This window comes from Eleutherodactylus coqui, chromosome 5 (genome assembly GCF_035609145.1).
Source record: "Eleutherodactylus coqui strain aEleCoq1 chromosome 5, aEleCoq1.hap1, whole genome shotgun sequence".
In the NCBI taxonomy this organism is placed as follows: Eukaryota; Metazoa; Chordata; class Amphibia; order Anura; family Eleutherodactylidae; genus Eleutherodactylus; species Eleutherodactylus coqui.
In genome coordinates, this window is record NC_089841.1 from 270,980,592 (window position 1) to 271,266,793 (window position 286,202).

At 48.1% G+C, this 286,202-nt stretch overlaps 1 protein-coding gene across 2 annotated transcripts; it reads left to right on the forward strand.

The window, feature by feature from the left end:
* Positions 1-33,493: 33,493 nt before the first annotated feature.
* CELF5 (CUGBP Elav-like family member 5) lies at positions 33,494-216,180 on the forward strand. Of its 2 annotated transcripts, XM_066604678.1 has the most exons (13): positions 33,494-33,755; positions 115,292-115,374; positions 186,266-186,314; positions 192,675-192,803; positions 193,118-193,197; positions 202,863-203,009; positions 204,215-204,359; positions 205,407-205,553; positions 205,664-205,729; positions 209,523-209,600; positions 214,292-214,435; positions 214,932-215,097; positions 215,180-216,180. In XM_066604678.1, the coding sequence occupies exons 1-12, from the start codon at positions 33,494-33,496 to the stop codon at positions 215,057-215,059; spliced, it is 1,458 nt and encodes a 485-aa protein (XP_066460775.1). In that variant the 3' UTR covers positions 215,060-215,097; positions 215,180-216,180. The 2 variants fall into 2 exon arrangements, with proteins under 2 accessions (XP_066460775.1, XP_066460776.1); XM_066604679.1 differs by lacking the exons at positions 186,266-186,314; positions 192,675-192,803; positions 193,118-193,197.
* Positions 216,181-286,202: the final 70,022 nt, after the last annotated feature.

The window sequence follows — 286,202 nt, forward strand, 5'->3', positions numbered from 1 at the left end:
TTGGTTGCGCCTCCTGCAGGGAGCTATTGCGCAGAGTCCAGGATGACATGTAGACAGGGCCAATGAGGGCCACATGCTATGTCTGCTCTCACTGCAGTACGAGATTTACATCCAACCAGAGAATATCTCGTCTGATGAACAACAATGTTGCAAACTGGTTGTCAGAATTACTTTGGGCTGCTGAGACATGTGGTACCTCCCATACGGGAAAAGCATCCGGTACAGGAATTCAACGGACGCATTGCTCCTCATCTCCGTTTCCCGGAATCTCCTGCAATTCCCTGCAGGTAGCCTTAGCGCTGTGTCTGTATCCAGGATGCCACTCGGACAGGGCTGGCCATAGCCACATACTATGTGCGCCCTCGCTACAGTACGACATTTACGTCCAGCCACAGAATATCTTGCCTTACGGATTACAGGGTTCGAAAGGGTTGTCAGCATTACTCCAGGCTTGCTGAGACCTGTGGTACCTTCCATATGGAAAGAGTACTAAGCACAAAAGCGGATACAGGTAAGGCTCATCTCCGCTTCCGAACGAGTGAGCCTTATCTAGCGACTAGCTCCCTTAGGGTGGCCCGCCTGCAGTTCCTTGCAGGCAGCTTTGCGCAATCTCCATTTTCATTTCTCCACAGATCCTTCCTGCGCAGGTAGAATGCGTAGGGTCCTGATCCCACTTTGGAGCATGTGTATTGGATACCGCACTATATGGCATAGACCGAAAACTGAACCAGACCTGTGATGGGCAGAAACCGCCTAACAGCGTCTCCCCGTCATACTGGTTGCAGAGGGCCTGTGCCAAACGAAAGGACTTCAAAAGATGGCATTTGCGTTCAGAGATGTGAACCCCAGGGCCGGAGTGCAAGGATGTCAGAGACTGCCAGGGCCGGAGTGCAAGGATGTCAGAGACTGCCAAGCTAAGAATTCTCCGTATATGGGAAGTTTAGCTGTTAACTTCCCTATACGATTCGACCCACGTAGCAACAGAAAAAGCCTGGTCCATATAGTTGCTGAGGAACCCCAGCAAGTGCTCTGCTGACACCGTTTCACCCACCTGAAGGGAGGTGCGTCAGCCATAGTGTATGGACTGTGACCGAAGCGTCCCCTAGTACAAGCCGCCATCGATTTAAAAATGGCAACTGAAGTCTTTATTGAAATGGATCTAAGAGACCACGGCCGTGGGGGAATATGCAACAAATGGGTAACGACTTCTGAGACGAACTGCTTGTACTAACTCCACTCTGCGGCAGTACAGGGTTACCGTGCCAAGGACATATTTTCAGCCTGTTATGGCACATATTACTCAGGCAGCGGGTGCCTCGTCGGACGCTCCTAGTAGGGAGCTTTCTCTTGGTGGTGGATGGGACTGTTTCTTTAGCCCTTTATGCTCTGTCTCTGCCTTGGCATCCAGTTGAAGAGCTTATTGCGGTTCTTTACACCTGCGTTTGCTGATATTTTTCTGCTCCCTTGGGTACTGCCCTAGAACGTCCCAAGGTCTTGCTATGTACCCCAATGATACAAACGAGAAAACAGGATTTCTGGTATAACTTGCTGTAAAATCACTTTCTCGTCATGTTCATTGGGGATACAGCATCTGTCCACACTGTTATTAACATATACTACTTTGGTTGGAGTGTTCTCAGTGCAGTCGCACATGGTAGAAGAATGCGCTACAGTTCTGGGTCTGGCTGTCCACGGGCGAGGGTCATTGCGAGATTTGCAGTCAGAGCTCGCATGCCAAGCTTTCCATAGGATAACTATGGGAAGAACAGCCCATTGCACACGAGCGGAAAATCATAGCGATTTTCTGCTCGCTTAATTAAAATAGTGGCATGCTGCGATTCTCCGGGGTGAGCCTATCATTAATATAGGCTAATCGCGGAGACCTTTTAGTGCTCCCCCCCCCCCCCCCTCCGCCGCCGTGGCAGAATATTCCTTGTGATACTCCGTTGCGGCTGTGGACAGGCGGCCTTAAGCATTGCGATTTATTAACTAGTGTTGGCGTATCCTACTTGGCTGCTTGCATACAAACAAAGCTAGCTTATGCCTGCAGGAGGTGTAGAGTTGGTGGGAGGAATTAGCAATTTTATGCTTAGTGTTGCCTCCTAGTGGCAGAAGCTATACACAAGGTCTTGCTGTGTCCCCCAATGAACAAGACGAGAAAGTGATTTTAGGGTAAGTTATAACAAAAATCCTGTTTTTAAAAACTGGTTCTCCATACCGAAAAATAATAAGCTAATACTCTCCTCTCTTGGTCTCTCGCACCTCCTTCGCCAGCAGCTTCGGTTCTCCCCTGTGGTGCAATGTTTACAGGCTACAGCAGCTGGTTTATGGGACGTCCTAAGCTGCTTCAGCCAATGACAGACCTCTGTGTGCCAAATAACACTAAGACTGATAAAGGAAACTCTTCACAAGATTCATACTGCCCAAACTGCAGGCAGCAGCGGTCTGGGCCGGGTCTGTGCACTGCGCCCATGTATGCCCTTGTCTGAAACACTGCAGCGGCTCAAAATAAACGTTCTTTGAAGATCAACTCCGTATTGAACTTGGAGCTCCCATCTGCAACTTCCCTATACGCAAACGTGTACAGAACTGTCGCTCTATGTGAATGGGGTGGGGAGGAGTTGGTACGCCCCACCACCACCACCCTCACAACCACCACCCTCACCACCACCACCACCACCCCCCTCACCACCACCACCACCACTTATTCTAAAACTAGGCATTGTTTCGGAATAAGACGTACATGCCCTGTGGTTTGGGCAGCATGAACCTGGGGCCAAGTTCTCTGTAAAAGGTAACTGAAAATCATCAACTTACAGTATAGTGAATTGTAAATGGAGGGGCCCCACTGTGGTTTTAAATGTCGTTTTTTTAAATGCTATGTGGGTCCTACAGGGATGACACTCACATGGCACAGAACCTTGTGGAGATGCATGCTGGACTCCATTACCACAAAAACACGAGATCCAGCCACTTTTAACTTGAAGAATATCTTATGCTCTCACCCCCAAATTGTTCCATGTAGTGTTCACAGCGCCTCTCCCCACATTAGGACAATATGACCCCTTCCCAGTAGTCCTGCTGTGCACCTATTCCCTACTGCTGTGTCTATGACGTCTAGACCAAATACTACTGCCAGCACCGTCCTATCAAGATGGAATTTCTCATATTGTCGTGCCTGCCACATAGCAGCATTGCCACACAGACTGATTGAGCATTTCCCATTCAAACCTATCAATCAGATCAATAACCGTAAAAGTGGACCAGTCCCCATAACTGATTTCCTGCAGCGTCCTGCAAAGCTCTTAGTCATGTAAAGCCAAAGAGACCCTTTGCTGTTGAGATCTTGACCTAACATAGTGTGAAAATATGGCATATATCCTTCCCATTCATCCTATAACCCCCCCCCCAACCCCAACCCTAATCCTAATGTTGATCCGAAGGAAGGCAATTGACCCCAAGGAGGTAGAAGCCAAATTTTCCTCATTATATCAGGAAAAATATTCCTTCCCGACTCCAATCTGGTAATCAGAATAATCCCCAAATCCCCGGCTCTCCTGAAGGTATTAATGATTATAACACGTAATATTGGAGGAGGAGATTTTCTTACTGTGCATCTGCATCGGCGGACACATCCGCAGTGAAGAGCCGGACCAGTAAGCATCGGCCGCGGGCAGGGTCGGATTCCGCTAGGGGCTCCCTCATGCGGACATGAGGCCCTAGTGTCAGGAATTCAGGGTCCTAACTAAAATTAAGACTGTACCAAGAATCTCGCAACAATGCCATGAGGAGGCAGGCCAAACTGGCACTGAGGAGGGTTCTGGGAGCTGAAGAGGCGGCACTAAACTAATCTTAATGATATTGTTGTAACTTTCTTTGCTTTGGAGGGTTACAAGACTCCCTGAATACCCGATACTTGCCTGTCATGAGGGTTGGTATCCATGAGTGATGGGGAATAGGCCTACGAACCTCATGTGTCTCCTGAAGTTAAAGAACCTGGTTAAGATCCAAGTGGCTGCAGACTTTCCGGAATAAAGTGTTTTTCTTTTCAGCACCTGGTAAGAAGCAGAGAGGGGACGGCTTGTAGGGAGTCGGAGGCTGCAAACGGTTAAATCAATACCTGAATGGGTGCCGCCGTCTGTATTTCCAGAATAAAGCAGTTTTCCTTCAACATAAAGTGATGACCTATCACTAAGATATGCGATCACTTGGTAATTTGTGGGTGCCTGACTGCTAAGACCCCCTCGATCTTGGGAATGAAGGTGCAGCGGTGCTAGTTAAGTGCTGCTCCTTCACTGATGTCTCCTGCCCAGCCGCTCTCCTAGCCCCCTGCTGCGGCAGGAACTACAATGCGACTCATTCACTTAAATGAAGTTGTGTTCTAATTCCTTGCACATCAGGCGGCCCGGAGGGTGGAGGAGAACTATAGAAGGGGCATCTACCATATTGATTGATGATAATTTCCTAATAATTCCTCGGCCGCTCGGACTTGCATGTTTCATTTTGTAACGATGCTGAATCACAATGGATTTGATGAGGTTTCTTTAGACACATGATCAACAGAAAAGCCTCCTGTCTACATGAGAACAGCGCGGAGGTTCTTACAATGGACTTTTAAGACAATCATCGAGACTTACAATGAAATATGGTCTTCTAGGATGGTCTTCCTACAGGTGGTCCTGTGAAAGAAGAGAAGCGGTATGCATAATGTGATGGAACTGAAAGTCTCTCCCATGCAATCGGATCTGGATAAAGGGTTATCGGTTGGAGAGGCTCCCATGTATTAAAGGGATTGTCGCACAAAAGAAACTTCCAAAGGGTAAGTGAGAAGTATCTGATCAGTGGGGCCGACCACTGGTACTGCCATTGACCACGTGAAGGGGGTTCTCAAGTGTCCCCATAGGAGTGGAGTGGACTGCTCCATTCATCCCTATGGGACTGAAACAAATAGCCAAGTGCTTCCAGCAGTCCCATAGTGCTGAATGGAGTGGTACTTGGGACCCATGTTGGCATGGTGGGTGGGCGTCCTAGTGGTGGGACCACCACCAATCAGATAATTATCGCCTATTCTCTGTTATTGGTGATGTTTTCATGGAATAACTCGTTTAGCCACAGAATGACTAACTGTATAACTTCCTGGAAGTCGGCCGTTCATAGATGCACCTTTTTGTAAGCAAATTTGTACTTGTGAAAATTACCTTTTTGCTCATACTGAGGTCTTGATTCAACATGAACATCGCTGTGTTTGCGCTCGGCCTGTGAGGACGTCTTCATGCCTTTCTTCCTTCACCTTCTCGTCTTTGGATGGAGCTGTTTTGCTGCATTCACAAGTCTTCCTGCGGGTGGATTCTGTGAAGGTCTATCCAATCTCAAAGACATTGTTTCTTCTTTTTACTCTTTCCCCCTTTTGGAACCGAAACTTTTCTTCTCATGCAGCTGATGGGAGCAGCTCCTTCCGAAGGGACCCACACATTTCAGACTCTTAAATCGGGCTACATTCACACAACGTATTAAACCCTGGTCAGGGGTTGGGGTTGCATCGAGGGGCTCCAGCCGGATGGCCGAATCAACATATAGACAAAACCACAGGCTGATTTTAATAAAAACTAGAGATGAGCGAGTATACTCGCTAAGGCACATTACTCGAGCGAGCAGTGCCTTAGCCGAGTATCTCCCCGCTCGTCTCTAAAGATTCAGGCGCCGGTGACAGGTGAGTTGCGGCGGGGAGCAGGGGGGAATGGGGGTGAGAGAGGAAGAGAGAGATCTCCCCTCCGTTCCTCCCGGCTCTCCCCCGCCACTCTCCGCCCCCCGCCGGCCCCTGAATCTTTAAAGACGAGCGGGAAGATACTCGGCTAAGGCACTGCTCGCTCGAGTAATGTGCCTTAGCGAGTATACTTTCTCATCTATATATATAAAATTGAATGTCTGCGTGTCTGTCTGTCTGTTTGTCCTTTATGCGCTACTACACCATTCATCCGATCGCCATGAAACTTTGGGAAGTTGTTGAGTACACTCCTGGGAAGATTATAGGCATAGTACAACTATCCTACGATAAATGGCGTGCGTGCGAGCGTCGTCGACAGTTGCGCCCCCCCCCAAGTAGATCGTTTGATTTCCATCACTGCCACTAATTCTCTCACTTTCCGGTGTCATAGAAACTTGAAATTTGGCACGAGCATTAATTATGTCATAAATAGGAAAAGATAATGAGTCCCAACCCGATTATTCAATTCTAAGCGCCAAAGAATTAGCGTCCAAATTTTACGTACGGAATCTAATTCTCTTACTTCCTGATATATATAAATGAATGTATGTCTGTCTGTCTGTCTGTCCTTTATGCATTACTACACCATTCATCTAATCACCATGAAACTTTGGGAAGTTGTTGAGTACACTCCTGGGAAGATTACTGGCATAGTACATCTATCCTACGATAGGTGGCGCGCGTGCGAGCATAGTCGACAGTTATGCCCCCCAGACAAAGATCGTTTGATTTCCATCTCAAGCACGAAAGCAAAAGGCATTACGAGCAACGGGAGGCGTGTTCAACTACAAAATGATGCATCCGCCGAACGTTTCGCAAGACAATTGCTGGATATTGAGAATGCTGAGGTAAAATGAAAGCTGTGCTGTGATTGGTTGCTATTTCTTATACTACTGAGGTAACATGAAAGCTGTGCTGTGATTGGTTGCTATTTCTTATACTACTGAGGTAACATGAAAGCTGTGCTGTGATTGGTGGCTACTTCTTATACTACTGAGGTTGCATGAAAGCTGCGCTGCGATTCGTTGTTATATATTATACCACTGAGGTAACATGAAAGCTGCGCTGTGATTGGTTGCTATATATAATACCGCAGAGGTAACATGAAAGCTGCGCTGTGATTGGTTGCTATTTTTTATATTGCTGAGGCAGAATAAAAGTTGCGCTGTGATTGGTTGTTATTTCTCTTACTGCTAAGGTAACATGAAAGCTGCGCTGTGATTGGTTGTTGTATATTATACCGCTGAGGTAACATGAAAGCTGCGCTGTGATTGGTTGTTATCTAGATATATAAAAACGAATGAATGTCTGTCTGTCTTCGCAGCAACGCACGACGGGTAAGCTAGTCTCTAATAAAAACCATCCAAAATTCTTGACTCGATTGGGAATCCACTAAAACAGCACAAAGCTTGCTTCTCCCTTTTACTACTTGCTGCCTATTATTCTGTCCATGCAAACATTTCATAACCATTGAATGGGGTTTAAAACATATAAATGAAGCCTCAGGCCTCATGCCCATGGGGAAAATGGAATAAAAAAATCTGTGTGGGTCACACAGCTGACACTGAGGACGTGCTGCAGATCCGCGGGAAAGCAGGACATTAAAAATAAGCCCAGCGGGCCGAGCGCATCCACCGTGCAGAAGAAAGAGGATTCGGCCTGCACAGAGGAGACCCGCGCCGCGGCTGGACAGGTGAGTAAATGTATTTTTTGACCTCGTGTCTGAGGGCCCAGTGGAATCTGCTGCGGGTTTCTGCGCTGGAAATCCGTGTGCGCCCGCGGACATGAGGCCGATGCCATATTTTATCATGTTGTTAGGTCCAAAATTTTGCTGATTAATTAGCTAATACATATTCCAGTGATCAGAGCTCTGTCTTCCCGATTACAAATCTTCCAAATCTACTACATAAGCCTGACAAAAACAACCGTGCTATTTGCGCCTGAAGGAAACCAGAAGTGACTTCATACTGTTCTATTATGGAGTTCAAGATACAATATAAGGCTTATTCACATGAGCTTTAAAGGGGTTGTCTAGTTGTAAACTATTGGTGACCAATCAAGATATAGGCCATCAATAAGCAGACCATTGCCTGGACCCTTGCTGGTCAGCTGTTTGCCAGGCCAGAGTGTTCATACATGGAGTTGATTTCTGCAGGAAGCAGACAGCTCCTCTCCCACTGCAGTGGCCAGGCTTGGTATTACTTGCAACGTTCTCATTGAAGCCTCTAATACGGTAGCAAGTCTGGTCACTGCAGTGGGTACGGAGCGTCTTGAAGACAGCATAAGGCTGCAGAACAGCTGATCAGTGTGGGTCCCAGGCAGCAGACCCCACCAATCTCTATTCATAGTTGATATCTTAAAGGGGTTGTCCCGCGGCAGCAAGTGGGTCTATACACTTCTGTATGGCCATATTAATGCACTTTGTAATGTACATTGTGCATTAATTATGAGCCATACAGAAGTTATAAGAAGTTATTCACTTACCTGCTCCGTTGCTAGCGTCCTCGTTTCCATGGAGCCGTCTAATTTTCAGCGTCTAATCGCCGGATTAGACGCGCTTGCGCAGTCCGGTCTTCTTGTTTTCTGAATGGGGCCGCTCGTGCCTGAGACCGACTCCTGGTAGCTCCGCCCCGTCACGTGCCGATTCCAGCCAATCAGGAGGCTGGAATCGGCAATGGACTGCACAGAAGCCCTGCGGTCCACCGAGGGAGAAGATCCCGGCGGCCATCTTCAGCAGGTAAGTAAGAAGTCACCGGAGCGCGGGGATTCAGGTAAGCGCTGTGCAGTGTTCTTTTTTAACCCCTGTATCGGGGTTGTCTCGCGCCGAACGGGGGGGGGGGGGTTGAAAAAAAACAAAAAACATTTCAGCGCGGGACAACCCCTTTAAGGATAGGCCATCAGTAGTTTACAACCATCACCTTTAATGGCCTGTGTTGTCAGCTGAAGGGGAACAGGTATTGGGGTTTAATGCAATGTCCCCTGTAGGTAAGAGACACCAGGTTATCCAACCGTCACTAAGCACCTAGCTGTATGGTGTGACAGGGCAGCTGCTAAAGTTGCATATTTTTGCCATAAATGTCTTAGGCCACTCTCACACATGCACTTACTGCGTTTCCAGATGCGCTGACATGCACTTACTGCGTTTCCAGATGCGCTGACATGCACTTACTGCGTTTTTTTTAAAGCATTTGACTGAGGTTTCAGCGCAGTTATAAACGCAGCCAAGCAAGCTGATGATGCCGTGTTTTGAAATGCATGAAAATAGAATAGACCGTGCTTGAAAAATGCAGCGTTAAAAACTCTACATTTTAGCGCATGTCTGAGAAGCCCCATTGAAATCAATGGTAATGTTTGACAGCGTTTAGCGCTGCGCTGGAAAAAACACGTGTGAGTGGCCTCATACAGCTGCAGGAAAACGTGAACCCTTTGCAACGACCTGGATTTCTGAATTGTTTTATTAATAAAATGTGGTTTGATTACACTAGGCAATAGAAAAAAAAATTGTATCCGGGAAATCCAGGGTATTTTCCCATTATTTGGATAACAAACAAATGGTTATTAACGGTTATTGAGCCAAAACTTTGATTGTCACATTGCTGATTACACCAGGCAACTCGATTTTTCTGTCTAAGAAAAGTTTATTTGTTCCCGTTAGCTTATTGTAAAATATAATGAAAAATAAATTTCATTTAGAAAAAAGTTTGCTTTTGTGGTCAGAACATCGATAATTAAAACTACATGATTTTGAATTTCGAATGTTTCAAGGACATAAACAGTGAGAAAAGAAATTACTGACAATCATGAGCCAAACTCATTACACGATGCAGAGTATGTCCATACAGTTCAAAATTAATGAAAATGCCTGGTTCTTTTCAGTTGAAGATTGTGTACTTGGTCACTTTCACGGACGAGCCCCCATCATATTCTCGTTGTATTGTCCTTGATAGTGAGACTCAAACTGCTGAATATCTTGGTGGAACCTTTCTCCTTGTTCCTCGGAGTATGCTCCCATGTTCTGCTTGAATTAGATGAGAATCCTGGATATGAACCTTGAGCGACAACCTGCAGCCCATAGCCTGGTATTTCTTCACCATCGTCTCCACCAACTACACATAGTTGGCTGCTTTGTGATTTCCCAAGAACCCCTGAACCGCGGCAACAAAACTGTTCCAAACTGCTTTCTGTACTTCTGTGAGCAATTTTACAATTCTCTTGATTTGTGGTCCCACAAAGATGCTACCTTATACCTTGGCCTGAGTCGGTTTCAGGTAGAAGTTTAGTAGATGTTTCATCACTGTAGATTCTTTATCTGGAGCAGTGACCAACTGTTTCATGAGCCCGGGTTTTATGTGAAGAGGTGGCATCAGAATCATCTTGGGATCTACCAGGGGTTCCCAACTGACGTTGCTTCGTCTGACAGTGAAGTCAATACGCTCAGGCCAGATAGCAGGGAAACTTTGTGAAACCACCTTGAAGACCCATTAAGAAAGCAAACATCTTGAAGTCTCCAATTACCTCCCAACCATACTTATCGTACTTCAGGAATTTGACCCTAATGTACTCCTCCTTGAGATATGTAGAGTGAGCCACTGGGACGGATAGAAGTTGATTTCCATTGTGGAGCAGAACTGCTTTCAGGCTCTTGGAAGAACTGTCAGTGAAAAGGCACCAATTCTCTGCGTTTCAAGGTATCCCAATTTCAATGAATAGACCTGTTATAGTAACAGAGTCTATCTTGAAGGGTGAAGAAGGTAGAAGGCGTTCGATGATGTTTTCTTTGACTTGTAACTTGCACGCTAACATCCAGCAAGTTCCACTGTTTCAGCCTGGATGTCAGAATTTCTGCTTTAACTTTTGTAAGTCTAAGATCTTTTACCAAGTCATTAACATCCTTCTGGTTTGGGTAGTATGGTCTTCTGTCATCTGCATGCAATGGAAAGGATTAGAGATGAGCGAGCGTGCTCGTTCGAGTATTAGGGTACTCGAGATGCTCGTTACTCGAGACGAGCACCACGAGGTACTCGAGTCAATTCCATTTCCTTCCCTGCATGTTTTGCACCATTATTTGGCCAATAGACATGCAGGGAAGGCATTACCACTTCCTCCTGTGACGTTCCAGCCCTATTCCACCCCCCTGCAGTGAGTGGCTGGCGAGATCAAGTGACACACGCTGGCAGAGATTAGGGAAGGTGCTGTTGCTCATTTAGGCATAGTGTTAGCATCTTCAAGAACCCCAACGGTCCTTTTTAGGGCCACATCTGACCTAGTGCATTACTGTTGTGGCTGCTGGTAGCAGTTTTGCAATTTTTTTATTTTTTTTTTAATATCGGGCGTGCAGGCTATAGCGTTCTCAGGCTGCAGTCTGTACTACATAGTATAGGGAGAGTGGTGGTGAGGCAGGGACAGTGGGTAGTGTGGAATCCTGTCTACAAGAACCCCAACGGTCCTTCTTAGGGCTACCTGTGACCGTGTGCATTTAACTCCGTGGCTGCTGGGAGTTGTAGTACCTCACTATTGCACAGCTAGGCCTGCTAGCAGCCTTCCGTATAATTTTTTTCTGGCTGAAGTTTGCGTAACATAAGCGCTGTCTGCCTCCAACTGCACGCCAATAATTAAAAAAATTTTTACACCGCTCTGTGTCTGCCGTCAACTGCACACACAGCGTACGGCGACAGTCCCTGATAGAAGGAAAGTCAGATCCACGCTATATAGCCTGCATTGCATTTCCCCCCCAATTTTTTTTTAATCCTTCTTACGGCTACCTGTGACCGTGTGCATTTAACTGTGTGGCTGCTGGGAGTTGAGGTGCATCACTATTGCATCACTATTGCCGCTGCAACTGAAATGTTACTGGGCTCTGCCTATACTGCTGCTACTGAAATGTATCTGGGGTCTGTCTATACTGTTACTACTGAAATGTTACTGAGCTCTGCCTATACTGCTGCAACTAAAAAGTTACTGGGGTCTGTCTATACTGTTACTACTGAAATGTTACTGGGCTCTGCCTATACTGCTGCAACTGAAATGTTACTGGGGTCTGTCTATACTGTTACTACTGAAATGTTACTGGGGTCTGTCTATACTGTTACTACTGAAATGTTACTGGGCTCTGCCTATACTGCTGCAACTGAAATGTTACTGGGGTCTGTCTATACTGTTACTACTGAAATGTTACTAATACTGGGCTCTGCCTATACTGCTGCTACTGAAATGTAACTGGGATCTGTCTACACTGTTACTACTGAAATGTTACTAATACTGGGCTATGCCTATACTGCTGCTACTGAAATGTTACTGGGCTCTGCCTATACTGGTGCTACAGAAATGTTACTGGGGTCTGTCTATACTGTAACTACAGAAATGTTACTGGGGTCTCCCTAGACTTCTGCAACATAACTTAGTGGGGTCAGCTTATACCTTTGCTACAGGAATATTACAGGGGTCTGAGCATTGTATGGGTGCACTAAGTTTTCCCATCACGGTGTTCTAGGTATCTGTCCCTAAAAAAGAAACCCAGACTGACTGGGGCATGGAGTGTGGGCCGAAGCCAACCTGTATTTTATCTCATGTTAGCTCAGCTATCCGGGGGACTGCAATGGAATTTATTTATGTACCGTTGGTGGGTTCCAGAGAGCCACCTGTAAGGGGTTAATTTAGTTGCTAAGCTATCAAAATACGAATAAATAGTTGAAATACAAAATGTGCTTTGGTTAAGAAAGATAGGGGCCAGGTGGCCAGAAAGGACTCCTCTGAATTGTTCAAGGTTTTTTCCTTATCTGTGGTACATTCACAGGATGCCCTGGGCCCCAGTTTCCACTTCTCAGTAGCTCATTAAGAAGCAATGTAGTCTTGCAATTATATGCTGACCACGAGATAAGCACATCCTGCCTGGACAGTGGTCTATGGTCTATATAATCCAATGTATTTTTTTTTAATAAACTAGAAGTCATTTTGATCACACACTATTTGTGTTGTCAGCATATGTCTTCTCCGAGCGCTCGCTTATACTAATTTGGACCCAAGCAACATTAGCATTTGGTCTCCTTTGAAAAGACCCCCTACACACCCATGCTGTGGGTGCACACAGACTTCCCATAGCGGAGTTGTACCTGCCTGTGACTATGAAAAAAGGCCAGACTGACTGGGGCATGCAGTGTGGGCCGAAGCCAATCTGTACTTTATCTCATGTTACCTCAGCTATCCGGGCCACTGCAATGGGATTTATTTATGTACCGTCAGTGGGTTCCAGGGAGCCACCCATGCTGTGGGTGCACACAGACTTCCCATAGCGGAGTTGTACCTGCCTGTGACTGAAAAAAGCCCAGACTGACTAGGGCATGGATTGTGGGCCGAAGCCAACCTGTATTTTAACTCACGTTAGCTCAACATTGGGACAAACAAGAGGAGTGATACAGCGCTAATGAGACGTTTACAGCTACGCTAGCATTGAAGTCCGCTCTAGGTCCGCGATTGCTGAGGGTTTGTGCAGAGGCCTATGTCCTGGGTGCAGTGAAAGTCCACTTCCTGCCTGCGATTGCTGAAGCTGTTGGCCGAGGCCTATGTCCCAGGGGAACTGCAACTGCGCCAGGTTGGGGCTGTGGAGCTTTTTCCTGGCTAATCCAGTCATTGGAGCGGGGAAAGAAAACATAACTGATTTACTGAGCCCGTCGCAAATGAACTAGCATTGAAGTCCACTTTATGCCCGCGTTTGCAGAGGGTGTGGGCTGAGGCCTATGTCCCGGGGGACGTGCAAGTACGCCAGGTTGGGGCTGTGCAGCTTTTTCCTGCTAATCCAGTCATTGGAGCGGTGAAAGGAAAGCTAACTAATTTAATGAGCCCGTCGCAGATGAACTAGCATCGAAGTCCGCTTCCTGCCTACAATTGCTGAAGCTGTAAGCCGAGGCCTATGTCGTTGGCGCAGTGCAAGTCTGCCATGTTTGGCTGCTCTGATTTATTTATTGTTCATGTCTTGGGTTGCCTAGGACCCACCTATGCTGTTGGTGCACATTTAGTTCCCATCGCAGTGTTTGACCTGTCTGGCACAAAGACACTGACTGAGTTGGGTAGGGGGCAGAGTGCAGATGGCTTTCCCCTTGCGGTGTCGATTGAGCTATGCGACACCTTGCAGAATGAATACTGTGTGGGCACAGGGATTCCCCATAGCTATATAACTCATGCCCACGTTTGCAGCTCCTGACGGAGGTGGCACAGGATTGGAATGAAGATCGAATGTCAATTTCTCATTGATTCTCAACTGCATTGTGGGCTATCGCCCCACCCCTTTTAAAGAGGGTCGCTGCCTGGCCCTGCCAACCCTCTGCAGTGTGTGCCTCTGGTTCCTCCTCATGGCAGAGACACTTATAAATAGACATGAGGATGGTGTGGCTATGCGGCCAGCGTGTGGCATGAGGGCAGCTGAAGGCTGCGCAGGGACACATTTGTGTGCGCTGCGGACGCAGGGTCGTGTGTGTGTGTGTGTGTGGGGGGGGGGGGGGGGGGGGGTGGGCAGCATGTAACCCAGGAGAAGAGGCAGCGGTGTGTCCCGCAGGCAGTGCTTGTGCTTAGTTGGAGGTAGTGTGATGCTTAGCTAAGGTGTGCCTTGCTAATGAGGGTTTGTCCAAAGTAAAAATTGTTGGGGGGGGGGGGCACTCTTCCTGCTATTGTGGCTTAATAGTGGGACCTGGGAACCTGAGATACAGCCCTGCATGTTGCCCCTCGCCTGCCCTATTCGTTTCTGTGTCGTTTCCATCACTTTGTTGGGTTTTCCAGATTTTCACAAATGAAAACCTTAGCGGAGCACCAGTCATATACAAAAATGCTTGAGTCGCCCATTGACTTCAATGGGGTTCGTTACTCGAAACGAATTCTCGAGCATCGCGAAAAGTTCGACTCGAGCAACGAGCACCCGAGCATTTTGGTGCTCGCTCATCTCTAGAAAGGATCAGTTGCATCTTCACTGTCTGAGCTGATGGTTTCTGAACATGTCTGCCCGCTATGCATGCTTTGTGAGGGCATCAGAATGGGCAGATCAGGGCAATGTGGTACCGGGGTCATAGACGGAATGTTTAGACACGTCTCAGCAACTGCATTTTTTCCACTTCAAATTTGGAAGGTTCTCCCATGCAGAAATAGCACTCGGAATAATCAGTTGGCTCCGGCCAAAGTCTTGGTATTGCAAACTTCATGGCTCTATTTTTGTCTCTGAACCAACTTTAGGAGTTTTCTTGCAGTTATCACAGCTGCAGTGGGGTCCCCAGAACTTATCTTCATCACCCACAGCCATCCCAGAATATGCTTTGTAGTCTGCATTCATTTTTGCCGTTGTTGCCAAAGAGGGTTCCTTGCTGAACTCTCCGCATACATTACAGAAGCATCTGCAGGATATCTACAACCTCCTAATGCCATACTGGATTCAAAAAAACACCAATATATCTACAGATACAAAAAATAACAGCATTATATTAGCATACAAAATAATGACTGTTCATGTATGATCATGAGCCTGCACTGTACATATAGGATCGGAGTTACAATTCTAGACAAACACAATGTAATTGAGCTAATAACATACAGTCATACTGTTCATGGCTTCTATTGAGTCCTTTGCATAAATATCTACAGTGTAAGGCCCAATGTCCACGGGCACGGACTGCTCACGCGGCTTCCATTGGAGCCAATGGAAACCGTCCGGACCTGCTGCATACCTCCAGCTGATGTTGTGCTGCGCCGCGGATCCGCGGGTGAGCAGGAGATTACAAAAAAAAAGTGTGCACATCCATCGTGCTGAAGAAAGAAGATCCGGCTGCAACGGAGGGGAGACTCGCAGTGTCCGGACAGGTGAGTATGCTGTCATTTTTGGCCTCATGGCTGCGGCCACAGATGGAAACCGTGCGTGCCCGTAGACATGAGGCCATGCATTTAAATACATTTGTGGATTTTCTGCGGATTTTAACGTTAAAAGCAATTAGGGATGTGGGGGAAAGGCTGGGAGGTAGGGCTGCAGATTTTTTTCGCGCGGATCATCTGCAGTGAATCTGTGTACATCCGGGTGGAAAAACCTCAGCAATACGTGATTTTTTTAAGATGACCCGCAGTAGAAATCCGCATGAAATATCCGCATGTGCCATGGACATGAGGCCTTAGGAGGAAAAGTAAGTGAACATTTGTTAAAAACTTAAGAGCTAGTTGGTAAAAGATGCTTCTGTTAAGGCCTCATGTCCAGGGGGAAATTGGGGCCCGCACGGATTTCCCATGCAGAATCCCACAGCGGATGCCTCCCGGCCTGCAGACATGAGGCCAAGAAATAGACTGTACTTACCTGACAGGACGCTACGGGTCTCCCCATCGCGGCTGGATCTTGTTTTTCTGCTGGTGGATGTGCTCAGCATGCCTTTTTTCCCGCAGTCCCACGGCACAGCACAAAAACAGCTGCGGGTGTGCCTCGGGACTGGACGGCTTCCATTGGCAGCAGCAGATTCCACCCGGCCCGCAGACATGAAGCCAAGAAATACATTTACTTACCTGTCCAGACGTTGCGTGCATCTCTTCCGTCATGGCTGGATCTTCTTTCTTCTGCATGGCGGATGCACTCAGCACACCTCCCCTTTTTTTTTTTTTTTTTTTAATGTCCTGCTTTCCCGTGGATCTGTGGCACGTCTGCAGTGTTAGCTGCGTCTGTGCTGCGGTGCAGACGGCCTCCATTGACTTCAATGAAAGCTGTCCATGTGAAAAAAGAAAATGCATAAAAATGGAGCGTGCTGCGGGTGTTTTTCCGCGCGTGCAATCCGTGTGCCAGGGAAAAATGACATCAGCAGGTATTTAATTACCTGCGGGTGCCCAATGATTCCCTATGGGCGACCTGGGTGGATTTATTAATTCTATTTTGCCTGTAGACATTGGGCCTAAGAATTCACAGGTGCTCTGCCCATTAAACAAAGGTACACAAAGACCCTCATTACTGAGGGAAGTGACGTCAGAAGCCAGTAGCAGCGCACCGAGGCAGAAGCAGGAGTGGGGGACAGAAAGGGGACACCGGAGCGGCGCAGGAGCCGATACCGGCGCCCAGAGGCCACCAGGAGGATTGTCCGCTGCAAAGGTGGAGCGGAGCAGCAGGTCCCGGAACGACAGAAAGGCAGAGAGTGCGGCCACCGGGTGAGCAGGTGACGTCACCAGGAGGAGCGGAGGAGCTGCAACAGGAGCCGATAAGTATCTTCTGTGTGTGTGTGGGTGAATCTAAGTGTGTGTCTTCTGTGTATCTAGTGTGTCCTAGTGGTGTCTTCTGTGTACCTAGTGTGGGTGTGTGAATCTAAGTGTGTGTGTCTGCGGGTCTAAGTGTTTGTGAGGGGGAAAAAAAAAATTGTGTGTGGGGTTGTGCAGAGGCGGCACTGAGTGAGCGGTTGCGCATGAGCGTCAGTGTGTGAGCCGTTGCGCAGAGGCGGCAGCGCGTGAGCGTCAGCGTGTGAGAGGTTGCGCGTGAGCGTCAGTGTGTGAGCAGTTGTGCAGAGGCGGCAGCGCGTGAGCGTCAGCGTGTGAGAGGTTGCGCGTGAGCGTCAGTGTGTGAGCAGTTGCGCAGAGGCGGCAGCGGGTGAGCGGTTATGCAGAGGCGACAGCGTGTGAGCGGAGTGTGAGCAAGGCTATCTTCACTACTTCCACAAGTAAATTGTAGATCCCCATTAGGATAAGCTCCATGCCTGGCAATGTCATCCAGTGTGCTACTTGTGCAATGTATGCGGTCCTTGATCAGCCGATCGAGGGTGCATACTGTTGCGCAAAATGCTTGCACATCGCACATTTAGAAACCCAAATCCTGGATCTAAATGGGCAACTGGCAACACTTAGAGCCATTGACATCATGGAAAGGAGTTTGGTGCTCACTGAGCAGGCACTCACTGGGGTAGAGGCGGGGGCTGATGGTAGTACGGAAGAGCAGGGGGAGCAGGCAGTAAGCTGGGTGTCAGATAGAAGGAGGGCTAGAGGGAAGAGAACCAGGGAGGCTAGTCCTGAACTGGCACAACCCAACAAGTTTGCAAAGTTGGCAGATGACGGGGATGCCATTACAGAGCCAGCACCGCTGCAGCACGACATGCCCTCTGAACGCCAGGGAGATGACTGCTCCAGTGAGACAGGGACGGGGAGCGTAGGGCAGGCTAGACAGGTCTGAACGGTGTGTTGTCTTCCTGGCGCTCGAGTTCGACACATCGCAGATCAGATTGACAGATTACTGGGACGGGCTGGTGAGGATCCAGTGCACGTTGGCACCAATGAACAAATTAGAAGTCAATGGAGGGCCCTCAAAAATGATTTCAGGGATCTAGGGTCCAAGTTTAGGGCGAGGAGTTTTCTCGGAAATACTACCTGCACCTAAAGCCACACTAGAAAGGCAGCAGGATCTTAGGGAGGTAAACAAGTGGCTTAGAAGTTGGTGTAAGAAGGAGGGATTTGGGTTCCTGGAGAACTGGGTTGACTTTGCTGTCGGCTACAGGCTCTACAGTAGGGACGGGCTGCATCTTAATGGGGAGGGTGCAGCTGTGCTGGGGGAGAAGATGGCTAGAAGGCTGGAGGAGTGTTTAAACTAGGGACTGGGGGGAGGGCAAAATGAGAAATAGTGAGGTAGCCAGTGTAGCTAGCGACCCGGGTCTAAGCAAGGGGAATGGGGGTCGAGCAGGGGGTGAGGTTAGTACAGTTAGAACTGTTAGATCAACCAATAGTACGAATAGCATCAAAACGAATTTAAAGAACAAAAAAAAACTATATAAATTTTATGACCATAAATGCAAGAAGTCTGATTGGTAAAGTGGGTGAGCTTGAAGCGAGAAAGACTGATGAAAACTATTATATAGTCGGAATAACAGAAACATGGCTTGATGATAAGTGCGATTGGGCGGTGAATTTACAGGGGTACAATCTCTTCAGAAGAGACCGAAGGAACCAGAAAGGGGGAGGGGTATGTCTGTACGTCAAATCGAACTTAAAGTCGAGACTACGGGAGGATATAGGAGTAGGAGACGAACAGGTGGAATCTATGTGGGTAGAAATACAGGGAGGAAAAAATAACAAAATCCTGATAGGGGTCTTCTATAGACCACCAAAAGCAACAGAGGAAACTGATAACTTACTATTAAGGCAGATAGAAGAAGTATCAAACCGCAATGAAGTAATTATCATGGGGGACTTTAATTATCCAGATATAACATCGGAAAACGAAACCTGCAAATCTCACAGGGGTGATAAGTTCTTGAGAGTAATTAAAGATAATTACCTTATCCAACTTGTGCAGGAACCAACGAGAGGGAGGGCCACTCTAGACCTAGTACTAACTAACAAACCGGAACGTATAAAGGGGGTACAGGTTGAGGGGCACTTGGGGAACAGTGACCACAATATAATCAACTTCCAGCTGGCATTCAATAAGAAGCCTCATCAGGGAGCGACAAAAAAAACTAAACTTTAGTAAAGCAAAATTTGATCAGCTTAGAACTACTATCGGTAACATTAATTGGGACAACATCCTCAAAAATATCAGTACAGAGGACAAATGGGAAAAGTTTAAAAGGATCCTAATCACCTCATGTGAGCAGTTCATTCCCTTTAAAAATAAAAGAATCTCAACTAAAAGGAAACCAATGTGGCTCAACAAGACGGTAAGAGGGGCAATAAACGAAAAAAAGAAAGCGTTCAAACTACTAAAGCAAGAAGGCAGCGAAGAAGCGCTAAAATCGTACAGGGAAAAAAAACAAAATATGCAAAGATAGGATCAAAATTGCCAAGGAGGAAGCAGAAAGACTGATCGCCAAAGAGAGCAAAAACAACCCAAAACTATTTTTCAACTATATTAACAGCAAAAGGATTTGCAGGGAGAGCACTGGCCCTTTAACAAATAATGCAGGAGCAATCACTGAAGATGATGGAGGGAAGGCAAATCTATTAAATAGTTTCTTTTCCAGCGTATTCACAAAAGAAAAGGAAATTCCACACGAGATGCAGGGGAATAAAAGAAACCCCTCACAAAATATGTCATACCTAACGCAGGAGGAGGTGCAGAACCGATTTAAGAAGATTAAAATAGATAAATCACCAGGCCCAGATGGAATACACCCAAGGGTACTAAGGGAACTAAGTGATGAGATAGCTAGGCCGCTATATCTAATATTTCTAGACACTATCAAAACCGGTGTTGTACCATTGGATTGGCGCATTGCCAACGTGGTTCCAATTTACAAAAAGGGGACCAAAATTGAGCCTGGTAATTACAGGCCGGTAAGTCTCACTTCAGTAACGGGAAACTTTTCCGAGGGGATTCTGAGAGATGCCATCGACGAGTACCTCAAGGAGAACAAGGGAATAACTCCTCACCAGCATAGGTTCATGAAGGGTCGCTCTTGTCAGACAAATCTGATCAGTTTCTACGATGAAGTAAGCTCTAGGCTGGACCTGGGAGAATATATTGATCTCGTATAGCTGAACTTCTCTAAAGCATTTGACACAGTGCAGCATAATAGGCTAATATACAAAATGAGGCAGCTCGGACTGGGTGAAAACGTGTGTATCCAGGTAAGGAATTGGCTCAATGATAGAAAGCAGAGGGTGGTAATCAATGGTTCGTACTCTGATTGGGCCACAGTCACTAGCGGGGGGCCACAGGGTTCAGTATTAGGCCCCATTCTGTTCAATATATTTATCAATGGCCTGATAGAGGGGCTGCACAGTAATATATCAATATTTGCAGATGACACAGAATTATACAATATAATTAATGCAACAGAGGACAATGTGCGGCTACAAACGGACCGAGATAAGCCGGGGGGAGAAAAATGACAAATGAAGTTCAATGTTGAAAAATGTAAGATTATGCACATGGGCAGGAGAAACGGATGTCACCAATATACACTAAATGGGGTACCGCTAGGGAAAAGTGATATGGAAAAAGACCTGGGGGTACTAGTGGATTGTAGTCCAAACTGGAGTAACCAATGCCAGTCAGCTGCTGCAAAGGCAAATAAAGTCTTGGGGTACATTAAAAGAGGTATAGGGGCGAAGGATGAGAACATTATCCTTCCATTATATAAGGCACTTGTCAGGCCTCACATGGAATACTGCGCACAGTTCTGGTCACCGGGGCTCAGGAAAGATGTTACAGTGCTTGAGGGGGTTCAAAGAAGAGCGATTAAACTGATACATGGAATAAAGGGACTGGAATACCCAGAGAGGCATTAAAACTGGTATTATTTACTCTAGAAAAAAGACGGCTAAGAGGTGATCAAATAGCTCTGTATAAATCCATGAGGGGACAATACAAGGATCTCTCCCAGGATCTGTTTACACCCAGGACTGCGACGGTAACAAGAGGGCATCCGCTACGTTTAGAAGAAAGCAGGTTATATCACCAGCATAGAAAGGGGTTCTTTACTGTAAGAGCAGTGAGACTGTGGAACTCTCTGCCTGAGGACGTCGTGATGGCAAAATCCATAGAGGACTTTAAAAGGGGACTAGATGTCTTTCTGGGGTGGAAGGATATTATAGGTTATAAATCTTAGGTTAATTGTTAATCCGGGTATACAGGCAGGTAGCAACTATTAGGGGTTGATCCAAGGGACAGTCTGATTGCCATTAGGGAGTCGGGAAGGAATTTTTTCCCCAAAAGGGCTATTTGGCTTCTGCTCTTGGAGTTTTTTGCCTTCCTCTGGATCAACAGCACAGGAGGATAACAGGCTGGACTAGATGGACATTGTCTTCATTCAGCCTAACGAACTATGTTACTATGTATGTTACTATGTACCGTAGTTACTGACAAATCTGTGCTTCAAGAAAGCCTAGATGGTATGGACCATGTCATGATGCAAATAACTGTGTTATAGAGATGCATGAAAAAGGAACGGGCTACAAAAGGATCTGAGTCTCCATCAATCCAGGGGTAGATACATTATGTACAAATGCAGGAAATAATTCAGGACTGTTTCTGCCTTCCCCAGGATATTAACATCACACCAAAAAAACGCTTATTTGGACAGTCCTGAAAGACCTACAGCTGACTCTACAAACCTCTGTTGATACGTCTACTATTAGAAAAACATGAGTGGAAGAACAAAACAAAAGAAGCTGCTGCTGTCCTGAAGATTAACATGGCCGGTGTCAGGTTTACCCAAGACCAACGGGATGTTCCACAACGCTGCTGGAAATATTCTATGGACTAGTACAAATGCAGAACACTATGGACCAGAAAGAACAGCTAGTTAACTCATACGGAGAACTTAAAGGGGTTGTCCCGCGCTGAAACGGGTTTTTGGTTTTTTTCAACCCCCCCCCCCCGTTCGGCGCGAGACAACCCCGATGCAGGGGTTAAAAAAGAAAACCGGACAGTGCTTACCTGAATCCCCGCGCTCCGGTGACTTCTTACTTACCTGCTGAAGATGGCCGCCGGGATCTTCTCCCTCGGTGGACCGCAGGGCTTCTGTGCGGTCCATTGCCGATTCCAGCCTCCTGATTGGGTGGAATCGGCACGTGACGGGGCGGAGCTACCAGGAGCCGCTCTCCGGCACGAGCGGCCCCATTCAGAAAAGAAGAAGACCCGGACTGCGCAAGCGCGTCTAATCTGGCGATTAGACGCTGAAAATTAGACGGCCTCCATGGAGACGAGGACGCCAGCAACGGAGCAGGTAAGGGAATAACTTCTGTATGGCTCATAATTAATGCACAATGTACATTACAAAGTGCATTAATATGGCCATACAGAAGTGTATAGACCCACTTGCTTTCGCGGGACAACCCCTTTAAGTGGTTTTAAAACTTAGGACAAGGGATCATTCCAATACTTTTACAAGGCTGTTATCACCGGGATGTTCCTCGGTGCTTCTGAAAGGTTCTATGGACAGATGAGACAAAAGTGAATGTTTTTAGGACAAATCTATGGGTTGAAGTCTCTGACTGGAGTTGGTAAGAGGTTGACATAAAGGTGGGGCTCACATCTATTAATTATACACGGTGTGGTATACTCCGCCAGTTCTATCTGCTCATGGTGCTCCTAGAGATGTCCCTGATAATAAACTGGTGGTTGGACCATAAAACCCTAAGCTGTGATTCGGCTGAATTTTGATGTATCTTGGCAAATTTTCTTGATCCACGACGAACTTTATAGCGACTCCTTTTCAGAACATGACGGGGAGGAACGGGCCAGGCGCTCGGTTTCCTGGCTGGGTACAAATGCTGCTATTTAAAAATATAATTTTACCGTAAGTCTAGAAAGTACTATTTGCATCTTCTACAATATATTCATGGTACAACCAGAAAGACATTTTAATGTTGACCTGGTGACACGCAAACAAGCAATAACTGTTATTGGAAGGAAAAACCAAGTCGGTGAAGCAAGTATTTATTGAAATGAAAATGTGCTTTAGTCAGCAATAAAGTAATGGAAATGAATGTATCCGAATGGCAGCGAGCATCCTGCAGAAGGCTGTGAATGGGAGCGAACATCCTGCAGAAGGCTGTGAATGGGAGCGAACATCCTGCAGAAGGCTGTGAATGGCAGCAAACATCCTGCAGATGGCTGTGAATGGCAGCGAACATCCTGCAGAAGGCTGTGAATGGCAGCGAGCAGCCTGCAGAAGGCTGTGAATGGGAGCGAGCATCCCGCAGAAGGCTGTGAATGGCAGCAAACATCCCGCAGAAGGCTGTGAATGGCAGCGAACATCCTGCAGAAGGCTGTGAATGGGAGCGAACATCCTGCAGAAGGCTGTGAATGGGAGCAACCATCCTGCAGAAGGCTGTGAATGGCAGCGAACATCCTGCAGAAGGCTGTGAATGGCAGCGAGCATCCTGCAGAAGGCTATGAATGGCAGCGAATATCCTGCACAAGGCTGTGAATGGCAGCAAACATCCTGCAGAAGGCTGTGAATGGCAGCGAACATCCTGCACAAGGCTGTGAATGGCAGCGAACATCCTGCACAAGGCTGTGAATGGCAGCGAACATCCTGCACAAGGCTGTGAATGGCAGCGAACATCCCGCAGAAGGCTGTGAATGGCAGCGAGCATCCCGCAGAAGGCTGTGAATGGCAGCGAGCATCCCGCAGAAGGCTGTGAATGGGAGCGAACATCCTGCAGAAGGCTGTGAATGGGAGCGAACATCCTGCAGAAGGCTGTGAATGGGAGCGAACATCCTGCAGACGGCTGTGAATGGGAGCGAACATCCTGCAGAAGGCTGTGAATGGGAGCGAACATCCTGCAAAAGGCTGTGAATGGCAGCGAACATCCTGCAGAAGGCTGTGAATGGGAGCGAACATCCTGCAGAAGGCTGTGAATGGCAGCGAGCATCCTGCAGAAGGCTGTGAATGGCAGCGAGCATCCTGCAGAAGGCTGTGAATGGCAGCGAGCATCCTGCAGAAGGCTGTGAGTGGCAGCAAATATCCCGCAGAAGGCTGTGAGTGGCAGCGAACATCCCGCAGAAGGCTGTGAATGGCAGCGAACATCCCGCAGATGGCTGTGAATGGCAGCGAACATCCCGCAGAAGGCTGTGAATGGCAGCGAGCATCCCGCAGAAGGCTGTGAATGGCAGCGAGCATCCCGCAGAAGGCTGTGAATGGCAGCGAGCATCCCGCAGAAGGCTGTGAATGGCAGCGAGCATCCCGCAGAAGGCTGTGAATGGCAGCGAACTTCCCGCAGAAGGCTGTGAATGGCAGCGAGCATCCCGCAGAAGGCTGTGAATGGCAGCGAGCATCCCGCAGAAGGCTGTGAATGGCAGCGAACATCCCGCAGAAGGCTGTGAATGGCAGCGAACATCCCGCAGAAGGCTGTGAATGGCAGCGAACATCCCGCAGAAGGCTGTGAATGGCAGCGAACATCCCGCAGAAGGCTGTGAATGGCAGCGAACATCCCGCAGAAGGCTGTGAATGGCAGCGAACATCCCGCAGAAGGCTGTGAATGGCAGCGAACATCCCGCAGAAGGCTGTGAATGGCAGCGAGCATCCCGCAGAAGGCTGTGAATGGCAGCGAGCATCCCGCAGAAGGCTGTGAATGGCAGCGAGCATCCCGCAGAAGGCTGTGAATGGCAGCGAGCATCCCGCAGAAGGCTGTGAATGGCAGCGAGCATCCCGCAGAAGGCTGTGAATGGCAGCGAGCATCCCGCAGAAGGCTGTGAATGGCAGCGAGCATCCCGCAGAAGGCTGTGAATGGCAGCGAGCATCCCGCAGAAGGCTGTGAATGGCAGCGAGCATCCCGCAGAAGGCTGTGAATGGCAGCGAACTTCCCGCAGAAGGCTGTGAATGGCAGCGAACTTCCCGCAGAAGGCTGTGAATGGCAGCGAACTTCCCGCAGAAGGCTGTGAATGGCAGCGAACTTCCCGCAGAAGGCTGTGAATGGCAGCGAGCATCCCGCAGAAGGCTGTGAATGGCAGCGAGCATCCCGCAGAAGGCTGTGAATGGCAGCGAGCATCCCGCAGAAGGCTGTGAATGGCAGCGAGCATCCCGCAGAAGGCTGTGAATGGCAGCGAGCATCCCGCAGAAGGCTGTGAATGGCAGCGAACATCCCGCAGAAGGCTGTGAATGGCAGCGAACATCCCGCAGAAGGCTGTGAATGGCAGCGAACATCCCGCAGAAGGCTGTGAATGGCAGCGAACATCCCGCAGAAGGCTGTGAATGGCAGCGAACATCCCGCAGAAGGCTGTGAATGGCAGCGAACATCCCGCAGAAGGCTGTGAATGGCAGCGAACATCCCGCAGAAGGCTGTGAATGGCAGCGAACATCCCGCAGAAGGCTGTGAATGGCAGCGAACATCCCGCAGAAGGCTGTGAATGGCAGCGAACATCCCGCAGAAGGCTGTGCATGGCAGCGAGCATCCCGCAGAAGGCTGTGCATGGCAGCGAGCATCCCGCAGAAGGCTGTGAATGGCAGCGAGCATCCCGCAGAAGGCTGTGCATGGCAGCGAGCATCCCGCAGAAGGCTGTGAATGGCAGCGAGCATCCCGCAGAAGGCTGTGAATGGCAGCGAACATCCCGCAGAAGGCTGTGAATGGCAGCGAGCATCCCGCAGAAGGCTGTGAATGGCAGCGAGCATCCCGCAGAAGGCTGTGAATGGCAGCGAGCATCCCGCAGAAGGCTGTGAATGGCAGCGAGCATCCCGCAGAAGGCTGTGAATGGCAGCGAGCATCCCGCAGAAGGCTGTGAATGGCAGCGAGCATCCTGCAGAAGGCTGTGAATGGCAGATGTGTATGAAGAGGGTGGAAAGTCTTCAGGCTTGGAAGACTGCAGCGCTCTTCTACAAAAGGTGGATTCATTAGCTGTTCTTATCATTTTATATCAGTGATTGCAGAACTCCAAGTTCCTTCATTGCATATTGGTCCTGCGGACAAGTGACCCAAGATGAGGAGATGGCTCAAGTAGAAAATCCTTGCAGGCTGGGAAGTCCAGACCTTTTTCTTTAAAATATAGTCTCTGTCAGAGGCGTACCTTGAAGCTCCTGGGCCCCAATGTAAAACCTGTAACAGGGCCCCCAACTATAATGCTTTATTCATAGTACTGGGCTCCCTACATGGAGAGACCTTATGGGCCCCCCAAGGCTCCTGGGCCCGGGTGCAACCGGATCCCCTATAGTTACACCAGTAGTCTCTATAATGTATACAGTTAGATTTATTTTATTTGACGTGACTCTTTAAAGTTTCGGATTCCTTTTGCTCTCTCATGACGGTAAGGGCTCACACCCACTAGCAATAGTTTTCCCTGCGATCCGACAGCGATGATTATGAAACCAATGATTTTCAATGGTTTAATACTTATTTGCGATTTTTCACTTCAGCTTCGCATCGCAGAGAAGAAATCTGCAATATCACTCAGTGTTCTCAACTGAAAACTATAGTGAGACGGCGCTCCACCCACTGTAATACGTTATTGGTGTGGCAAATATACAAATGGGACTTACCCGGCGTAGGTGGGTGGGCCTGGTATGAGACCCCCCACCAAACACCTCCACGTCCTCCAAATATGTCCGACCCGTTTCGTCGCATAACAGCGACTTTTTCAAGTGACATATACAACTATTCCTGACCTTATATACTATCTTAGAAAAAGCCGTACCTATGTGGCACCTGGCGTTTAATCCATAATCAATAACCCGAGTCGCCGTATGGTGACTTCCGGCGCACGGGAGGGTTTGCGGAGAACTTCCGGTTCAGGCACACTGCTTCCAGGTTTGTTCTCCACACTGGGATACCAGCAGTGTGACGTATCGCTATGTCAGTCATGTGACTATTGTAAGTCACATGATCCCCCAGCGTTCTGCCGCAGCAGCGCTAGCCCCATTGAAAACACAGGGAGAACATCACAGACTTCTGCCACAGCTGTGACAGCTGTGGCAGGAGTTTCCTTCATCCCCGAGAGGACAGCGAGGATGAAGCAATCCTCTGCCACAGCTGTGACAGAAGTCCAGGCTGCTATCCAATTGCTTTCAATGAGGTTGGCGCTGCTGCTGCCGGACCCATTGAAAGCAGTGGTTTTTAGGCAACCCCCGCAGCATGATTTTCGGGGAAGGGCTTGAATATAAGCCCTTCCCTGAAAATCATCTCTAGCTGGTGAAAAAAACAAAAAGATTCTTTACTCACCTCTCCGCCGCTCAGACGCGTCCTCCGGCTGGCTCCCCTGCACTGCTGTCCAGCACTTTCGGCAGGTGGGGATTTAAAAATCCCTGCCTCCTGAAAGGGCTGTGCTGATTGGCTGAGCGCAAAGCCCATTACAGGCAGCGCTCAGCTATTCATTGATGAATGGTCCCTGTGGGGATGAAGGAAACTCCTGCCACAGGTGTGGCAGAAGTCTGCGATATACTCCCTATGCTTTCAATGCGGTTGATGCTGCTGCCGGCCCCATTGAAAGCATTTGCGATATTGCAGCATTTTTTTGTGCTGCGAGGTGAGTGTTTTTATTCGCTCCTGCAGCGCAAGAAAAACAACGCTAGTGGGTGTCCACCCTTAGACAAATATATTTCCAGATATCCCAAAGGCAGATTTGCAATGGAAGGTTTTTGACTGACTGTAAGTACATGATCATAGCCAATTATCCTCCAGGATCTGAGGTTCAGATTGCTGAGACTGACAATGTTCTGCTTGCCCTGTGAACACAGATTATCTGTCCTCTCTGTCTGAGGTGGCCTTTAGTATTGTTTGAATAAGCAAGAAAACCACCCATGCCAATATAGAACCTTTGCAATCACAGAAGTTTGTGCTTAGCTGATATTTTTCGAGACCCTACAAACTGTTATTACTGGGGTAAAGATATGTCCCGTCTGTCTGAGACTGCTGATGAAACTATGATGGGCAAGGTACTGGAGCGGTCTGTACAGATGTGTGTACACAAGACTAATGGTGGCTAGATACAGGACAGGACCAAAGACAGGGGTACAGATCAGAGCGAAACACCCTGAACCTCTCTGACAGGACCTGCCTCGAAGCTGAACACCCGTCCTGAAAGGGATGACCCCACTACTTGAGGCAAGGTTCGAAGTCAAAGAGGAAATGAGGAACCGAACCGAAGACTACAGAAGGACTGGACATAAAATACAGAACACCAACAAAACTAATAACAACCAGACTGCAGACAATAGACAAAATGCAGAGAATACAAAAGAGACAGAAGCACAGAGTACGAGGCAGACAGCAGCCAGGACACTGAGAGTACTGAGAGAATACAAGAGGTATAACCGCCACATCCAGACAGGAAGAGTTGGGTTATATATCTAAAGGGAAGTTGCTGATTGGCCGACAGAGTTGTCAGTCCTGACAGACAGCCCAGTTGCTGACATAATTGATGAGGATACTGATTAGCTGACGGAGCCGATCACCAGCTAGAAATTTAGCGGCTTAAACCGAGAACTTTGGAGAATAAGTCCCCAATACTAAGAATAAGTAAAAGGAACACACTGTGTTTGAAGTTGTAAAAACTGAACTCCAGAATATTATACCTGTCCAATAACAAAACCGGTGGAGGCTTTATAGGGTATAATTAAGGATAATTACTAAATGATTGCACTTTATGCCACTTCTTTCATGAGTAGCCCAGTAAGTGATGGCCTTTCGCTAGGATATTGATCTTTGAGACTTTGACTACCAGGACGTCTATAATCCTCAGGAGTTGGGCAATATGACTCCTTGACTGTATTTCCCTACACAGGTATACTCCGGGCTTCCCACTGTTGGGGAGCAACAACACAGCCCCATTTGTTTGAGTTTGGAGGATGACCCTACCGAACATAATGTTATACTCCTAGTGATGTCATAACGTAGAATGGGACTAGCCCTTTAAGGAACGTCTATACTTCGCCACAAGGGGGCAGCATGATACCACCTTAAATTTGCAGTATTCACAAAGATTTGTGTTAATTATCGACATCCGTTGATTTGGTGTTTTTTCTCCTGTTCACAATGATGTGTAAACTATTTTTACATTTTGTCTTCCATTTTTGACATTTTTATCACTAAACCGAACTTCATGTGCAGTTGATAATTTAATCCGGCCTGATCGTCATATAGTCGTACCTCGGCAAGATCTCTCCAGAAACTGTCTATGTCTATTGACAAACTAAATCTCCTCAAGTCCCAACCGTTGAGCAAACCGCCAAGATCCATAAGAAGTAGGATCCACCGTCCTCCGGCGCTGATCGATCGCCCGGCTGAAGGGTGGATTTCCCATTTAAGCAGTTCTTGGACAAGATGTCGACTCCCATAACTTCACCCCATCTAGCTGCTACCTCTGGCTCCTCAGCACCCCTTTAATCATTGGCCGTTCCTTAGGGCTCGTCCATATTAGCCATATTTGTCATCTATGTCCGGCCCACATAATCCTTAGTAAATTAGGGTGCCGCCTGTAAAGCATAATCATTGCAGAGCCTACTAGGGAGATTACAACCTCCTCTACAACAATGGCGCCAAAAATAAAATGTGTCAATGTGTCGGTGCCCATTCATGCAAGCAGAGCGGTGTATATGGGCCTGTAAACATATATAGGCTGTATAATTGTGCAGCAGCTGCGGCGCCTGACTCAGTAATAAGAATCATCATCATCTTTATTTATATGGCGCCAACATATTCCGCAGCGCTTACAAAACAGGAGAACAGATACAAGAAACAGAGATACAAGACCCCGGTTACATAGTAATCAGCTGATGGAGACATTAGGGGGTGAGCAGCTCCAACGAGCTTACATACTACAGATAATGGGGGGATACAGAAGGTAAAGTGGCTGGAGATGTGCAGGGTATGGCGGGATGGAGATGTGCACAGTATGGCAGGGTGGATATGTGCCCGGTACGGTGGGGATGGAGATGTGCGCAGTATGGCGGGGATGGAGATGTGCGCAGTATAGCGGGGATGGAGATGTGCGCAGCATGGTGGGGGTGGAGATGTGCACAGTATGGCGGAGATGGAGATGTGTACAGCATGGTGGGGGTGGAGATGTGCACAGTATGGCAGGGTGGATATGTGCCCGGTACGGTGGGGATGGAGATGTGCGCAGTATGGCGGGGATGGAGATGTGCGCAGTATAGCGGGGATGGAGATGTGCACAGCATGGTGGGGGTGGAGATGTGCGCAGCATGGTGGGGGTGGAGATGTGCACAGTATGGCGGAGATGGAGATGTGTACAGCATGGTGGGGTGGAGATGTGCACAGTATGGCAGGGTGGATATGTGCCCGGTACGGTGGGGATGGAGATGTGCGCAGTATGGCGGGGATGGAGATGTGCGCAGTATAGCGGGGATGGAGATGTGCACAGCATGGTGGGGGTGGATATGTGCGCAGTATGGCGGGGATGGAGATGTGCGCAGTATAGCGGGGATGGAGATGTGCGCAGTATGGCAGGGTGGATATGTGCGCAGTATGGCATGGGTGGAGATGTGCGCAGTATGGCGGGGATGGAGATGTGCGCAGTATAGCGGGGATGGAGATGTGCACAGCATGGTGGGGGTGGAGATGTGCACAGTATGGCAGGGTGGATATGTGCCCGGTACGGTGGGGATGGAGATGTGCACAGCATGGCATGGGTGGAGATGTGCGCAGTATGGCATGGGTGGAGATGTGTGCAGTATAGCGGGGATGGAGATGTGCACAGCATGGTGGGGGTGGAGATCTGCACAGCATGGTGGGGGTGGAGATGTGCACAGTATGGCGGGGATGGAGATGTGCACAGTATGGCGGGGATGGAGATGTGCACGGTATGGCGGGGATGGAGATGTGCACGGTATGGCGGGGGTGGAGAGTGAGGGATGCTATATATACAATGGTCAGGCTGTATAGTGCCTGAATCAGTGTGACTGCAGGGAGCAGTTGATGGCAGCTAGCAGTGATTGCAGTCAGTAGGTCAGGGAGCATGTTATCAGGGGGTACAGAGGGGTTTCAGGAGATATGGTATGCCTCCCTGAAGGGGTGTGTTTTTAGAGCACGCCTGAAATTCTGTGTGTCAGAGATTGCCCGGATAGTTTGGGTAGCGCATTCCAGAGGACCGGTGCTGCTCTGAAGAAGTCTTGGAGGCGGGAATGAGAGGTTTGGGTTAAAGGCGTGCTTAATCTGATTTCATTAACGAAGTGGAGGGCACGGGCTGGGTGGTGGATTGAGATGAGGGATACAATGTAGGGCAGCACGGTGCTGTGAGTGTGAATTGTATTCTGTATGTAACGGGCAGCCAGTGCAGTGACCGGCACAGGGCAGAGGCGTCTGAGTAGCGGCTGGACAGGAAGATGAGCCTGGCTGCTGTATTCAGGATGGATTGGAGAGGGTAGAGTCTGGTGCAGGGGGCCGATCAGCAGCGAGTTGTAATAATCGAGCCGGGAGTGGATGAGGGCAACAGAGAGTTTTTAGCGTGTCCACAGTGAGAAAGCGGCGTATTCTTGCAATGTTCTTGAGGTGCAGCTGACATATTCGGGCCAAAGATTGGATGTAGGGGGTAAAGGAGAGATCAGAGTCAGATATAACCCCAAGGCAGCGGGCATGCTGGGGGTTATGGTGGTACCACACACTGAGATGGAGATGTCAGGATGAGGTCGGTTAGTAGAGGGTGGAAACGCCAGTAAGTCAGTTTTTGAGAGGTTCCGTTTTAGGTAGAGAGCGGACATGGTGTTAGAGACAGCGGACAGACATTCGGTGGCATTCTGAAGGATCGGCGCTCTGATGTCACAGAAGGAGGGGTATAACTGGGTGTCGTCAGTGTACAGGTGGTACTGATGGCCATGGTCTGGGATCTATTTCAATTGGGATTGCAAAGTATCAGATTTGTTCTTGCCCTTTCTTGCACCCATAGCAGGATGAACCCATTAGAAATGCCCACTCTGGGTCCAGGAACGGGCAATGCAGTGCAACCCAAATATGGGTTATCTGCTAAACATCTGACTATCAGAGCTGGGTCACTTCGGGTAAGGAAGGGTCCTTTTAGACAAGCGATTCCGGTCTGAATGACCGAGTGACGTCACCGCAGACTCGTTGGGTCTCGTGCAGCCTGTTTAGACAAGCAGATACGTGGTTGACTCGTTTAGATGAGTATGGTTCGCAATTATTCCGTCCCTGTGACAGCGAATGAGAGCGACTGGCCGGTTAAACAAATGATAAGCGAATGAGCCAACGATGATTATTAGGCCTGCATATATGAAAGACGATCGATAAGTGAGCGATTCTCTCCGTCATTGGCCGAACGATTGATATTCTTCACTTTGCTCGTTTGAACGTAATGCCCCATGCCAGGAGGGGTCAGCCTACTCCATGTGCCACACGGGTACATGGCTAGTGCAGGCTCACTCTGGGGGGCGCATGAAGGGGACCTGCTAGAAACACAACTGCTGTATAGTAGATTAACAGTAATGTCTCCTTCACACGGGCCATGCGACTTTACACTGACCGCATGGCGACCAACAATCGCATCAATGAAGAATGGCCGCTATCGAGACCCGAGATTAATTAGCATCGTCTCGGCCATTCACACGGGCATATTGTGTGACAAATACGCTGCAGCGCGGAATTCCCTCGGTCAGCACAAATCCTCTGAATGACTGCTAATGCTTAAATAGTGGTCTTCGTTTCTCAGTGCCGGACGCAGGTAAACTCCCTCCCCTTTCCTTTTTTCAGCTCCTACAGGAGTCTATGGGGGCTTCCAGGGTTTTTCATCAATAGATAGGTCAAGACGTATCTTCACGCAGCATGAAAAAAGTGTGATTTAATGTTTTGTCACTGTGGTTTTTTCACGCGACCGTAATTCGCCGTGTGAATGAATGCGATGGAATCCAAAGCTTCACATGGTCGCCATTTTCGGACTACGCTTTACTGCGGCTAAAGAGCCACATCAAACTCTTCCTAATGTCCAATTGGTTTCATTGGGACTGTAGGTGGTCATAAGACAAGGTGAGTATTAAAGCCAACTGTCACCCTGTTACCCCACACACTGTCCCCAGCCTGAGTGCTAGCGATGCCCTGCGGTTGGTCCTGTGGGCGCTCTTCTTTGTGCGGTATTGGTCGCCAGTCTTACTGCTTCTAACCTTCCTTGGACATCCCAGATTGCAGGGTGACATTGCCATCACTTCCAAGCGGCACACAAGTGGTTAAATATTAGTTTGACAAGTGTGATAGCAGATAGCGCGGTAATGGTGAAGGCTGTCAGCAGGAGGCGCTCTTACGTTCTGCTGCTGGAATCCTTGCTCTTCAGCTCTTCCCTCACACCCCAGTTTCCAGCTGAGAGCTCTGCCTGTGTGACTGATCCAGCCTACCGAGGGGCTGGAGATGGCCAGACTGACGGAGAGAGAGGCGAGGAGGCAGCAACAGCAGCATCCCCCGCAGCAGCAGCCCCGAGCCTGCCCCATGAGCGGCCCCGAGCCCCCTGCTCAGCAGTCAGACAGCATGAAGGACCTGGACGCCATCAAATTGTTTGTGGGGCAAATCCCTCGCAACCTGGAGGAGAAGGACCTGAAGCCTCTCTTCGAGCAGTTCGGCAAGATCTACGAGCTCACCGTGCTGAAGGACCGATACACGGGCATGCACAAGGGTGAGTAGTGCCCAGCGCCCATCACACACCTGCTGCCCCTCATCATCCATGCATCCAGGGGCATTCATACCTGGTGACACCGTACATCCAGGGGCATCTAGGGGCATTCATACCTGGTGATACTGTGCATCCAGGGGCATTCATACCTGGTGATAGTGTGCATCCAGGGCCATTCCTACCTGGTGATACTGTATATCCAGGGGCATTCATACCTAGTGATACTGTATATCCAGGGGCATTCATACCTGGTAATACTGTATATCCAGGGGCATTCATACCTAGTGATACTGTATATCCAGGGGCATTCATACCTGGTGATACTGTATATCCAGGGGCATTCATACCTGGTGATACTGTGCATCCAGGGGCATTCATACCTGGTGATACTGTACATCCAGGGGCATTCATACCTGCTGACACTGTCCATCCAGGGGCATCCATACCTGGTGATAGTGTACATCCAGGGGCATTCATACCTGGTGACACTGCACATCCAGGGACATTCATATCTGGTGATACTGTATATCCAGGGGCATTCATACCTAATGATATTGTACATCCAGGGGCATTCATGCCTGGTGACACTGTAATCTAGGGACATTCATACCTGGTGATACTGTACATCCAGGGGCATTCATACCTGCTGATACTGTACATCCAGGGGCATTTATACCTGGTGATACTGTACATACAGGAGCATTCATACCTGATGATATTGTGCATCCAGGGGCATTTATACCTGGTGATACTGTACATCCAGGGGCATTCATACCTGATGATATTGTGCATCCAGGGGCATTTATACCTGGTGATACTGTACATACAGGAGCATTCATACCTGATGATATTGTGCATCCAGGGGCATTTATACCTGGTGATACTGTACATCCAGGGGCATTCATACCTGATGATATTGTGCATCCAGGGGCATTTATACCTGGTGATACTGTACATACAGGAGCATTCATACCTGATGATATTATACATCCAGGGGCATTCATACCTGGTGACACTGTAATCTAGAGACATTCATATCTGGTGATACTGTATATGCAGGGGCATTCATACCTGGTGATAGTGTACATACAGGGGCATCTAGGAGCATTCATACCAGGTGATAGTGTACATCCAGGGAAATTCATACCTGGTGATAGTGTACATCCAGGGGCATTCATACCTGGTGATACTGTATATACAGGGGCATTCATACCTGGTGATACTGTACATACAGGGGCATCCATACCTGGTGATAGTGTACATCCAGGGGCATTTATACCTGGTGACACTGTACTTCCAGGGCATTCATACCTGGTGATACTGTACATACAGGGGCATCCATACCTGGTGATAGTGTACATACAGGGACATTCAAACCTAGTGATAGTGTACATCCAGGGGCATTTATACCTGGTGATACTGTACATCCAGGGGCATTCATACCTGGTGATACTGTATATACAGGGGCATTCATACCTGGTGATAGTCTACCTACAGGGGCATCCATACCTGGTGATACTGTACATACAGGGGCATTCATGCCTGGTGATAGTGTACATACAGGGGCATTCATACCTGGTGATACTGTACATCCAGGGGCATTCATGCCTGGTGATAGTGTACATACAGGGGCATTCATACCTGGTGATAGTGTACTTACAGGAGCATCTAGGGTCATTCATACCTGGTGACAGTGTACATACAGGGGTATTCACACCTGGTGATAGTGTACATACAGGGGTATTCATACCTGGTGATAGTGTACATCCAGGGGCATTTATACCTGGTGACACTATACGTGCAGGGGCATTCATATCTGGTGATACTGTACAACCAGGGGCATTCATGCCTGATGATATTGTATATCCAGGGGCATTCATACCTGGTGGCACTGTAATCTAGAGACATTCATATCTGGTGATACTGTACATCCAGGGGCATCCATACCTGGTGATAGTGTACATCCAGGGGCATTCATACCTGGTGATACTGTATATACAGGGGCATTCATACCTGGTGATAGTCTACCTACAGGGGCATCCATACCTGGTGATACTGTACATACAGGGGCATCCATACCTGGTGATACTGTACATACAGGGGCATCCATACCTGGTGATAGTGTACATACAGGGACATTCAAACCTAGTGATAGTGTACATCCAGGGGCATTTATACCTGGTGACACTGTACTTCCAGGGCATTCATACCTGGTGATAGTGTACATACAGGGGCATTCATACCTGGTGATAGTGTACGTACAGGGGCATCTAGGGTCATTCATACCTGGTGACAGTGTACATACAGGGGTATTCATACCTGATGATAGTATACATCCAGGGGCATTTATACCTGGTGACACTATACATGCAGGGGCATTCATACCTGTTGACACTGTAATCTAGGGAAATTCATATCTGGTGATACTGTACATCCAGGGGCATTCATACCCGATGATATTGTACATCCAGGCGCATTTCTACCTGGAGACACTGTACATCCAGGGGCATTCATACCTGATGATATTGTGCATCTAGGGGCATTTATACCTGGTGATACTGTACATACAGGAGCATTCATACCTGATGATATTGTACATCCAGGGGCATTCATACCTGGTGACACTGTAATCTAGAGACATTCATATCTGGTGATACTGTACATGCAGGGGCATTCATACCTGGTGATATTGTACATCCAGGGGCATTCATACCTGATGATATTGTACATCCAGGGGCATTCATACCTGATGATATTGTACATCCAGGGGCATTCGTACCTGGTGACACTGTAATCTAGGGACATTCATACCTGGTGATAGTATACATCCAGGGGCATTCATACCTTGTGACACTGTATATCCAAGGGCATTCATACCTGGTGATAGTGTACATACAGGGACATTCATACCTGGTGATACTGTACATACAGGGGCTTTCATACCTGGTACCACTGTACATACAGGGACATTCATACCTGGTGACACTGTACATCTAGGGGCATTCATATCTGGTGACACTGTAAATACAGTGGCATCCATACCTGGTGATAGTGTACATACAGAGACATTCATACCTGGTGATAGTGTACTTCCAGGGGCATTCATACATGGTGACACTGTACATCCAGGGCCGTCCATACCTGCTGATAGTGTACATACTGGGGCATCTAGGGGCATTCATACCTGGTACCACTGTACATCCAGGGCCGTTCATACCTGGTGACCATGTACATCCAGGGGAATTTATACCTGGTGATACTGTACATACAGGAGGATTCCTACCTGGTGTTGGTGTACATACAGGGGCATCTAAGGGCATCCATACCTGGTGACACTGTACATACAGGGGCATTCATACCTGGTGATAGTGTACATCCAGGGGGGGGGGCATTCATACCTTGTGACACTGTACATCCAGGGGCATTCATACCTGGTGATAGTGTACATACAGGGACATTCATACCTAGTGATAGTGTACATACAGGGATATTCATACCTGGTGACACTGTAATCTAGAGACATTCATACCTGGTGATATTATACATACAGGGGGATTCCTACCTGGTGATAGTGAACATACAGGGACATTCATACCTGGGGATAGTGTACATCTAGGGGCATCCATACCTAGTGACACTGTACATTCCGGGGCATCCATACCTGGTGACACTGCACATCCAGGGGCATTCATACCGGGTGATAGTGTACATACAGGGACATCCATACCTGGTTATACTTTGCATCCAAGGGCATCCATACCTTGTGACACTGCATATCTAGGGGCATCCATACCTGGTGATTGTGTACATCCAGAACCAATCCTACCTGGTGACACTGTGCATCCAGGGGCATTCCTACCTGGTGATAGTGTACATAGAGGGGCATTCATACCTGATGATAGTGTGCATCCAGGGCCATTCCTACCTGGTGATTGTGTACATCCAGGGCCATTCCTACCTGGTGATTGTGGACATCCAGGGCCATTCCTACCTGGTGATACTGTACATCCAGGGGCATTCCTACCTGGTGATAGTGTACATAGAGGGGCATTCATACCTGATGATAGTGTGCATCCAGGGCCATTCCTACCTGATGATTGTGTACATCCAGGGCCATTCCTACCTGGTGATAGTGTACATAGAGGGGCATTCATACCTGATGATAGTGTGCATCCAGGGCCATTCCTACCTGGTGATTGTGTACATCCAGGGCCATTCCTACCTGGTGATTGTGGACATCCAGGGCCATTCCTACCTGGTGATACTGTACTTCCAGCTGCATTTATAACTGTTGAAAATGTAATCTAGGGATATTCATACCTGGTTATACTGTACATGCAGGGGCATCCATACCTGGTGACAGTGTACATCCAGGGGCGTTCATACCTGGTGACAGTGTACATCCAGGGGCGTTCATACCTGGTGACAGTGTACATCCAGGGGCGTTCATACCTGGTGACAGTGTACATCCAGGGGCGTTCATACCTGGTGACAGTGTACATCCAGGGGCATTCATACCTGGTGATAGTGTACATCCGGGCGCGTCCATACCTGATGATAGTGTACATCCGGGCGCGTCCATACCTGGGGAAACTGTACTTCCAGGGGAATTCATACCTGGTGACGCTGTACATCCAGGGACATTCATACCTGGTTATACTGTGCATCCAGCGGCATTCATACCTGATAATAGTGTACTACCAGCGGCATTCATACCCGGTGACAATGTGCAACCAGGGACATTCATTCCTGGTTATATTGTATATCCAGGGGCATCGATACCTGGTGATCGTGTACATCCAGGGGCATTAATACTTGATAATACTGTACATCCACAGACATTCATACCTGGTGTTACTGTACATTCAGCGGTATTCATACCTGGTGAACCTGTACATGCAAGGGCATTTATACCTGATGATTATGTACGTCTATGAGCATTCATATCTGGTGACCCTGTAAATGCAGGGTCATTCCTACCTGGTGACCCTGTACATCCAGGGGCATTCCTACCTGGTGACCCTGTACATTCAGGGGCATTCCTACCTGGTGACCCTGTACATCCAGGGGCATTCCTACCTGGTGACCCTGTACATCCAGGGGCATTCCTACCTGGTGACCCTGTACATCCAGGGGCATTCCTGCCTGGTGACCCTGTACATCCAGGGGCATTCCTGCCTGGTGACCCTGTACACCTAGGGGCATTCCTGCCTGGTGACCCTGTACACCTAGGGGCATTCCTGCCTGGTGACCCTGTACATCCAGGGGCATTCCTGCCTGGTGACCCTGTACATCAGGGGCATTCCTGCCTGGTGACCCTGTACATCCAGGGGCATTTCTGCCTGGTGACCCTGTACATCCAGGGGCATTTCTGCCTGGTGACCCTGTACATCCAGGGGCATTTCTGCCTGGTGACCCTGTACATCCAGGGGCATTTCTGCCTGGTGACCCTGTACATCCAGGGGCATTCCTGCCTGGTGACCCTGTACATCCAGGGGCATTCCTGCCTGGTGACCCTGTACATCCAGGGGCATTCCTGCCTGGTGACCCTGTACATCCAGGGGCATTCCTGCCTGGTGACCCTGCACATCCAGAGGCATTCCTGCCTGGTGACCCTGTACATCCAGGGGCATTTATGCCTGGTGACACTATACATGCAGGGGCATTCATACCTGGTGATACTGTACATCCACGGGCATTCATACCTGATGATATTGTACATCCAGGGGCATTCATACCTGGTGATAGTGTACATTCAGGGGCTTTCATACCTGGTGATACTGTACTTCAAGGGGCATTCATACCTGATGATATTGTACGTCCAGGGGCATTCCTACCTGGTGACCCTGTACATCCAGGGGCATTCCTACCTGGTGACCCTGTACATCCAGGGGCATTCCTGCCTGGTGACCCTGTACATCTAGGGGCATTCCTGCCTTGTGACCCTGTACATCCAGGGGCATTCGTGCCTGGTGACCCTGTACATCCAGGAGCATTCCTGCCTGGTGACCCTGTACATCCAGGGGCATTCCTGCCTGGTGACCCTGTACATCCAGGGGCATTCCTGCCTGGTGACCCTGTACATCCAGGGGTATTCCTGCCCGGTGACCCTGTACATCCAGGGGCATTCCTGCCCGGTGACCCTGTACATCCAGGGGCATTCCTGCCCGGTGACCCTGTACATCCAGGGGCATTCCTGCCCGGTGACCCTGTACATCCAGGGGCATTCCTGCCTGGTGACCCTGTACATCCAGGGGCATTCCTGCCTGGTGACCCTGTACATCCAGGGGCATTCCTGCCTGGTGACCCTGTACATCCAGGGGCATTCCTGCCTGGTGACCCTGTACATCCAGGGGCATTCCTGCCTGGTGACCCTGTACATCCAGGGGCATTCCTGCCTGGTGACCCTGTACATCCAGGGGCTTTCCTGCCTGGTGACCCTGTACATCCAGGGGCATTTATGCCTGGTGATACTGTACATTCAGGGGCATTCATACCTGGTGATAGTGTACATCCAGGGGCATTCATACCTGGTGATAGTGTACATCCAGGGGCATTTATACCTGGTGACACTGTAAATGCAGGGGCATTCATACCTGGTGATACTGTACATCCATGGGCATTCATACCTAATGATATTGTACATCCAGGGGCATTCATAGCTGGTGACACGGTAATCTAGGGACATTCATACCTCATACTACTGTACATCCAGGGGCATTCATACCTGCTGATACTGTACATCCAGCGGCATTCATACCTGGTGATACTGTACATCCAGCGGCATTCATACCTCATGATACTGTACATCCAGGGGCATTCATACCTGGTGATACTGTACATCCAGCGGCATTCATACCTAATGATATTGTACATCCAGGGGCATTCATACCTGGTCACACTGTAATCTAGGGACATTCATACCTCATACTACTGTACATCCAGGGGCATTCATACCTGCTGATACTGTAGATCCAGCGGCATTCATACCTGGTGATACTGTACATCCAGGGGCATTCATACCTGGTGACACTCTACACCCAGGGGCATTCATACCTGGTGATAGTGTACATACAGGGGCATTTAGGGGCATTTATACCTTGGGATACTGTATGTACGGGAGTGTTCATACCTGGTGATACTGTACATCTGGGGGCATGCATACCTGGTGACACTGTACATCTAGGGGTATCCATATCTGGTGGCACTGTACATCTAGGGGCATTCATACCTGGTGATAGTGTACATACAGGGGCATTTAGGGGCATTCATACCTTGTGATACTGTATGTACGGGAGTATTCATACCTGGTGATACTGTACATCTAGGGGCATCCATATCTGGTGACACTGTACATCCAGGGGTATTCACACCTGGCAAGACTGTACATCCAGGGACATCCATACCTGGTGATAGTGTACATACATGGGCATCAATACCTGGTGATAGTGTACATACAGGGGCATTCATACCTGGTGACACTGTACATCCAGGGGCATTCATACCTGGTGATACTGTACATACAGTGGCATTCATACCTGGTACCACTGTACATGCAGGGCCGTTCATACCTGGTGACCATGTACATCCAGGGGAATTCCTACCTGGTGATAGTGTACATACAGGGGCATCCATACCTGGTGATAGTGTACATACAGGGGCATCTAGTGGCATTCATACCTGGTGACACTGTACATACAGGGGCATCCATACCTGGTGATAGTGTACATACAGGGGCATCTAGGGGCATTCATATCTTGTGACACTGTACGTACAGTGGCATCCATACCTGGTGATAGTGTACATACAGAGACATTCATACCTGGTGATAGTGTACATACAGGGACATTCATACCTGGTGACACTGTACATCCAGGGCCGTCCATACCTGGTGATAGTGTACATTCAGGGGCATTCATACCTGGTGATATTGTACATACATGGGCATTCCTACCTGCTGATAGTGTACATACTGGGGCATCTAGGGGCATTCATACCTTTACCACTGTACATCCAGGGCCATTCATACCTGGTGACCATGTACATCCAGGGGAATTTATACCTGGTGATACTGTACATACAGGAGGATTCCTACCTGGTGATGGTGTACATACAGGGGCATCTAAGGGCATCCATACCTGGTGACACTGTACATACAGGGGCATTCATACCTGGTGATAGTGTACATACAAGGACATTCATACCTAGTGATAGTGTACATACAGGGATATTCATACCTGGTGACATTGTAATCTAGAGACATTCATACCTGGTGATATTATACATACAGGGGGATTCCTACCTGGTGATAGTGAACATACAGGGACATTCATACCTGGGGATAGTGTACATCTAGGGGCATCCATACCTAGTGACACTGTACATTCCGGGGCATCCATACCTGGTGACACTGCACATCCAGGGGCATTCATACCGGGTGATAGTGTACATACAGGGACATCCATACCTGGTTATACTTTGCATCCAAGGGCATCCATACCTTGTGACACTGCATATCTAGGGGCATCCATACCTGGTGATTGTGTACATCCAGAACCAATCCTACCTGGTGACACTGTGCATCCAGGGGCATTCCGACCTGGTGATAGTGTACATAGAGGGGCATTCATACCTGATGATAGTGTGCATCCAGGGCCATTCCTACCTGGTGATTGTGTACATCCAGGGCCATTCCTACCTGGTGATTGTGGACATCCAGGGCCATTCCTACCTGGTGATACTGTACATCCAGGGCCATTCCTACCTGGTGATACTGTACTTCCAGCTGCATTTATAACTGTTGAAAATGTAATCTAGGGATATTCATACCTGGTTATACTGTACATGCAGGGGCATCCATACCTGGTGACAGTGTACATCCAGGGGCGTTCATACCTGGTGACAGTGTACATCCAGGGGCGTTCATACCTGGTGACAGTGTACATCCTGGGGCATTCATACCTGGTGATAGTGTACATCCGGGCGCGTCCATACCTGATGATAGTGTACATCCGGGCGCGTCCATACCTGGGGAAACTGTACTTCCAGGGGAATTCATACCTGGTGACGCTGTACATCCAGGGACATTCATACCTGGTTATACTGTGCATCCAGCGGCATTCATACCTGATAATAGTGTACTACCAGCGGCATTCATACCCGGTGACAATGTGCAACCAGGGACATTCATTCCTGGTTATATTGTATATCCAGGGGCATCGATACCTGGTGATCGTGTACATCCAGGGGCATTCCTGCCTGGTGACCCTGTACATCCAGGGGCATTCCTGCCTGGTGACCCTGTACATCCAGGGGCATTCCTGCCTGGTGACCCTGTACATCCAGGGGCATTCCTGCCCGGTGACCCTGTACATCCAGGGGCATTCCTGCCCGGTGACCCTGTACATCCAGGGGCATTCCTGCCCGGTGACCCTGTACATCCAGGGGCATTCCTGCCTGGTGACCCTGTACATCCAGGGGCATTCCTGCCTGGTGACCCTGTACATCCAGGGGCATTCCTGCCTGGTGACCCTGTACATCCAGGGGCATTCCTGCCTGGTGACCCTGTACATCCAGGGGCATTCCTGCCTGGTGACCCTGTACATCCAGGGGCTTTCCTGCCTGGTGACCCTGTACATCCAGGGGCATTTATGCCTGGTGATACTGTACATTCAGGGGCATTCATACCTGGTGATAGTGTACATCCAGGGGCATTCATACCTGGTGATAGTGTACATCCAGGGGCATTTATACCTGGTGACACTGTAAATGCAGGGGCATTCATACCTGGTGATACTGTACATCCATGGGCATTCATACCTAATGATATTGTACATCCAGGGGCATTCATAGCTGGTGACACGGTAATCTAGGGACATTCATACCTCATACTACTGTACATCCAGGGGCATTCATACCTGCTGATACTGTACATCCAGCGGCATTCATACCTGGTGATACTGTACATCCAGCGGCATTCATACCTCATGATACTGTACATCCAGGGGCATTCATACCTGGTGATACTGTACATCCAGCGGCATTCATACCTAATGATATTGTACATCCAGGGGCATTCATACCTGGTCACACTGTAATCTAGGGACATTCATACCTCATACTACTGTACATCCAGGGGCATTCATACCTGCTGATACTGTAGATCCAGCGGCATTCATACCTGGTGATACTGTACATCCAGGGGCATTCATACCTGGTGACACTCTACACCCAGGGGCATTCATACCTGGTGATAGTGTACATACAGGGGCATTTAGGGGCATTTATACCTTGGGATACTGTATGTACGGGAGTGTTCATACCTGGTGATACTGTACATCTGGGGGCATGCATACCTGGTGACACTGTACATCTAGGGGTATCCATATCTGGTGGCACTGTACATCTAGGGGCATTCATACCTGGTGATAGTGTACATACAGGGGCATTTAGGGGCATTCATACCTTGTGATACTGTATGTACGGGAGTATTCATACCTGGTGATACTGTACATCTAGGGGCATCCATATCTGGTGACACTGTACATCCAGGGGTATTCACACCTGGCAAGACTGTACATCCAGGGACATCCATACCTGGTGATAGTGTACATACATGGGCATCAATACCTGGTGATAGTGTACATACAGGGGCATTCATACCTGGTGACACTGTACATCCAGGGGCATTCATACCTGGTGATACTGTACATACAGTGGCATTCATACCTGGTACCACTGTACATGCAGGGCCGTTCATACCTGGTGACCATGTACATCCAGGGGAATTCCTACCTGGTGATAGTGTACATACAGGGGCATCCATACCTGGTGATAGTGTACATACAGGGGCATCTAGTGGCATTCATACCTGGTGACACTGTACATACAGGGGCATCCATACCTGGTGATAGTGTACATACAGGGGCATCTAGGGGCATTCATATCTTGTGACACTGTACGTACAGTGGCATCCATACCTGGTGATAGTGTACATACAGAGACATTCATACCTGGTGATAGTGTACATACAGGGACATTCATACCTGGTGACACTGTACATCCAGGGCCGTCCATACCTGGTGATAGTGTACATTCAGGGGCATTCATACCTGGTGATATTGTACATACATGGGCATTCCTACCTGCTGATAGTGTACATACTGGGGCATCTAGGGGCATTCATACCTTTACCACTGTACATCCAGGGCCATTCATACCTGGTGACCATGTACATCCAGGGGAATTTATACCTGGTGATACTGTACATACAGGAGGATTCCTACCTGGTGATGGTGTACATACAGGGGCATCTAAGGGCATCCATACCTGGTGACACTGTACATACAGGGGCATTCATACCTGGTGATAGTGTACATACAAGGACATTCATACCTAGTGATAGTGTACATACAGGGATATTCATACCTGGTGACATTGTAATCTAGAGACATTCATACCTGGTGATATTATACATACAGGGGGATTCCTACCTGGTGATAGTGAACATACAGGGACATTCATACCTGGGGATAGTGTACATCCAGGGGCATCCATACCTAGTGACACTGTACATTCCGGGGCATCCATACCTGGTGACACTGCACATCCAGGGACATTCATACCGGGTGATAGTGTACATACAGGGACATCCATACCTGGTTATACTTTGCATCCAAGGGCATCCATACCTTGTGACACTGCATATCTAGGGGCATCCATACCTGGTGATTGTGTACATCCAGAACCAATCCTACCTGGTGACACTGTGCATCCAGGGGCATTCCGACCTGGTGATAGTGTACATAGAGGGGCATTCATACCTGATGATAGTGTGCATCCAGGGCCATTCCTACCTGGTGATTGTGTACATCCAGGGCCATTCCTACCTGGTGATTGTGGACATCCAGGGCCATTCCTACCTGGTGATACTGTACATCCAGGGCCATTCCTACCTGGTGATACTGTACTTCCAGCTGCATTTATAACTGTTGAAAATGTAATCTAGGGATATTCATACCTGGTTATACTGTACATGCAGGGGCATCCATACCTGGTGACAGTGTACATCCAGGGGCGTTCATACCTGGTGACAGTGTACATCCAGGGGCGTTCATACCTGGTGACAGTGTACATCCTGGGGCATTCATACCTGGTGATAGTGTACATCCGGGCGCGTCCATACCTGATGATAGTGTACATCCGGGCGCGTCCATACCTGGGGAAACTGTACTTCCAGGGGAATTCATACCTGGTGACGCTGTACATCCAGGGACATTCATACCTGGTTATACTGTGCATCCAGCGGCATTCATACCTGATAATAGTGTACTACCAGCGGCATTCATACCCGGTGACAATGTGCAACCAGGGACATTCATTCCTGGTTATATTGTATATCCAGGGGCATCGATACCTGGTGATCGTGTACATCCAGGGGCATTCCTGCCTGGTGACCCTGTACATCCAGGGGCATTCCTGCCTGGTGACCCTGTACATCCAGGGGCATTCCTGCCTGGTGACCCTGTACATCCAGGGGCATTCCTGCCCGGTGACCCTGTACATCCAGGGGCATTCCTGCCCGGTGACCCTGTACATCCAGGGGCATTCCTGCCCGGTGACCCTGTACATCCAGGGGCATTCCTGCCCGGTGACCCTGTACATCCAGGGGCATTCCTGCCTGGTGACCCTGTACATCCAGGGGCATTCCTGCCTGGTGACCCTGTACATCCAGGGGCATTCCTGCCTGGTGACCCTGTACATCCAGGGGCATTCCTGCCTGGTGACCCTGTACATCCAGGGGCATTCCTGCCTGGTGACCCTGTACATCCAGGGGCTTTCCTGCCTGGTGACCCTGTACATCCAGGGGCATTCCTGCCTGGTGACCCTGTACATCCAGGGGCATTTATGCCTGGTGATACTGTACATCCAGGGGCATTCATACCTGGTGATAGTGTACATTCAGGGGCATTCATACCTGGTGATAGTGTACATTCAGGGGAATTCATACCTGGTGATAGTGTACATCCAGGGGCATTTATACCTGGTGACACTGTACATGCAGGGGCATTCATACCTGGTGATACTGTACATCCATGGGCATTCATACCTAATGATATTGTACATCCAGGGGCATTCATAGCTGGTGACACGGTAATCTAGGGACATTCATACCTGATAATACTGTACATCCAGAGGCATTCATACCTGCTGATACTGTACATCCAGCGGCATTCATACCTGGTGATACTGTACATCCAGCGGCATTCATACCTCATGATACTGTACATCCAGGGGCATTCATACCTGGTGATACTGTACATCCAGCGGCATTCATACCTAATGATATTGTACATCCAGGGGCATTCATACCTGGTCACACTGTAATCTAGGGACATTCATACCTGATAATACTGTACATCCAGGGGCATTCATACCTGCTGATACTGTAGATCCAGCGGCATTCATACCTGGTGATACTGTACATCCAGGGGCATTCATACCTGGTGACACTCTACACCCAGGGGCATTCATACCTGGTGATAGTGTACATACAGGGGCATTTAGGGGCATTTATACCTTGGGATACTGTATGTACGGGAGTGTTCATACCTGGTGATACTGTACATCTGGGGGCATCCATACCTGGTGACACTGTACATCTAGGGGTATCCATATCTGGTGGCACTGTACATCTAGGGGCATTCATACCTGGTGATAGTGTACATACAGGGGCATTTAGGGGCATTCATACCTTGTGATACTGTATGTACGGGAGTATTCATACCTGGTGATACTGTACATCTAGGGGCATCCATATCTGGTGACACTGTACATCCAGGGGTATTCACACCTGGCAAGACTGTACATCCAGGGACATCCATACCTGGTGATAGTGTACATACATGGGCATCAATACCTGGTGATAGTGTACATACAGGGGCATTCATACCTGGTGACACTGTACATCCAGGGGCATTCATACCTGGTGATACTGTACATACAGTGGCATTCATACCTGGTACCACTGTACATGCAGGGCCGTTCATACCTGGTGACCATGTACATCCAGGGGAATTCCTACCTGGTGATAGTGTACATACAGGGGCATCCATACCTGGTGATAGTGTACATACAGGGGCATCTAGTGGCATTCATACCTGGTGACACTGTACATACAGGGGCATCCATACCTGGTGATAGTGTACATACAGGGGCATCTAGGGGCATTCATATCTTGTGACACTGTACGTACAGTGGCATCCATACCTGGTGATAGTGTACATACAGAGACATTCATACCTGGTGATAGTGTACATACAGGGACATTCATACCTGGTGACACTGTACATCCAGGGCCGTCCATACCTGGTGATAGTGTACATTCAGGGGCATTCATACCTGGTGATATTGTACATACATGGGCATTCCTACCTGCTGATAGTGTACATACTGGGGCATCTAGGGGCATTCATACCTTTACCACTGTACATCCAGGGCCGTTCATACCTGGTGACCATGTACATCCAGGGGAATTTATACCTGGTGATACTGTACATACAGGAGGATTCCTACCTGGTGATGGTGTACATACAGGGGCATCTAAGGGCATCCATACCTGGTGACACTGTACATACAGGGGCATTCATACCTGGTGATAGTGTACATACAGGGACATTCATACCTAGTGATAGTGTACATACAGGGATATTCATACCTGGTGACACTGTAATCTAGAGACATTCATACCTGGTGATATTATACATACAGGGGGATTCCTACCTGGTGATAGTGAACATACAGGGACATTCATACCTGGGGATAGTGTACATCCAGGGGCATCCATACCTAGTGACACTGTACATTCCGGGGCATCCATACCTGGTGACACTGCACATCCAGGGGCATTCATACCGGGTGATAGTGTACATACAGGGACATCCATACCTGGTTATACTTTGCATCCAAGGGCATCCATACCTTGTGACACTGCATATCTAGGGGCATCCATACCTGGTGATTGTGTACATCCAGACCCAATCCTACCTGGTGACACTGTGCATCCAGGGGCATTCCGACCTGGTGATAGTGTGCATCAAGGGCCATTCCTACCTGGTGATTGTGTACATCCAGGGCCATTCCTACCTGGTGATAGTGTACATAGAGGGGCATTCATACCTGATGATAGTGTGCATCCAGGGCCATTCCTAGCTGGTGATACTGTACTTCCAGCTGCATTTATAACTGTTGAAAATGTAATCTAGGGACATTCATACCTGGTTATACTGTACATCCAAGTTCGTCCATTCCAGGTGATACTGTACATAAAGGGACATTCATACCTGCTGACACTGTACATTCAGGGGCATTCGTAGCTGGTGATTATGTACATCCAGGGACATTCATACATGGTGATTATGTACATCCAGGGACACGCATACCTGGTGACAATGTAATCTAGGGACATTCATACCTGGTGATAGCGTACATGCAGGGGCATCCATACCTGGGGACGTTGTACATCCAGGGGCATCCATACCTGGGTACGTTGTACATCCAGGGGCATCCATACCTGGGGACATTGTATATCCAGGGGCATCCATACCTGGGGACGTTGTATATCCAGGGGCATCCATACCTGGGGACGTTGTATATCCAGGGGCATCCATACCTGGGGACGTTGTACATCCAGGGGCATCCACACCTGGGGACGTTGTACATCCAGGGGCATCCACACTTGGGGACGTTGTACATCCAGGGGCATCCACACCTGGGGACGTTGTACATCCAGGGGCATCCACACCTGGGGACGTTGTACATCCAGGGGCATCCACACCAGGGGACGTTGTACATCCAGGGGCATCCACACCTGGGGACGTTGTACATCCAGGGGCATCCACACCTGGGGACATTGTACATCCAGGGGCATCCACACCTGGGGACGTTGTACATCCAGGGGCATCCACACCTGGGGACATGGTACATCCAGGGGCATCCACACCTGGGGACATGGTACATCCAGGGGCATCCACACCTGGGGACGTGGTACATCCAGGGGCATCCATACCTGGGGACGTGGTACATCCAGGGGCATCCATACCTGGGGACGTTGTACATCCAGGGGCATCCACACCTGGGGACGTTGTACATCCAGGGGCATCCACACCTGGGGACGTTGTACATCCAGGGGCATCCACACCTGGGGACGTTGTACATCCAGGGGCATCCACACCTGGGGACGTTGTACATCCAGGGGCATCCACACCTGGGGACATGGTACATCCAGGGGCATCCACACCTGGGGACGTGGTACATCCAGGGGCATCCACACCTGGGGACGTGGTACATCCAGGGGCATCCATACCTGGGGACGTGGTACATCCAGGGGCATCCATACCTGGGGACATTGTATATCCAGGGGCATCCATACCTGGGGACGTTGTATATCCAGGGGCATCCATACCTGGGGACGTTGTATATCCAGGGGCATCCATACCTGGGGACGTTGTACATCCAGGGGCATCCACACCTGGGGACGTTGTACATCCAGGGGCATCCACACTTGGGGACGTTGTACATCCAGGGGCATCCACACCTGGGGACGTTGTACATCCAGGGGCATCCACACCTGGGGACGTTGTACATCCAGGGGCATCCACACCAGGGGACGTTGTACATCCAGGGGCATCCACACCTGGGGACGTTGTACATCCAGGGGCATCCACACCTGGGGACATTGTACATCCAGGGGCATCCACACCTGGGGACGTTGTACATCCAGGGGCATCCACACCTGGGGACATGGTACATCCAGGGGCATCCACACCTGGGGACATGGTACATCCAGGGGCATCCACACCTGGGGACGTGGTACATCCAGGGGCATCCATACCTGGGGACGTGGTACATCCAGGGGCATCCATACCTGGGGACGTTGTACATCCAGGGGCATCCACACCTGGGGACGTTGTACATCCAGGGGCATCCACACCTGGGGACGTTGTACATCCAGGGGCATCCACACCTGGGGACGTTGTACATCCAGGGGCATCCACACCTGGGGACGTTGTACATCCAGGGGCATCCACACCTGGGGACATGGTACATCCAGGGGCATCCACACCTGGGGACGTGGTACATCCAGGGGCATCCACACCTGGGGACGTGGTACATCCAGGGGCATCCATACCTGGGGACGTGGTACATCCAGGGGCATCCATACCTGGGGACGTTGTACATCCAGGGGCATCCACACCTGGGGACGTTGTACATCCAGGGGCATCCAGGGGCATTCATACCTGGGAACCCTGTATATCCAGCATAATTCATACCTGTTAATAGTGTACATCTAGGGGCATTCCTGCCGTGTGAAACTGTACATCCAGGTTAGAGAATAGGACTAAAAAACTGGCAGTGGAGAAGGTGCAACACTCCAGGTTAAAGCAAATAGGAAGTGACCAAAGCTTTAGGAAACTTCTACTTTTATTGAATAAAGTACGTGATCAGCTTATAAAAACACGTTTCGGGGAGAACCCCTTCATCAGTTCAGCTGGTGTTTAAAGCATACAAGCAATTGGTGGGTCCCAAAAGGGTTAATAATTAGATCTGTTTACCTGTGGAGTGCGGGTCAGCCAGGGCAGGAGAAGTTCACCGAGGTGGTGCGTCATCCGGTCAGGCAGCACCTCCACTATTGGAGTCACCACTTCACTCTCTTCACCACTTTTACAGGATCATTTTTTCACAACAAACACAACTGTACGAGTTTTACTCCACCCCTCTTTTTCCTTCTCGTCCAATATACATCCAGGGGCATTTATACCTGGTGACACTATACATACAGGTCCATTTATACCTGGTGATACTGTACATCCAGGGGCATCCATACCTGGTGATAGTGTACATCCAGGGGCGTCCATACCTGGTGATACTGTACATCCAGGGGCATCCATACCTGGTGATACTGTATATACAGGGGCGTCCACACCTGGTGACAGTGTACATCCAGGGGCGTCCATACCTGGTAACAGTGTACATCCAGGGGCGTTCATACCTGGTGATAGTGTACATCCAGGGGCATTCATACCTGGTGACAGTGTACATCCAGGGGCGTCCATACCTGGTAACAGTGTACATCCTGGGGCGTTCATACCTGGTGATAGTGTACATCCAGGGGCATTCATACCTGGTGACAGTGTACATCCAGGGGCGTCCATACCTGGTAACAGTGTACATCCTGGGGCATTCATACCTGGTAACAGTGTACATCCTGGGGCATTCATACCTGGTGACAGTGTACATCCTGGGGCATTCATACCTGGTGACAGTGTACATCCAGGGGCATTCATACCTGGTGATAGTGTACATCCAGGGGCGTCCATACCTGGTGACAGTGTACATCCTGGGGCATTCATACCTGGTGACAGTGTACATCCAGGGGCATTCATACCTGGTGATACTGTATATACAGGGGCGTCCATACCTGGTGACAGTGTACATCCAGGGGCGTCCATACCTGGTAACAGTGTACATCCAGGGGCATTCATACCTGGTGACAGTGTACATCCAGGGGCGTTCATACCTGGTGACAGTGTACATCCAGGGGCATTCATACCTGGTGATAGTGTACATCCGGGCGCGTCCATACCTGATGATAGTGTACATCCGGGCGCGTCCATACCTGGGGAAACTGTACTTCCAGGGGAATTCATACCTGGTGACACTGTATATCCAGGGACATTCATACCTGGTTATACTGTACATCCAGGGGCATTCATACCTGGTGATGCTGTACATCCAGGGACATTCATACCTGGTTATACTGTGCATCCAGCGGCATTCATACCTGATAATAGTGTACATCCAGCGGCATTCATACCCGGTGACAATGTGCACCCAGGGACATTCATTCCTGGTTATATTGTAAATCCAGGGGCATCGATACCTGGTGATCGTGTACATCCAGGGGCATTAATACTTGATAATACTGTACATCCACAGACATTCATACCTGGTGTTACTGTACATTCAGCGGTATTCATACCTGGTGAACCTGTACATGCAAGGGCATTTATACCTGATGATTATGTACGTCTATGAACATTCATATCTGGTGACCCTGTAAATGCAGGGGCATTCCTACCTGGTGACCCTGTACATCCAGGGGCATTCCTACCTGGTGACCCTGTACATCCAGGGGCATTCCTACCTGGTGACCCTGTACATCCAGGGGCATTCCTGCCTGGTGACCCTGTACATCCAGGGGCATTCCTGCCTGGTGACCCTGTACACCTAGGGGCATTCCTGCCTGGTGACCCTGTACATCCAGGGGCATTTCTGCCTGGTGACCCTGTACATCCAGGGGCATTCCTGCCTGGTGACCCTGTACATCCAGGGGCATTCCTGCCTGGTGACCCTGTACATCCAGGGGCATTCCTGCCTGGTGACCCTGTACATCCAGGGGCATTCCTGCCTGGTGACCCTGTACATCCAGGGGCATTCCTGCCTGGTGACCCTGTACATCCAGGGGCATTCCTGCCTGGTGACCCTGTACATCCAGGGGCATTCCTGCCTGGTGACCCTGTACATCCAGGGGCATTCCTGCCTGGTGACCCTGTACATCCAGGGGCATTCCTGCCTGGTGACCCTGTACATCCAGGGGCATTCCTGCCTGGTGACCCTGTACATCCAGGGGCATTCCTGCCTGGTGACCCTGTACATCCAGGGGCATTCCTGCCTGGTGACCCTGTACATCCAGGGGCATTCCTGCCTGGTGACCCTGTACATCCAGGGGCATTCCTGCCTGGTGACCCTGTACATCCAGGGGCATTCCTGCCTGGTGACCCTGTACATCCAGGGGCATTCCTGCCTGGTGACCCTGTACATCCAGGGGCATTCCTGCCTGGTGACCCTGTACATCCAGGGGCATTCCTGCCTGGTGACCCTGTACATCCAGGGGCATTTCTGCCTGGTGACCCTGTACATCCAGGGGCATTTCTGCCTGGTGACCCTGTACATCCAGGGGCATTCCTGCCTGGTGACCCTGCACATCCAGGGGCATTCCTGCCTGGTGACCCTGTACATCCAGGGGCATTCCTGCCTGGTGACCCTGTACATCCAGGGGCTTTCCTGCCTGGTGACCCTGTACATCCAGGGGCATTCCTGCCTGGTGACCCTGTACATCCAGGGGCATTCATACCTGATGATACTGTACATTCAGGGGCATTCATACCTGGTGATAGTGTACATTCAGGGGCATTCATACCTGGTGATAGTGTACATGCAGGGGCATTCATACCTGGTGATACTGTACATCCATGGACATTCATACCTGGTGATATTGTACATCCAGGGGCATTCATAGCTGGTGACACGGTAATCTAGGGACATTCATACCTGATAATACTGTACATCCAGGGGCATTCATACCTGCTGATACTGTACATCCAGCGGCATTCATACCTGGTGATACTGTATATCCAGGGGCATTCATACCTCGTGATACTGTACATCCAGGGGCATTCATACCTAATGATATTGTACATCCAGGGGCATTCATAGCTGGTGACACGGTAATCTAGGGACATTCATACCTGATAATACTGTACATCCAGGGGCATTCATACCTGCTGATACTGTACATCCAGCGGCATTCATACCTGGTGATACTGTATATCCAGGGGCATTCATACCTCGTGATACTGTACATCCAGGGGCATTCATACCTAATGATATTGTACATCCAGGGGCATTCATACCTGGTCACACTGTAATCTAGGGACATTCATACCTGATAATACTGTACATCCAGGGGCATTCATACCTGCTGATACTGTAGATCCAGCGGCATTCATACCTGGTGATACTGTACATCCAGGGGCATTCATACCTGGTGATAGTGTACATACAGGGGCATTTAGGGGCATTCATACCTTGGGATACTGTATGTACGGGAGTGTTCATACCTGGTGATACTGTACATCTGGGGGCATCCATACCTGGTGACACTGTACATCTAGGGGTATCCATATCTGGTGGCACTGTACATCTAGGGACATTCATACCTGGTGATAGTGTACATACAGGGGCATTTAGGGGCATTCATACCTTGTGATACTGTATGTACGGGAGTATTCATACCTGGTGATACTGTACATCTAGGGGCATTCATATCTGGTGACACTGTACATCCAGGGGTATTCACACCTGGCAAGACTGTACATCCAGGGACATCCATACCTGGTGATAGTGTACATACATGGGCATCAATACCTGGTGATAGTGTACATACAGGGGCATTCATACCTGGTGACACTGTACATCCAGGGGCATTCATACCTGGTGATACTGTACATACAGTGGCATTCATACCTGGTACCACTGTACATGCAGGGCCGTTCATACCTGGTGACCATGTACATCCAGGGGAATTCCTACCTGGTGATAGTGTACATACAGGGGCATCCATACCTGGTGATAGTGTACATACAGGGGCATCTCGTGGCATTCATACCTGGTGACACTGTACATACAGAGACATTCATACCTGGTGATAGTGTACATACAGGGACATTCATACCTGGTGACACGTACATCCAGGGCCGTCCATACCTGGTGATAGTGTACATTCAGGGGCATTCATACCTGGTGATATTGTACATATATGGGCATTCCTACCTGCTGATAGTGTACATACTGGGGCATCTAGGGGCATTCATACCTTTACCACTGTACATCCAGGGCCGTTCATACCTGGTGACCATGTACATCCAGGGGAATTTATACCTGGTGATACTGTACATACAGGAGGATTCCTACCTGGTGATGGTGTACATACAGGGGCATCTAAGGGCATCCATACCTGGTGACACTGTACATACAGGGGCATTCATACCTGGTGATAGTGTACATACAGGGACATTCATACCTAGTGATAGTGTACATACAGGGATATTCATACCTGGTGACACTGTAATCTAGAGACATTCATACCTGGTGATATTATACATACAGGGGGATTCCTACCTGGTGATAGTGAACATACAGGGACATTCATACCTGGGGATAGTGTACATCCAGGGGCATCCATACCTAGTGACACTGTACATTCCGGGGCATCCATACCTGGTGACACTGCACATCCAGGGGCATTCATACCGGGTGATAGTGTACATACAGGGACATCCATACCTGGTTATACTTTGCATCCAAGGGCATCCATACCTTGTGACACTGCATATCTAGGGGCATCCATACCTGGTGATTGTGTACATCCAGACCCAATCCTACCTGGTGACACTGTGCATCCAGGGGCATTCCTACCTGGTGATAGTGTACATAGAGGTGCATTCATACCTGATGATAGTGTGCATCCAGGGCCATTCCTACCTGGTGATACTGTACATCCAGGGGCATCCATACTTGGTGACAATGTAATCTGGGGACATTCATACCTGGTGATAGCGTACATGCAGGGGCATCCATACCTGGGGACGTTGTACATCCAGGGGCATCCATACCTGGGGACGTTGTACATCCAGGGGCATTCATACCTGGGAACCCTGTATATCCAGCATAATTCATACCTGTTAATAGTGTACATCTAGGGGCATTCCTGCCGTGTGAAACTGTACATCCAGGTTAGAGAATAGGACTAAAAAACTGGCAGTGGAGAAGGTGCAACACTCCAGGTTAAAGCAAATAGGAAGTGACCAAAGCTTTAGGAAACTTCTACTTTTATTGAATAAAGTACGTGATCAGCTTATAAAAACACGTTTCGGGGAGAACCCCTTCATCAGTTCAGCTGGTGTTTAAAGCATACAAGCAATTGGTGGGTCCCAAAAGGGTTAATAATTAGATCTGTTTACCTGTGGAGTGCGGGTCAGCCAGGGCAGGAGAAGTTCACCGAGGTGGTGCGTCATCCGGTCAGGCAGCACCTCCACTATTGGAGTCACCACTTCACTCTCTTCACCACTTTTACAGTATCATTTTTTCACAACAAACACAACTGTACGGGTTTTACTCCACCCCTCTTTTTCCTTCTCGTCCAATATACATCCAGGGGCATTCATACCTGGTGACACTATACATACAGGTCCATTTATACCTGGTGATACTGTACATGCAGGGGCATCCATACCTGGTGACACTGTACATCCAGGGGGATTTATACCTATACTGTACATCCAGGGGCATTTATACCTGGTTATACTGTACATCCAGGGGCATCCATACTTGGTGATAGCGTACATCCAGGGGCATCCATACCTGGTGATAGCGTACATCCAGGGGCATCCATACCTGGTGATAGCGTACATCCAGGGGCATCCATACCTGGTGATACTGTACATCCAGGGGCATTTATACCTGGTGACACTGTACATCCAGGGGCATTTATACCTGGTGATAGTGTACATCCAGGGGCATTCATACCTGGTGATATTGTACATCCAGGGGCATTTATACCTGGTGACAGTGTACATCCAGGGGCGTCCATACCTGGTGACACTGTACATCCAGGGGCATTTATACCTGGTGACACTGTACATCCAGGTTCATTTATACCTGGTGATAGTGTACATCCAGGGGCATTTATACCTGGTTATACTGTACATCCAGGGGCATCCATACCTGGTGATAGCGTACATCCAGGGACATTCATACCTGGTGACAGTGTACATCCAGGGGCATTCATACCTGGTGATATTGTACATCCAGGGGCGTTCATACCTGGTGATAGTGTACATCCAGGGGAATCCATACCTGGTGATAGTGTACATCCAGGGGCATCCATACCTGGTGATAGTGTACATCAAGGGGCGTTCATACCTGGTGACAGTGTACATCCAGGGGCGTCCATACCTGGTGACAGTGTACATCCAGGGGCGTCCATACTTGGTGATACTGTATATACAGTGGCATTCATACCTGGTAACAGTGTACATCCAGGGGCATCCATACCTGGTGATAGCGTACATCCAGGGGCATTCATACCTGGTGATATTGTACATCCAGGGGCATTTATACCTGGTGACAGTGTACATCCAGGGGCGTCCATACTTGGTGACAGTGTACATCCAGGGACATTCATACCTGGTGACAGTGTACATCCAGGGGCATTCATACCTGGTGATACTGTATATACAGTGGCATTCATACCTGGTAACAGTGTACATCCAGGGGCATCCATACCTGGTGATAGCGTACATCCAGGGGCATTCATACCTGGTGATATTGTACATCCAGGGGCATTTATACCTGGTGACAGTGTACATCCAGGGGCGTCCATACTTGGTGACAGTGTACATCCAGGGACATTCATACCTGGTGACAGTGTACATCCAGGGGCGTTCATACCTGGTGATAGTGTACATCCAGGGGCATCCATACCTGGTGATAGTGTACATCAAGGGGCGTTCATACCTGGTGACAGTGTACATCCAGGGGCGTCCATACCTGGTGACAGTGTACATCCAGGGGCGTCCATACTTGGTGACAGTGTACATCCAGGGGCATTCATACCTGGTGACAGTGTACATCCAGGGGCATTCATACCTGGTGATACTGTATATACAGTGGCATTCATACCTGGTAACAGTGTACATCCAGGGGCATTCATACCTGGTGATAGTGTACATCCAGGGGCGTCCATACCTGGTAACAGTGTACATCCAGGGGCGTTCATACCTGGTGACAGTGTACATCCAGGGGCGTTCATACCTGGTGACAGTGTACATCCAGGGGCGTTCATACCTGGTGACAGTGTACATCCAGGGGCGTTCATACCTGGTGACAGTGTACATCCAGGGGCGTTCATACCTGGTGACAGTGTACATCCAGGGGCATTCGTACCTGGTGACAGTGTACATCCAGGGGCATTCGTACCTGGTGACGGTGTACATCCAGGGGCGTTCATACCTGGTGACGGTGTACATCCAGGGGCGTTCATACCTGGTGACGGTGTACATCCAGGGGCGTTCATACCTGGTGACGGTGTACATCCAGGGGCGTTCATACCTGGTGACAGTGTACATCCAGGGGCGTTTATACCTGGTGACAGTGTACATCCAGGGGCATTCGTACCTGGTGACGGTGTACATCCAGGGGCGTTCATACCTGGTGACGGTGTACATCCAGGGGCGTTCATACCTGGTGACAGTGTACATCCAGGGGCATTCGTACCTGGTGACAGTGTACATCCGGGCGCGTCCATTCCTGATGATAGTGTACATCCGGGCGCGTCCATACCTGGGGAAACTGTACTTCCAGGGGAATTCATACCTGGTGACGCTGTACATCCAGGGACATTCATACCTGGTTATACTGTACATCCAGCGGCATTCATACCCGATAATAGTGTACATCCAGCGGCATTCATACCCGGTGACAATGTGCACCCAGGGACATTCATTCCTGGTTATATTGTAAATCCAGGGGCATCGATACCTGGTGATCGTGTACATCCAGGGGCATTAATACTTGATAATACTGTACATCCACAGACATTCATACCTGGTGTTACTGTACATTCAGCGGTATTCATACCTGGTGAACCTGTACATGCAAGGGCATTTATACCTAATGATTATGTACGTCTATGGGCATTCCTGCCTGGTGACCCTGTAAATGCAGGGGCATTCCTGCCTGGTGACCCTGTACATCCAGGGGCATTCCTGCCTGGTGACCCTGTAGATCCAGGGGCATTCCTGCCTGGTGACCCTGTACATCCAGGGGCATTCCTACCTGGTGACCCTGTACATCCAGGGGCATTCCTGCCTGGTGACCCTGTACATCCAGGGGCATTCCTGCCTGGTGACCCTGTACATCCAGGGGCATTCCTGCCTGGTGACCCTGTACATCCAGGGGCATTCCTGCCTGGTGACCCTGTACATCCAGGGGCATTCCTGCCTGGTGACCCTGTACATCCAGGGGCATTCCTGCCTGGTGACCCTGTACATCCAGGGGCATTCCTGCCTGGTGACCCTGTACATCCAGGGGCATTCCTGCCTGGTGACCCTGTAGATCCAGGGGCATTCCTGCCTGGTGACCCTGTAGATCCAGGGGCATTCCTGCCTGGTGACCCTGTACATTCAGGGGCATTCCTGCCTGGTGACCCTGTACATTCAGGGGCATTCCTGCCTGGTGACCCTGTACATTCAGGGGCATTCCTGCCTGGTGACCCTGTACATTCAGGGGCATTCCTGCCTGGTGACCCTGTACATTCAGGGGCATTCCTGCCTGGTGACCCTGTACATCCAGGGGCATTCCTGCCTGGTGACCCTGTACATCCAGGGGCATTCCTGCCTGGTGACCCTGTACATCCAGGGGCATTCCTGCCTGGTGACCCTGTACATCCAGGGGCATTCCTGCCTGGCGACCCTGTACATCCAGGGGCATTCCTGCCTGGCGACCCTGTACATCCAGGGGCATTCCTGCCTGGCGACCCTGTACATCCAGGGGCATTCCTGCCTGGCGACCCTGTACATCCAGGGGCATTCCTGCCTGGCGACCCTGTACATCCAGGGGCATTCCTGCCTGGCGACCCTGTACATCCAGGGGCATTCCTGCCTGGCGACCCTGTACATCCAGGGGCATTCCTGCCTGGCGACCCTGTACATCCAGGGGCATTCCTGCCTGGCGACCCTGTACATCCAGGGGCATTCCTGCCTGGCGACCCTGTACATCCAGGGGCATTCCTGCCTGGCGACCCTGTACATCCAGGGGCATTCCTGCCTGGCGACCCTGTACATCCAGGGGCATTCCTGCCTGGCGACCCTGTACATCCAGGGGCATTCATACCTGCTGACCCTTTGCATCCAGGGGCATTCCTATCTGGGGACCCTGTACATGCAGGGGCATTTATACCTATTGATTACGTACGTCCAGGGGAATTTATTCCTGAAGACCCTGTGGCATCCCTGTACATTCATACCTGATGACCCTGAACATCCAGGGCCATTCCTACCTGGTGATTCCATTCCTACCCTCTCCTTTTGTACATAAATCAAGTCCCACACTGAACTATAGACGTCAACCCCAATCATCTAACTGAACTCCTCAGATCTTTTCCAGCGGATCTGTACAGTTTGCGGCGTTCTCTTCTGCACCCTGTAGCCTTCCTCCCCCTTGCAGTGACATGATGCTATACTCCTCCTCTAGGCCCGCGTCCATCAACACTTCCCCTATTCACACACTAAGCGCCCGTTTAGACAAGATGATTTCTCATTTGAGCAATGTCTGTTCTGCCGGTTTATACAGCCAATCCGTCATCGGTTCATTCACGCCAGAAATCATTCAATCTCTCACATTCGCTGTAGTCGTAAAAAGAATGAACGATCTCTATTTAAACCCAACGATCAGTGAAGGAGCCGACGATGAGTTATAGTCCTGTATGGAATGAATGAGGAATAGAAAGTGAATGTCGGGCGTTGGCTGCGTTTACACCGAATGCTGATTGTTCACTTCATGCTACTTGGGACGATAATCGCTCCGTATATAAGGGCCTGAATCTCCGCTCACCCATGTAGACGCGCCATTATGAGCAGCAGCTTACTAACGGCTTCGTCCGCATTACCCTGTATCTGCGCTAAAACCTGTTCAGAAAGCTATATTTTCATGCAATATATTGAGACTCCGGCCGGCGACATTCAGTTCATTCTTAATTCATTGTTAGTTTATTATGTATTAAATTACCACTAATTTATTTTGGTTTCATGGCTTGTGGGATAATAAGGTCTATAATTGCCTGGGAAATACATCTAATATTGTATGGAAGTCGCTTTGCATTCTCTTATTATTCTCTCATATTTAAGGTAATTTGATGCCATCACATAGAGGTGAGATGACAGAGGGGGCATCTGAATGAAGAGCTTCTAGGGGGGCATCTGAATGAAGAGCTTCTAGGGGGCATCTGAATGAAGAGCTTCTAGGGGGCATCTGAATGAAGAGCTTCTAGGGGGGCATCTGAATGAAGAGCTTCTAGGGGGGCATCTGAATGAAGAGCTTCTAGGGGGGCATCTGAATGAAGAGCTTCTAGGGGGGCATCTGAATGAAGAGCTTCTAGGGGGGCATCTGAATGAAGAGCTTCTAGGGGGCATCTGAATGGAGAGCTTCTAGGGGGGCATCTGAATGAAGAGCTTCTAGGGGGGCATCTGAATGAAGAGCTTCTAGGGGGGCATCTGAATGAAGAGCTTCTAGGGGGCATCTGAATGGAGAGCTTCTAGGGGGGCATCTGAATGGAGAGCTTCTAGGGGGGCATCTGAATGGAGAGCTTCTAGGGGGGCATCTGAATGGAGAGCTTCTAGGGGGGCATCTGAATGGAGAGCTTCTAGGGGGGCATCTGAATGAAGAGCTTCTAGGGGGGCATCTGAATGAAGAGCTTCTAGGGGGGCATCTGAATGGAGAGCTTCTAGGGGGGCATCTGAATGAAGAGCTTCTAGGGGGGCATCTGAATGAAGAGCTTCTAGGGGGGCATCTGAATGTAGAGCTTCTAGGGGGCATCTGAATGTAGAGCTTCTAGGGGGGCATCTAAATGAAGAGCTTCTAGGGGGGCATCTGAATGAAGAGTTTCTAGGGGGGCATCTGAATGAAGAGCTTCTAGGGGAGCATCTAAATGAAGAGCTTCTAGGGGAGGCATCTGAATGAAGAGCTTCTAGGGGGACATCTAAATGAAGAGCTTCTAGGGGGGCATCTGAATGAAGAGCTTCTAGGGGGCATCTGAATGAAGAGCTTCTAGGGGGCATCTGAATGAAGAGCTTCTAGGGGGGCATCTGAATGAAGAGCTTCTAGGGGGGCATCTGAATGAAGAGCTTCTAGGGGGGCATCTGAATGAAGAGCTTCTAGGGGGGCATCTGAATGAAGAGCTTCTAGGGGGCATCTGAATGGAGAGCTTCTAGGGGGGCATCTGAATGGAGAGCTTCTAGGGGGGCATCTGAATGGAGAGCTTCTAGGGGGGCATCTGAATGAAGAGCTTCTAGGGGGGCATCTGAATGAAGAGCTTCTAGGGGGGCATCTGAATGAAGAGCTTCTAGGGGGGCATCTGAATGTAGAGCTTCTAGGGGGCATCTGAATGTAGAGCTTCTAGGGGGGCATCTAAATGAAGAGCTTCTAGGGGGGCATCTGAATGAAGAGTTTCTAGGGGGGCATCTAAATGAAGAGCTTCTAGGGGAGGCATCTGAATGAAGAGCTTCTAGGGGGGCATCTAAATGAAGAGCTTCTAGGGGGCATCTGAATGAAGAGCTTCTAGGGGGCATCTGAATGAAGAGCTTCTAGGGGGCATCTGAATGAAGAGCTTCTAGGGGGGCATCTGAATGAAGAGCTTCTAGGGGGGCATCTGAATGAAGAGTTTCTAGGGGGGCATCTGAATGTAGAGCTTCTAGGGGGGCATCTAAATGAGCTTCTAGGGGGGCATCTAAATGAAGAGCTTCTAGGGGGGTATCTGAATGAAGAGCTTCTAGGGGGGCATATGAATGAAGAGCTTCTAGGGGGGCATCTGAATGAAGAGCTTCTAGGGGGGCATCTGAATGAAGAGCTTCTAGGGGGGTATCTGAATGAAGAGCTTCTAGGGGGGCATCTGAATGAAGAGCTTCTAGGGGGGCATCTGAATGAAGAGCTTCTAGGGGGGGCATCTGAATGAAGAGCTTCTAGGGGGGGCATCGGAATGAAGAGCTTCTAGGGGGGGCATCTGAATGAAGAGCTTCTAGGGGGGGCATCTGAATGAAGAGCTTCTAGGGGGGCATCTGAATGAAGAGCTTCTAGGGGGGGCATCTGAATGAAGAGCTTCTAGGGGGGCATCTAAATGAAGAACTTCTAGGGGGTATCTGAATGAAGAGCTTCTAGGGGGGCATCTGAATGAAGAGCTTCTAGGGGGGGCATCTGAATGAAGAGCTTCTAGGGGGTCATCTAAATGAAGAACTTCTAGGGGGTATCTGAATGAAGAGCTTCTAGGGGGCATCTGAATGAAGAGCTTCTAGGGGGGGCATCTGAATGAAGAGCTTCTAGGGGGGCATCTAAATGAAGAACTTCTAGGGGGTATCTGAATGAAGAGCTTCTAGGGGGGCATCTGAATGAAGAGCTTCTAGGGGGGGCATCTGAATGAAGAGCTTCTAGGGGGTCATCTAAATGAAGAACTTCTAGGGGGTATCTGAATGAAGAGCTTCTAGGGGGCATCTGAATGAAGAGCTTCTAGGGAGGCATCTGAATGAAGAGCTTCTAGGGGAGGCATCTGAATGAAGAGCTTCTAGGGGAGGCATCTGAATGAAGAGCTTCTAGGGGGGGCATCTGAATGAAGAGCTTCTAGGGGGGGCATCTGAATGGAGAGCTTCTAGGGGGGCATCTGAATAAAGAGCTTCTAGGGGGCATCTGAATGAAGAGCTTCTAGGGAGGCATCTGAATGAAGAGCTTCTAGGGGAGGCATCTGAATGAAGAGCTTCTAGGGGAGGCATCTGAATGAAGAGCTTCTAGGGGGGGCATCTGAATGAAGAGCTTCTAGGGGGGGCATCTGAATGAAGAGCTTCTAGGGGGGCATCTGAATGAAGAGCTTCTAGGGGGGGCATCTGAATGAAGAGCTTCTGGGGGGGCATCTGAATGAAGAGCTTCTAGGGGGGCATCTGAATGAAGAGCTCCTAAGCTGAATGAAGAGTATATCAGTTAGAGAGCTCTGTTCCCCTCCTCAGTCCATACTGACTACAATGTATGTATAGTTCTGCACTGACATAGGCTTAGATTACACCTTTACCATTATATCAGGAACCGATGGGCTGGTGGTCGTCTGGGGTGTTCATGCTGAACCCAATTCAGATAGGCAACACCAAACCCAACCCATGGATAGGAGTGCGGCTGTTTCTGGAGTGAGTAGACCTCCATTAATAATGCCTTACAAGTAAGGAACGGAACCCTTCTCATTCACATCACACTTTTCTAAGCCCAGATGTTCATTGTGACTATTTGCTCTGTATTCCTTGTGACATCAGTTACATTGGTGCCGTACCTAAGGCCGGTTCCACAAATGCGTCACAGATCCGGTTCAAAATACCGGAAGAAAAAGCACTGCATGCAACACTTGTAGTCAGCGCGGTCCGCCCAGCGCCGCTCAGCGCCGTCCAGATACGGAGTTGCTTGGCTGTGGGGATTCCCCAAACGGAGCAGGAAAGTAGAATCCCCAGCGCAGATGTAAACGACCTTCAGAGTTCAAACAAACCACAATACTGCTGAAGACCTCGCCATCGAGCGCTGATCCAACGCCGTTTACAATTTAGGTGCTAATGGCTATACACTATAAATATATATTACATTTATGGGGAAAATTGCTGTTATACGACCGTTAATCAGCTTGAAAGTCATGTTTATTTGCATAAAAACTCTAAGTGCTGATGAGTTTTGGGCCACGCTCCGAGCGGTACGTGCGGCCGCGCCCAAGAGGTGTCTATCGTATGTATTACATTTCAGCATTGGCAGTCCCGTGCTTCAGAGGCTTATCTCCTCCTGTAATACCCGCTGATCGGCTTTAACATTAAAACCACTGACAGGTAAATTGGAATAACACATTTGTCTTTTTCCAGCATTGCAAGCTGTGTTACTGTGGCATCTTATGGCATCGGTCAAGGAGGGGGGTATACTAGGCATCAGCCGGACAGTCACATCAGTCTGAGGGCAGCATACCGCAGTGACACACATGCTGATTTTAATAGTCTGTCACTTTGGCCGGGCTCAGACGGCCGTCATTTACTGTGTGCCGCCCGCGAGAGACCCGTGTGGAATGCTGCCAGTGTACAATGACATTGCATACTTGCTACGTGCCGCCAATCGCCGTGCACTATCTTGGCATGTATGCCCGCATAATACGTGCCAAGATAGAACATGCTGCGATTTTTCTTGTGTACGCAATTCATATGAGCGGCAACATGGCAGCTAATGGGAGATTGGTACGGAGTATTACAGGTGTAACCCACGCGAGTGATACGCTGTGACCATACGCTCGTACCTCATGTTGTACTCAGTGAGGGCGGCAGCAGCAAGATGACAGCTTCCCTTCAAAGTCAGTGTGTTGGAGACAGGAAAAATGGGCAAGCGTTACGGCCCCGAACCATTTTGACCAAGGCCATGTCATGATGGTTAGATGACTGGTCAGAATATCTGGAAAGTGACACGTCTTGTGGGGTGTAGATAGGGGTTAGTAACTACCAAAAATGGTCCAAGGAGGGACAAATGGTGAACCAGCGCCAGGGCCGTGAGTGCCCAAAGCTCATTCACACTGCAAATATTGGTCCGGCATGGTTTTAGGAACACAGCGGTCAACGTGTTGGGTTTGGCCTCCAGATTCCCCAGATCTGAGTCCAATCGAGGATCCGTTGGACCTGCTGGAAAATACAGTCTGATCCGGGGAGGGTTACTGTCAGAAGAACCAAAGGATTTACTGCTCACATCTTCATGTCGGACCCTTCAGAGTCTTGTGACGTCCACTAGGTGTCCGGGCTGGTCTGACGGTGTGAGGATTAGGCAGCTAGTAGTAGCCTAGATGATTGCTGTATGTTGTTACTTCATTGGTACTTCTCTGATCCGCTACACTTGCTCCTCCGCCGTCGCCTCGAGTCTCATCACTCCATCCATCAGTGCTGATAGGACGAGGCCTTGGAGATTGATATGCCTTTATTTTGCTAATCCATACCCTGTTCCCTTCCTCTCCCCTCGCTGCTGTCATCCGGTATATTCTAGACCCTTTTCTGGGTTCAGATTGTATTCATGTATTCTTGCATCTCATCCTGTAGGCAGATTTTGTTCTTTCTGCATTTTTAGTGCATCCTAGCACGCTCTAGATGTGGGATGGCCACCGCTATTCGCACGCCTCTTCCCTTACTCATACAGATATGTCCTTAACGTGTCTCCAGACATGACACATCCCATGATATGCGACACATGTTAATAAACATTAAGGCCCAATGTCTACGGCACGCGCGGATTTTCAATATGGATCATCTTAAAAATTATTTTTTAATGGCTTGCGGGCGATCGCGAAAAGAGATGAATGGAGCCGATCCGCAATAAAATGGAGCATGCTGCGATTTTTAGATCCGCACGGGGCATCTGCAAGGCACCTAGAAATCAAATCTGCAGGGTTTAATTCAGTTGCGGACGCCCTATTGATTTCTATGAGCGGCTAGAGCTGTGGACTTCCCGGGGGGCGGAGATCCGTGCGGATTTAATAAATGGACATTGGGCCTAAAAGGATGCACAAGTCTGAAAAACGCCTCAACAGTCCATTGGACATCCTCCGGCCATCTGATAACCGTAGGCTTTCATGCAGAAGCATAACTAGACTTTCCTTCCCCTGGGGCAAAGAATCAGTTTGGCGCAACCCCCCTCCCCCCTGAAGCTTAAAGGGGTTTTGTCATCACAACAAAACCCTGTCCACCTGCTCATCCCGCCCTAAAAAAGAGGGCATACTCACCTGTCTTGGACCCCAGGGATGCAGCTTAAAGCCCCCTCTGGTATCGGCGGCTACTTCCACGTAGACAGTTCGGTGGAAGTCAGGTGACCTCTGCAGCCAATCAGAGGCCACAGTGTCACCATAAGTATTCCTGGTAAGTATGTACGGTAATGCTACGGCCTCTGATTGGCCTTGACTTCCGCCGGGCCATCTAGCCAGAGGTCGCTGCCGACAGCAGTGGCAGCTCTCAGCTGCCTACTGGGGCTCTAGGACAAGTGAGCATGCAATTTTTTTTTCTTATTTCGGGCCGGTCCGAGCAAGTGGAGTGAAGAGTTGTGATGATAAAATCCCTTTAAGTCTATACCTCCAGGCGATGATGTCACCCACACCAAGGCCATGTGACTACTGCAGTCAATCATCCAGTGATTAGCTACAACGGTCATGTCTGGGTGCAAAGTGACGATGTGCTGTAGAAAAAGCCAGCTTGGAACGTAAAGTCCTAAACTTTAATGATCCGCATTAAGAATATCCATTGATAAGATGGCAGATTGTGCTGACGCGTTTCTGGCGCAGGCGCACGCCCGTAGACATTTTTTGATTTTTAATGTGGGTTAATAAAGTTTCAGATTTTAACTTTGCAAGCTGGCTTTTTCTACAGCCCATCAGCCCTACACCCAGATGTGAAGGCCAGGGGTGACCGGCGCCAGCGAAACGGCAGCGGGGGAGGGGGAGGGGGTGCGAGTATATCTGAACATCTTCTTCAAAACGAATGTTCCTTAATGAGCAGCCATGCATGCTGTAGGTGGGCTTGTTATAGGCACAATGAGTCTATACAACTTTTTGATTACTTTTTATTCCTGTTCTGGAGAAGCGAGAGGGAAAGAAAACGACTATTTTGGCATTTTCATTTTTCTATATTTGTATGGTACGAGTTGTTACAGATGTGCCAATACCAATTATGCGTAGTTTTACTTTTCCCCCAATATTTAAATCATTATATATGGGGGAAAAGTTGTAATCAGTTTTTTCTATAAAAGCATTTAGATGTCACAGTCAGCAATGAGTTAAAAGCACAAAACAGTGATTAGATGACCAAGTACCCATCTTTTCACTCTTTCTGGGGGGAAAAAACTCTGTATGTGACAAAAAGCAAATATATTCCCTGAGGAGGGGGTGATACTGCCCCTCCTCTGCTCTGCACACATATCAGTGGTAGATTTAGTTTTCCTGGCCCCACTTCAAACATCTGTATCTTCAGTTTTATAGGTGCTACAGACATGTTTGTGGTGTCGTGTTAAAGACCAGAATCAATCTTGGCTTTGAAATGATACCTAAAGTATGTAAGTAGCACTGATCGAACCAGAGCTACAGCCGCTTGAAGTAACATATGCTAAGTTTGTCCAAACCTGTAAAGTTCTTTTTCTCCTGCTCTGTTCAGGGGAAACTGTAGGGGGTTGTAATACTGCTAGGCTGGCGCCTCCCCTCCCCTCAGTCCTTACTGCACCCAGGGCACATGCCCCCCAGCTATGTTATTAAAGAGACTGTACAAGATAATACTCTGAAGCTACTTAATGTAAAAGTCAATCACAGACTCAGTCACCTGCTGTGAGCCCTATGAGCTAAGCTTATGGGCTAAAAGTTAGTGACCGGCTGAGTCCGGCGATATAAGTGTCATACTTGCCTTTCTTGTCGTTCCCCGGTGTCAGGGCTGCAAGCTACCGCTCAGTAGTCTATCCATTAGAAGATTAGAACGGTCGGACTACCTAGCAGCAACGCCCAACATGGTGGTTTCCAGCACTGACACCGGCGGAGCGACAGGGGCAGTAAGTATGGCCCTTACATGCCTGGACTCAGCGGCTCACCTACTGTCAGCCCATAAGCTTAGGGATAAAAGTAGGTGACAGACGCCCTTTAATAACTAAGCATAATGCTACACCGTGTGAGATACAAGTCAATCACCGGCTAGTGGAACAAGGCAGGACTCCATATGCATAAAGGCCAGGCAGCGCGGTGCGGCACGTGTGCATGGGGCTTTGGCATCAAAGGTTATTGTAGCCATATTTGAAAATGGAAATAGACATTGCTAAGCAATACTGAATAATACTAGAAGGTGCGTCCCACGCTAATTGGTGCATGCAAAGCCTTGGCTGTCATATGTATGATGGTGATATATATGTGCAGGTATGTACACCCATCTATTAATGTATATGCCCTATTAGCAGGGTTACCAGCTACATACCTCCTAACTTCTGAGCAATTAAAAAAGAGACAATTGTGGCAACATGCTTAGCGCACCGCAGGATATTTTTATGATAGGCCATGCCCCTTTTGCACAAAGCCATGCCCTCTGTCTCGCAATAGTGCCCTTAAATGACCCCCATAGAGTAATACTGTCCTCACAGTAATGGTGACCGAAATTGACTTATATGAATCAGTAATATTGGCCCAAAAGGGCATCAACCTCTGGGACCCTCAGAGTGTAGAGACGGGTCTGGAAATGCTGCTCATCCAGGAAGAAATAGTTGCTTATATCCCTGTCTTCATCCCCGGGACTGAAACTCCTCAGCAGTTCAGTGTATAGGGACTCTTCCCCCTCTCTAGCTCTGAGAGCGCTGCGTCCGGGGGTTGGAGTCAGTATAGACAGCGGCGCTGAGAGGCTGCAGTTCCACGGTGAGGAATGAGACGTGATCGCTTTCTACCAAGGGTCCCCAGAGCCTTTATTCTTGTGAAAAAAGACATTCATTTTACAGGCACTGAAAGCGCCAATACACAATATACCCAACACATATTCAAACTATATTAAGTGCCCCCCTTAGTGGCCCCAGTAGTAATAGTGATCCCCATAAGAGCCCCAGTAGTAATAATATTCCTGTTATTGGCCTGTAGTAATGCTGGCCCCATTAGAGACCTCTGTAGTAATAGTGAACCCCGCCATAGTGACCCCAGCAGTAATAGTGACCCCCATAGTTTCCCTTGTATAGTAATAGTGCCTCGTTTGTGGCCCCAGTTGTAAAGTGACCACAACTAGCAGCTCCAGTGTTAATAGTGACCCTCAGAGTGGGCCAAATCCTAATAATGACCCCTATAGTGTATCTCCATCCGCAACTACCCAAGCATTTAACTCCCTTGCAGTCCCAGTCTATGCTGCGTACCGGACAAGAGCACAAATATGGGAGGAAAGGTCAGGGGTCACACTGATTATAGCAGAATCAGCTACTGGACTAGCACTATGAATGAGTTAAAGGGGTTTTCCAGGCAACATCCATTGGGATACATCGTGTAGGAGCAGAAGCCACCGCTCCGACCCCTGGGTTCCTGTTGATTTCAATGAGAACTTTGCCTACAATTAGGCGCTGACCACTACACAGGGGTCAGTGCAATGGCTTCTGCTCCAACCCTGGTCTATCCTGGTGGGGGTTGCCTATAAATCCCCTTTAAATGCTTGTCTTGTCTTGTTTGGAAAATTTCTGGACAATCCATAAAAATCAGGCATTGTTCCCGCTGTCCATGAAGAATCTAGGTGTGTCCATGATGTTCTTGAGGCTGCTGCTACTTGAGCCGCTCGTTATGATGTAATTAGCATTTTCCAGCTCCCAGTAAGTGCCGACAATGAGTTCACATCAATATCTGACCTGCGGACGGGGATTACTTCTCGTCTTTATCACTCATTATGGTTTTCCAACGTTTCAACAAAAAAAAAAATGTTGGCTGTGATTTTCTAAGTTGAACAGAGAAAAGTAAAGTTTAGGTTGGCACTAGACTCGACCGAGCAATTGTCCCTAGCGAGTATGCTCGCTCATCTCTAGTTGGCACCCCTGATTGTTAGGGTGGTTTTTAGAGGGGTTCACAGTCTTGTAATGGACTGCTGACCCATGTCCTTCGCCTGTTCTCAGCTCCGCCAACATAAGGGACACGAGACGACGGAGCTTTTTCCCATTGTGCCGGTCTGTCAGGTGTTGTGAGTAACGCAACATTTCCTTCAAGGCCTCGTGCCTCTTATATCGGCATACCTTGAAGCAGGCTAGCAGGTAAAGGAGGTTGCGGTTCATTAATATTCATTGTCCTGCTGCCTGGTAGTATCTTATTCTAAGGGTATTATTGCTGGAGACTTCCTGTGACGTATACATTAAGGATGACCTCGTAGACCTGATGAAGGGCTTCAGCTGGGGATCATCATTGTTACATAAGATTAGATGAAACCTGGCTGTTTTTTTGTTGTTTTTTTTTTTAAAACCAGCACCAAACCTTTTCTCACATCGTACAGGGTGTTGTAACTCGGCCCCATTCACTTCCATGGAGTTGAGCTGCACTACCAGACCCGACCTGTGGACGGATGTGGTGCTGGTTATAGAAGAAAGCAGCCATGATGTCTGATCTTCTTCCCCCGGTTCTTGAGGTTTCATCCTCTCTGCTGACATACTCGTATCCCCCATAATATATCCCCCGTGGAGCATTTATCCCATAACTCTGCACTGTGGCTGTTATTCCCACTAGAAACTAGTGAATAAATTGGAACGAGGTGTTGGCAGTTCTGCGTGTCACATGGGTGACTAACGCCAGTGGGTGATAATCGCCCCACGTGAAGGTACTTTCGGGGTGCCCTACATGCACTCCCGCTATCCAGTGTCAGACTCTGTGAGGACACTCCTTTTACAAGTGGTAACACCAACTGTCAGTTCATTCATGTCTAGAGGGAATGACAGCGGAATGGCGCAAAACACGGGAGTCCTAAGAAACGATGCTGCAGCATTGTGGTTCCATGCGGCATCCGGTACGGTATTTACTAAGGCGGCTGTCTCACCGACGTTCTGCTCAGTTCAGGGTTTCCATCTCTTTGCTCTGTTTTTGAAGGAGAAAAACTGACCCATTTTCCCCCCATTGATTTCATTCAATGGAGTTCCGAATTAATGGAAAGCTTCTATTTGCTTCCATTTCGTCAGGTTTTAGTTTTTTGGATGCAAAAATAGTGCAGCCTGCAGCGTTACTTTAAGAGTCCTGTGTGGGCGCTCCTCATAGACTTGTATAGGAGACTGTGCGCATTGGGCTCTGAAAAGAGTCAGACTTTTGTGCTACGCGCCAACTTCAGAGTGGCACACCGCCGGATGAGTAAGAGGCATTACATCCCCCGACTCCCTGCCACACCCCCTAGCAGCACTAGAACTTGGTTTATGATGCTCGGGGGACGGGACAGGTTCCCTTTAAAGGGGTTTTCCAGGGAGAATAGTATTGATGTTGTATCCTCAGGATAGGTCGTCAATAGTTGATCGTCTGGGGTCCATTGCTTGGGACCCTCACCAATCAGCTGATCGTGTGCCACTGACAGTGCCGCAGTTACACAGGGGTCGGGGCCGAAGCAGTGGAAGTCTCTGCGCCGACCTCTGTGTTGTGGCCGGACCTTGTAACCGTAGGCACGGCCCCACTGATTGCAATGAGAGCTCCCCTTGTAGTTACGAGAGTCGGCACAGAGACTTCTGCTGCTTCGGCCCCGACCCCTGTGTAATTGCGGCACTGTCAGTGGCACATGATCAGCTGATTGGTCCCGAGCGATGGACCCCAGACGATCAACTATTGATGACCTATCCTGAGTATTCTCCCCGGAAAACCCCTTTAAGCCAGCCATATTGTACTGTGCTTTCTGCAACTCTTCTAGTATTGCTATCAGTTCTCTGCGCTCGTGACCCGTCACCGCCCTACGGAGCCCCCTGTTTATTCCTTTCGCCTTTCTCTAGCTTTGACGGTTTCATTATTTCCCGGACTTCATAGTTATGTAATGTCTTCTCTTTCATCTCCTTACAGTAAGCTCCCACACGCTGCTATCTCCCAGTGCAATAAATGGCCTCCATGTTCTCCTCCACATTCGGTAGATTTCACCAAAGCCGGCAATAATCATTTATGAAAGAAACCTTTCCACTAAAAAGAGACATCCTAACGGTTCCGGGTATTACCCTGTGCCCTCCGTAAATAAGACCCTGTCTTATATTAATTTTTGCCTCAAAAGAGGCACAGTGTCTTATTTTCGTGGGGTTTCTTATAATACTTACCTACCGCCGGCGTACCGGTCCTCGTGCTTGCCTCCATCGCCGCTGCAGGCTTCAGTGTCCTCCGGCACGCTGACAGAGCAGTTCTTCCTGGTAGCAGGGCTTGAATACCCCGCCTCCAGTAAGCTAATGCTGTGATTGGTTAATCGAGCACCGCGTCAGCCAATGAGGGCTGGCGCTTGATTAACCAATCAAAGCCATTCATTGAATTACATAATTGAATGGCTGTGATTGGTTAATCGAGTGCCTGCACTCATTGGCTGACGCAGCGCTCGATTAACCAATCAGAGCATTAGCTTGCTGGAGGCGGGGTATTCAAGCCCCGCTTCCAGGAAGAACTGCTCTGTCAGCGTGTAGTACTACACAGAAGCCTGCAGCAACGCCACAGCCCAGTGTGAGGGACCCAAAGCCGGCTGCTAGGTGAGTATTTGTGGTTGGGTGATACAGAATTACCGGTGGTGGGATTCTTCAGAGTGTTTTTGTGTTTGGATCGGTTGCTGATTGTTACATGCATTTGTCCATCTGATGTCTCGTTAGTGATAATCTGCTGTGAAGGTGCGCTGATTGCCGTCGACGCGGCACGAGATGATTTGGATTACTCACAAGAACTGTTTAGTTGATAGGACTATTTAAGATGATGGCCGGAGGACAGCCTCAGCTGCACTTGACAATTCCACTCAGGCTGGAGGTAAAGGGGTTTTCCAGGCAAATACTATAAATGTCCTGTCTTCAGAATAGGTCATCAACTGTTGATGGATAGGGTCCGCCACTTGGAATACCGACCAATCAGCTGTTCACTAACTAAACACATGGTACAGAGAGGAAGCAGATTGCCCCGACCTGTGTAGTGCGCGGCGTTGGTAATTACCGGCACAGCTCCCACTGAATGTAATAGGAGCGGCGCCTGCAATTACCCGCTACACAGCGATCTGCTTCCTCTCCGTACCATGTGCCTGTGACAGCAGGCCCCCAAACCTCTGATCAATCAGGGACCCCAGCTGATCACTTATTGATGGCTCATCTATAAAAAGTGCCCGGAAACATTTTTTAAAGGTTTTTTTTGTGGGAGTCAAATAATCTTAGCCTTAGGAAAGTCCATCAATTTTTATTTATTGGCTTTCTGACCCCTAAGATCACAGGTGATCACATAGGCACAGTGGCTCCTCAGACTGGTGGCTGTGCTTGGTACTGCAGCTTGGTTCCATTCAAGTAGTAGGGACGTAGCAGGCACAGCCACATATGACACTGAAGATAAGCCAACAATGCTCGACTCAAGAAAAACCACATGAAGCACAATATCCCACGTCCAACAAAGTCACATTCAGGGGAATCCAGGAACTTGAGATTTGGGGGACTGACTCTGGGTTCTTCCCACTGACGAGCTGCTTTAGTTCTTGTGCCGATGGAGCTGGCATGCATTGGAGATGCCTCCATCTGTTATTTGTTTCTTGGCTGATAAAGTGTTGGGTATGCAGGGCCAGAGAATGAATTTCACCACTTAACCATACAAAGCCTATATTTTGTTAGGGCCCTTTGACACGGAATGATTATCGCTCGGTTAATCGCTGGATGTTTACTCTGAATGGAGGCGGGCGGCTGGAAGAGATCCCCGACGCGCTGCACCTTCAGGCACTGAGCGATCATCCCTCCTGTGTGGAAGCCGAGCAGCGATGATCTGGTCCGTGTATAAGGACCCTTTGGCTTTGGGGTCCACAAGTAAGGACACCACCCTACAACAGCAGCTCCTGGGTCTGAGGTCCCTGCGGCAGATGAGCCCGGATGTACAACTTCTGTCTTCAGCCAAACTCTTAAGCTTGGCCAAAGTTGTGCTTCATCCTGGCCGTATTAGGAGGGTTAACATGGAAGAAAATGCATTTCCATGAAAGGATAGGACACTTGGCTATTGAAAGTATCTGCAGCATTCCTTATGCTGATTAAGATTAGTGGGGGATGGGGTCTGACATTTATGGGGGATTCTGAAGGCTGAAGTTTTTGCTTTCGAAGGATCAATACTGTCATTGAATTAGCTCTTCCAGCTCCTGGCTTTGTCCCGTTGTTACATTCTATGGAAATGCTTAGAAGATTTGTGAAAAATGACTCTGCAAAAAAGTCCTTTTAAATGGCATTAGCACAATAAGTAAGTACACCCAGGAGCAGCAGGTAGGACCTCCCCTTTATGAGAAGGGACTCCAAAAAATGTTGGGAGTTCATCCCTCAAGTGCTTCCTGCACAGAATGTAGTTTACATTTGCAGAACGTCTTACTAATACATCCCTTTTACACGGGATGACGGTCGGGTAAAAGACTGAACGGGTGCTGGCGTCACCACGGAGGTCACTAGCGTACGTGCAGAGTGTTTAGATTGACAGACTTCGCGATCGAACATCAGATCGTGGGCTTCTCGCTCAACTCTTCACCTTCGATGTGAGCGGGGAGCGTTTACACGCAACGACAAGCCTGGATCCACGATTGGTTTTTATGTTGCCTGAAAATCAGCGATAACGACGCGTGAACGAACAGGACCCTTTTTTTTTTTTTTTTTGCATTTACACTACACCGTTATCGCTCACATTCGTTAGTACATTTTGAGTGATTATTACGTGAATGAGCCGTTAGTGCAGAATATATTTATGTTTCTTAGTTGTAGTCCTGTAGGGTGGAATTGCCATGGAATTTCTCCGGGGACCCTCAGCATGGAAATTCCATAGGATTTACAGTAGCAGCGAAGTGAAGCTGCAGAAATAACCTGTCCGTAGCATGTCAATTGCATCGCCGTCTCCACTCCGGAATTCGCAATGAAACCCTTACCTAATAGTGCGAGTATGGAGGCTGGCTTTCGGCGGCAGATCTGCAGTAGCCACTGAGGACCAAGCTTTATAGCCTCCATTATTATCAGTGTAACCCATAGAAATCCTCCCTTTCTACATACAGTAACAAGCTGTGGAATAACTAATTAGCTAGCGGAGCCTGTGGTGAGAAGTCCCATTAACCCCTTGAGTGGCGGGTTTCCTACCACCCTGTCGTGCCCACCAGGGCAGGTTTTTTAAAATGGTCTAATCATTGAATTTCAACTAATTTTGCAGTTGCGTCTCAAGAGCCATAACTTTTTCATTTTTCCATTGACATGGCCATATGAGGGCTTGTTTTTTGCGGGGCAAGTTGTGATTTTTTTAAACAGGGGGGAGGAAAAAAAGAAATGGGGAAAAAAAGAAAAAAAGGGGCCATGTCATTAAGGGGTTAAATAATGCATTAACTTCCTTCTCTGGGTCATTACGACGCACGGATACCACATGTGTGATTGTATTTTTGATTTTTTACAAAGTAAAGGGAGACAAGTGTTTTTTATAATTTTTTTTAATAATTTTTTTAACTTTTTTTTAAATTTTTTTTATTTTCTTTTCTTTTGTCCCTTTAGGGGACTTCCACAGGGACCCATCAGGACCCCTGATCACATTCCGGGGGTCCGATGGTGACAGCCCTTTACATGCTGCAGTGACAGCCCTTTACATGCTGCAGTCACATAGACTGCAGCATGTAAAGGGTTAACACAGCAGAGATCGGAGGTTTTCTCTGATCTCTGCTGTAAGAGCTAGTACCTAGCTGTCCTCTCACAGCCAAGCACCAAGCTCTCCCTGCCACAGAGACCATCGGCTTGCTTCTGACAAGCCGATGGTCTCTATGGCAACCTGTAAACAAAGCAGGAGGTTGCCGGCATATCGGCAATATCTTCTGCTGGTTTTTCAAAGCCCTTGCTTTGTTCTCTGTGGGTCTGTGCAGGCAGAGCACACTGCCACAGCTTGTGGCATTGTGCTCTGCAGCTTCCATAGTGATACATAGCCCGGAAATCTTCCGGGCTATGTCACTATGAGCAGTGGAGCTCGTCCCGGAAAATTTCCAGGCGTGCCACTCAAGGGGTTAAAGGTGAGACTGACTGCAGACAGAGCCGGTAATGCACGGTACGGTGGAAACATATACGTGCTTCATATCAATAAAATCAAGTGAAAAGCATTAAAGGGGTTGTCCGAGATAAATGTTGCAGCTTCGCATCACGGCGGCGTCGTTGGCTGCAGCAGCCTGAATACAAGCTGCTGCTGCATGCAAGCATTACATCGCAGTGAGAGGGGAGTAGAAGCTCTTTATTATCTTTTACCCATCAGGGAACTAGTTTTGCAAAGAACTGTTCTCTCGGACGACGCGTTTCACTTGAGATGTTCTCTTCATCCCGTTTTGCCATCGATAGACACATTAGTAATATCCTTTCTGGCATAAGACCTCGTCAGTGATTCCCTAATTGGAGACTTTGTTTTATCTTTGTGTCAACCAGGGGTTTCTTAAACAGATGCAATAGCAGGCCTTTAGTTTGGCCCATATTCGGGCCCCTTGGGGATATTTACTGTAAATGTTATGAAATCTGTTTCCCTGCGGCTTTCTGGATTACAGTCTGTATATTTTGTGCCAGATGTGCAACAATTCAGCACGTCGGAGGTTTTCAGCGCTGCTGCGGCCATATAGTAGAAGCAATCGCAGCCACTACTAATCCATTTACGGCATATAGGATATCTTCAGTTTAGGCATTTTTCGGAATATCTTGATTTAGGCTTAAAAACGTTTTCTCATCAAGACAAGCAATTTTTATAATGAAGCCAGATGTAATGTGATACATTGTTGCACGTCGCGGCTACAAATTATCGGGTTACCGTGTTTTATATATCCAGGCTCAGTCCCGCCAGAACATTACAGAGGCTGTACTAGAATAGGGATAACTTTATGATTGTGAAGTATTACTGCCGGGACTGGAATCAGTGGTGGTCCGAACAGTTGGACTTCTCAAAGTGAGATGATGGTTATCCAGTCACTGGGGGCCCAGTTATTGGACACTTACCACCTACCTCACTTCTTGGGATCGCTGGGGTCCCAGCAGTTGGATAGGTGATAAATGTTCATGGGCCCACACCTTTGATTTGGCCGCACACATGGTGAACCCATTGGTTTTTAAAGGGCTGGTTGATGAACTAATGTGATTGAGAACTTCTGCATCCTGCCTCAATATCTGGAGTTGCCAGAAGAGTCTATCAACCCTTTATGTCAGTGATGGCGAACCTTTTAGAGACCAAGTGCCAAAACTGCAACCCAAAACCCACTTATTTATCACCAAGTGCCAACACATCGGGGGGGCGGGGCTTATCACAGAGTATGATTTCACCCCCGTCATTATAAAAAGGGGGGCCGCGTCAAAATGGACAGGGAGCAGCTTTTGACTGCTTTTTGGATGCGGAAATGCTACGGAATTTGCCACGGTAATTACTGCCATGTGTAAACATACCCCAGCAGCAACAGGGACACCCCACGGCGGCCCCAGCGGCAACAGGGACACCCCACGGCGGCCCCAGCGGCAAGAGGGACACCCCACGGCGGCCCCAGCGGCAACAGGGACACCCCACGGCAGCTCCAGCGGCAAGAGGGACACCCCACGGCGGCCCCAGCGGCAAGAGGGACACCCCACGGCGGCCCCAGCGGCAAGAGGGACACCCCACGGCGGCCCCAGCGGCAAGAGGGACACCCCACGGCGGCCCCAGCGGCAACAGCGCCCCTTCCCCACGGCGGCCCCAGCGGCAACAGCGCCCCTTCCCCACGGCGGCCCCAGCGGCAACAGCGCCCCTTCCCCACGGCGGCCCCAGCGGCAACAGCGCCCCTTCCCCACGGCGGCCCCAGCGGCAACAGCGCCCCTTCCCCACGGCGGCCCCAGCGGCAACAGGGTCACCCATCGGCGGCCCCAGCCAATCAGGAGGCTGGAATCGGCAATGGACCGCACAGAGCCCACGGTGCACCATGGGAGAAGACCCGCGGTGCATCGTGGGTGAAGATCCCGGCGGCCATCTTAAAGAAGGAAGAAAGAAGTCGTCGCAGAGCGGGGATTCGGGTAAGTAATATGTATATATTTTTTTTAACCCATCCCTTGGGTTTGTCTCGCGCCGAACGGGGGGCCTATTGCAAAAAAAAAAAACCCGTTTCGGCGCGAGACAACCCCTTTAAGTAATTACATGAATTCATTTATTTGCGCTGTGCACTTTATACTTGGATCCAGCTCTTCTTTTGAGCGGATTTGCTCTTTTCTATATCCAGACGTATTCTCTGATTGACGCGGACGCTCCGTATATGTATCCGTATTATATACCTCATGCTTCTGCTCTGCATTATTTTTCACCTGGATCATTTGGATGATAATTAATTTCTTATATACTGTTAGTTCCACCTTATGTTGTATGGTGAGGACCAAGAATACGGCCCCATGGTTGGGGGGACTCGGTACGGTCCTTCTAGGAAGCTGCTTCACAAGGGCGACTCAAGAAGTAATGCCTCCGTGTCTGTAACTTCTTATTTAGTCAAGTGAATGTAGATGTTCTTCGGCCGGCTGCACGCGGACGGGTCTGATTCTACATGCGGGAGCCCACAGCGGAATCCAACGCCGACCGGCAACTGCGCGCACCTATTTAAATCGGTATTGCGGATGGACCCAGTGGCTCGCCATTGGATATGCGCAATACAGATTTTTTTCTAAATCCATGTTTTTCTGATGCCGTTGCCAGGCGATGACACGGGTACCCGCAACCTATCTGTAATTTCAATTGCGAATGGGCCTTGGGTTGGACGACTTCCATTGACTTCAAAAGAAGCTGTCCGTGCGGAATCCGCATGGAGATACTACATGCTGCGATTTTTCCTCCACAAACAAATGACGATTTCCGCGAGTGTGTAGGAATAAATAGGCGGTTTTCCATAGCATGCTCTGAGCGGTATTTGCTGCGGATCCACGGTGTGGATGCCGACAACGGATTCCGCTATGCAAATCTTCAACATCGCACAGTAGTCCATTACAGCATCCCCATGAACATTCTTCAGCTGATGAGGGATTCCCTTAGGCGCACCCCCTCTTTCCCCTCAGATCCGTGATTCTAGTCACTCAGTCTGAAACAGAAGAGCCCTAGATTAGTGGAGGACCCCTCTAGAGCATCATTCATAGGCACTTGAATAGATAAAGCGTTGCAGACACGGAGTCACCCTTGTGTATAGGCACAGTATACAGGGTCAGATGACCTTGCCTACTATTACCCCTCTTCTTCTATTCCCTATCCTTGGCCTTCATTCATTTTTTTGTGGTACTGGCGTTGTGTTTTTTTCAGTCCCGGGGGCCTTAGCGCCTTTTAAAAGTATTAACCCCTTCCAATCCACTGTCTGACCTCTGAAGACATTATGATTTAAGGCTGTACAGCTCTGATGTTGGAAGACGTCCGTCGGGGTTCTCTTACTGTATATTGCCAGCCTCTCTGCTGTCGGAGCCTATACAACGTGTCTACTCATGCAGTACTTGCTTTAGCCAGCATATAGCGCTGCTGTATAACGGCAGAAAAAGAGTAAGCCCCCTAGGAAAATCAGGATACAAATTGGATTGGAAAGGGTTAATAAAGGTCATTTTTTAGATCTTTCTTTATGTAAATGATACATATCACAATACTGTATTGACTTTGTATTGTGAGAAACTGGAGTTCTTAATAAGATCCGTGGGAGTTTCAGGGTGCGCACATCTGACGTCCTGTACGTACCCCCGTTCCGACAGCCTTACTGCCGCTCTACTTCCTGTATTGGGAGTGCGACTTTTTGTGGACAGTGAAGGACTACAAATCTTCGCAGCCTCCTCCTTTTCGTGACCTAACCATGTGAATGCAAAGGGCTGGCACTGGTAGTCTGGGACATCAGCAACTGCTGACATTCTTACTCTGATCTGTCCCCTTGTGGTCATATGATCTCTGACCAGCCAATGGGAGGATGGTTGCACTCAATCACATGGTATTGTGTCAATTCGGCACAGGAAGAAACTGCAGACCTTCCTTTTCCATGTGACTGGTGTTCAGAACAAGAGTTGAGCAAATCATAAAAGTAGGAGTATATTAGTAAGTGCTTTTATTGCTTATAACAAAGTCAATGGTAAACTTTTTTCCATTAGACAACCCCTTTAAATGTTGCTAAGGCTCATAGAGAGAGCCTGGGAGTCCTGCTCCCCCCTTCCCCATCACCCAATAAAAGAAGGGGTGCAGCTAACCTGAGTTGGCTCTCCTTGTTCCAGGCGCGCCACAGAAGCTGCCTATGGGGTATGCATGCCCTTGTGCCAAGTCTCTGAAAGGGCAGCATTGGAGACCTGAGAGGAGATGTACGTTCAGATGCAAAGACGACTGACCTCATTTGGGTCAACCCGGTAGATGGACTGTCTATCAAGGTTAAATGGGCTTTAGGTAATGAATTGAAAAGCCCCACTTTGAGGTGTTCGCTGTGTAATCAATGCTTCTTTCCTCTATATTAAATCACACTTCTGTCTTGCTGTAAGTAGTTGGGAAGGTTCCACCGGGGGTTCCAGAGTTCCTGCAGATATTAATCATCTGGGTCCGTGTGTGCGCTCGGCTGTGATTAAAATCAGGTTATTAAAATGGATAATAATTGAAATGGTGACAATCCTGCCATAAAAGTATCTTAGTCATACGCTGTGAAATGATTGTAGCACGGGGCAAGGCATCCTCTTTCATCCTCACCCGTACGTCGTTCTATCAGCTTTTTCATCTCCTGCAGAAATTGTATGGATGCTACATTTTAATACTAATGGGTAACGACTGTGTAGGAAAAGTGCAGCAAGGGGAGTACGGTCCATGTAGGTCAGAAGTGCGAGTGCTGCTCCTCCGCAAAGTATCATGGCCTTACATCTTCATTCTGTAAAAGGTGCATTTTATAAAATGCACCACAAAAAGGCACACTGGGGACCAGATGTATTATTCACAAGTGCTGATTGATACCGTGTAACGATCGGATAGGTAGATTTCCCCCTTAAAGAACAATTATATATTAAAGGTTTCGATATTAAATCTGAAAGCAAAATATATAAAACGTTGTGGGAACAGGCAGGGCTGGAACAAGATGTGTTGGGGCAGACGCCAGTCTACACAGGCAGCCTACGTGTCACGATGAGCAACAATGTCCTTATCTTTACTTATTATCTTAGCACTCCTATAAGGGCTCACACCCACTGGCGATAGGACTTACCCGCGATGCGAGAGTGAGTGAAAACGCACGATAATGAAACCACAGGGGATGAAGGAATCCTCGGCCACAGCTGTGGCAGTAGTCCATGATGCTTTACCGTTGCTTTCAATGGGGCCGGCACTGCTTCGAAGCAGTGGGTTTGCAGCGAGGATTTTTGGGGAAGGGCTTGAAACATAAGCCCTTCCCTGAAATTCATAGCAAACAAGTAAAAAAAATAAAAAAATAAAGATTGACTCACCTAGAAGAGCCGTCCGGCTTTTCTCTCTGGCCCCGGCAGTCTTCTTCTCTATTCTGGAGGCTGGGGATTGAAAAATCCCTGCCTCCAGAAAGCGCTGCCTCTGATTGGCTGAGCACTGTAGCCAATCAGAGGCAGTTCCCAGCCATCATTGATTGACAGCTGAGTACTGCTTCTGATTAGCTGAGCGCTCAGGTTCCTCAATGCAGATGTGAAGCCGCCCTCATATGACTGATTGATGTTTGTACCTTTGCCTAAGGGTGACTTCACATCTGTTTTGGAACCTTCAGTCTGAGTTTCCGCTGCAGATCTGGCAGAAAATACCACTGTATGCAGCGCATTTTCTTCCGATTGAAAGTCGGCAGCTGAGAGGAAACTGAATGGACCCCATTATAGTCAATGGGGTCTGTTCAATGCTGTTTTGTTCCGTCTTAGGATGGAACTGTTTGGCCACAGGGATTCCCCTTTCCTGCTCTCCAAATAGAGGTGTGAAGCCCCCCTTAGTGCCTTTAATTGCTGTGCTGTAAACTAACTGCATGCAGTAATGTATGCGAAGCTGTAATTCATCTGACCTCCAGTGCTAATAAAGTTAACCCCTTAGGTCCTGCAACCTGTAGATTTATGGCTGATTGCATTTAATAGAGCACTGCAGTATCCCAGACCAGGATCTCTTGGCGGCAATTTAATCTTATTAATGTGACAAAGAAGTGAAATAATTATGTCCTTGTCACTAAATTGGCAAAAGTTTCAGAACTTTTCTCCATCCTGCAAGTAAAATAATACAATTAATCAAAGAACAAACCATACTTTGATGGATGACATATCCATAATGTGTTTGTACCTGCCTACTTTACACCTATGCCATATAGACGCCAAGTGGGGGAAATTAATGAGTTTGCTTAAACATGCCAAAATTAAGCTGTTTTTTTCATTCCGGAATGTAAGGACATCATCAGGCAACAAATAAGACTACTCATGTAGTGGCCTGAAATACATATATCTGGCCCCTCTATAAATATCTATAGTTGTGCCAGATGTCATGTGTTAATTGTGGATGCACTGTGCAAATTGTCGTCAGTAGTTATGTGTATTGCACAGCTGCAGTGCACAAGAGGTTAATGTCTTAGTAATGACACTACGTGATGGTGTCCCTGCTGTGGCCCCACTAAGTACAATTAGTTTTAGGCCCCCCTATTTGGCTGTAATTAGTATTAGGACCTCCTCTGTGAAGCCCTTAAAGGGGTTGTCCCGCGCCGAAACGGCTTTTTTTTTTTTTTCAATAGGCCCCCGTTCGGCGTGAGACAAACACAAGGGATGGGTTAAAAAAAAAAAAAGTTTAGTACTTACCCGAATCCCCGCTCTGCGGCGACTTTTTACTTACCTTACCAAGATGGCCGCCGGGATCTTCACCCACGATGCACCGCGGGTCTTCTCCCATGGTGCACCGTGGGCTCTGTGCGGTCCATTGCTAATTCCAGCCTCCTGATTGGCTGGAATCGGCACATGTGACGGGGCGGAGCTACGCGATGATGCGTAGAAGGAGGCGGAGCCAGAACGCCGCTCGTGCCGAGACCCAAGAGAAGGGAGAAGACCCTTCTGCACAAGCGTGTCTAATCGGGAAATTAGACGCTGAAATTAGACGGGCTCCATGGAGACGGGGACGCCAGCAACGGAGCAGGTAAGTGAATAACTTCTGTATGGCTCATATTTAATGCACGATGTATATTACAAAGTGCATTAATATGGCCATACAGAAATGTATACCCCCACTTGCTTTCTCGGGACAACCCCTTTAAGGTAATAGGAACCCGCCCTTCCTCTGTCTATAATTAATATGTAATACACTTCTTGGCCACCAATATCTGGCCGCTGCTACAGTTTGTAGTATTACACTCATGTACAGAACTCCCAGCTGCAGTCTCCCACCTTGCGCTATGTTGGACACAGTGTCACTGCAGCCGTCCATGAAACGTACTGTATTCTGGGCAGCAGGAAAGCCTCTCCTTGTCACGTGACGCCAACACTCCAACTGGACCCTAATGAATATCACGGCAGTGAAATAACTGAGCCGAGTCCAGCAATACTTAGAAATCTGGGAGTGTGCAGATTTACTTAGTTTTCCGATGAACAAGTATACAGCTACAAGACTTTGTAAATGGTGCACGGTGATGTGTACCCGGCGGACAATGGAACCGATGAAAGTACAACAGTGTTAGATTTGACTTCAACGCTCTCTCCTCACTTTACTCTGGACTGAATCAGACAATTACTACGGTAGCTGTGCTGATTCAAGAGCTGATTTGTATTTTGTGAAGTAACGTAGTCAGTGACTTTGTGGCTAATCCTGGCTTTGATTTCACCGGATTGCTATGACTCGCTGTTTGCAGCAGGGTGACCTCGGAAAGATCCAGGCCTTCTCCAGTGGAATAATTAGGGGACGGGTTTGCACCTCGTCCGACCTGACAGGAAAACGTGTAGATTTTTGTTCTGCGCGCGTACACCTCCCTTCCGACACGGCTGACTGCAGCTTCTCCTCTCTGACGTCTGGCTGAGTCTGCCTAACTGCTCACTGACTCCTCCTTTTATCTCCTCTGTTCCATCTCCCGCTCTTTCTGGACTCCTCCCGCTCTTGCATGGGGATTAGTGTGTTTGCTTCCCTTGTAACTCTGCACCAGTGGGATTAAACCTGAGGTTCAGCCAATAGGGCTGCAGCTGACATCAGACTAAGGGGAGAAACAGGGTCTCTTCTACAGACGGCACCTGCAATGCCCATGGACGGTACAGAGACTGGTGAGACAGGACAAGTGTGGATGTGAATGTTCCTCTACATCACCTCGCTCCTTTCCCCAGCTTTCTCAGTTAGAATGTAATGAACATGGGAGATGGGGAAAGGGGTGACGTAACACTGTGTGCGAGTGACTACAGACGGGAGTCCTGTACATGAGTGTAAGATACTTGTAAGCAGTACCAGCAGCTGAATGCGCCCCCTACCTCCCGGCCCAGCCCGCCCCTGTTGGGGTACAGTTGATAGGTCCGCATAGACATTAGATAATTAGCTAATGTGTTGGCATTAGTTTAAGTATATGATCTGCTTTAGAATACTGTAGGCACATACAGCAGACATCGGATCACTTCCCTTCAGTATTGGGGTGCTGCTGTGATCGGTGGCTGCATCTTGGTTCTAATTATTATCTAGTGAGTCTTGATACTGTCTGATCAGTAGAAGTCTATGATGACATGAGTATTCAAAAGGATTGTTGATCCGGGGAGTATTCCGATTGCCAGATTGGAGTCGGGAAGACATTTTTTCCCTTAAATGGCGAAAATTGGCTTCTACCCTGTTGGGTTCTTTTTGGATCAACATTGGGGGTTAATAGGCTGAACAGGGGGCTTTTTTTGGCCTAACATACTATGGTAATATGTACTTTAGAAGCTAACTTGGAAAGTCTCCCTAGATCTCCATGAGAACAAAGGTGGTGTTAGTACTGACTTTATTCTCAAAAAAAGTTAAGTTATGGGTTTTAAGTAGAGATGAGCGAGCGTACTCGTCCGAGCTTGATACTCGTTCGAGTATTAGGGTGTTTGAGATGCTCGTTACTAGGGCGTGCAGACCATAGCGTCCTCAGTCTGCAGTCATTTTACAGAGTATAGGGGCAGTACTGCTGAGGCAGGGAAAGAGGTATACTGGCTATATAGGCAGTGGGCTTTTTCCCAAAAAGTGGAAAAATATACTATATTTGGCCTGCCTGTAACTGTCTTCAGTTTACTGCGTGTCTGCTGGGGGTAGTAGTCGGTGATTAATACCCAGCCTTGCGCATAATTGTTTCCTGGCTCTGCTGTGCGTTCTGTACGCGAAGTCAGCCTCCAACAGGGAAATCAAAATACAGTGTATCAGAGGCAGTGGGCTTTTTCCCCAAAAGTTTAAAAATATACTATATTTGGCCTGCCTGTGACTGTCTTTAGTTTACTGCGTGTCTGCTGGGGGGAGTAGTCGGTGATTAATACCCAGCCTTGCACATAATTGTTTCCTGGCTCTGCTGTGCGTTCCGTAAGCGAAGTCAGCCTCCAACCACAGGCCAATAAGCGGCACATTTAATTACAGCGTTCTGTTTCTGCTCTACTCGTAATACAGCATGCTGAGGGGTAGGGGTAGGCCTAGAGGACGTGGACGCGGGCGAGGACGTGGAGGCCCAAGTCAGGGTGTGGGCACAGGCCGAGCTCCTGATCCAGGTGTATTGCAGCCGATTGCTGCGGGATTAGGAGAGAGGCAAGTTTCTGGGGTCCCCAGATTCATCTCACAATTAATGTGTCCACGCGGTAGACCTTTATTAGAAACTGAGCAGTGTGAGCAGGTCCTGTCGTGGATGGCAGAAAGTGCATCCAGCAATCTATCGACCACCCAGTCTTCTACGCCATCCACACCTGCAACTCTGAATCCTCTGGCTGCTGCTCCTCCTTCCTCCCAGCCTCCTCACTCCATGAAAATGACACATTCTGAGGAGCAGGCAGACTCCCAGGAACTGTTCTCGGGCCCCTGCCGAGATTGGGCAGCAATGGTTCCTCTCCCACCGGAGGAGTTTGTCGTGACCGATGCCCAACCTTTGGAAAGTTCCCGGGGTCCGGGGGATGAGGCTGGGGACTTCCGGCAACTGTCTCAAGAGCTTTCGGTGGGTGAGGAGGACGATGACGATGAGACACAGTTGTCTATCAGTGAGGTAGTAGTAATTTCAGTAAGTCCGAGGGAGGAGCGCACAGAGGATTCGGAGGAAGAGCAGCTGGACGATGAGGTGACTGACCCCACCTGGTTTGCTAAGCCTACTGAGGACAGGTCTTCAGAGGGGGAGGCAAGTGCAGCAGCAGGGCAGGTTGGAAGAGGCAGTGCGGTGGCCAGGGGTAGAGGCAGGGCCAGACCGAATAATCCACCAACTGTTTCCCAAAGCGCCCCCTCGCGCCATGCCACCCTGCAGAGGCCGAGGTGCTCAAAGGTGTGGCAGTTTTTTACTGAGAGTGCAGACGACCACCGAACTGTGGTGTGCAAGGTTTGTCGCGCCAAGATCAGCCGGGCAGCCACCACGACCAGCCTCACCACCACCAGCATGCGCAGGCATATGATGGCCAAGCACCCCACAAGGTGGGACAAAGGCCGTTCACCGCCTCCGGTTTGCACCACTGCCTCTCCCCCTGTGCCCCAACCTGCCACTGAGATCCAACCCCCCTCTCAGGACACAGGCACGACCGTCTCCCGGCCTGCACCCACACCCTCGCCTCCGCTGTCCTCGGCCCCATCCAGCAATGTCTCTCAGCGCAGCGTCCAGCCGTCGCTAGCGCAACTGTTTGAGCGCAAGCGCAAGTACGCCGCCACACACCTGCACGCTCAAGCGTTAAACGTGCACATAGCCAAATTGATCAGCCTGGAGATGCTGCCGTATAGGCTTGTTGAAACGGAGGCTTTCAAAAACATGATGGTGGCGGCGGCCCCGCGCTACTCGGTTCCCAGTCGCCACTACTTTTACCGATGTGCCGTCCCAGCCCTGCACGACCATGTCTCCCGCAACATTGTACGCGCCCTCACCAACGCGGTTACTGCCAAGGTCCACTTAACAACGGACACGTGGACAAGCACAGGCAGGCAGGGCCACTATATCTCCCTGACGGCACATTGGGTGAATTTAGTGGAGGCTGGGACAGAGTCAGAGCCTGGGACCGCTCACGTCCTACCCACCCCCAGAATTGCGGGCCCCAGCTCGTGGTGGTATCTGCAGCGGTGTATGCTTCCTCCACTAAACCACCCTCCTCCTCCTCCTCCTCCTCCTCCTCCTACGCAACATCTGTCTCGCAATCAAGATGTGTCAGCAGCACGTCGCCAGCAGTCGGTGTCCCACGGCGTGGCAGTACAGCGGTGGCCAAGCGTCAGCAGGCCGTGCTGAAACTACTCAGCTTAGGAGAGAAGAGGCACACGGCCCACGAAATGCTGCAGGGTCTGACAGAGCAGACCAACCGCTGGCTTTTGCCGCTGAGCCTCCAACTGGGCATGGTCGTGTGTGACAACGGCCGTAACCTCGTGGCGGCTCTGCAGCTCGGCAGCCTCACGCACGTGCCATGCCTGGCCCACATCTTTAATTTGGTGGTTCAGCTGTTTCTGAAAAGCTACCCACGCTTGTCAGAGCTGCTCGGAAAGGTGCGTCGGGTCAGCGCACATTTCCGCAAGTCCAACACGGACGCTGCCACCCTGCGGACCCTGCAACATCGGTTTAATCTGCCAGTGCACCGACTGCTGTGCGACGTGCCCACACGGTGGAACTCTACGCTCCACATGTTGGCCAGGCTCTATGAACAACGTAGAGCTATAGTGGAATACCAACTCCAACATGGGCGGCGCAGTGGGAGTCAGCCTCCTCAATTCTTTACAGATGAGTGGGCCTGGTTGGCAGACATCTGCCAGGTTCTTGGAAACTTTGAGGAGTCTACCCAGATGGTGAGCGGCGATGCTGCAATCATTAGGCCTCATGTCCACAGGGAAAATCAGATCCGCTGCGGATTTGTAATGCGGATTTGGGCTGCGGATGCACTGTAATTGTCTTTTTTTTTTGATGCGGGAGATCAATTGAGCTATGTGCTCTGAGCTTCCGCATGCGTGATCCGCACTAAAATGGAGCATGGCCATTTTTTTTCATGCCCAGAAAATTTTTAATTACCATCCGCGGGTATTTATCTACCTGCGGGTGGTCAATGCATTCCTATGGGGCGCGGATCCGCGTGCGGGAAAAACGCTGCAGATTTTAATTCTTACTTTCCCCGTAGACATGAGGCCTTAGCGTCACCATTCCTCTGCTATGCCTCTTGAGAAGTTCCCTGCAAAGCATAAAGGCAGACGCTTTGCGCTCGGAAACGGAGGCGGGGGGAAGACAGTATGTCGCTGGATAGTCAGAGCACCCTCATGTCTATATCTCAGCGCGTTGAGGAGGAGGGGGAGGAGCATGAGGAGGAGGGGAAGAGACAGCTTGGCCCACTGCTGAGGGTACCCATGCTGCTTGCCTGTCATCCTTTCAGCGTGTATGGCCTGAGGAGGAGGATCCTGAAAGTGATCTTCCTAGTGGGGACAGCCATGTGTTGCGTACAGGTACCCTGGCACACATGGCTGACTTCATGTTAGGATGCCTTTCTCGTGACCCTCGCGTTACACGCATTCTGGCCACTACGGATTACTGGGTGTACACACTGCTCGACCCACGGTATAAGGAGAACCTTTCCACTCTCATACCCGAAGAGGAAAGGGGTTCGAGAGTGATGCTATACCACAGGACCCCGGCGGACAAACTGATGGTAAAATTCCCATCCGACAGCGCTAGTGGCATAAGGCGCAGTTCCGAGGGCCAGGTAGCAGGGGAGGCGCGGAGATCAGGCAGCATGTACAGCGCAGGCAGGGGAACACTCTCCAAGGCCTTTGACAGCTTTATAGCTCCCCAGCAAGACTGTGTCACCGCTCCCCAGTCAAGGCTGAGTCAGCGGGAGCACTGTAAAAGGATGGTGAGGGAGTACGTAGCCGATCGCACGACCGTCCTCCGTGACGCCTCTGCTCCCTACAACTACTGGGTGTCGAAGCTGGACACGTGGCCTGAACTTGCGCTGTATGCCCTGGAGGTGCTTGCTTGTCCTGCGGCTAGCGTCTTGTCAGAGAGGGTGTTTAGTGCGGCTGGGGGAATCATCACGGATAAGCGTACCCGCCTGTCAACTGACAGTGCCAACAGGCTTACACTCATAAAGAGGAACAAAGCCTGGATTTCCCCAGACTTCTCTTCTCCACCAGCGGACAGCAGCGGTACCTAAACAATACGTAGGCTGCACCCGCGGATGGAAGCATCGTTCTCTATCACCATAAAAAACGGGGACCTTTTAGCTTCATCAATCTGTGTATTATATTCAACCTCCTCCTCCTGCTCCTCCTCCTGAAACCTCACGTAATCACGCCGAACGGGCAATTTTTCTTATGCCCACAAGGCTCAGTCATATGACTTTTGTAAACAATGTTTAAACGTTTCATTTCTCATTAAAGCGTTGAAACTTGCACCTGAACCAATTTTGATTTTTAACTGGGCTGCCTCCAGGCCTAGTTACCAATTAAGCCACATTTACCAAAGAGATTAATGGGTTTCACCTGCCCTCTTGGTTGGGCATGGGCAATTTTTCTGACGTACATTTGTACTGTTGGTACACCAATTTTTTTGGGCCCTCGCCTACAGTGTAATCCTAGTAATTTTTATGGGCTTCGCCTGCAGTCATGGTACAGCAAGGTGTGTGGGGTTGGCCTACACTTTTGCTACATAAATGTAACTGGGGCCTTGTCTAGACTGCAACTACTGAAATGTGAAAGAGACTCCCTAAACTGCTGCAACGGGAATGTTACTGGGGCCTGTCTTGACTGCTACTACTACTGAAATGGAACTAATACTGTGCTCCCCCTATACTGCTGCTTCGGAATTGTTACTGGGGTCTGTCTTGAGTGCTACTATTACTGAAATGGAACTAAGACTGCGCTCCCCCTATACTGCTGCTTCGGAATTGTTACTGGGGCCTGTCTTGAGTGCTACTATTACTGAAATGGAACTAAGACTGCGCTCCCCCTATACTGCTGCTTCGGAATTGTTACTGGGGCCTGTCTTGACTGCTACTACTACTGAAATGGAACTAATACTGTGCTCCCCCCTATAATGCTGCTAGTGATATGTTACTGGGGCCTGTCCCTAATGCTACCGCTGAAATGTTACTAATTCTGGGCTCTGCCTATACCGCTGCTAATGCTATGTCACTGGGGTGTGGAAACGGAGGCTTCCCAAAGACATGATGGCGGCGAGGCCATTTCCCACCAACGTGGTTACTGTTAAGGTGCATATAACCACGGACACGTGGAGAGGACACGTAGTGCCTCAAAAACATCCCCTCCTCCTCCAGCAGGGAAAACATTCTTGGCAAATACCTTTGCATTGGTCCGTCTGGTGGCAGTCCAAGAATTTCACCTTTAACGACACAACAAGAGAGCCCCCCCACCATCCCCCCACCACGGCCCACTTAATCCTGGCCACATGCCGAAAACCAACTAAATAAAACCGCGCTACTAGGTCCGCAGTCACCACCACATTCCCACCAACGCGGTTACTGTTAAGGTACATATTACCAGTCTGACTGGGGCATGCACTGTGGGCCGAAGCCCACCTGTATTGTATCTGACGTTAGCTCTGCTGTCCAGGGCACTGCAATGGGATTTGTTTATGTACCGCCGGTGGGTTCCAGGGAGCCACCCATGCTTTGGGTCCACACGGACTTCACATTAGAAATTTGTACCTGCCTGTGTCTATGTATTAAAAACTCCAGTCTGACTGGGGCATGCAGTGTGGGCCGAAGCCCACCTGCATTTAATCTGACGTTACCACAGCTCTGCTGTCCAGGGCACTGCAATGGGATTTATTTATGTAACGCCGGTGGCTTCCTTGGACCCACCTATGCTGTCGGTCCACACGGAGTTGTACCTGCCTGTGTCTAGTTATAAAGAACCCCGGTCTGACTGGGGCATGCAGTGTGGGCCAAAGCCCAGCTGTATTTAATCTGACATTAGCTCTACTATCCGGGGCACTGCATTGGGACAAACTACAGGATCAATACAGCGCTAATGAGACGTGCACAGCTACGCTAGCATTGGAGTCCGCTGTAGGCCCGCGATTGCTGAGGGTTTGTGCAGAGGCCTATGTCCTGGGTGCAGTGAAAGTCCACTTCCAGCCTAGGATTGCTGAATCTGTGGGCCGAGGCCTATGCCGTGGGCGCGGTACAAGTCTGCCATGTTTGGCCGCTCAGATCAATTTTTTGTTCATGTCTTGGGTTTCCTAGGACCCACCTATGCTGTTGGTGCAAACTTAGTTCCAATTGCGGTGTTTGACCTGTCTGGCACAAAGGCACTGACTGACTTGGGTAGGGGGCAGAGCGCTGACGGCTTTCCCCTTGCAGTGTGGATTGAGCTATGCGACACCTTGACAGAATGAATACTGTGTGGCACATGGATTCCCCATTGCTATGCCCACATTTGCAGCTCCTGACGGAGGTGGCACAGGATTGGAGTTCTCATTGCTTCTGTACAGCATTGTGGGCTATCGCCCCGCCCCTTTTAAAGGGGGTCGCTGCCTGGCCCTGCCAACCCTCTGCAGTGTGTGCCTCATGGCAGACGCACTTATAAATAGACATGAGGGTGGTGTGGCTATGAGGCCAGCGTGTGGCATGAGGGCAGCTGAAGGCTGCGCAGGGACACTTTTGTGTGCGCTGCGGACGCAGGGTCGTGGGGGGGGGGGTTGGGCAGCATGTAACCCAGGAGAAGTGGCAGCGGAGTGACATGCAGGCAGTGATTGTGCTTTGTTGGAGGTAGTCTGGTGCTTAGCTAAGGTATGCCTTGCTAATGAGGGTTTTTCAGAAGTAAAAATTGTTGGGAGGGGGGGGGGGCACTCTTGCCGCTATTGTGGCTTAATAGTGGGACCTGGGAACTTGAGATGTAGCCCAACATGTAGCCCCTTGCCTGCCCTATCCGTTGCTGTGTCGTTCCCATCACTTTCTTGAATTTCCCAGATTTTCACAATTGAAAACCTTAGCGAGCATCGGCGATATACAAAAATGCTCGAGTCGCCCATTGACTTCAATGGGGTTCGTTACTCGAAACGAACCCTCGAGCATCGCGGAAAGTTCGACTCGAGTAACGAGCACCCGAGCATTTTGGTGCTCGCTCATCTCTAGTTTTAAGCATTATAAATGTGTTCTTTAACCCTTTCATTTACTTATGATTAGAAACTTTACTTTCCTTCAAAAACTTTCATGGTTGGTTTTATGATTCACCAACATAGAGGTCACCTAATACCAGAACTCAAGAAGCAAACTCGCACTCTCCAGCCCCTTATTGTGGCATTCAGTGTAATGTGCCGCCCGCTGGCAGGAGATTGGGGCTTTTTGAGGCTTGTATTATTCTGGTGATTATCATTACTAATTAGCAGTTTTGATTTTTTTTGTAAACTAACCAAACAGGGAGACCTAGAGCTCGTCATCACTCATCTGAGGATGCGGCCCGAGTAGATGGTTACATGACAAGTCAATATCGATCGCAAATGTAATTTAAGGAGATAAAGTTCCAGTACAAATGAGAAGTGTGAAACTCCTCGCGGAAAGAGGAGAGAAGCCAAAGACAGATGGAAGGAAAGATAGATAGATGCACATCCTATAGACCCTGTAGGGGCTGTGGCAGCATAATGTATGTGGTGTAGAGACTGCAGCCTGTCAGACCCTTCGTGTGTCCGGCCTTGGGCCGATCTCAGATTCCATTATTTGTTTGTAGGTTGTCAGGCCCTAGGAAAGCTGAATGAATTCAATGTTCTAATCTCTCCTTCCTCTCTTGTATTTGGCAAGCCTTTAATATCCAAGAGGAGAGGAAACCCCTTGTGGCCCCCAGGGGCCATAAACTGGCTAATACAAGGAGATGACCCCATGCTGGTGTGGAGTGACACCTTCCTCCGTTCACAGAGCCAAAGCGGTGCCAATTTCACATCAGAACGAAATCTTTTAATAAAGGATATTTGGGTGTATGAAGATCCAGCCCGACATGAATTAGATTGTCAGAATCGGGCTGGCCAGCCGAACAAAACACCTCTACATTCATTGAGGTCCGAGGTCCAGAACACCCAGAACCGCATATCTGGGAAACTATGGAAGTGAACCCATCCATGTGTGGGCTCAAAACATGTGAAATCATGAATTCATGTCATGTTTTACAAGCTTATGTTCTTGAGTTCATGGAGACGCACCTGGGAGCGCCACGTATCCTACACCCTAAGGTCTGTCTCTTTGGCCTTGTGGAAGGCGTTCGAGTCGATGAGGCAGCACGCACCCCATACAAATTGCTTTTTTTTTCTATGCTAGAAAGGTAATATTACTTAATTGAAAACATCCCAAAAAGCCCACTAGGGCAGCCTGGCTGCGTGAGTTAAACAGTGTTGCCCCTCTATATAAGTTGACATATATGGCAAGGGGATGCCCTGCCAAGTTCACCACGATATGGGGTTGGTGGGTTGACTGCCCCAATACTGCGCTGGGCGTATCTGACTAACTCCTCTTTTCTGGGAAAACGGAGGGTCTTTTCTCTATTGGCTGTTGTGACTTGCATGGACAATATGCATACACAATATTGGTACTGGAGCTGTGGGATTAGTTTATAGTTGTTACGATCCCCGGGTTGGGACTCTCGGTCTCCTTTGTTATAACGGCCAAAGTTGTTTCAAATAAATAAAGGGGGGGGGGGTATTATAAACTCTGAAAGGAGTGAGAAAACTGTAATGTTCTAATTTTGTGAAGTATTGATGACTCTCCCTTGTTCTGTATTGTGATGTAAGACATGCCCCATAAACGTTCCTTTAAAAAAAAATAAAAAGAATTCCTGATCGGAGGCCCGCCGCCCGCCCGCTGAGATATGACTGGAAATGGGGGAATTATGATTTTTCCACGAGGGCTTCCGCACTCCACCACAACCCTCCTGGGTGACATCAGAGGGGGGGCGGGAGTGTTCTGAGTGACCCTTTATAATGTGGGACCCCACAGGCCCCAAATTGCCAGATTCTACAGAGATACACCACGGCATAAGGCTGTCCCATTCGCTTCAGAGACTCTGCACGTATTGGAACATTGGACCGCTATCCAAATCCGGTATTTTTATTTTATTTTTCCCTGCCTATTTTAAAAATCTGTCTTGTTGTTCATACTGTATTTCCTGATGCTCCCATGTAACAATATTTTTTGTATATCTTTGTATACACCAGATATCTTGCACTGCTAGACCTTTTCCAGATTAAATCTGCAATTTAAAAGTCAGCCTTGTCCGTTTTTAAAACGAACCATAACTCCGTAGATTGCGTTCATAATTCATAAATCGGCTTCCAGTTTACCGATGCCAGTGGTGGCAGCGTTTATTTGTAGGAGGATTGTAGGGCTCTGGAGTGCGTTAGAAAGGATCAGGTGAATGATTTAAGTTTTCACTCCACATGTGTTCAGAAGCCCGGGAAAGCTGGGTACAAATCAGCCTGTATTCTAACGACTGCCAGCTTGCAATACTGCAGAGTGATCGAGGACAAAGGTGGGATCAATAGGCATCATCCCTTCTCTCTCCTCCTGTCCGCTACCTGACAATGTACGCTTTATGTAACATGGTTTTGTGATAGTATGACACTCTTACTCAGAAACTTGCACTCTCAGAGAAACAATGGAGCCCCGGAAAACTTTGCTATGGCGACATATGTTGATCAAGCTGCTCAATAAAACTTAAAGGGGTATTATCTTCTGAAACATTTAAGCATCTCAAAAGTAAATGGGGGTCCCCTTCTCACCTAATCAGCACTCAAGAGAGGGGAGGACCATGCATGCAGCTGGGGTGTTGTGCTAACAGCATTTCACAGCCCCCATACACTACAGGGTGCCCCAAAGGTGTGGAAACAGTTTTCATTCCGTATGGCTATGTGGCAGACACTGGTCCAGTTTTGCATTCAAGCTGTGGGGGTCGGGGTAAACCGGTTAGGCCATGTTAACAACATGACATCCATTTTAAACTTTGCTGTATTGGATTCAACTATGATTTTTCCAATTGGTAGGGGTAGGAAGCTGATTTCAATCGGGACCACCAGACCAGACCTCCCATTATCCACAGTGCAGTTGCCAAACTTTTTTCCAAGTTTCAAGAAATAGATTGTGGATAAACCAATATCTGGATGACAATAAAAACATTACTGATGAAGCAAGCGCTGTTCTTGCCTCGTTCAGTAAGAGCCGACAATGTAGGACTCGTCATCTGTCTCAAGAATGCAGGATTATCTGTGCCATCATACAGCCAATATCGTCTATACATAAATGGCATCTTTATACATTGCAGATGCTGCAACACCTGACATAAGGGCAACCTCAACACCATCATTGAAGAAAAATCATTGTTTTTCTTGTGAAATTCTCTGCCAGTTTCATATATCGCACACTTCCCAGATGGCGGCATTCAAAATGGCCGTCATTATGGTGACACAGCCTAACAGGTTTCTCCCTTCTCCCACGCATATTAACATCTTCTTCCCCACCTCTGCAACAATCAGCAATTCCAGCAACCTGATTGGTTCTGATTCACAATTCCAGAAACCTGATTGGTTCTGATTCACAATTCCAGCAACCTGATTGGTTGTTTTGGGTTGGCTGATTCAACCTGATTGGTTGTTTTGGGTTGGCTGATTCAACCTGATTGGTTGTTTTGGGTTGGCTGATTTAACCTGATTGGTTGTTAGGGCAGAGCCGTATCAGAAATTGCTAATATGCTTCCCCCACAGCTTGTATACAAGATTGGATCCTCATCTTCCAAACAGTTTTCATTCTATATATATGGTTATTTCTACACTTTTGAGACACCTTGTACATCAGAGAGAGTCGAGGGCATAGACAGCCACTTCTGTAACTTACATGCCATTCTAAAGTGTCAAACGAGGTTAAAGGGGTTGTCCCGCGCCGAAACGGGTTGTTTTTTTTTCAATAGCCCCCCCGTTCGGCGCGAGACAAACCCGATGCAGGAATAAAAAAAAAAAAACGGCCAGTACTTACCCGAATCCCCGCGCTTCGGCGACTTCTTACTTACCTAAGTAAGATGGCCGCCGGGATCTTCACCCACTGTGCACCATGCGGTGCACCGTGCGGTCCATTGCCGATTCCAGCCTCCTGATTGGCTGGAATCGGCACACGTGACGGGGCGGAGCTACGAGGAGCCGCTCTCCGGCACGAGCGGCCCCATTCAGAAAGGAAGAAGATCGGACTGCGCAAGCGCGTCTAATCGGGCGATTAGACGCTGAAAATTAGACGGCACCATGGAGACGGGGACGCCAGCAACGGAACAGGTAAGTGAATAACTTCTGTATGGCTCATAATTAATGCACAATGTACATTACAAAGTGCATTAATATGGCCATACAGAAGTGTATAACCCCACTTTGTTTCGCGGGACAACCCCTTTAAGAGACCCAGTTCTCCTGATTTAAGGGGGGGGGGGGGATCTAAGTGCAACACTATTACTTCCCTGTCCCTTCTCTGCTGTGTGCCACTCTTCTCTAGCACATGTGAGAGCAGACACAGACCAGCATTCCTGTTTTCACGTAGTTGGCGGTCACACAGAATTTCTCAGTTGCTCCCAACAAGCCTAAAAAGTATTGGAGCTTTATAGCAAGCGCACAATGTAAGCCCTGAATCTGAATGCAGCAGAACTTCCACACCTCGGTACCCAATGCCATGTTTATAAAGCCCCTGCCCTACTCACCCATCATGCGGGTTGTTGGTTTAAGAGCCCCTTTACAATGACCGATTAACGATAACACAATGGTCGCTGACTTAGATCTTACACTTGGTTTTTTTTACTAACTCCTGTCTTCTGAATCCAAAAATTACCCCAGTTTTTCCGCATCATAATAACTTTTTAAAATTCAGGATCGCCTCTATTTTGCTCAAAAACCATACAAAATGTACATACAATGGGAAAATCAAGGAAGTACCTGAATATCATGTTTATTGAAAGTCCATTCAAAGGATATCATGTGCCTCAAATTGTGTGCAAGTAGTAGAAGTTAATGTAAAGCTGTACGCTTCTAGCTTGTCATTGAGTGTTCAATCTGTGGAGAACGTGAGAGAAACAAGCCATCTTGTAGATAGGAGACCGTTTAATGGCCAACAAACATACAAGATGTTACAGCGAGCTTTCGGGGAGATCCCGCCCCTTCATCAGGCTAATGAATGAAAGTAGTTTGGATGGCACATAATTATAACATACAGATGCGGGGAAGGGGGGGGGGTTAGGGGGGGGCCCTCGTCTTGATCTACCCGGTTTCCCTGAAAATAACACATACCCTGAAAATAAGACATAGCATGATTTTCCAGAATTTTTAAGGATGCAAGATGATTTTTCAGGCTTTTTGAGGATGCTTGAAATATAAGCCCTACTCCAAAATTAAGCCCTGCTAACAGTTAATTTAAAAAAGTCAACTTAAATAGTGTCCAGGCAGCTATACATGTAAAAAAGTTAAACCTTTTTGAACAAAAATTAATATAAGACACTGTCTTATTTTCGGGGAAACCGGTAAATAAATGTTCACACACAGAAATTTGAGACTGTTTTTGCACTGAAAACTTAAAACAACAGACAATCTCGCCTGATGCGCCAACAATAGACGACCATCATATGTACATCCCATCTACCCTGTTACCATCCCTCCATGACCGTCAAATCTTGGTGGAATCGTTCACCTTGCTTATCACTGACTCCAATTTGGCAATGGTAAAACTGCTGCAGATGAAGCATAAGGAATCTGGGCTGTGCAGGCACTTATGGTGAGAAATAGCAGATGCAGAAATGAGTGTGGAAATAAAATAAATGTTGCTAATTCACTATATAGAGCGGCACACAACTCCCCGGTGTTAAGAAAATTGTAGATCAATGTATCAGTTAATTGTTCCTTTATTGGATTGTAAACTAGAAAGATATAGCATGATGCCAGTATAAGTAGTGAAGGGGTGTTAAACGAAACCTTTTCTATACCATTATGGGGTAGACAGACAAGATAAGGGTCTTCAGACTACCTCCCTTGCATTCCTTTTCACTGAATTCATAACGGTCTCATTGTATGTTATAGTAGCGCCTTAAAAGGTGTAACTTATGTTAATCATTTTAGTTTCAGCCTATTATGTATTCTTATTAATCTTGGAGGTTTATACTTTTTCTGTGATGTCATTTATAGTATAAAAACCAAATACCCCTTAGAATAAATTAGAAATCATCTGATACCGCACAGGCTGGTGTGATATGTATTTCTCCTGGGTCCAGGCTTCTGCACGAGATCTGGGAGAGTCTTCTCTTTGATAAACACATAAATTCTCCTTACACCCGGCACTGTGGTGCGTGTAACGGAATAGCCTAGACACATAATAACCTGTCCCCGTCACCAAGGTCATACTCCACTGCTCCTTACTTAAAGGGGTTGTCCCGCGAAAGCAAGTGGGGGTATACACTTCTGTATGGCCATATTAATGCACTTTGTAATGTACATTGTGCATTAATTATGAGCCATACAGAAGTTATTCACTTACCTGTTCCGTTGCTGGCGTCCTCGTCTCCATGGTGCCGTCTAATTTTCCGCGTCTAATCTCCAGATTAGACGCGCTTGCGCAGTCCGGTCTTCTTCTTTTCTCAATGGGGCCGCTCGTGCCGGAGAGCGGCTCCGTGCAGCTCCGCCCCGTCACGTGCCGATTCCAGCCAATCAGGAGGCTGGAATCGGCAATGGACCGCACAGAAGCCCTGCGGTCCACCGAGGGAGAAGATCCCGGCGGCCATCTTCAGCAGGTAAGTAAGAAGTCACCGAAGCGCGGGGATTCAGGTAAGCACTATCCTGTTTTTTGTGTAAACCCCTGCATCGGGTTTGTCTCGCGCCGAACGGGGGGGCTGTTGAAAAAAAAAAAAAACCCGTTTCGGCGCGGGACAACCCCTTTAAGGCAGGTTCACTCTCGACCAATAGGAGAACACTAGTGCTGCACTCAACCCAGGCTTGAGTAATCACATTATGATAAGCTGTAGAGGAAAAAACCTGATGAGATACAAGAAAACGAACAGCATTTTTGAAATCCGCATGCCTATTTTAGTCGAAATCACCTGAAAAACCAGTCAACAAAAGTTTTGTTCAAAAATATTCCCCAGTGTAATTGTTGAGTGTAAGTTCTCCCAGTGACCGAATGACAAACTAATTAGCCTTCTTCGTTTTAGGTCATTTGGGCATTAAAAACGAAATGACGATCTGCCGTGTAAACAGGCAGGGATTCGTCTATGAATCACTGCCTGTTTATTGTGAATGGAGGCGGGCGGGAACTATCTCCAGCTTGCTCCGCCTCCATTCATTGAGTGATGATCATGGGCGACTATTGGGCTCTTCTGTGCCTGACGGTCGTCCCATGGAAAAAGGCTCGATAACCCTGCAGGATGTGTTCATGAATGTGACTGACGCTTCTCGTCTTCCTAAATGTGGGCTGGGCGTCTTATTACGGGTCACTTAACGATAGCCGCACCTTTACAAGTAGGATGATTATTGCAGAATGTTATCCACAAATCACGCAGTGCTAAAAATAAGGAAATCCTTTCTGCAGGTTTCTTTGCAGTCTGTTTTCACAGGTAAGTGGTGCATGTTAACAAAAAGGCTAAGCAGATGCCTCGTCTAACCAATTATAGGTATTGAATTTTTCAAGGATTTACAGTTCTGTTTGACGGAGATCTATGTGACCTACATAGGATACTTCTGTAGCGCTGCCTTCTGACATATATTCTTTTTTCATTTTTCGTCTTTCTCTCTAGCATTGGATATTGGATTGTTTCAGGACGCCTTCTCTGCTTAATTTACTTCTAGATGCCTCAGATTAGTAGGAAGGTATCGAAGGTCAGAAGGAAGTCAGTTTCTTCTAAAGTAATTCTTTTAATTCTAGTAACTTCTCCTTTTAATTCTATCCAAGATTGGCATTTTCCAATAGTAATCCATATTAATCAGTAGTAAGTAACCCAATGAAGGGAATCAAGTTTGTAATTGCATCTGCTCTTATTTAAGTCCTCATGTTGGCAATGTTATGTCATGTTTAGGCTGCATTCACACGAACGTATATCGGCTCGGTTTTCACGCCGAGCCGATATACGCCGTCCTCATCTGCAGGGGGGGAGGATGGAAGAGCCAGGAGCAGGAACTGAGCTCCCGCCCCCTCTCTGCCTCCTCTCCGCCCCTCTGCACTATTTGCAATGAAAGGAGGCGGGGCTAAGTTCTGCGAGTTAGCCCCACCCCCTTCCCGGCTCTCCCCATTGCAAATAGTGCAGAGGGGCGGAGAGGAGGCAGAGAGGGGGCGGGAGCTCAGTTCCTGCTCCTGGCTCTTCCATCCTCCCCCCCTGCAGATAAGGACGACGTATATCGGCTCGGCGTGAAAACCGAGCCGATATACGTTTGTGGGAATGCAGCATTACATGTAAAGCTAGGAGCTAGCAGCATAATTATCAGCAGGTTGTGAACTCTCTTACTACGAAGTTAGGGCCCTTTTAGACAAACCGATGCTTGTTTGAACGAGCAAACAAGCAAGTGATGTCATTGCAAGCTCGTTCGCTTGCGCAGCCTGTTCGGACAGGTAGATACATTGTTGCTCGTTCAAATGAGAATCGTTCAGTCGTTCACATTGGCTGTATATGTGAATGTGAAGGACTAAATGAGCTGTAACATCAAACTGGGACATGAACACTCAGCAGAGTCTTACCGGCACGGGAAACTGCGAACTGGACACAAAACTCGCGACTGGCGAACTCAGAAACAGTGCACATAACTCACAGACAGACATAACACACTGACTGACAAACCCTCAAACACTCGCCAGCATACCCACGCGAATAAACAGATGGAATTGCTATAATAACTGCAAGAAATTAGTTCGTGGATTGGCTAAGTCACTTAAGCCGAGAGCCCAACTTCAAGGGTCATCGCTGTCTTGCGTTTCCTACTCTAACGAGACAACCAACCCAGGACACCTGCCTGCAAGCAGGGCGATTGCCCCGATAGGGACGGCCCGCATTGGAACCTAAGGACCTAACTATTCCTAGATGGTAAATGATCCACAGCAAGACCGCTTACACCAGATGTACTGAGAGCTGCACAGACACGCAGGAGCATGACACTGTTCACACTGAAGATAGTGAGCACTGCACAGACACCACATGTCCAGCCACATGCACAGATATTAAAGAACAAACACAGTTCACACTGAAGCCTGCACAAACAAGTAGGAGCACAAGACTACTCACTGCAGGAGGGAAACCAGCAGATACTGACAAAGAGCTGGTATATATAAGCAACAGACCTGTGAGATTGGCTGACTGAAGCAAACCACGCCCAGCCAGCTCAATCAACCACACCTGTGAAGCTGTGCTGCTAGAAACCCTGTGGTACAACAGATCCCAGCCAGCACAACCCTGATAGTACATCTCCCTTATAGAGGAGCCTCTGGGGATACAGGTGCATAACACTACCTCCCCCTTATAGAGGAGCCTCTGGGGATACAGGTACCCAACACGGGCACTGTTGAAATTGAACGATAAGCAAACGAGCCAACGATGATTTTTATGCCTGCAGAATATGAACAATGAGCGAAAAGTGAATGATTAGTTCGTCCTTCAGGGCGCATTCAGAAGACCGTATATCGGCCACGTATTCACGTCGGCCGATATAAGGCGTCCCTCTCTGCAAGGGGTGGAGGCTGGAAGAGCGGGGAGCAGTGCTCTGAGCTCCCGCCCTCTCTGCCTCCTCTCCACCCCCCTGCACTATTTTCAATGAGGAGAGGCGGGACAGAGGTGGAGCAAATTCCCAGAACTTAGCCCCACCCCCATCCTTCCTCCTCTCATTGCAAATAGTGCGGAGGGGCGGAGAGGGGGTGGAGAGGAGACAGAGAGGGGGCGGGAGCTCAGAGCACTGCTCCTGGCTCCTCCAGCCTCCTCCCCCTGCAGAGAGAGACGCCGTATAATATAGTTATTGGCTGCGTTTAGACCGAATTATTGTTCACTTTCGCTCGTTTGACCATAATCAGTTGATCGGAAAGCAGCTTTATATAATACAGGTACTGAATGTATGCCATTTGATGAATTAGGACATGAAAACACATGACCGTGTGTGGGCCGCCTGTATATCACGCAGCTCACAGATAGGTATCCGTCTCGTGTCTGATGCAAGGTGCGCTCAAGCTTCTTGGGCACAACGCGGACACACGGCAAGTATGTCGGTAGTCTATTAGACTTTACTACTGCTACTCTTTATTGGTATGAGCTATTCGTACTGGAAATTAAGACAGTGGTTGGCCACAGCTTGCTAGGATTCTTGGCTGTCATCTGTAATCGGTGTAGGAACCAGGCATCAAAGGTAAAACGTCCCTGCAAAGCCATCGGAGGGCAACCAATCGTCTTACATGTCACCTACTGAAACTTATGGGCTATCCATGTAATGCATGGATGTGGCGGCTTCTCCAGGGACATAGGGTGCATCTTGGCATCTCTGTGCGCCTACATTTCTGGCGTAATTAAACATAAATCTATGGTTCAGGGCAGCTACGCCACCTTCCGACAGACGTTGCCTACTTTTCATGAAGCTGCCGAGGCCGGCGCAGAAAGAGAAGTTGCATCTTTTTTGCACCAGAATTCTGGCATACAGCCATTAGTAAATGACATTTTGTGTAGCTGCTCTCTACTCTGAGTAATTGATGAGGGACCCACTTCTCATAACTCAATGTCTCTATTAGGCTGAATGGAAATGGGTTTCTAAACCAGACAAACTCTTTAAAGAAAAACTTCAGTTATCACCTAACTTTCAGTGATGTAAGCCTTATAGCACAACCCTGATGAAGGGGGCTCAGCTTCCTCATTTAGTTAGCTCTGATAACACATCTCTTCTAACTGCAGTTTTTTCCCATTTTGACTGAGGTTTACTTTACATTTTTATTTCCTATAGTTCGGTAGTTCTTGAATTAGTACCTATCGTATAGGTTTTCCTGGTGACACCCAATAACCGGCAGACGCCGCAGATTCTGACACTTGGTTCCTGCAGAAATAGCCAAATGCAAGCCCTTGACTACCTTCAACAGCTCTATTGAAAATGAATGGAGCTGCATTGCACATGCACAACTGTTGCTCTACTCAGTCTCCTCCTCACTGCAGGGTGGGCAGTGACTCTGCATTGAGGAAGAAGGGGGACACAGGATAAATTGCCGCTTGCTTGTCATGGATTGGGAGGGGAAAGGCGATCACTCTGACCGTTGCATCCAATCTGTCACGGCAGAATGCAATCACTCTAGTGAGATTGTGAGTCTGGAGTTGCCAGGCTACAGGTTGATTTGTAACCAGCTTTCACGGCGTTCTGCCATATGCAGACCGAAAGCACAAATCACCTCTGACCTGGTCTAACGCACTCCAGAACTCGACAGTGCCGCTTGTACACACGCTGCCACCACCAAGAGTTATGAATTATGAACAAAAACTTCGGAGTTATGGTTTGATTTAAAACGGACAAGGCTCGACTAATAAATTGCAGATTTATTCTAATAAAAACTAGCAGTGCAGATATATATACACATACAGAAAGGCTATACAAAAAGGTTGTTGCACGGGAGTATAAGGTTATACAGGCATACACAAGACAATATTTTAAAATGCAACAAGGAGAACAAAAAACAAAAGATGGCAGATTTGGGATGTCCGGCCCAAGATTCTGATTCGCGCAGAGTCACTGAAGCAACCAGGAACAGCCTTATGCCGAGGTGTATCTCTGAAGTCTGACAATCATTCTTTCTGATGCCCCAGTTTTAAAAGTTTACTTCAGGACACACCTTCCCCCGCCCCCCTGATGTCATTCCGGAGGGTTGGAGTGGGGCTTATCTCCGCAGGTGACCCTCCGATTGGGAATTTGTGCCTGACATATTTCCGGTCATGATTTTATCTATTCAGCCATACCAAGCATGACACGTGAATTATGCCCATGTACGCAGATACGCCATTTACGTGCGTTCTGGGCCAGGTACCCCAATGTGTTTAGGTGAGTTTTGTTCAGCTGGCCCTCCCTAATCTGAATTTCGGCACCGTTGTGTCTGTGAGAAGCCATCTTCTAGGTAAATGATTTTTCTAAGACTTCATTAACAAGTACATGGACATATAATGTGGTTCACTCATGCTTATTCTACCCTAAACATACAAGTGGAGAAAAGAAGGGACGGGTTATTTACACCCCTCACAGCCCTTGTCCAGGGGATTGTCGGACAATGGCCTTCTAAATGCAAGTATCACCAGGCAGGAGTGCGTAGATGGTGGAGGGGCATCTGAAGACTTACACAAGCAATCTAACTAAATGATGACACTATAGCCCGGCCTGAATGGGCTAATATAAAATGGAAGCTGAGGTAGGCCTGAGGCGTGATACCCACAGAATGGCTGACTGCCTACCGGTCTCTATATCCCGGTGCTCACGCTCGGCACGTCGCGAGTTACAGCCTAAAAAGGATATTCCTACTTGATTATCGTACGTGATACACGGTTAGATGGGAGTAGCGCAGCCTCCTGCTTGTAGCTGGAGGATAAGGCTGCACTTACCATAAAGACGTCTTCGGGCTCCCGCCTGCAGTCCTGTGAAAGCGGTTTATTGACTTTTCATCTTATTTGTGTGTTTAGATCTTCATTAGGAATGTACGCGGTAGTTATGCAGAATTCATTTTCCAAGACACACAGAATGGAGGCGGTGATACAATCGGGGTACAACGTCTACAGTTCTACAGCCCGACACCCCAGCTGGCTGGCAATCTCTTAGAAGATTGTGCGTTCCTGAGTGTTGGGCGACCGGAGCTCCTCACTGACCAGAAGCGTCAGATCGGACGTCGTGGCAATCATTCTGTGTGTTATATCCCTTATTTAGCAGAGTTCCCCTTGATGAATTCCCTGCAGAACCAGCTTTAATCTGACTGGATTTTGCGCGGACGACCCCCATCAAAGTCAATGGGTCCAAGTGGTCTATCACCTATATGCAATTAACATTGCGTTTGAGCGGCGGAGATGCGCGGAACGTCAGAGGAAAATAGATACAAAGTCAGAATGCCGGCTGGAGAGGAGATCTTTCTTCCGTGCGGACCATACGCTGTGCATGCGTGTATATCCGTGTGGAAAAACCGCTCAAATCCGCGCTCAGAATCCAAGATGGCAGCCACTCCCTGTGCCGGTGCCTCCCCTTCCTTTGCCAAGTGCTGGCTATGTCCTTGGGGACAGCCAGTCCTTCTGTGTCTGGAAGTTGTCATGGGTCACATAGAATCACATGGTGGTCTCCTAATTGGAGGAGTTCTCAAACGAGGGACACTGAGGACGTCCTAATAGAGTATTGGAACAGGTTAAACATCTTCCTCAATCCAGACCACCTCTTTATCTGCAGCCAGGAACATATGACCAAGCATGATGTAGAATAATTGGAGGGCGAGGAGACCGGCTTTCTAACACGATAGATCTGATCACCAGAAGATCCTTTGTGATAATAGGAATAAGCTGTCATGGCGATCAGGCAAATATAGTATTAATGATGAATAATCTGCTGTAGCAGCTAAAATACTGCACAGATTGGAGTTTGTGAGAAACTTTCCTGGAAGAACATGGCACTTATTAGATGTGGCCATGAAGTGATGGAACTTCGGAGGTTCCTTCACAGAAGTGGCACAAAATACTGGAACAAAAAGCACTGCATGCAACTCTTTATCTCCTGGCAATAAGCTGGGTAACTCAGTGGAAAGCAAATGGACCCCATTGGAATCAATGTGGCCATTCAGTGGTGTTCATTGTGCCATAAAATGGAAGCATTTGGCCATGGGGATTCCCCCTTCCCCGGAAGGAGCAGGAAAACGTAACCCCGATGCAGATGTGAAAGCAGCCTGCACCGTTCTCCAGCCTCTTGCTGCTGATGACTTGGATCTATATACCCCTCTGTTCCTATACATTGCTGCTATATCTCCCCTTATTTTAGAGCGCACCATTGAATATTTTCCTATATTTTTGCATTAGGCGGTTTTCTTCAGGCTCTTCCCCGGGGTATTAATCCTGCCACCGCAGCTCTGGGCCGTGTACTGACGGCATCCCTTGTCATCTCAGTGGATTTTATTATCCTTTTCCAGATTTACAGCGTTTAACCCTTCAGCCTTCATAATCCTTTCTATTTTGAACAAGTGGATTTATTACTCACTCAGAATTGAACTTTCAACTGGGAGCAGGACAGACGCTGAGGGGCGCGCAGCGGAGGGGCGTTGTGTGCGCGGATCCCATAGCCTGGAGAGGCGGCTAGAATGGCGTGAGCAGACAGAGGGTCGGAGGGTAGAGGCACAACCTTGGAAGATGCTGGTTTTCGTTCTTTTAGTATACAGATTTTTCTGCTTAAACATTTCTTCGTCTTCGTTCTGCTGATCTGTCTGCCATGTACTTGTATTCATAACCTTCCCATCCGTGATGTCACTGCTATGGGATCAGACCAACAAAACTGGCAGCCAATCTAGCGGGTGATTGCAAAGGATCTCCCAGTGTGGAGCGCTCATAAACTTAAAGGGGTTGTCCCGCGCCGAAACGGGTTTTTTTTTCTTTTCAACCCCCCCCCCCCCCGTTCGGCGCGAGACAACCCCGATGCATGGACCTAAAGAAAGCTTACCGGAGCGCTTACCTTAATCCCCGCGCTCCGGTGACTTCTATACTTACCGGTGAAGATGGCTGCCGGGATCCTCTTCCTCCGTGGACCGCAGCTCTTCTGTGTGGTCCATTGCCGATTCCAGCCTCCTGATTGGCTGGAATCGGCACGTGACGGGGCGGAGCTACACGGAGCCGGCATCCTGCACGAGAGGCTCCATAGAAGAAAGCAGAAGACCCGGACTGCGCAAGCACGGCTAATTTGGCCATCAGAGGCCGAAAATTAGTCGGCTCCATGGGAACGAGGACGCCAGCAACGGAGCAGGTAAGTATAAAACTTTTTATAACTTCTGTATGGCTCATAATTAATGCACAATGTACATTACAAAGTGCATTAATATGGCCATACAGAAGTGTATAGACCCACTTGCTGCCGCGGGACAACCCCTTTAATGACACTCCGATACATAAGTCTGATATCAATGGAAACAGAAACTCAAAAGGTTTTGGTGACGATGATGACGGTCCGTTTAGTTGAGGCTGACTTTCGGTCACTTTATGGATCATCGTTCTCCATGCTCTCCTATCCTTGGCCGCTTCCTTCGGTTCTTCCGCGTACATGTTTGTATCCGCCATGATTGCGTCCTGCCAATGTGTTCTATGGCGTCCTCTTCTTCACGATTCACTATCTGCTCTGAGCATCAATGCTGTTTCCAGAGAATTGGCTCGCACGATCTGTCTAAAGCAGGAGCTGTTTGGTGATTCTGCCCTCTAGCGATATTTTTGGTTTGATGCGCTTCAGGACCATCTTGTTTGGTAGTCGCCTATTGATCTCACTTCTGACTTCATTGTGAAAATGGACTTGGGGGGCGCCTTGTCTGGTTGGAAGATAAACCCCGTGATTTCCTGTTCCATCTGCGGCAGAAGTCATATCTGTAGGTACGAAATCCCTGGAATTATTTCTTCATGGAAAAAGAAGAGGTCGTAGACTTTCCTACAGATTATAGCGCAAAACACATTCACCTTGGGGTAGTCGCACATATGCCCAACGTAGACAGATGGGATCCCCTCCCCCACATTCTGACATTACATTTGTTGCTTGAAAGGTGGAAAGCGGCTTCATCACTAAACACAATGAAACTGTTGCCTTCCATTAGAGCTTGCATCCTCTCGCAGAAAGAATGGCGCTGCGCTTCGGCGGCCATTTTTAGGGCCAGTAACATCTGCAATCAGTAGGGATAACAGCGTAAAGGTTTTATAGAATCTCCCCCACAGTCGGCAGCGGGACGTCCAATTCTCTGCTTGTTGTGATGGAGGATTTCATGTGAAACTTGCACGGACGCGCTCCGCGGTTTCCAAGCTGACTGATGGACGGACGGATGATTTTTGCTTACAGATGTGACCTTTTTCTTAAAATTGGAGTCCCTCTTACGAATTGTGCGCTCGATGGGGAATCTTCACCAAACTTTCCTCGAAAATCACATTGCAAACCAATAAGAGACCGACCGCTAGAAGCATTGCACAGTAACATCGGAATATGTGAAGATTATACAAAAGTATCTAAGCTTAAACAAGAGGACAGAAAGCGTCTGTAAGAGGATCTGGATAAGATGGGGGCAGAAAAGTGGCAAATGAGGTTTAACTGATACATGTGCGGTTCTGCACACGGGCAGCGGGAATAGGATCATTGGGTCCATCACAAGATCTACTTCTTCCTCTTTACAAATACTGGTCAGACCACACATGGAATATTGGGGACAGTTTTGGGCATCGTTGCTCAGGAAGGACATATCAGAGCTTGAGTGGGTACAAAGGGGGCAACTAAAGGAAAAAAATGGAATGGACTACAATACCCAGAGAGGTTATCAAAATCGGGATTATGTAAAAAAAAAGACAGCTGAGGGGCGCTCTAATAACTATGTATAATATATCAGGGTCAGTACAGAGATCTCTCCCATCATCTATCTATACCCAGGACTGTAACAAGGGGTCGCTCTAATAACTATGTATAATATATCAGGGGTCAGTACAGAGATCTATCCCATCATCTATTATACCCAGGACTGTAACAAGGGGGCGCTCTAATAACTTTGTATAGATATATCAGGGGTCAGTACAGAGATTTCTCCCATCATCTATTATACCCAGGACTGTAACAAGGGGGCGCTCTAATAACTATGTATAATATAACAGGGGTCAGTACAGAGATCTCTCCCATCATCTATTATACCCAAGACTGTAACAAGGGGGCGCTCTAATAACTATATATAATATATCAGGGGTCAATACAGAGATCTTTCCCATCATCTATTATACCCAGGACTGTAACAAGGGGGCGCTCTAATAACTATGTATACTATATCAGGAGTCAGTACAGAGATCCCCCCCCCCCCCATCTATTATACCCAGGACTGTAACAAGGGAGCGCTCTAAAACTATGTATGGATATATCAGGGGTCAATACAGAGATCTTTCCCATCATCTATTATACCCAGGACTGTAACAAGGGGGCGCTCTAATAACTATGTATAATATATCAGGGTCAGTACAGAGATCTCTCCAATCATCTAATATATCCAGGACTGTAGCAAGGGGGCACTATGATAACTATGTATAGATATATCAGGGTCAGTACAGAGATCTCTTCCATCACCTATTATACCCAGGAATGTAACAATGGGGCGCCCTAATAACTATATATAGATGTATCAGGGGTCAGTACAGAGATCTCTTCCATCACCTATTATACCCAGGACTGTAACAAGGGGGCGCTCTAATAACTATGTATAGATATATCAGGGGTCAGTACAGAGATCTCTCCCATCATCTATTATACCTAGGACTGTAACAAGGGGGCCCTCTAATAACTATGTATAGATATATCAGGGGTCAGTACAGAGATCTCTCCATCATCTATTTATACTCAGGACTATAACAAGGGGGTGCTCTAATAACTATGTATAGATATATCAGGGGTCAGCAAAGAGATCTCCCATCATCTATTTATACCCTGCACTGTAACAAGGGGGCACTCTACTAACTATGTATAGATATATCAGGGGTCAGCAAAGAGATCTCTCCCATCATCAATTATACCCAGGACTGCTACAAGGGGGTGCTCTAATAACTATGTATAGATATATCAGGGGTCAGTACAGAGATCTTTCCCATCATCTATTATATCCAGGACTGTAACAAGGGGGCGCTCTAATAACTATGTATACTATATCAGGGGTCAGTACAGAGATCCCCCCCCCCCCCCAATCATCTATTATACCTGTGAGTGTAACAAGGGGATGCTCTAATAACTATGTATAATATATGAGGGGTCAGTACAGAGATCTCTTCCATCACCTATTATACCCAGGACTGTAACAAGGGGGCGCTCTAATAACTATGTATAGATATATCAGGGGTCAGTACAGAGATCTCTTCCATCATCTATTTATACTCAGGACTATAACAAGGGGGTGCTCTAATAACTATGTATAGATATATCAGGGGTCAGTACAGAGATCTCTCCCATCATCTATTTATACTCAGGACTATAACAAGGGGGTGCTCTAATAACTATGTATAGATATATCAGGGGTCAGTACAGAGATCTCCCATCATCTATTTATACCCAGGACTGTAACAAGGGGGCGCTCTAATAACTATGTATAGATATATCAGGGGTCAATACAGAGATCTCTCCCATCATCTATTTATACCCAGCACTGTAACAAGGGGGCACTCTACTAACTATGTATAATATATGAGGGGTCAGTACAGAGATCTCTCCCATTATCTATTATACCCAGGACTGTAACAAGGGGGCGCTCTAATAACTATGTATAATATATGAGGGGTCAGTACAGAGATCTCTTCCATCACCTATTATACCCAGGACTGTAACAAGGGGGCGCTCTAATAACTATGTATAGATATATCAGGGGTCAGTACAGAGATCTCTCCCATCATCTATTTATACTCAGGACTATAACAAGGGGGCGCTCTAATAACTATGTATAATATATCAGGGGTCAGCAAAGAGATCTCCCATCATCTATTTATACCCAGGACTGTAACAAGGGGGCGCTCTACTAACTATGTATAATATATGAGGGGTCAGTACAGAGATCTCTCCCATTATCTATTATACCCAGGACTGTAACAAGGGGGCGCTCTAATAACTATGTATAATATATGAGGGGTCAGTACAGAGATCTCTTCCATCACCTATTATACCCAGGACTGTAACAAGGGGGCGCTCTAATAACTATGTATAGATATATCAGGGGTCAGTACAGAGATCTCTCCCATCATCTATTTATACTCAGGACTATAACAAGGGGGCGCTCTAATAACTATGTATAATATATCAGGGGTCAGCAAAGAGATCTCCCATTATCTATTATACCCAGGACTGTAACAAGGGGGCGCTTTCTATATCTAGAGGAAAGAAGGTTTCTACACAACACAGAAGGGGGTTCTTTACTGTAAGAGCAGTGAGTCTGTGGAACTCTCTGCCTGAGGATGTTTGTGATGATATGAGATTAGAGTATAAGAGGTTCTGGATGCCTTTCTTGAGTGTTACAATATTACACATTATAGTCACTGATTACTCAGAAGGGTCGATGATCCGGGGATTATACCGATTGCAAGATTGGAGTCAGGAAGAATTTTTTCCCCTTAAATGGGTAAAATTGGCTTCTACCTCATTGGGTTTTTTTTGTCTTCCTCTGGATCAACATTGGGGGTTAATAGGCTGAACTGGATGGACAGAGGACTTTTTCAGTGTGACATACTATGTCAATATGGTAGATTTGAAAATCAAGAATACAACACGCTCTCCCGTCTTCGTTGGCAGCCATTGTGTCTCATATCCCACTAATGAAGACTGAGGCAAAGTAAAACGTTTTGGTCCTCACATAGCAAAACAGTCGGACAATAAGACGGTCGTTGTTGCCCTAAGCAACCAATCACAGTGCAGTTTTCTTTTTACCTAAGCAGCTTGAGAAATGAAAGACACGCTGTGATTGGTTGGGCAGCAAGGATATCTTACTGCTAGACAGGCTTGCTAAATTAAACATTTTCTGTTTCTGTTGATCTCACATTTCTGTATCTGAGTGTCATTAAATGTGATCATGAGGGTATCAATAACCCCGTATATGGAGGCCTCCCAGCTGATGTCGGGCGGGAGGGGAGACCGGTGGCAGCTTATCTCCCTCTCCTCATTGTGAAGTGCGTGCAGGGCCGCGTAGTCAGATGGAATACTTGTTGCTGATCTCTGTCTACGGCCAGCTTAAAGGAGTCCTTCTACAACTGCCATTCATCGCCGAGCCGCAGAATGGGTAATAAACATGTGAACGCTAACCGCCTTGCCACTAAGACCCCCCCACGCAAACGCCATCAATGGAGCTGCAGCATCCGTGCTCCATTCAGACTCCTTAGGTTAGTAGCTCTAGTGATTGTGGGGTCTCAGCAGCAGCGTCCCCCCATAATCACACAGTTTTCAGTAATTCCGTGGATAGGTGATAAATGTCGATTGCGGGACATTCCCTTTAACCCTTTCCAAATTCACTGTCTGACGTCTGAAGACATTCTGATTGAAGGCTATACAGCTCTGATGTTGGAAGATGTCCGGCAGGGTATTCTTACTGTATATTACTGGCCGCTCTGTTGTTGGGGGCCTCTCCAGCATGTCCAATACCGCAGTACTGGCTCTAGTCAGCAGATGGCGCCATTGTATAATGGCAGAAAGAGAAAGCCCCCTAGGAAACCCTAAATCCAAAATTGGATTGCAAAGGGTTAAGAGTGCCCCTATTTGTTGCAGAATTTTCGGTGGGAAATGTGATCCTAAATTCTGCAACAAAGTACGGCCCCCGTGTGAGTGACCTAACAACCCCACGCACTCACAGCATGCTGCAGACTCTCCATCATAGATATGCGGCGGATTTCATTCATGCCAGTGCAATAAGTGAGATCTGCAGCTGTATCCGCACCGAACACACAGACACTTGGGGCAGATTTTGGTGGGCAGTTTTCGTGTGACCGGACATTTGGCTGTGTGAATTCTCCCTGAGGCACATGGATCCCCCACGGCTTCTTCCCACTAAACCCTGGGCGCTCTGTCCCCACCGTATTGTGCAGATACTGCCCCCTAGCAGTAATGTGCCGTACATTCACACCCCGTTGCACATTTGAACATTGCATATATTTTTTTATAGGATTAATTAGCAAAAACCTCAGTATATTCGTTATCAAATTGGAGGCGTCAGAGGCGTCCTCACATCGAATGAGCAACTCCGAGCTTCTTCACAGCTGCAATTCGCTTCAGTAGGTGATGACTTGGTATTATGTTGCACTTCTTGGTATATGCCGCTTGCTTTCCTCAGCAGCCTGTGGTTGATGAAGGCAGTTACAGAGATGGCAGGATGACCATGTCTAGTCGTTCAGCCTGACTATAACCAGGGGTATCGTTACCTCCTCTATTATATCTGTAACACATGCCAATCCTTTATTGTCACTACGTTACTTTTTTTTCGCTGTTTTTCGCAGTATTTTCTCCCTACATCATTTTTCTTCTTCTTCCTCCTTCTCTCAGTATCATGAGCATGGAGGAGCCGTTTCTCCGTACTCGGCACCCAGCCGTCCACTTGTTCCTGCCTGTTTGTGCCTTTGGTACATTCCCGTTTCGCTCACAGCCGATGTTCTACTATTCTCCGTATCTGGATTTTTCCTTTCTCTCGCCTTCCTCGCCCCCTCCTCTCCAGTCCCCAGCTGGCTTATGGCTGTAAGGGAAATCCCGCTTGTGTCCCTACCTCTGAAGCCATGCCTAGCAGATAGAAAGCTCCTACCCTTCTCTGCCGCACGCATGGAAGGGGTTAATACGATCTTCTAAGGGAGGGGGAGGCTGTTTTCCTTTTTTCTATTTTTTTTTTTTCGCTCCCAATTTTTTCGTTTAATTGTTTTGTTTTTTTGTTACCTGGAGGAGATGGTATTTCAGGCGTTTCCATGGAAACATATCCTTCCCATGTAATGAAGATGCTTGCGATAAAGACAGAAAAATCCCTTTTTTCCCGCCCCTGCCCCCATCCTCCAAACACATAGACTTTAAGGGGGGGGGGGGGGGGGGGTAACCTTGCATTTTGAGGGGGTGGCAAAAGCCGCATGTCAAAAATCCGTGCCATTTTTGCCTTTTTTTTCCAGCACATGCAGGCAGAGGAATTTCAGCCGGCGCTGGTAAAAAAGGGTCTCTTACTGATATTTAATGTTTTTCTCATGCCGAAGGCGTTTATTGAACTATTATATGCTTTTTCACAGAATAGGAATTGTTTATATTAGTTTTTGTTTGCAAAAAATATTAAAATAAAGAGAAATCCAAGTAGAGTTACAATGTATCAGAATGAAGCCGTGTCTGCTGTATTGTATCCATGTAGCATGTTACTGTAGACAGCTGTACATGAAATAACACGTGTCCCTCTCCTTCCGTCCTCAGGCTGTGCCTTCCTCACATACTGTGCCAGAGACTCAGCCATAAAAGCACAAACGGCCCTGCATGAGCAGAAGACGCTTCCTGGGGTGAGTGGACTCGGCACGGGCGGACCGTGGTTTAGTGACGGAATGGGTTACAATGACAGCCCTCCGGATCACTTACATGATTGGGTGTAGGAATCTATAGATCGATGGGCGATCAATCAAAGATTTCATGCCAACAGAACATTTAAGACACATTAATGTATTCAGCCGAGTATGTCCTTAGCAGAAAGCGATATATGCCGGGGTCTGCACCACGCAGAATAATCACATTGCTCAAGGGGTTTTGGGGATCGTGGCCGTTCTGCATTGGGATTGGTGGCGAATATTCTAGTGAATGGATATAAAATGTTCTATATTGAGTTGGATGAAAGCATTGATGTTGGTTGCAGATCTACTTGTTGATGACATTTATAAAAGCGCAAAAATGGTCATAACTCCCCCCAATGAGGGGTTCATGTAATGTAGATACTGGGGAAAAAGCCACTGGTCTTCTTCCCCAGTAGGTATATTCTATGCTTTTCGCAGCTGTGTAGGTTTTAATAACAGCAGTGAGGAAACAATCAGAAAAAGCAAAAAATAAAAGACATTGCATGTATCATTTCTACCTATGCTGATACATATCACTAAATGAGCTTAAAGGGCCACTCTAACAAAAACACATTTGTCCCTCCCTGCACCCGATGGCCTGTCACACTTTGGCGGTCTTCTCTGTTTGTTGCAGTCACTTCCAGGCAGTGTAGCCCCCTGTCTGATGCTTGATGGTGAGATTTTTTGGTTTCACTTTGACATCCTATGATGCTTCAACACAACATTAGCTAGACCTGTACCATTTCTGCCTGCTGGGGGGGACAGTTTAATTATCATTACATTCTATATTCACCTAAATAACCTACAGCCCATAAGTATACAGTCAGGAGGATGAGCTGTGATCTCCTCTATTATAACTGTGGGACAGGAGCTGTGTGATCATCAATAGTAGCTGTGATAGGAGTGCCCGTGTCCCCCTCTAGGAAGTTTCTATGGTAGATCCATGTCATCGCATCACACAAACTGAGAAATTGACTAGTTTTAGACAGCATAACCCAAAGTAGATCTGAGCTGGTCAGAATTGAGATCACATGAAGGAATAGCTAACAGAGGTAACACTAGCTCACTTATATACACACATCATGGTTGCCTGCAAGGGCGCCCTAACACAGGGGTAGAGGGGTATTATGCATAAAAGCCCATTGATTTACATTTACATATCCTTTAGGGCTTCTTCAGACGGCCATGTTTTCTTAGCCGCTTTTGTGCAGGATGTCAAATTGTTGTAGTAATGTGGATAATGGAAAAGAGAAAAGGTGGAGCGCCCCCAAGTGGCGCTTCTTGGTCGGCGAGGCACAGGTGTCTGTGATAAGTTGGTGGTAGATTTGCATATGTGGAGGCGCTGCCAGCCGGGCTAAACCTGCAATGACAGGTCGGGCAGCGCATCCGATAGATACCAATCTGGTGTCAGGCGCGACTCTCCAAGAAGTTCCAAGGTATAAAGGGCATGCTTTATAGAAACTAACACCAGTGGGAACGTCCCCTTCTTCTCCCCGCGCCGGCGGTGTTCTACTATGTCGGCCAATAGACACAATCAAATGATCTGTCCATAGTCGGATGTGTTCTATCCCAGCGCACCTGAAGAAGGGGCTATGCCTCGAAACGTGTGTTACTGCTGGTTTTTAATGCCAATAAAGAATACCGTTTCTTCCTTGATTGTCACTTCTTCGAGGAGGGCTGCGCCAGCGCCAGATCGCTATCTGTCCAATCAAATTGTAGTAGTGGAAGCGCCGGTAGATGATGTTTATCTACAGTCATGCGATTATCTCTTTGTATGTGCAAGCAGTGAGCCCTGAGATCCGTAGTAAAATACGCCTGATCCTTGGCGCAGAGCGTATTGTGGCAGCGTACCGCATTGCGCAGAAGTCCCATAGACTGGTATGGGGGTCCTGGTACGGGTGTATTCTATGCGCAGTGTAAAAAGACAGAACAGTCCTATTTTTGGGCGTTTCATGTCTGTAATCTGCCCGTTTAAGTCTGTGGGGTTTGTAAAATACGCGGGGTATATGCTGGGTATTTTGCGTAGCGTTTGCTCAGTACTCTCATGCGTGTGAGGCGTCGCGGTGCTGTTAGCAGCTAAGGCTAACTGTACACAGGCGAGTGCGATATCAGGCCATGAATCCCGCCCCTGTATCGCGCTCGCCATCCATATGGAATCCCCGTGGATGCGTGCCGTTTTCATGTCAAAACAGCCTCAGGGATCCTCCGGCGCGGCTGCCATAGCGGTAGCAGAGGATCACGGAGTGTCTCCCATTGCTCTCAATGGGAGACCTCGTGTCGCATGCGGTGCACTGCTGCCGCCGGCCCCAATGAAGACAATGCGGCTGCGATGTGAGATCACGCAGGAAGATAGAACATGCCGCCATTTGTTTCTTGCATCGTATCGCGGCGACGTGGGAAAAGATCGCTCGTGTGTATCGCCGCATTCAAAAGAATGGGGTTCATATCTGTGCGAGATTTTGACGCCCGCGTGAAGGCGGCCCGAGGGGGTTTTGAATGGGGCAAGAAACGTACAGAATGTGCAACTCATATAAAACACAAACGCATCGCATTTTAATATTGATTAAAAAACACCAAACTGCCTGAATGTCCTCAAAATGAATGTTTGGTTTTTTTTACATGTTTTTTTCAGATACGCTGTTTGCAGCAAACGCTGACGTGTAATCGCCCCTTAAAGGCCCTTTTACATGAAACCATTAGGGTTAGGTTTATCGCTGGATAGCACAAATCTGAACGATAACCGTTCGGTGTAAACGCTGCCCGCAACTGGACGGCGAAGAATAATTAGTTTTATCTTTATGGTTCCGTTTGTGCAGACATAAACGGAGATCTCCAGAGCGCCCCCCTCCATCACTGAGCGATCACCACTCCTGTGTGAAACCCCAACGATCCCCCCGATATAAGACCCCGTATTAGCCAGCCGTATCCACAGAGCATATAAGAAAAAGCTTCCAAATTCTCTTTTTTTTTTTTTAAATTATGGTCACCATGGTTACATGCGTTTAAAACAGATTGCGCTCACATCATGCAAGTGCAATCCGCTTTTTTTAAACACATCTATAGACTTGAAAGGGGGATTTTTGTATAGAAGTAGCACCAAAATAGGAGGCTGGGATTATTTTAAATCGGACTGTTCAGACGAGTAAAAAAAGCTCCCGTGAATATTTTCATCTGGAATTGAATGTTTTCTATTTCTGTCCGATTTCTCGAAGTTCGGACAGAAAACTCCCCCATGTGAAGAGATCCCTACACAAGCCGCCCGTGGAGTGAGCACTTGGTGCTGCTGACATTCCCCTAGTGGCTCGGCCTTGTATGATCAGCTTTCCAAGTAGAGGTGATTCCTATCTGATACATTGTTTAGTGTCTTTCCTCTGCAGTGTGGCATGAGATGACACCTAGGATGCCAAATACATTGGAAACAACTATTAGCTCCAACTCCCCCGTTAGCACGGACATACAGATTGGCAGCGGCATCCAGGCAGGTCTGACACCACTTATCTCCGGGGAAAACAACATGATTGAGTGGATAAAAGCTAAACTGTCCAGCCTACAATTTCCCCAGCAGCAAACTTCAGCATGATCGGCTAACTGAAATCCAATATTATAGACCACCTATAGAAATGTCTATATGAACACCGTTCAAACTCATTTCAATGCAATTCATAGGTACATATCATTTTTGTCCCCACGGAAGCTCTAAGTGCTGAATTCAGGAAGGCATTTATATTTCCAGTCCATGTTTCTGCGTTTCGAAGTTTCCCCCCCCCCCCCCCCCCCCCATATGAGCACTGTTGCCTTAAGATTATTTCCTTTATGGCCTCTGCTGCAAAAGATAGTCACAGGTAAGCTATCGGCTGAGTCATGTGTCGCATACAGAGTATTAGTTACTGACCTAATTGGAGGGATAGCTAACACTAGGTAAGAGAGAGAGGATTCAAAAAGATCTAGAAAAACTTGAACAGAATGGTTTTTTAACAAGGAGAAATGCAAAGTCCTACATCTGGGCACAAAAACATGAAAAAAGCATATACAGAATGGGAGGAATTGGGCTAAGCAGCAGCACATGTGAAAAAGACTTGGGTATACTAATAGATCATAGACTGAACATGAGTCAACAATGTGATGCAGCAGCCAAAAAGGCAAACAATTCTGGGATGTATTAAGAGAAGCATAGAGTCTAGATCACGTTAGGTCATTATCCCCCTCTACTCTTCCTTAGTCAGACGTCATCTGGAATACTGGGTCCAGTTCTGGGCAGCCCTCCTTAAAAAAGACATAGACAAACTGGAGCAAGTTCAGAGAAGAGTTACCGAGATGGTGAGCGGTCTGCAAATCATGTCCTATGAGGAACGGTTAAAGGATCTGGGAATTTTTAGCTTGCAGAAGAGAAGGCTGAGAGGAGATTTAAGAGCGGTCTACAAATATCTGAAGGGCTGTCACAGTGCAGAGGGATCATCCCTATTCTCATCTGTACAAGGAAAGACTAGAAGCAATGGGATAAACTGAAAGGGAGAAGACACGGATTAGATATTAGACAGTGAGGGGGATCAATGAGTGGAACAGGTTGCCACGGGAGGTGGGGAGTTCTCCATCAATGGAAGTGTTCAGAGGCTGGGATGATTTAGTGATCCTGCACTGAGCAGGGGGTTGGACCAGATGACCCCAGATGTGTCTTCCAACTCTACCATTCGGCTAAGTCGCGTGTCCCATGCAGAGTACTACTGACCTGTACAACATTCCTGTTTTCTCTGTATGAGATTAGTTTTTATGGCTAATCATTGCTGTAATTAACATTTCATCTTCACGCAGTATAAGGATGCATTAATTTATTAATTATTTTTTCATTTAGTGTAATTTTCTGTTGTACGGGTGATTATAAGAGGACACACTGTGCTGTAATTTAGGCCTCCTTACAGATCTCGCACTCCCAATGTCTCGTACGCCCGCTGCCTGCATGGTGTATCACTCAGACAAGATACACAATCTTATAGGGTAACATTTATTTTAAACATGGAGATTTTTTATTTACATTTAAAGATTGTTTTCCTGCATTAAAACCATAATTTGTAATTTTCAATTAGACCCCCTTCTAATATATTTTTTGCTTCCTCGCTTTTTTTTATTTTTAAGATCTTTGCTTGCTGTCAATAAATAGAAATGTTCTTGTTTTACATGTAGAGCTTCAACTCAGTAAAAACATGAGCAGATATAACACTTCTAACAGCTGAGGGTTTACAACAGTTACTTAAAGGGGTTTTCCGGCAATAAATTATTGACGACCTATTCTCCTGATAGATCATGAATAGTTGATCAACGGAGGTCAACCATTAAGGATCAGCTAATTAAAGTGACAGTGGCATTCAGTTGAGTGATCCTATCACTTCAGTTCACACCAGGTACAGCACTGTACATTGTATAGTGGCTGTGCCTGGTATTGCAGCTCTTTCCTGTTCACCTGAATAGAACTGAGCTGCTGTCAGGCTATGTGACCAATAAACGGGACGTTACAAGCCTGGAAGAGGCAGCAGAGCTCACATGATTGCCGTGGCTTCTTCAATCTGCTGATCATTGGGGATCCCAAGCAGTGGACCTCCTGAAGTCAACTATTGATGACCTATCATAAGGACTGGCCATCAATAATTTAGTCCAGTCTATGTAGCGTCAGGTTCCCAACATTCGATTTTTCAAAAATGTGCATAGATACATAGTAGGTCTTTTCTCTTGTTCTGTACCCTGACTTCCTCCTTTATTAGAATGTACAACCTTGGAGCTTTGGACAGCATAACTGGACAGTGAACAAATTGTAGCGACCCTAAGAAGGGGTGGCTGGTGCCGTTTTCTGTGAGCAGCAGTTACAGTAGACGGTGGCCAGCAGAGTGGCGGCAGAGTACGTGGCGGCAGCCGTTGAGCGTGGTGGCCGGCACGCTGTCCCAACGAAGAGGGAGTAGCATGGGAGAAGACCACTGAAGAACCCTGATGACCAGAGGGCTGAGACTGAGAACACAGAGGGCCCTGGTGGTCTGGAGGAAGACCCTCTGCCTGCCTGAACTTGGCTCTGAAGCAGACAACAGTGCTATGGACCCGACAGCATGCAGCAAGCGGCAGGATGCACAAGACTGGTTCAACGAGGCCAGAGTGTGCATACTATAGGGTCTATGACGGACTGAGGAGGCTGAAGGAGCATCTCCCCAGAAGTCACTGTGGTGATGCAGTGTGATATTGGTGTAGTGGTGCGCAGATTATGGTGTACATTGGACAGTAATGCTGTAATGGAGATGATGTGTTGCTCCTACGTTGATTGGTTCACAGTCATGGGGGACCCCGAAATCGGTGACATACTCTGGCACCTACAGAGTTTGAGGCTGCGGACCTTCAAAAGAATAGTGTGAAGTACGAGGATAAGTAAAGGAGTACTTCAAGGACAGTGGTTAGTCGTAAGAGAAATTTGAAAGGCCTTGTCTTACTGAGATGTACCTCTGATTGGTGGAAATATGTTCTAAGAGTGAATTCTGGTTACAAATTACACAACGTTCAAGTATGAAACCCCTTCCTGGGACGGAATGCTACATTTTATCTGTGCTGCCTCTAGGTCTGTCACGGCCGCGGCACGGCCACCGCCGGCTTCACAACGCCATCACTAAAGTGACCCTGTGTTACTGCTGCCTGCACTGAGCAGCATTGTGGTAGATAAGCCCAGGCTCAACCAATCAGATTCACTGATGTTTAAAGAGCCTTGTAAGTTTGGGGAAGGCGAGGGATAGCGAGAGAAAGAAAAGGTCTGTCCCATACTGCGCACAGAGTGTTACATATGAGACCAGATGCTGTATTCTACCCCGGACACATGCTGCTCTCTATACAACACTATACGCTACAGTATGTACATATAGGTGCACCGTATATAGTGTCATAATTATTAATCAGAGTCCTCCAATACTATTTTGTATAAAAAGTTAAGGTTTAGCTCTCGTATTGCAGAAACCTTTCCCAAATCCTTTTCAGCGGTGGACTATAAAGTGCTGGCTTCTGACAGGATGACACCATTTGTAGCTCCTTCCTAATGAACCACCGAGAGAATTTAGGACACTTCTGCAAATCCTGAGCTGCCTCAGTGCTCATCAGCCCTTGTTGGTTCACGGAGTGGCGAGCGGTGTGCTACAAGAAGTTGTCTCCACAAGACATCCCCAATCCATATGTTCCTCCTGGGCATCTAGACGTTGTAGAGTGAGGGGGTCTACCTGCGTGCTCGAACTATGGATGGAAGAGCTGCTAAGTAAGGGTGTTTCCTGTCTTGGTGCATGTCACCTGACTGTATTTTATGGTCCTTTTAGACGGCATAATTCTCATAATGCAAGAAGGAATGTCCCGGTGACGTCCTCCCCAGGGCGCTCGCGCTTAGACAGGCAGATTCATTGTTGACTCGTTCAATGAGAATTGTTTGCTTCATGTTCAGTGTTCACATTCCCTATGTGACACACTGAACGACAAGTGTTTAAACGGAACAACAAGTGGACGAACCAACGATGATTTTTAGTCCTACTGAACGATGAAAGGGAAGCGCACGATTCTAGTTTGTCGTTCAATCGTTGACTCCTGTTTAGACTGAGTGATTGTCGCTCATTTACATGGTTGACCGCTCCCCTAATGAGTCCATTGAATGGACACCATGTAACACCGCACTTCTATTGCCTATCCAAATAAACTGGATAGAAGTGCTCCAGAGTTAGTAGCCCCGCTGTAGAGTTGTGACTGCTCTATGCCCAATGACGCGCTCCCATGGCTCCCATTAAATTAGTAGTAGTTTAACTGTTCATTTGCAGGATATCCAGCCAATTACGGAGAGCAGCGATGCGTTCACTGTAATACAATATTCATACACATACATGTCTGGATCACTTCAACCAGATAGACTAAACGCCACAGCTCTTTTAACCCATTGCCACCAAATGAGACCTAGCGGTATTTAGTAGAGTGTTTCCATGGAAACTAAGGGGTGAGTAAAGTTTGCTAAACCATGTGACCTGCTCTGGGGCAACCTGAGGCCATCAAATTAGAGCGGAAGCATCAAACGGAAGCATAATGAAGCATGTCTCAGCAGTCATCCTACGCCATCATCCTCCTTTAGAACGGGGATTTTATCCTCAAACAACATGACAGAGGGAGAATCGGGAGAAGAAGATCATGTACAGAAAGGAAGTGAATGGGGATTGGATTGGATCTAGTTGGTGTTTCAAGAAGGAGCGCAGCAGAGAGTACCACCGCCTCGAGGCAGATTGTACTCCGTTCCATGTCAGTAAGGTGCTTATGTCTTATCACTATTTGCAGTACGGTAATTCACGACCTTTCTTGGCGCAAGATGAAACAAAATGGAAAGCATTCTAAAAACAGAGGCCAATTTAAAGGGATAACGTATCTTTTGTTCAAACATCACAGAATTGTATTTAATTTACCATAGAAACCGCATTTGGTATGACCGTTGCCCATTTGGAAGTCCTCCTCTGGCCGTGGAAATATACCTCGATTCCTATCCAAGGGCATGGAGGCATTCCAAGGCAGGTAGTTACAAAGACGAGGATGTTGGATACCTGGTCGCCACTCAGACATAATGAATATTACTCCTCTCCAAGGGAAGGCTAGATTGGCCTTCCCTACTGCTCTCCCTCCAACTAAAACTGATCTCCAACGTCCATGGCAGTCGGCCACCCTCACATTCTTATATATATATACTCGGCTCAATTAGGGAGATTTTTTTCCCACAAAAAGAACAAATTTAGTAAAAAAAATAATGTGATCAAACGAAACGGTGAGTCACCACATCATGGGAGCTTACCAAGGCTTTTAAAAGGCGTTCATGGGCCTCAGGCGAATATCTCATTAGGATGCCCCACAGCACTCTACCAAACACAAAAGAGAATGTGCTACTAGTTTCAAAAAGTTAGGCGTGGAATGTTTTCTCACGGGGAACGTAAAATGGATCAAACTAGTCTTTATGGTCCAGAATTCATTATTTGGAGATACCTCGTTTATTAAAGGTTCAGGCTCAGAACAATAAGAGGGTTAATGGGGTGGTGTGCTCTGGAGACCTTCTTGTTGTGGGTTGAGTACTTTGATGATAAGCCAGATCATGGTCTGCTGTCTCTAAGACCCCCAGTGATCAGCTATATTCTGTGGAGGAACCTGCCAGAAATTTTTTGCAGTTCCTTGTAGCATTGCAACCGAAAGGGAAGTCAAGTATCATCCGGCATTCAAGGACCCCAACGGTCTGCCCATGGACGAGCCTTGTCCTCACAGGCGAGGGACACAATCTGTAACCGCTCTGCTCTAGCCAATAGATGACAATCCTGACAGGAGATCCTCTTTGTTAATTCAGAATTTCCTAATTAAAAAAAACGAGGGCCCCGTCCTCCAGGGCTTCAAGACATTCAGCTTTTTTTTTTTTGTTTTCACTTTTTCCTAAAAATCCTAATTCTTTTATTTATCCATCAGCGTAACTTTTTTGCGGCTTGTATTCTGTGGGATGAGTTGTGTTGTTGGGTGGTGCTGGTTACTGTGGCATGTAATGTCCTGAGTGGAGTGAGATGGCCAGACACATTCCCGCCACCTTTGGGCTTCTTGTTTCTCGGCTGCACACTGCAGTGAAGATGACCTGATAACTTTATTCTCCGGTTCGGTGCGTTTCTGTCAATACAAAAGTTGTAGACTTTTTTTTTCTCGCATTACTACTTAATAATTTTATTTTTTTCCAAAGATATTTTCTGCCGCCATCTTTAGACCGCCATAACTTCGTTATTATCCCATCGACCTGGTCGTCTAAGGGCTCCTTTTTTGCAGGACATCCTGTAGTTTCTGTTGGCTCCATTTTGGACGTCATACGGTTTTCTGATCGCTTTTTTTTACATTTTTTCTTGGAGACAGGATGACCAAAAAAGTGCATTTCTGACTTTGCGTGTAAATAATTGTGTTACTTAGATAGATTGGACTTTTACGGATGCAGCGATACCAAATTTTTTTTTACATAATTTTTACACTTTTTTTTACTCCCCATGGGGGACATGGCCTTGTGATCGTATAATGCAAAACCATATTATTACATTATACGGGATATGACCGTCAAAGGGGCTCATTAGCTTCTGCCTCATTGTTTTTTTTTTTGCCTTCTTCTGGATCAACAGGGGGGGGGGGTAGAAATAGACTGAACTAAATGGACATTGTCTACCTTCAGCCTAACATACTATGTTACTATGTAATCTATCAAGTCAAAGTGAGGAGACTGTTCATTTAAATACTCCAAGGTTAACAGCTGGGATCAGTGTAAGCATTGTCCGCTTTTAAAGACCCGACCCCCGATCCTGCTCCATACAAATCCCAAACCTTCATGCCATAACTGTATATATTAAGGGGTTAAGGAATCCCATTGTGATTCGAATATCAGGCTAATGTTTGTATGGACAAATCCCACCTTTATCAGGATGCTTATCGAGGAGCGCCAATGTGGGGGAGGTAAACAAGATGGATGTCACGGGTGGATCTGCGATCTCTCCCTGCAATGCTGGCAGACGCCTGGCTCGGTTGCGCACAGTAGCAAAAGGCTTAATATAGTTAACATTTATCAACGGTGGTTTGTCACGCACCTCCTCTCACATCCTCCTCCTCTCACATCCTCCTCACTACTCCCTCTAACTCATTCCTTCACTTCCTGTCTTCTCTCCCGCATTTTCTCCAACTCCTCCCAACACCCTGCCTCACCCTGCTCATTTTCCCACTCTTGGCTCCGATCCTTCCCCCTCTACCAATCAGGGATAGAATGACAAGCAGCCAATCAGCAGCCAGCTGCTGCCAAGTAGTTAGCTTAAGCTTGTGAAGAAAGGGGAAAGATAGGGTCTTTCTGACGTAAGGCACCCTCTGTCTCCTAGGAGAACATAGCTAGGTGTTACAGGACTGGTGATTGTGTAGCTACCCGGGAGGACCCCCCCCCCCCCAGGCCACTACAGTTGCATCAATTTTTAGACCTATTTAATAAAGCAAATGCACCAAAAATAATAATCCATTGTGCCTTAGTGGACAAATAGTGGAAAGGGGCATGAATTAAATGCAACGATGTGTTCCAAAATTGCACCACCAGTGGCCTCCAGGTGATATCCTCCAGGGTTCCCCAAGTAATATCCTCCAGTGGCCTCTAAGTGATATCCTCCAGGGTTCCCCAAGTAATATCCTCCAGTGGCCTCTAAGTGATATCCTCCAGGGTTCCCCAAGTAATATCACCCAGTGGCCTCTAAGTGATATCCTCCAAGGTTCCCCAAGTAATATCCCCCAGTGGCCTCCAGGTGATATCCTCCAGGGTTCCCCAAGTAATATCCCCCAGTGGCCTCCAAGTGATATCCTCCAGGGTTCCCCAAGTAATATCCCCCAGTGGCCTCCAGGTGATATCCTCCAGGGTTCCCCAAGTAATATCCCCCAGTGGCCTCCAGGTGATATTCTCCAGGGTTCCCCAAGTAATATCCCCCAGTGGCCTCCAAGTGATATCCTCCAGTGGTCTCTCCATTGGTCCCCCTCTGCCTCAATGACCCAGCCTGAATATTTATACTCATCTTGGGACCCCCAGTTGCGCTCTATTCCTCCAGGGCTAAATCTGAAGTTAAATCTTGTACTCTGCCACAGATTAATTGTCAGATCCACGCTGCAGACCTGACACTTAAATATACCGTGTGAACGAGGCCTCAGACTTGTCTTTCTGCAAGTGCAAAAATCAAGCTACTGGTTGAATTGAGACGAGCGTGGATGCAACTACACTAAGGGGCGAGGGTCGTAGTTACGTCTGAACGAGGGGAACTTCTTCCAGAGCGCAGGAGTTTTAAAAAAAGCCATGGGAAGATAGCCGCTGCCCGATCTGCCCCACAGGATGTATTCACTACAGGGCCGGGCCGATCTTTTCTCAGCCGTACAATTAATGGGAGAGAATCCCGATAGTGAAAATGAAATCGCCAAAATCCTATTGAAATCCGTGGTTTTGTTTTGTCCCGTTATTACAGCTGCATAACGTGAGAAAACCGTGCTCATAGATCCTAGAATGATAGAGTTGGAAGGGATCCCAGGGTCATTGGGTCCTCCGGGGGTCATTGGGTCCTCCAGGGTCATTGGGTCCTCCAGGGTCATTGGGTCCTCCGGGGGTCATTGGGTCCTCCGGGGGTCATTGGGTCCTCCAGGGTCATTGGGTCCTCCGGGGGTCATTGGGTACTCCGGGGGTCATCAGGTCCGACCCCCTGCTCAGTGCAGGATTCACTAAATCATCCCAGACAGATATTTGTCCAGCCTTTGTTTGAACACTTCCATTGAAGGAGAACTCCCCACCTCCTGTGGCAACCTGTTCCACTCATTGATCCCCCTCACTGTCTAATATCTAATCTGTGTCTCCTCCCTTTCAGTTTCATCCCATTGCTCATCTGAATCCGCCCTTATATGGTACATCAGGAACAAATGCCAGACTATCGTTACCTGACTGATTACCAGGATTACAAGATTATCAGTAACACATTTATCAATTTAAGTTTTCATTATATTTTATACTAGTGAATATACTTTTATTCAGGCTTAGCTACAGTGAGCTATATTCACATATTATGCATCTTCTTTAACCCCTTAAGGACCGGGCTGTTTTGGTCCTTAACCCCTTCCCGCTCCAGGACGTACATTTACGTCCTGGAGCGTCGGGGTATGTGTGCAGAGAGGTCGTGGGGCAATAACTGTTTAGTACAGCTGACACCTGCGAGCAATAGCAGCTATTAACCCCTTAAATGCTGCTGTCAATTCTGACAGCGTCATTTAAAGCCCCCGAACAGCGGTGAGATCAGGGGAGCCGTGCAGGTGTCATGGCTGCTGGGGGCCTTCGGAAAGGCCCCAGGGCTGCCTTGAGAGACTGCCTATCAAGACATCCCTATGGTGTGGCTTGATAGGTTGCCTGTCAGAATGCAGTATGACGTAATGCTATATCATTACATCATACTGCAGGAGCGATCAAAGTATTGCATATTGTAGTCCCCCAGGGGGACTTAAAAGTAAAGTGAAAAAAAGAGCAATAAAGTTTTTTTTAACTGTAAAAAAAAAAAAAAAAAGTAACATATCTATAATTAAAAAGTCTAAATATTAAAATAAAAATACATACTTGGTATCACCGCATCCGTAAAAGTCCGATCTATCAAAGTAGTGCTTTATTTACCCCGCAAGGTGAACGTCATCTGAAAAAAAAAATAAAGAACGCCAGAAATGCACTTTTTCACTCACTCTGTCTCTCAGAAAAAACGCAATAAAAAGCTATCAAAAAGTCATACGTATTCTGAATTAGTACTATCGGAAACTACAGGACATTCCGCAAAAAATGAGCCATTGCTGAACTACGTCAACGGAGAAATAAAATTATTGCGCGCACAAATGACCGCAGAAAATAATTGAAAAAAATTAAATGTCTTTGAAAAAAAAAAAAAAACTATCGTAGTATAGTAAAAAAAAGAAACTATACAAATTTGGTGTCGCAGTAATCGTACCGACCCACAGAATAAAGTTATCATGTCGTTTTTGTTGCAGTTTGTGCGTCGTAGAAACAAGATGCACCGAAAGATGGCGGAATGTCGTTTTTTTTTTTTCCATTTTACTCCACTTAGAATTTTGTAAAGGTTTTTTAGTACATTATATGGCACCATTGAAAAATACAACTCGTCCCGCAAAAAACAAGCCCTCATACAGCGACGTCGATGGATAAATAAAGGAGTTATAATTTTTTTAAGCAGGGGAGGAAAAAACAAAAATGGAAAAAAAAAAGGGCCGCGTCATGAAGGGGGTTAAGAACCAGACACTTTTAGGCTGGGTTCACTCAAGGCGTATTTGTCGCGGAAATGTAGCGGTTTTACCGTTGCGGTTTTGCCGCAACCTTTCCGCATCTGCGGCAAATCCGCAGGCAATGGCCAAATTTAGACGCGGTTTTCACCGCGTATTTCTCAGCGGTTCTGCCGCCGGTAAATCCGCAGGACCTTTTGTGCGGAAAAAACCGCAGCGGGTTTTTTTGGAGAGGCGCGGTTTTAGTTGCTGATTTGCTTGCGTATTTTACTAGGTGCAGATTCTAAAAAAAACCTGTTTCCCGTGAGGTCATCGTTCCCACCCATTTCTGCACAGGGTAGGAAGATCCTTGTATTTGTGGCCATTTTGTCTGCTACAGCTATCCTGACCTGATGGAGCCTGCAAGAAGAATCCGCGTACCGCCGCACACTGATTGCGCTAATGCTCTTCAAGCGTGTAGAAGAATTAGAAAAGGTGAGCAAGGGTTTTTATGGTCATTGTGTGCTTCGTTTCCTTGTTGTTCGTTGATGCTTTGTGGACTAGAGTGCGATTGCGGCCATGGGCTTTAATTCCTGCTAATATTCTTTTACAGACTGATCGTGCTTCCCGGCGTCGGAGGCGCTATTGGGTCCATCCCATTCTGACAGAGAGGGGGACGAAGGGCCATTTCGCCAGCCTGTACCAGGATTTGAAAAAGTAAGTGACGTGTAGCATGGGAATCGGTTTGAGGTTGCGCAAAGAATTTTTATTAATTTTAGCCCGCTCTCCCTTTCTCTCTCTCTGCAGCCATCCGGAGAAGTTCGTTTCTTTTTGTCGCCTGCCTATGGAGGCCTTTGAGCGCCTTCTGGAGCTGGTGCGCCGGGATCTGACCTACCAGGATACGCAGATGAGGAAGGCGATCACTGCAGAAGAAAGGCTGCTCATCACCCTTCGGTAAGTAACCTTTCTTATCGTGTCACAGTTGTTATATCTGTAATGTAATTTGCGACTGTAGAGCCATTTTATTTTTTTTTCTTCTGCGATTTTTGCGCAATACCGCTTTTTATTTTTCATGCGATGCTGTGATTGCTCCGGCAGTAGGATGTAATGCTATAGCCGGACAGGTAAGCAGGTCCCCCCCCCCACGGTGCAGCGAGCACCTGCACCCTTCTGAACTCTGTCAGTTCAGGAGGGTGCAGGGAAATGCATTTTTTCTCATCCATTCTCCCCAGCTCCAATTTATTTGGAGCTGGGGAGAATGAATGAGAAAAAATTATTGGATTGGAAAGGGTTAATAGCCGCCAGTGGCCCAGTGGCCGCGCGCCGGCTCTTGACCGCGTGTCTTAGTTGTAACCACCTGATGCCCTTGCTGCGTGGAGGGAGACAGCGCCGCTAGCTCCCGCGATACACGTTCTGCAACTGCTGGACATAGGTTTACTTTTGCGCCGTCACAAAGGGGTTCATCCAGCGGAAGACTCACTCCATTTTTTTAATTCGCAGGCGACGTTGCAGAAAATGTAAAGTTGTTCGTTTTCGGGTATTGATCTGGTATCTTTCGGGGAGGCCGGTTGAACTGTTCGTTGTCTTTGGCATTCTCTCTTCTGCTACATTACACAGCCATCATCATCTTGTGGCTGGTTGACTTCCGAACAAAATTAGCAGAAGAGAGATTGTTGAACTTACCATACCAGCAAACTTGGGCAACCTTTGTTGTGCACCGGCAGTCAATGGGACCTTGTTACGTTCATGAGTGTGGCAGGAACATGTTTGCATTTTCCCATTCTCTCTCCCCTTATGCTGTGGATGGGGAGAATGGAATTCTGAACCATGTATGGCGTGTAAAGTGAAAATTTAACCTCCCCATGGCTACCTATGCAATGCATATCTTATTTCCTTTACACGAATTCTACTGCGTTCTCCAATAAATTTCGTGTTGAGAAGAATATCTGAATACTGTATGTATAGAAGTGTTGATGTAATGCAAGTCTTCATTGTGTACTAACTTTTGTTTCTCTTCTCTGCTTCTTTTCAGCTTCTTGGCCACAGGAGAGAGCTATGCATCCCTGCATCTCCAATTTCGTGTTGGTAAATCTACCATCACCGAAATTGTGAGGTGCACATGCAGCGCCATCTGGCAGAAGTCGCAGCCCATCGTGATGCCTTCACCTACCGAGGACACTTGGCAACATGTTGCAGCAGGCTTTCAAGCTGTTGCCAAATTTCCTAACTGCATAGGCGCGGTTGACGGCAAACATGTGCGTGTGCTTCAGCCAGCCCACTCAGGCTCAAAATTCTACAACTACAAAAAGTTTTTTTCTATTGTCCTGATGGCCGTGGCTGATGCACATTGCAAATTTTGTTTGCATCGACGTCGGCGCCTATGGCAGCACTGGAGATTCTCGGGTGCTGCGAACTTCACAGATTAGGATGCAAATTCTCCGAGATGGCGTTACGCTCCCAGCCCCACAACCTTTCCCGGGAACCACACATCCAGTCCCCTTTGTGATGGTATCGGATGAGGCTTTCCCGTTGATGCCAAACCTGTTGCGCCCATACCCACGAAGAGGACTGAATGCCCAGAAAAGGATTTTTAATTATAGGCTGAGCCGGGCACGTCGCGTGGTTGAGTGTGCCTTCGGGATTATGGTAAGTCAGTGGAGAGTTCAAGGGACTACCCTTATGGTAGACCCTACCACAGTTGATGACCTTGTCAAGGCATGTTGTGTTCTTCACAGCTACCTCCGGGACTATCGCCCCGAGGTAGATGTTGAGGAACTCGATCCTGCCTTTGACACGGTCATCAACTGGGGGGGAGGTTGCACGCCTGCTACCGCAGTGCAGGTACGAGAACTCTTCACTGACTATTTCCTTAGTCACGAAGGCACCGTGCCATGGCAGTACTCCTGTGTCGGTGGTGTGCAGCCCCAACTGCAGTGTGACCCTCCCCCGGCGCCCAGCCCCAGAAGGATGCGGAAGACACGTGTGCAAAAAAGTTCTTTCTTTATTCAAGACACAGCAAAGGCACTCCATGACTAATTTTCTGATTGGTCACTCCATTTTAAGAAATTGTTAAACTAAAAGTTGCACAATAAAATGTGAATATATATAACGAAAAACATTGCTCTTCCTTTTTTGTCGGCGCACAAAATACGTCAACTTTATATTAGTGGAGACAATTGTTAGGCTATGTTGGTTTTTAATAAATAGCTTAAAGGGGTTGTCCCGCGCCGAAACGGGTTTTTTTCTTTCCCCCCCCCCCCCCCCCCCCCCCGTTCGGCGTGAGACAACCCCGATGCAGGGGTTAAAAAAGAACACCGGAGAGTACTTACCTGAATCCCCGCGCTCCGGTGACTTCTTACTTACCTGCTGAAGATGGCCGCCGGGATCTTCTCCCTCGGTGGACCGCAGGGCTTCTGTGCGGTCCATTGCCGATTCCAGCCTCCTGATTGGCTGGAATAGGCACGTGACGGGGCGGAGCTACACGGAGCCGGCATCCAGCACGAGCGGCCCCATTGAGGAAAGAAGAAGACCCGGACTGCGCAAGCGCGTCTAATTTGGCCATTAGACGCCGAAAATTAGACGGCTCCATGGAGACGAGGACGCCAGCAACGGAGCAGGTAAGTGAAAAACTTCTTATAACTTCTGTATGGCTCATAATTAATGCACAATGTACATTACAAAGTGCATTAATATGGCCATACAGAAGTGTATAGACCCACTTGCTGCCGCGGGACAACCCCTTTAATGAACATTGCAGGTGTATTGGTGTTGAAACGTACCCTTTTTGAAGCATATAAGCAGTGAACGATTACAACTACATGACTAGGAGAAGAAATTTTGCACAAGCAATGGAACCACATTCGCAAGCTTGACGCCACACCATAACCTAGCGTTACATTAGCCACGCACCAGGAGTGCATGAAAGCAACGGATGTTACCCTTTTTTTCCCACCTTTTTTTTACATCCCTGTCGGATAGCGGAATTCTGTGTTTGGTGTTATATTTCTCACCACAATATGGAGGGCCTGTAGTTCCACTCATTTGGCACGTGCTGACAGTACTAGTTTATGTGGTGTAACGTTTTTCTCCGTCGCAGGCCGATCCACTACCAATTTGGCTTTCGCCACACTTGACGGATATACCGCAAGCGAAAATGCTGATGGGAACAGGCACACAGACAGACTGCCCCTGTTCTCATCAGCATTTTTTGTAGTTTGTTTCATGTTCGAACTCCGGTAACATACATCACACTGGAGCGAACATGAAGATACGCACGAAAATAAATAAAGGAAAACCACAAAGAAGGACAATGACACCGAGAAGTGAGTTACCCCAACCTTGGAGGACAGCGAGGCAGCGGAAAAATCACACTACACGCACATACACAATCCTTCACGTACAGTCGCACAGCCTGCGAAGAATTTCACGGTCATGCCACTGACGGGAAGGAATGGGTGCGCCTTGCCTATTTAGCAGCAGAGCAGATAGTAGCCGGCAGTGAGCGATGGAAGAAATTGCACCCCAATCTTTCCCATGACCATCCGTCAGGATTTCTGGGACACCAGGCAACTCCATGCAGTGTTACACAAGGCAGCATCACAACGGAACCAGCACTTTCCAATGGTAGCATCTAAGACATTGCAGTTGTCCCCATGCAACAGTTGTGATCACTGCAATGTCGTATAACTGATAAAAGAGCCTTCTCCTGTACTGGATTGTGATCCAGTTGGTGGCGAGTACATTACCGATGTTGTGTGTTGCGATGTCTGATGCAGAGGGCTGCTCATCAGTGAGAGAAACGATGATTGGGAAGGTGACCCGCCAGAGACCGTGTCTTGAGAGACATGGTGCATGGGGTATCCCGTTGTCCTAGAAACCCTGCCTGGTTGGTCAGGGAAAGATTGGGGTGGAGGCAACATGCGGTTTGATGGTGGTACTGCAAAGGCTGCACTTTTCATAGCCAAAGTAATGGCGCAGCTATCGGCAATGGGCCTTTGAGAAGCAAAAATCTCTAACGCAGTGTAAAGAACGGGCACAATAGCCCACTGATGCTCCGAGCTCAGTTCACGAATGCGTGCCGCAATGGTGGCACCCGTTGTGTCCCACTGATCCTCCGTGTCAGCCCGCCACAATAACGACAGCGCCTCTTGGGCGGCATCTTGCTTGTTATTCTTCCGACGCGGACGAGCCGCTCGGAACTCACCTCCCTGCTACTGCCTGCTCTGCTACCAGGGCCAGTACTACTGCTACGCGACACGTTTTGTTCCCCCACTTCCGGTGTTACTGAAGTGGGGTACAAATCTGGCGTGCTCCGCTGGCTGTCTTCCAAGGTTGGGGTACCTTCTCTAGACTCATCATCCCGCGACTCCTGTTCCGGCCCTTTTGTGTTGGCTGAAGCGGTTTCGACCGTGGGAGGCGCGGCCGTGATGTTCCCGCTGGATCTGTGGACGAAACATGAGTACCGTTTAGAGACATAGAACCTCAAAATGCAACGTCAGTGAAGCCGAGCTGTATGCTCGCCGAAAAATTAGCACTTACGGACACAAAGCGTTACAACCAATAGTGTAAACTTACGGATTTCACTGTGGAGGGCAGCAGTGGCGGAGTCCCAATCGGGATACATCCCAGAGCAGACCGCAATCCAGGCGTCCGCCTTTAAGTCACGGTCACTGTAGCCCGACTCGGCTGGGTCCCAAATCTCAGGCTTACTTTCAACCTGCAGGGGGGGAGGAAACAAAAGAACAAGTTGAATAGCATTCCGAGGGGGGTGGAGATGGTTGTGTCAGCGGACACTGCACTCACCAAGGTTATCATCCTGACCACGTTGATCCCCATCCGTTGATACCAGGCCATTGTCCGGAAAGAGGGATGACTGTGTGAATGAAATTTGCTTGGCGACTTCAGAAAATGTAGGTCGTCCTTTGAGCAATCAGAAAATGTTTACATTTCATCTTATACATAACATGATGGGCCACTAGCGCACAATTGCAAGTCGCCAAAAATAACGACGAGGCTCACATCCACACAAGTGACAGGCCGAAGGGAGAGCAATTCTATAAAAGGAAAAGTGGTAAAAAATTTTTGGAGCTTCCTATTTGTAACTCAGGGTAGGCAATGCAAAAAGGGACTAAACGCGTGGCCTCGCCCGTGCAAAGGAATGCCATGCAACCGGGTGGGGGGCCATACAATGGTGGAAATGACCTACTTAACGCCGAGCGTGCCCCTTGGAAAGGAACGCCATGCAACAGTGGAGCAATGCAGGGGAGGAAAACAGCGAATACCGTGGGTTGCAATGAAAAAAAAAAAAGGATGCAAAAGAACGCGAAGCTGCGAGGAGAGAGCAGAAGAAGGTGGGGTGGAGCTGGACGCGTCTTGCCTGCAACGCATATGGTGAAGTAGCGCATTACCTTTTTTAGCCGAGGTTGACGATTGTGCCGCTGCTGGTGGTAGTGGTTGCGATGCTGGTGGTGAAAGTGGTGGTGGCGCTGGTGCGGGTCCCGTTGGGTGTTGTTCTCCCGGTGGTAGTGGTATAGCTGTTGATGGTTCTGGTGGTAGCCCTGTTGTCGGTGGTGGTAGTCAAGCTGGTGGTCCAGCTGTGGGTAGTGGTGCCGCTGCTGACGCTGGCGGAGATGGTAGCGTGGGGGGGCTTGGTGGTGTTCCCGCTGCTGGTTGTGGTTTCGCTGGCAGTGGTGGTAGCGGTGCTGGTTGACCCGCAGGTGGTTGCGCTGGCTCCGGTTGTGCCGCAGCCAGTGGTTGCGGGCTAAACAGCTGGTGCTGTTGCTGGTTGTGGTGGCAGTGCTGCTGCCGGTGGTGGTAGCTGTGGTGGGCCAGCTGCTTGCCCCGCTGGGGGTTGTAGTGCTACTGCCGGTGGTGGTAGCTGGGGTGGGCCAGCTGCTTGCCCCGCTGGGGGTTGTAGTGCTACTGCCGGTGGTGGTAGCTGTGGTGGGCCAGCTGCTTGCCCCGCTGGGGGTTGTAGTGCTACTGCCGGTGGTGGTAGCTGTGGTGGACAGGCTGCTTGCCCCGCTGGGGGTTGTAGTGCTACTGCCGGTGGTGGTAGCTGCGGTGGGCCAGCTGCTTGCCCCGCTGGGGGTTGTAGTGCTACTGCCGGTGGTGGTAGCTGTGGTGGACAGGCTGCTTGCCCCGCTGGGGGTTGTAGTGCTGCTGCCGGTGGTGGTAGCTGTGGTGGACAGGCTGCTTGCCCCGCTGGGGGTTGTAGTGCTACTGCCGGTGGTGGTAGCTGTGGTGGACAGGCTGCTTGCCCCGCTGGGGGTTGTAGTGCTGCTGCCGGTGGTGGTAGCTGGGGTGGGCCAGCTGCTTGGCCCGCGGTGGGTAGTGGTGGCCCCGCTGGGGGTTGTAGTGCTGCTGTGGTGGGCCGGCTGCTTGCCCCGCTGGGGGTAGTGCTGGGCCCGTTGGGGGTTGTAGTGCTGCTGCCAGTGGTGGTAGCTGTGGTGGACAGGCTGCTTGCCCCGCTGGGGGTAGTGGTGGACCCGCTGGGGGTTGTAGTGCTGCTGCCAGTGGTGGTAGCTGTGGTGGACAGGCTGCTTGCCCCGCTGGGGGTAGTGGTGGACCCGCTGGGGGTAGTGGTGGTGCCTCCGCCGCTGGCGGTGCTTTTTCCGCCACTGACTGGGTTTGGAGTTTCCCGCCTGTGGCCCAGTATTTTCCCCTGGGCGTGAGTTAAGTCCCTACCGCTGGTGCTGCTGCCGATCGGTTTTCTGTTGCCAATGGGTTTGGTGCCGCTTGGGGTGGTGGTGCTGCCGGCGGAGCTCCTGCTCCCTGCTTCCTCTCTGCATGCAGTCCAGGCTGAAATGGCGCCAAGCGGCTAAAATGGCCGCTGAACCACTTCCTGTGAACAAACTTTATTGCCCCTCTTTTCTTATGCGAACAATCTGCTGCGAAACCGCAATAGCGGTTTACATTGCGGTTTTTGTTGCGTCCTTGGGGCCCTATGGAAAAAACAGCGCTGCGGAAAGGTCGAAAGAATGGACATGCTGCATCTTTCAAAACCGCGACGCAGTTGCTTATCCGCACTGCGGCTCTGCGGTAAATTTTACGCCCTGTGAGAACGAGATTTTGGCCAAACACATTGGCACCGCATTGCACTGCAACCGCGACGGAATGGCCGCAATGCGGATATGCAACGGCAAACCGCGGCAAATAAGCAGCAAATCCGCCCTGTGTGAACCCAGGCTTAGGGATTTCACCCATGTGGTGGTTTTACTGCCTCTTTTTTTTTCTTCAGCTACTAAAATTGTTTTTACAGCATATTTTTTGTTTCTAGAGAAATATAGGAATATAGGACTATTTTTTTATATATTTCCATTTTTTTTAGTTTTTTTAAGGGGGTAAATAGCTTTAAAAAAATTATTTTTCATTCATAGTTGTTTATTTTTAAAATTAGTATACTGATGATAAAATAAAGTACAAGAACGAGTTCTTCATTTTTTTGATCTATAATATGTAGTCTTGGATCACAAGGGTCATTTTCTTTTTTCATATATGTTTCTATTTTAGGGCTTATTCAGAGGATCGTATATCGGTCGAGTTTTCACGACCAACCGATATACACTGCCCCTCTCTGCAGGGGGAGGAGGCAGGATGGGACAGGAGCTCGTGCATTGAACTCCCGCCCACTCTGCGCACCTCACCACTGTTTGCAATAGGAGGGCCAGGATGGGGGTGGAGCTAAGTTCTGCCCATCCTGCCCCTCCCATTGCAAACAGTGGTGAGGTGCGCAAAGTGGGTGGGAGCTCAATACACGAGCTCCCGTCCCCCCCCCCCCCTTTGCAGAGAGGGGCAGTGTATATCGGTCGCTCATGAAAACTCAACCGACATACGATCGTCTGAATCAGCCCTTATTATGTTCTTTTTTTTATTATTTTTGTAACTATTTTTTACCATATACGTCCCCCACGATGCCATGTAAGACCTTGTATTTCATCTGATAATTCACATTGTCTTTTTTTTGTAATTTCACACTTTTCTGGATCCATAGGAGCTCCAGTTAGAGGGAAAACAATCCGTCTGTAGTGACAATAGTTATTAACAGAGCAGATCTCTGTCTGCTAGGAGGACCCTGCAGCTCTGACATGCCACGGGGCACCCAGTGGTCACGTGATCAGATAGCAGAAGTGACACCTTTGCTTTCCCTATTCCCCACATAGCGCTCATTGACTGCAAGAGAGCTGTTTTTAACCACTTCTCCCTTCTCCTCTGGGTACTCGGCTGTGACTAACAGCCAAGGACCTGACCTACTTCTGCTACATTGCAGAAGCTTTAGTCCTGTGTTGTATTTTTACAATCGTCCTGGAATAAAGCCAAGGACCGAGCGCTGTAAATTTACTGTGCTTGGTCCTTAATGGGTTGCATTACAAAAAGGGACGTCTGTCTAGCAGCACATCCGAGGGGCACGAAGCCGGGCTTATTCTGGATACATACTGAAGCCTGCCGCTCGGGCCGTTGGAGGAGCTGGACGTTGTAACATTTCCTGCTCTGTATCGTTTACACCGCTTACTTCTCTGTTGTTTGGTCCCCTTCTGTACACAATCTGTTATCTTATTACATGTCTTTATATATACCAGTGAATACCATTATAAACATGGGATTTATATAGAAAACCTGCTGCGGGCCATTACATCTGTTCTCCTATTATGTTCCATCTTCAGTCTATGGAAATGATACATCAAACTGTCATGGATCATTAATGCAGATAAACAACATAATTGTCAGGAGGGGCTATTGTGTACTGTAGCTACTACTTACTTTGGAGATGGCATAGAGAGGTACATACAGCACACGCAAGATGCCCTGGCACGTATGTAAAAATAACTCCACCCTGGCACACCTTCTTAACCGCTCCTCTTCATATTCTTGAGGGGGTTGTCCCACTTCTAGCAGTTTTACTGCAGGAAGCAGACAGCTCCGTACATTGAGCAGTGGCCCAGGTTGGTATTGCAGACTCAATTCTATTAAAGTGAACGAAATTTAGCCTGCGGTACCATCGCAGGCCACTACACTATGAACGGAGCTGTTTGCTTCCTGCAGGAAAATAGCTGAGACAACCCCTTTATGGCAATCCGGTCTATTCTTGACTATGGCACTACCAGAAAGCCTCGTGGACGCAGTATAATTGCCAGTATCACAGTAATCAATATAAGATCAGCCTTCCATTCAAGCTCAATAGTGCAAGCCTCGTATTGACAAATATATATTATCAGCCACACAATTGTACCGGCCACATAGTAAGGTATATAATGTAAGCCTGAAGGCTTTTACCCGCTAGCGTTTTTTTTTAATGCTGTGATATCGCTGCGATTTTTTTTCCAATGTGACTTTCGAATGTTAAAATCGCATCACACAAAAGTCGCAAAAGCACAAACTTGCGATTTTACATTAGTAAGTCCCATTGAAAAAATTGCAGCGATACAACGCTAGCGGGTAAAAGCCCTGAAGGCTCATTTGCTTGTATCAGAGATAGGCCCAGTGTAATGAGCGCTGATCGACAAAGCTCACCCAACAGATGATCGACTTCATGGGGCTAAATGATCGATAGTACAACCGTTCATCCCCAGAGAGCTGTCATTGGTCAGCCGTTCACATGGATGCAGAGTACGGTGGTCGCAAGACATAGGGGGACATTTATTTTCCGTCGTAACTTTGACGGGAACCCCTAAAAAGTTGCCAATTGGTGTAAAAAGGAGATTGGCAAAGTTTCAGCTTGTCAAATAACAGGAAGACCCGCCTCATCAACCCCGAAGAATTCTAAAATCAGCAATCTTTCTAAAAAAAAAAAAAAAAAAAAAGGGGGGGGGGGGGGTTCCGCTATAAAATGTGAATGTTTTCTCCTGGAAACGCGTTATTTTTTGTTTCATAGCGAATGTTCCTGGCTTCAACTTTCACTCCCACAACTTGATAGACAAACGTACAGATTGGAAGATATTTGGCTTTTTTGTGGACCAGACCCAGAAAATCAACTTTTTAAAAAAAAATTTGTTCGCTATAAGGGTGGTTTCACATGGAGGAGAAAATTGCGCTATTTTCACGTGATGCGAGAGTCAGTAACAAAGCAGATTATGAGACCAATGATGTAATGTTGAGAGAACAAACTATTGCGGCTGCTCTATCTTTCTGTGATGTGGGGGGGGGGGTTTCCATCTCCCATGATTCCTTCAGGAGACTCCTTTTTATCGCATCGCATCGCAACAAACATGCGTCGCGATTTTAACATTACAAAGTCCTATTGACTTCTGCGATAAAAAAATCACGCCATTTTATCACGTGCGGCAGCTTTGCGATGTGAGAGTATTCTTAAAAGAAAAGCAACGCTGATGCTCAAAAAGCGCAGGAACAAAAACTTGATTTTGCCATGGTTTTGGTTTTGTGCCAAAATCGCGATCGCCCATGTGGAACTGGCTTAAACGTGATGAAATCACTTGTAACCACGCTTTTGTGGTTCGTTGAATTTTTTGCCTTCAAACACGTCAGTCAGGCGTCAGTATGTTTTGTAAATGTATGTTTTTTTTTTAATCTTCTACTTCTTGTTTCCCAGAGCTGTAATCATAATGGATTCAGAACCTTCTACTGTGGAGGACGAGCGGGAAGGCTCTGAATCCATTATTAGTACAGCTCTGGACAACAAGCCGCTTGGCCGCACACTGGTTTGGCTTTGAGCAAAATCCTCGACACCCAAGGAACCAAGGTCTTCGCCATTTAGCCCCGCCAACTAGGACGTAGACTTCACTGGGGGATATCCAGGCGGGTAATCCGGGTCTCAGTAATGTGGCAGCTGACGCTACTTTAGACCAAGGCGCAGCACCTGAGGGTATGAACAGAACAAAGACAGTCGGGGTTGGGTAGACGGCACACTTCAGCCAGAAGTTGGGTCATGGAGAAGAGGTTCAGCACGGTGAAACAGGTCAGAAGCGTAGTCGGGATAACTAGCCTGGGCCAGGAGTGGAAATGGGAACATAGTCACAGATAGCCAGTGTCAGGAACCAGAGAATCAAACTAGAAGCACCTTGGAACAAAACAAGACCACCATACTCAGCCGCCCCCGTAGGGAGAGGGTGCCAGTGTCGCCCGCCATGGCAGTGGATTGGTATTTTGGTGACAACTGAAAATATGGAAAATAAATGTTTGATCCAAAGAGGTGAAGCCTTCATCTTGTGCCGAGTGACTCGGGTGTCTTACCTTGACTTATAAGAGGAGCGAATGTGGAGAAGCCTTTTACTAATAGGCTGATATGAGGACAGTCTATGTATGCGTTGGCAGGCATACCGTTTGATAAAAGCCTCGTTGTAGTCCGGATATGGTCCTTTTTGTCCTCCTCTTCACCTCCAGCCGCTGTCTGACACATTAGGCACGAGCCTTTTTTCCTGTTTGACAGTCCCCCACCTTAATGTCGCGGGCCGGCGGTCCCTCCTGGTGACGCTCAACACTCTCTGGAGTCCAAAAATGCATCCGTAAATAAAACTTTTTGATCTCATAATTTTTTATGCGGCGTCCGTGAATATAAATGACGGCAAACTGTTAGACATCTCCGGTAAACAAGGGAGTCTAAATCAAGAAAGAGTCCGAAGTGAAGCCCACATGAGACGTAGAGCGGATGTGACATCATCGCCCCCAAAGTGCGGGAAAATAAAATTCATGATTATGAGCTGCAACAATGTATACGAGGATCTCAGAAGGTAGCGGTACATTCTGCGCCAGGTCTGTCTATAGGTTACCTTCACACGGCGGGATCTGACGCAGTTTTTTCTGTGTGGATTCCACCTTTAGAAATCCGCACGGATCTGTTTCTGCGTGTGGATTTTGCCCTCTGAGGGGGGGAAATACATGTGTGACTCAGCGACAACATACGCATCAGAAATCCGTAAGTTAGCCAGGGACCTCTGCCGCAGTTTTTAGGGCTCCTGCAGATGAGCGTAGGCGTAGATACACCTGCGATACTGTGACGTAATTGCACTCTTATTGCACGTGTATCAGCGTATTATACTGTACTTTTCTGCACTGCTGAGCCATTCACATTGGCGCAGGTGTGTCTGTGTGATCGAACAGGCTGTGGAGCCGGATTAGTCCCTGGTGTAAGTACCCAGAGATGCTTGCAGTGAAGCCGCGCACTTTATGCCTTGTCCGTCATTGGAGTCCTGCAAGAGCCGAAGAGCCACAACTTGGAGACCTCAGCATTGGCGCTCAGGAGGAGAGCCCATTTATGGAACTGTACACCCTGTAATATCACACCCTCAGCGTGCCCCCACGTGGGCGGGCAAAAAAGGTAAACGTGTCTGCCTCGTGAAGAGCGTTCTGCCCTTTTTCACCCAAATTGAACAAATGACGGCTTCATATGGAAACACGGGTGCGTAAAACGGCAAAATAACTGAAAGATACAACGTGCCGCCATGTGTGCGCTATCGCAGAAGACAGCAGATCGCAGATGTAGATGAAACCAGTGAAAGACATTGGGTTCAGGAATCTGCCTTTATACTCACTCTCGCATAGAGCAAAAAATGCAGCGTTTTAGCGCCCGTGTGGAGGCGCCCGAGGGTACCGTCACACGGGGCAAAATCACTGCCGGCATTTTGCAACAGAATACCTGCAGCAATTCCGCTGGGAATCTGCAGGGGCCAAATTGGGACTTAAATGGTGCAGATTTGGCCGCTTTGTAAATGGCGCGGTCGCTGCGAAATGTAACTCCTGTATTTCCACAGCATAAATCCACTGTATAAGCAGACGTGTTGCCAACATTCTCTAAAAATGCTGCGGATTCATTCCCCGGTGTGAAGGGGATTTCTGAGACCCCCTCATGGCTTGTACCGTAAACACTGCAGAACGTCCACAGCGAATCCGCCAGCCGACATCCCGCAGCGTTCACTGCCGGTGTGACGGCGGTCGCAGACTGCGATTCAGGTTTATACAATGCATTTATTTCCATCCATTCCATGCGAGACGACGGAGGTAGAAGAGAGTGCGGTGCCTTACGGAGCACCAGATGACGGCACAGCGGGCTCCCAAATCCAGAGGCTTGGAGACAACTAGAGATAAACAGCGGAGCAGAGAGAAGGCGAAGTTATTAAGGCTTTTGTTTTTATCCTCCATGGAGAAAGATACCATCAGAAATAATCGGAATATGCTGCAATCTCTAGAAACGGCGAAGAGAAGACGGCATTCCTTCACGTTAACCATCTGGCAATCGTGGTTTGCGCCATTAACATTTGCCCTGTGTGACCGTTTCCTTACAATATTGGTGATTACTGTCCCCCCCCCCCCCCTTCTCGTGGTCGGAGTGCCTCCACCGTATGAGTGCGCTGCCAGATCCTCGTAGGACTTCTTCCTCCAGCTTCACATTCGAGCCGTCGGCATCCAACAATCGTTTAATCAATGAGTGATTATAGAGTGAAGAATTAGTAGATCAAAGCGCCACCTCTGGGGTCTCCACCACCTCTGGGGTCTCCGCCACCTCTGGGGTCTCCGCCGCCTCTGGGGTCTTCACCACCTCTGGGGTCTCCGCCGCCTCTGGGGTCTCCACCACCTCTGGGGTCTCCGCCACCTCTGGGGTCTCCACCACCTCTGGGGTCTCCGCCACCTCTGGGGTCTTCACCACCGCTGGGGTCTCCGCCGCCTCTGGGGTCTTCACCACCTCTGGGGTCTCCGCCGCCTCTGGGGTCTCCACCACCTCTGGGGTCTCCACCACCTCTGGGGTCTCCGCCGCCTCTGGGGTCTCCGCCGCCTCTGGGGTCTTCACCACCTCTGGGGCCTCCGCCGCCTCTCGGGTCTCCACCGCCTTCATATATCTGCCGCACGAATCTACAACCTGCAGCTTCCCAGCTGTTGCTAAACTTCAAATCCCAGAATTCTCCATCCGCCACTTGCTAATAGGGTCTTTATTGTTATGTTGTGGTCCTAGAATTAGACTCCCCTCGCTCAGGGCGTCCGTCTGTAATGTGAGTGACGTTCCTGTCTTCCTCCCTAACAACAGTTTCCATATAAAACAGGTTCCTCATAATAGAAAATAACAAACAGGCCTATAGTCCCCTTCTCCGGCTCCCACATCTCCTGTGCTGCAGCTTCGCCCTCCGTGTCTGGTCTTTATTTACAGGCTGCTGCAGCCAATCACAGGTCGCAGCACTCGAGTGCTGAGGTTTGTGATTGGCTGCAGCAGTCTGGGATATCCTGTACACATTACATCCTGGGGGAGCCCAGAAGTAAGCGAAGAGATGCAGGGAGCCAGGAGAGGGGAGTACGAGGTTGCTTGTTATTTTCTGTGATGGGGAACCTGTTGAGGGTCTTTTTTATTTTCTGGCAGACAACCCCTTTAACAGAATGACTATTTCTTAGGACTTTTATCTGGAACACAATACATCTTACATCCCACAGTATCTTTGTCACTGTCCCCTACCAGGGTGGCTAGGGGGCGTCCTTCCTTGTCAGGTTCGTGACAGACACAGTCTAGTCCGCATCGGACCTCAGGCCTACAGCCCCTCAGCAGCCTCTTCCCCTGGCTTTTAGCAGAGAACTCAATGTGTCTGGATGTGTTAACTCCTCCAGACACCCACACAGCTGTCCCTGCTGATTAACACACATTCAAGTACACAGAAGGCCCGTTTACAGCCCCCTGCAGGCCAATCTGTGTACTGTCTTGCCACAATATATATGCACTTTAGGCCTCCTTCGCACAGGTGACTCGGCATCGCCGCAAGAAAATCACTGGGGTGTGGGGGGCTTGAAATATAAGCCATACCCTGAAAATAAGCCCTAACTGCAGAAAAAAGGATACTTCACCTTAGAAGCACTGTCTGGGGTACTCCACAGCTTCTTCTCGGTCCACCACTGTCTTCTTTATCTCTCCTGGCCGGGAATTGAAAAATCCCCGCCTCCTGGAAGCTCTGGATGTGATTGGCTGATGCTAAGCCAATCAGAGCCAGCACTCAATGAATGGCTGGGATTGGTTTATCTAGTGCTGGCTGTGATTGGCTAAGTGTCAGCCAATCAAAGACAGCACTTCCAGGAGGCTGGGATTTTTCAATCCCCAACCAGAAGAGATGAAGGAGAATACTGCCGGGGAGAAGATGCGGCCGGGCGAACAGCACTTCTAAGGGGATGTATACTGTTTTTCTTATTGTTCCCTGCAGCTATGGCTTAGGTTATGGCTGTGATAGTTGGATTTCCTACTGTCAAAGCTGCATCGCACCGCATGAAAATCACGTTTCTGTGCGATGCAACAGAGAGGAAGGCTCCATAGGGAAACATGGACTACAAAACCTCACGAGTCACGTGCATATCGCCGGACCCGCGAGGTTTGTGTGTCAGGATGTCACATGCTACAAAACATTTGTAGCAACGCGAGAAAATCATGTGACTTTGTCGCTTGTGTGAAGGAGGCCTTAAAGGGGTTGTCTCGCGAAAGCAAGTGGGGTTAAGCACTTCTGTATGGCCATATTAATGCACTTTGTAATATACATCGTGCATTAAATATGAGCCATACAGAAGTTATTCACTTACCTTCCCTGCGCTGGCGTCCCCGTCTCCATGGCTCCGTCTAACTTCAGCGTCTAATCGCCCGATTAGACGAGCTTGCGCAGAAGGGTCTTCTGCCTTCGGGTCTGTCCGGCAGCAGCGGCGTTCTGGCTCCACCCCCTTCCACGCGTCATCGCGTAGCTCCGCCCCGTCACGTGAGACGATTCCAGCCAATCAGGAGGACTGCAGTTTGCTGTCAGGGCCTTCTGTAGGTTTTTGGTCTTGTCATCATGTGCCAGGATATAGGGGTTTTGTGGGCCGTATACACCTGAGACGCCACATGCAGCGGCCCGGAGAAAAACATGTCTATTCTAGATGTACACCCGCTGCCTTAAGTGTTTGCCTTCAGCCTTATTAATCGTCATCACCGCAGTCATCAGATTCTTGGGATCTACTAACTTACGCGGCTCGAGCTTCACTAGAACTACACGCTAGATCTGACCTGTGCGGGATAATGAAAGAAGACCAAAAGATGGATACGAAATATATATTATACCACTGAGATAACATGAAAGCTGTGCTGTGATTGGTTGTTATATATTATACCGCTGGGGTAACATGAAAGCTGCGCTGTGATTGGTTGTTATATATTATACCGCTGAGGTAACATCAAAGCTGTGCTGTGATTGGTTGTTCTATATTATACCACTGAGGTAACATGAAAGCTGCGCTGTGATTGGTTGTTATATATTATACTGAGGTAACATGAAAGCTGTGCTGTGATTGGTTGTTATATATTATACTGAGGTAACATGAAAGCTGCGCTGTGATTGGTTGTTATATATTATACTGAGGTAACATGAAAGCTGCACTGTGATTGGTTGTTATATATTATACCGCTGAGGTAACAAGAAAGCTGCGCTGTGATTGGTTGTTACTAGAGATGAGCGAGCGTACTCGGCCACGCCCCTTTTTCACCCGAGTACCGCGATTTTCGAGTACTTCCGTACTCGGGCGAAAAGATTCGGGGGGCGCCATTGGTGAGTGGGGGGTTGCAGCGGGGAGTGGGGGGGAGAGGGCTCCCCCCTGTTCCCTGCTGCTACCCTCCGCTCCGCCACGCCTCCCCCAGCCCCAGGCGCCCCCAAATCTTTTCACCTGAGTACAGAAGTACTCGAAAATCGCGGTGCTCGATCGAGTAATTACTCGTAACGAGTAGGTTCGCTCATCTCTAGTTGTTACATATTATACCGCTGAGGTAACATGAAAGCTGCGCTGTGACTGGTTGTTATATATTATACTGCTGAGGTAACATGAAAGCTGCGCTCTGATTGGTTGTTATATATTATACTGAGGTAACATAAAAGCTGTGCTGTGATTGGTTGTTATATATTATACCGCTGGGGTGACAAGAAAGCTGCGCTGTGATTAGTTGTTATATATTATACCGCTGAGGTAACGTAAAAGCTGCGCTGTGATTGGTTGTTATATAATATAGTGCTGAGGTAAGATGAAAGCTGTGCTGTGATTGGTTGTTATATATTATACCGCTGAGGTAACATCAAAGCTGTGCTGTGATTGGTTGTTCTATATTATACCACTGAGGTAACATGAAAGCTGCGCTGTGATTGGTTGTTATATATTATACCGCTGAGGTAACAAGAAAGCTGCGCTGTAATTGGTTGTTAATAGAGATGAGCGAGCGTACTTGGCCACGCCCCTTTTTCGCCCGAGTACCGCGATTTTCGAGTAGGTTCGCTCATCTCTAGTTGTTACATAGTATACCGCTGAGGTAACATGAAAGCTGCGCTGTGACTGGTTGTTATATATTATACTGCTGAGGTAACATGAAAGCTGCGCTGTGATTGGTTGTTATATATTATACTGAGGTAACATAAAAGCTGTGCTGTGATTGGTTGTTTTATATTATACCGCTGGGGTAACAAGAAAGCTGTGCTGTGATTGGTTGTTCTATGTTATACCGCTGAGGTAACATGAAAGCTGTGCTGTGATTGGTTGTTATATATTACACTGCTGAGGTAACATGAAAGCTGCTCTGTGATTGGTTGTTATATATTACACTGCTGAGGTAACATGAAAGCTGTGCTGTGATTGGTTGTTATGCATTATTCTACTGAGGTAATATGAAAGCTGCGCTGTGATTGGTTGTTATATAATATAGTGCTGAGGTAACATGAAAGCTGTGCTGTGATTGGTTGTTATATAATATAGTGCTGAGGTAAGATGAAAGCTGTGCTGTGACTGGTTGTTATATATTACACTGAGGTAACATGAAAGCTGCGCTGTGATTGGTTGTTTTTTTATTATACCGCTGAGGCAGCATGAAAGATGCGCTGTGATTGATTTTTATATATTGTAATGCTGAGGTAACATAAAAGCTGCGCTGTGATTGGTTGTTACGTATTATACCGCTGAGGTAACCAGAAAGCTGTGCTGTGATTGGTTGTTATATATTACACTACTGAGATAACATGAAAGCTGTGCTGTGATTGGTTGTTATATATTATACCGCTGAGGTAACATGAAAGCTGTGCTGTGATTGGTTGTTATATATTATACTGAGGTAACATGAAAGCTGTGCTGTGATTGGTTGTTATATATTATATGTAATTGATTGATATATGTGATTGGTTGATATTATACCGCTGAGTTATTATGAAAGCTGTGCTGTGATTGGTTGTTATATATTATACTACTGAGGTAACATGAAAACTGCGCTGTGATTGGTTGTTATATAATATATTGCTGAGGTAACACGCAAGTTGTGCTGTGATTGGTTGATATGTGTTATACCGCTGAGTTAATATGAAAGCTGCGCTGTGATTGGTTGTTTTATACTATACCGCTGAGGTAACATGAAAGCTGCTCTGTGATTGGTTGATATTATACCGCTGAGTTAATATAAATCTTGGCTGTGATTGGTTGTTATATATTATACTGCTGAGGCAATATAAAAGCTGCTCTGTGATTGGTTGTTATATATTATACTGCTGAGGTAACATGAAAGCTGTGCTGTGATTGGTTGTTATATATTATACTGCTGTGGTAGCATGAAAGTTGTGCTGTGATTCATTGTTATATATTATACCACTGAGGCAACATGAAAGCTGCGCTGTGATTGGTTGCTATATAATATACCGCTGAGGTAACATGAAAGCTGCGCTGTGATTGGTTGATATTATACCGCTGAGTTAATATAAAGCGGTCCTGTGATTGGTTGTAATATATTATACTGCTGAGGTAATATGAAAGCTGTGCTGTGATTGGTTGTTATCTATTATATGTAATTGATTGATATATGTGATTGGTTGATATTATACCGCTGAGGTAACATGAAAGCTGCTCTGTGATTGGTTGTTATATATTATACTGCTGAGGTAACATGAAAGCTGCTCTGTGATTGGTTGTCATATATTATACTACTAAGGTAACAAGAAAGCTGCGCCCTGATTGGCTGTTATATATTATACCGCTGAGGTAACATGAAAGCTGCGGTGTGATTGGTTGTTATATATTATACTGAGGTAACATGAAAGCTGTGCTGTGATTGGTTGTTATATATTTTACTGCTGGGTCAATATGAAAGCTGCACTGTGATTGATTGTTATGTATTAGGGCGCCCACCCACTGGCGATTTTTTTCCCCTGCGAAATTCGCAGCATTTTTTTCTCTGCAGGGGTCTATGGGACTTGTAATGTTAAAATAGCGATCGCGCAAAATCGCGATTTCGCGGTAAATTGCGATTTTGCGCGATCGCGATTTTAACATTACAAGTCCCATAGACCCCTGCAGAGAGAAAAATGCTGCGAATTTCGCAGGGAAAAAAATCGCCAGTGGGTGGGCGCCCTTATACTGCTGAAGTAATATGAAAGATGCGCTGTGATTGGTTGTAATATATTATATCACTGAGGTAACATGAAAGCTGCTCTGTGATTGGTTGTTATATATTATACCGCTGAGATAACATGAAAGCTGCGCTGTGATTGGTTGTTATATATTATACCGCTGAGATAACATGAAAGCTGCTCTGTGATTGGTTGTTATATATTATACCGCTGAGATAACATGAAAGCTATGATGTGATTGGTTGTTATATATTATACCACTGAGGTAACATGAATGCTGCTTTGTGATTGGTTGTTTGTTACGTATTATACTACTGAGGTAACATGAAATCTGTGCTGTAATTGGCTGTTATATATTATACTGCTGAGGTAACTTGAAAGCTGTGCTGTGATTGGTTGTTATATATTATACCGCGGAGGTAGCATAAAAGCTGCACTGTGATTGGTTGTTATACATTATACCGCTGAGCTAAAATGAAAGCTGTGCTGTGATTGATTGGTATGCATTATACTTCTGAGGTAACATGAAAACTGCACTGTGATTGGTTGTTATATATTATACTACTAAGGTAACAAGAAAGCTGCACCCTTATTGGTTGTCATATATTATACTACTAAGGTAACATAAAGGCTGCTCTGTGATTGGTTGTTATATATTACACTGCTGAGGTAACATGAAAGATGTGCTGTGATTGGTTGTTATATATTACACTGCTGAGGTAACATGAAAGCTGTGCTGTGATTGGTTGTTATATATTATACTGAGGTAACATGAAAGCTGTGCTGTGATTGGTTGTTATATATTACACTGCTGAGGTAACCTGAAAGATGTGCTGTGATTGGTTGTTATATATTATACTGAGGTAACATGAAAGCTGTGCTGTGATTGGTTGTTATATATTACACTGCTGAGGTAACCTGAAAGATGTGCTGTGATTGGTTGTTATATCACACTACTGAGATAACATTAAACCTGTGCTGTGATTGGTTGTTATATATTACACTACTGAGGTAACTAGAAAGCTGCTCTGTAATTGATTGTTATATATATTTTACCGCTGGGGTAACATAAAAGCTGCGCTGTGATTGGTTTTTATATAATATAGTGCTGAGGTAAGATGAAAGCTGTGCTGTGACTGGTTGTTATATATTATACTGAGGTAACATGAAAGCTGCGCTGTGATTGGTTGTTTTTTTATTATACCGCTGAGGCAACATGAAAGATGCGCTGTGATTGATTTTTATATATTGTAATGCTGAGGTAACATAAAAGCTGCCCTATGATTGGTTGATATTATACTGCTGAGGTAAGATAAAAGCTGCGCTGTGATTGGTTGTTACGTATTATACCACTGAGATAACATGAAAGCTGTGCTGTGATTGGTTTTTATATATTATACCGCTGAGGTAACGTAAAAGCTGCGCTGTGATTGGTTGTTATATATTATATGTAATTGATTGATATATGTGATTGGTTGATATTATACCGCTGAGTTATTATGAAAGCTGTGCTGTGATTGGTTGTTATATATTATACTACTGAGGTAACATGAAAACTGCGCTGTGATTGGTTGTTATTAGAGATGAGCGAACGTGTTCTTAATGAACACTTACGCACCCGGACACCGGCTTTACTGAGGACTTCAGTGTCCGCGCGTAAAGATTCGGGGGGCGCCGGGGGGCGGGGAGAGGCGCGGCGGCGCGGGCGGCAGTAGCGGGGAACAGGGGGGAGCCTTCTCTCTCTCCCTCTTCCCCCCACTCCCCGCCGCACCCCCCCGCGCTGCCACGGCGACCCGCGAACTTTTTTCGCCCGAGCACGGAATTGCTCGCAAAGTTCGGTGTTCGGGCGAAAAGGGGCGGAGCCGAAAACGTTCGCTCATCTTTAGTTGTTATATAATATATTGCTGAGGTAACACGCAAGTTGTGTTGTGATTGGTTGATATGTATTATACCGCTGAGTTAATATGAAAGCTGCGCTGTGATTGGTTGTTTTATATTATACCGCTGAGGTAACATGAAAGCTGCTCTGTGATTGGTTGATATTATACCGCTGAGTTAATATAAATCTTGGCTGTGATTGGTTGTTATATATTATACTGCTGAGGCAATATGAAAGCTGCTTTGTGATTGGTTGTTATATATTATACTGCTGAGGTAACATGAAAGCTGCACTGTGATTGGTTGTTATATATTATACTGCTGAGGTAGCATGAAAACTGCGCTGTGATTGGTTGATATTATACCGCTGAGTTAATATAAAGCGGTCCTGTGATTGGTTGTTATATATTATACTGCTGAGGTAACATGAAAGCTGTGCTGTGATTGGTTGTTACATATTATACCGCGGAGGTAGCATAAAAGCTGCACTGTGATTGGTTGTTATATATTATACTGCTGAGCTAAAATGAAAGCTGTGCTGTGATTGATTGGTATGCATTATACTAGAGATGAGCGAGCACCAAAATGCTCGGGTGCTCATTACTCGGGACAAAATTTTTGCGATGCTCGAGGGTTCGTTTCGAATAACGAACCCCATTATAGTCAATGGGCGACTCGAGCATTTTTGTATATCGCCGATGCTCGCTAAGGTTTCCATTTGTGAAAATCTGGGCAATTCAAGAAAGTGATGGGAACGACACCGCAACGGATAGGGCAGGCGAGGGGCTACATGTTGGGCTGCATCTCAAGTTCCCAGGTCCCACTATTAAGCCACAATAGCGGTAAGAGTGGCCCCCCCTCCCAACAACTTTTACTTCTGAAAAGCCCTCATTAGCAATGGATACCTTAGCTAAGCACCACACTACCTCCAACAAAGCACAATCACTGCCTGCATGACACTCCGCTGCCACTTCTCCTGGGTTACATGCTGCCCCCCCCCCCCCCGCGCACGACCCAGTGTCCACAGCGCACACCAAAGTGTCCCTGCGCAGCCTTCAGCTGCCCTCATGCCACGCCACCCTCATGTCTATTTATAAGTGCGTCTGCTATGAGGAGGAACCGCAGGCACACAATGCAGAGGGTTGGCACGGCTAGGCAGCGACCCTCTTTAAAAGGGGCGGGGCGATAGCCCACAATGCTGTACAGAAGCAATGAGAAATATAATCCTGTGCCACCGCCATCAGGAGCTGCACACGTGGGCATAGCAATGGGGAACCTATGTGCCACACACTATTCATTCTGTCAAGGTGTCTGCATGCCCCAGTCAGACCGCGGTTTTTTATAAATAGTCACAGGCAGGTACAACTCCACAATGGGAATTCCGTGTGCACCCACAGCATGGTTGGCTCCCTGGAACCCACCGGCTGTACATAAATGTATCCCATTGCAGTGCCCTGGACAGCAGAGCTAACGTCAGATTAAATGCAGGTGGGCTTCTGCCCACACTGCATGCCCCAACCTGACCGGAGTTTTTAATTCATAGACACAGGCAGGTACAACTCCCTATTGTGAAGTCCCTGTGGACCGACAGCATGGGTGGCTCCCTGGAACCCACCGGCGGTACATAAAAATATCCCATTGCATTGCTCATCACAGCTGAGGTAATGTCATGTTTAATGCAGGTGGGCTTCGGCCCACACTACATGTCCCAGTCAGACTGGGGTTCTTTATAACTGGACACATGCAGTTACATCTCCGTGTGGACCGACAGCATGGGTGGGTGCCAGGAAGCCACCGGCGGTACATAAATATATCCCATTGCAGTGCCCAGCACAGCTGATGTAACGTCAGCTTTAATGCAGGTGGGCAAAAAATTAATTGGATTACATTGTAGGCGAGGGCCCCAAAAAATTGGTGTACCAACAGTACTAATGTACGTCAGAAAAATTGCCCATGCCCAACCAAGAGGGCAGGTGAAACCCATTAATCGCTTTGGTTAATGTGGCTTAATTTGTAACTAGGCCTGGAGGCAGCCCAGTTAAAGTAAAAATTGGTTGAGGTGAAAGTTTCAACGCTTTAATGAGCATTGAAACGTATAAAAATTGTTTACAAAAATTATATGACTGAGCCTTGTGGGCCTAAGAAAAATTGCCCGTTCGGGGTGATTACGTGAGGTTTCAGGAGGAGGATGAATATTATACACAGATTGATGAAGCAAAAAGGTCCACGTTTTTGATGGTGATAGAGAACAATGCTTCCATCCGCGGGTGCAGCCTACGTATTGTTTAGGTATCGCTGCTGTCCGCTGGTGGAGAAGAGAAGTCTGGGGAAATCCAGGCTTTGTTCATCTTGATGAGTGTAAGCCTGTCGGCACTGTCGGTTGACAGGCGGGTACGCTTATCTGTGATGATTCCCCCAGCCGCACTAAACACCCTCTCTGACAAGACGCTAGCCGCAGGACAAGCAAGCACCTCCAGGGCATACAGCGCGAGTTCAGGCCACGTGTCCAGCTTCGACACCCAGTAGTTGTAGGGGGCAGAGGCGTCACGGAGGATGGTCGTGCGATCGGCTACGTACTCCCTCACCATCCTTTTACAGTGCTCCCGCCGACTCAGCCTTGACTGGGGAGCGGTGACACAGTCTTGCTGGGGAGCCAGAAAGCTGTCAAAGGCCTTAGAGAGTGTTCCCCTGCCTGTGCTGTACATGCTGCCTGATCTCCGCGCCTCCCCTGCTACCTGGCCCTCGGAACTGCGCCTTCTGCCACTAGCGCTGTCGGATGGGAATTTTACCATCAGCTTGTCCGCCAGGGTCCTGTGGTATAGCATCACTCTCGAACCCCTTTCCTCTTCGGGTATGAGAGTGGAAAGGTTCTCCTTATACCGTGGGTCGAGCAGTGTGTACACCCAGTAATCCGTAGTGGCCAGAATGCGTGTAACGCGAGGGTCACGAGAAAGGCATCCTAACATGTCAGCCATGTGTGCCAGGGTACCTGTACGCAACACATGGCTGTCCTCACTAGGAAGATCACTTTCAGGATCCTACTCCTCCTCAGGCCATACACGCTGAAAGGATGACAGGCAAGCAGCATGGGTACCCTCAGCAGTGGGCTAAGCTGTCTCTTCCCCCTCCTCCTCATCCTCATCCTCCTCATGCTCCTCATCCTTAACGCGCTGAGATATAGACAGGAGGGTGCTCTGACTATCCAGCGACATACTGTCTTCCCCCGCCTCTGTTTCCGAGCGCAAAGCGTCTGCCTTTATGCTTTGCAGGGAACTTCTCAAGAGGCATAGCAGAGGAATGGTGACGCTAATGATTGCAGCATCGCCGCTCACCATCTGGGTAGACTCCTCCAAGTTTCCTAGGACCTGGCAGATGTCTGCCAACCAGGGCCACTCTTCTGTAAAGAATTGAGGAGGCTGACTCCCACTGCGCCGCCCATGTTGGAGTTGGTATTCCACTATAGCTCTACGCTGCTCATAGAGCCTGGCCAACATGTGGAGCGTAGAGTTCCACTGTGTGGGCACGTCGCACAGCAGTCGGTGCACTGGCAAATGAAACCGATGTTGCAGGGTGCGCAGGGTGGCAGCGTCCGTGTGGGACTTGCGGAAATGTGCGCAGAGCCGGCGCACCTTTCCGAGCAGGTCTGACAAGCGTGGGTAGCTTTTCAGAAAGCACTGAACCACCAAATTAAAGACGTGGGCCAGGCATGGCATGTGCGTGAGGCTGCCGAGCTGCAGAGCCGCCACCAGGTTACGGCCATTGTCACACAAGACCATGCCCGGTTGGAGGCACAGCGGCGCAAGCCAGCGGTCGGTCTGCTCTGTCAGACCCTGCAGCAGTTCGTGGGCCGTGTGCCTCTTCTCTCCTAAGCTGAGTAGTTTCAGTACGGCCTGCTGACGCTTGCCCACCGCTGTGCTGCCGTGCCGCGCGACACCGACTGCTGGCGACGTGCTGCTGCTGACACATCTTGATTGCGAGACAGAGGTTGCGTAGGAGGAGGAGGAGGGTGGTTTAGTGGAGGAAGCATACACCGCCGCAGATACCACCACCGAGCTGGGGCCCGCAATTCTGGGGGTGGGTAGGACGTGAGCGGTCCCAGGCTCTGACTCTGTCCCAGCCTCCACTAAATTCACCCAATGTGCCGTCAGGGAGATATAGTGGCCCTGCCCGCCTGTGCTTGTCCACGTGTCCGTTGTTAAGTGGACCTTGGCAGTAATCGCGTTGGTGAGGGCGTGTACAATGTTGCGGGAGACGTGGTCGTGCAGGGCTGGGACGGCACATCGGAAAAAGTAGTGGCGACTGGGAACTGAGTAGCGCGGGGCCGCCGCCCATCATACCTTTGAAAGCCTCCGTTTCCACAACCCTATACGGCAGCATCTCAAGGCTGATAAATTTGGCTATGTGCACGTTTAACGCTTGAGCGTGCTGGTGCGTGGCGGCGTACTTGCGCTTGCGCTCCAACACTTGCGCTAGCGACGGCTGGACGGTGCGTTGAGAGACATTGGTGGATGGGGCCGAGGACAGCAGAAGTGAGGGTGTGGGTGCAGGCCAGGAGACGGTAGTGCCTGTGTCCTGAGAGGGGGGTTGGATCTCAGTGGCAGGTTGGGGCACAGGGGGAGAGGCAGCGGTGCAAACCGGAGGCGGTGAACGGCCTTCGTCCCACCTTGTGGGGTGCTTGGCCATCATATGTCTGCGCATGCTGGTGGTGGTGAGGCTGGTGGTGGTGGCTCCCCCGGCTGATCTTGGCGCGACAAAGGTTGCACACCACTGTTCGTCGGTCGTCTGCACTCTCAGTGAAAAACTACCACACCTTTGAGCACCTCGGCCTCTGCAGGGTGGCATGGCGCGTGGGGGAGCGTGGGGGTGCTTTGGGAAACAGTTGGTGGATTATTCGGTCTGGCCCTGCCTCTACCCCTGGCCACCGCACTGCCTCTTCCAACCTGCCCTGCTGCTGCACTTGCCTCCCCCTCTGAAGACCTGTCCTCAGTAGGCTTAGCAAACCAGGTGGGGTAATGTCACCTCATCGTCCTGCTGCTCTTCCTCCGAATCCTCTGTGCGCTCCTCCCTCGGACTTACTCCAATTACCACTACCTGAGTGATAGACAACTGTGTCTCATCGTCATCGTCCTCCTCACCCACTGAAAGTTCCTGAGACAGTTGCCGGAAGTCCCCAGTCTCATCCCCCGGACCCCGGGAACTTTCCAAAGGTTGGGCATCGGTCACGAAAAACTCCTCCAGTGGGAGAGGAACCATTGCTGCCCATTCTGGGCAGGGGCCCGAGAACAGTTCCTGGGAGTCTGCCTGCTCCTCAGAATGTGTCATTGTAATAGAGTGAGGTGCCTGGGAGGAAGGAGGAGCAGCAGCCAGAGGATTCAGAGTTGCAGCAGTGGACGGCGCAGAATTCTGGGTGGTCGATAGATTGCTGGATGCACTTTCTGCCATCCACGACAGGACCTGCTCACACTGCTCATTTTCTAATAAAGGTCTACCGCGTGGACCCATTTATTGTGAGATGAATGTGGGGACACCAGAAACGTGCCTCTCTCCTAATCCCACAGCAGTCGGCTGCGATACACCTGGATCAGGAGCTCGGCCTGTGCCCACACCCTGACTTGGGCCTCCGCGTCCTCGCCCGCGTCCACATCCTCTAGGCCTACCCCTACCCCTCAGCATGCTGTATTACCAGTAGTGCAGAAACAGAACGCTGTAATTAAATGTGCCGCTTATTGGCCTGTGGTTGGAGGCTGACTTTGCTTACGGAATGCACAGCAGAGCCAGGAAGGAATTTTGCGCAAGCCTGCTGTAACAGTTAGCTGGCTGCGTATGAATTAGGACAACTACCCACAGCAGAGACCCAGTACACTTGTGGACAGGAATACAGCGGTGATGTAAGAGGCAACACAGAGGCAGGAAAGAATTTTGCGCAAGCCTGCTGTAACACTTAGCTGGCTGCATATGAATTAGGACAACTACCCCCAGCAGAGACCCAGTACAGTTGTGGACTGGAATACAGCGGTGATGTAAGAGGCAACACAGAGGCAGGAAAGAATTTTGCGCAAGCCTGCTGTAACACTTAGCTGGCTGCGTATGAATTAGGACAACTACCCCCAGCAGAAACCCAGTATACTGAGGACGGTCACAGGCAGCCCAAATAGATTTTTTTTCCCAAATGTTTTTGGAAAGGCCCACTCCCTATATACACTAAATATGTCTTCTGTCCCTGCCTCACCACTACTGGCCCTGGACAATGTAAAATTACTGCAGGCAGCAATGCTCTGCACGGCTGATATACAAAAAAAAAAAAAGTGCAACACTGCAAAAAGCAGCCTACACACTACTGCACACGGTTAGATGTGGCCCTAAGAAGGACCGTTAGGCTTCTTGAAGCCTAAAATAACTCAGGTCTGGCCCTGTCTCTACCCCTGGCCACCGCACTGCGTCTTCCAACCTGCCCTGCTGCTGCACTTGCCTCCCCCTCTGAAGACCTGTCCTCAGTAGGCTTAGCAAACCGGTTGGGGTTAGTCACCTCATCGTCCTGCTGCTCTTCCTCCGAATCCTCTGTGCGCTCCTCCCTCGGACTTACTCCAATTACTACTACCTGAGTGATATAGAATTGAAAATTGGAGTTGGGACCCATTAGCTTTTCCTATTTATGACATAATCAATGCTCGTGCCAAATTTCAAGTTTCTATGACATTGGAAAGTGAGAAAATTACATTCAGTACGTAAAATTTGTACGCTAATTCCTTGGCGCTTAGAATTGAATAATGGAGTTGGGACCCATTAACTTTTCCTATTTATGACATAATCAATGCTCGTGCCAAATTTCAAATTTTTATGATATCGGGAAGTGAGAGAATTGGTGGCAATGATGAAAATCGAACGATCTACGTGGGGGGGGCGTAACTGTCAATGCTCGCACGCGCGCCATTTATCGTAGGATAGTTGTACTATGCCTATAATCTTCCCAGGAGTGTACTCAACAACTTCCCAAAGTTTCATGGCGATCGGATGAATGGTGTAGTAGCGCATAAAGGACAAACAGACAGACACACAGACAGACAGACATACACTTTTATATATATAGACTACACCATTCATCCAATTGCCATGAGACTTTGGGAAGTTGTTGAGTACACTCCTGGGAAGATTACTGGCATAGTACATCTATCCTACGATAGGTGGCGCGCGTACGAGCGTCGTCGACAGTTATGCCCCCCAGACAAAGATCGTTGGATTTCCATCTCAAGCACAAAAGCAAAAGGCATTATGAGCAACGGGAGGCGTGTTCAACTACAAAATGATGCATCCGCCGAACGTTTCGCAAGACAATTGCTGGATATTGAGAATGCTGAGGTAAAATAAAAGCTGTGCTGTGATTGGTTGTTATATATTATACCGCTGAGGTAAAATGAATGCTGCGCTGTGATTGGTTGCTATTTTTTATATTGCTGAGGCAGAATAAAAGTTGCGCTGTGATTGGTTGTTATTTCTCTTACTGCTGACGTAACATGAAAGCTGTGCTGTGATTGGTTGTTATATATTATACCACTGAGGTAACATGAAAGCTGCGCTGTGATTGGTTGTTATATATTATACTGAGATAACATGAAAGCTGTGCTGTGATTGGGTGTTATCTATATATATAAAAACGAATGTATGTCTGTCTTCGCAGCAACGCGCGACGGGTAAGCTAGTATATTATACTAGTGAGGTAACAAGAAAGCTGCGCTGTGATTGGTTGTTACAGAATATACCTCTAAGATAACATAAAAGCTGTGCTGTGATTGGTTGTTATATATTACACTGCTGAGGTAACATGAAAGCTGCGCTGTGATTGGTTGATATTATACCGCTGAGGTAACATGAAATCTGTGCTGTGATTGTTATATGTTAAACTACTGAGGTAACATGAAAGCTGTGCTGTGATTGGCTGTAATATATTATACTACTGACACAACATGAAAGCTGTGCTGTGATTGGCTGTTATATATTATACTACTGAGGTAACATGAAAGCTACGCTGTGATTGGTTGTTATATATTATACCACTGAGGTAACATGAAAGCTGTGCTGTGATTGGTTGTTATATAATATACTGCTGAGGTAACATAAAAGCTGTGCTGTGATTGGTTGCTATATAATATACCGCTGAGGTAACATGAAAGCTGTGCTGTGATTGTTATATGTTAAACTACTGAGGTAACATGAAAGCTGTGCTGTGATTGGCTGTAATATATTATACTACTGACACAACATGAAAGCTGTGCTGTGATTGGCTGTTATATATTATACTACTGAGGTAACATGAAAGCTACGCTGTGATTGGTTGTTATATATTATACCACTGAGGTAACATGAAAGCTGTGCTGTGATTGGTTGTTATATAATATACTGCTGAGGTAACATAAAAGCTGTGCTGTGATTGGTTGCTATATAATATACCGCTGAGGTAACATAAAAGCTGTGCTGTGATTGGTTGCTATATAATATACCGCTGAGGTAACATGAAAGCTGTGCTGTGATTGGTTGCTACGGGCTGCACAGATTTTCTTTAAACTCTTAATCGATGTAAATGTGTCTTCATTCAAGTTTTAATCCTGGTAACGTCGGTTATCCCTGCTAGCCTAATCATCACATATGTGCAGCAACGTCTTCTGCCCTCACATGTCTGACCGTTTGTATAGGCATAGCTTATGATGTGCACTCACTCCCTCTCCACCTTTCCGCTCGGTGCCTGCACATCACCAAATAAGCCTGTCTTGTCACACCCCCTAGAGAACTCTATGTATTTTTGGGGTTAAACGTCACCTATGTCCTTCCTCGAGATGCAAGCTATCTCCCTGCTAAATTTCATTAAAATGGCTTCAACGGTTTAACCGTGAAAAGCTAACAGACAGACGGACGGACAGACAGACAGAGTTACTTTCGCATTTTTGATATTAGTAGGGATTTTTAAGTGGATTTTTTTTCACTATTTTTATCTATTTTTTCCACTTTTATCTCCTTCTAGGGGACTTGAACCTGCAGTGTTATGATTGCTCACATAACACAGTTGGTACTTAAGCTCGGTGTACTAAAGCGACAATCCTCAGAACGAACGCAAGCATGTCCATTTAAAATCTGCAAACACACTTATATAGTATTTGCACTTACAAACTACACCTCTGCAGGCAAGATGCAAGGACCCCTGTCCCTTACCAACCAGGGAACCCCTGCCTTTAGGGGGTTAGCAGGGTAATTGTCCTGATAAGGTCAGCCCCACTGTCTTCATCTGGGACCTGGCTATCCCTGATTAGAAACCTGGAGAGATGCACAAAACACACGTAGCACATGACACTGTTCACACACACTGTACACAGAACAGGACTGCTCATAAAGCACATGTCTGGCCACCTGGACAGACATAACACATGTCACTGTTCACACCAACATACCTGGTTGTGCATACAACATATATCGGGAACCCCACCCAGAGCTCACATACAGATGGAATACCATAGCCAGTCCAAATGTCCTCACACCAGGGTAATAGAGTCAGCCACCGTGCTGACATAGGGACCAGTGTCAGGCATCGCCCATCTGATACACACAGGACATCAGACATCTGGGGGCCGCACCTGCCCATGGATAGGGAGAAACCTGTGGGCCGCCTGCATCTGTGTAGTCACCATACCACACACAACACAGTGCACACAGCCCAGAACGCAAGGAGGAGAGGGCCAGCAGGTGTCCACACCGTCCTCAGGGGAGGGGATGGCCAGCAGGTGTCCACACCATCCTCAGGGGAGGGGAGGAACGCTACAGACAAGCATGTACAAAACCAGCTCTGAGTGGGATTAACAGAGATACAATGAAGCACTAAAATGACCAGCAATCTCTCACAAGAGTTTGCTGGTATTTATCTGCTGCAGACCAGGAGGATTGGCTGGTAGAGAATACCACAACCAGTCAGATCAATTACCTGTAAAGGTGTGCACAAGGAAACCTGTAGAACCACAGGTCCCAGACGGACAACCTTAACAACAGTTGAGTATTTCTGTACTACAGTCTATTATCTTTACTCTTACACAACACGAGTCAAAGCAAACTCAGCGAATACTGTAAGCTGCATGTCCACGGGCGTGAACCTGCCAGCGATAAATCGACAGCGGATCACGCTATGTGAAGCTTTCCGTAGCGTTGCTATGGAAAGCGCAGCCTCAGCGTCCACGAGCAGAGAATCCTGTCCGCTCCCCCTTCATCCCCCGCGGCGGAATATCGTTGGGGATATTCTGCAATGGCCGTGGACAGGGGGCCTTAGACTTCTGGTTGAAATGACAAACCATGGGGCCTGCATGATTGGATGACGGAGGGCCAATGGTGTCACAGAGGGAACTCCTTCCCTATGTTAACTCCATAGATTTTGTGATCAACATTGATAAGGGGTTAACGGCAAAGATTGTTGTTCTCTCTGATCCCTGCCGCTGCTGTAACATCATGTATTTTTGTTAGCCATTGAAAGGTCTCATACCTACAAGATCACTTGGTTTCTCTTACTGAGAACAATCACACTTCGCTCTACTGGCGACACCAGACCGAACTCTTCTAGGCCACCTTCACACCGCCAGACCGTCCTCAGTACTTTGTATCAATATTAGTAAACCAAAACCAAGAGCGATGCCTGCAGCTTTTACTAAATACACCGAGATTATGTGCTGCTGTCAATGCAGATTATTTAGCGGAGAACACTATAATGAGGGTTTTTTCTTCATTTCTGCTGCCTTTGGAAGGACAGAGCTGTTCTGTTTGGTTTCCCTAATAAATATGTAGGGATAAGATAAGATTTTATGTTTCCCCTTCGCTGTAGTAGGAGGTGTTACTGATTGACGATGCTTCTTCCTTCAATAATTGTAATTGTCACAGATTTAGGGCTTCTTCAGACAAGCGGATGCGCAAATCCGCTGCCACACACAACATATTTGCACTTCACCAAGTCAAAAGTCTTCATTTTTTTACCAATTCAAACTCAAAAAGAAACAAAACCGGAAAATAGGGCAGGAACTATCTTTTCTTGCACATATAAAAAAAATAGTGCCAGGCTGCAGATTGCTGCGGGGTTGCAGCTAATATTCTGCAGCAATTCTGCTGTGTGCAAAGTCACCCTAAAGGTTTGTTCAAACGGCGGTATTCACGCCAAATCTTTCTGACACGGATTAAGTCCTGTGAGTGGGCAAAGTTCACATGCGGAATTCCACAGTGCAATGCAATGCCCAGTCATAGGACTAAATCTGCGTGCAGAACCGCGCTAAAAACCGTGTTAGAACTGCGCAGATTTTGACACTGTTTATAGAGGCAGAGTTCATGCAGAAAATTCTGCTGTGAATTCCGTTGTTTCAATATACTCCAAGTGACCAATTTCCTTGCAGCACCTCCGCAGGGGAAACCAAGTATTACACAATGTCCATTCACAGCAGTTAGACGTCCGTGTAGTACAACACAGACCCACCGGCGGGAGGATGTGGATTGTCAAAGGGGTATCCCCTCTATTAACCTGAAGTCTATACTAGGATGCTTACAAATGGCTGGACAGCCCCTTTATAAGACTGATCTACAAAGTTGAATAAATGTCCGCCTGTAGTTTATAAGTCTGATGTACTCATGAAGAGAGCGCCCCCCTCAGGATGATGATTGACAGGCCGATCTATAAAGTGGCATAGCTATAGGAGTTGCAGGGGTCGCAATTGGGACCGGGCCCCTGAGCCTCTGGCTCCCGATCCCTCTTTGGCAGACGCAGTGGAGCTAGCCCTTCTCACTGTACAATACCGCTCCGTTCCTCCTACCGACGCTCGCGGTTCCTGTACAGAGACGGGGAGAAGCTGAGCTCTTGTACCGACCAGACGCTGGCCAACCTTCCCCTTTGCTGCCTCCCCGGTGGCATTGGTCTGAGCAGCGGGCAGCGGCAGGAGCAGAGTGAAGCTGCTGATCATCAGGACCTGGCTGAAGCTTTATGACCACAACCCGAGTGCAACCAACAGAGCCGTCTGTGGGACACCCCAGGAGGACCCCGAAGTGATCGCCGGGACTGCGGAGGGATGGAGGAGGCCGAGTGGGTAGCACCAAATACACCACTCTCAACTACATAGTCATACTATAACCCCCCGTGCCCCTCACTAGTGTATATTGTGATCCCCTGTGCCTCACTACTGTATACCAGGACTATTTGTGCCCCAGTACTGTATACTATGACTTCCTGTGCCCCCCACTAGTGTATACTATAACTTCCTGTGCCCCGCACTAGTGTGTACTATGATCCCCTGCGCCCCAGTACTGTACACCATGACTATTTGTGCCCCTGTGCTGTATACTATGACTTCCTGTGCCCCCACTAGTGTATACTGTGACCCCCTGCGCCCCAGCACTGTATACCATGATCCCCTGTGCCCCACACTAGTGTATACTGTGACCCCCTGTGCCCCAGTACTGTATACCATGACCCCCTGTGCCCCACACTGGTGTATACTGTGACCCCCTGTGCCCCAGTACTGTATACCATGACTCCCCTGTGCCCCACACTAGTGTATACTGTGACCCCCTGTGCCCCACACTAGTGTATACTGAGACCCTCTGTGCCCTGGTACTGTATACTATGACCCTCTGTGCCCCCCAGTAGTGTATATTATGATCGCCTGTGCCCCACACTAGTGTATACTGTGACCCCCTGTGCCCCAGTACTGTATATTATGACTGCCTGTGCCCCCCACTAGTGTATACTGTGACCCCCTGTGCTCCAGTACTGTATACCATGACCCCCTGTGCTCCACACTAGTGTATACTGTGATCCCCTGTGCCCCAGTACTGTATACTATGACCCCCTGTGCCCCAGTACTGTATACTATGACCCCTGTGCCCCAGGATTGTATACCATGACCCCCTGTGCTCCCAACTAGGGTATAATGTGATCTCCTGTGCCCTAGTACTGTATACCATGACCGCCTGTGCCCTACACTAGTGTATACTGTGACCCCCTGTGCCGCAGTACTGTATACTATGACCCCCCTGTGCCCCACACTAGTGTATTCTGAGACCCTCTGTGCCCCAATACTATATACTTTGACCCTCTGTGCCCCCCAGTAGTGTATATTATGAACGCCTGTGCCCCCCTACTAGAGTATACTGAGACCTTCTGTGCCCCGGTACTGTATACTATGACCCTCTGTGCCCCCCAGTAGTGTATATTATGACTGGCTGTGCCCCCCACTAGTGTATACTGTGACCCCCTGTGCTCCAGTACTGTATACCATGCCCCCATGTGCTCCACACTAGTGTATACTGTGACCCCATGTGCCCCACACTAGTGTATACTCTGACCCCCTGTGCCCCAGTACTGTATACCATGACCCCATGTGCTCCACACTAGTGTATACTGTGACCCCATGTGCCCCAGTACTGTATACCATGACCCCTTGTGCCTCAGTACTGTATACCATGACCCCTTGTGCCTCAGTACTGTATACCATGCCCCCCTGTGCTTCCAACTAGTGTATAATGTGATCTCCTGTGCCCCAGTACTGTATACCATGACCGCCTGTGCTCCCAACTAGTGTATAATGTGATCTCCTGTGCCCCAGTACTGTATACTATGCCCCCCTGTGCCCCCCACTAGTGTATCCTGTGCCCCCCCCCTGTGCCCCAGTACTGTATACCATGACTCCCCTGTGCCCCACACTAGTGTATACTGTGACCCCCTGTGCTCCCAACTAGTGTATACTGAGACCCTCTGTGCTCTGGTACTGTATACTATGACCCCCTGTGCCCCCTAGTAGTGTATATTATGATCGCCTGTGCCCCCAATAGTGTATACTGTGACCCCCTGTGCCTCAGTACTGTATACCATGACCTCTGTGCCCCCTTCTGTATACTGTGAGCCCCCTGTATCCCACTCCTTTTAACTATAACCTGCTTCTATATACAGTGCTATGAGTCATAGTATATAGAGATGTGGGGTTATACTATATAGGAGGGGACATATGGGGGCCATACTGTAGTATATAGGACTGGGACATGGGAGGAATATAGAGGTGTCATAGTATATAGGAGTGTGGGTATAGGGGGTATATAAAGAGCAATCACAGGGACCTCTTAGTCTATGAGGTGGGGTATAAGGGGTTGATGGTATATAGGAGGGTCACATGACCCTCGTAGTACATTATTGTTCTCACTATAGCGCTAATGTTCTCCCTTCCCAACGCCGGATGTTGTTCGGTGCTGCGCGGGAGGCTCCAGCTGAATTCTTACCCCGGGCCCCATATCCGCTAGCTTCGCCCCTGGCTGTATACGTGTCGTACATAGGATGGGGACATCTATGTAATAAGGCCTACTGCTCCTTTCTGTACTATATACTGCCCGGCCTGTATAACAGCTTTTGTTTTTTGGGTTTTCCCTTCGTTTTTCCCTTTCCACAGAATGCCGCCGGCGTCTGCATGTTTTACACAAGCACACATACACAGCGCTGGTTGCCATGGCGACAGTAAATGTCAGGTTCCGTGCAGTAAATAGTCGTTTCCATGGCAACCGCATCCTTTTCAGAGAGGTGCTGTTATAGCTGGAGTGACAGGTCTTGGGGGGAGGGGAGAGGTACGGGGTAGCACGATGAGTATATGTCGTATACAGCGCTGTGCGCCCGCGTCTCCTGCAGAACAGATCTGCATGCGTTGCTCGGCATTTTTACGTGTGCGATGATCTGTAATCCTCCGTGACTCGGCATGTTGTGTGTCGCTGCTTATTCATTTCGTTCTCAAGTAGGCCTTAAAGTATTCATGTAGTGCGGCCGAACGCGGCGGCAGCGGAGGATTCTTATGGCGCCAATCTCTGGATATGAAGCAGTACTAATGACATGCAGACATGGCGGAGCTCAGCGCCTCGTCGCACATTGGTTCCTCTCTAGCTGGACCTTCGGGTTGCACATATCTTCAGTCCTTCAGTTTATATCCGGTTCTGCGTTTTCCGTCTCCACGCCATTTTTTACACTGGATCCGAGGCGCTGCAGTCTCCGCTTTGGTTTCCAGTTTTGGGAACGGAATATAGATGGATCTTTTTTTTGTTGCATTGTACTCAGTGGGAGGCGGATGGAACTTGAAGACAATCTGTTTCATCTTTGTCTGTTTTCCCGGAGACTCCTCACAACCGACCGATGCCGGATCGGAGGGCTGACACTCCGGTACCGGTCGGGATGTGGAGGAGGACTGGGAGCCGCCTACTATTATTGAGCTCACCTACAGGTAACGTCTAGGTCACCCCCCAAGCTGGCAAAAGCTCCCAATTGGAGGAGACATACTACACTAGTACCGCTCAGTACTAGTAGGCGGCCCCAGCCCTCCTCCGCATCCCAACCGGTGCCGGAGGGAACTTCCTGGCTGCAGTAATGCCGGAGCTGAGTGTCAGCCCTCCGCATCCCGACCGGTGCTAGAGTGTCAGCCCTCCAGTCTGGCATCGGTCGGTCGGAGTCTCCAGGAGCTTCCTGGCTGTAGTCATGCCGGGGATGGGGGCCACCTACTAGTACTGAGAGGTACTAGTGTAGTATGTCTGCGCCAATTGGGAGCTTCCTCCAGCTTGGGGGGTGGCCTGGGCATTACCTGTAGGTCAGCCTGACCAACCCATACTTCCGGTGGAGATATACTATACTAATACCGACAACATCTGCATGGAGTTTGTATGTTCTCTTTGTGTTCTTGTACTCTTTCTCCACTGTGGTGGCTTAGTCATTAACACTGCTGCCTTGCCGTGTTGGAATTGTGGGTTGTGGGTTCAAATTTGACCATGGGGGATAATTGCCTGGAGTTTTTTAAGGTTGATGAGATTTGAACCTACCACCCAGAACTGCAAAGCAACACTGCTGACCACTGAGCCAAATTCATTGAACCACCATCACGCTGAAAAATGGATATAAGTAGGAAGCTTTACAGATGCTTTCTGTTTTCTCATTTTCATTTTTAAAAAGCTGGATCAAACAAAAAACGCTAGTGTGAATGTAACCTAACTCCGATTCATGGCAGCCTTCATGTAGACTTCACATATCTCTACTGACATCCCTTATATGTGGCGAGCCACCTACATCTGTCCGAGCATAAGGGGGTCTGTACTGGCTACTAGGTAATGGAGCAGCTGGGGACGAGCGCCTATATCTGCCTAACTATACGCCAGCCGGAGGAACGCGGTCACTGCTGGCCAGAAGAACTACAGTAATTAGGAGGCAAAGACAAAGCAAGAGAAAAAGAGCAAACGGTGAAAAGGAGATAAAATGCTAGTAAAGCTTCCCATACAAACACAAAGAGCAGAATGACATGGGAGCAAGACCAAAATGATACAGTACAGAGTCAGTGACACAGAAATATAGAGAGACAGATGCAAAGCCTTGGGCGGAAGCACAGAGACCTACACAAACAGACAGATAGGAAAGAGCCGAGATATGTTTAGACAGCGAAAACCAAGCAGAAGAGAGGGAAAAAGAGAAAACTGGGACTTTATTATTCCTGTAAAATTCTGCGCTGTGAAGCAATTTTGTGCTGTGAAGCAATTCTGCGCTGTGAAGTAATTCTGCGCTGTGAAGTAATTCTGCGCTGTGAAGTAATTCTGCGCTGTGAAGCAATTCTGCGCTGTGAAGCAATTCTGCGCTGTGAAGCAATTCTGCGCTGTGAAGTAATTCTGCGCTGTGAAGCAATTCTGCGCTGTGAAGCAATTCTGCGCTGTGAAGCAATTCTGCGCTGTGAAGTAATTCTGTGCTGTGAAGTAATTCTGCGCTGTGAAGCAATTCTGCGCTGTGAAGTAATTCTGCGCTGTGAAGTAATTCTGCGCTGTGAAGCAATTCTGCACTGTGAAGTAATTCTGCGCTGTGAAGCAATTCTGCGCTGTGAAGTAATTCTGCACAATAAAGCATATCTGCCCCATTATTCTGCCCTCTAAAGCCTGGAAACTAGCAGTGCTATAATCTAAATATTATTATGTAGCCCTCAGACCTGCATGTGCATGTAATCCCGCCACCACATTATTATTGATTTAAGAAGCTTTAATAACTGGGCGGGGTAATTGCTGTCATTTATCATTAATATTACAACACTAAAAATGTCAGTGGGGGGGCAGCGATAATTCACTTGTGAGAAATCACACAGAAATTTGTTCCGTCCGCGTACATTTCTGTCATTTTATTCTGACAAATAACAGCTATAGAGCTTATATGGGTCCTTCTTCAGAACGAGAGTCACTATATATGGTGTAAAGGGCCAGCTATAGAGCTTATATGGGTCCTTCTTCAGAACGATAGTCACTATATATGGTGTAAAGGGCCAGCTATAGAGCTTATATGGGTCCTTCTTCAGAACGAGTCACTATATATGGTGTAAAGGGCCAGCTATAGAGCTTATATGGGTCCTTCTTCAGAACGATAGTCACTATATATGGTGTAAAGGGCCAGCTATAGAGCTTATATGGGTCCTTCTTCAGAACGATAGTCACTATATATGGTGTATAGGGCCAGCTATAGAGCTTATATGGGTCCTTCTTCAGAACGATAGTCACTATATATGGTGTATAGGGCCAGCTATAGAGCTTATATGGGTCCTTCTTCAGAACGATAGTCACTATATATGGTGTAAAGGGCCAGCTATAGAGCTTATATGGGTCCTTCTTCAGAACGAGAGTCACTATATATGGTGTAAAGGGCCAGCTATAGAGCTTATATGGGTCCTTCTTCAGAACGATAGTCACTATATATGGTGTAAAGGGCCAGCTATAGAGCTTATATGGGTCCTTCATCAGAACGATAGTCACTATATATGGTGTAAAGGGCCATCTATAGAGCTTATATGGGTCCTTCTTCAGAACGATAGTCACTATATATGGTGTAAAGGGCCAGCTATAGAGCTTATATGGGTCCTTCTTCAGAACGAGAGTCACTATATATGGTGTAAAGGGCCAGCTATAGAGCTTATATGGGTCCTTCAGAATGATAGTCACTATATATGGTGTATAGGGCCAGCTATAGAGCTTATATGGGTCCTTCTTCAGAACGATAGTCACTATATATGGTGTAAAGGGCCAGCTATAGAGCTTATATGGGTCCTTCTTCAGAACGAGAGTCACTATATATGGTGTATAGGGCCAGCTATAGAGCTTATATGGGTCCTTCTTCAGAATGATAGTCACTATATATGGTGTATAGGGCCAGCTATAGAGCTTATATGGGTCCTTCTTCAGAACGAGAGTCACTATATATGGTGTATAGGGCCAGCTATAGAGCTTATATGGGTCCTTCTTCAGAACGAGAGTCACTATATATGGTGTATAGGGCCAGCTATAGAGCTTATATGGGTCCTTCTTCAGAATGATAGTCACTATATATGGTGTATAGGGCCAGCTGTAGAGCTTATATGGGTCCTTCAGAATGATAGTCACTATATATGGTGTATAGGGCCAGCTATAGAGCTTATATGGGTCCTTCTTCAGAACGATAGTCACTATATATGGTGTATAGGGCCAACTATAGAGCTTATATGGGTCCTTCTTCAGAACGAGAGTCACTATATATGGTGTATAGGGCCAGCTATAGAGCTTAAATGGGTCCTTCTTCAGAACGATAGTCCCTATATATGGTGTATAGGGCCAGCTATAGAGCTTATATGGGTCCTTCTTCAGAATGATAGTCACTATATATGGTGTATAGGACCAGCTATAGAGCGTATATGGGTCCTTAGGAACGATAGTCACTATATATGGTGTATAGGGCCAGCTATAGAGCTTATATGGGTCCTTCAGAACGATAGTCCCTATATATGGTGTATAGGGCCAGCTATAGAGCTTATATGGGTCCTTCTTCAGAACGAGAGTCACTATATATTGTGTATAGGGCCAGCTATAGAGCTTATATGGGTCCTTCTTCAGAATGATAGTCACTATATATGGTGTATAGGGCCAGCTATAGAGCTTATATGGGTCCTTAGGAACGATAGTCACTATATATGGTGTATAGGGCCAGCTATAGAGCTTATATGGGTCCTTCTTCAGAACGAGAGTCACTATATATGGTGTATAGGGCCAGCCATAGAACTTATATGGGTCCTTCTTCAGAAAGATAGTCACTATATATGGTGTATAGGGCCAGCTATAGAGCTTATATGGGTCCTTCTTCAGAACGATAGTCACTATATATGGCGTATAGGGCCAGCTATAGAGCTTATATGGGTCCTTCTTCAGAACGATAGTCACTATATATGGTGTATAGGGCCAGCTATAGAGCTTAAATGGGTCCTTCTTCAGAACGATAGTCCCTATATATGGTGTATAGGGCCAGCTATAGAGCTTATATGGGTCCTTCTTCAGAACGATAGTCACTATATATGGCGTATAGGGCCAGCTATAGAGCTTATATGGGTCCTTCTTCAGAACGATAGTCACTATATATGGCGTCTAGGGCCAGCTATAGAGCTTATATGGGTCCTTCAGAACGAGAGTCACTATATATGGTGTATAGGGCCAGCTATAGAACTTATATGGGTCCTTCTTCAGAACGATAGTCCCTATATATGGTGTATAGAGCTTATATGGTGTATAGAGCTTATATGGGTCCTTAGGAAAGATAGTCACATATATGGTGTATAGGGCCAGCAATAGAGCTTAAATGAGTTGTTCAGAACGAGAGTCACTATATATGGTGTATAGGGCCAGCTATAGAGCTTATATGGGTCCTTCTTCAGAACGATAGTCCCTATATATGGTGTATAGAGCCAGCTATAGAGCTTATATGGGTCCTTAGGAACGATAGTCACTATATATGGTGTATAGGGCCAGCTATAGAGCTTATATGGATCCTTAGGAACGATAGTCACTATATATGATGTATAGGGCCAGCTATAGAGCTTATATGGGTCCTTCAGAACGATAGTCCCTATATATGGTGTATAGGGCCAGCTATAGAGCTTATATGGGTCCTTCTTCAGAACGATAGTCCCTATATATGGTTTATAGGGCCAGCTATAGAGCTTATATGGGTCCTTAGGAACGATAGTCACTATATATGGTGTATAGAGCCAGCAATAGAGCTTATATGGGTCCTTCAGAACAATAGTCACTATATATGGTGTATAGGGCCAGCTATAGAGCTTATATGGGTCCTTCTTCAGAACGATAGTCACTATATATGGTGTATAGGGCCAGCTATAGAGCTTATATGGGTCTTTCTTCAGAATAATAGTCACTATATATGGTGTATAGGGCCAGCTATAGAGCTTATATGGGTGCTTCAGAACAATAGTCACTATATATGATGTATAGGGCCAGCTATAGAGCTTATATGGGTCCTTCAGAACAATAGTCACTATATATGGTGTATAGAGCCAGCAATAGAGCTTATATGGGTGCTTCAGAACAATAGTCACTATATATGGTGTATAGGGCCAGCTATAGAGCTTTTGAATGTTGCAAAAAGAAGTTCTTCAAGTACAGAAAAGTTTTAATAATACGTGATAGTAAATAAGAGGATTAACGTGCATATAGAGGAGTGCGGACCACGAGACGTTCCTTCTGCATGGACCCCGCTTGGGGTATCTAGTCATCTGGCTGAAAGTTACAAACCGACATAACATTTCTTCGTGCATAACTAAAGCCTTAGGGTCCTGGATGCTAAACTTCAGTATGGCGGCCCTCCCACATCTTTCCTCTGCATCCTCTTAAGAAGCCCATCGACGCAATGCTAGCCGGCGAGACATTGCTTCAATGCAAAATCTGTAACTTCATCCCCAATCACCCATGGGCCATTTATAATGCTGGTGCTTTCTCTTATGATAGAGGGGCCTATAAAGCTATGCCCCTGGTTGAAGGATAATCATGGACTTGCTCACTCGTACTGTAAAGTAACATACCTAATGGGCATTTTTTCTCTGCAGGCTTCATTTTTTTAATGTATTGGCAACATATTTGTCGCATTGTATCAAAATTATCTTGAAGAAAGAAAAGTTCTTGTTGCCCATGGCAACCTATCCCTATTTCACTGCCACGTTGTACAGAGCCGGAATACAACATGGTCCTATTACACTCTAATTCTTCATCTATCTGACAGTAAAGTATTGTAGCATGTTCATCTGGTCGACGAAGTGATATTAGTGTCTGGAATATATCAGCAGCACATAGTATGCCCCATTGTACAGTACTGTCCATGAGGCCTTACCACTGTATACGGCTCTATATGCATCTGTACTGCAGCTCAGCCTCATTCACATACATGGCCCATGGGCAAGACTTGCATTGTTTTTGGTCTCAAGCAACCATGTTTTGCTAATATGCATCCAAGGTGCAGTTTCAATATCCAAAAGCTTGACAAAGGCCAACATGGCTGAAACGTTGCCTGCATGTTTTTTTGTGATGGAAAAATAAAACCTTTTGGATATTGAACCTGCACCTTGGATGTTGCCGGAGCTTTTTTCTTTCAAGAATATATGTAAGATAAATTTAAAGGGGTTGTCCCGCGCCGAAACGGGTTTTTTTTTTTTTCAACAGCCCCCCCCGTTCGGCGTGAGACAAACCAGATGCAGGGGTTAAACAAGAACACCGGACAGCGCTTACCTGAATCCCCGCGCTCCGGTGACTTCTTACTTACCTGCTGAAGATGGCCGCCGGGATCTTCTCCCTCGGTGGACCGCAGGGCTTCTGTGCGGTCCATTGCCGATTCCAGCCTCCTGATTGGCTGGAATCGGCACGTGACGGGGCGGAGCTACACGGAGCCCCATTGAGAAAAGAAGAAGACCCGGACTGCGCAAGCGCGTCTAATTTGGCGATTAGACGCTGAAAATTAGTCGGCTCCATGGAAACGAGGACGCTAGCAACGGAGCAGGTAAGTGAAAAACTTCTGATAACTTCTGTATGGCTCATAATTAATGCACAATGTACATTACAAAGTGCATTAATATGGCCATACAGAAGTGTATAGACCCACTTTGTTTCGCGGGACAACCCCTTTAAGGAAAATAATAGGATTATAGGAGCTTCACAAAACTGTTAGATATTGCTGACCCTCACCCCCACTAACTATGGAACCATGTAATCTGGAAAAAAACACCATCGTGGTCCCCTCTATAATTGTCATACATAAATTGTCATATGTGGACGCACTGTGCAAAACTGCCATGTCAATTTTCAGTATGTGTGTTGCACAGCTGCGGCGTCTGAAGGGTTAACTCCCATAAAATCAGTGCCTGTCAGCTCTGCTGCTGAATGTATCTATCTTATCCTGTCATGTGGTACAAGGGAGGTGATAGATGTGAGTGTCTGAGAGCGGGAAGGGGTCTTCTTCTTTCTGTGTTGGAGCAGGGTTCCATCTTACCTGCTGCTCCGAGCTAACACAGCACCATCAGCTCCCGTGTTAGTGAAGATGGAAGAGGAGGAACGACATCCCGTAGCGCATGGAGAATGGATGTAATAGGAGTGAGTCCAATCCAGAGAGACAGAACGCAACAAACCCTAGTTTTACTACAAACCAGGTACCCGTTCACACTACAGGCATTTATTTTTCCTGCGTGGCCGTCCGCCAGTAGGATCACCATACAGAGGTACGTGATTGTGACCCAAACGGTGAATGTGCGGGGTGCATCTAGGCTAAGCCTTGTTCTAAGTAATTCATTGCCAGATAGCTTGTCTTTTTTACCTCCTCCCGCCTGTAACTGCTGCCGTAATTGCTGCCGTGAATGTACCTGTACTTACCTGTATGCAAAGTTTAATTCAAGTAAAATTTTACTGGCCCTCAACCGTTCCTAAGGACCCGAGGTACGATACACTTGTCCAGTGTTATCAATCCGCCGTGTAGGAATCCTGGTGTGTGGAACGGTGGCGTCCCAAACTGACAATTACTACTCCCCTCATCCTGAGGACTTCTGGCCCTGTCCTCTGCTGCGGTAACTCCCTCCGGGACGGGTCCACGCACCACACCCTCCCAGCTCCAGCTGTATGCTTGGGTAGAGTCATTTTCCTGCAGTAAATCCACCATCGGGTTGCTGCACAAGACATTATTTTTAGGGTAAGTAAAATGTTTTTCGATCATTTCCGCACCCTGGTGGACATTCCCAGTTCATCCTGTGCGTGATGTGATTATAGAGTAATTGTAGAACTGCAAAGTGCATGGGCTATAAAACATATAAAGTGGAGGAGCGCTAGATTTATAGAGGCTGTACCAGAATAGGATAGGTGATAAAAGTGTGATCGGTGGGGCCCCCACTGATCTCGAGAATAGGGGTCACATGTCCTCCCTCCTCTTTACCAGGTATCGCTGCCCTCTTTACCGGGTATCGCTGCCCTCTTTACCGGGTATCGCTGCCCTCTTTACCGGGTATCGCTGCGCTCTTTACCGGGTATCGCTGCTCTCTTTACCGGGTATCGCTGCTCTCTTTACCGGGTATCGCTGCTCTCTTTACCAGGTATCGCTGCTCTCTTTACCGGGTATCGCTGCTCTCTTTACCAGGTATCGCTGCTCTCTTTACCGGGTATCGCTGCCCTCTTTACCAGGTATCGCTGCTCTCTTTACCGGGTATCGCTGCTCTCTTTACCAGGTATCGCTGCCCTCTTTACCAGGTATCGCTGCGCTTTTTACCGGGTATCGCTGCGCTTTTTACCGGGTATCGCTGCGCTTTTTACCGGGTATCGCTGCCCTCTTTACCGGGTATCGCTGCCCTCTTTACCGGGTATCGCTGCCCTCTTTACCGGGTATCGCTGCCCTCTTTACCTGGTATCGCTGCGCTCTTTACCGGGTATCGCTGCGCTCTTTACCGGGTATCGCTGCCCTCTTTACCAGGTATCGCTGCCCTCTTTACCAGGTATCGCTGCCCTCTTTACCGGGTATCGCTGCGCTCTTTACCGGGTATCGCTGCCCTCTTTACCAGGTATCGCTGCGCTCTTTACCGGGTATCGCTGCTCTTTACCGGGTATCGCTGCGCTCTTTACCGGGTATCGCTGCTCTCTTTACCGGGTATCGCTGCCCTCTTTACCGGGTATCGCTGCCCTCTTTACCAGGTATCGCTGCCCTCTTTACCGGGTATCGCTGCTCTCTTTACCGGGTATCGCTGCTCTCTTTACCGGGTATCGCTGCTCTCTTTACCGGGTATCGCTGCTCTCTTTACCAGGTATCGCTGCTCTCTTTACCGGGTATCGCTGCCCTCTTTACCGGGTATCGCTGCTCTCTTTACCGGGTATCGCTGCTCTCTTTACCGGGTATCGCTGCTCTCTTTACCAGGTATCGCTGCTCTCTTTACCGGGTATCGCTGCCCTCTTTACCGGGTATCGCTGCCCTCTTTACCGGGTATCGCTGCCCTCTTTACCAGGTATCGCTGCTCTCTTTACCGGGTATCGCTGCCCTCTTTACCGGGTATCGCTGCCCTCTTTACCGGGTATCGCTGCTCTCTTTACCGGGTATCGCTGCTCTCTTTACCGGGTATCGCTGCCCTCTTTATCGGGTATCGCTGCCCTCTTTACCGGGTATCGCTGCCCTCTTTACCGGGTATCGCTGCCCTCTTTACCGGGTATCGCTGCGCTCTTTACCGGGTATCGCTGCCCTCTTTACCGGGTATCGCTGCGCTCTTTACCGGGTATCGCTGCCCTCTTTACCGGGTATCGCTGCTCTCTTTACCGGGTATCGCTGCTCTCTTTACCGGGTATCGCTGCTCTCTTTACCGGGTATCGCTGCTCTCTTTACCGGGTATCGCTGCCCTCTTTACCGGGTATCGCTGCCCTCTTTACCAGGTATCGCTGCGCAAGCGCGTCTAAAAAAGCAAGAAGACACCGAAGTTAGACGGAACCATGGCAACGGGGACGCTAGCAACGGAGCAGGTAAGTGAATAACTTCTGTATGGCTCATATTTAATGCACAATGTATATTACAAAGTGCATTAATATGGCCATACAGAAGTGTATACCCCCACTTGCTGCCGCGGGACAACCCCTTTAAAGGGCTTAAAATGAACTAAAACTGAATAGCAGTTCTCCTGGCCACTCTCTATCTGGCGCTGCAGCCGCGGCGCCCGCCACGCAAAACCCCGAGAAAGTGGCGGGTGGTCACATACCGTTCACTGTGCAGGTGACTGCTTAACCACTCACAAGCTGCAGCGGTGACTCTTCCATGGCTGCTGCAGCCTGTGAGTGGTCACATGCACAGCGGACTGCACAGGACCGCCCACCGCCTCTTCTGGGTTCTAGCACTGCACAGGGAGCCGCTGGGATAGGGGAGTTTTCAGTTTGAATTTATTTTAAGCCCTTTAAGAAATGTGGTGCCTTGGAGAACCTCTTGGCCCGCTGCACACGGGCAGATTTGTATTGCAGGATCCGGAGCGCGTGTCCGCCTCCGGATTCTGCACAGACGGCTTACATAGAAGTCAATGGAAGCCGTCTAACCCACGGCCCTTCTGCAATGACATTGTGGAAAGGTTGTGAATTCTGCGTCATCGCCTGGTGACGACATGGGAAAAGCTGGGATTTCACAAAAAAACTGTACTGCACATGTCCGACGACTCACCCATCACTCTCAACAACTGTCCGCAGCCCCCCATCACCCTCAACACCTGTCCCCACCCATCACCCTCAACAACTGTCCGCAGCCCCCCATCACCCTCAACACCTGTCCCCACCCATCACCCTCAACAACTGTCCGCAGCCCCCAATCACCCTCAACACCTGTCCCCAACCATCACCCTCAACAACTGTCCGCAGCCCCCAATCACCCTCAACACCTGTCCCCACCCATCGCTCTCAACAACTGTCTGCAGCCCCCAATTATCCTCAACACCTGTCCCCACCTCAACACCTGTCCCCACCCATCACTCTCAACAGCTGTCCCCCCATCACTCTCAACAACTGTCCGCAGCCCCCCATCACCCTCAACACCTGTCCCCACCCATCGCTCTCAACAACTGTCTGCAGCCCCCAATTATCCTCAACACCTGTCCCCACCCATCGCTCTCAACAACTATCTGTAGCCCCCAATTATCCTCAACACCTGTCCCCACCCATCGCTCTCAACAACTGTCTGCAGCCCCCAATTATCCTCAACACCTGTCCCCACCCATCGCTCTCAACAACTGTCTGCAGCCCCCAATTATCCTCAACACCTGTCCCCACCCATCGCTCTCAACAACTGTCTGTAGCCCCCAATCACCCTCAACACCTGTCCCCACCCATCGCTCTCAACAACTGTCTGTAGCCCCCAATTATCCTCAACACCTGTCCCCACCCATCGCTCTCAACAACTGTCTGCAGCCCCCAATTATCCTCAACACCTGTCCCCACCCATCGCTCTCAACAACTGTCTGCAGCCCCCAATTATCCTCAACACCTGTCCGCAGCCCCCAATCACCCTCAACACCTGTCCCCACCCATCACCCTCAACAACTGTCCGCAGCCCCCAATTATCCTCAACACCTGTCCCCACCCATCGCTCTCAACAACTGTCTGCAGCCCCCAATCACCCTCAACACCTGTCCCCACCCATCGCTCTCAACAACTGTCTGCAGCCCCCAATTATCCTCAACACCTGTCCCCACCCATCGCTCTCAACAACTGTCTGCATCCCCCAATTATCCTCAACACCTGTCCCCACCCATCACTCTCAACAGCTGTCCCCCCATCACTTTCAACAACTGTCCGCAGCCCCCCATCACCCTCAACACCTGTCCCCACCCATCGCTCTCAACAACTGTCTGCAGCCCCCAATTATCCTCAACAACTGTCCGCAGCCCCCAATCACCCTCAACACCTGTCCCCACCCATCACCCTCAACAACTGTCCGCAGCCCCCAATCACCCTCAACACCTGTCCCCACCCATCGCTCTCAACAACTGTCTGCAGCCCCCAATTATCCTCAACACCTGTCCCCACCTCAACACCTGTCCCCACCCATCACTCTCAACAGCTGTCCCCCCATCACTCTCAATAAACTGTCCGCAGCCCCCCATCACCCTCAACACCTGTCCCCACCCATCGCTCTCAACAACTGTCTGCAGCCCCCAATTATCCTCAACACCTGTCCCCACCCATCGCTCTCAACAACTGTCTGCAGCCCCCAATTATCCTCAACACCTGTCCCCACCCATCGCTCTCAACAACTGTCTGTAGCCCCCAATCACCCTCAACACCTGTCCCCACCCATCGCTCTCAACAACTGTCTGTAGCCCCCAATTATCCTCAACACCTGTCCCCACCCATCGCTCTCAACAACTGTCTGTAGCCCCCAATTATCCTCAGCACCTGTCCCCACCCATCGCTCTCAACAACTGTCTGCAGCCCCCAATTATCCTCAACACCTGTCCCCACCCATCGCTCTCAACAACTGTCTGCAGCCCCCAATTATCCTCAACACCTGTCCCCACCCATCGCTCTCAACAACTGTCTGTAGCCCCCAATTATCCTCAACACCTGTCCCCACCCATCGCTCTCAACAACTGTCTGTAGCCCCCAATCACCCTCAACACCTGTCCCCCCCATCACTCTCAACAAATGTCTGCAGCCCCCATTACTCTCAACAACTATCCGCAGCCCCCCATCACCCTCAACAACTGTCCGCAGCCCCCCATCACCCTCAACACCTGTCCCCACCCATCGCTCTCAACAACTGTCTGCAGCCCCCAATTATCCTCAACACCTGTCCCCACCCATCACCCTCAACACCTGTCCCCACCTCAACACCTGTCCCCACCCATCACTCTCAACAGCTGTCCCCCCATCACTCTCAACAACTGTCCGCAGCCCCCCATCACCCTCAACACCTGTCCCCACCCATCGCTCTCAACAACTGTCTGCAGCCCCCAATTATCCTCAACACCTGTCCCCACCCATCACCCTCAACAACTGTCCGCAGCCCCCCATCACCCTCAACACCTGTCCCCACCCATCACCCTCAACAACTGTCCGCAGCCCTCAATCACCCTCAACACCTGTCCCCACCTCAACACCTGTCCCCACCCATCACTCTCAACAGCTGTCCCCCCATCACTCTCAACAACTGTCCGCAGCCCCCCATCACCCTCAACACCTGTCCCCACCCATCGCTCTCAACAACTGTCTGCAGCCCCCAATTATCCTCAACACCTGTCCCCACCCATCGCTCTCAACAACTGTCTGCAGCCCCCAATTATCCTCAACACCTGTCCCCACCCATCGCTCTCAACAGCTGTCCCCCCATCACTCTCAACAACTGTCCGCAGCCCCCATCACCCTCAACACCTGTCCCCACCCATCGCTCTCAACAACTGTCTGCAGCCCCCAATTATCCTCAACACCTGTCCCCACCCATCACTCTCAACAGCTGTCCCCCCATCACCCTCAACAACTGTCTGCAGACCCCCCATCACCCTCAACACCTGTCCCCACCCATCACCCTCAACAACTGTCCGCAGCCCCCAATCACCCTCAACACCTGTCCCCACCTCAACACCTGTCCCCACCCATCACTCTCAACAGCTGTCCCCCCATCACTCTCAACAACTGTCCGCAGCCCCCCATCACCCTCAACACCTGTCCCCACCCATCGCTCTCAACAACTGTCTGCAGCCCCCAATTATCCTCAACACCTGTCCCCACCCATCACTCTCAACAGCTGTCCCCCCATCACTCTCAACAACTGTCCGCAGCCCCCCATCACCCTCAACACCTGTCCCCACCCATCGCTCTCAACAACTGTCTGCAGCCCCCAATTATCCTCAACACCTGTCCCCACCCATCGCTCTCAACAACTGTCTGCAGCCCCCAATTATCATCAACACCTGTCCCCACCCATCGCTCTCAACAACTGTCTGCAGCCCCCAATTATCCTCAACACCTGTCCCCACCCATCACTCTCAACAGCTGTCCCCCCATCACCCTCAACAACTGTCCGCAGACCCCCCATCACCCTCAACAACTGTCCGCAGCCCCCCCATCACTCTCAACAACTATCCGCAACCCCCCATCACCCCCAACAACTGCAGCCCCCCCATCACCCTCAACACCTGTCCGCAGCCCCCATCACCCCCAACAACTGCAGCCCCCCCATCACCCTCAACAACTATCCGCAAACCCCCCATCACCCTCAACACCTGTCCGCAGCCCCCCATCACCCTCAACACCTGTCCGCAGCCCCCCATCACCCTCAACACCTATCCGCAGACCCCCCATCACCCTCAACAACTGTCCGCAGACCCCCCATCACCCTCAACAACTGTCCGCAGCCCCCCCATCACTCTCAACAACTATCCGCAGCCCCCCATCACCCTCAACACCTGTCCCCACCCATCACCCTCAACACCTATCCGCAGACCCCCCATCACCCTCAACAACTGTCCGCAGACCCCCCATCACCCTCAACAACTGTCCGCAGCCCCCCATCACTCTCAACAACTATCCGCAGACCCCCCATCACCCTCAACAACTGTCCGCAGCCCCCCCATCACTCTCAACAACTATCCGCAGCCCACCCATCACCCTCAACAACTGTCCGCAGACCCCCCATCACCCTCAACAACTGTCCGCAGACCCCCCATCACTCTCAACAACTGTCAACCAAAAAATTGTTCTGCCAGCAGCTGTTCCCCCGGCTTGGCCATATACATAAATGCTCAGTCGAACATCTGTGTGTCGGGGGAGGGGTAAGCTGCAGTCAGGCAGCTCTGGCGGCGGTTTACTTCCCGGGTAACAAAAGGATCAGGTGTTGAAGTTCAATGTCCTCAAACCTTGTCTCCAACGTCGTCTGTCGGGGTAAAATGAAGCAGTTCCTATAAACAATGAAGAGACGTCCAGACGACTAAACCCCATTGTGTGGGGGGGCTTCACCTGCATAGAAAGGGGAGTAAGGAGTTTTTCACACACGCGCTTTTATGGCAGTTTTTCTGTAGTTTTTGGAGCCAAAAGTGGATCCCGAAGGAAGTAGAAGTCCTTCCCCCATATTTCCCTTATCTTATGGATCCACTTCTGAGTTTGGCTCTAAAACCTGTGTGGAATTCCCCGTGTCGATCGATTGTCATTGTCGCATTCACAAGCCTTCTGGTTACCGCTGGAACGCATCTCCAGCTCGTCAGCAGACCGTAATAATGTAGCTGAGCTCCAATGTTCCCTGCTGACGGTCTACATCTTTGGACAGTTTATTCACCAGATTACTGTATGCGGTTTTCTGTACTACTCTTACGAAATTGGAAATTAAAGCAATATATCCCAAATCACAAACAGCTCATTGTATCCCATTTGTGAAATAATAATGATAAACTTTATTTGTATAGCGCCAACATATCCCGCAGCGCTTACATAGACAGGGGGGATACAGAAAGACAAAATACAAACATTACAGAACCACAGTTACATAGTAATCAATTGATGGAGACAATAGGGGTGCGGGTCCTGCTCCAACGAGCTTACATACTACAAGTAATGGGGTGATACTGAAGGCAAAGGGGCTGGAGATGTGTGCGGTATGGCGAGGTGGAGGTGTGCACGGTATGGGGGGGGGTGGAGATGTGCACGGTATGGGGGGGGGGTGGAGATGTGCCCGGTATGGCGGGCTGGAGATGTGCACGGTATGGCGGGGTGGAGAGTGAGCGATGCTATACACATAGACAATGGTCAGACATTTAGCCGTGTGACGGCAGAATCAGTATGACTGCAGGAGTGGTTTATGATGGCTAGCAGGGATTGCAGTCAGTAGGTCAGAGAGCATGTTATCAGGCGGAGTACAGAGGGGTTTGTTTAGGGAATGCGGTATGCCTCCCTGAAGAGGTGCGTTTTTAGAGCACGCCTGAAGTTCTGTGAGTCCTGGATTGCCCGGATAGCCTTTAGTAGTGCGTTCCAGAGGACCGGGGCTGCTCTGGAGAAGTCTTGGAGGCGGGAATGAGAAGTTCGAATTAAAGGGGCGCTCAGTTTGGTTTCGTTAGCAGAGCGGAGAGCCCGGGCTGGTTGATGGATTGAGATGAGGGGGGCGATATAGGGGGGCGCTGCGCTGTGGATGGCTTTGTGGATGAAGGCAGTGAGTTTAAATTGAATTCTGTATTTAACGGGCAGCCAGTGCAGTGACCGGCACAGGGCAGAGGCGTCCGAGTAGCGGCTGGACAGGTAGATGAGCCTGGCTGCCGCATTCAGGATGGATTGGAGAGGGTAGAGTCTGGTGCAGGGGAGGCCGATCAGCAACGAATTGCAATAATCGAGCCGGGAGTGGATGAGAGCGACAATAAGCGTTTTTAACGTGTCCACGGTGAGAAAAGAGCGGATTCTTGCGATGTTCTTGAGGTGCAGCTGACATGTTCGGGCCAGAGATTGGATGTAGGGGGTAAAGCAGAGATCGGACTCAAATATGACCCCAAGGCAGCGGGCGTGTTGTCTAGGAGTTATGGTGGCGCCACACACTGAGATGGAGATGTCAGGATGAGGTCGGTTAGTGGAGGGTGGAAACACCAGCAGGTCAGTTTTAGAGAGGTTTAGTTTTAGGTAGAGAGAGGACATGGTGTTAGAGACAGCGGACAGACAGGTAGTGATGTTTTGGAGGAAAGCTGCAGAGATGTCACTGGAAGAGGTGTATAGCTGGGTGTCATCAGCATAGAGGTGGTATTGGAGGCCAAATCTCCTGATGGTTTGTCCAATAGGGGCTGTGCAGATAGAGAAAAGAAGGGGGCCGAGGACCGAGCCCTGGGGGACCCCAACAGCAAGGGGAAGAGGATCATTAATCATTCAGCTAAGCTAAACTAAATCCCCCGCTAATCAGATGTTTGGACCCAAACTCCCCCAACCTGTGGCAATGTCAATGATTACATCACCTGAGGAAATCCTGAAAACATGACGTGTTGGAGGACCGTAAGAACCGGAGTTTGGGAATCTTGCTGCACCTAATGGTGATGTTCTCTAGCAGTTCTCTCTCCCAGGTGGAGAAGGCTCAGTCGGAGACCGCTGCTTCCCTGTAGTCGGGGGCTTTCTTTCTCTGTACAGTCTGGTTGCACACACAGTCCCCGGCACAAACCAAGTGGGAATTGTAGTTTATGAGTGTACAACCACATACCCTCCTCGGCAGGACCACCGGCTGGACATTGAGTGCAGGCAACACAAAGGTGGATCGGAGAACAAAGTAAACAAGAGGGTACAGGGTTCTCAGAAAAGTCCAATTCTGAGATAACCCCTTGAAGTACGACTGAACAAGAGGTGAATGCTGGGATACTTGAGTAGCCTGAGGATTTGAGGTGCAGCAGAGATAAGATGATGCTGTAAGAGTAATCTGTGATCCCTTGAGTTACAATGGCCTCGGCATCTGATGTTTTCAGAATACGACGGTCACCAGATTGAACATACAATGTTAGATAGTCCGGATCTGCGGCACGGGCACTTTACTGGGCAATCCAGCCAATCAGCATGGGCATTTCACTGCTAAAACCTCTATATAACTGAAGTACAAGCACTAATTGGCTGTAGCGCCTCTCTACGGTAAAGTGTGGTACTACACATTCTGTACCAGGATGAGCGGCTCCTTTGGACACCAGGTGAGGGCAGACATGTTATTTCTTGTCCACGGTGTGGACTGTGTAGGATCTTGAAGAAGCTCCTGTCCTCAGTATAGAAAGTGAGTTTTGGAAAGACTTGCTTCATCTGTTACTTATCTGCTTATCTTTCCAGAATCTTCATTTTGTATTACTTGCGGTTGACATTTTGGAGGCTTCAGAATCAATTACCAGTTTTCCATAGAGTTGTGTCTTCATCATACAATGGTCCTCCCAGAGCCAATTAATACAGTATGTTGTGGGCTGCCTACGTCTACACATACACACATATGTGCGTGTGTATGTATGTATATAATATGTGCGTATGTATGTATATATATAATGTGTGTGTGTGTATGTAATATATGTAACAGTTTGCTCAGACTTGTGCAGAATTGTATCTATTTTGGAATTGTGACTATTTAAAGGTGAACCTATACTTTATCTACAGTGAGACCTCTCCAAGTGACCACTTCCTTAAAGGGGTTGTCCCGCGAAAGCAAATGGGTCTATACACTTCTGTATGGCCATATTAATGCACTTTGTAATGTACATTGTGCATTAATTATGAGCCATACAGAAGTTATTCACTTACCTGTTCCGTTGCTAGCGTCCTCGTCTCCATGGTGCCGTCTAATTTTCAGCGTCTAATCGCCAGATTAGACGCGCTTGCGCAGTCCCAGTCTTCTTCTTTTCTCAATGGGGCCGCTCGTGCCGGAGATCAGCTCCGTGTAGCTCCGCCCCGTCACGTGCCGATTCCAGCCAATCAGAGGCTGGAATCGGCAATGGACCGCACAGAAGCCCTGCGGTCCACCGAGGGAGAAGATCCCGGCGGCCATCTTCACCAGGTAAGTAAGAAGTCACCGGAGCGTGGGGATTCAGGTAAGCGCTGTGCGGATTTTTTTTTTAAGTACCTGCATCGGGTTTGTCTCGCGCCGAACGGGGGGGCTGTTGAAAAAAAACAAAACCCGTTTCGGCGCGGGACAACCCCTTTAAGAAGACCACCCCATTATCTAGAGTAGATTTCCTGTGATATAATTTCAGTTCCATATACTATACAGACTGGCCATCATCCATGAGAAGCCCCCTCTAGAAGATGCAAGCCTGGGTGGTCGGCTCATAGAGGCTTCACTGTTTCTAACGTTGAGATGGTCTAGTACTGATCTACATGGTGTTCATTCACTACCACCATTTACATGACGCTATATTCATTAAGGCAGCATTGCATTTGAGTATGACCACAGACCGTTCCGAGTATTCAGAAGCTTGTATGCCCAAAATGAATGAGGCGTTTCTAATAGGACTCTAATCTCATGAGTCTTTTGCATTGTTCAGTTTGTCACACTTTCCATTTAAAGGGAAATGCCTCATTTATGGTCCATGACTAATGGCTTGTACAGCTGTTATTGTGCTTGCAGTCAGGGGGTCTTGACGTTGCTTTGTCCTTTTTCCATTCTTTATGTTGTATTTTTTGCTATGTGGTACCGGAGCCTATATGATGTCTTCTGGGCTTGTATAGTCTTGGTTATGCAGCGAATGAGTTGAGGGTGCGTGGGTCCAGGTTTTGTTGTTGACCGTGTAAATTGTACCAAGAGCCTTGTCTACCATAGAGGCATTAGGATTGGCAGGATTCTTTGGCACAAATAGGCTGGATGTTCATTCGCTACGTCTGCAGGATCGTCACCCAAAACCTAAAATAGGGAAATATTTGAAAAACATCAATAGCCAAGGTTCTCTATTGAGCCTTTTACTTTATTTTGGGTGCAAATCCTGGCCTACAGTAACCATGAAAGTTTATAGTTTCTTCATGTTTCTATAATGGACATAGTCTGTACTGTAGGAAGTGGAAGGCTCTTGGTATTTGTATAGCGCCAACTTATTCCGCAGCGCTTTCAGGTAATTCATTTATTACCCCCCAGCAGCCTGGGGGCTCATTTTACCGACCTCGGAAGGATGGAAGGTTGAGGCAACCTTGAGCCGGCTGCCTGAGCCATGCAGGGATTGAACCCACAACCTTCAGGTCATGAGCGAGAGCTTAGGACTGCATTCTGCTGCCTTAACACTCTGCAAAGTTTTACATTTATTTCATCCGATCTGTGACTTATTTTACCATTGAACCATCTTGACTCCGCTGACAGCTGCTGATGCTCACAGGTCTGATGGAAGCCAATTTAGAAGTGTCATTTTTGCATTACTGTTAACACATGTGACATATGAATACAATATTTGTGTATCTACTATAGCATCCAAATCCCTAGATTTGGCCAGTGTCTTCAAGAAAAGCATTAAAGAACAAAAACGTATTGAGTGGGTAATGGTTAAAGGTTTGGGTGAGAAACATTTATCCCGAGTGTTCTCTGGTTCCAGATGGCACGACCAATTCAGGTGAAGCCAGCAGACAGCGAGAGTCGGGGAGGTATGTATCCTGGAAGACTACCCCTCATCAGGGTCCAGCAGTATCTTCTGCTCATTGTTGAAGGATCCATCCCATTTCAGAGCTGTCTGTCCATTAATGGCATTGATTATATCCCATCCCAGATCCCAGCGTGTTCATTCTCAATGTACAGATACGTGGTATCATTATACAACACGGCATGTTCATTATTACAGCATCATACTGCGATGCCAACCATCATCAATGTATACGTGCTCATCATCATTCTCCATAGAGTCAACAGCCTGAAGCATGATAGGTGGCTCTCCACACATTCGTCATGAAAAAAAGGTGCTTCAATTACATTTGTTAAATATTCATGTTTATTGGTGAAAATTACGTTTTTAAATGATGTGAGCGATAATGGCCAACGTGTATGATTTGGAACCACTTCCAAACCATATTCCTACACTGTTCAGTGTATTTAGGCCACGCTATGACTCTGTCCATATCTGACTTACAAAGTAGTTTAATATGATGAATTGCAAACAGTAAGAAAATAATTTAGTATGCAGATGATTTCTTCATAAGTCTGAACAGAGTCCAACCCTGGGAGGACCATCATCCCTTGTTGTTGACTGATGTAGACCCTGATTGCACCACAAGCTTATAACACACATTTGTAACATTACTTTCAATTATGATGGAAGAGTTCCTACAGTTAAATGGTTAATCCCATCTCATAGCTAAGATGGGAATCCACTGGTATAGTTACCGGCCATCCGGCCAGTAACTTCAACAACAACTGAGCGCTTCAGCGTAGTGAATGGGAGGTGAGCTACACTGTGCCACTCTGTTCCAATTACGTCAGTAAGAGCTACACAAGCAGCACTGCGATGAAGCGCTCGGTTGTTTCCGACAGGTGATCAGAAACACAAGGTCACGTTTTCCAATCTTGGCTTTGAAAAGTCAAGATGGAAACACCCCTTTAAGGGTGACTACCCACCACAGTTCTTTTTCAAATTTGCTGGTTTTTTTTTTTTCTCCAGGCCTCTATGGGACTTGTTAATGTTAAAATCACCGCGCAAAATCGCGATTTCGCGGTAAATTGCGATTTTGCAAATTCGCAAACGCTAGTGGGTCGTCACCCTAAGGCTTAATTCACACTTGCATTGTGCCATTTCATTCTTTTGTTCTGACATGGAAAACTGAATGCCGGTTGGGAACAGCAGTGTCCTAGGTCGGAAGCAAAGGGCGCCCTGCAAACGCCCTTGACTCCAGTAGGGTCTTTTCCGCCATCGTGCCACACAGTATTTACCAGGCTGCGTTATTTTGCCTGGGATTTAGTGGCCGATCAGCGCAGAGCCGCGGCGGCGGGTGTGGGCAGAGACTAATGATAGGCAACATCGTACGTGTTCAGAGTGCAGTAAGTGTCCCCATTACAAGCCGCATGCCAACCACCACTGGGGGGATCATCGGACTGGCAGCGCCATACACAGAACGATCTTATGACCGAACTCAAGCAGACCACGGTTTTCTTCCTGACGTCTAATTATGTTTCTCTGCCAGAAATTCTTGTGTCAAAATAGTTTTTCCTTTTCTTACAAATGAGAGAGCGTTGTTCCCTGCAGGATAGCGGAAGTGAATATTTCTACATGAAGCACTGAGTTCGCAGTTCGGGCACCAGAGGAACCCGCCTCATCTCAGACACCCCTCACTGATGCCCGTATGTGACCAGATCCGATGGCTTCAGACACCCGTGTTACGCCTGACCCACACATGCAAATAGGCTACATGGGGGGGGGGGTTTACCCATGTGGCGGTTTTACTGCCCTGTTATTTTTTTCTTCTGCTACCAAAATTATTTATCTGTGACATATTGGGCCATTTTTTTCTATCCTTTTTTCACATTTTTTTTCGTTTTTTTTTTCTAGTTTTATTTAAAAAGCTAAAAAAAAGTTAGTTTTTTTTTAAACTTATAGTTGTTTTTAAAAATAGTATTTTTATGCTAAATAAAGTACAGGAATGGGTTCCTCATTTTCTTTCAGACATTTTGATGTATAGTTTTTATAGTCTCGGATTACAGGGGGCATACGGCGACGGCTTAGGTTGGCATTAGCGGTGGGTCATTTTATTCTGAAATTTTTTAACTCCTTTTTGTAACTATATTTTTTAAACTATCTATTGCCCCCATGACGTCATATAAAACCTCTGGGGGTCATTCACATTGTCTTTATTTTTATTTCCCCCACTTTTGACCTGTAGCTGGGGGGCATCCATAGGAGCCCAGTTACAGGGAAAACATCCCCTGTACTGACATCAGTTACTGACAGAGCTGATCAGGGTCTGCTAGGATCCCTCAGCTCTGCCATGGTAGGTGGCAACCAGTAATTGCCAGGTCGAATATCGGAAGCTACACTGCCACTTTCTCTACAGAGCGCTAATTAAACACTATGTAGTCTGCGAGAGAGAAGGCAGTAGTAGTTAAAAACCTTGCAGGAGCTTTAATCCCATGCTGTATGTTTACTATCAGCCAGGATTAAAGCCCAGGACTAAGCGCCGTAAATGTACAGCACTTGGTCCTTTATTGGGTTAATGAAAGCTGTGCCTGTAGTTACAAGCACCGGCCACTACATGGGTAAGAGCAGCGTCTTCCGCTCCATATCCCAGTGTGTAGCGGCAATAACAGCGGATGCCTGATCAGCTGATCGCCCGGGGTCCCAGGGGGCAGACTTTAGCTGATCAACTATTGATGACCTATCATGAGCACAGGTCCCTGGAAGAACCTTCTAAATATTTATGAAATTATTGGTGTTGCAGAAGCTGCCAAAAACGTGAGGGAAATCCTTGCACAAGAACAGTATACAGGCCCCCTGCTAATCTCCTGCCATAGAGCTCTTTACTGTGACTCCCTGGAACTGCATTTACCAACCTTTTCCTCCTTGGGGCACCCCTGGGAAACCTTTTTTGCCATGATTTTTGCCTCCGTTATTCTAGTGGTCCCTATACTAACAGCACCCCCTCTTAGTGACCTCAGTAGTAATAGTGCCCCTCTTAGTGGTCCCTATAGTATCAACAACCCCTCTTAGTGGCCCCAGTAGTAATAGTTCCTCTCTTAGTGGTCCCTATACTAACAGCACCCCCTCTTAGTGACCCCAGTGGTAATAGTTCCTCTCTTAGTGGTTCCTATAGTAACAGCACCCCCTCTTAGTGGCCCCAGGAGTAATAGTGCCCCTCTTAGTGGCCCCTTTAGTAACAGCACGCCCTCTTAGTGACCTCAGTAGTAGTAGTGCCCCTCTTAGTAGCCCCAGTAGTAATAGTGCCTCTCTTAGTAGTCCCTATAGTAACAGCACCCTCTCTTAGTGACCCCAGTGGTAATAGTGCCCCTCTTAGTGGTCCCTATAGTAACAACAACCCCTCTTTAGTGGCCCCAGTAGTAATATTGCCTCTCTTAGGGGTCCCTCTACTAACAGCACCCTCTCTTAGTGACCCCAGTAGTAATAGTGCCCCTCTTAGTGGTCCCTATAGTAACAATAACCCCTCTTAGTGGCCCCAGTAGTAATAGTGCCTCTCTTAGTGGTCCCTATAGTAACAGCACCCTCTCTTAGTGGCCCCAGTAGTAATAGTGTGCCATAGATGCCCCTGATGCACCCTGGCCTTCAGGCCTGCAATGCCCCATAGTGCCTGCCACAGACACCCACATCTTCTTTCTTATGCTTCCATAGTGTCTGGCGGCATTAGATGTCCAGAAAGGACTCCAACCTCAAATTTCCCCATGGTGCCGGTCTCAGATGCCCCCCTAATGTGCGGTGTCACTGGCGCTTCCCCCTCCTCTCCCAGTCTCCGTTTTTGCTGTGTGGGAGCTCCGCTTAAGGTCTCGTTCACACGAGCGTGGTTCGTGGTTTTAGCACAGTAAATAGAACCAGTGGTTTCCTACAGAAACGTTCAGATGAAGGAATTTTAGATGCGCAAAAAACCTGCACCGAACAAAGATAGGAGATGCGTGACTGTGGAGCTGGCGCTGCGAGGAAAGATAGGACCTGACCCATCTTTGGCGCGTGATGCATGGGAGTCTGCATAAACTTCTATGAGGGCGGATAGCACCCACCTCCCGATTGTGTGAATGGGCAATTTCACTGCTAATTAGGTTTGAGACTTAATAGCTGTTAATCGCCCGTTCTCGCTACTTTTAGTACAGTGTAGCCGCGATCTCTTTGCGCACCTATACTGCGCTAAAACCACGCTTGTGTGAACGAGGCCTAAGATGCATTGACTTAATTAGTGTAATAATCAACCAACGAAGTTTCAGCCTAATCCAATTCAGACCAACCGGATAACAGCTATTTACTAAGTACGGCCTCCGCGGATCGCCATCCGTACAACACTGATCTGATGTTCACAAAGCACTTCCAGACATGTAGGACAATAATGAGCCCGCTGATCGGCCCAACGTGTCTGCTTGTCTCCAGTCATAACATCTTCCCATGAATGATCAAGCAATGAAGGCGCTTTGGGAGGAGCTTTAGGGGGTTTGGTACATTTTGGGTGGTTCTGTAGCATGTCGTGTTTATCAGAGAAGATGATCGCCATCCTCATGCAACATTGTATCCATCGTCATTGTATTCATTGCACATGCCTGCCGGACCATTGTTCCCCATATGTACGTGATCTTTCCGGGGACCTCGTCTCATTGTCATATTCTCTCCATCCCGGCTGATTTGGTACTCTGTGCAATAATGACTGTTTATTATCAGTGTTCGGATGCTCATTATCGTTCTGCGTCCCCACATTCCCCGGCTTAGTCCAGCCTCCCTGACCTGGTTTTGCCAGCTCTGTCTGCAGCAGCTGAGCGCTCCCTAAACCCTTGCAAAACACATCACCACCGCCCTGGCACACTGCGTGCCGGCACTGCCCATCGCCATGGCAACCAGATGCAGCTTCCAGCTTCAAACACAAATTTTCATGGTTGCTGGACAGCATGTGAAATTGCCAATCAGAGGGTGAAGAAAGAGGGAAGGGGAGGGGGGCTCTTGTGGGAGAGAGGGGGCCGAGTGTGCGTCTGTTGGGCGAGAGAGAGCATCAGAGCATGCAAGATGGGAGGAGGATGTGCAGCATGTGTGTGCATGGGGAGAAAGGGGGGCCGCATCAGCTGTGCCTACTATGTACGTGCAATATTGTGGAATGTTTAGTGGGTCACTGACATTTGTGCGCCATTCTGCATGAGTTACCCATGAATACCTCTTACCGTTCATTATACAGGCAGATGCAAATCTTATATTGTCATAGTGATTGCATGTGAACATATGGCATATGTGCCCATCCGAACCATATGTGCATGCAAGTGTACTGTATTAGAGAATATGGAAGAAAAAGCACACTGGTCAAGCAGTATATCCATCATTTTATGCTCCCCTACCGTATATGTCATTTTGTGTACATGGTCTACTTAATGTGTCATTCGGCATATACAGTATGTCACCGTGCTGCATGTATCATCACATTTCCTGGACCTACATCTTACCGCCTCATTTACAGAGACGCTGGGATTTAAAGTGAATATGAGACAAAGGTATGGCAAAGGGTAGTCAGAATTAATATATCTGTATGAAAATATTTCTCTAGTCACTCCCTGTACGCGGTATAACCGGGGCGGACTGACCACACAGCCCTTCTGGCTCACTTGGTTATCAATCAGAGCACTCTATAGAAGTTGGGCCTGAAAAATAAAAGTAATACAAAACCATCTTCTTAACATACTATGCATCTGATTAGCCTAAATCAAGTATCAAGGCTATAACTGTTGGCAAGGGGTCCATTACCTTTAATGCCCAGCGTCCCAGAGTACTCTCAGTCCACCCCTGTGATAAAAGTAGAAACTTGGTAAGACAGAATGAAATGGTACTTTGGAAAGAAGGACGTTTTTACAAGTCCGCTTATAATGTTATATAGTTTCACCAACTTATTTAGATTCCATTGGTTATTCAATAGAAAGCATGAAGATGGCCCTGTAACCGTCGCGTTACTGTTGCTCTATGTGACCAGTCTAACGGTATGATGATCAGTGATCAGTGGGCGCTCATTCGATGGCTGATCGTTCTGCTTCATCCAGATTAGAAACCCTAATCGGCTGTACATCTCCTCGAGTGCCCAGGAAGATATACATCCGACCTATGGGGACAAGCGATCCTACTAGTAATCATTTGTACCATTAGTGACTAAGTGTAAAATAAAACGAAAAGTTTGCTAAATTTGCATTATGTTATATACTACAATCTATTTTAGGGGTAAGTTTCAATAATTATTCATTACTGTTTCTACTTCTAGGGTTTGTAAGTTTGTCATTTTTTTTTACCAAATAACCTATGTGACTAGGTGGCACTAACTTGACACTTGGGGCCACAGGTGACCGCAAACTGTTTGTGGGGATGCTCAGCAAACAGCAGTCAGAAGAGGAGGTGACCAGCATGTTCCAAGCCTTTGGTTCAATTGAAGAGTGTTCTGTTCTACGAGGACCTGATGGCAGCAGTAAAGGTAAGAAGGACAAGAAGGAAGCGTCCTCTGTGTCAGTTGAGAGTATTTATGGCAGGACATGCTTAGTTTCATTGTATTCCTCATAGGTGCCATACAAGCACAAGTTTCTGTTCTGAAGTGTAGTTTCCCCTCATATGTTTTACTTGCCATGGTCCTTCTTAGCACTGCTATGGTCTATGGAAGACAATGCTTAGTCACCAATATATTTATAGTATATACTCCACTCATTTATTATTGCCCTCATGAGACAATCCATTCATTCTTGTTTTTACTAATAAGTGTTTTATGCAAACTATATACCCATATGTTTCCAGGCTGTGCTTTTGTCAAGTTCTCCTCTCATGCTGAGGCTCAGGCAGCAATACATGCTCTACATGGGAGTCAAACAATGCCAGTAAGTATTCCCTTCTCTAGTCATAGCTCAGGTACCCATATATGTTTATTTGGGCAGCTCTTACAGCTTCACCTGTGTGCCAGTCATCTACATTATGCTTGACCTGTGGCTAAGAAATATGGACCATGCTACATACATGTATGGATACAATAGAATATTGCGACCAATATAAACCCTTTTTTTAAAGAATAACTAATTACTTCAACTTTTCATCTTCCTACTTATGAAACTACAGGTATTAAAATGTATACCTTGTTTGGTTCCAATAATGAAGTCAAACATGCCCAGTCCAGTCCAACTCGGAACTTTATGTCCAATCAAGATTAACTCAACTACTTCATGCCCAATCCAGATCAATTAAATAACTTCATTGCCAAATCCAGACCAACTCAACTACTACATGTGCCCAATCCAGATCAACTCGACTGCTTCATGCCCAATACAGATCAATTCGACTACTTCATGCCCAATCTAGATCAACTAAACAACTTCATTGCCCAATCCAGACCAACCCGACAGCTTCATGCCCAATCCAGATCAACTCAACTGCTTCATGCCCAATCCAGATCAATTCGACTACTTCATGCCCAATCCAGATCAACTAAATAACTTAATTGCCCAATCCAGACCAACTCGACTACTTTATGCCCAATCCAGATCAACTCGACTGCTTCATGCCCAATCCAGATCAATTCGACTTCATGCCCAATCCAGATCAACTAAACAACTTCATTGCCTAATCCAGACCAACTCGACTGCTTCATGCCCAATCCAGATCAACTCAACTGCTTCATGCCCAATCCAGATCAATTCGACTACTTCATGCCCAATCCAGATCAACTAAATAACTTCATTGCCCAATCCAGACCAACTCGACTGCTTCATGCCCAATCCAGACCAACTCGACTGCTTCATGCCCAATGCAGATCAATTCGACTACTTCATGCCCAATCCAGATCAACTAAATAACTTCATTGCCCAATCCAGACCAACTCGACTACTTCATGCCCAATCCAGATCAACTCGACTGCTTCATGCCCAATCCAGACCAATTCGACTACTTCATGCCCAATCCAGATCAATTAAATAACTTCATTGCCCAATCCAGATCAACTCGACTACTTCATGCCCAATCCAGATCAACTCGACTGCTTCATGCCCAATCCAGATCAACTCGACTGCTTCATGCCCAATCCAGATCAACTCGACTGCTTCATGCCCAATCCAGATCAATTCGACTACTTCATGCCCAATCCAGATCAACTAAACAACTTAATTGCCTAATCCAGACCAACTCGACTGCTTCATGCCCAATCCAGATCAACTCGACTGCTTCATGCCCAATGCAGATCAATTCGACTACTTCATGCCCAATCCAGATCAACTAAATAACTTCATTGCCCAATCCAGACCAACTCGACTGCTTCATGCCCAATCCAGATCAACTCGACTGCTTCATGCCCAATCCAGATCAACTCGACTGCTTCATGCCCAATCCAGATCAATTCGACTACTTCATGCCCAATCCAGATCAATTAAATAACTTCATTGCCCAATCCAGATCAACTCGACTACTTCATGCCCAATCCAGATCAACTCGACTGCTTCATGCCCAATCCAGATCAACTCGACTGCTTCATGCCCAATCCAGATCAACTCGACTGCTTCATGCCCAATCCAGATCAACTCGACTACTTCATGCCCAATCCAGATCAACTCGACTGCTTCATGCCCAATACAGATCAATTCGACTACTTCATGCCCAATCCAGATCAACTAAACAACTTCATTGCCCAATCCAGACCAACTCGACTACTTCATGCCCAATCCAGATCAATTCGACTACTTCATGCCCAATCGAGATCAACTAAACAACTTCATTGCCTAATCCAGACCAACTCGACTGCGTCATGCCCAATCCAGATCAACTCGACTGCTTCATGCCCAATCCAGATCAACTAAATAACTTCATTGCCCAATCCAGATCAACTCGACTGCTTCATGCCCAATCTAGATCAACTCGACTGCTTCATGCCCAATCCAGATCAATTCGACTACTTCATGCCCAATCCAGATCAACTCGACTGCTTCATGCCCAATCCAGACCAACTCGACTACTTCATGCCCAATCCAGATCAACTAAACAACTTCATTGCCCAATCCAGACCAACTCGACTACTTCATGCCCAATCCAGATCAATTCGACTACTTCATGCCCAATCCAGATCAACTAAACAACTTCATTGCCTAATCCAGACCAACTCGACTGCTTCATGCCCAATCCAGATCAACTCGACTGCTTCATGCCTAATCCAGACCAACTCGACTGCTTCATGCCCAATCCAGATCAACTCAACTGCTTCATGCCCAATCCAGATCAATTCGACTACTTCATGCCCAATCCAGATCAACTAAATAACTTCATTGCCCAATCCAGACCAACTCGACTGCTTCATGCCCAATCCAGTTCAACTCGACTGCTTCATGCCCAATCCAGATCAATTCGACTACTTCATGCCCAATCCAGATCAACTAAACAACTTCATTGCCCAATCCAGACCAACTCGACTACTTCATGCCCAATCCAGATCAATTCGACTACTTCATGTCCAATCCAGATCAACTAAACAACTTCATTGCCTAATCCAGACCAACTCGACTGCTTCATGCCCAATCCAGATCAACTCGACTGCTTCATGCCCAATGCAGATCAATTCGACTACTTCATGCCCAATCCAGATCAACTAAATAACTTCATTGCCCAATCCAGACCAACTCGACTACTTCATGCCCAATCCAGATCAACTCGACTGCTTCATGCCCAATCCAGATCAATTCGACTACTTCATGCCTAATCCAGATCAACTAAATAACTTCATTGCCCAATCCAGACCAACTCGACTGCTTCATGCCCAATCCAGATCAACTCGACTGCTTCATGCCCAATCCAGATCAATTCGACTACTTCATGCCCAATCCAGATCAACTAAACAACTTAATTGCCCAATCCAGACCAACTCGACTACTTCATGCCCAATCCAGATCAATTCGACTACTTCATGCCCAATCCAGATCAACTAAACAACTTCATTGCCTAATCCAGACCAACTCGACTGCTTCATGCCCAATCCAGATCAACTCGACTGCTTCATGCCCAATCCAGATCAATTCGACTACTTCATGCCCAATCCAGATCAACTAAATAACTTCATTGCCCAATCCAGACCAACTCGACTACTTCATAACCCAATCCAGATCAACTCGACTGCTTCATGCCCAATCCAGATCAATTCGACTACTTCATGCCCAATCCAGATCAACTAAATAACTTCATTGCCCAATCCAGATCAACTCGACTACTTCATGCCCAATCCAGATCAACTCGACTGCTTCATGCCCAATCCAGATAAACTAAACAACTTCATTGCCCAATCCAGACCAACTGGACTACTTCATGTCCAATCCAGATCAACTCGACTGCTTCATGTCCAATCCAGATCAACTCGACTGCTTCATGCCCAATCCAGATCAACTCGACTGCTTCATGCCCAATCCAGATCAACTCGACTGCTTCATGCCCAATCCAGATCAACTCGACTGCTTCATGCCCAATCCAGATCAACTCGACTACTTCATGCCCAATCCAGATCAACTCGACTGCTTCATGCCCAATCCAGATCAACTCGACTGCTTCATGCCCAATCCAGATCAACTCGACTGCTTCATGCCCAATCCAGATCAACTCGACTGCTTCATGCCCAATCCAGATCAACTCGACTACTTCATGCCCAATCCAGATAAACTAAATAACTTCATTGCCCAATCCAGACCAACTCGACTACTTCATGTCCAATCCAGATCAACTCGACTGCTTCATGCCCAATACAGATCAACTCGACTGCTTCATGCCTAATCCAGACCAACTCGACTACTTTATGTCCAATCCAGACCAACTCGACTGCTTCATGCCCAATCCAGACCAACTCGACTGCTTCATGCCCAATCCAGACCAACTCGACTGCTTCATGCCCAATCCAGATCAACTCGACTGCTTCATGCCCAATCCAGACCAACTCGACTACTTTATGTCCAATCAAGACCAACTCGACTGCTTCATGCCCAATCCAGACCAACTCGACTGCTTCATGCCCGGTCCAGATCAACTCGACTGCTTCATGCCCAATCCAGACCAACTCGACTACTTCCTGATAAATTGCTCGTTCCATCCTTCCTGTATATGTTATCAGCCTAATTTATTATAATTGGATCTTTTCTTGCTAATACCATTTTAGAGGTTCTCTGCCCTAAAGCCTTCAGCCGAGGGTTTTGTAGCGGTCTCGCTGTCGGCATTGCGCTGCAGCCATTTCTCCCCATAGAGAGGAGAGAGGCCGCTGCGGAAATGAAAAAATAATTGACATGCTGCGTCTTTGTTTTCCACGCTGCATGTCTGTTTCCATGCGGCTTGGCCACAGCGTGTGGATGAGATTTAGCTAAATTTCGTCCACTTTGCTGGCTAATCCTGGGATTAGGAGCCGCGGGCAGAATTGCCATGCAGACATTCCGCCCCATGTGAACCCATCCGTAGGCCGGTGACACCCAAGTGTATTACACCCGTATTTATGCAGCTATAATATATAGATGAATACCCCGGACTGACTGCAAGTGTCTCGACCCAATCTATGAGCATCATCCATGGGTGTTTAGCTTTCCTTTACCATATACAGCAGTTTTTACCATATAGACTTAATAGACAGTAAATAGATTGTTCTACATCAAATAACAGGGGATAGGGTTGTCTTTAATGAGACAAGTATGTTGATGGCATTCATAGACCTGCAGTAGTGTCCTCCATCCGCCTAGTCCTCTACTCCAGGCATATATTTTACCTCTCTAACCCAGACCCACCATTTCCATTTCCAGTCTCTAAGGCTGTAAAATCAAATAAAACATCAGAAGACCTTATTAGAATTAAAGGGATTGTACGGTTTTGAAAAACATTTTTTTTTCAAAATCCCTATTAGGGAACTCTGAATGAATCGAGGGTGGTTCCCCAAACAGAATCCTCACCTATGAGTGAAGACCATCTACAAAGCTTTTTTTGTGCTGGGAGATCCCTGACTTCCATGTGTTAACCCGCCCATACACATAACATAGAAGTTGATTGAAATTGTATATTTTCGGCCATTGTAGCTACACAGATGATCGGTTGTGTTGGCCGACAGCAGACCGTCATCCAAAAACATCTGTCAGGTTGGATTTTTGTGGTCGCGGTCAGCTGAAAATACGAGCGTGTGGGATTCGGCCGATCATTTGCCACTTGGCATGAGCCCACTCTGTTTTTAATTTGCCACAATTGGAAATGCTTCTTATAAGGAAACATGATTGAAATAGTAATGTATCCAGTAGATTCTCCTAAAGGAACCGCCTCATTAAGATGTCCCCTTCTTAAAGTGAATGATTGAATAAGGTCAGGCATCTGTAGTCTACAGCGGAAGCCGTGCCGAGGCATAGAGATTCCTTGCAGACCAGATGAATGCCCATTAGTAAGGGCGATTTCGCAATCGAGCACCGCGATTTTCGAGTACTTCACTACTCGGGTGAAAAGTACTCGGGTGCGCTGTGGGTGAGCGGGGGGTTGCAGCGGGGAGTGGGGGAGAGAGGGCTCCCCCCTGTTCCCCGCTGCTACCCCCCACTCCCCTCTGCAACCCCCCGCCCCACAGCGCACCCGAGTACTTTTCACCCGAGTAGTGAAGTACTCGAAAATCGCGGTGCTCGATTGCGAAATCGCCCTTTCCGAGTACGTTCGCTCATCTCTAATGCCCATCCATGTAATGCATGGATGTGTCTGGTTCACCAGGACGGCACATAAAGGAGGGTCCCAAGCCGGTGACTCCCCTTTACGTCATCCATATGTCCTACTAGAGCATAAGAATAGGGGTTGGCATGCTGAGACAACCCTTTAAGTTAAATCTCAGTTCTAAGTAGTGAAACCTCCACTTGACTCACATGGAGCTGCAGGCAAAGCTCAGTTTGCTTTTGGTAATCAACATACAATTCTATGTATTGTTTAAAGAGTTTAACAAAATCCACGGGGATCACATATCACATATCAGGGGTAGATAATATCTATTTCGTACAACTCATATATATATATAAAGCAAACTGGAGTGCAGGACTTATAAAATAAATATTTATTACATATAGAATATAAAAAAATATTCAGAAATACACACAAGTATAAAAAGACATTATATCTAAAAATCCCCACATAACGATATGAGTCTCTGGGAGCAGAATCCAAATCCAAATAGATGTATACCCCTACAAGGGTTGCCACCTTTGTCACGAAAAAATACCGGCCATGGGGTGAAAGGGGGCGTGTCAGGGGCTTGACTTGGGGGGGCGTGGCTTATCACTGCATTTTTTTTCCTCCTTTATCTCCTGGATCCTGTCCAGCGTTTGTGCGGGATCCCGTCAAAAGTGTTCTGGCAAGTAGATGACGTTTAGTGTGACTCACACGTCATCTACTCGTGAGAATACGCTGCAGACACTTGCATACAATCTACATATATATAATTATATACATGAGATACCCAGGTTACGCCAGCATGGTCCATATCACTATATACAGGAGATATACACCCCCTGTATATAGTGGTGCTGATGTAACCTGGATATGTCCTGTACATAATTATATGTACAGCTGGTATAATGTATACCACCTAAACATCCAAGATTACATCAGTACATGGTGCATACCTCGTACTGCATGTACTGCTGCTCCGCTCTCCTCCTCGGGTCCCGACACTGTCACTGCAGCACCGGCTGGACATCCATCCTGATCCCCACACACATTACACACACAGCTCCACTACATCCATCCTGACCCCCACACACATCACACACACAGCTCCACTACATCCATCCTGACCCACACACAACTCCACTACATCCATCCTGATCCCCACACATCACACACATAGCTCTACTACATCCATCCTGATCCCCACATACATCACACACACAGCTCCACTACATCCATCCTGATCCCCACACATCACAAACACAGCTCCACTACATCCATCCTGACCCCCACACACATCACACACACAGCTCTACTCACTCACTCACTCACTCACTCATCCATCCATCCTGACACACACATACAGCTGCAGAGTCCTACCACCGCTGCAGAGTCCTACATTTACTTAGCCCCCATGGTCATGTGATTCCTGACTCCTCCCACACATGGTATCACATCACATGACATGACCTCATCGGAGGCCCTGGAAGCTGTCGGCTCTGCAGGTCTGTGTTCCCTGCCAGAGAAGAGTTAACCGGCACTAGGGAGCAGTGCAGGCTCTGAAAATACCGTCCTGTAATAGGGCCGGTAAAAAAAAAATACCGGCACCGGCTTGACAGAAAAAATACCGGCCAGGTGGCAACCCTAACCCCTACATATGTCCAGGGCAGCAGCCATCAGTGCATCTGCAGTATAACCCCCATCCAGAAGGAGGAGACAAAGTGCATATCACAGAATAGTAATATAAGGCTCCCCAGAGCTCCACCATAATGCGGGGACTAGACCCCTGACGCAGATTTCCGAGCAGCTTTCTTCAGAGGGGTCTAGTCCCCTGCATTGATGGCTATTGCCTGGGACATCTATAGGGGTATACATCTATTTGGGTTTGTATTCTGCTCCCAGGGACTCATATCATTATGTGGGGATTTTTTTGATCAGTTGGGGTCAAACTGCTGATTGCTCAAATGAAGGAGCTACGGTGCTCACCCAAGAGCTGTGCCCATTCGGCTGTCTTGGCTGTCTTTTGGCTTCTCTCAGTAGCTGAAGATGAATGGGTAGATATCTACAGAAGTCTATGCGGCCAATCCCAGCTGCTGGGAGGCAGTGAAGATACCCGAAGGGACACAGCACCCGAGTAAGTGCTGTAGCCCCTTTATTTGAGCGATAAGCCGACTTCTCCGCACTGGGACCCCACTTATCAAAACTTTTGACATGTCTCTCTGATGTGTCAAAAGTTTTATAAAGTGCAGGTACTTCTTAAAGGAGGTAGAAGTTTCTCCATGGCCTGTGATAAAACAGAGTACAGAAGTCCTAGATAGTAGAAGCGTGTACTCTGATGTTATACCGCTTTTCTCGCAGATATTTTCTACATTGCATCCTTGAGGGGCCGTGAACTTAAAAATGACCCAGCATATATCATTAGAATACTTCAATGTGTGAAAATGCCCCGTCTGTTCTGTAATAAAGGCAAAGAAGACTGAACAAGCCCGTCGCATTTGACAGAACAACAAGAACTTCTTGGTCCTCAGTCTTCAGCGTAGGGCCATTGGACAAGTGCAGTAACTCATCTTTACTCCTGGGCTGACTATTGGACTCATGCCTGACCATTCTTCTAAAGGGTTCCTGAATGACGTCAGGCCGTCGCCATATGTGAAGAAAGTCTCACAATTCATTGAGTCCCTAAGATGAAGGGTGACTGACAAGTCTATATCCAGCATGTAGAGGAAGCTAATTATGTCAGCTAACAGGGAATTAGTAGAGTGTGAATGTAAGGTAGTCAGCAGCGCAGAGGAGGGCTGACCGCGTTCCGGCACTTCAAGGGGGCTTTCTACGGAACGATTAGCATTAAAAACATATTGTTCGGTCTGAACACAAGCCAACGACTGGCCGATAATCGGTCACTGTTTGTAATACAGGCATAAAAATCATTGTTGTCTCATTCACTTATCATTCAGTTTAAATAGCGGTCATTCATTCCTTCTTATTCACTTATGCAGCGAATGTGAAAGACTGAATGATTTTGAACGATTTCTCGTTGGAACGAGCCAACGATGCAGGAGAGAACGAGCCGTGGCGACGTCAGTCCTTGTTCACACTTTAATGACCCTCATTCAGCGAACGCATTAGGGAGTGACTTCTAGGAGGAGCGCTCGGACTGCGGACGCTCCTCGCCATTTTGGATCACTGAACGTTTGATGTGTGAGGACTGAGGCGCCCGGAGACCTCCGGCTCTGTTCATGTTAGGGTCATGGCTTCTGCTCTTCATGAAGCCATGATGGATTTGATGGATCCTATTGATCTGTTGGCTTCCCTTTCTTGCCAAGAAAAGCTCTGCAGACTGCACTACTTCTGCCATCAAATAAACCCAACGAATGAAGACCAGAGCCAGTGCGAGGAATATTTCCGTTTTTGTTTTTCATTCCAAGTTCATCTCCTATGCCGGTAGTTACGGTTTAATAGATCGTCGCTTCGTATCAGAACCACATTAATAGTTACAGAAGCGGGAAATGTCTCACTTTGTTATAGCGCTTAGTGTGTTTGTTGGTTCGGCTGGTTATATCACATTGGTCCAATATTATAATGTACCTGGCATGGTATCGCTGACAGATGATTGGCGTAATAGCTAAAAATCCGATTATATATTTATCCTTCAGGAGAAAATGAGTAGCCAATTACTGCAATCTGCTAGTCACTGCAGTTGGCTCTGGGCGTGCAGGCTGATGGCAGGATAGCTGGATCCAGTTTGGCCATCTCCATGCGGCAGACACATAACTAACATGATGTAGAATATGCCTTCAGCTTACTGCACACGTTGGCTTTATATTCATTATCCCATTCTTTACTTCGTCTTCATACTTTACAGGGAGCCTCATCCAGCCTTGTGGTCAAATTTGCAGACACCGACAAAGAGAGAACTTTACGTCGCATGCAACAGATGGTCGGACAGTTGGGGATCTTCACTCCATCACTGGCACTTCCCATAAGCCCATACAGCGCCTATGCACAAGCGGTGAGGCTGTGAACGCTCTGCTCTTGGAAATACTTGTGTGTCTGTATCACATATTACATATAGATATCCCTTTGTGTACTATATATTACACAGACAGACCTATATACATATAATGCATGTTTCTTGCACATCCTATCAGTCAGATCTAGTTCAGTAGGACAGACGAGAGAGAAGTAAGTGTAGGCGGCCCCCGACATCAGTCGATCCGCAGTAGTCGGGTTACCCGGTGCTCCAGCCTCCAGATTACATAGCCGCAGGCCGGAGATCTTCGCCTTCTGCAGTCATTCATCTCTCAGCTGAAACAGATGACAGACATTTGTCTGAAATGTTGCATTGGATGTTCTTAAATGGGAGTCAGAAGTGGACTTTGTGGACAGGAAGGAAGAGCAGATACTATTTCTTTGTGAAGAGTCATAAAGAGAAGAGAGGACAAAGGAGTCCAGATGCATTACTGATGGAGAGACGGAGAGTGTAGTATTAGTTGTCACAATGTATTACAGATCGGCATCGTACTGTAATGATGGAGTATACGAGACCCCAGAATGAAGATGTGATTACAAATGTGCTTAAGTATATTCTGACTGAAGACAACATATCCTGGGATCTGACCTGGAGATGGGCGCTGGGGGGGGGAGGAATAGAAATATTGCACTATTGAACAATGGGGCTTGTAATAACATGTATGGATTAGTGATGGAGTGAAAAATGAAGCCGAGAAATATTGGGATGCACCGACGGCCAGCTGGAAGGAGAGAGCGCTCGGATTGGGAGGGGATGCAGCTGAGGGCTGGAGAGATACACGTAGTACGTCACAGCTAGAAAGGAGAAATCCATTCTCGTCACTGGCTCCCCAGGGCAGATGAAGAACAACCAACAGAGAAGGGTTAACAGCGCTGCAGCATTCTTAGCCGTGACTGCCCTCTTGTGTTGAATAGCTGTATGACACAATGTTAAGCTCTGCCTATGTGATATAATGGGGTGATTTGTAGTACTATGTGGCCGGCACTGTGGTACACAGATACAATGTTACTAAATGTTCTTAATGCTATTATACAGTGATGTGTCATTGGAGCGCGGCTATAGATGAGCCGCCGTGCGTCCACCATGCTGTATCTCCATGTTGTAGGTTCGCCACCAGCCGCTGCTACATGCATCATTATATATGATTTTTTTTTTTTTTGCTTTTTGCAATTTCCCAATTCCAGCTGATGCAACAGCAGACAACGGTTCTGTCCACATCGCACGGTAGTTACCTGAGCCCCGGTGTGGCATTCCCTCCATGTCATATTCAGCAGATTGGCGCTGTCAACCTGAACGGACTACCAACCACACCCATTACACCTGCATCAGGTGAGCTTCCGTGCTGTAAGACGCCTCTGTGTTCTTCTATGTGTGTTTTATATGTGTGTGTGCGTGTGTGCGTGTGTGCGTGCGTGCATATATATATATATATCATAGGGTTTGCACGTCTGTCTTGCATCTCGGACGGCTGGTTTTGTTTGCAAATATTACTTTGCAAAGACAAATGGAGGAGCCCGACGACCATGATGATGATGCTTCGCAGTAGTACGCCGAGTTCCTTTGTAAAAGGAAGGGTCTCAGTTGCTTAGCAACACTGGAAGTAGCATTTTAGTATCGGGAGTTGTGTTGCTAAGTAACATGAAAAAGAGTTGAGTTGCCTAGAGACACTGGGAGGAGTCCGTCGCTAGGTGACACTGGACGGTGTTGCTTAGCAACTATGAACAGCTGTTATTACTTATGGACCTTTTACGCGGAACCATTAGCGTTCGAAAAATAGCTGGATTGTTTGAAATTTAGGAATAATCATTCAGCGTAAGCCCGGTCAATGATGAATGATAGTTTATTTCATGCGGCATGTAAATCATCGCTGGCTCGCTCAGTCCTTCTTATTCCCCGGCACAGCAGACTGAACGACCGGGTAAAAAGGAAACTATTTATCTGCGTGTTTAAACTGACCGCCGAGCGAACCGTAACATCGGTGAACGATTATGGCTGCGTGTAAAAGTACCCCTGACCGGTATCACAGGGCATATCTGCATGCGGCTCACTGGGAATAGAATCCATTGATTTCAGCTGTTCGTTTACATAAGGGTATTCTGCGCTCGCATTTCATTTGCGCAAAATATACGCAGCGTGCTCGATTTACCTGCGCATTTACATGATTAACTTGATTGCCCGTTGCATTACATGGGAGCGCGGTGCGGGCTTTTTCTGTGTGCAAAAAAAATACGGTAAAATTCACAGTCGTTTGCAAAAACGCAATGCCGTCGCGCAAATTTGCATGTAAATGCGCCTACGCCTGTGTGACACAGGCCTTAAACTTGTATTTTCTGTCATTGTCTTTGCCTGGCAATTATCTATATATTTGCTTCCCAGGATTACATTCTCCACCCGTCATTGGCACCGCAGCTGTACCCGGGCTGGTGGCCCCATTGACCAATGGATTTCCTGGTCTTGTACCATTTCCTAGTAGCCATCCTGCTTTGGACACGATTTACACCAATAGCATTGTGCCATACCCAGGTGAGAGGAGGAGGGATGCTTGATAGCCCAGTAGGGGGGGCTGACGTACATTTGGACCATGCTCTGACTATTTCTTGGCTTTCTCCCTGCTGCCTGTATGTTCCGCACAGCCCAGAGTCCTGCACTGACGGTGGAGAGCCTGCACCCTTCCTTCACTGGGGTACAGCAGTACTCAGGTATGGGTTTACTTGCTGTTATCCTCTAGCCATCCTTCGTCTTGGACACTTCCCACATACCCAGACCAGATCTCCCCTGTACACAGACATCAGATTAGACCCCCTAAAATGACAGACACCACAGACCCATCCAACCTCATACACCAAGAAGGAATTGTTGGAATTGGATGAAACTTTCCATGTGTGAATGTAGTGATGATATATGTAAGTGATTACAATATTAGCGGGAAAACTGTACAATTCAAAGCAGGCTCTAGTACCCTGCCGGACCACCTGTAGCTTAGATACATGATGAGATACGGTTGGCTCTGTATGGCATCCTGCACCACATTTGCCCACAGACATTGCAGTTGGCCTCTAGATCCTGCACTCCTGTAGGCTCCTGAGGCTGGCATCTCCGGAGGTCCCATAAAAGCTTGATCAGCAATAAATCTGTTGCCCAGCCCAAGGAAATGTGGCGCCGTGGCAGAGGCATTCCTGGGAAACCCTTGCTGTGTGGGTGAGCATGATCATTGGAAGCCCTTCCATTGGCAACACATGTGAGTGTAGGATTTCCAGCACATGTTGCTGTTATCGTCCCTCGTACCACTAATAGCGCTGACCAACTCTTATATAGATCATCCACCATCAGTTGGGCCAATGTATCACCCTACAATGAAGGCAAGATTGTAGCGGTCACCACAAGGCCTCCATATTCGAATATGGCCATCATCATCTTCCGCACAGAACTTGTAATAGTCGCGAAAGACGATACGTTCCACTTCTCATTCATGATGCCGCTGCAAACTAAGGCGACGGTGTTGGGATGTTAATAGCCGGACACCTTCTCCTGGGCACCTGAGAATAGTCCGGGCAGACTCTGGGTTCTGTAATGTAGGTGCCACCTGTATCTGGACGATGTACAATCAAACCATTGAAGCCACTCGTACTTGTCGGAGAATCAAAGGATCCTCTCTACTGGTGGCCAGTCGGGGCCATCTGGGGCCTGTTGGCTGTGCTTGCATGCCCTCGCGTAACTCTCGCTCCCAAAACCCAACAGCTTAGTTAAAACAGCCTAGATAGCAAGCAAATCATTGATACAATCATCGTGTTTCTCTCCTTCCAATAATGCACCGTAGAGGCATGTCTAGCAATCAATGGTCTCTCAACAAGAGGTGCAATGCACAAGCCTCTGAGAGCCTTTCTATAGGGCAATGGGGGAAGCACTTTTACAGCCTCTGGTGGCAAGACCCCATGTCTAATCAGACCAGAAGAGTGATCATTTACATATCGGCCTGAGACATAACTGCAGGCCGAGGTTTGCAGCAATCCAATATTTTTGTCTGGGTGCATTATTCTGTATGTGAATGAGTGTAAGCAGACCACACCATAGGCGCAGACCACAGCATAGGCACAGACCACAGCATAGGCACAGACCACACCATAGGCACAGACCACTCCATAGGCACAGACCACAGCATAGGCACAGACCACAGCATAGGCACAGACCACAGCATAGGCACAGACCACAGCATAGGCACAGACCACAGCATAGGCACAGACCACACCATAGGCACAGACCACACCATAGGCACAGACCACTCACTCCATATCCACAGACCACTCACTCCATATCCACAGACCACTCACTCCATAGGCACAGACCACTCACTCCATAGGCACAGACCACACCATATCCACAGACCACTCCATATCCACAGACCACACCATATCCACAGACCACTCCATATCCACAGACCACTCCATATCCACAGACCACTCCATATCCACAGACCACTCCATATCCACAGACCACACCATAGGCACAGACCACACCATAGGCACAGACCACACCATAGGCACAGACCACTCCATAGGCACAGACCACTCCATATCCACAGACCACACCATAGGCACAGACCACACCATAGGCACAGACCCCCTAAACTTTACACATGAACTGTAAGGATTCCTTCTAGAAATGTCTTTATGAAGTGACAACTAGTTCTTACTATTCTCCTTGTTAAAGTGGCGTGTCCCTGTACGGTCTGGTACTGTCAGCAGTGTTGGGCTGGGGGGCCTAGGACTCGCCCGTGGAACTGATTCTAGAGTCGCACCTTACAGCTACATGGAAGTACTACCTTGTATTTAAGCACAACCACAGTCTGTACTCGGCCCGATCATCTTGACATACTGTAATAGTACATCAAGTTGCAGTAACTACCCAAGGCCCTTGCAAGGTGTGAGAAGGGGTTAACTGAATGTTTTCCTTAATCTTCAAATACAAGATCCTTAAAACAAAGCCCTGCGTCTCCAGACAGCTTGCAAGAAATAAGGGGCTACAACATGCTCAGGAGTCCATAGGTTTTACTGTTTAACCCTAAATATTCTTTTTGGGGGGTTAGAAGGGGGTGCAGGGTTGAGACCCACAATTAAAGGGGTTGTTTTGACATTTTCAACAATTTGCCAGACAGCAGAAAACTGTCTAAAGTGAAGGAAAAAACATCCCTCGCCTTTTAAATGTCCCAATGGTTAGGCTCTGGTAGCTTTTGCGGTTCATGTGCCATTTATGTGAGCTGTCAGCCAATCGGTAGCCTCAGTGATCATGTGGCCACGCAGCCAATGCAGGAGCTCCCAGTCCGGCAGGACATTCACAAGATGAGAAATGGTCTTTATGTTATACAGCTCACCGCTGTCAATCTGGTCATCTCACATAACCCATTTATATCCGCAGGGTATGCTATAAATGCCTGATTGCTGCTTCTCATTAGTTACATTCTCCATGCCTTTTAGGGTGGATTCAGACCACCGTATATCGGCCGGGTATTTACGCCGGCCGATATACGGCGTCTCTGTCTGCAGGGGGAGGAGGCTGGAAGAGCCAAGAGCAGTGCTCTGAGCCCCCACCCCCTCTCTGCCTCCTCTCCGCCCCTCTGCACTATTTGCAATGGGGGCGGGGCTAAGTTCCATGAATTGGCTCCGCCCCCATCCAGCCTCCTCTCATTGAAAATAGTGCAGAGGGGTGGAGAGTTGGTGGAGAGGGGGTGGGAGCTCAGGGCACTGCTCCAGGCTCTTCCAGCCTCCTCCCCCTGCAGACAGAGATGCCGTATATCGGCCAGCGTGAATACCCGGCTGATATACGGTCGTCTGAAACAGCCCTTGAGGTGGTTACGCGCCTACTGCAATATGCATTGAGATCTATGGCAGTAATTAGAATGGTGGTCAGATGTGGTATCGATGGCATATCCTGTGGATGGCAGTACTACTTCAACCCCTCAGTTTGCTTTCACATGGGGGGAAATATTGCGCCAAAATGCACACGGTCAAATTGTGGATTTTGATGCGGAATTGCTGGCAGAATTCTGCATGAACATCTGCATTTAGCCGTGCCGATTTGGTTGCCGAGTATCCCTCGAGGGCGCATTGCATCCCATGTGAACGCTCGCTTAGGGCTCCTTCATGCTGGCGACCCGTTTAGCGGTAAATCATTTCTAACCATGCCCATCGTGTAAACTGAGCCTAACTTTGGTTGAACTGTTAACAATACATTAAATGTAACGTCACTAAATAAATGTTACATGACAGCAAGTGCCGCCATGTATGTAAACCTGCGACATTTACCCTTTTTACGGTTTTGCAATCGCTCTAAATGTGGCTACATAATACAGCACGATGTATACCGGGCCGGGATGGGGGATGTTCTGTATCTGCAGGGCTGTTATAGATTGTGCCTGGCAATAGACAGCAATACAGTATTTTTTCTGACATTTTTTTGGCAATTCACCATTTATTTTCTTTCCCCCCCCCCGACCAGCAATTTACCCCACGGCTGCTCTTACGCCCGTCACACACAGCACCCCGCAGCCTCCTCCCATACTGCAGCAGCGTGAAGGTAAGGCTCTGACAAAAACATGAAGTTCATTACATTTTTTTGGGATCCGCAAACTCTCTGCATGTGGGGTCTATACTAAATAATAAACCATGCAATGTACTTACCGATCCCATCCCGGGGCTGATCTTCCGTAGTGACGTCGGGTGGCCATTTGATGCATAAAGTACAACCAGCCTTAAAGGGCTATTTCACTCATTTACGGTTGATGATCTATCCTCAGGATATCCTTGGGACCCCTGCCGATCAGCTGTTTGTTGGGCCCGCTCATATTGTGGACAGAGCAGGAAGCAGGTAGCTCTATCCATAGGGCAGTGGTCCGGTTTGGTACTACAGGCACAGCCTCCATTGAATTTAATGGCAGTTGAGCCTGCATTACCAAACTGGGCCACTGCAGTAACAACAAAGCTGTCTACTTTCAGCTCTGTCTGCAATGACAGCAAGCCTAATTGCTGATCACTTAGGATCCTGAACGGTGGATCCCAGCTGATCAATTGATCTGTTCTGAGGTTAAGCCATCCATAGTAAAGTCCCAGAAAACCCCTTTAATTGAAATATGAGCTCTAAGTTGCTAATGCTTATGTTCTCCTTCGTAGACTAGCAACGGTCATAATGAATCAGTGTCTTCTGTTAAGAGGTGGCCATACCCTTTAATAAGGACACAAGTGTATGTTATTTCATGGTTGTCCTATAAGAAGCCAGTATGTGGAGGCAGTATAGCATTATAACACACCAAAACAATGTAGCTTTTGCTTGAGATCACACAGCAGACAATTGAATGGGATTTAGCGAGCAGTACGTAGTGGATACATAAGGCAGCGTGGAGCGTTCTTCATGTCTAACCATCAGCTTGTAGTGCCTCAGTGCTGCTCAGCCCACAAGATGACATTGAGCACGTGTATGCCCACGGAGCATACACAATCAGATGGCCCACAGGAATGTTTGTCAGTGTGATGTCGTTAGACATCTCATTGTTTTCTATTACTTTTCTAATTGTGGAAGAGATTATACACACTATATCCACATTTTCCGACATTGAGCTCCTCATCACCAGCTTCCTTGCACATAATAAATGACAAAATAATGACTACCTATGGCCACCACTAGGGGGAGCTCAATGCATATGAATGTATTATGCTATTACAGAAGTACAGTAACTAGCTTCTACATCTCTATGCAGAGAGTTCCCTCTAGTGGCAGCTGAAGGGAAATCATCTGACTGTACCAGATTCCTCTTCCACTACCAGCTGCATAGCAGTGAAGAAGTCTGCCTCAGTGGAGGGAACGCCACTGGTCTTACGCCATATGGTGTCTCCTGCAATATTCAAGTTGGTTTTTAAATCCCCTCCTTTTTTGGGCTTCTTAAAAATGAAAACTGAAAAAATATATAGGTTTTGAATTTGTCGGAACATCCAAGCTTCCAGACTCCATAGACGTAACCACCGTATCTTGCTTATGACAGGTCAGAGGACTACTTTGGGTGGATATCCCCTTTAAATGCCTGTGTGGACTGTCCTAGTTTGTCTTTAAGTTGAGACAAAGCAAAAATCTCCACCAGTCTGTAGTCTGTCCTGCACCCTGATCTGATTATGTCTAAAACCCACTGAAGTGCGATGCTGTATGTCTAATGTGGGAAGAATGTTAGAAGCCGTCCTCATCTAGTGGAACGCGCCTAGCGCCAGACGTCCGTCTGTTTCCCCGGGGATGACAAGCACCTACCTTTACCACCACTATGTCTTATTTCCTTTGTGTCCAGTCTGGCTTGTGTGAGTCTATCTAGCGATCTGCTGCCCCGTGTTTGTTCAATGGGCAAGATACCGTTACCGAGAATCGGACGACCTGCAGAAAACAGACAAAAACGTGCAAAAATTAGATCCTCAGCGCACATTGATGATTGCAGGCCCGATGGGACTATTCACAGGCCAACTCCAATGCCACGGTAAATGTGCCACAATAAAAATGCCATTTTCAGCTATTTCTGTGAGCTTGTTCTAAAGAAGAACCTGCAGCTGCCGAAACCGCCATGAGCACAACCCTCTTGTTGGTGCAATCAGCTGCCGAAGCCGCCATGAGCACGACCCTCTTGTTGGTGCAATCAGCTGCCGAAACCGCCATGAGCACAACCCTCTTGTTGGTGCAATCAGCTGCCGAAGCCGCCATGAGCACAACCCTCTTGTTGGTGCAATCAGCTGCCGAAGCCACCATGAGCACAACCCTCTTGTTGGTGCAATCAGCTGCCGAAACCGCCATGAGCACAACCCTCTTGTTGGTGCAATCAGCTGCCGAAGCCGCCATGAGCACGACCCTCTTGTTGGTGCAATCCCCGGGTTTCTATAAAGGGTTGTTTTTTTTGGACCATCTAATTCTTTGTGTCCTCCTGGATAAGAGGCACCCGGGATGTCTGGCCAGAAGTTTATCGCTCGTGCTCCATAGTTACTTCTGGACCAAGTTGGGTATTTTCAATGGGGGTTAAACAAGATGGCTTTAATAAGCAATTAGACAGTGCAGTTGCCATCCATGAGCCAGAGCGGCTCATCCATCCACATGTACCACAACTACATCCTTGGCCCAATTTAAGAAGGAGATAATGCTTTAGCTTGTAGGGTCTGAGACACAATGGTAGAAGTGAATATATTATGGCCGCTGGAGCGGAGAATGGAGGTATTTGTACAGTTGGTTGATTTACCATTGCATTTTGCCCTCCTTGGTGGGTGAGTGATGAAGTCGCTCCCATTTATTAGGATTCTGCCATGGGATATGAATGAAACTTCCTTTCTTATTCATAAATGTATATAATGTGCTGCAGTATTCACTGAATGGCCCTTTAGTAGAGGCGCTCATCTAGTCGCGCGTTGGACCTCCATTTGGCCTTCAGTATTGCAGTTCATTGTGGCATAGATTGCACTGGGTGCTGAAATTGCTCTGCAGGAATATTGGCCTGTGCCGACAGGAAGCTTCTTGTAGTTGCTGCAAATCAGTAGTGACATAGTGTCAACAGCGAACAGGAAGGGTTCATCAATTCATGGAACCAGCACCAAATTTTGCCCTTCCATCAGCATGGTGCAACAGAAATCTGGATTCATCTGACCGGACGATGTTTTTCCACTTCTCGCTGATCCAGTTTTTGTGCTTTTTGCCCCCTGGAGTCTCGCCTTTCTGTTTCTCTTACATCGATAGCACTCGGATTGATCGTGTGCTGTTATAGCCATCCGTGCTAAAGAACAAGGAGTTGTGCATTGGGACACATTAGCTGGAGCTCCAGCGTTGCATTCGGCTGCACTCTGCTTATCAGAATGATTCCTGACATCCTCCTCTGTCCCCTTTTGTCCACAAGTTGCTTTTATTTACAGGATCCCCATTCACTGGATGTTTTTCCCTCGTCACACCATTCTTCGTATACAACATGAGAAGCCCCCACAAGGTTCACAGTTTATGAAATAATGGCCCCAGCTAGTCTAGCACCAATGATCCTGCCTCGGCCAAAGTCACTCTAGTTGCTCGATATTCAGACAATTATGCCGGTGCCATGGCCCATTCACTGTCCATGCCATAAATGCATTAAGTTGCTATGAAGTGAAACTTGATGGGGTGTATATATGATGCCCTGTACACCAGATTTCTGGCTTACATGTGTCAAAATTGTGACTTTTTGAAATTTTATGCCAGGTCCGACACCTCTTCTAAAAGTGCACTGGGCTTGGCCACACGCAGCCCGTCATATTTACTGGAAACTGGTATAAATTGTAGTAAAAGCCTATGCCCGCTCGGAGTAGGCACATAGAGGTACTTCCAGATGTGACTGATGTATTTAGAGGCGTAAGGCTCCTCCTACTTGTCACAATGATCCAGGCACAGAGTTCACTGAGAGTGGCGTATGAAACCCTAGTCTAAGTGAATGGGTGCCATGTCTACCTATGGATCCATCTCTCACGTCTGTGGTCTAGGCCTCCTACTCTGGTCATGTAGATACAACACGGGTGTCTTACTACCACAAATGAACAGTATTTTCACATGGTTCTATGTAAGAAATGGTTGGCATTCCTTTTTATCTTAAAGGGGTTTCTGAGATTTTTCTAAATGAACTTTTTTGCAGAACTCCAGTGACTTTTTGTACAATAGTAATAATAAGAGTACACTCGCCTGTTTCATCCCATCCGATGTCCAGATCCCCGTCACTCTGGTCTTCCTGGTCTCTGCTTATTTCTGGGTAGCTCAGTCACGTGACTTCTAAGCACATGACCACCGTGTACAATCATTGGCCAAAACTATCACGTACTTAGATGGTCTCCTGAATCAGCTACCCGAAAGAGAGATGAAATTGGGGGGGACCAGAGTGCTGGAGGCGAAACAGGTGAGTATAGTCTGCTTTATTATTGTACAAGGACGTCACTAGGCTTATGCTAAAATTGTACAACCCTTCTATTATTTAGTATATAGTGAATACCTTTTAGTCACATAAAAATGGAAAATCCTTCTAACATTTCTCAGCTTGTGTAGAAACATTTCTTGAGCCGAACTGAATTGTAGAACATAGAAGAGAAAAAAAAAAAAATCAACTTACATAAGTTCACTTGTAGCCAATGAAACATAATAGCCCCCTTAACTAAAGCAGACGGGCACTGCCAGCTGCATGATGCTCTGTTATTAGGCCCTTGGTCCATCTATGCATTACATTTTGTGTTGTTCTTCCACAGGACCCGAAGGCTGTAACCTATTCATCTATCATCTCCCCCAGGAGTTTGGGGATAATGAGTTAACACAAATGTTCTTGCCATTTGGCAACATAATTTCATCCAAAGTGTTCATGGATCGAGCAACCAATCAGAGCAAGTGTTTTGGTGAGTTCCAATAATGTCCTTTCTTCTTAAGGCTCAAAGAAAGATTAACAGTTCTAGCGATCATTTTGCATAAAGTACTAATGGGCACTTTATGCCCACTAACACTTTATCAGCTTCATTTGCATCTAAATGAGCCTCCAGGAGCTGTTTGCAAATCCTAGAATGTGGTCTGGACTTTACACTCAGCTGCATTGTCTTCGCACGGGCTGTCCCCTGAAACAATTTAATCAGCTGCTTCCATGGATAACACAGCATGCGGCCCCTGCTATCTCTCTGGCTGAACGATGGATTTTATGCTCACCTAAAAATCATTGTTCAGCAAAAGAGTGAAAGATGTAAGCGTTTACACGGAACAATTATCTCTCACTAGCCATCATTTGAAATTTTTTTTAGCGATAATCGTTGCATGTAAATGGGGCTTTATACAACCTTGACCTACAGCTACTGTATATTGATACAAATGTTTATATCATTGTTTATGTACCTTTTTCTCCAGGATTTGTCAGTTTTGATAATCCATCTAGTGCTCAGACAGCTATCCAGGCCATGAATGGCTTTCAGATAGGGATGAAAAGGCTGAAAGTCCAATTAAAGAGGCCTAAAGACACAACTCAACCCTACTGACGATCCCTAGACCCAAAAGACCAATCTTGGTCATACAGGTAGGAAATCATCCCCAAAACCTCCAGTAGATATAGTTCTGATTAAATAATAATGATGTGATACATTTCTTTTTCGCTGCAGATACGCAATGGACCTTTAACTCCTCAATTCTTCCCTAGAGGATTATGGGAAAAAGAAGACTTTTTACCACTAAACACTCTGCCCCACCCCTGAGCCTCATGACCTTTGTCCCTCACCCACACCCAAGGACCAAAAGGTGGCTTTGGGGAGGAGCAGGAAGAACCAAGCTACCTAAACACAAGGTTGTGTCTTGTGAGTGTTCTATGTCTGTCTACTCAACCCCCAGGAGAGACCATTCATAAAAGGAACAAACTTGTACCTGATGACCTCCCTCAAATGACCAAATATGTGAGCGGTTACGGGACGATGCTCACACCAGAGACCCTTGGGATGACAACCCCCCTCCATAAGAGTGGCTACTGATTTGCAGTGCAAAGAACTATCTGTTTACTTATTTATATGAACATATTTATTTATTGGGGAGGCCCAGTGCAACCTACTTACACCCCTTCCACTGCCAGAGGGCCGATGTGGGATGGTGTTAGACATTGTTATATTTTGCTTTTTCGATTTTGCTTTTTCACGGAGGACAGGGTGTTCTGGGTGGGCAGGAGTGGAGTACAGCAGACTTCAAGCTCATGTTTACAAAACGCCCCTCCCACAGGGCATACCCATTTTTCTGCTGCTCGTACACCTGGCCCCCCAGAAAAGGGCTTGACTTTTGCATCTGCTCCAAAACCCTACTCTGTGTCTTTCAGGATTGAGAAAGAGGTAACCTCTCAGTGTTGCTGCGTGAAGAAAGTCTGCAGGGTGAAGCTGTACCTGCTAACCATGCCTCATTCCCACAACACATTATTGGGCTACCCGTCTATCCATAAGGGGTAAATGTTTAAGAGTAGTGTCTGGATGATTAGGTCATAGGGAACCGGAATTGTTTAGCAATGCCTGGTAGAATATGGCTGCTTTCCTATTTAGAGCCAACATCCTAATGCTCCAGTGCTTCTAGGGCTCCGGCATACGACAGATGATTTGGTATACGGGAGGATTTGTCAAAATCACCATAAACGATTTCTTTTTTTTTTTTTTTTAAATATGCAAAAGCACATGTGATCTACCGTCAGCCAATGACCTCTAGTAACTTTTGCAAATTTGCGTACTAGGATTTTATCAGTGCTGACCTTTGCATTGGTTTTCCTATTCAAGCACACCTGAGCTGCATTCACAATAGCCATCCAATGTGTAGGCTAAACGATCTCCTCATTAGCCCCAAGTGCCACCATAAATCCCCTTCCAGTAATACATTCATAGGCTGAGATTTCACATATCAGTTCATTTGACACAATTCGCTATCATGTCAGGATGGGTTTTGCACATGGTGATTCTTCGGATTAGCAGGCTCCACATGGGCGATTAGAGAGATAGCCTCTGTGTGCAGATGGGTGCGATTATTGGAAATTAACTGACCCCCTGAAAGATTCTTAAAGGGAGATTTCCACTTGAAAGAGGTTGTCCCCTGAAGTGAAGTTATCCTTATCCACATTATAGGGAATAGCTATCTGATCAGTGAGGGTCCGATCGCTGACACCCCAACCAACTATGAGAATTGGGGTTTCCAGATTAATGGAGTACCGATCTTACATGCACACCCCTGCTCCATTCATTTTAGTGGGACTGACGGATATAGATGAGCTCAAGCCCTCGACTATCTCTGGTAATCTCACTGAAATGAATGGCGCAGCATTGTGCATGCGCGACTACTGGTCCCTACTAGAGATGAGCAAACGTACTCGGTAAGGCCGATTTCGCAATCGAGCACCGCGATTTTCGAGTACTTCACTACTCGGGTGAAAAGATTCGGGGGGCGCCGTGGGTGAGCGGGGGGTTGCAGAGGGGAGTGGGGGGGGGGGGGGGGAGAGAGAAAGCTCCCCCCTGTTCCGCGTTGCTGCCCCCCGCTCCACCACGACATGCCCCCCGGCGACCCCTGAATCTTTTCACCCAAGTAGTGAAGTACTCGAAAATCGCGGTGCTCGATTGCGAAATCGGCCTTACCCAGTACGTGCGCTCATCTCTAGTCCCTACCTTTGGGGAACTTCAGGATGTCTGCTTTCTTACCAGTCGTTGATCTCCCACCAATCACGTAGTTATTCCCCATCTTGTGGATAGGGCATCACTTCATTTTGTGGGACAACCCCTTTACTAATAATGTAAAATGTCACCGAGTCAGGTCAGAAAGTTGGGGGGGGGGGGGGGGGGAGTCTATGTCCTGTAACAACTACCAATTGCTAGAAGGCAGGGGCTTCATGCCTTATCCGAGCACCGTGCCCTTTCGTTTCCTCAATAAGAAATCCCATTGTAGCGAATCCGAGATTCTGATTTAAGACTTAGATCTCTGGGTCAGAAATTCCCAAATGAGACTTGGCTTTGGGACTGTTCCTTCGTTTTATTGACCATTGGGGAGGCCAAAGGGCACACGTCCCCATCTATGCCAATTGTTTTTGTAACGTTCCCATCTTAGTAGAATGTAATTGCCCAGCTGAGACCCTCATATATGATTGGAACATGTCTATCTCAAAAATCTGAATATGTAAACCCAGTGTTAGTATCACGAATGCCAGATATTGCAGCAGCATTACCCCAACAGATGGGTGAGTGTACAGCCAACGGTAGGTTGTCCCGTCACTCCTAGAGCATTTAAAGCCTGTAGTAACTACAAAGTCTGCTGTGTAAGAATTAGTCGGACCACCCAACAGTCAGGAAAGATAAGGACGGAGTGGGTCGCCCTGCTGCACGGCTCTACGGCAGAAGCGTGGCTGGACTCTGCAGCAGATATACCAGAATGTCTTGAGACATGGAGTGTTCCTTCTAATAAGGAAATGGAAAAGGCTACGAAATATCCAGAAGGGCAGATAGGAGGCAGTGCAAATCCTTTACCAGTTTGAAATGTTCCGAAAGAGGCAAATGGAGGATACCTCTACGGCTCTGTGCAAGAGAATCGGTGTGCGTGGCTCCTTCATGATAAGTATGTCAATACTGTTGATTCCCCATCCCTCATAGTCCTAGAGGCGAGGTAAGAGCCAGCTCCGAGAACACGGGGTCGTTGCATCTGTGGTCACTTGTAAATACCATTTTTATACTTCAAACATTCCTTATCTCAGATGTGAAAAGACAAGGCCCTAGTCAAGCACAAAGAAGAATAGGGGGGCTTCTCCGCTTGCTTACCTCTCCATCCTCCAGCATATGAGCAGGACATCGACCATCACCCCTTCTAAATGGATGGCAGCCTTCACAAACTGCAGGTTTCTCCTCAACCGTAGGCCGAGCGCAGCTTCCGCTCCCCCCGGCTGCTTGTGCAGGGTCTCTGAAAGGCACTATATGTATATAGAAAACAAAGAGTATATTTGTGCTGCAGAGAAACCAGATGACTACTTGTAACCAGATGAGTTGGGCCACAATCATATTTTGACTTTTCAAAGCATTACAAGGCCCCTCTCACTGCAAAGTGCAACCCTTTAGGTGCCAGAAGTGTACAGAGATATTGCGACACATCCATTAGAGCGACTTTTGACACAGAGAAGGATCCATCCGTGAAGCCACCCCGAGCGGTGGAGAGCGGTGGAGAGCGGTGGAGAGCGATGGCTTCAGGCCGCCTTTACAATGGGAAAGTAGATAGCGGACTTTTCACAAGGAAGATAAAGCACAGTGTAACCTTGTAAGGACTAGATGAGCGGTGGGAAGGGGTTAATGCAGTTAACTTGTTAAGCACTGATTCCTCATTCTCCGTCCGAGGCTCGCTGGCTGGTTACGGAGAGGCGATGGCCGCCACCACGAGCAGGGAACCTTCAGGGCTGTCACACTTTATTAAACATATCCTGTTATTTTCAGTGCTAAGTTGACATCCGAAGAGAAAGCCACACATGAACCTGTGCCTCACGCAGCGGGCGCTTTCTCTGCATCCTCTTCTTGCTTCGTCCAGGCTGCACATCCCCGGAGCGCGATGGAGATGATGTCTGCGACCGAAATATCCAGGTGTTCAGAAAAGCTGCCGTTTACGAAAGAATTAAAAGATAATTCTTAAGGCTCTGCATCTGTCTGCCTGTTTGTAAAGAGTAGCGTCCTGTTCCTCCATGTCAGCACCATGAGCGGTGCGTGCGGATGAGCGGTGGGTGCGGATGAGCAGCGGCGCGTGCGGATGAGCAGGGGTGCGTGCGGATGAGGGGCGCGTGCGGATGAGGGGCGCGTGCGGATGAGGGGCGCGTGCGGATGAGCGGCGGCACGTGCCGATGAGCGGCGGCACGTGCCGATGAGCGGCGGCGGTGCATGCGGATGAGCGGCGGTGGGTGCGGATGAGGGGTGTGTGCCGATGAGCGGTGCGTGGGGATGAGCGTTACATGCGGATGTGCAATGCGTGCGGATGAGCAGCGGTGCGTGCGGATGAGGGATGCGTGCGAATAAGGGATGCGTGCGGATGAGGGGTGCGTGCGGATGAGCGGTGCGTGCGGATGAGCGGTGCGTGCGGATGAGGGGCGCGTGCGGATGAGGGGCGCGTGCGGATGAGCGGCGGCACGTGCCGATGAGCGGTGGCACGTGCCGATGAGCGGCGGCGGTGCATGCGGATGAGCGGCGGTGGGTGCGGATGAGGGGTGTGTGCCGATGAGCGGTGCGTGGGGATGAGCGTTACATGCGGATGTGCAATGCGTGCGGATGAGCAGCGGTGCGTGCGGATGAGGGATGCGTGCGAATAAGGGATGCGTGCGGATGAGGGGTGCGTGCGGATTAGCAGCAGTGCGTGCCGATGAGGGGTGCGTGCAGATGTGAAGTGCATGCCGATGAGCAGACCGTGCGGATGTGAAGTGCATGCCGATGAGTAGAGCGTGCGGATGAGGGGTGCGTGCGGGTGAGCAGCGGTGCGTGCGGATGAGGGATGCGTCCGGATAAGGGATGCGTGCGGATTAGCAGCAGTGCGTGCCGATGAGGGGTGCGTGCAGATGTGAAGTGCATGCCGATGAGCAGAGCGTGCGGATGAGGGGTGCGTGCGGATGAGCGGCGGTGGGTGCGGATGAGGGGTGTGTGCCGATGAGCGGTGCGTGGGGATGAGCGTTACATGCGGATGTGCAATGCGTGCGGATGAGCAGCGGTGCGTGCGGATGAGGGATGCGTGCGAATAAGGGATGCGTGCGGATGAGGGGTGCGTGCGGATTAGCAGCAGTGCGTGCCGATGAGGGGTGCGTGCAGATGTGAAGTGCATGCCGATGAGCAGACCGTGCGGATGTGAAGTGCATGCCGATGAGTAGAGCGTGCGGATGAGGGGTGCGTGCGGGTGAGCAGCGGTGCGTGCGGATGAGGGATGCGTCCGGATAAGGGATGCGTGCGGATTAGCAGCAGTGCGTGCCGATGAGGGGTGCGTGCAGATGTGAAGTGCATGCCGATGAGCAGAGCGTGCGGATGAGGGGTGCGTGCGGATGAGGGGCGTGTGCGGATGAGGGGCGGCGCGTGCGGATGAGGAGCGGCGCGTGCGGATGAGCGGCGGCGCGTGCGGATGAGCGGCGGCGGTGCGTGCGGATGAGCGGCGGCGGTGCGTGCGGATGAGCGGCGGCGGTGCGTGCGGATGAGCGGCGGCGGTGCGTGCGGATGAGGGGTGTGTGCCGATGAGCGGTGCGTGGGGATGAGCGTTACATGCGGATGTGCAATGCGTGCGGATGAGCAGCAGTGCGTGCGGATGAGGGATGCGTGCAGATGAGGGGTGCGTGCGGATTAGTAGCAGTGCGTGCCGATGAGGGGTGCGTGCAGATGTGAAGTGCATGCCGATGAGCAGACCGTGCGGATGTGAAGTGCGTGCCGATGAGTAGAGCGTGCGGATGAGGGGTGCGTGCGGATGAGCAGCGGTGCGTGCGGATGTCGGGTGCGTGCCGATGAGCGCTGCGTGCGGATGAGCAGTGTGTGTGTATTGCAGTATGCCAATCTGTGCATATAAATGTACGTCCGCTACATATTCCAAGGATTGAGGTTCTGAATATTCCTAAAACTTCGGCGGCTGAAAAGATCCATTCAGTCCTGACATTTTATTTCCAAAGCGAAAAAGCTGCAGCCGGCATTCTAGTTGTGGTCATCGATGAGTTTATCAGCAGCCAAATTGGTGAAGTAACCCCCAGGGTGAGGAGGTTCATTGCAACGCCACAAAACGGGTCTGAACCTCAATCCAAAAGATATCCAAGATGGGTAATAAATTCATGCAGCATCCGATGTGGACAGAAAGGTCGAAACGTCGCTTGTTGGAATAATGGAGGAATAGAAGACTTTGTTATATCTACATTGGATGCCGCCATGAATTTCTAACCCATCTTGAACATCTTCAGGCCGCTGCTTCCCCACGCGGTACGTTGGAGGACAAGGAAAGCCAAGATCACTTACAGGGACGGTGGTGATGCCTAATGCTAGACCTCAGCTCGGAGGACGGAGACGGGTGGTGTCGTTCTGGTGTCCCACTGGTCTCCTTGATGTTCTCTGTATCGCGAACTCATTTAAAGGGAATCTGTCACTAACTTTAGCCCTACGAGCCTATGGGCTGAAAATAGGTGTCCCACCGAGTCTGGGGATGTAAGCGTTATACTTACCTCCCCCATCATTCACCCAAAGTGAGTGCTGGAAACTGCCGCTCCGTGTATTGAGTGGCGCTGCTAAGTAGTCCGCCCGTTCTAATTTTATAATGGGTGGAGAACGTAGCAACGCCACTCAGTGCACTCAGCAGTATCTTCCAGCTGTAACACCGGGGAAATGACGGAGAACATAAGTAAGATAAGTATAAGACTTAGGGTGGTTTCACATGGGCGAGAAAATTGTGCAATTTTCGTCTAATGCGAGAGTCGGTAAAAAAGCAGATTACGAAACCAATGATTTTCACTGGTTTCCTTCCCATCTGCCATGTTTTCACTCCTGCCATGTTGTAGAGAACAAAAATAATTATTTGTTTTATTTTTTTTTTATGATTTTGCAAAAAAAAAAAAAGCGCTGACGCTCAAAAATCGCAAGAAAAAAATTGCAATTGCATATGTGAAACTTGCCAAGAAAAACACGTCTTTTTCCCCGTGGTTTTTGAGCGTTCGTGCTGCTTTCTCTCGCAGAATCATTGCTGCTGCTCACGATTTTCTTCGTGATTTTTTCATTGGTAGCCAATAGGACTTTCTGATGATAAAATCACATCACAAAGCAAGTTTGTTGCGATGCGATAAAAAGGAGGCTTTTATAGGGAAACAGGGGGATAAAAATCGCACATCGCAGAAAGAACACGCTACGATTTTTTGCTTTGGCAACATCGCAGGAGTGAAAACATTGCTAATGGGAGGAAACCGCTGTAAGTCCTTGGGTTCATAATCTGCTTTTTTATTGACTAACGCATCAGGTGAAAATTGTGTGATTTTCTCACCTGTGTGAAGCCCCCCATAGGGTTGCTTTCATGTCTGCGGCAGGGATTCCATCTCGGTCGAATGGTCCAGTCTCTGGGCGGATCCAATTGACTATAGTGGGGTCCACTTGCTTTCTGGCCAGCTCGTCGGCTTTTGGATGGAAGAAGAGGCTTTGCACGCAGCACTTTTTCTTCCAGTATTTTGAGCCAAATTTGGGAAGGAATCTCCAGCCGGCGGTTCCAGTGCAGAAGTGAGGCCGGCCCGTCATCCCTAGAATCAGCTCAGCTCTGACGGCTCAAATTAGGGGATAAAGTGTCTTAAAATGTCAAATTTCAAATAGTTTTGAACACTGTTTTATCTATGTTTTTGCATTTTTGCGTTTTCTAAAGCCCCTCATCACCCATCACAATGATGGGGTGACTTAAAAAACGCTATCAAACGCTGTAACATGCGTTCAAAACTGCCACCCAAAATCGCGGTTAAATGCTGCAATTTTGAACAAGACATTTTGTGAACGCGTGTGTAAGAGTGGCCTTCGGCAACCAACACGCTTGCCATCTGGGTGAGTTGCGTCCGAACAGTTCAGGCACAACTCGCATCGGACGCTCGTCCGTGTTCTGCCCAAAACAATGTGTGTCCCAGTTCTCATCCGTGATGGAGGCAAGAATAGGACAGCGATGAGGTTTTTCCCGCGTCCGTGTCTGCGGTGGTCTGTACTGCCTCATTGAATAATATGGGTCTGTATGTCATCCTACGACATGGATGAAAGACGCGCTAGTATGTAGGAGGACTAAGCTGACCTGCGGTGCGGATCTTCACTCCACAGCACGTCCATCTGCAATGGGGATTATCACCACATATTTCACCCCTTCAGTTCAGGGTCATCTGCACCCAATCTGTATGGAGCCCGTGTGTATTATCTGCACATACAGGACCTTTCACACCAGATGGAAGCGTCTGCAGGACGCAGCGCAGATTTTATTTAATTTCTTGTGTTTTTTCCGCAGACTTGATTTGCAGAATTCCATCTCCTGGATGTTAGAAATCCGCAACATCAATCCCACAAGACGTCCGTAATTACGCAGCAAGACGTTTTTGCCTGCGGAGTTTAATCTTGCGGTTTTTAAGTAAAGATTTGTGGATTTTAAGCCCCACAAGGATAACATTGTGATGCAGAAATATCTTTGCGGACTAATTCCGTCCCGAGTGAAAGGTCCTTCCATCCTCAGTGGATTTTCCATTGTGGAAAGTACATCCTGCGTGGCTACACCCTAAGATGAGATTCATACACTACATATCCGCTCCACACCTCAGAGCAACCCTCCAGGCTCTCCCCCTAACTAAGGCTACATTAACACGGCTATATTAAAGGCGCTATACCGCCACACTGCCACCACGGCTCACCTGTCACTGGAGCCAGGGTCAGTCGCTGCCATTCCCCTTGCCCTGCTTGCCAGACTTTGTGCACTCCATGTTCTGGATCCTCCGCTCGTAGCTCATGTGTGTGCACCCAACCCTTTCGCAAAGGGCCAGATTGCTTTACCTGATCCAGTCCTCTACTAATCTATGGAGGATGCCTAAGCAATTGGTCTCCATCAACCATTGTTAGTGTTTGCTCCGGTACTGACTCCTGCTTGATTCCCAACGATTTTGACCTCGGCTGTGATTATTGGACTTTGCTATTACTTGCTGCCTGCCCTGACCTTCCACCTATGTCGCTTCACAATTGCCAGTTTAACCACTGCACCATTAGCTACTGTGCCTCGGCCCTGTGCCGTCAGTAGCCACACTACCAGGACTCATCTGGGTGAGAAACGGCTTGGGAACTCTGCAGCAAAGACCATATTCTGCTTGGAAGGGTCAAGAGTAAAGATTGGGGTTCTACAGGTATCCCCCCCCCCTCAGATAACCCAACGTCAAAGGGGGTGTGTGCAGGTAGATCCACCTCAGCCTGCCTGACAAGCACATTTTAGGGCATATTGTAGACTAGCTGATATACCTGGCTCGCCAGAGTTAATTTGGTACTGGTGTTTATGTGGTGTTCACACGGAAAATCTTATGAAGCCATGGTTACTTTAGAGATACCGGAAAAACATATGTTTACCATTTTGCATAGTTCTCTGCGTTACCCAGGAAACACCACGGGGAGGTAACTATGCAACGTTTCCTTTATATAAAATGACATCAGGAAGTGAGAGAATTAAATTTCGTACGTAAAATGTGGACGCTAATTCTTTTGCGCTTAGAATTGAATAATCGAGTTGGGACCCATTACTTTTCCTATTCATGACATAATCAATGCTCGTGCCAAATTTCATGTTTCTATGACATTGGGAAGTGAGAGATTTAGATTATGTACATAAAATTTGGACGCTAATTCTTTTGCACATAGAATTGAATAATCGAGTTGGGACCCATTAGCTTTTCCTATTTATGACATAATCAATGCTCGTGCCAAATATCACGTTTCTATGACACCGGAAAGTGAGAAAATTACATTCCGTACGTAAAATTTGGACACTAATTCTTTTGCACATAGAATTAAATAATCGAGTTGGGACCCATTAGCTTTTCCTGCTTATGATATAATCAATGCTCCTGCCAAATTTCACGTTTCTATGACACCAGAAAGTGAGAAAAATACATTCCGTACGTAAAATTTGGACGCTAAACCTTTTGCGCATAGAATTGAAAAATCGAGTTCGGACCCATTAGCTTTTCCTATTTATGACATAATCAATGCTCGTGCCAAATTTCACGTTTCTATGACACCGGAAAGTGAAAAAATTACATTCCGTACGTAAAATTTGGACGCTAATTCTTTTGCGCTAGAATTTAATTGAATTGGGACCCATTAGCGTTTCCTATTTATGACATAATCAATGCTCATGCCAAATTTCCTGTTTTTATGACACCGGAAAGTGAGAAAATTAGATTCCGTACGTAAAATTTCGACGCCAATTCTTTTGCACATAGAATTGAATAATGGAGTTGGGACCCATTAGCTTTTACTATTTATGACATAATCAATGCTCGTGCCAAATTTCCCATTTCTATGACACTGGAAAGTGAAGAAATTACATTCCGCACGTAAAATTTGGACGCTAATTCTTTTGCGCATAGAATTGAATAATGGAGTTGGGACCCATTAGCTTTTCCTATTTATGACATAATCAATGCCCGTGCCAAATTTTAAGTTTCTATGTGAGAAAATTACATTCCGTACGTAAAATTTGGACGCTAATTCTTTGGCGCATAGAATAGAATAATCGAGTTGGGATCCGTTAGCTTTTCCTTTTTATGACAATCAATGCTCCTGCCAAATTTCACGTTTCTATGACATTGGGAAGTGAGAGATTTAGATTATGTACGTAAAATTTTGACGCCAATTCTTTTGCGCATAGAATTGAATAATCGAGTTGGGACCCATTAGCTTTTCCTATTTATGACATAATCAATGCTCGTACCAAATTTCCTGTTTCTATGACATTGGGAAGTGAGTGATTTAGATTATGTACGTTAAATTTCGACACCAATTCTTTTGCGCTAGAATTGAATAATGGAGTTGGGACCCAATTACTTTTCCTATTTTGGAGATAATCTATGCTTGCGCCAAATTTCATGTTTCTACGACATTGGGAAGTTGAAGAACTTTTGGCGAGTCAGTGAGTGAGTCAGTGAGTGAGTCAGTGAGTGAGTCAGTGAGTGAGTCAGTGAGTGAGTCAGTGAGTGAGTAAGTCAGTGAGTAAGTCAGTGAGTCAGTCAGTGAGTCAGTGAGTGAGTCAGTGAGTGAGTCAGTGAGTGAGTCAGTGAGTGAGTCAGTGAGTGAGTCAGTGAGTGAGTCAGTGAGTGAGTGAGTCAGTGAGTGAGTCAGTGAGTCAGTGCTTTCAGAGATAGATAGATAGATAGATAGAGTGTCCCAGCTGGAGCGTGCGTCTACCGACCTGAACTCCCAGCGACTATGATGTTGTGGATTTCGGTCAGTAGATTCATGATTGTGCCAATACAGTGCCCATTACACATGTAGGTGCTGCCTATGGCCACTTTCAGATGAGCGCATTTTAGCTCTGTATTTGGTCCATGTGTTGCGGACCGTAGTACGGTAATATGGAACTAATGTAAATCTATGGATTCACATGGCTGTGAGTTTTTCTCTTTTTAGCCTCCATATTGCCATTTGTTTCTATTGGGCTAGTATGGATCAATATTAGCCCAGTAGACAATAAAATATATGGAAGCAAAAACAGATTGAATAAGAATGAAATACTGCTGACACGGTTGTAAGGTCATCTGTGACGCATCCATAATTTGGATCCGTATTACAGATGTGTTACAATATGCTTGTCTGAAGCTGCCCAAGCCTCATTCCCCTCAGTGCAGTCTAATATCGGCCCCTTCTATGAGACCCTTGCTCCCGGCCAATACAAGGCAATCCCTATTTCCTACTCATGCTGGCTGCTGCTGTCTGACAAGGCGTTGCAGCGTGTATAATGTAGCCCGATTATAACCTGTCTGTTCTCATAATGCAGTGCTACAAGCGGGTAGCAGACAGACCATGTATACATGCTGCACCGTGAGAACTGTTGGGCAGCAGCCGCCAGCATGAGTAGGAAATACAATTTGTTTTATACTGGCTGGAGCTTCAGGAGCAAAGTGATTTCAGAGAAGGTTGCCTTGTGTGCTACTGTAGTGAAGGAAGCCTTTGGGCCTCCCACGGTTAGTGACCCGGTTGTAAGTGCAACCTTTGCGACCCCTATAGCCATGCCACTGTCACCAGAGGATGCTCCACTGTTGGAAACTGTTGAAAGATGTTTGACAGGAGAAGAGAGTCTGCACAGTTACTGGAAGCGTTGGACATGGGAAGGTGCTTTATGCTGTTTCGCTACAAGCCTGAACCTATGATGAACAGGACGTGTCGCCAACTACCTCCGACCTGTAGGAACTGCAGCTAACTGTAGTTACAGATCACAGTGCTGCACTAATGGAGCTAAGCTATAAAGCTGCCAAGTAGGAAGATCTGAGTTAAATAAATAGTAGGTTACCTTTGCCACATTCTACAGATGGCCCCATAAATGCCAAGTAAGGGAGAAATGCTTAAAATCTTAAAGAGGTTGTCCCAAATAGCAAGTTATCCCCTATCCCAAGGATTTTCACTGCTGAGACTCCTACGAATCTCAAGATTGGGGGTCCTGTGGCCCCCCTTGTCCTCCTCACTGTGGGGTTTTTGCAACCCCCACAGTGAGCAGGCAACTATAAACGGCAGGCACTTGGTCCACCTGGACTGTTTTTGGCTGGTTACACTCCCGTCACATCTATAGCAGCCAACCTTCCCCCCATCCGTCCGTCACTGATGTAAATGTTCGTACTGGATGGATAGTCAAGGCTGGATGTGATGCCGACAAGGTGGCTCATACGCAATCCTGGCCTTTATTGAAACAGCACATGCGCATTCTAACACTCCAATACCAAGAAAGAGCCAAAGGTGGAAGTGATGACACATGAAGGAATGTACAAAATAACAATATATGTGTGAGAACCAGGGGAGCAGTCAGAACAAAGGCAAAACCACCAAGGTGGTAACGGATGTATGTATTGGCAAGTGTAGCAATATTGTGTCTTGCAAAGCATCATGTAAACAGTTAAAAGATTGCTGCTTCAATTTTCCCTGGTAGGACAAATAAAGTAAAGCTTAATGATGTTCAGCGAGAATGCCAGCCATCTGATTTCTGCAGGAAGCAGACAGCTACTGTGTCCCAGAGTGTTATGTGATGTATAATAGCTATGTATTGCATGTGTGCTGGTGTCTGGCTGGGTGTTGAATCACCCTGTGTCAGTTATCTGTAATGCTAATCCCTTGGTATTGTCATGTTCTGTTGTGTGTTGTCTCAGAGAGTTTATGCAAGAGTTAATGTCTGGAACATGGAACTGTTTGGTCTGTTATGTGTATTGCCCTTCCTAACCTGTGTGCATGTGATCTGGGGTGTCAGGTGCTAGAAGGGAAGTTTAGTGAGGAGGAGAGGGTAGTTGAATAAGAGAGGAGGTGGACATGAGAGCCGTATTTGGGATGTAAAAGAGGAAGAATGTCTGGAGCTCCTCTGAGCTGAGGCTCCACGGCCGCTCCACGGCCATGGGAGACCTCGCCTCGGACAAGAGTGAGGACCAGGTTCTGTACTTGCAGCAACCTGTAGGGTGACCCCGGACACACGTTGAGGAGCTGGGAAGACAAGATTGACACTTTTCATGGTGGCACTTGCCACGCTCCCTCACTGAGGGACACACGTAGGCTCAGTCAGGGCAGGGCTGGGCCTCCTCCGGGCACCACTCGGAAAGGAAATGGGAATGGTCAGGGCCTGGCAAAACTTTACGTCGTATAAACAATGCGTGAAAGGCACAGTTTATACAGAACAGACATGCAGGCAAACAACAGTATCCTTGTACCTCTCCATGGTGATCCCTAGGCACAGGACGGCTATGTAGGAACAGCAACATTAAACTACATCTGCCTGAGGATTTGGCCTTAACTCGCCACCAACACGCTCACACTCTCTCCATCTCTTTTGGGGCTTACTACTCCACGGTCACTGGCATACAGATATCGGAGAACTGCTCTTCCTCCTCCATTCTTCACCACAGGGGAGTTAAAGGTACCCCCATGTGGCTGGCACTCTCAATTGAACTCTCAGAATTGAAGAACTAAAAAGCTCCCGATACGCCCAAAGTACTCATTTATATCTTCACTCACACCACGTGACAAGACAAATTGGTACATTGCAAGCATCTCCCGGTCTCTTGCAAACACTTAACTCCTCATTTGCTGCAGCTGTGTAATACACATAACAGAATGACAAGACATTTCTGCACAGCGCAACTACAAAAGACATTACATGTATGATACTTAAGGGGGGTCAGCAACATGGACATCTGCCCACTACATACTCATGGAGTAGGAGATGGAGAGTGTTTGGAACTACCCTTTACTGACCACGCTGTTGAGTCTGCGTGAGTATGTGGTGAGGACAGACCGAAACTGAGAGAGTAAGAGAGACTTAGTATTGGAAAGTGAGAGTGGTTGTGGAGTGTACCTGACAAGTAACAGAAGCACTGCTGCAAAGTCCAGACAGATAACTTAGACTGTGGAGAATGCAAGCAAAAGTGAAAGGGTGACTTCTGGGTACAAGCCTGTTGAGGGAAGAATCCTCCGACCTCAGAGTAATTTGCCCTGTAATGTAAACAGTTTAGAAGCTTACAGTAAAGAACAACCGTGTACCTCCGGTTTACATTTATTTCATCTGCATTTCATAAAGAGGTACTGGTGTCACAAGGACAACTTAAAGTTACAAACCTTATTTAGCACTGTTGCTATCAAAGGCAGATATTGCACAGGGCTGGCTTATTGTACTTTGGGTTGCTTGGGAGATGATGGTAGGGTTACCGTGACATAACCACAATCTTCTCTCCCGTCGCTCCCTGCCAAAGGTCAGTCTTGCCAGCTGCACTACTTTGCCACTGCAGTGGCCCAACTTGGTATTACAGTCACATTGACCTGAATGGCAACTTGGCCTGCAGTACCAAACCTGGTCATGGGAGTGGGAACAGAGCTTCCTGCTACCTGCAGAAATCGACCCAGTGTTCAAGTGCAGCGACCCAGAGAACATGTGATGGACAGATTCTTAGGTCATAGACCACGGACAATCCATTATTGATGACCTATCCTGAGGACAGGCCATCAGTAGTTTACAATTAGACAACCCCTTTAAAAGAATTAAGAAATAGATTTACCGTTACCAAATAGTCTGAAAGGGATCTTAAGATGATTTCATGGACAGGTTTTTCATGCAGTTTTTTTTTTTTTGAGCCAAAAGTACATTACGGAGTCCAAAAAAAAATGTCACAGTCTTTGGAAGAACCTAAAGTACAACCAGTAGAATATTATCATGGAATCACAGAAAAGTTAGCTACTAGTCAAAGAATATACATAGCTAAAACATGACATATCAATATGCAAGGATAAAAAAGTTTCAGGCCACAAATATTAATGGCGCACACTAACAACAACCCTAGTTCCCTCCCCCCCTACTTTTTGGTCAGTAGGTTTGCAATGCTAAAGTCAGCTGCCAAGTCAATTGGAACTTGATTAGCCACTCCCATCTGTTTCCTAGTTGTACCTTAACTTTCATTATAAAATCAGTGTAAGCATGATAGCCACGTGAGTGGCTGCTACGTGAATATGAGCTATATGAAGTATGAGCTGTATCAAGTATGTTATGCAGTTTGACCATGGCAGTTCAATGAGGCAGGAGACAGGTGTGTCACAAACTCTGCCTAAATGCCTTACACTTCAAAGCTATCACTAATGCTGTCACCTCTGTTCCCATCCTTGCTGTCAGTTTCAGAACCTCTGGGGCATTCTATTCACATCAGCCCCTCTTCTATCCTCCCTATCCACAGCTCGCATGTACTCTTTTTACTTTTTTACTTAGCCTCAAACCCCCTAATGCCACTAACAAACATAACAGTTGCTGCCCTCATAATGTCAGGGAACCAGGGAAAGCAGGAGTCGGGGGTCCCTGCAACGTAGCCCACAACCCCTGTCCCTGCCTACTTGCCTCCACTCCTGGATAACCCCAGGTGGGCAACCCTACACTGGCTAGGGGAATGCTGGGGAAATCCACAATCCCTGGAAACAGAAAACAAATGGACAGACAAACAGACAACCACAGCGAAGCACAAAGGGAAAACCCCTCAGCACTAGCAGACCAGACTAGGTTAGTGGGGATGCAACAGGCTGCCATGGAAACAGGAACACAGCACCGGGCAGCAGCCGCCATGCTCCTAGCACCTCTGCGCCGTGTAGGAGCCAGGCGGCCAGGAGTGATAACCAGCGTAGGAGTCCCCATGCGACGCGCACTCGCAGCAGGGGCGACAGTGTCCGCCATGCTGGCATGGCGACCTCGATAGCCGCCAATCCTGACAGTACCCCCCCTCTTACGGGGGGACACCGGTGCTGGCTTGAGGGGGTAGGTCCTAAGAAAGTGACGGACTAGCCGCGGAGAATGTACATCCTTGGCCGGAACCCATGACCGCTCCTCGGGTCCAAACCCCTTCCAGTGCACTAAATACTGGTAAGCACCCCGTACCCGCCTGGAGTCCAGAATTCGTTCTATCTCGAACTCCATCTCTCCTTGGACAAGGGTGGGAGGAGGAGGTTTGCGGGTGGGCAATACCGGGGGAAAGAACCTCTTCAAGAGCGACTTGTGGAAGACATTATGCACCTTCCAGGAGTCAGGTAAGGTTAGTTCATAGGCCACAGGGTTAATAACCTTGGAAATAGGGAATGGTCCGACAAAACGATGAGCTAACTTGAGAGATGGTACCTTCAACTTTAAATTTCTTGTGCACAGATAGACTAGGTCACCAATAGATGATGGGAGAGATCTCTGTACTGACCCCTGATATATCTATACATAGTTATCATAGTGGCCCCTTGCTACAGTCTTTGGTATAATAGGTGATGGAAGAGATCTCTGTACTGACCACTGATATATCTATACATAGTTATCATAGTGGCCCCTTGCTACAGTCCTGGATATATTAGATGATGGGAGAGATCTCTGTACTGACCCTGATATATTATAGTTATTAGAGCACTCCCTTGTTACAGTCCTGGGTATAATAGGTGATGGGAGAGATCTCTGTATCGTTCCCTGATATATCTATACATAGTTATTAGAGCGCCCCCTTGTTACAGTCCTGGGTATAATAGGTGATGGGAGAGATCTCTGTATCGTTCCCTGATATATCTATACATAGTTATTAGAGCGTCCCCTTGTTACAGTCCTGGGTATAATAGGTGATGGGAGAGATCTCTGTACTGACCCTTATATATTATACATAGTTATTAGAGCGCCCCCTTGTTACAGTCCTGGGTATAACAGGTGATGGGAGAGATCTCTGTACTGACCCTGATATATTATACATAGTTATTAGAGCGCCCCCTTGTTACAGTCCTGGGTATAATAGGTGATGGGAGAGATCTCTGTACTGACCCTTATATATTATACATAGTTATTAGAGCGCCCCCTTGTTACAGTCCTGGGTATAACAGGTGATGGGAGAGATCTCTGTACTGACCCTGATATATTATACATAGTTATTAGAGCGCCCCCTTGTTACAGTCCTGGGTATAATAGGTGATGGGAGAGATCTCTGTACTGACCCTTATATATTATACATAGTTATTAGAGCGCCCCCTTGTTACAGTCTTTGGTATAATAGGTGATGGAAGAGATCTCTGTACTGACCCCTGATATATCTATACATAGTTATCATAGTGGCCCCTTGCTACAGTCCTGGATATATTAGATGATGGGAGAGATCTCTGTACTGACCCTGATATATTATACATAGTTATTAGAGCACTCCCTTGTTACAGTCCTGGGTATAATAGGTGATGGGAGAGATCTCTGTATCGTTCCCTGATATATCTATACATAGTTATTAGAGCGCCCCCTTGTTACAGTCCTGGGTATAATAGGTGATGGGAGAGATCTCTGTATCGTTCCCTGATATATCTATACATAGTTATTAGAGCGCCCCCTTGTTACAGTCCTGGGTATAACAGGTGATGGGAGAGATCTCTGTACTGACCCTGATATATTATACATAGTTATTAGAGCGCCCCCTTGTTACAGTCCTGGGTATAATAGGTGATGGGAGAGATCTCTGTACTGACCCTTATATATTATACATAGTTATTAGGGCGCCCCCTTGTTACAGTCCTGGGTATAACAGGTGATGGGAGAGATCTCTGTACTGACCCTGATATATTATACATAGTTATTAGAGCGCCCCCTTGTTACAGTCCTGGGTATAATAGGTGATGGGAGAGATCTCTGTACTGACCCTTATATATTATACATAGTTATTAGAGCGCCCCCTTGTTACAGTCCTGGGTATAACAGGTGATGGGAGAGATCTCTGTACTGACCCTGATATATTATACATAGTTATTAGAGCGCTCCTTTGTTACAGTCCTGGGTATAATAGATGATGGGAGAGATCTCTGTACTGACTCCTGATATATCTATACATAGTTATTAGAGCGCCCCCTTGTTACAGTCCTGGGTATAACAGGTGATGGGAGAGATCTCTGTACTGACCCTGATATATTATACATAGTTATTAGAGCGCTCCTTTGTTACAGTCCTGGGTATAATAGATGATGGGAGAGATCTCTGTACTGACCCCTGATATATTATACATAGTTATTAGAGCGCCCCTCAGCTGTCTTTTTTTTTAAATTACATAATCCCGATTTTGATAACCTCTCTGGGTATTGTAGTCCATTCCATTTTTTTCCTTTAGTTGCCCCCTTTGTACCTACTCAAGCTCTGATATGTCCTTCTTGAGCACCGATGCCCAAAACTGTCCCCTATATTCCATGTGTGGTCTGACCAGTATTTGTAAAGAGGAAGAAGTAGATCTTGTGATGGACCCAATGATCCTATTCCCGCTGCCCGTGTGCAGAACCGCACATTTATCCGTTAAACCTCATTTGCCACTTTTCTGCCCCCATCGTATCCAGATCCTCTTACAGACGCTTTCTGTCCTCTTGTTTAAACTTAAAGATAAACAGTAATGTTGGGATCAGCAATAGCGCTCCTCCAGTGCTAAATAATAATATGGACAATAAATGGAAAATGGAAATGACTCACCCGGTACTAAGTGAGCGACCCTAGGGGGGTTTGGCTCACTCGTACCTCGAATTCCAGGATAGCCTATAAGTAAATGATGTACACGATCCTCCTTCCCTGATCCTGTCCGGAGAGCTGCTAGGATGTCTGGGGTTCCTATTGCTAGGGAGCCCAGCGAAAATAGCGATCAACGGTGAAAAAATATCCAATAGCGCTTCACGGGATGAAAGATGAATGAAGTCTATCTATTTCCACACCATTAGGTGAAGTTTTAATAGCAACGCGTTTCGACCTTAAAAACAGGTCTTTGTCAAGCATATAAACATATAAAATACAAGCATTAATATAGTAACAAGAGGTGACTTACAGTTGGCAGTCATTACGGAGCTCACGGCCGCCGCCATATTGTGGGCGGAGTTACGGCGCTGGCGCAATGACGTCAGCTTGCACGGAGTATTCAGTGGATCTGAAGTTAAAACATTTATACTTTTAAAAATATGGGGTCCCGCTTGTAATGCAAGAATAGTAACTTAAAATTCGGGTGTCGGAGAAACTTCCAGGATACCACGTTGGACATCCCAGCGTCCCTCATGGTTAGTTAGCCCCGCATAACGTAATGACGTCATCCCGTATTTTATCATATGTCCAACGTGGTATCCTGGAAGTTTCTCCGACACCCGAATTTTAAGTTACTATTCTTGCATTACAAGCGGGACCCCATATTTTTAAAAGTATAAATGTTTTAACTTCAGATCCACTGAATACTCCGTGCAAGCTGACGTCATTGCGCCAGCGCCGTAACTCCGCCCACAATATGGCGGCGGCCGTGAGCTCCGTAATGACTGCCAACTGTAAGTCACCTCTTGTTACTATATTAATGCTTGTATTTTATATGTTTATATGCTTGATAAAGACCTGTTTTTAAGGTCGAAACGCGTTGCTATTAAAACTTCACCTAATGGTGTGGAAATAGATAGACTTCATTCATCTTTCATCCCGTGAAGCGCTATTGGATATTTTTTCACCGTTGATCGCTTGTTTAAACTTAGATAGTTTTGTATAATCTTCCCATATTACTATGTTACTGGGCAATGCTTCTAGCGGTCGGTCTCTTATTGGTTTGCAATGTCATTTTCGAGGAAAGTTTGGTGAAGATTCCCCATCGAGCGCACAATTCGTAAGAGGGACTCCAATTTTAAGAAAAAGGTCACATCTGTAAGCAAAAACCATCCATCCGTCCATCAGTCAGCTTGGAAACCGCGGAGCGCGTCCGTGCAAGTTTCACATGAAATCCTCCATCACAACAAGCGGAGAATTGGACGTCCCGCTGCCGACTGTGGGGGAGATTCTATAAAACCTTTACGCTGTTATCCCTACTGATTGCAATTGTTACTGGCCCTAAAAATGGCCGACGAAGCGCAGCGCCATTCTTTCTGCGAGAGGATGCAAGCTCTAATGGAAGGCAACAGTTTCATTGAGTGTTTAGTGATGAAGCCGCTTTCCACCTTTCAAGCAACAAACGTAATGTCAGAATGTGGGGGAGGGGATCCCATCTGTCTACGTTGGGCGTATGTGCGACTACCCCAAGGTGAATGTGTTTTGCGCTATAATCTGTAGGAAAGTCTACGACCTCTTCTTTTTCCATGAAGAAATAATTCCAGGGATTTCGTACCTACAGATATGACTTCTGCCGCAGATGGAACAGGAAATCACGGGTTTTATCTTCCAACCAGACAAGGCGCCCCCCAAGTCCATTTTCACAATGAAGTCAGAAGTGAGATCAATAGGCGACTACCAAACAAGATGGTCCTGAAGCGCATCAAGCCAAAAATATCGCTAGAGGGCAGAATCACCAAACAGCTCATGCTTTAGACCAAAGGGGTCAGACAGAGTGTTTACCTGCGATTCCAGTAAGTTCTTGCGAACCTGGACCAGACTGCGTTCAGCTCCCCCGTAAAGGAAGCAGCCGACGGGTTATCCGACGGCAAGGAGACAGATACGGTAAAGCGGGGATGGAACCCGTAGTTGCAGAAAAAAGGGGAAAACTGAGATGATGAGCTGCTATGGTTATTTATAGCGAATTCCGCCAACGGCAAAAACTTCACCCATTGTTCCTGGTTGTCCGACACAAACAGATGAAGGTGCTGAATGAGTTCCTGATTCATACGCTCCGTCTGTCCGTTGGACTCAGGGTGAAAGGCGGAAGAGAACGACAGGTTAACATCGATGCGCTTACAGAACGCCTGCCAGAACCGTGCCACGAGCTGTACCCCTGATCAGAAACAATATCTTCTGGAACACCGTGTAAACGGACTATCTCCTTAATAAACAGAACAAAATATATATATAAGGACAGCGCCCACAGGATAAAATCCAATAAAAAACTGGGCCTATTGGCTAAATACGCAGGGTATACACTTACCCGGTGTATAGCAGGACCCTGTATAGGGGCCCACTAACACCCCATATCCACGTGTGCTTTGAATGTATATATATATATAATCCTCCTCCAGAGGAATCCTGTCAGGCTAGAGACAAGGAGAGCCAGCAGATATATCACCGTATCCCTCTATGGATCCGTGTCAAAGTAGCAAGGTATAAAGAAAAAAGAAAATCTGCGCTCCTTCAGGAAAAAAGTTATCCTCTGGTAACCAATGGTTATGGAAAAAACCTCCGTTTTATTCGTACGACGCGTTTCGTCCTATTGGGGACTTTATCAAGTACATACATATTAAAAGATCATAATGCTTTATATAACAATAATATTACCTCTCTTGATGGGGATCCGCGGCTTCCTCCGTGCCTCCGGCGCCCTCTGACGTCCCGCCGTGCGTCCCGCGTCAGACGTAACACGCAGGCACGCTACGCGATGACGTCATCACGTCAGACGCTTCCCCTGATGCGGGGTGGAGCTAGGAGCCGGCCGGGTCATATACAGTCATTGGATACTATCCCGAATGTGTTTCTAGCCTAAAACACAATCGGGAAGAGACATTTTTGCATACAATGATGTTATTTGGAACTTGTGCAAATACACAGATGAAATAAATAACTATTATATATACACACATTTCCATAAAGTAAATGTGTGCAATGCACACTACTCTTTTGCCTTTGGATAAAGTCCGCAATAGGACGAAACGCGTCGTACGAATAAAACAGAGGTTTTTCCATAACCATTGGTTACCAGAGGATAACTTTTTCCCTGAAGGAGCGCGGATTTTCTTTTTTCTTTATACCTTGCTCCTTAATAAACAGGTCAGCTAGGTCCCTAGCTGAGGGTAATTTACTTAATGGGACAAAATGGGCCATCTTAGAAAACCTATCAACCACTACCGAGATGACGGTATGACTCTGTGACGGGGGTAAATCCGTAATGAAATCCATGGATATGTGCGACCAAGGTTTACATGGAGCTGGTAGGGGAAGAAGAGGACCTTCATGGCGTCTAACATTCTTCCCCCGAGCACAAACAGCACAGGCCTTGACAAAACCCCGGACATCTCTGGACATCTGGGGCCACCAGTATAACCGGGAGCATAAATCCAATGTCCCCCTAATGCCAGGATGACCGGTCAGAACCGAAGAGTGTATCTCTTCGAGAACCCGTAGTCTCAGGGAGAGGGGAACAAACAGTTTGCCCTCCGGAAGGGCCTCTGGGGCACCTTGCTTGGCGGCATGTAGCAGAGATGAGAGACCGGAGGTTAAGGCTGCTAGAACCACTCCAGGAGAGAGGATCCCCTCTGGCTGAGACTCCACGAGTTCAGGCACATCGAAGCTATGCGACAACGCGTCGGCTCTAATGTTCTTCGACCCAGGCCAGAAGGTGACGACAAAATTGAAACGGGAAAAAAATAAGGCCCAGCGCACCTGCCGGGCATTTAGTTGTTTAGCTAACTCAAGATACACCAAGTTTTTGTGGTCAGTGAGGACGGTAATCTGGTGTCTGGCTCCCTCAAGGAAATGCCGCCATTCCTAAAAAGCCCACTTGATGGCCAACAATTCCCTATTACCTATATCATAGTTACGTTCAGAGGACGAGAATTTTCTTGAGAAGAACGCGCAGGGTCGGAGGTTAGAGAGGGTTGCTGGTCCCTGAGACAGGACGGCGCCCACTCCAAATTCAGAAGCATCTACCTCCACAATGAACAGGCTGTTCAAGTCGGGTTGAACAAGGACAGGCGTGGAGGAGAAGACTTCTTTAAGATTCAAAAAGGCGGTGACCGCTTCCGGCGTCCAGCTGCCAACCTCAGCCCCTTTCTTGGTTAAATCAGTTAATGGTTTGGCGATGACTGAGAAACCCTTAATAAATTTGCGGTAGAAGTTGGCAAATCCCAGAAAACGCTGCAAAGCCTTCAGGTTAGTAGGTTGCGCCCAGTCTGTTATTGCCCTAACCTTCCCTGGATCCATCTTGATAACAGATGGGGTAATTATGTACCCTAAAAATGAGATCTCCTGGACCCCAAACAAACACTTCTCGAGTTTCGCAAACAGCTGGTTAGCCCGAAGTCGGTTGAGGACTATCCGTAGGTGACAAAGGTGTGACTCCCAGTCAGCCGAGACCAGGATGTCGTCTAAGTAGACCACCAAGAATATGCAGATGACATCCTGGAATATAGCATTCATGAAACCTTGGAAGACGGCCGGGGCATTGCATAAACCGAAAGGCATCACCAAATACTCAAAATGCCCCAATGGCGTATTGAACGCCGTCTTCCATTCGTCTCCCTCTCTTATTCTGATCAGATTATAAGCTCCCCTCAGATCAAGCCTGGAGAACCATTTGGCTCCTGATACTTGATTCAAGAGATCAGGTATCAGAGGAAGAGAGTACTGGTTACGGACAGTGATCTTATTCAACCCTCTATAATCGATGCATGGCCGCAGGCTGCCATCCTTCTTCTCTACAAAGAAGAACCCTGCCCCAGCAGGAGACTCAGATGGGCGGATATAGCCCTTGGCCAAACTCTCAGAAATGTATTCCTTCATGGCTTCTCGCTCTGGTACGGTAATGTTATATATACCCCCCTTAGGAAGTTTAGCCGCGGGAATAATGTCGATTTTACAATCCCACTCCCGATGAGGTGGTAATGCATCGGACAGCCGTTTATAATAATCTTATAATAATCTTTATTTGTATAGCGCCAACATATTCCGCAGCGCTTACATAGACAGGGGGGATACAGAAAGACAAAATACAAACATTACAGAACCACGGTTACATATAGTAATCAGTTGATGGAAACAATAGGGGTGAGGGTCCTGCTCCAACGAGCTTACATACTACAAGTAATGGGGTGATACAGAGGGTAAAGGGGCTGGAGATGTGCACGGTATGGCGAGGTGGAGAGTGAGCGATGCTATACACATAGACAATGGTCAGACATTTAGCCGTGTGACGGCAGAAACGGTGTGACTGCAGGAGCGGTTTATGATGGCTAGCAGGGATTGCAGTCAGTAGGTCAGGGAGCATGTTGTCAGGCGGAGTACAGAGAGGTTTGTTTAGGGAATGCGGTATGCCTCCCTGAAGAGGTGCGTTTTTAGAGCACGCCTGAAGTTCTGCGAGTCCTGGATTGCTCGGGTAGCCTTTGGTAGTGCGTTCCAGAGGACCGGTGCTGCTCTGGAGAAGTCTTGGAGGCGGGAATGAGAAGTTCGAATTAAAGGGGCGCTCAGTCTGGTTTCATTAGCAGAGCGGAGAGCCCGGGCTGGTTGATGGATTGAGATGAGGGAGGCGATATAGGGTGGCGCTGTACTGTGGAGGGCTTTGTGGATGAAGGTAGCGAGTTTGAATTGAATTCTGTATTTAACGGGCAGCCAGTGCAGTGACCGACACAGGACAGAGGCGTCCGAGTAGCGGCTGGACAGGAAGATGAGCCTGGCTGCCGCATTCAGGATGGACTGGAGAGGGTAGAGTCTGGTGCAGGGGAGGCCGATCAGCAACGAGTTGCAATAATCGAGCCGGGAGTGGATGAGGGCGACAATAAGCGTTTTTAACGCTTAGAAAATATGTCAGCAAATTCCGTCAGGTAATGCGGTAGGGTCAGTTCCTTGCAATCAGTGCTATGGACCTGAATGGCAGGCATGTGGTCACTGCACCCTGCTCCCCATCGGACTAACTCCAGAGTCTCCGAGTTGATGACTGGGTTATGTACCTTTAACCATGGCAGGCCGAGCACCACATCCACCGCTAAGTTTTCCATGACCAAAAAGATACAAGGTTCTGTGTGCAAGGCCCCCACAGAAAACTTCAGCTCTGGAGTGACCCGACTGACATGTCCAGCTAATAAGGGTGTAGAATCAATTCCAGACACCTGGACGGGAGGATCAAGGTTTCTCAACACCTTGGCTATGGGAGCAATGAAATCAAAATTAATGAAATTGGTGGCTGCCCCAGAATCTATGAAGGCTTGACCAGAAACATGGAAGGAATCAAATACAATAGAGCATGGTAATAACTTGGAACATTCTGGGGGTACCTGGGCTCCTAAGTGATCCTCCTGGACATCACTTAGGAGCAGAAGTCTTCCCGGTTGCGGCCTCTTCTCGCAGGATGCGACCCGGTGTCCTGGTTCTCCACAGTACAAGCACAGTCGGTTCTTGAGATGAAATTCCTTGCGTTGTCTGGGAGACATGGACCCTAGTTCCATGGGTTCCGAGGATACAGCTGGTGAACCCTTGACATCGGTCCTACGGGCTGATAACCCAAAACTGGTCTTGGGGCAGCATCTTGCCCTAAGGTGGCGGTCAGCTCTAATGGCTAGCGTCATGGCTTGCTCCAAACTATCAGGCTCAGGATACGAAACAAGGAGGTCTCTCAGAGCATCCGAGAGACCCGTCAGAAATAAGTCCTTAAGGGCTCGGTCATTCCAACCAGACTCAGCGCAATACTGTCGAAACTGGGAGCAATATTCCTCCGCTGCCAGTCTACCCTGTCGCAGTTCTAATAACCTGGAAACCGCATACCCAGCCCGATCTGGCTCATCATAGATCTGGCCTAACGCGGTAAAGAAAGAGTCCAGGTACTGCCTGATGGGCGAGTCGGCGGGCAAGGAAAAAGCCCAATTCTGTGGGTCACGTCTCAAGCGGGATATGACAACTCCCACTCTTTGGAGCTCGGTTCCAGAGGAGTACGGACGCAAACTGAAATACAGCTTACACCCGTCCTGGAAGGAGAAAAACTCTCCGGTTCCCAGAAAAGAAATCAGGGAGGGTAGCCTTGGGCTCAAGCTTATCCGTATGAGCAGGAGGCGGCACCGCTGGCGCGCTGACCACAGCCTGTTCCTGCTGGAGGAACCGTGCGGTTAAATCTTGCATCCTACCTGTCAGGCTCTGCACCTGATTAGCTAGGGCTGAAACAGCCTCCATGGATGGACTAGTTTGGCTGGATAGATGTAGGAACCAGAAAACGTTTTGGGGCCAGTGTTTCTGTCAGGGAACCAGGGAAAGCAGGAGTCGGGGGTCCCTGCAACGTAGCCCACAACCCCTGTCCCTGCCTACTTGCCTCCACTCCTGGATAACCCCAGGCGGGCAACTGGGCAACAGTCCCTACACTGACTAGGGGAATGCTGGGGAAATCCACAATCCCTGGAAACAGAAAACAAATGGACAGACAAACAGACAACCACAGCGAAGCACAAAGGGAAAACCGCAAACCAGTCCAGGAGCAAGCCAAGGTCAAGCACTAAAAGTCAGTCCGGAGAAACGCAGTAAAGAAGGAGACGAAGTCGGGTCAGGGGAAAAGCAGAGGTCACAACACTAGTAAACAGGAATCCAGGGTAACACTGGTGAGTGCAAGGAAGCCTATACAAACACTGGCAGTGTCAGGAAGCAACTGAGGGGTTTAAATGCTGTCAGAGCTCCCGTCCCAGCAGCTGATTGGAGCGGAGCACCTGACAGCAGCAGGATGATCAGAAATTCTGGGAGAACCTCCCTCAGCACTAGCAGACCAGACTAGGTTAGTGGGGATGCAACAGGCTGCCATGGAAACAGGAACACAGCAGCGGGCAGCAGCCGCCATGCTCCTAGCACCTCTGCGCCGTGTAGGAGCCGGGCGGCCAGGAGTGATGACCAGCGTAGGAGTCCCCCTGCGACGCGCACTCGCAGCAGGGGCGACAGTGTCCGCCGTGCGGGCATGGCGAACCCGATAGCCGCCAATCCTGACACATAAATCTCCTAATCATCTGCTAACCCTTGCTATCTTGCTGCTACTTGCAGCTGGGGATATCTTTCCCAATCCTGGCCCACCCTCCACTGCTCCTAACTATTACCCCCTACCTAACCACTAAGACAACCCTCAAACCAACTGCTAGCCCATGCATACCCTCCCCTGACTTAAATGTGCGCTCTGGAATTGCCAGTCAGCATGTAATAAACTCCCCACCATCCACAACTTTTTTTTACTGCTAAATGCCTAAACCTGTTAGCTCTCACAGAAACGTGGATACAGTAGTCTGACACGGCCTCCCCTGCTGCACTGTCTTACAATAGCCTGCAGTTCTCCAATACCCCAAGACCGGATGACATGCGTGGTGGAGGAGTAGGTGCTCTCTCTCCGCAATGTACCTACCAGGTCATTCCTCACACTGACCTTCCCGTCGTTTGAGGTACATACGCTATTACTTTTCCGCCCGCTGTCCATGCGAGTAGCAGTTATCTACCGCCCCCCAGGTGCTCCTCGCCTGTTTTTGGACTACTTTGCTGCCTGGCTCCCCCACTTCTTCTCCTGCGAAATTCCAACCCTCATCCTAGGTGATTTTGACATCCCCACTAATGATCCCATCTCTCCATCTGCCTCTCAGCTTCTCTCACCTCCTTCCTTGGTCTCTCACAGCCTCCCCCACTCACAGGGATGGCAATACTCTCGATTTGGCCGTCCTCCAACTTTGCTTTGCTTCCCACTTCACTAACTCCCCTCTCCCGCTCTCGGACCATAATCTCTTCTCTTTCTCTGTCAAGCTCCCTAACATCTCTTCAGACCTACTTACCTACCATACTTAAAGGAACCTTCAGGCCATTCACACCCAGGACTTTGCTGAGTCCCTACAGTCCTCTCTGTCCCCTACAACACCGCTCTCAAATGTACCCTGGATGAAGCAGCACCCCACATAACCCAAGCCATCCAATGCAGACCGCGGCAACCCTGGGTCACTCCTCAAACGCATTTTATCCGGCGGTGCTCTAGAAGTGCTGAACGGCTGTGGAGAAAGTTGAAAACATCCGCGGACTTTCTCCACTACAAATTCATGCTCAGAACCTACAACCTCGCCCTCCACCATGCCAAAAAAGTCTATTTCACCTCTCTCGTCTCCTCACTATTGCACAACCCTAAACGACTCTTTGATGCTTTTCACTCCCTTCTCAGCCCTAAACCGCAGCCCCCCATGATGGATCTCAGTGCAATACTGCATCTAGCTCACATGTGTCAAACACAAAGCCCGCGGCCCGAATCCGTCCCACTGCCTCATTTTATGTGGCCTGCGGCGTGCCGACAACAGTTCACCTCTGAAGCGATTACTAGCTGGGGTGCCGCAGCTCCCGCGTTCCGCAGGTGAGGACTCGGAGAGAAAGCGTGCCGGGCACATATTAACTTTTTCCACAACACTTCTGCCCTATTTAGCAATTCCAGCAACCTGACTGGTTGTTTGGGTTGGCTGATTTACTAAACAACCAGTAAGGTTGCTGGAATTGCTGAATAGGGCAGAAGTGTTGTGGAAAAAGTTAATATGCGTGATGTCAGTGTGCACCCAAGGGGTTGGGGGGGAACTATTATGACTGTGGAGGGGTTATTATGACTGGGGGGGGGGGGGTTATATGACTGGGGGGAGGCGTTATGACTGACAGGGATAATATTATTACTGAGGGGTGTTAATATTGCTGAGGAGGATAATATTATTGCCGAGGGGGATAATTTTAATGTGATGTTATTACTATTGAGGGGTTTAATATTATTACTTTGGGGGTCGCTATTACTAATTTGGCCACTGTGGCAGTCGGTATTACCAATTTGGCCACTGTGGAGGTCGCTATTACTAATTTGGCCATTGTGGGGGTCGCTATTTCTAATTTGGCTACTGTGGGGGTCACTATTTCTAATTTGGCCACTTTGGGGGTCGCTATTACTAATTGGCCACTGTGGGGGTCGCTATTACTAATTTGGCCACTGTGGGGGTCACTGTTACTAATTTGGCCACTGTGGGGGTCGCTAGTACTAATTTGGCCACTGTGGGAATCGCTATTACTAATTTGGATGCTGTGGGGGGGTCAATATTATTACTGGGGCCACTATAGGAATCACTATTACTACTGCGACCACTATAGGGGTCACTATTAGGGCTTGTTCACACGGGCGTAATCGTATTTCGGTCGCACAAATACGCTGCATATTTGCGCAATCGAAAATTGCTTATGCCTGTATATTTGGGCACACAAAAAAGAACGCAGATGGGCCCACTGAAATGGTGCGCAAATATGCAGTGAATACACAGGTTTCCTGCGCATTCACCACGTATTTGCACGGCCCATTCACTTCAATGGCCTTTTGGGGGATGGAATACGCCACAAAATAGGTCATGCTGTGTGAAAATATACATGCATATGAATGAACTCATTGAAATCAATGGCTTCTATTCACTGCATATTATGTACGCAAATACGCTTGTGTGAACAGGCCCTTACTATACTGTATTACAATCGGCATTTTGAAGGTCACCATAAGCCTGATGTGGCCCTCAGTGAAAATGAGTTTGACACCCCTGATCTAGCTCCTGCTCACTGCCTGTACTCAGACCAACAACAGAGGAAGAAGTCTGCCTGAAGGACACTGCTCTCTCCTGGTTTTCCTCCTACCTTTCTGACCGCTCCTTCAACGTCTCCTTTGCTGGCTCTACCTCCTCTCCTCTTCCCCTTGCTCTTGGGGTCCCCTAGGGCTCGGACCTCGGCCCCCTCCTTTTCTCCATCTACAAATCCCCTATTGGACAAACATCAGATTTGGCCTCCAATACCACCTCTACGCTGACGACACCCAGCTATACACCTCTTCCCGTGACATCTCTGCACCTTTCCTCCAAAACATCACTGACTGTCTGTCTGCTGTCTCTAACACTATGTCCTCTCTCTACCTAAAACTAAACCTCTCTAAAACTGACCTGTTGGTGTTTCTGCCCTCTACTAAGCGACCTCATCCTGACATCTCCATCTCAGTGTGTGGCATGTGTATATCGCGTGTACACTGTGACGTCACTGTGCTACCGGCCGCCTCAGGAAAGGGGGAAAGAGGATCCCGGCTGCACCCTGACATCACAGTGTGCGCCAAATCAGCGCCGCTAGCAGCGCAGCGAGTGACTACTGGCAGGGGAGCCGCGGCCCCTGCCTTTATTCACTAACCTGGTGAGCGTCCAATGGCGGCGCATGCCAGCAGAGAGAGCTCTGCGTGCCACAGGTTCGCCACCACTGCACTATAGCCTCTCTTTCAGACTCAGAAGCTCTTCAGCTTCTTCCAGTGATGTCCGTGAGTGCTCCACTGTGCTTCCACTCTCTCACGATATTTCCTGATTTAAGGGAATCCAATAACACCATATACTGAGCTTTATAACAGCTTTTCTGGGCCTCAACTGCTTCTTCAGACCATCTTATAGATCCACCTTACCCCACTTTATCATGTTGTGGCATAGGGTTCATAGTGCAGAGGCCTTTACTGACTGTGACACTTCCTCCTCTCACTGGACGGAACCCAGGATCCTCATTCTAGGTGCCATCTACTCAAACAGAAGATTATGACACGAGTGATGCCAGATGTTCCAACAACATAATCCAAGCCTACCCTCCACACAGGGGCGTAGCTAAAGGCTCATCGGCCTGGGTGCAAAAGTTTATCTTGGGGACCCGCAACTTTTCTTAACCCCTTAATGCAGACGCGTAACTTGAAGCTCCTGGGCCTCATTGAAAACCTGTAACTGGGCCCCCAACCATAATGCTTTATTCATAGTACTGGGAACCCTATATGGAGAAGAGAGACCTTACAGAACCCCAAGGCTCCTGGGCCCGGGGCAACCGCATCCCCTGCAGCAGTGGTGGCGAACCCATAGCACACGTGCCAGAGGTGGCATGCAGAGCCCTCCCTGCTGGCACATGTGCCAGCGGCCATTCACCACGGTAGTGACTACCATCCGAGGGCCACGGCTCCCCTGCCGGTATTCACTCAGCGGCGCTGATCCCAGGCGCACACTGTGCCATCAGTGTGCTCCCAGGATCCTCCTCCCCCCGACCCTGACGTCTCCTCCTTGGTTCCGCGAGAGCAGAGGGGAGGAGGCATCCGGATGCACACATTAAAGTCACAGTGTGCACCTGGGATCAGCACCGCTAACAGCACCAAGCAGAGGAGCCACAGTGCTTTGACAAGGAAGAGGGGATAAGTATATGAGTCTTAGAAGGGCGCTATCACTACTGGGGGAGATATAGGGGATACTATTAGTAACAGTGTCCCCTATATCAGCCCCAGTAGTAATGGCATTACTACTGGGGACGCAGTGGGGGGTCACTGTTACTACTAAGGTCACTGTGGGGGTCACTATTACTGTAACCACTGTGGGGTTACTATTACTAATGAGGCAACTGTAGGGGTAATTATTACTGCTGTGACCACTGTGGGGGTCACTATTACTACTGAGACTACTGTGCAGGTCACTATTACTGCTGAGGCCACTGTGGAGGTCACTGTTATTCTTGAGGCCACTGTTGGGGGCACTATTTTTGCTGAGGCCACTATGGGGGTCACTATTACTGCTGAGGCCACTGAGGGGGTCACTATAACTGCTGAGACAACTGTAGGGGTTCACTATTAATTCTTAGACCACTGTGGAGGTCACCATTACTGCTGAGGCCACTGTAGGGGTCACTATTACTGCTGAGGCCACTGTGGGGGTTACTATTACCACTGAGGCTGCTGTGGAGGTCACTATTACTACTAAAGCCACTGTGGGGGTCACTTATTCTGCTGAGACCACTGAATAGGTCACTAATACTGCTGATGCCACTGTGGGGGGCACTATTACTGCTGAGACCATTCTGGGGGTCACTATTATTGCTGAGACTACTGTGGAGGTCACTATTACTGCTGAGACCACTGTGGGGGTTACTATTACTACTGAGGCTGCTATGGAGGTCACTATTACTACTAAGGCGACTGTGGGGGTCACTAATACTGCCAAGACCACTATATAGGTCACTATTACCGCTGAGACCACTTTGGGAGGTACTATTACTGCTGAGACAACTGTGGGGGTCACTATTACTGCTGAGGCCACTGTAGGGGTCACTATTACTACTGGGGCCACTGTGGGGGTTCACTATTACTACTGGAGCCACTGTGTGGGTCTCTATTACTGCTGTGACCACTGTGGAGGTCACTGTTACTGCAAAGCCACTGTGGGGGTCACTATTACTGCTGAGGCCACTTTGGGGGTCGTTTTTTACTGCTGAGGCCACTGTGGTGGTCACTGTTACAGCTATGGCCACTGCGTGGGTTCACTATTACTACTGATGCCACTGTGGGGGTCACTATTACTGCTGTGACCACTGTGGAGGTCACTGTTACAGCTAAGCCCCTGTGGGGGTCACTATTACTACTGAGGCCACTTTGGGGGGTCAGTTTTTACTGCTGAGGCCCTGTGGAGGTCACTATTACTGCTGAGGCCACTGTGGGGGGTCACTATTACTACTGGGGTCACTGTAGGGGTGACTGTTACTGCTGAGGCCACTGAGGGGGTCACTATTACTGCTGAGGCCACTGTGGGGGTTACTATTACTATTGAAACCACTGTGGGTGTTCACTATTACTACTGAGGCCACTGAGGGTGTCACTATGACTACTAAGGCCACTGCAGGTCACTATGACTACCGAGGCCACTGGGGGTCACTATTACTACTGAGGCCACTCTGGGGGTTTACTATTACTACTGAGGCAACTGAGAGGTTCGCTGTTACTGCTGAGGCTAATGTGGAGGTCACTGTTACTGCTGAGGCCACTGCGGGGCTCATTATTAATGCTAGGCCACTGTGGGGGTTAATGTTACTGCTGAGGCAACTGTGGAGGTCACTATTACTGCTGAGGCCACTGTGGGGTTTACTATTACTACTGAGGCCACTGCAGGGGTTCACTATTACTACTGGGGCCACTTTGAGGGTCACTATTCCTGCTGAGGCCACTGGGGGTGTCACAATGACTACTAAGGCCACTGGGGGTCACTATTACTACTGAGGCCACTGAGTGTCACTATTACTACTGAGGCCACTGGCGGTCACTATTACTACTGAGGCCACTGTGGGGGTCACTATTACTACTGGGGCCACTGCTGGGGTCACTATTACTGTTGAGGCCACTGTGGAGGTCACTATAATGGCTGAGGACATTGTGGGGGTTCACTCTTACTACTGAGGCCACTCTGGGGGTTCACTATTACTACTGAGGCCACGGAGAGGGTCGCTGTTACTGCTGAGGCTAATGTGGAGGTCACTGTTACTGCTGAAGCCACTGCGGGGCTCATTATTAGTGCTAGGCAACTGTGGGGTTAATGTTACTGCTGAGGCCACTGTGGGGTTTACTATTACTACTGAGGCCACTGCAGGGGTTCACTATTACTACTGGGGCCACTTTGAGGGTCACTATTCCTGCTGAGGCCACTGGGGGTGTCACTATGACTACTAAGGCCACTGGGGGTCACTATTACTACTGAGGCCACTGGGTGTCACTATTACTACTGAGGCCACTGGCGGTCACTATTACTACTGAGGCCACTGTGGGGGTCACTATTACTACTGGGGCCACTGCTGGGGTCACTATTACTGTTGAGGCCACTGTGGAGGTCACTATAATGGCTGAGGACATTGTGGGGGTTCACTCTTACTACTGAGGCCACTCTGGGAGTTCACTATTACTACTGAGGCCACTGAGAGGCTCGCTGTTACTGCTGAGGCTAATGTGGAGGTCACTGTTACTGCTGAGGCCACAGAGGGGCTCACTATCACTGCTAGGGCCACTGTGGGGTTCACTATTACTCCTGAGGCCACTTTGGGGGTTACTATTACTACTGAGGCTGCTGTGGAGGTCACTAATACTGCTGAGACCACTGTATAGGTCACTATTACTGCTGAGACCACTCTGGGGGTCACTATTATTGCTGGGAATACTGTGGAGGTCACTATTACTGCTGAGACCACTGTGGGGGTTACTATTACTACTGAGGCTGCTGTGGAGGTTATTATTACTACTGAGGCCACTGTTGGGGTCACTAATACTGCTGAGACCACAGTATAGGTCACTATCACTGCTGAGACCACTGTGGGAGGTACTATTACTGCTGAGACAACTGTGGGGGTCACTATCACTGCTGATACCACTATGGCGGTCAGTATTACTACTGAGGCCAATGTGGGGGTCACTATTACTACTGGGGCCACTGCTGGGGTCACTATTACTGTTGAGGCCACTGTGGAGGTCACTATAATGGCTGAGGACATTGTGGGGGTTCACTCTTACTACTGAGGCCACTCTGGGAGTTCACTATTACTACTGAGGCCACTGAGAGGCTCGCTGTTACTGCTGATGCTAATGTGGAGGTCACTGTTACTGCTGAGGCCACAGAGGGGCTCACTATCACTGCTAGGGCCACTGTGGAGTTCACTATTACTCCTGAGGCCACTTTGGGGGTTACTATTACTACTGAGGCTGCTGTGGAGGTCACTAATACTGCTGAGACCACTGTATAGGTCACTATTACTGCTGAGACCACTCTGGGGGTCACTATTATTGCTGGGAATACTGTGGAGGTCACTATTACTGCTGAGACCACTGTGGGGGTTACTATTACTACTGAGGCTGCTGTGGAGGTTATTATTACTACTGAGGCCACTGTTGGGGTCACTAATACTGCTGAGACCACAGTATAGGTCACTATCACTGCTGAGACCACTGTGGGAGGTACTATTACTGCTGAGACAACTGTGGGGGTCACTATCACTGCTGATACCACTATGGCGGTCAGTATTACTACTGAGGCCAATGTGGGGGTCACTAATACTGCTGAGACCACTGTGGGAGGTAATATTACTACTGAGAAAAGTGTGGGGTGTCACTGTCACTGCTGAGACCACTGTGGGGGTCACTGTTATGTAGGCCACTGTCGGGGTCACTATTACCGCTGTGACCACCATGGGTGTCACTATTAGTGCTGAGGCAACTGTGGAGGTCACTATTACTGCTGAGGCCACGGTGGGGGTCACTGTTACTGCTGAGGCCACTGTGGGGGTCACTATTACTGCTGAGGCCACTTTGGGGGTTAGTTTTTACTACTGGGGCCACTGTGGGGGTTCACTATTACTACTGGGGCCACTTTGGGAGTCACTATTCCTGCTGAGGCCACTGTGGGTGTCACTATTACTACTGAGGCCAGTGGGGGTCACTATTACTTCTGAGACCACTGTGGGGGGTCACTATGACTACTGAGGCCACTGTGGGGGTCAGTATTACTGTTTAGGCCACTGGGGGGGTCATTACTACTGCTGAGGCCACTATGGAGGTCACTATAATGGCTAAGGACATTGTGGGGGTTCACTATTACTACTGAGGCCACTCTGGGGGTTCATTATTACTATGGAGGCCACTGAGAGGTTCGCTGTTACTGCTGAGGATAATGTGGAGGTCACTATTACTGCTTAGACCACTGTGGGGGTAATTAATAATTCTGAAGCCACTGTGTGAGTCATTAATACTGCTGAGACCACATTAGGGGTCACAATTACTGCTGAGGCCACTGTGGGGTTCACTATTACTCTTGGGGCCACTGCTGGGGTTCACTATTACTGATTTGACCACTGTGGGGATCACTATTACTACTGAGGCCACTGTGGAAGTCACTGTTACTGCTGAGGCCACTTTAGGGGTTACTATTACTGAGACCACTGTGCAGGTAATTAACAATGCTGAAGCCACTGTGGGGGTCATTAATACTGCTGAGACCACATTTGGGGTCACTATTACTGCTAAGGCCACTGTGGGGTTCACTATTACTACTGGGGCCACCTCGGGGCTTCACTATTACTGCTTTGACCACTGTGGGGGTCACTATTACTACTGAGGCCACTGTGGAAGTCACTGTTACTGCTGAAGCCACTTTAGGGGTCAATATTATAATGAGGCCACTGTGGGGGTCACTATTACTGTTGAGGCCACTGAAGGGGGCATGATTACTGCTGAGGCCACTGTGGAGGTCACTATTACTGCTGAGGCCACTGTGGGGGTCACTATTACTGCTGAGGCCACTGTGATGGTCACTATTACTACTGAGGCCACTGTGGTGGTCACTATTACTGTTAAGGCTACTGAGGGGGTCATTATTATTGCTGAAGCCACTGTGGAGGTCACTGTTACTGCTGAGGCCACTGTGGGAGTAACTATAACTGCTGAGGCCACTGTTGAGGTTACTTTTACTGCTGAGGCCACTGTGGGGGTCACCATTACTGCTGTGACTACTGTGGGGTTCACTATTACTACTGGCGCCACTATATGGGTCATTATTACTGTTAAAGCCACTGTGGGGGTCACTAGTACTGATGAGACCACTGTCTGGATCATTATTACTGCTGAGCGCACGGTAGAGTTACTATTACTATTAAGGCCACTGAGGGGGTTCACTATTACTGCTGAGGCCACTGTGGGGGTCACTATTCCTGCTGAGGCCACTGTGGGGGTTACTACTTTTGCTGAGGCCACTGTGGTGGTTACTATTACTGCTGAGGCCACTGTGGGGGTCACTATTTCTGCTGTGACCACTGTGGGGGTCACTATTACTACTGGGGCCACTGTAGGGGGTCACTTTTACTGTTGAGGCCACTGTGGAGGTCACTATTACTGCTGAGGCCACTGTGGGGGTTACTATTACTGCTGTGACAACTGTGGGGGTCACTATTACTACTGGGGCCACTTTAGGGTACACTATTACTGTTGAGGCCACTGTGGGGGTCAATATTACTGATGAGACCACTGTGTGGGTCACTATACCTGCTGAGGCCACTGTGGGGGTCACTATGACTACTGAGGTCACTTCGGGTCACTATTACTTCAGAGACCACTGTGGGGGTCACTATTATTGTTGAGGTCACTGAGGGGGTTAATGTTACTGCTGAGGCAACTGTGGAGGTCACTATTACTGCTGAGGCCACTGTGGGGTTTACTATTACTACTGAGGCCACTGCAGGGGTTCACTATTACTACTGGGGCCACTTTGAGGGTCACTATTCCTGCTGAGGCCACTGGGGGTGTCACTATGACTACTAAGGCCACTGGGGGTCACTATTACTACTGAGGCCACTGGGTGTCACTATTACTACTGAGGCCACTGGCGGTCACTATTACTACTGAGGCCACTGTGGGGGTCACTATTACTACTGGGGCCACTGCTGGGGTCACTATTACTGTTGAGGCCACTGTGGAGGTCACTATAATGGCTGAGGACATTGTGGGGGTTCACTCTTACTACTGAGGCCACTCTGGGGGTTCACTATTACTACTGAGGCCACTGAAAGGCTCGCTGTTACTGCTGAGACTAATGTGAGGCTTATTATTAATGCTAGGCCACTGTGGGGGTCATTAATACTGCTTAAACTACATTTGGGGTCACTGTTACGTAGGCCACTGTGGGGGTCACTATTACCGCTGTGACCACCATGGGTGTCACTATTAGTGCTGAGGCAACTGTGGAGGTCACTATTACTGCTGAGGCCACTGTGGGGGTCACTGTTACAGCTGAGGCCACTGTGGGGGTCACTATTACTGCTGAGGCCACTTTGGGGGTCAGTTTTTACTACTGGGGCCACTGTGGGGGTTCACTATTACTACTGGGGCCACTGTGGGGGTTCACTATTACTACTGGGGCCACTGTGGAGGTCACTGTTACTGCTAAGCCACTGTGGGGGTCACTATTACTGCTGAGGCCACTTTGGGGGTCAGTTTTTACTACTGGGGCCACTGTGGGGGTTCACTATGACTACTGGGGCCACTGTGGAGGTCACTGTTACTTATAAGCCACTGTGGGGGTCACTATTACTGCTGAGGGCACTTTGGGGGTCAGTTTCTACTGCTGAGGCCACTGTGGTGGTCACTGTTACAGCTATGGCCACTGTGTGGGGGTTCACTATTACTACTGATGAGGCCACTGTGGGGGTCACTATTACTGCTGTGACCACTGTGGAGGTCACTGTTACAGCTAGGCCACTGTGGAGGTCACTGTTACTGCTAAGCCACTGTGGGGGTCACTATTACTGCTGAGGGCACTTTGGGGGTCAGTTTCTACTGCTGAGGCCACTGTGGTGGTCACTGTTATAGCTATGGCCACTGTGTGGGGGGTCACTATTACTACTGCTGAGGCCACTGTGGGGGTCACCATTACTGCTGTGACTACTGTTGGGCTCACTATTACTACTGGCGCCACTATATGGGTCATTATTACTGTTAAAGCCACTGTGGGGGTCACTATTACTGATGAGACCACTGTCTGGGTCATTATTACTGCTGAGCACACGGTGGAGTTACTATTACTACTTAAGGCCACTGAGGGGGTTCACTATTACTGCTGAGGCCACTGTGGGGGTCACTATTCCTGCTGAGGCCACTGTGGGGGTTACTACTTTTGCTGAGGCCACTGTCGTGGTTACTATTACTGCTGAGGCCACTGTGGGGGTCACTATTTCTGCTGTGACCACTGTGGGGGTCACTATTACTACTGGGGCCACTGTAGGGGGTCACTTTTACTGTTGAGGCCACTGTGGAGGTCACTATTACTGCTGAGGCCACTGTGGGGGTTACTATTACTGTTGTGACCACTGTGGGGGTCACTATTACTACTGGGGCCACTTTAGGGTACACTATTACTGTTGAGGCCACTGTGGGGGTCACTAAACCTGCTGAGGCCACTGTGGCGGTCACTATTACTACTGAGGCCACTGTGGGGGTCACTATTACTACTGGGGCCACTGCTGGGGTCACTATTACTGTTGAGGCCACTGTGGAGGTCACTATAATGGCTGAGGACATTGTGGGGGTTCACTCTTACTACTGAGGCCACTCTGGGGGTTCACTATTACTACTGAGGCCACTGAGAGGCTCGCTGTTACTGCTGAGGCTAATGTGGGGCTTATTATTAATGCTAGGCCACTGTGGGGGTCATTAATACTGCTTAAACCACATTTGGGGTCACTGTTACGTTGGCCACTGTGGGGGTCACTATTACCGCTGTGACCACCATGGGTGTCACTATTAGTGCTGAGGCAACTGTGGAGGTCACTATTACTGCTGAGGCCACTGTGGGAGTCACTGTTACTGCTGAGGCCACTGTGGGGGTCACTATTACTGCTGAGGCCACTTTGGGGGTCAGTTTTTACTACTGGGGCCACTGTGGGGGTTCACTATTACTACTGGGGCCACTGTGGGGGTTCACTATTACTACTGGGGCCACTGTGGTGGTCACTGTTACTGCTAAGCCACTGTGGGGGTCACTATTACTGCTGAGGGCACTTTGGGGGTCAGTTTCTACTGCTGAGGCCACTGTGGTGGTCATTCTTACAGCTATGGCCATTGTGTGGGTTCACTATTACTACTGATGAGGCCACTGTGGGGGTCACTATTACTGCTGTGACCACTGTGGAGGTCACTGTTACAGCTAAGCCACTGTGGGGGTCACTATTACTACTGAGGCCACTTTGGGGGGTCAGTTTTTACTGCTGAGGCCACTGTGGGGGTCACTAATACTGCTGAGGCCACTGTGGGGATCACTATTACTGCTGAGGCCACTATGGGGGGTCACTATTACTACTGGGGTCACTGTAGGGGTCACTGTTACTGCTGAGGCCACTGAGGGGGTCACTATTACTGCTGAGGCCACTGTGGGGGTTACTATTACTATTGAAACCACTGTGGGTGTTAACTTTTACTACTGAGGCCACTGTGGGTGTCACTATGACTACTAAGGCCACTGCGGGTCACTATGACTACTGAGGCCACTGCGGGTCACTATGACTACTGAGGCCACTGGGGGTCACTATTACTACTGAGGCCACTCTGGGGGTTTACTATTACTACTGAGGCAACTGAGAGGTTCGCTGTTACTGCTGAGGCTAATGTGGAGGTCACTGTTACTGCTGAGGCCACTGCGGGGCTCATTATTAATGCTAGGCCACTGTGGGGGTCATTAATACTGCTTAAACCACATTTGGGGTCACTGTTACGTAGGCCACTGTGGGGGTCACTATTACTGCTGTGACCACCATGGGTGTCACTATTAGTGCTGAGGCAACTGTGGAGGTCACTATTACTGCTGAGGCCACTGTGGGGGTTACTGTTACTGCTGAGGCCACTGTGGGGGTCACTATTACTGCTGAGGCCACTTTGGGGGTCTGTTTTTACTACTGGGGCCACTGTGGGGGTTCACTATTACTACTGGGGCCACTGTGGGGGTTCACTATTACTACTGGGGCCACTGTGGGGGTCACTATTACTGCTGTGACCAGTAATAGTGACCCACACAGTGGCCCCAGTAGTAATAGTGAACAGTCACTATTACTGCTGTGACCACTGTGGAGGTCACTGTTACTGCTAAGCCACTGTGGGGGTCACTATTACTGCTGAGGCCACTTTGGGGGTCAGTTTTTACTGCTGAGGCCACTGTGGTGGTCACTGTTACAGCTATGGCCACTGTGTGGGTTCACTATTACTACTGATGCCACTGTGGGGGTCACTATTACTGCTGTGACCACTGTGGAGGTCACTGTTACAGCTAAGCCACTGTGGGGGTCACTATTACTACTGAGGCCACTTTGGGGGGGTCAGATTTTACTGCTGAGGCCACTGTGGGGGTCACTATTACTGCTGAGGCCACTGTGGGGGTCACTACTACTGCTGAGGCCACTGTGGGGGGTCACTATTACTACGGGGGTCACTGTAGGGGTGACTGTTACTGCTGAGGCCACTGAGGGGGTCACTATTACTGCTGAGGCCACTGTGGGGGTTACTATTACTATTGAAACCACTGTGGGTGTTCACTATTACTACTGAGGCCACTGTGGGTGTCACTATGACTACTAAAGCCACTGCAGGTCACTATGACTACTGAGGCCACTGGGGGTCACTATTACTACTGAGGCCACTCTGGGGGTTTACTATTACTACTGAGGCAACTGAGAGGTTCGCTGTTACTGCTGAGGCTAATGTGGAGGTCACTGTTACTGCTGAGGCCACTGTGGGGTATACTATTACTACTGAGGCCACTGCAGGGGTTCACTATTACTACTGAGGCCACTTTGAGGGTCACTATTCCTGCTGAGGCCACTGGGGGTGTCACTATGACTAATAAGGCCACTGGGGGTCACTATTACTACTGAGGCCACTGGGTGTCACTATTACTACTGAGGCCACTGGCGGTCACTATTACTACTGAGGCCACTGTGGGGGTTCACTCTTACTACTGAGGCCACTCTTACTACTGAGGCCACTCTGGGAGTTCACTATTACTACTGAGGCCACTGAGAGGCTCGCTGTTACTGCTGAGGCTAATGTGGAGGTCACTGTTACTGCTGAGGCCACAGAGGGGCCCACTATTACTGCTAGGGCCACTGTGGGGTTCACTATTACTCCTGAGGCCACTTTGTGGGTTACTATTACTACTGAGGCTGCTGTGGAGGTCACTAATACTGCTGAGACCACTGTATAGGTCACTATTACTGCTGAGACCACTCTGGGGGTCACTATTATTGCTGAGAATACTGTGGAGGTCACTATTACTGCTAAGACCATTGTGGGGGTTACTATTACTACTGAGGCTGCTGTGGAGGTTACTATTACTACTGAGGCCACTGTTGGGGTCACTAATACTGCTGAGACCACAGTATAGGTCACTATCACTGCTGAGACCACTGTGGGAGGTACTATTACTGCTGAGACAACTGTGGGGGTCACTATCACTGCTGATACCACTATGGAGGTCAGCATTACTACTGAGGCCAATGTGGGGGTCACTAATACTGCTGAGACCACTGTATAGGTCACTATTACTGCTGAGACCACTGTGGGAGGTAATATTACTACTGAGACAAGTGTGGGGGTCACTGTCACTGCTGAGACCACTGTGGGGGTCACTGTTACGTAGGCCACTGTGGGGTGACTACCATGGGTGTCACTATTAGTGCTGAGGCAACTGTGGAGGTCACTATTACTGCTGAGGCCACTGTGGGGGTCACTATTACTGCTGAGGCCACTTTGGGGGTCAGTTTTTACTACTGGGGCCACTGTGGGGGTTTACTATTACTACTGGGGCCACTGTAGGGGTCTCTATTACTGCTGTGACCACTGTGGAGGTCACTGTTACTGCTAAGCCACTGTGGGGTCACTATTACTGCTGAGGCCACTTTGGGGGGCAGTTTTTACTGCTGAGGCCACTGTGGTGGTCACTGTTACAGCTATGGCCACTGTGTGGGTTCACTATTACTACTGATGCCACTGTGGGGGTCACTATTACTGCTGTGACCACTGTGGAGGTCACTGTTACAGCTAATTCACTGTGGGGGTCACTATTACTACTGAGGCCACTTTGGGGGTCAGTTTTTACTGCTGAGGCCACTGTGGAGGTCACTATTACTGCTGAGGCCACTGTGGGGGTCACTATTACTGCTGAGGCCACTGTGGGGGTCACTATTACTACTGGGGTCACTGTAGGGGTCACTGTTACTGCTGATGCCACTGAGGGGGTCACTATTACTGCTGAGGCCACTGTGGGGGTTACTATTACTATTTAAACCACTGTGGGTGTTCACTATTACTACTGAGGCCACTGTGGGTGTCACTATGACTACTATTGCCGCTGCGGGTCACTATGACTACTGAGGCCACTGGGGGTCACTATTACTACTGTGGCCACTCTGGGGGTTCACTATTACTACTGAGGCAACTGAGAGGTTCGCTGTTACTGCTGAGGCTAATGTGGAGGTCACTGTTACTGCTGAGGCCACTCCGGGGCTCATTATTAATGCTAGGCCACTGTGGGGGTCATTAATTCTGCGTAGACCACATTTGGGGTCACTATTACTGCTAAGGCCACAGTGGGGTTCACTATTACTCCTGAGGCCACTTTAGGGGTCAGTTTTTACTGCTGAGGCCACTGTGGGGGTCACTATTTCTGATGAGACCACTGTGGGGGTCACTATTACTGCTGAGGCCACTGTGGGGGTTACTATTACTACTGAAACCACTGTGGGGGTTTACTATTACTACTGGGGCCACTTTGAGGGTCACTTTTCCTTCTGAGGCCACTGTGGGTGTCACTATGACTACTGGGGCCACTGTGTGGGTCCTATTACTGTTAAGGCCACTGTGAAGGTCACTACTATGGCTGAGGACTTTGTGGGGGTTCACTCTTCCTACTAAGGGAACTCTGGGGGTTCACTATTACTACTGAGGCTACTTTGGGGTCAGTTTTTACTGCTGAGGCCACTGTGGAGGTTACTATTACTACTGGGGTCACTGTAGGTGTCACTATTACTGTTAAAGGCACTGAAGGGGTCACTATTTCTGATGAGACCACTGTGGGGGTCACTATTACTGCTGAGGCCACTGTGGGGGTTACTATTACTACTGAAACCACTGTGGGGGTTCACTATTACTACTGAGGCCACTTTGGGAGTCACTATTCCTGCTGAGGCCACTGTGGGTGTCACTATGACTACTGAGGCCAGTGGGGGTCACTATTACTGTTTAGGCCACTGGCGGGTTATTACTACTGCTGAGGCCACTGTGATGGTCACTATTATGGCTAAGGACATTGTGGGGGTTCACTATTACTACTGAGGCCACTCTGGGGGTTCACTATTACTACGGAGGCCACTGAGAGGTTCGCTGTTACTGCTGAGGATAATGTGGAGATCACTATTACTGCTTAGACCACTGTGGAGGTAATGTATAATTCTGAAGCCACTTTGTGAGTCATTTATACTGCTGAGACCACATTAGGGGTCACAATTACTGCTGAGGCCACTGTGGGGTTCACTATTACTCCTGGGGCCACTGCTGGGGTTCACTATTACTGATTTGACCACTGTGGGGATCACTATTACTACTGAGGCCACTGTGGAAGTCACTGTTACTGCTGAGGCCACTTTAGGGGTTACTATTACTGAGACCACTGTGCAGGTAATTAACAATGCTGAAGCCACTGTGGGGGTCATTAATACTGCTGAGACCACATTAGGGGTCACTATTACTGCTAAGGCCACTGTGGGGTTCACTATTACTACTGGGGCCACCGCGGTGGTTCACTATTACTGCTTTGACCACTGTGGGGGTCACTATTACTACTGAGGCCACTGTGGAAGTCACTGTTACTGCTGAAGCCACTTTAGGGGTCAATATTATAATGAGGCCACTGTGGGGGTCACCATTACTGTTGAGGCCACTGAAGGGGGCATTATTACTGCTGAGGCCACTGTGGGGGTCACTATTACTGCTGAGGCAACTGTGGAGGTCACTATTACTGCTGAGGCCACTGTGGGGGCCACTGTTACTGCTGAGGCCACTGTGGGGGTCACTATTACTGCTGAGGCCACTGTGGGGGTCACTATTACTGCTGAGGCCACTGTGGGGGTCACTATTACTACTGAGGCCACTGCGGGGCTCATTATTAATGCTAGGCCACTGAAGGGGTCATCAATTCTGCAGAGACCCTATTTGGGGTCACTATTACTGCTAGGGCCACAGTGGGGTTCACTATTACTCCTGAGGCCACTTTGGGGGTCAGTTTTTACTGCTGAGGCCACTGTGGGGTCACTATTTCTGATGAGACCACTGTGGGGGTCACTATTACTGCTGAGGCCACTGTGGGGGTTACTGTTACTACTGAAACCACTGTGGGGGGTTACTATTACTACTGGGGCCACTTTGAGGGTCACTATTCCTGCTGAGGCCACTGTGGGTGTCACTTTGACTACTGGGGCCACTGTGTGGGTCCTATTACTGTTAAGGCCACTGTGGAGGTCACTACTATGCCTGAGGACATTGTGGGGGTTCACTCTTCCTTCTAAGGGAACTCTGGGGGTTCACTATTACTACTGAGGCCACTTTGGGGGTCAGTTTTTACTCCTGAGGCCACTGTGGAGGTTACTATTACTACTGAAACCACTGTGGGGGTTCACTATTACCACTGGGGCCACTTTGTGAGTCACTATTCCTGCTGAATCCACTGTGGGTGTCACTATGACTACTGAGGCCAGTGTGGGTCACTATTACTTCTGAGACCACTGTGGGGGGTCACTATGACTACTGAGGCCACTGTGGGGGTCAATATTACTGTTTAGGCCACTGGGGGGTCATTACTACTGCTGAGGCCACTGTGGAGGTCACTATTATGGCTAAGGACATTGTGGGGGTTCACTATTACTACTGAGGCCACTCTGGGGGTTCACTATTACTACGGAGGCCACTGAGAGGTTCGCTGTTACTGCTGAGGATAATGTGGAGATCACTATTACTGCTTAGACCACTGTGGAGGTAATGTATAATTCTGAAGCCACTTTGTGAGTCATTTATACTGCTGAGACCACATTAGGGGTCACAATTACTGCTGAGGCCACTGTGGGGTTCACTATTACTCCTGGGGCCACTGCTGGGGTTCACTATTACTGATTTGACCACTGTGGGGATCACTATTACTACTGAGGCCACTGTGGAAGTCACTGTTACTGCTGAGGCCACTTTAGGGGTTACTATTACTGAGACCACTGTGCAGGTAATTAACAATGCTGAAGCCACTGTGGGGGTCATTAATACTGCTGAGACCACATTAGGGGTCACTATTACTGCTAAGGCCACTGTGGGGTTCACTATTACTACTGGGGCCACCGCGGGGGTTCACTATTACTGCTTTGACCACTGTGGGGGTCACTATTACTACTGAGGCCACTGTGGAAGTCACTGTTACTGCTGAAGCCACTTTAGAGGTCAATATTATAATGAGGCCACTGTGGGGGTCACTATCACTGTTGAGGCCACTGAAGGGGGCATTATTACTGCTGAGGCCACTGTGGGGGTCACTATTACTGCTGAGGAAACTGTGGAGGTCACTATTACTGCTGAGGCCACTGTGGGGGTCACTATTACTACTGAGGCCACTGCGGGGCTCATTATTAATGCTAGGCCACTGAAGGGGTCATCAATTCTGCATAGACCCTATTTGGGGTCACTATTACTGCTAGGGCCACAGTGGGGTTCACTATTACTCCTGAGGCCACTTTGGGGGTCAGTTTTTACTGCTGAGGCCACTGTGGGGGTCACTATTTCTGATGAGACCACTGTGGGGGTCACTATTACTGCTGAGGCCACTGTGGGGGTTACTGTTACTACTGAAACCACTGTGGGGGGTTACTATTACTACTGGGGCCACTTTGAGGGTCACTATTCCTGCTGAGGCCACTGTGGGTGTCACTTTGACTACTGGGGCCACTGTGTGGGTCCTATTACTGTTAAGGCCACTGTGGAGGTCACTACTATGCCTGAGGACATTGTGGGGGTTCACTCTTCCTTCTAAGGGAACTCTGGGGGTTCACTATTACTACTGAGGCCACTTTGGGGGTCAGTTTTTACTCCTGAGGCCACTGTGGAGGTTACTATTACTACTGAAACCACTGTGGGGGTTCACTATTACCACTGGGGCCACTTTGTGAGTCACTATTCCTGCTGAATCCACTGTGGGTGTCACTATGACTACTGAGGCCAGTGTGTGTCACTATTACTTCTGAGACCACTGTGGGGGGTCACTATGACTACTGAGGCCACTGTGGGGGTCAATATTACTGTTTAGGCCACTGGGGGGTCATTACTACTGCTGAGGCCACTGTGGAGGTCACTATTATGGCTAAGGACATTGTGGGGGTTCACTATTACTACTGAGGCCACTCTGGGGGTTCACTATTACTACGGAGGCCACTGAGAGGTTCGCTGTTACTGCTGAGGATAATGTGGAGATCACTATTACTGCTTAGACCACTGTGGAGGTAATGTATAATTCTGAAGCCACTTTGTGAGTCATTTATACTGCTGAGACCACATTAGGGGTCACAATTACTGCTGAGGCCACTGTGGGGTTCACTATTACTCCTGGGGCCACTGCTGGGGTTCACTATTACTGATTTGACCACTGTGGGGATCACTATTACTACTGAGGCCACTGTGGAAGTCACTGTTACTGCTGAGGCCACTTTAGGGGTTACTATTACTGAGACCACTGTGCAGGTAATTAACAATGCTGAAGCCACTGTGGGGGTCATTAATACTGCTGAGACCACATTAGGGGTCACTATTACTGCTAAGGCCACTGTGGGGTTCACTATTACTACTGGGGCCACCGCGGGGGTTCACTATTACTGCTTTGACCACTGTGGGGGTCACTATTACTACTGAGGCCACTGTGGAAGTCACTGTTACTGCTGAAGCCACTTTAGAGGTCAATATTATAATGAGGCCACTGTGGGGGTCACTATCACTGTTGAGGCCACTGAAGGGGGCATTATTACTGCTGAGGCCACTGTGGGGGTCACTATTACTGCTGAGGAAACTGTGGAGGTCACTATTACTGCTGAGGCCACTGTGGGGGTCACTATTACTACTGAGGCCACTGCGGGGCTCATTATTAATGCTAGGCCACTGAAGGGGTCATCAATTCTGCATAGACCCTATTTGGGGTCACTATTACTGCTAGGGCCACAGTGGGGTTCACTATTACTCCTGAGGCCACTTTGGGGGTCAGTTTTTACTGCTGAGGCCACTGTGGGGGTCACTATTTCTGATGAGACCACTGTGGGGGTCACTATTACTGCTGAGGCCACTGTGGGGGTTACTGTTACTACTGAAACCACTGTGGGGGGTTACTATTACTACTGGGGCCACTTTGAGGGTCACTATTCCTGCTGAGGCCACTGTGGGTGTCACTTTGACTACTGGGGCCACTGTGTGGGTCCTATTACTGTTAAGGCCACTGTGGAGGTCACTACTATGCCTGAGGACATTGTGGGGGTTCACTCTTCCTTCTAAGGGAACTCTGGGGGTTCACTATTACTACTGAGGCCACTTTGGGGGTCAGTTTTTACTCCTGAGGCCACTGTGGAGGTTACTATTACTACTGAAACCACTGTGGGGGTTCACTATTACCACTGGGGCCACTTTGTGAGTCACTATTCCTGCTGAATCCACTGTGGGTGTCACTATGACTACTGAGGCCAGTGTGTGTCACTATTACTTCTGAGACCACTGTGGGGGGTCACTATGACTACTGAGGCCACTGTGGGGGTCAATATTACTGTTTAGGCCACTGGGGGGTCATTACTACTGCTGAGGCCACTGTGGAGGTCACTATTATGGCTAAGGACATTGTGGGGGTTCACTATTACTACTGAGGCCACTCTGGGGGTTCACTATTACTACGGAGGCCACTGAGAGGTTCGCTGTTACTGCTGAGGATAATGTGGAGATCACTATTACTGCTTAGACCACTGTGGAGGTAATGTATAATTCTGAAGCCACTTTGTGAGTCATTTATACTGCTGAGACCACATTAGGGGTCACAATTACTGCTGAGGCCACTGTGGGGTTCACTATTACTCCTGGGGCCACTGCTGGGGTTCACTATTACTGATTTGACCACTGTGGGGATCACTATTACTACTGAGGCCACTGTGGAAGTCACTGTTACTGCTGAGGCCACTTTAGGGGTTACTATTACTGAGACCACTGTGCAGGTAATTAACAATGCTGAAGCCACTGTGGGGGTCATTAATACTGCTGAGACCACATTAGGGGTCACTATTACTGCTAAGGCCACTGTGGGGTTCACTATTACTGCTTTGACCACTGTGGGGGTCACTATTACTACTAAGGCCACTGTGGAAGTCACTGTTACTGCTGAAGACACTTTAGAGGTCACTATTATAATGAGGCCACTGTGGGGGTCACTATTACTGTTGAGGCCACTGAAGGGGGCATTATTACTGCTGAGGCCACTGTGGAGGTCACTGTTACTGCTGAGGCCACTGTGGGGGTCACTATTACTGCTGAGGCCACTGTGGGGGTCACTATTACTGCTGAGGCCATTGTGATGGTCACTATTACTACTGAGGCCACTGTAGTGGTCATTACTACTGTTGAGGCTACTGAGGGGGTCATTATTATTGCTGAAGCCACTGTGGAGGTCACTGTTACTGCTGAGGCCACTGTGGGAGTAACTATAACTGCTGAGGCCACTGTTGAGGTTACTTTTACTGCTGAGGCCACTGTGGGGGTCACCATTACTGCTGTGACCACTGTGGGGTTCACTATTACTACTGGCACCACTATAGGGGTCACTATTACTGTTAAAGCCACTGTGGGGGTCACTATTACTGCTGAGGCCACTGTGGGGGTTACTGTTACTACTGAAACCACTGTGGGGGGTTACTATTACTACTGGGGCCACTTTGAGGGTCACTATTCCTGCTGAGGCCACTGTGGGTGTCACTTTGACTACTGGGGCCACTGTGTGGGTCCTATTACTGTTAAGGCCACTGTGGAGGTCACTACTATGCCTGAGGACATTGTGGGGGTTCACTCTTCCTTCTAAGGGAACTCTGGGGGTTCACTATTACTACTGAGGCCACTTTGGGGGTCAGTTTTTACTCCTGAGGCCACTGTGGAGGTTACTATTACTACTGAAACCACTGTGGGGGTTCACTATTACCACTGGGGCCACTTTGTGAGTCACTATTCCTGCTGAATCCACTGTGGGTGTCACTATGACTACTGAGGCCAGTGTGGGTCACTATTACTTCTGAGACCACTGTGGGGGGTCACTATGACTACTGAGGCCACTGTGGGGGTCAATATTACTGTTTAGGCCACTGGGGGGTCATTACTACTGCTGAGGCCACTGTGGAGGTCACTATTATGGCTAAGGACATTGTGGGGGTTCACTATTACTACTGAGGCCACTCTGGGGGTTCACTATTACTACGGAGGCCACTGAGAGGTTCGCTGTTACTGCTGAGGATAATGTGGAGATCACTATTACTGCTTAGACCACTGTGGAGGTAATGTATAATTCTGAAGCCACTTTGTGAGTCATTTATACTGCTGAGACCACATTAGGGGTCACAATTACTGCTGAGGCCACTGTAGGGTTTACTATTACTCCTGGGGCCACTGCTGGGGTTCACTATTACTGATTTGACCACTGTGGGGATCACTATTACTACTGAGGCCACTGTGGAAGTCACTGTTACTGCTGAGGCCACTTTAGGGGTTACTATTACTGAGACCACTGTGCAGGTAATTAACAATGCTGAAGCCACTGTGGGGGTCATTAATACTGCTGAGACCACATTAGGGGTCACTATTACTGCTAAGGCCACTGTGGGGTTCACTATTACTACTGGGGCCACCGCGGGGGTTCACTATTACTGCTTTGACCACTGTGGGGGTCACTATTACTACTGAGGCCACTGTGGAAGTCACTGTTACTGCTGAAGCCACTTTAGGGGTCAATATTATAATGAGGCCACTGTGGGGGTCACTATCACTGTTGAGGCCACTGAAGGGGGCATTATTACTGCTGAGGCCACTGTGGGGGTCACTATTACTGCTGAGGCAACTGTGGAGGTCACTATTACTGCTGAGGCCACTGTGGGGGTCACTGTTACTGCTGAGGCCACTGTGGGGGTCACTATTACTGCTGAGGCCACTGTGGAGGTCACTATTACTGCTGAGGCCACTGTGGGGGTCACTATTACTACTGAGGCCACTGCGGGGCTCATTATTAATGCTAGGCCACTGAAGGGGTCATCAATTCTGCATAGACCCTATTTGGGGTCACTATTACTGCTAGGGCCACAGTGGGGTTCACTATTACTCCTGAGGCCACTTTGGGGGTCAGTTTTTACTCCTGAGGCCACTGTGGGGGTCACTATTTCTGATGAGACCACTGTGGGGGTCACTATTACTGCTGAGGCCACTGTGGGGGTTACTGTTACTACTGAAACCACTGTGGGGGGTTACTATTACTACTGGGGCCACTGTGTGGGTCCTATTACTGTTAAGGCCACTGTGGAGGTCACTACTATGCCTGAGGACATTGTGGGGGTTCACTCTTCCTTCTAAGGGAACTCTGGGGGTTCACTATTACTACTGAGGCCACTCTGGGGGTTCACTATTACTACGGAGGCCACTGAGAGGTTCGCTGTTACTGCTGAGGATAATGTGGAGATCACTATTACTGCTTAGACCACTGTGGAGGTAATGTATAATTCTGAAGCCACTTTGTGAGTCATTTATACTGCTGAGACCACATTAGGGGTCACAATTACTGCTGAGGCCACTGTGGGGTTCACTATTACTCCTGGGGCCACTGCTGGGGTTCACTATTACTGATTTGACCACTGTGGGGATCACTATTACTACTGAGGCCACTGTGGAAGTCACTGTTACTGCTGAGGCCACTTTAGGGGTTACTATTACTGAGACCACTGTGCAGGTAATTAACAATGCTGAAGCCACTGTGGGGGTCATTAATACTGCTGAGACCACATTAGGGGTCACTATTACTGCTAAGGCCACTGTGGGGTTCACTATTACTACTGGGGCCACCGCGGGGGTTCACTATTACTGCTTTGACCACTGTGGGGGTCACTATTACTACTGAGGCCACTGTGGAAGTCACTGTTACTGCTGAAGCCACTTTAGAGGTCAATATTATAATGAGGCCACTGTGGGGGTCACTATCACTGTTGAGGCCACTGAAGGGGGCATTATTACTGCTGAGGCCACTGTGGGGGTCACTATTACTGCTGAGGAAACTGTGGAGGTCACTATTACTGCTGAGGCCACTGTGGGGGTCACTATTACTACTGAGGCCACTGCGGGGCTCATTATTAATGCTAGGCCACTGAAGGGGTCATCAATTCTGCATAGACCCTATTTGGGGTCACTATTACTGCTAGGGCCACAGTGGGGTTCACTATTACTCCTGAGGCCACTGTGGGGGTCAGTTTTTACTGCTGAGGCCACTGTGGGGATCACTATTTCTGATGAGACCACTGTGGGGGTCACTATTACTGCTGAGGCCACTGTGGGGGTTACTGTTACTACTGAAACCACTGTGGGGGGTTACTATTACTACTGGGGCCACTTTGAGGGTCACTATTCCTGCTGAGGCCACTGTGGGTGTCACTTTGACTACTGGGGCCACTGTGTGGGTCCTATTACTGTTAAGGCCACTGTGGAGGTCACTACTATGCCTGAGGACATTGTGGGGGTTCACTCTTCCTTCTAAGGGAACTCTGGGGGTTCACTATTACTACTGAGGCCACTTTGGGGGTCAGTTTTTACTCCTGAGGCCACTGTGGAGGTTACTATTACTACTGAAACCACTGTGGGGGTTCACTATTACCACTGGGGCCACTTTGTGAGTCACTATTCCTGCTGAATCCACTGTGGGTGTCACTATGACTACTGAGGCCAGTGTGTGTCACTATTACTTCTGAGACCACTGTGGGGGGTCACTATGACTACTGAGGCCACTGTGGGGGTCAATATTACTGTTTAGGCCACTGGGGGGTCATTACTACTGCTGAGGCCACTGTGGAGGTCACTATTATGGCTAAGGACATTGTGGGGGTTCACTATTACTACTGAGGCCACTCTGGGGGTTCACTATTACTACGGAGGCCACTGAGAGGTTCGCTGTTACTGCTGAGGATAATGTGGAGATCACTATTACTGCTTAGACCACTGTGGAGGTAATGTATAATTCTGAAGCCACTTTGTGAGTCATTTATACTGCTGAGACCACATTAGGGGTCACAATTACTGCTGAGGCCACTGTGGGGTTCACTATTACTCCTGGGGCCACTGCTGGGGTTCACTATTACTGATTTGACCACTGTGGGGATCACTATTACTACTGAGGCCACTGTGGAAGTCACTGTTACTGCTGAGGCCACTTTAGGGGTTACTATTACTGAGACCACTGTGCAGGTAATTAACAATGCTGAAGCCACTGTGGGGGTCATTAATACTGCTGAGACCACATTAGGGGTCACTATTACTGCTAAGGCCACTGTGGGGTTCACTATTACTGCTTTGACCACTGTGGGGGTCACTATTACTACTAAGGCCACTGTGGAAGTCACTGTTACTGCTGAAGACACTTTAGAGGTCACTATTATAATGAGGCCACTGTGGGGGTCACTATTACTGTTGAGGCCACTGAAGGGGGCATTATTACTGCTGAGGCCACTGTGGAGGTCACTGTTACTGCTGAGGCCACTGTGGGGGTCACTATTACTGCTGAGGCCACTGTGGGGGTCACTATTACTGCTGAGGCCATTGTGATGGTCACTATTACTACTGAGGCCACTGTAGTGGTCATTACTACTGTTGAGGCTACTGAGGGGGTCATTATTATTGCTGAAGCCACTGTGGAGGTCACTGTTACTGCTGAGGCCACTGTGGGAGTAACTATAACTGCTGAGGCCACTGTTGAGGTTACTTTTACTGCTGAGGCCACTGTGGGGGTCACCATTACTGCTGTGACCACTGTGGGGTTCACTATTACTACTGGCACCACTATAGGGGTCACTATTACTGTTAAAGCCACTGTGGGGGTCACTATTACTGCTGAGGCCACTGTGGGGGTTACTGTTACTACTGAAACCACTGTGGGGGGTTACTATTACTACTGGGGCCACTTTGAGGGTCACTATTCCTGCTGAGGCCACTGTGGGTGTCACTTTGACTACTGGGGCCACTGTGTGGGTCCTATTACTGTTAAGGCCACTGTGGAGGTCACTACTATGCCTGAGGACATTGTGGGGGTTCACTCTTCCTTCTAAGGGAACTCTGGGGGTTCACTATTACTACTGAGGCCACTTTGGGGGTCAGTTTTTACTCCTGAGGCCACTGTGGAGGTTACTATTACTACTGAAACCACTGTGGGGGTTCACTATTACCACTGGGGCCACTTTGTGAGTCACTATTCCTGCTGAATCCACTGTGGGTGTCACTATGACTACTGAGGCCAGTGTGGGTCACTATTACTTCTGAGACCACTGTGGGGGGTCACTATGACTACTGAGGCCACTGTGGGGGTCAATATTACTGTTTAGGCCACTGGGGGGTCATTACTACTGCTGAGGCCACTGTGGAGGTCACTATTATGGCTAAGGACATTGTGGGGGTTCACTATTACTACTGAGGCCACTCTGGGGGTTCACTATTACTACGGAGGCCACTGAGAGGTTCGCTGTTACTGCTGAGGATAATGTGGAGATCACTATTACTGCTTAGACCACTGTGGAGGTAATGTATAATTCTGAAGCCACTTTGTGAGTCATTTATACTGCTGAGACCACATTAGGGGTCACAATTACTGCTGAGGCCACTGTGGGGTTCACTATTACTCCTGGGGCCACTGCTGGGGTTCACTATTACTGATTTGACCACTGTGGGGATCACTATTACTACTGAGGCCACTGTGGAAGTCACTGTTACTGCTGAGGCCACTTTAGGGGTTACTATTACTGAGACCACTGTGCAGGTAATTAACAATGCTGAAGCCACTGTGGGGGTCATTAATACTGCTGAGACCACATTAGGGGTCACTATTACTGCTAAGGCCACTGTGGGGTTCACTATTACTGCTTTGACCACTGTGGGGGTCACTATTACTACTAAGGCCACTGTGGAAGTCACTGTTACTGCTGAAGACACTTTAGAGGTCACTATTATAATGAGGCCACTGTGGGGGTCACTATTACTGTTGAGGCCACTGAAGGGGGCATTATTACTGCTGAGGCCACTGTGGAGGTCACTGTTACTGCTGAGGCCACTGTGGGGGTCACTATTACTGCTGAGGCCACTGTGGGGGTCACTATTACTGCTGAGGCCATTGTGATGGTCACTATTACTACTGAGGCCACTGTAGTGGTCATTACTACTGTTGAGGCTACTGAGGGGGTCATTATTATTGCTGAAGCCACTGTGGAGGTCACTGTTACTGCTGAGGCCACTGTGGGAGTAACTATAACTGCTGAGGCCACTGTTGAGGTTACTTTTACTGCTGAGGCCACTGTGGGGGTCACCATTACTGCTGTGACCACTGTGGGGTTCACTATTACTACTGGCACCACTATAGGGGTCACTATTACTGTTAAAGCCACTGTGGGGGTCACTATTACTGATGAGACCACTGTCTGGGTCACTATTACTGCTGAGGCCACGGTGGAGTTACTATTACTACTTAAGGCCACTGAGGGGGTTCACTATTACTGCTGAGGCCACTGTGGGGGTCACTATTCCGGCTGAGGCCACTGTGTGGGTCATTTACTGCTGAGGCCACTGTGGGGGTCACTTTTACTGCTGAGGCCACTGTGCGGGTCACTATTTCTGCTGTGACCACTATGGGGGTCACTATTACTACTGGGGCCACTGTAGAGGTCACTATTACTGCTGAGGCCACTGTGGGGGTTACTATTACTGCTGTGACAACTGTGGGGGTCACTATTACTACTGGGGCCACTGTAGGGTACACTATTACTGTTGAGGCCACTGAGGGGGTCACTGTTACTGATGAGACCACTGTGTGGGTCACTATACCTGCTGAGGCCACTGTGGGGGTCACTATGACTACTGAGGTCACTTCGGGTCACTATTACTTCAGAGACCACTGTGGTGGTCACTATTATTGTTGAGGCCACTGAGGGGGTTAATGTTACTGCTGAGGCAACTGTGGAGGTCACTATTACTGCTGAGGCCACTGTGGGGTTTACTATTACTACTGAGGTCACTGCGGGTGTCACTATTACTACTTAGGCCACTGGGGGTCACAATTACTGCTGTGACCACTGTTGGGATCACTATTACTACTGAGGCCATGGTGGGGGTCACTGTTACTGCTGAGGCCACTGTGGTGATCACTATTACTGCTGAGGAAACTGTGGGGGTCACTATTAATGCTGAGGCCACTGTAGGGGTCATTAATACTGCTGAGACCACATTAGGGGGTCACTATTACTGCTTTGGCCACTGTGGGGGTTTATTATTACTGCTGTGACCCCTGTGGGCATTCACTATTACTACTGGGGCAACTGTGGGGTTTCACTATTAGTACTGGGGCCACTGTGGGGGTTCACTGTTACTGCTTTGACCACTGTGGGGGTCATTATTACTACTGAGGCCACTGGGGAGGTCACTATTACCGCTGATGCCACTGTGGAGCTAAGTGTTGCTGCTGAGGCAACTGTGAGGGTCGCTATTATAACTGAGGCTACTGTGGGGGTCACTATTACTGCTGTGACCACTGTAGGGGTCACTATTACTACTGGGGCCACTGTGCTGGTCACTTTAACTGTCGAGGCCATCTGCCAGTGAAAAGGCAACATCTTTAGTTGGGACTGAATATTACAGACTCACCTCTCTTTAAAGGGCCTCATAAATTTCACAAAACAGCCTCACTTTCTGGGTAACCTGCTGGTCTCACGACTATTGTCATCCAGCAGCATTCTGTCCGTCTCAGGTGCATCTAACAAGTGCTGCTATCACTCTACTAATATCACAGCTCTCTGAACCAGGCTCCCCTGGGGTCCACCTTTGTCAGGACTAGAGATGAGCTAACGTACTCGTCTGAGCTTGATATTCGTGCGAATATCAGGGTGTTCGGGATGCTCGTTACTCGTAACGAGTACCACGCGGTGTTCCGGTTACTTTCAGTTTCCTCTCTGAGACGTTAGCGCGCTTTTCTGGCCAATTGAAAGACAGGGAAGGCATTACAACTTCCCCCTGTGACGTTCAAGCCCTATACCACCCCCCTGCTGTGAGTGGCTGGAGCGATCAGATGTCACCCGAGTATAAAAATCGGCCCCTCCCGCGGCTCGCCTCAGATGCCTTGTGACTCAGTTAGCTGAGGGAAAGTGCTGGTGCCGGAGCTGCTGTAGGGAGAGTGTTAGGAGTGAGTGTAGGCTTCAAGAACCCGAACGGTCCTTCTCAGGGCCACATCTAATAGTGTGCAGTACTGTGTTAGCACTGTAATTTTTTTTTTTTTTTCAAAATTGGATCTGCAGAGCATTGCGCCCTGCAATAGGGACAGAAGTGGTGGTTAGGCAGGGAGAGTGTTAGCAGTGAGTGTAGGCTTCAAGAACCCCAACGGTCCTTTCTAGGGCCACATCTATCCGTGTGCAGTACTGTCCAGGCTGCTGTTAGCAGTGTTGCATTTTTTTTTTTTTTTCTCAAAACCGGCTGTGCAGACCATTGCACCCGGCATTAATACTACAGGGATAGAATTGTGTAGGCAGGGCCAGAAGACATACATTATTCATTGAATACACGCAGTGTGGCTTGTCCTTTGAAAAACAAGGGAAAAAATTCTATTTCGCCTGCCTCTGACAGTCCTCAGGGCTCTGGGTACGTGTGTGCTGCGTGCAGAACGTTAAAAATAATCAGACGCAGCCAGCTATGTTTTACTGCAGGCTTGCGCCAATTTTTTTGCTGCATGGGAAATCCCTGATCTTCTGTAGTGAATAACTTTGCATCACTGCAGTTCTCTGACACATTTGCAGGGCCACAACACAGTTATTAAACGTAGTAGTATTCATTGAATACACGCAGTGTGGCTTGTCCTTTTGAAAAACAAGGGAAAAAATACTATTTTGGCTGCAGGCTTGCGCCAATTTTTTTGCTGCATGGGAAATCCCTGATCTTCTGTAGTGAATAACTTTGCATCACTGCAGTTCTCTGACACATTTGCAGGGCCACAACACAGTTATTAAACGTAGTAGTTTTCATTGAATACACGCAGTGTGGCTTGTCCTTTTGAAAAACAAGGGAAAAAATACTATTTTGGCTGCAGGCTTGCGCCAATTTTTTTCCTGGCTTGGAAATCACTGGTAATACAGCATGCTGAGGGGTAGGGGTAGGCCTAGAGGACGTGGACGCGGCCGAGGACGCGTAGGCCCAAGTGAGGGTGTGGGCACAGGCCGAGCTCCTGATCCAGGTGTGTCGCAGCCGACTGCTGCGCGATTAGGAGAGAGGCACGTTTCTGGCGTCCCCACATTCATCGCCCAATTAATGGGTCCACGCGGGAGACCTTTATTAGAAAATGAGCAGTGTGAGCAGGTCCTGTCGTGGATGGCAGAAAGTGCTTCGAGCAAGCTATCATTCACCCAGAGTTCTGCGCCGTCCAGTGCTGCAAATCCGAATCCTCTGTCTGCTGCTCCTCCTTCCTCCCAGCCTCCTCACTCCACTACAATGACACATGCTCAGGAGCGGGAAGACTCCCAGGAACTGTTCTCTGGGCCCCTGCTCAGATTGGGCAGCAGTGGTTCCTCTCCCACCAGAGGAGTTTATCATCACTGATGCACAACCATTGGAAAGTTCCCGGGGTCCGGGGGATGAGGCTGGGGACTTCCGGCAACTGTCTCAAGACCTTTCAGTGGGTGAGGAGGACGATGACGATGAGACACAGTTGTCTTGCAGTGAGGTAGTAGTAAGGGCAGTAAGTGCGAGGGAGGAGCGCACAGAGGATTCGGAGGAAGAGCAGCAGGACGATGAGGTGACTGACCCCACCTGGTGTGCAACGCCTACTCAGGACAGGTCTTCAGAGGGGGAGGCAAGGGCAGCAGCAGGGCAGGTTGCAAGAGGCAGTGCGGTGTCCAGGGGTAGAGGCAGGGCCAGACCGAATAATCCACCAACTGTTTCCCAAAGCACACCCTCGCGCCATGCCACCCTGCAGAGGCCAAGGTGCTCTAAGGTCTGGCAGTTTTTCACAGAGACGCCTGACGACCGACGAACAGTGGTGTGCAACCTTTGTCGCGCCAAGATCAGCCGGGGAGCCACCACCAACAGCCTCACCACCACCAGCATGCGCAGACATATGATGGCCAAGCACCCCACAAGGTGGGACGAAGGCCGTTCACCGCCTCCGGTTTGCACCGCTGCCTCTCCCCCTGTGCCCCAACCTGCCACTGAGATCCAACCCCCCTCTCAGGACACAGGCACTACCGTCTCCTGGCCTGCACCCACACCCTCACCTCCGCTGTCCTCGGCCCCATCCACCAATGTCTCGCACCGCACAGTCCAGCCGTCGCTAGCGCAAGTGTTGGAGCGCAAGCGCAAGTACGCCGCCACGCACCCGCACGCTCAATCGTTAACCGTCAACATAGCCAAATTTATCAGCCTTGAGATGCTGCCGTATAGGGTTGTGGAAACGGAGGCTTTCAAAGCTATGATGGCGGCGTCGGCCCCGCGCTACTCAGTTCCCAGTCGCCACTACTTTTCCCGATGTGCCGTCCCAGCCCTGCACGACCACGTCTCCCGCAACATTGTACGCGCCCTCACCAATGCGGTTAGTGGCAAGGTCCACTTAACTACAGACACGTGGACAAGCACAGGCGGGCAGGGCCACTACATCTCCCTGACGGCACATTGGGTGAATTTAGTGGAGGCTGGGACAGAGTCAGAGCCTGGGACCGCTCACGTCCTACCCACCCCCAGAATTGCGGGCCCCAGCTCGGTGGTGGTATGTTCGGCGGTGTATGCTTCCTCCACTAAAGCACCCTCCTCCTCCTCCTCCTCAACCTCTGTCTCGCAATCTAGATGTGTCAGCAGCAGCAGCACGTCGCCAGCAGTCGGTGTCGCGCGGCGTGGCAGCACAGCGGTGGGCAAGCGTCAGCAGGCCGTGCTGAAACTACTCAGCTTAGGAGATAGGAGGCACACGGCCCACGAACTGCTGCAGGGTCTGACAGAGCAGACCGACCGTTGGCTTGCGCCGCTGAGCCTCCAACCGGGCATGGTCGTGTGTGACAACGGCCGTAACCTGGTGGCGGCTCTGCAGCTCGGCAGCCTCACGCACGTGCCATGCCTGGCCCACGTCTTTAATTTGGTGGTTCAGCGCTTTCTGAAAAGCTACCCACGCTTGTCAGACCTGCTCGTAAAGGTGCGCCGGCTCTGCGCACATTTCCGCAAGTCCCACACGGATGCTGCCACCCTGCGCACCCTGCAACATCGGTTTAATCTGCCAGTGCACCGACTGCTGTGCGACGTGCCCACACGGTGGAACTCTACGCTCCACATGTTGGCTAGGCTCTATGAGCAGCGTAGAGCTATAGTGGAATACCAACTCCAACATGGGCGGCGCAGTGGGAGTCAGCCTCCTCAATTATTTTCAGAAGAGTGGGCCTGGTTGGCAGACATCTGCCAGGTCCTTCGAAACTTTGAGCAGTCTACCCAGGTGGTGAGCGGCGATGCTGCAATCATTAGCGTCACCATTCCTCTGCTATGCATCTTGAGAAGTTCCCTGCAAACCATAAAGGCAGCCGCTTTGCGCTCGGAAACAGAGCCGGGGGAAGACAGTATGTCGCTGGATAGTCAGAGCACCCTCCTGTCTATATCTCAGCACATTCAGGAGGAGGAGGAGGAGCATGAGGAGGATGAGGAGGAGGGGGAAGAGACAGCTTGGCTCACTGCTGCCGGTACCCATGCTGCTTGCCTGTCATCATTTCAGCGTTTATGGCCTGAGGAGGAGGAGGAGGAGGAGGAGGATCCTGAAAGTGATCTTCCTAGTGCGGACAGCCATGTGTTGCGTACAGGTACCCTGGCACACATGGCTGACTTCATGTTAGGATGCCTTTCTCGTGACCCTCACGTTACACGCATTCTGGCCACTACGGATTACTGGGTGTACACACTGCTCGACCCACGCTATAAGGAGAACCTTCCCACTCTCATTCCCGAAGAGGAAAGGGGTTCGAGAGTGTTGCTATACCACAGGACCCTGGCGGACAAGCTGATGGTAAAATTCCCATCCGACAGCGCTAGTAGCAGAAGGCGCAGTTCCGAGGGCCAGGTAGCAGGGGAGGTGCGGAGATCGAGCAGCATGTACAGCCCAGGCAGTGCAACAGTCTTTAAGGGCCTGGACAGCTTTATGGCTCCCCAGCAAGACTGTGTCACCGCTCCCCAGTCAAGGCTGAGTCGGCGGGAGCACTGTAAAAGGATGGTGAGGGAGTACGTAGCCGATCGCACGACCGTCCTCCGTGACGCCTCTGCCACCTACAACTACTGGGTGTCGAAGCTGGACACGTGGCCTGAACTCGCGCTGTATGCCCTGGAGGTGCTTGCTTGTCCTGCGGCTAGCGTCTTGTCGGAGAGGGTGTTTAGTGCGGCTGGGGGAATCATCACGGATAAGCGTACCCGCCTGTCAACCGACAGTGCCGACAGGCTAACACTCATCAAGATGAACAAAGCCTGGATTTCCCCAGACTTCTCTTCTCCACCAGCGGACAGCAGCGATACGTAAGCAATACGTAGGCTGCACCCGCGGATGGAAGCATCGTTCTCTCTCACCATCCAAAACAGGGACATTTCTGCTTCATCAATATGTGTCTAATATTCCTCCTCCTCCTCCTGCTCCTCCTCCTGAAACCTCACGTAATCACGCTGAACGGGCAATTTTTCTTAGGGCCACAAGGCTCACTCATCTAATTTGTCTAAACAATTTTTATATGTTTCAATGCTCTTAAAAGCGTTGAAACTTTAACTTGAACCAATTTTTAGTTAAACTGGGCTGCCTCCAGGCCTAGTTACCACTTAAGCCACATTAACCAAAGCGATTAATGGGTTTCACCTGCCATCTTGGTTGGGCATGGCCAATTTTTACTGAGGTACATTAGTACTGTTGGTACACCAATGTTTTGGGGCCCTCACCTACAGTGTAATCATAGCAATTTGTATGTTCTTCGCCTGCACTCATGGTACAGAAGTGTGTGTGGGGTTGGCCTACACTTTAGCTACATAAATGTAATTTGGGCCTTGGCTATACTGCAGCTACTGAAATGGAACTAAGACTGCGCTCCCACTATACTGCTGCTTCGGAATTGTTCCTGGGGCCTGTGTAGGCTGCTACAATGACTTAAATGGAACTAAGACTGTGCTCCCCCTATAATGCTGCTAGTGATATGTTAGTGGGGCCTGTCGCTAATGCTACGGCTGAAATGTTACTAATTCTGGGCTCTGCCTATACCGCTGCTAATAGTATGTCTCTGGGGTGTGGAAACAGAGGCTTCCCAAAGACATGATGGCGGCGAGGCCATTTCCCACCAACGCGGTTACTGTTAAGGTACATATTACCAGTCTGACTGGGGCATGCAGTGTTGGCCGGAGCCCACCTGCATTAAGCATGACATTACTACCTCAGCTGTGTTGGGCAATGCAATGGGATATTTCTATGTACCGCCGGTGGGTTCCAGGGAGCCACCCATGCTGTAGTTGCACACGGAGTTTAACCTACATGTGTCGACTTGTAAAGAACCCCAGTCTGACTGGGGCATGCAGTGTGGGCCGAAGCCCACCTGCATTAAGCACGACATTACCTCAGCTGTGATGGGCAATGCAATGGGATATATTTATGTACCGCCGGTGGCTTCCTGGCACCCACCCATGCTGTGGGTCCACAGGGAATTATAAATGCATCTGTTTCCACTTGTAAAGAACCACAGTCAGACTGGGGCATGCAGTGTGGGCCGAAGCCCACCTGCATTAAGCACGACATTACTACCTCAGCTGTGTTGGGCACTGCAATGGGATATATCTATGTACCGCCGCTGGGTTCCAGGGAGCCACCCATGCTGTAGGTGCACACGGAGTTTAACCTACATGTGTCCACTTGTAAAGAACCCCAGTCTGACTGGGGCATGCAGTGTGGGCCGAAGCCCACCTGCATTAAGCACGACATTACTACCTCAGCTGTGTTGGGCAATGCAATGGGATATTTTTATGTACCGCCGGTGGGTTCCAGGCAGCCACCCATGCTGTCGGTCCACAGGGACTTCACAATAGGGAGTTGTACCTGCCTGTGTCTATGAATTAAAAACCGCGGTCTGACTGGGGCATGCAGACACCTTGACAGAATGAATAGTGTGTGGCACATAGGTTCCCCATTGCTATGCCCACATGTGCAGCTCCTGATGGCAGTGGCATAGGATTCTATTTCTCATTGCTTCTGTACAGCATTGTGGGCTATCGCCCAGCCCCTTTTAAAAAGGGTCGCTGCCTAGCCGTGCCAACCCTCTGCAGTGTGTGCCTGCGGTTCCTCGTCATGGCAGACGCACTTCTAAATAGACATGAGGGTGGTGTGGCATGAGGGCAGCTGAAGGCTGCGCAGGGACACTTTGGTGTGCGCTGTGGGGGGGCGGTTGGGCAGCATGTAACCCAGGAGAAGTGGCAGTGGAGTGTCATGCAGGCAGTGATTGTGCTTTGTTGGAGGTAGTGTGGTGCTTAGCAAAGGTATGCCATGCTAATGAGGCCTTTTCAGAAGTAAAAGTTTTTGGGAGGGGGGGGGAGCACTCTTGCCGCTATTGTGGCTTAATAGTGGGACCTGTGAACTTGAGATGCAGCCCAACATGTAGCCCCTCGCCTGCCCTATCCGTTGCTGTGTCGTTCCCATCACTTTCTTGAATTGCCCAGATTTTCACACAAGGAAACCTTAGCGAGCATCGGCGAAATACAAAAATGCTCGGGTCGCCCATTGACTTCAATGGGGTTCGTTACTCGAAACGAACCCTCGAGCATCGCGAAAAGTTCGTCCCGAGTAACGAGCACCCGAGCATTTTGGTGCTCGCTCATCTCTAGTCAGGACCCTTCTTTGGGAATCCCTCCATGACTCCAGCCTGGTTCTTTACTCTTTACTAGGGCTACTTTTGCCTCTCATGTGGTCTCAGCCACAAATTGACACACTTCCTGCTTTCAGCATCTAGTGGCAGCACTTACCATTATTGGCTTACATTCAATCCGTTGAATTACACACAGATATACAGTACCGTCCAGGAGTTTGGAAACACCCCTTAAAAATGTAAAATTGGGAGAAAAAGTCAAAAATATCAATGCTTTGGGATGTACGCATTTATTAAACTAAAAGAAAAAAAAACACAAACAGCTCCGTTTTCCAACTGACTATTGGAAACTAGAAATAACTTCTGGAAATAATGTTGGCCTCCTCGACAGTATCTTCCCTTTGTCTGTATGACGGCCTTGCAAACTATCGGCATGTACTGGATCAACTAAGGAGCATAACTACCATGAGGCAAGTTGAGCCTCAGGCGGCACCTTGAAGCCTCACAAAGTGGGCAGCATTCCAGCCAAGAGCTGCTGAAGGACCTACGCTTATTAGCAGCTACTGTGGAGGATGAGCAGGTACTGCCTTAACCTCTTAACTACCAGACAATTTTCAAGTTTTTGCTTTCATTTTTTTCATCCTTGCCTTTCAAGAAGCATTACTTTTTTTTTATTTTCCTGTTATAGCCACATTTTTTCTGAAATCAGGTGTATATCTCTATGGTACCATTTAATGTGTTATGTATTATATTGGAAAAGTTTTCCAAATTTTTAAGTAGGGTGAATTAGAAAAAGCACAATTGTGCCATTCTCAGGGGGTTTTGCTTTCATGGAAAGTTACATGTTAACTTTATTTTGCGGGACAATACAAATATGGCTCTATCACATAAGAAAAAATGAAAACCCTTTCTTTAAAAATAAATAACTTTTTGTTGCCACATTCCAAGCCCCTAAATTCTCATAACAGCTACTATAAATATTACCGTATTCTAAGTATAAGCATGATCATGCTCAGATCAAGGCAGCGGTTTCACTATCATCCCGTGAAAGGTCGACTGTATGCGAGTCTTTTATAAATGTACTAGCTTACCCGTCGCGCGTTGCTGCGAAGACAGACAGACATACATTCGTTTTTATATATCTAGATAACAACCAATCACAGCGCAGTTTTTTTAGGTTACCTCAGTGGTATAATATATAACAACCAATCACAGCGCAGCTTTCATGTCACCTTAGCTTTATAATATATAACACCCAATAACAGCGCAGCTTATATGTTACCTCAGCAGTATAAAATATAACAACCAATCACAGCGCAGCTTTCATGTTACCTCAGCGGTATAATATATAACAACCAATCACAGCGCAGCTTTCATGTTACGTCAGCAGTAAGAGAAATAACAACCAATCACAGCGCAACTTTTATTCTGCCTCACCAATATAAAAAATAGCAACGAATCACAGCGCAGCATTCATTTCACCTCAGCGGTAAAATATATAGCAACCAAGCACAGCGCAGCTTTCATTTTACCTCAGCATTCTCAATATCCAGCAATTGTCTTGTGATACGTTCGGCGGATGCATCATTTTGTAGTTGAACACGCATCCCGTTGCTCGTAATGCCTTTTGCTTTTGTGCTTGAGATGGAAATCCAACGATCTTTGTCTGGGGGGCATAACTGTCAACGATGCTCGCACGCGCGCCACCTATCGTAGGATAGATGTACAATGCCAGTAATCTTCCCAGGAGTGTACTCAACAACTTCCCATTAACTTTTCCTATTTATAACATAATCAATGCTCGTGTCAAATTTCACATTTCTATGACACCGGAAAGTGAGAAAATTACATTCCGTACGTAAAATTTGGGCGCTCATTCTTTTGTGCATAGAATTGAATAATCGAGTTGGGACCCATTAGCTTTTCCTATTTATGATATAATCAATGCTCGTGCCGAATTTCAAGTTTCTATGACATTGGGAAGCGAGAGAATTCGATTCCGTACGAAAAATTTGGACGCTAATTCTTTTGCGCATAGAATTGAATAATCGAGTTGGGACCGATTAGCTTTTCCTATTTATGACATAATCAATGCTCGTGCCAAATTTCGAGTTTCTATGACATTGGGAAGCGAGAAAATTACATTCCGTACGCAAAATTTGGACACTAACTCTTTTGCGTATAGAATTGAATAATCGAGTTGGGACCCATTAGCTTTTCCTATTTATGACATAATCAATGCTCGTGCCAAATTTCAAGTTTCTATGACATTGGGAGGTGAGAAAATTAGATTCCGTACGTAAAATTTGGACGCTAATTCTTTGACGCTTAGAATTGAATAATCGAGTTGGGACCGATTAGCTTTTCCTATTTATGACATAATCAATGCTCGTGCCAAATTTCGAGTTTCTATGACATTGGGAAGCGAGAAAATTACATTCCGTACGCAAAATTTGGACACTAACTCTTTTGCGTATAGAATTGAATAATCGAGTTGGGACCCATTAGCTTTTCCTATGTATGACATAATGAATGCTCGTGCCAAATTTCAAGTTTCTATGACATTGGGAGGTGAGAAAATTAGATTCCGTACGTAAAATTTGGACGCTAATTCTTTGACGCTTAGAATTGAATAATCGAGCTGGGACCCATTAACTTTTCCTATTTATGACATTATCAATGCTCGTGCCAAATTTCAAGTTTCTATGACATTGGGAGGTGAGAAAATTAGATTCCGTACGTAAAATTTGGATGCTAATTCTTTGACGCTTAGAATTGAATAATCGAGCTGGGGCCCAGGAGCGATTGGCTTTTCCTATTTTTGACATAATCAATGCTCATGTCAAATTTCAAGTTTCTATTACATTGGGAAGCGAGAGAATTCGATTCCGTACGTAAAATTTGGACGCTAATTCTTTTGCGCATAGAATTGAATAATCGAGTTGGGACCGATTAGCTTTTCCTATTTATGACATAATGAATGCTCGTGCCAAATTTCGAGTTTCTATGACATTGGGAAGCGAGAAAATTAGATTCCGTACGTAAAATCTGGATGCTAATTCTTTGGCGCATAGAATTGAATAATCGAGTCGGGACCCATTAGCGTTTCCTATTTATGACATATTCAATGCCCGTGCCAAATTTCAAGTTTCTATGTGAGAAAATTACATTCTGTACGCAAAATTCGGACGCTAACTCTTTTGCGCATAGAATTGAATAATCGAGTTGGGACCCATTAGCTTTTCCTATTTATGACATAATCAATGTTCGTGCCAAATTTCAAGTTTCTATGACATTGGGAGGTGAGAAAATTAGATTTCATACGTAAAATTTGGACGCTAATTCTTTGGCGCTTAGAATTGAATAATCGAGCTGGGGCCCATGAACTTTTCCTATTTATGACATAATCAATGTTCGTGCCAAATTTCAAGTTTCTATGTGAGAAAATTACATTCCGTACGTAAAATTCGGACGCTAATTCTTTGGCGCATAGAATTGAATAATCCAGTTGGGACCCAGTAGCTTTTCCTATTTATGACATATTCAATGCCCATGCCAAATTTCACGTTTCTATGACATCGGGAAGTGAGAAAATTAGATTCCGTACGTAAAATTTGGACGCTAATTCTTTGGCGCTTAGAATTGAATAATCGAGCTTTGGCCCATGAACTTTTCCTATTTATGACATAATCAATGCCCGTGCCAAATTTCAAGTTTCTATGTGAGAAAATTACATTCCGTACGTAAAATTTGGATGCTAATTCTTTGGCGCTTAGAATTGAATAATCGAGCTGGGGCCCATTAACTTTTCCTATTTATGACATAATCAATGTTCGTGCCAAATTTCAAGTTTCTATGTGAGAAAATTACATTCCGTACGTAAAATTCGGACGCTAATTCTTTAGCGCATAGAATTGAATAATCGAGTTGGGACCCATTAGCTTTTCCTATTTATGACATATTCAATGCCCATGCCAAATTTCACGTTTCTATGACATCGGGAAGTGAGAAAATTAGATTCCGTACGTAAAATTTGGACGCTAATTCTTTGGCGCTTAGAATTGAATAATCGAGCTTTGGCCCATGAACTTTTCCTATTTATGACATAATCAATGCCCGTGCCAAATTTCAAGTTTCTATGTGAGAAAATTACATTCCGTACGTAAAATTTGGACGCTAATTCTTTGGCGCATAGAATTGAATAATCGAGTTGGGACCCATTAGCTTTTCCTATTTATGACATAATCAATGCTCGTGCCAAATTTCAAGTTTCTATGACATTAGGAGGTGAGAAAATTAGATTCCGTACGTAAAATTTGGACGCTAATTGTTTTGCGCTTAGAATTGAATAATCGAGTTGGGACCCATTAGCTTTTCCTATTTATGACATAATCAATTCTCGTGCCAAATTTCGAGTTTCTATGACATTGGGAAGCGAGAAAATTACATTCCGTACGCAAAATTTGGACACTAACTCTTTTGCGTGTAGAATTGAATAATCGAGTTGGGACCCATTAACTTTTCCTATTGTTGACATAATCAATGCTCGTGCCAAATTTCAAGTTTCTATGACATTGGGAGGTGAGAAAATTAGAATAATCGAGCTGGATCAACTAAGGAGCATAACTACCATGAGGCAAGTTGAGCCTCAGGCGGCACCTTGAAGCCTCACAAAGTGGGCAGCATTCCAGCCAAGAGCTGCTGAAGGACCTACGCTTATTAGCAGCTACTGTGGAGGATGAGCAGGTACTGCCTTAACCTCTTAACTACCAGACAATTTTCAAGTTTTTGCTTTCATTTTTTTCATCCTTGCCTTTCAAGAAGCATTACTTTTTTTTTATTTTCCTGTTATAGCCACATTTTTTCTGAAATCAGGTGTATATCTCTATGGTACCATTTAATGTGTTATGTATTATATTGGAAAAGTTTTCCAAAATTTTAAGTAGGGTGAATTAGAAAAAAGCACAATTGTGCCATTCTCAGGGGGTTTTGCTTTCATGGAAAGTTACATGTTAACTTTATTTTGCGGGACAATACAAATATGGCTCTATCACATAAGAAAAAAATGAAAACCCTTTCTTTAAAAAAAATAACTTTTTGTTGCCACATTCCAAGCCCCTAAATTCTCATAACAGCTACTATAAATATTACCGTATTCTAAGTATAAGCATGATCATGCTCAGATCAAGGCAGCGGTTTCACTATCATCCTGTGAAAGGTCGACTGTATGCGAGTCTTTTATAAATGTACTAGCTTACCCGTCGCGCGTTGCTGCGAAGACAGACAGACATACATTCATTTTTATATATCTAGATAACAACTAATCACAGCGCAGTTTTTTTAGGTTACCTCAGTGGTATAATATAGAACAACCAATCACAGCGTACGTAATTACATTCCGTACGTAAAATTTGGACGCTAATTCTTTGGCGCATAAAATTGAATAATCGAGTTGGGACCCATTAGCTTTTCCTATTTATGACATAATCAATGCTCGTGCCAAATTTCACGTTTCTATGACATCGGAAAGTGAGAAAATTAGATTCCGTACGTAAAATTTGGACGCTAATTCTTTTGCGCATAGAATTGAATAATCGATTTGGGACCCCTTAGCTTTTCCTATTTATGACATAATCAATGCTCGTGCCAAATTTCAAGTTTCTATGACATTGGGAGGTGAGAAAATTAGATTCCGTACGTAAAATGTGGACGCTAATTGTTTTGCGCTTAGAATTGAATAATCGAGTTGGGACCCATTAGCTTTTCCTATTTATGACATAATCAATGCTCGTGCCAAATTTCGAGTTTCTACAACATCGGGAAGTGAGAGAATTAGTGGCAATGATGGAAATCGAACGATCTACGTGGGGGGTCGTAATTGTCGACGACGCTCGCGCACGCGCCATTTATCATAGAATATTTGTACTATGCCAGTAATCTTCCCAGGAGTGTACTCAACAACTTCCCAAAGTCTCATGGCAATTGGATGAATGGTGTAGTAGCGCATAAAGGACAAACAGACACGCACACAGACAGACAGACACACACACACGCATACATTCAATTTTATATATATAGATGATGATAGGAAATTTTTACCTTCCCTGCAGAAGCTTCCATAGTTTTGGATTCCATGAGATAGTGATTCTTACCAGTCTTGTTTCGGGGAGGTGTAAAATGTGTCCAGCAAAACACAGCAGCGATAGATTTCTTCATTGTCAACCCAAACAGGGTAAGTGACTTTAAACAGGCGACAAAGGCATCGCCCTTGGAAAACATCATGTTGCCAGCTGATACATGTGGTCACTTCCCAGATTTCATAGTGCAGTTGGGATCACTATAGTGTTCAAGAGTCGTATCTTTATAATAGGAGCGAGGCAGTAGCCTATATCGGACGTAGATGCCTTCCCGACATGACACTGGGCACAGTATTCATCATCATGACTGGTAAAACCTCTGTTAAGCAGCTGGAGGCAGATAACACAGGATCACAACATGTCAATAGGTGATGGGGACAGCTCAGCTCTGCACTCCCTGCATGTGACACAGAGCATGCTCACAACACTCTTCCAAGGAGACGTCTCTGCAATAATTTTCTCATTACCAGGTGTGTGCTGAAAATCAAGTCTCTGGAGCTGCTAAGCACTCTGGCAGGATGGCTGTCTCCAAAATCAGAAAAGAAAGCTGGATGAAAATCTACAATAAGAACATGAAAACTTTCCTTGTTTCCGAATCCTCATGAGCAATCGTTCTCTTGTAAGTTCAGCTCTGCTCTACAGCTCTCCTGTATTCAGTCTCCGGGGCAGAAGGAGGATAGCTACATAGTCATGTTAGCTTTCATGAATGTATCTCTTATTGAGTCACCTACAGTAAGCTCTCCATCTCTCTTATCTTCCAGTCTACCTGGACAGACGCATACTGACTGGGCCGAGATGTGTTTGAATTAATTTGGATAAAGTGAGAGATATGATTTAACACCATTGCCATTTTTTATATACTGCTCCCTTCACCTATTGAGAGAGCTGATTAAGTTACAGAAAGCCCCCTTACTCTATCTAACTGCTCAGATGCCACAGGAACTATTGACCATGGCATCTGAGGGGTTAGACAAATTGGGTTAGACTGTCAGTCCCCACTGCATCTGGAGTGGCCCAGCTCCTGATCCCACTATGTTGTCCCTTGGCACATCTGCAATACATGTATGAAGAATGTAACCAAGGGGTTAAGGACCCGATGTAAATGATCGAAGTAGTTTGTTAAGAAAGTCTGTGAAGCAGATGCCAC

Bases quoted from the DNA above. Each gene is read 5' to 3' on its own strand.
- CELF5 (XM_066604678.1), top strand. From the start codon at position 33,494: ATGGCCAGACTGACGGAGAGAGAGGCGAGGAGGCAGCAACAGCAGCAT. The intron at 33,756-115,291 runs GTGAGTAGTGCC...TTCCGTCCTCAG, and splicing joins ATACACGGGCATGCACAAGG to GCTGTGCCTTCCTCACATAC. The intron at 192,804-193,117 runs GTAAGAAGGACA...ATATGTTTCCAG, and splicing joins ACCTGATGGCAGCAGTAAAG to GCTGTGCTTTTGTCAAGTTC.